The following is a 263,032-nucleotide window of genomic DNA, read 5'->3' on the forward strand; positions in this document are numbered from 1 at the left end:
TGTCGTGCTTTGCCCATCATCATAGTACCTGAGCACATTTGGAAAGTTAAGGCAACCAGATTCTAAGATTAAAAATGTTTACACTTACGTTTTCAACTGTGGAAATTTACTTACATTACTTTTTGGGCACAGAGGGAGAACATATTGCCTTACACACCCACCCAAAAGTTGATGATTTCAAAAAACCCCAGGCCTAGAAAATATGAAGGAAATGTATTGTTCAAATCAAAGTTAAATTTATAATGCGCTTTGATCTTCTACTAAAAAGTAACAAATTAAGAACATTATCTTATGCCTACCACAGATTTAAAAATATTAAAAATGGAGAAACTCCTTTTACTCATAAGGATCTAACGCCTTTTACTATTGTACGGGATTATTTCTTAATTAATATCACATTTACTAGCATTTTATCCAGCAAAGGTTTAAATGTCTCAAAGAAGATATTTTACAGTTGATATCATTCTGTCAGTGCTGAGATAATGGTGTTACTGGTGCTGCATAAAAATCACTAAATAAGTATTAAAAGTAACGGAAATGTTGCTTGTCATTTCCAAAGAGAAACAGCCTGCCATGTGTTCATCCATGTGTCTGAATTTGGGCTGGTATTTCAGATTGTAAATTTCAGTAAGTCCTTCAGGTAAAATGGAGGGTGAGTCCCTGTGAAAGTACTGAGTAAAAAAAAATTACCACCACCACACAAAACCCCCCCTTATTTCTGAATTATATTTAGGGCAGATATTTTCAGGTAATAAACCTGACCCAGTGGTCAATCAAAACCCCTTCTGTGAAAGCCGTATGTGCCAAAGATTCTTTTTTAACACTATTATATCTTTATTACAATGAAATGGTGAATCTTTTTTATTCTGTTTATTTTTTTCCCCTATACTTGTTTGCTTTTAAAATAATGGGTAAGATCCTGCACAGCTTAAACCCCTGGGAGATTTGCCAAGATATCAGTCATCTAGTGCAGCTTTCACACCATAATGTAAGTATTGTGGATGTTGAATTTTAAATAAAAGCATCCTCTTTCCAAATGTTTTTAGACACTAAAATTAAACAAAATGAAAAAATCAAAATAGTCATGCCAAAAAACCTTTTCTCCTCTAAAGACTTGACATTTTTTGCTCCTGACTCTTCCAATGTTATAATTTAAACACTTTTTACAGGCAGGCAGGCACGACAGGACCTGAACAGTGAACATAAAATCCTTGCTTTCTTCTTGCCTCCTTTTGAAAAATGCCTATCAGACAATCTTTATATGCATAAAAATGCATTTTAAAAAGCAAACAAATCTATTATTTTTATGGGTCACGATTAAGACTTCAATTAGTTGGCTTACTCAGTTAATTCAACTTTTAGCTAACGTTTCATTTTTGAGCAAGAGATATTGACTCATTCACTGAAGTTCCTAACAAGCAGTTCTGCTCTAATCTTTGAAACAGAGGTTTTTCATTTTTCTTAAATCATATTTCTTTCTATTTTCAGGGGATTTTGTATTTGCCTATTCATATAGATCATAGACACTTGATTTAGATGGCATCTACATGCAAGCACCAAATGATACTCCCTTTTCCATCAGCTGGCGAGGCATTTCAAGAGCACTGAGGCAAAGCAAATTTAAGTTGTGATATTGTAATAGGAATTCTTGTGAAGCACAAAATGCTCAATAAATGACAAAGGTATCTCTTGAGGAACAGCAGATAGCCGTCTATACTCGGGCATTTCTATAGCATAAGAAAAGCAGAATGAGCAAAATTCATTGTTGTTATTTTTATTGATTAAACTTCATGTTAAATTTGAAGTAAGTGCATTCAATGGCAGTGTAGTCTCTGGAACCTACTGTCTAATCCAACTAAATTGAGGATAAACTCACAGTTACATAGATGATGTGTACTCAGCAGCTGTTAGCTGTGACACAGACGGTGGTACAGCATAAGAAAATTTGGGAGGGGAAGGATTCTTTATGTTGGAAAGAGGCTTGCAATTTTGCATGATAGGACATGCAAAATACTCTTCTATTAAATAAAATTAGCAATATGTGAGAGCTAGTGAAGGAATCGCTGACAAATGGGCAAATGGGTTATAAATCTTTCTCCATCTGCTACATGCAAGGCTTTAAGAACACAGATTCATGTCAGAAGACAGATAGATGTTGTATTAATTTATTTGTGTAGAAAAAGTCTTGCAGATGAAAGGAAGAGTGCAAAACACAGCATTACCTACACACAGGTATATGAGATGGATTTCAGAAAAGCTGATCACCTCTTTATTAGGAGACTTACCTAAGTCTGACAACTCCTTTTTTAAAATCACATAAATATGTGGCCATTTGCCCCTCACTTAGGCAATTTGTGTTTCTTTCCATGAGTTAAGCTAGATCAGGCCCATGCCACTGCCTCATGTCCTCTTATAAAGCACAACTATGGACTATATAGGCCTGACTCTGTCCCTGCCATTAGAGGCACAAAAGCCTCACTTGCAGACAGACGAGTAGACCTGAGGCAATCTGATTCCATGACCCTTCCCTTGGAGCAAATGAAGGACCTCGTACTTTGCTCCAAAGAGAAAGGCTTCAGCCTTGGGGAGTATTTCTGATCTCTCCCTGTGGGTTCTTGCTCCTTACTTCCACTGGTAGAGTTCAAAAGTGGTTTCTCTGCAAATACAAGGTTTTTTCCCCACTGTAAAACACATATATTATTATTCCAATGTCACACTGCTTTACAATGTTCATCGCAGATGTGGAGTGTCATCTCATTTTTGTTGTCCTCTTATGAGTGACCCCAGGGGAAAGGCAGGCAACACTTTTCTTCTAGTTTGGCCCCCACCTCTTCAGTGATGGCAGCTCTGAGGACTGGTTCAAGCTCTGAGGAAGCAGAATATGCTTCCTCTATCAGAAGTTGAATGTACACTTCTTCCAATACATCTGAAAAGGTCATTTTTAGCAACAGTTTCTAGAAAGGCTGCGTGATCTTCTGAATTGGATTTGTTCCCTGGCTTGAGCTGTGAATTAAGCTTTTCTGACTATTCAGCAGTTTAGTCTTCATCTTCACTCTTTTCTCTCTGAACTGAGGGGGAGGATGGAAATCTTTTCTTTACAGTCCCATGGGGTTCCCTGTGTGGAAGGAAATCTCCTGCAGACCCAATGGTGGGCTTTGTGGTTCATTTTAGGTTGGTGGGCTGCAGGCTTGCCAAATCCTGAAATTCAGACTCACAGAAGGCATTTTTTATGTTTTCTCACATCTCCTTATCTCTTCCCTGCTCTACAGAACATTTTGTTCTTACTTTAGAGCATCAGTCTCTGATATCTATATGCAATGCTTCCTGTACACTGTTTCATTCATCAGACCATAAGTCATTTAAGTTAAGGATGTCCTTTGCAGACTTAGTCTAATGAGTAAAGGACCTGAATTTCATGCAGAGCAGCTGTATGATAAAATCAAAAGTTAATATTACTCACTATTTCAGCTGCTTAGTCCAAATTTATTGTGTTTAATTGAACAGTGATAAAATCAGCTACCCAGTATAGGAGATCCCCTTTTCTTTCACAAGCATACATCAGTCCTCCCTAAAAGAATATTATATTTATGGGAATTTTAGGTATTCACCTACAGCCACCATAGAGCAAGATATAAATGGGGACAACTCCAAGAGGAAAGACAAACTGATAGATTGTTAGACAGACTGAATCAGTTTGCAGAGTTGACAATTATATTCATTAACTCAATCAGCCTTCTGTTAATAGTGTGGGTTTGATTGCCGTCTTGCCTACAGGTAATTCTCCATCAAAATTACAACCATCAGTTAGTCCCCATTTTTAGAAACTATATGTGCTGGGAGAAGAAAAAAAAGAAAAAAATAGAAAAATCTGTTGCCGTATCCTTTCTTTCGGCAGCAAAAAGCTGCTCCAAAAGCAACGGGAGGTGCGGAGCCACAGTGACCTCAGCCGGCGCTGCAGGGACCGTGCGGCACCGGCGCCCCGGCGGGGACCGCGTCCACAGCTCTGCCGTGCCGTGCTTCGGCGGGAGCGTGCCCAGCCTTCTCCCACCCTCTGCTACTGCTCCTGCTCCCTGGTAAAGATCCAGGTGCGGGATCTGAGACTGGACTGAAATCTTCTCCAACTCCCCATCCTCAGACCCTCTAAGAAACACGGTTCAGAACGGCCACACCTCCCATGTCGCTGGGTAAGGATGTACAGTAGTAACTAAGCAGATGTTGGCTGGTACAAGCGAGAACAGTTTATTATGGGCTAAAATTAATATTACTACTTTTTCAGGCACTTGTAGCAGACGTCTTGAAACTGTCCCCCAACATATAGTAATAAACAGCTCATATCTTATGTTGATGTCAGCCTCAAATTCAAGGGCTGTGGGGAAATGAAAAAAATAATTCTCAGTAAAATTCTCTATGAAGTAAATCAATTTAATAAAAATTTCTACATTTACAAAATTATATATCTGGTATTCTTATATTGTGAATTCTCAAGTCATAGTCCATAATTATTCAGTACATCTTCGTGAAAAAAAAACAATGTTAAGGGTACTAACATACACATTCCAAGGTGAACTATGATCATTTCTGTCCAAGCACTCATTTTCATATTTCTGCACACATTTTGTGCTAATTTTTTGAACTGAGATCATTATGTTTGCAAATAACAGAATCATCATTTACAGCTAAAAGCATCTTTTTGTTTCACTCGTGAAGTTCCCATCAGTTAAAAATACATCACATTACTGAAGCCATAAAAAAGTGAGTCAGTCTTAGTTTTGTGGATAATATAAACATATTTTTTCTACTGATAAGGAATAAAACCAAGACATTTTATTTCTCAACACAACAAATAAACTGTGGGTAGACCCAGAATGTACAGATTGTACACTCAGCTAAGACAAATGCATCTTGTTCAATTTACATTCGTGAGCTATGGTAGATTTCCACCAACCCAAGAATCAAGCTTCCTGTGTGTTCAGGGGCAATGTCTCTGTAGTCCACAATCCTCATAAAATCTAAACCATCTTTCCTGGCCCAGGTTCACATGCTGTTCAACAGAAAGCCTGTTGTTGGGAGATGGAGTAGGTCAGAGCACCACGCTGTGCTGTAAGAAAAGGTCACTCAGAGGGCTGAAGACTGAGGGCAGTTGAGGTTGAAATGTGGGAAGAGCAATCTGGGAATGGGGCACAGCCAGTGTTCACAGCGAACTAGTTCACATCAACTCTGTGACAAAGTTTCCAGGGAGCCACAGTTTCACCCTGAAGCTGTTTCTCATTGCAGAAAATTTTGAGAAGTGATTCTGTGTCCCTTATTCAGAGGAAATTCTCTAAGAACTTACACTGCTCTATATAGATATGACATCTTTTGTCTGATATGGTGTAGCTGTGCCCTTTAGATCTGATCACTTGTGTCCAGAAGCTTTAAACCTGAACTGCATTTATTTTACACAACCACAAGCAAGTAGTGCATGTTTCCTTTCCCCTTTTTGAATTTAGGAATCTATACATGCCTTCAGCTTGTTGTTTTGGTTTTTCTACTTGCATCATCTGGAGAACTGGAAATGATCCAGAGGCTGTCCATCTGTCAGAAAAATGTAATTTTTTAGTCAAATTCTGCCCTACTATCAGGAGAATAGACATTTCCTTTCTAGCTGCAGCCTAAGTAAGTTTCCTTTTGTGTGCTCTAATGTGCTTCTGACCAACTACGCGGTTTTTCTGTTAGGTTTTTGTTTTGTTTTGTTTTGTTTTTTTGGCAGGGTGGATGTTGGCTTATTGGTTATGAGAGCCTGAACAATCACTGTAGTGGAAATAAAAAGCCTTGACACTAGAGCAGTAGAAATAACAATGTTGGTTTCTTCCCACTAAGTGGAAATAACATGCTTTGTTCCACCAACCTAAGGTACAGAATACCTGACATGAGATGGTGAATAACATTTTGCATTTTTTTCTGGGAAAATGTCTCAGCCACACTGCACTGTGCACCAAAAATGGCCAGGTACAAGGTCAGTGATAACAAGACAGACTCTCAGGGCTGAGGTAAATTGGAAGCATGAAGTTTACAAGGACTTGTATCAATTGATAATGTGTCCCAAAACACTTATTTCACTGACTAGCTAATAGTCAGCTCTTGAGTATTGGGCCCTAATATCCCCGTGTGAAATCTTTTAAAAGACTGTCTCTAAACTCCAAGAAATAAATATATAATGAGTGATAGACATTTTCAATAACTGATCACATATAACTGACAGGAAGAAATGGTGAGCCCAGTTGAATTAATCATGCAGCTTGCTGAACTCGATAGCATCATATATTTTTAAGGTAAGCCCTCATGGATTTTGAATAAAACAGGAATCACTCAGAGAAAGGCATGATTTTGCCTGTTCCCTGTCTCACTGTATTAAGGTAATAAAAAGCCAGTAAGTTGCCAGATTCACTTATTTCTTTCACTGTCTCCTTTGCAATTCTGCATGGTCACAGATAATAAGGAACAAAATTTTTCTACTACCCACTTGTAAAATCATTTTTAGTATATACTCTCTTAAAGGACTTAAAAATATCTATAGTTAAAAAGTACTCTAAAGTTTTAGAGGGACCCTAGGCATATTAAGATTAATGCAAACATGAGGAAACACAAATATCTACTTCAGTGGACAGTGAATCAGGACTGACCTACTGTGAGAGAGGCTGAACAGGAAGAGAGTATTTTTAAAATACATAAATCAGCAGCATTTCCATGAAGAAATTTTAAAACATAATTCTGGAAAAGTAAACATAAATTCCTTTTTTAAAGGTTTTTCCATTCCCTTTTCTCCACAATTTTTTATATATTTTTATAGTCTAATTTAGTGTAAATCCTACAAAACTGTTGTCCAAGACTTCTTGAACTTTCCTTCCTATTTGCTGGCAATTCAAACTGAAAGCAAGTGTCACTTGGCATAACTGAACATCCACTGGGGTCAGCAGTACCTCAGCAGTACCCTGAGACTTTGTGCCAGCTTTGTGAGCACAGATGGGGCTGTACAACAGAGGGAGACCAGCCTGGTTACTTGTCTGCCTCTCTCTCCCATGAGTATGAGCAGGGCACTGGGCAGTGCTGGTGGAGCCAAGGGGAGCGCCTTTGAATCATCCCAGTCTTTGGGCTACTCTCCTGTTAATGGCATGGCAACAGCAAATTTAAAATCAATTGCCTTTATATAACACTCTCCATTTGTCAGCTCACAAGACAGACATTTCCACTTTTCTGTGTTGGTTAAGCTGGAGCATAAATAACTGACTTTCCAAAGATTATCGATAACCTTGGCAGGCAGAAGTGGTGTGGAGACCATGGCATTAGCCCAGCATGAGAAAGACTCCTGCTCTTCTGGTACGTCTTCCTGGGTAGCCTTGAGCAAAACACTTACCCTGTTGTGTCCTGCTTGGCCAAACTGGACAACTAACCCTTCCTAGTTCCACGAGAGGGTTTGGTGTAAGAATAACTGTATCAAAGGTAAGAGCACACTGTCTGTGTAATGGGGTGATGTACATGTCTTATAGTGCAATTACAGTCATGAGATTTTTTTTTTTAATTTTGGTCTGGTCACCTTACATCTTCCCTTGAAATAAAATGGGTTTTTTGACCCAGTGTAAGTCTGTGCAGTCTTCATAAAAATCTCATCCGAGTATTTGTTTGAAATTTTTCCCAGACTGGCCTGAAGTAAAACAGAGAGCTGTATGAGGGGAAGATGAAGCTTTTCTGCTACAGCTCCTGGTTCAGATTCTCAGCTGATAGAGCTACAGGGTAATTGGATTACAATTAATGTAAGTCTCCTGATTGATACCACCTAAGAATCTAGTCCCATCTTCTAAAATCAGACATTTTTGCAGAGGACTGTGATTCCTATAATGTTTTTTCTGTCTGTTTGTTAAAAGATGTAATGAGAAAATAGAACAAGCTTTAACAGTGAACTTCTGGGCTTTTCTGAATTTCAGTTTACTCTTACTGTAATACCTTTTTTTATGTCACAACTAGACTGCAGATAGAAAGGCTGACTGTGTCGAGGGAATTTGATGTTTTACATTTAGAAGGAACATTTAATGAATTATGCTGCCCCCAGATAACCCCTATTTCATTTGTATATAATGCTCAGGGCTAAGGATTGTCTTCATGATCCTTCTCAGATGTTAGGCAATACAATTCAAGAGTGGTCAAATTACTGCTCACATCCTTACTTCAATTCTGCAAGTATTGAGTGCCTTAACTCCCACTGAGGACATAAAATGGCTTAAATACAATAATAATCTTAAATTTATCAAATGCATAAAGTTCAGAGTGAAATCAAATACTTAACTTTTTTCTTTGTGTGTTTAAAGTGCAAAACATACATAAACCTGACCTTTTAGTAGTGTACTATTTGGTTCATTTTATATTAGTACCTAATTGTTATATTTTTTCTATATGAAAAGTACTTTAAAACATTAAATTGCTTATAAATATTCTGCCCCCTAATCTCTGGAGGTATTACTGACTCAGCTCCCACTAACTGACTTGTCAGTTCGCAATTCCACATTGCTAACTGGAGGAAGAACAGGTATTTAAGTTGATGTCAGAAAAAAACTAAGAGGAATACATCAAATGGTATATTGGTAAATGAAATAGTTTTGGTCTTAGGAATAAGCTATTTTATTACTTAACAGCCTTTCAGTAAAAAACTGAAACTAACCAGACATCAGGCTTCAGGGTAGAAGTTTGTTGTGTGTCAGGGTCAGTGAAAAGATTTCTCCCCTTCCTCTCTGTCAAGACACTGGTATAATTGGCTCCATGCATTATGGAAAGCAGCAGCTCTCCCTGTGGCACGAGGCAACTCTCAGCAGCCTCTGGAAACTGAGCCTTACCCACAACGTGTTTATGTGCTTCACATCCTATGACTCCACCTCATGTTTGCTTCTAGTGTGTTTGTTTTTAAAATATGCTAATTATTTGCAGCTATAAACACATGAGCATATTTGTACCTATGTGAGAGATCAGGCCAGGTGAAACGTTTCTGCCTCTCTTCTGTGAGGTTAAGCAGGTGAGTGAAAGCCAGCATGACTCACGTGCGGCTGCAAAGACCAAGCAGCTGCACTTGCAACCCCTCCAAGTGACTGGACCCTCACAACAACAATAAAATTTAACTACTACAAGCAGTGTCCAGCTGCAATTACACATCTCTGTAAAACTAGCCTGTGAGAAATGAACTAAAGTCAGTCTGAAAATAATTTACATTCTTTAATACAAAATGTAACACTTCTTCTCTTGCCTAAAGACTGCATTTGCCCTCTGATTTCTACCCCACCCAGATATACAGAGAGAGCAGCAGCCTACAGAACAATGATATGTTCAAACACTGTCAGCCCAAGCCTTGGACAGGAATAATTGGGGCAACTTCAGTGAATACAGCATACATCACTGGCTACAGTGGAACTGGGCTAATTTAATTACCCTGCCCTGTGCTTCCTCAGAGCTCTAAGCACTTCTTCCTTTCTGTTTTAGTGTGGTTTCATTATCATATGAATGAACATAGGAAGGATCAGTGGCTGCAGAAGGCTTACCCCAAGCACTCTCATTTGAACTGGTGGCAGAACTCCCTTGTAAAGAGTGGAAATCCATTTGGGCCTGGAATGGTGTGTTTTCACTGGATTTTCCTCTCCTTAGGATTATAAATGAATCACTAAGAAGGACTGAATGCTTTTCAGTTGATATGGTAGTTTCAAGAAGGAAACTCAAGTCCAAGTATTGGAATAGGACAGGAACCTTTTTGAGTAGCACTGATAATTTTCTTCCACCTGTTTTCTACTTGAATTTCCGCTTTGGTAGAACCACAAAATAAGAGCCTTTTGACCAGCAGCACTTGTTGATCCAGGGCAGAGAGCACAGGACAGAACCAACACGTGCTCCATTGCCCATACAGAATCCAGATGTTACAAAGTGCAGCAGAAGCAAGACAAGCTGTGAAATAGACAAAACATTCTGCAAATCCAAGGACTTGTTCATGTACTTGCTTCTCAAACAAACAGGGACCTGATATGTTGGAACTGAGCTTTTGGCATCAGTATTAGAGGAGGATGAAAAATAGCTCTACTGAGCAGAGCTGGGTACCTCCATTACAGCAAATAACTGTATGGGCCAAATAGCAAACACCTGGTCTTCGGTGTGAGCAATGGTACATGGAAGAGCTGCAGGTCTCCAAGGTTCTCCTCCATATCCTCAACATTGACCCAGCTGCTTCTCATGGTGTCCATAAAACCATTTATATGAGGACCTGGTGTTTTTTTATCACAAGGAAACCTGTTGCAAAAGATCTGCCTGACGTTCCTGAACTCTTCTCCCTTGACTAGACCCAGCCAAGTGCAGATGAAACTTTGTCAGGAAAGTTTCAGTGCTGGTGGGGTTGCTACAGCAGACCACCTTAGTATTTGTTGCATGGTATACTGTTAGATTCAACTTTGTGAATTGTTCCTGCTACTGGGTATGTTCATCTACACATAGCGAAAGACTGGATACAGAAGAAAAAGATGTGTTACAGCCAGAATATCACAGAATATTCTGAGCTAGAAAAAACACAGAAGAATCATCAAGTCCAGCCCTTAACTGATTGGGCTATACAAAGATAGAACCCGCAACCTTGGCATTATCAGCACCATGTTCCAACCAACTGAGCTAAATTATGTGGCATATATATCAGTGTCTAGCCCATTTGTCCCAAAATTAGTCATTTTGCCAATGAGGAGAAGATAAGCTTAGTTTGCAAGCATGAAGTGATAATCACAATATTTTTAATGATTATTCATCCGTATATATTTCTGAGTAGTAAAGATTGGTCATTTCTAGTTCATAGGGTAAGATGCTAAGGTTGTGAGCCCAAACTGCAGTAGCTTGACACTTAACCGTGTTTTTTGCATACCTTTAATGTACCTGAATTCCTTCAAAAATGCAAAGCAATTAAAAATAGTCTGTTAGCTCTCTGCTGAGTGTTCAAGGAATTATTACACACTGACTCCAAGTTGCATAGACTCTTTCTAAGATTGCATCTCAGCCTCTTTGCTCTCTTTACTTAAACACTGCACCTCTGGAGAAAGTTGATACAGCCCAGTCCCAAGGCCTAGGATATGAATTAAGAGTCATTCAACACATCAAAATCTTGAGAAAAATTGATTGGCAGTGCATGCAGTAGACATATAAGGAAATGCTCAGCAGGGTCTGAACAGGTTTTGTCATTCCAGTTAGGGATAATGTTAGCTGCTGCATTGTAGCTGCACTTCCTTACTCAGGCAAAGTTCTGCTCTGTTTAATGTCATCCAGCACAGGAAGACTGACAAATTCTGGTGAAATACCTAAATAATATGGTATTGCTCTGCCCCAAAAGAAACTGTGTCTTTGAATAACTGAAATTTGCAGAGTTATGTTTTGATATGCCCAAGAAGTTAGTACAGGACCACAATCTGAAAACATACAAGCCACCAGCTATTCACCTTTTAATCATTAAGTACATGGTATCTACTTTCACAAAGGGTTGCTCTTAAAACTTTTATGCTGTTATGGCACATGCCCCATGCTTCTGAGAGCAGTTCTCTTCCATTACCTGGGGCACCAAACCCAAGCAGGGTTCAGTTCTTCAGCCTCCATCAACAACAGCTCAGCTCATAAACACCAATCAGTCTCCATGGCTAATTTCAGTGAACACAGCAGGCTTTGAAAGAGGATGGTGGAAGGGTGGCCATGAGTTTCTTTCCATCTCCACTGGAATAAGGTCCATAACCTCCAGCAAAAGGACAAAGCAGACACCCAGGGACAGTGACCCCTTAAACTACCTCAGCAAGCACTGGCAGGAGCCATCTAAGCACACCCTGAGGGCTGACCACTCTCCCTGTGCAGAATGAGTGCAGACAGCTTCTGTATCCTCAGCTTCCATCTTACCTTACTCCTTGCTGATTTCTCCACACAAACAGGCCTTTGACTGTCCTTTAGAGTCTGCTTGCTCCACGGATATTTGTTAGTCGACTTTAAAACTGTGAGGAGTAAGAATTGGCATCAAAGATGCCCCTGTTATTTAAAGACTGCTTCTGGACCCTGACCATATTACAAAGCTAAACAGAAAATCTTGCTGACATCTGGGAACCAAAATTTTTTGGGTCAAGCTGATTTGTGTTCACTGCAACCTACTTATGATATATTTAATTAGTCCATACTTCAGGGCTGCTGTCAATCAATTTCCTCTGTCAATTGGCCACAGATGGAGCAGCGTTGCTGGGGGAAGTAGCAGATATTCCTGACACTACTGAGGAAGATCAGCACGTCTTTTTCACACTCACACCATTAAACCCATCATCAGATTCAATAGTAACAAGTTAATGGTTTGGTAACAACACATTTCAGGGCAGAATTTTACTTCAGGAAATTACCTGGAAATATCCTTCTTCCTCTGGAGATTAGGGCATGGCCCACAGTCCTGTATCTTCCTGGGAAGATATGGAAACGCCACCTAAGAAATTGCTACTTCACCCAAAATATTGGCAATGCCTTTTATTTCATTTCTTCCTTACCTGTAGCAACATTTTTTAGGCTTAGAATCATTACAACAATTGTAAGGTCTCTCACTCAGAGGTCTTAAAGAGTGTTTCATAAATTTGGGTTAGTCTGTTTTAAAGGACTGTCTACAGATGTAAGACACTGATTTCATGATGCAGTTGGTTGCTTTATATTCCTCCTTTCCTAAATAAACAAGAGCTCAAAGACAAACCTGGGAGGATCTTCATCTTTTCCAAAATGAAAGGAGCTTAATTTCTAGGTTTACAGTGAATCAGGCAAACAACACATCTAATTTTACTTCCCACGGCAAATGGACAGTTGATGATTCTATTCTCCCGGTCTTTCCCACTGAAAGATCTCAAAGAAGCAGACTGCATTATAAATGGTAGGGAAAAATGATAATCCCAACGCTGTCTCCTGCTTCTAAATGATGATGTGCAAGGCACATACATAACTTCTTGGCAAGGATCCATTTGTCAAAATAAGAGAAGCCAACTGCATAAAGGAAAGAGACGATAGATCTTGACAAACTTGTAGATGCTAGCAAAAATGGAAACAAGAAGTTGCTGTGACTGATGTATTAATGTAACACTGCCAGAGTACTAGCTTCAAAAATTAACAGCTGTTGATGCTTTTGTGCCTAGTCAAAAGAGCAAGTGTCATGATTTCTGCTATGTTTGACATTTTCTATAGTTTCTACTCAATTTTAATCTCTGTGTAATACTCAATGCTCAGCTTTTTACAAGAAAGACAGAATAAGTAAGATTCCCACAAATGGGATAATATGTTTGAAGACAGCTGACCTTAGAAAAGAGATAGCAGAGATGAAAATTTCTTGACATTTTTATGAACTCATCATTTTTGCCATTTAATATATAAAAAGAAAAACCTATTTCCACTGATTGATTACTTTAATGAATAAATGTACTCAATGATTTGGTGGCTTGAGTGGATTAAATTTCCCTTGCTGGCAGGAACTGGCCTTGGATGAAAGTGTTTTGAGGGTTTATTCCTTTTTGCCACACCAAAAAAACCAAAACAAGAGTAGAAAATCAGTTTGAATTTCAAACCACTTGATCTCTGTGTATATTTTGTAAACCACTGTCTGAACCTCTGTGAGCTCTGAAGAAGTAAAATTACAGGCACCCAGACTATAGGCTCAAATAATTCTAAACCAGATTTTTCAAAACATCATTGATGTGTTGAACAACACCCAGCAGTTTATAACCACAATCTGCTTCCTTTGCATTATACTTCCTTGCTGTAATCAGTTCAAATACTCATCACAAAACCATCGCTCCTCGCCTCCACAAAATGCTTTCCAAAACAGCAGTAAATACACACTTGATTTTAAAAAAGTCTGTCTCACCATACAGGGTTTTGACAAGTTTTGGATGGAGAGAAGCAAGACTGAAGATCACTGCAGGGAGGAACAGGGAAAAGGAGAAGAGATCACTAAAAAAATCAAATTTAAAAAAGAAGACCAAACCAAAACCAAAAACCACCATAACACCTAGGAAACGGAGGAATTGTGTGATTTTGCAGAGGCACTGAAAAACAACATAATCTTCGATTTGTGACCCTGTTTTCTTCTGGTAGGCCCATTATCAAACTCATGGGTTATGGTCAACATCACCTGAAATTCTTAAACTCATTAGGTTTTTGTGTAATTCCTTCCTGCAGTCCTGGGTAAAGTGCCATGAATCACAGTAGCAGAGCTTCATCTGACATCTCCATACTAATACAAATTTCCCTTTAGGAGATGTATGTGCTAATGTCAAACTAACACACTTGCCAAAAGCTAAACGTAAATTTCCTCTCACAGAGGCAGACACCCACAGACAGAATTGGTGCTGGCCTGGGTCTCTAAATTATATTCGAGACACATTTTGCCTTTAAGAAAGTTACTTTCCTGGAAAAATATGCATTAAAGAGTTATATAACGTACTGCCTAATTCCAATTCTATATTTTTAATTTGTTATCTTACTTTGTAGATCTGTGTGTCCAGCAATTAAAAGTTAAAAGAGACCAAGCAAAGAGAAGTAAAGGACAAATGCATGAACCTTCATTTTTACTTTACATTTACTTTCACTAGCAATATCAGCTTCAGGGGGCTTTGCTGCAAATAAACCCTGCAACTGCATGTATATGAAAGAGATCTCAAACCATGGTCAGTCATCAGCTCCATATTTTCATTTGTCGGGTTGTGACCTGATGTTTTCTCCTGCTGTCTTCATGCAACTTGTCTCAAACCACTTTTGCAGGAGGAAGAGTTTTTTAGCTTTCCTTTGGGGCTGGCTGCTGCTCAGGGAAGAAGCCTCTTGGTGTTCATGTCTGGATAAACACACCTGCCTATTCACTCTGCCGAGTTTCTATTGCTCTTTTCTCATTTTCCTGTTCTGAAATGTTCCCTAGTTTTAGTGAGTGGTTCCTCAGTGACTCAAAAGGAAGAAAAGACAAATGTGTTTGTATGGAGTATTTGCTCTTTCCTGTTCTATTAGAGGAAATGCACAGGTACTTTACTCTAGGAAGTGTCAGATGGTTGGATTAAGAACTATCTAAGCTTGATTCCCTTTTTAAATTTTTTTCAGTTACTGTTTTAACTACTGAATTCTCTAAATAATAAAATATACAGGTTTATTAAAAGTCAGATTTTCCCATTGCTACTCTCAAGAGTCCCAACTATTTCACTACTCAGTAAGGCAATTGAAACTACATAAGCATTTGCTTTTTTCAGAATTCTCAACTGATAAGAGCCACAAGTAGCAGTAGTTTAGAGGAGTGTAGGAAAAAACCCCATGTTTTCCACCATTTCTTATCCAGAGATGGGCTGATTAGGTTTAGATGAACTGGCAATAAAAACAGCCTTGCTCCTATGGAAGTACTTGAGCCCTGAAACTGGTAGAAGAAACTACCTAAGATCCTCAGTAGAGACTTTGGTACAGACTTTTTCCTGTACCAATAACTATATTAGATCGAGTCTGTCTGTAGAGTAGCTGTGTCCTTAAAATCAGAAGAATACTTGATCATTAAAATCAGAAGAGGTGCACCAGTTCAGAAATTCTCACACCAGAACAGGAATCCTAAATGCAACTGACTGCAACTCAACACTGAAGAAACTTTTTGTCTGAGACAGGAAAAGCAATCGATGGCCATTCATGGCTTTCCTACAACTACCTCTAATGGAAAAACACAGAACTATAGGAAAGACTATTTTAAAATGTGGTACATTCTTAGAGCCCTGTGAGACTCACCTATGACATTAGCATAATCTGATAGTGATGTGACATCTCTTTTCAAACCCACCCTTTCCTCAAGGACATCAGGAGAGGTGAAAGCTGACAGCATTTCTGATACAGTGACAGAGCTGTGGGTCAAGCGAGCACCACAAGTTTACATGAGGGCTGAATTTGACCTTGTGTCACGACAGCTCCCAAAGGATCCTCCAGTAAGCAATAATGTATTCAAGGCTGTATATACTGGCATTGCAATGAGATCACCACTTTAAGGGCAACGTTGAGGGCATCTTTCATCCTGGGGCATCACAGAGCATTGGAAAGATGTTCTGCTACAAAAAATTTGCGACAAGCTGCCATCATCTCCTGCAGGGCAAATACAGGAGTCTACTGTTGAAGACAAGCCATCAGAGCCTGCCTCAGGTGCTGACAGCACTTCTTTAACACATCCACTTCTCTAACACAAGCCTTATTCTCAATAACAGCTGCTACTGATCGAGCTGTTACTGATCGGGCATCTTCTCCTTGTCGGCTAAAAGGCAAAAGCAAATCTGTCAGAAACAACATGGCCTAGCATCCTGTGGGCAGAGGGCTACATCAGCTTCTAGTTCACTGACTGCATACTCATATCTAATACAGCCAGCCAAATGTGCTTTGTAGAGGCCCGGGGAAGACCAATTGATCTTTTGGAGGCAGGAGAGAGGCTGTGTGATGAATGGCAAGGCTTGTTTCCAGCCCCCTGACCCGCCTGCCATCTAGTGTATATTCAGGACATAGTGTATATTTCCAGCTCAGCACAGGCATAGCTGGAGAACAAAGAACAGGATATAGTCTGGACAAACGTGGCACGTTACTGATAGGGTACACTGAAATAGCTTAACCTTTTCATCCCAGGACTCTGCATTATATAATTAGGGCAAACCCCCTAAAAACAGCTTCTTGACAGCAGTAATTCACTTACAATGATCATGTTCCTAAAAACACAACAGACTAAACCCAGCACTTACTTATCTGTAAAAGAAGCTGCAGATTATATTTCAACAACCAAATGTACCATATTTACACATGATAAACCAGGTGTAGTTTTCTAGGTATAGCACTTTTAAAATCTGTCCTCTGCTTCATCTATTTAGCTGCCAGGGACAGAACTGCTTCTGCCAGATACACATCACTGCTGAAAAAAGCAGTGGTCCCCTGCTGAACCAATCCTTAGCATTCAGGTTGGTATGTCAGACACCAGTTTGTTCTCCTCTGTACCATTTTTTGTAAGCCTGAATTTCCATACGCCCAGAAATAATGGTTGCTTTTCTTTAATGATATCTTCAAATTTGGAAGGCAACTAAGAAATAAAGGATGGTAAATTTGATTTAAGAGGATGAAGCTGAGAACAGAATATGTCTCTACAGAACTCTCAGTAAATTTTCTGAGTAGGTCCGTATTTCCTTGTCTCAGGGAAGTAAACCTTGTAACAATCAGTGCTTAAGAGTCAACTCTTTATTGAAGAATAAAGTTTCCTGGGCTTTCTGTCAAAAAAATACTTCAAAGGAACATCAATGAGACAATTTTTATAGATGAATATATGTGTTTATGAATACATACACACTCTGTTGATTGGTCTCCAAATCCATGGAAAACAGTTGAAGTTATTTTGGAACTATCAAACCCAAACCGTCACCTATGTTCAACAGTTGTTTAATTTCAAAATTGAGTCACAAGGTTTTTGAGACCCAAATGTAGATATGCCTATAATAGACAAAGTTCAGGGAACTCTGAGCTATGTACATGCGAGTCATGTCTGGGAACACTTTAGGCATGGTGGTGGGGAGCTGATTTCCTCTTAGCTGGGTTGATTAGCTTTTATGCAGCACTGCAGTAATGCAGCTATCCTCCCTGTGGAACTGGCCCTGTCTTGCAGCTAAGATGATGGCCTTAATTCACTGCAGTGCCTGGGCAGCACCATGACTTGCAATTGTCTTCCATGGAACAGAAGTGAAAAAGAAATTAGTCGATTTTATAATGGTCGGTGATCAATCCTGTCGTTGCTCTGATTGAAATGAATATAAACATATGCATCTCTTGCTAAATAAAGGCATACATGTGCATGAGGTCAGTATTCTCATATGTATGACAAGCGTCCCTTTCCCTGCTTTTGGTGGTGCACTATCACAGCAGTAATCACACAGCAATGTTCCCTTCCCTGTTTCCTTCAATATGCACTTAGGCTAAAATCAGCTGCTGGGACAGTAACGTCTATGAATGCCTGCCTGCAGAAAGGCTTCTAAGTAGCAGTCCTTTTGTCAGTGTAACCTAGTGGAAATGAGACAAAAAAAAAAAAAATTGTTGTGCCTCTTAGGTTTAAAATATAATTTTGGAGTTGTTTTCTGCCTGACACATACAAGAACGGTTAAATTTTAACGCAGACCTAGGGCTCATGTTTCTCTTATAGAGCATGGGGTTCAGCAGGAAAAAAGAAGCTGAAGCAGAGGAGAGTTGGCTATTACAAGCACCATTCTTTTCATGTGTTTGATTTTCCAAGAGCACTTGGGAAAAAAAGTCAACTTCATCTTTGCTTTATTCAGCCACTGCAGGAACCAGGAACAAGTCTGGATCTTTCAGTCTGTCTGCACAAGTTCCCCTCATTTCAATGAGCAGCATGGTCTCAGTCTCTTTTTTTTTCTTCTCTTAACCTGAATGAATATCCTGATCACACAGGCAGTGTAAAGGGTATCACCCACAAACATTTAGCCAGTTTGTTACCCACATTTAAAAATTAATGGTGAAACCTTGATGCAGGACCCTGCTTGGGAAATTTTTTATAAGGTTTGGATTAGGAAGGTCCTACTGGTCCTGTGAGTGGGTAATGACATGGCATACTGACATTTTTATTTCAACAACTGTGTGAAAGTGTCCACTGAGCAAACCTGCCTCCTCCACCTCCCTGGGGGTACCTGAATAACAAGCCTTAGGGTGAGCATAGTTCATTGTGCAAACCAAGCACACAAAACACAAAATGTGAAGAAGACATCTTTGCTTCTGGTTTGGGGCGAGGGGAGGAGGCCGTGCAAAGGAGATCTCCATGCCCCAGGGAAGTGGGCTGAGGAAGGAGTGATACTCAATTATAACCTTGGCCTCCCTGTGGAAGAGGATGGCAGGACTACAGCCTAAGTTGCTGAAGTTAAAAGGATGGAAGGAAAACTGGATTTAAATTGTAACTGCAGTGGGTTCAAGGCACAGGGCAGAAAACATTTTCCATTTGTATAAAATATAGATTTGTATGTAAATATTCAACAATAGCTTCTGTAGTAATGAATAAGAAATAAATTGCTTATTTGATGTATGATAAAACCACTATTCTGCACAGATGATGCAGATGACACTTGATTTATATTGTCTTGCAAAAGTTTCAGACAATTAAGGGGAAAACTGTTCTGAGACTTATTCCATCGACAAAATTCTGGTACAGCTAACAGCAATATGATTCACACAAGGATCGTCTGGCATGTGAAGCTTGTTTTAACAGATACCAATGTGACATACATAAAGCTGTCAGGCTTTCTCCAAAGGACAGTCATCCACTTCATGTTTCAAGTGGCAAATTAATTATATTTGACATTTAATTTATAACCTAAGGTATTTTAGACTCAGAACTTGACTATGACAACAGCAGATTAGAGCAGGGCCCTGTTTGACAGAATCGATTTTTCAATTTATTTTCCTTGTATGTGAGGGTCTTGATGCAGATTTTTGTGTCTCGAGCTTGCGTACAGGACAACGATACCTCTAAGCAAAGAAGGCTTCGTTCACCTCCTCCCCCAGCCATTTCGTGGTGAATTATTTTGCACTCGGAAGCAAGTTTCTTCTGCAGCCCTAATCACAAAGCTCCACCTAATGGAATGAAAGGAAAACTGTGCCCAAAAAAAGAGAGAGACTTTGCTAAACACTGCTGTCAAGGGAAAACTACTACACAACCGTGAGCAGTTAATCTCCTCCATCTAATTTATAAAGTCTCCTTTTCCAAGGTCTTTAAAACTTTGAGGTTTGAGGTAGAAAGTCATAACAAAAAAAAAAAAAAAAAAAAAACCAAAAAACAAAGCTAGCAACCACCGAACAACCCCCAGGTTTCATCTGACTGAAATTGTGACCTTTTTATTTTAACTGATAGATACTTCAACACATCAATACTAATATTTTACACTCCTAGATTGCATCTTCTAGGTTCCAAAGCATCTAAAAATTATAAATATATAAAATAACCTGTAAGTGTAGGCATGTATTTACTGATAGATGGTCCATTAACAAAAGTAAATTTGTTCACTAATGAAACTATCAACTAGCTTTCAAAAAGGGGGGGAAAGCATTTCTTTCAATTTTTCCATTGAAAAGGAAGCCTTCTGTACAATTTTAGATAATTTATTGATATCACAAAGCTGGAACATTACTGATATCAGTACTGGAACACTGCTGGAACAATATAATTTCAAAATTATAAGGAGTTGATTAATTTTAAAAAGCTCTGCGAAGAGCAAGGCCGTTTTCAAGCCTTTTTTTTTTTTATTAAGTGCTGTGCAGATGTTAATATAAAAGATCCTATAGAGCTTAAAAATCCACTCATAATTTCAGATTTGCTCCCCAGCAAGAGGAAGGCTCAGTGTCCACTTTCAGGCTTTTTCTATAACAGAAGGTACAAATCTAAATGTCACCTTGTATCAAGATAAAGTGTTTCACTGGAGAAACAGGATATTTGTCAGGATCATCTTATCTGAGATGACTAACGCAGTGAGAGCCCTGAGTCTGTATTGTGAAAATGTCAGTAGTAGGACAAGACTAGCTCATTCTTTCTAGTAAAAAGAAAATGTTAATTTGGTGTTTAGTAGTCTTCTATCAAGCACTGCGCTTTGATACTCTGCACAAATAAACCTGTAAGTCTAAAACTCTTTTAATTCGTAACATTTATGATCAGACATAAAAGTATGACATCTGCAGCAGAGTATTTTGCATTGGAAAAGTGATTAAATCATGTCTTCATCAAATCTCAAATACACTAAAGTGCAGTTCAATAAGGCTGTTTCATGGCCAGCTGAGATTTTGTGATGTTTATCTCTTAGCTCCACTACTACTATTAACAATGGTGATTTGGATGATTTTCTTAACCCTACTTTTATCTCTCCTCTTCCTCCTTTGATGCCCTTGGGTAGCACCTGGTTCTGGCTGATCTTTCATTTCACAAGACCCCTAGTGATGTAGCTATGCACAAAATTTCAGCTCCCCTACTAAATTGGGCTGCACTTGGCCAATGAGTTCAAGATTTGCCAAATGGAGGAAGGCGGGACCGGCAAACAGATGGATAGAAGGGGTGCCTGAGAATGGTTCTTGAGAAGCCGAGGAGAAGGGAGGGCATCCCTCAGGGACACATCAGGGCAGCTCCTTGTGTTGCGCTGAGCCATCCATGGAACCGAGCAGCGAGGGGCCAGCAGGCCGGGACACCAGGGTGTGGGGACCCGGGGACAGGGCTGGAGCTGTCCAGAGAAGGGCAGCGAAGCTGGGGGAGGTCTGGAGCACAGGTCCTGTGAGGAGGGGCTGAGCGAGCTGGGGGGGTTGAGCCTGCAGAAGAGGAGGCTCAGGGGGGACCTTATCACTCTCTACAACTGCCTGAAGCCAGAGGGCCTCTTCTCCCAGATAACCAGCAACAGAGCAAGAGGAAATCGCCTAAAGCAGCACCAGGGGATGTTCAGGCTGGACACCAGGAGGAATTTTTAAACAGAAAAGGCGGAATTGGCTTTGGAATGGGCGGCCCGGGGAGGTGATGGAGTCACCATCTCTGTAGGTGTTGAAGGACAGACTGGACGTGACAGTCAGCGCCATGATCCAACTGACACACTGGCGCTGGGTCACAGATAGGACTCCGTGATCGCTGTGGTGTTTTCCGACCAAACTGATCCAGTAAAACCCGAGGACTGGGACACCTGCCGGGACACCTCCCGGGACACCTGCCGGGACATCTCCCCCGCCGCCGGGGGTGGGCAAAGGGGCGGCTCCACCCCCTCCGCCCCACAAGGCCCCGCCCCCCACAAGGCCCCGCCCCGGAGGCGCGGCTTGGCGCGCGCGTGCCCGGCCCACCGTGCGGCCAAGGACGTGTAGGCCCGACTGCGCATGCGCTATCCGTGACCCCCGCTGCTCCTCCCTCCCCCCCGAGCGGCTGAACGCGAAGCCTCTCTTGGCTTCTCATTGGCTGGCCGGCTCTTTCGGGCCAATGGCAGTGGCTCTTCCTTCGGCGACGCCGTAGCGCTGTCCGCCAATGGGGCGAGCGGTTGTTGCCGCCCTCCTTCCCTGTCCCGCGTGTCCCGCCGCGCAAGATGGCGGCAGCGGTGCGGGGCGCGGAGGAGCTGGAGCTGCTGGAGCGGCTGCTGGGGCTGCCGGGCGGGAACAAGTACGGCGTCCAGGGGGAACGGAAGGTGAAGGGAGCGAGGAGGGGCCTGGAGCGGGTGGCAGTGGCAACGCGCGTGGGAGGGTGGGCGTCCTCTGGTCTCCTTTCCCCAGTGACTGCTTCCCTCCGAGTTTCCTTTCCGTCTCCCTAGCAATTCCCCTCAGACACCGATGTGAACGTAGCTGGGGCCCCCCGGATACCGGCCCAGCCGACGTCTCCTTGAGCGAGGTCTCACCTGTGCTCCCTCTAGCCCTTCCCTCGCCATATGTTGTGGATGTTGCAGGGCCTCGCTGCCTGCGAGCCTGTAGGTTCTGGAAACTCCTTCCTTCTGCTTGTGGGAAGGATCATCATGTGTCATGGAAGGGATTTCGGCTTGATTTATACTTGTTCTTTCAGCACTTTCCTTTCCCTATGCCTGTGCTATCTTGATTGAATTACATGGAAAGAAAAAGGTGGTATTTTAATAATAGGGAGATTGATTGACTTGAGGACGTGCTGCTCTTTAATATTTTATTCTTTAGCGTACTCCTACCTGACACGAGGTTGTAGTGGGGTGAGAGTTGATCTGTCTCGTGTGCCTGCAGTGAGGGCCAGAGGAAATGGCTTAAACTGAGATGGAAGATTAAGATTAGCTATTAGGAAATGTTTTTCCCTCTTGTGGTGCTCAGGCATTGGAATAGGTTGCCCAGGGAGGTGGTGGAGTATCCATTTCTGGAGATGTTTAAGAGCTGTCTGGATGTGGCACTGAGTGGTGATTCAGTGATTTAGGGTTGCAGTGGCAGTGCTGGACTGGATGCTCTTAAAGGTCCTTTCCAGCTTTGGTGATTCTATGGTTCTAGATGTCTTGATGTTTCAAAGTTTGTATGGAAGCATTAGGTTCCATGGTTTAAGAGGCACCTGAGACGTGAAAAATGCAGTTTAGAACTGGGAGTGTCACAAATCTATGAGCCCTTTGATCCTTCCTCTTGGACAAGGTTGGTTGAGAAATTAAGCTCTTCAGTTGTCTTTTGTTTGGGGTTTTTTAATTGTTTATGACTAGAGTCCTGAGTGTCTGTGTTCTTCAGTTGCAAAAACTGCCTTAATTATTTTCCAGCCCAGATGGTATTTTAGTGCTATACCATAAAGCATAATGCTGAAGAATTCAACTAACTAGGTCTGTGTGTAGTTTTTCTGGCTGGATGCTCAGTGGAAAAAAAACTTAATAGTAGTGGAAGACTCTTGATACAAGTACAAAAATAATATTATGCTTTCAGCTTGCAGCTTAGATTAAATAAATCTGAACATAGACTCCTCTGTGCAGTCAAATACTTTAAAAGAAAGAGTGTTGGATTTTAATCAGTTTATTTCATTTTATGTCATAAATGCCTGAATGGACTTCAGCCTGTTGCAGTGAGTTCCAGTTCACTCACTTCATTTCTCGAGGTGATGGACCGGTTTCCTTTCCCACAGTTGAACACATGCTGCTGTCACTCACAAAGACATCATGGCTAAAGCTGGAGGTGTGCTGTGTTGTCCTGCTGGTACCAGTGAGCTCCTGACTGCTGTTCAGGGCGTTTTGGAATGGTGCAATGCGTAGGAATAAGCTTTTCAGGAGGTGTGGTTACTGCAGCCTGCTTACTCAGAAGTTGGATGCTACTGACTTCACAGTCTGAAGTCAGAGTCCTGAATTTGGAAATGAGTTAGAAGTCAGTTAATAAGATTTCTGACAGTGTTAGAACAAGCAATGCTATTTCTAATATTGGCATAATTTGCTTAATTGGAGCTAAAGGTGTCGTGGTTTGTTCACGTTCTTCTGTAAGAATTGAAAATAAAACACCCCAAAGAGCAAAAAGTGGATAACACGGACTTGGTTTTGATGGCACCGCCTTTACCGTGAGTGCATCTATGTTCTGAGGGAGCATAAAAAACCAATAGCCATTCATATAGAGATTCCTTTCTTCAATTATTTGTTTAGTCTTCCACTTCTGTTTCCACTTCCAGGTTCCTGTTCTGCAAACCAACAATGGCCCTGGGCTGACGGGGTTGATGACCATCGCTGCCCACCTGGTCAGGCAGGCCAGGAAGGACCAACTGCTGGGGAGCACTGCTGAGGAGAAGGCTGTGGTGCAGCAATGGCTGGAATACAGAGTGACCCGGGTCAATGGAGGCTCCAGTAAGGAAGATACCAGAACAATTCTGAAGGTAAGGAGTCGTTCATTGCCTTGCCACTGAATTTTGGAGTGACTAGTCCTTGAAAAAGATTACAGTGCTAATGTGTGTATGAGCATCCAATTAATAAAATTTAGCAAATGCTAAGGGCTTGACAGTATCACTAAGTACTGGCTTTTATTCCTCTTGCTGCTTTTCACTTTTATTGACAAAAATACCCCAAAAACCTGAAATAGGAAAACAGCTAAAACTGTAATGTATATGAAGCAGAGCTTTTGCAGTGCTCAACGGCTGTAAATTGTGAACGGTGTTCCCCACAGTTTAGAGGCTGTTCAGCTGGCTGTGTGAGGAACCAGTTTCTTACTATCTTCATAAACCCTTGGTTATAAGCAAGTTGGTGTTGTATTCCAGGAAAACCCTTCTCTGTTTGTTTTAAGAGCTATTCTTAATTATGTGGCAGTTATGGGATAAAGGCCATACTTGATGCTATGGTAATTGTTATTGATGCTAAAAGGAGGTACTGGACAGAATTGTGTGTGAAAACTGAAATCATAAAGGAACATCTACAAAACTGTCCTTAACAGTGAGCAACTTTGTGTGGAGTCCTTGTTCTGCTGTTGTTAAACTTTAATTGTAGGCTGAAGCTTACTTCCTCTTAAACAGGTAGAAGCAGAAAAGAGCATCTTGAGGATCCCCCTTATTGTTTGAGCAGCCAGATGACAAGGAACAGATAGAAAAACTTACTCAATTTTCCTTACTTGTTGCAACTGGTAATAAGTATTTTTGCAGTCTTGTGGGAACATCTTGAAGAGAATTTGCTTTACAGTGTTAAGCACTGTTTTCAAAGTCTGTATAAAAGGGCAGTGAAATTTGATCAATTTTTCAAGTATTTATTTTTTCTAGTTTTAAAAGTATGTTTTAGGTGGAGAGTTAGTTATATTGGTCAGTGCTGCCAGTGAGTCTAAGTTTAGAAATTTGTGAGCTGCAGGGTTGACTTTACTTGAAGCTGGCAGAGTCCTAATAACTTCTGGCTCTGGCAAGGTGTGCAGAAAGCAAAGATAAACTGAAGCAGTATTAACATACTTAAAATAAAGGAAAATGCATCTTAAAGTGATACAAAACAAGTCTTTGTTACTCTTGGAGCTGATAGCCCTCTTGATCTTGGGGCCTATAGTGGCTGCATTACCTACCAACTTGGTGAAAACCCTGACAAACCATTTCTCTCCCTTGAACGTCATATAATATGAGTTATCTTGGTTTCATTGTATCTGGGGAATATCTTCCATTGGTTAATCATGAGTTTGTTAACATTGCTTCTGTATTTGTAACATGTCTGCTCTTACTTTCTATGTGCAAATGTTATCAAAACCTTCACAGTCATGGTTACTCTATAGATACAGCATGAAAACTGTCTACCCTGTAGGATTTTTAGAACTTGATTGAAGGAGGCACTGACTAATCAGGGTTTAACTTCAGATTTAGCTGTGGTATGACGAGGTGGCCCATGGAGGTCCTTGTTGTCTAAACTTTTATGACAAGTGTCACAGAGTTTCAGTCATTCTTTGAACAAACTTGAAACTTGTGATGCTTTCTGTTCTCCCAAACTGAGAAAACATATGAGAACAAATAACTTACTTCCATTTACCTCTCTTGCCTTTTATAAAAACCAAATGCAAGTTTTCTGTCTTGGTATAACAAAATTCATCCCCTCAGGATGGTTTTAGGGGTGATATCTGCAGCATCAGCAGATGCAAGAGTATTTCCAGAAGTGCATTGGAGCATTAAAACCAGATGCAGAGATATGGCAGTTTCCTGCTGGGGCTGGGATCTCTTTCCATCTTTGGCCATAGTGACACTGGTTGTGTAGAAAAGACAATATGCTGAAATACATATATGTAGGTATATCAAGTGTTTCCAAACAAAGCAAAATTTCCTCAATGAGAAACAATCGATGTTACTTTAGAGAGAATCTCTGCCTTTAAGTGCATTTACAAGTTTTTCTGTGGATTTTTTTTTTAAGCAAGTGTTGAATAGCCAGAATTTATTTTAAAACAAGGCTGCTGTGGAATTCTTTCAGCACTAATAATTTCACAGTATAGCAATTAAGAGCCTTTTTTGTAATTTGTTCTCTTGCCACCATGATTAATCAGAAAAGGGGCAGCCTACCATTAAAGTATACTGTGCCAAAAGGGAGTACGGGTGAAAAAAAAAGGAGAACTAAAATAGGGAGGCAAGTCTGAGGCTATAGTTTTACAACGTGTCTGGAATACACAATGGCAGTCTTGGGACGGTTGCAGCCTAGAGCCACAATTTATAATAAGCTGCGCCAAAAACAGTTCAGTAACTTCTGCTATAAACTTTAGGCTGCCTCTGTTTAACTCTTAACTGATGTGGTTCTACAAAATGTCAGTAAATAACTGGTTTCATGTTTGTTAATTTGAATGAGAAGGATTTTCTGTTTGCTTTGCGAAAATAGGTTGTTAAATTGTTCTTACTAATGTGTTGCCTAAAGCTGTTACTTGGCAGGAAAATTATGGTGAAAGAGACCATCTCAACCGGGGTTTTATATTCATCCAGAGCAAATGCCACAGTGTTCAGAATGGACCAATAAAGGGCTTGTTGAGTTTCATCTAATTTTGATTTGTGCTTCTGTACTTGACAGAATAACTGGGAGCAGTACTTTTGCTCCAAATCTGCTCCTCAGCTGATCCGTAGGAATGATAAATGTCAGTAGCAGTGATAGCATAATATACAGTGCATTATATTAACTTTCTTTTCCACAGGGTGAAGGAGTATAATCTTTTGTTTTTTTGATGTTTAGTTAGTTGCAAATTAAGCTGCATAGGAAAAAAAATCTGAAAATTTCTGAGTTGTCATGCAGGATAACCAGTGTTTTTTCTGTTTCTCTGTGCCATCAAATGTCTACTTAGGTGTTAGTGAATTCTGTTCAGGAGATTTTAATATCTCTGCTTTATCAATTTTAGGTATTTTAAACCTGAGGATTCTTCCCCCCTCACACCCCATCTTCACAAAACCTCTGACAAAAAACTGGTAGTTTGTTAAATTCATATAAAAGCATCCACATAAATGTAGAAACCTCTGGTCTCTGAAGGATAATAACTAAGAGTCTTTGTGTATTACTTCCAGTGTGTCATACAGAGCAATGTTCCACGATTTCAATTAGCTTTATCCCAGTCTCTTGTGCTCCCTGGCTGTAATAATGAAATCCAAATAGAAATCTGAATAAGAGAGCTGTAGTTTCTGTTTAATGTGCTCTCTTGAAAAATTACTGTTTCCACAGGTGCAAAAGCAGGTTAATCCATGCTCTGTTCATGCCATTAATCCACAACTCTGTACACTGGTTTTTTGCACACTTACAGGTTTAAAGATTGAACTTTTATTATTGAGGCAACATTTGTTGATTTTTTTCTTCTTTTACAGGAAACTCAGTAACATACAGGTTTAGCTCATAGTTTGCCAGTTAGAGAGAAGAGAGAATTGCATGAGAATTAAAAATATGTCTGTGTATCAAAAGTGTAGTTCTGCTTTTCTTGGATGTGGCTGCAGAAGCCCTGTCTTGGGTTCTGCATTGTCAGGAGCTTTCCTGAAACATTTGGGAGTGCTCAGCTTTTTGTCTTTGCATGGTGTGAGAGACATAAAAGTATTTAGGGCATAAATGACCTTGAGAATCTTGCTGACTTAAAAGACAGGACGTCTGTGTGTACCGGAAGCACGTACACCAGCAGGGTGTTGTGGGCAAAATATCCAGAGCAAAATCAGAGTGTGATTAGGTCCATTGGAAGCTCCCGAGTTGTCCTAAGAGGCAACTGTTCCTTACCCGAGCCACTGTCACGACTGGCAGTGACTGGCAGGGATTCAGTGGCCTGAGCAGATTAAATGGATTAGGGGCCTTGGATTGCATATTTAACAGGCAGCAAGCAGTGCTGGGGGTGCTCAGAAGTGTGCTCTGGATGGGATGCTTTGAGCTGTTGCTAGATAGAGGCTGTAAATTGGATTTTTTTTCCTATAGAAGAAGCAAATGGAAATACATCAGTTAGTCCATAAATAATGCAACAACTCTTTCTGTTGCTTTTCTCCCCCTCAAAATGGTGTTTGAATTGCTGCAATTGTTCAGTGTATGTTAATGCATTGTAATGCAGCTGTGCCTTAAGTATCTGTCTGAAATTTGAGAGTTTCCTGAGGGAATGCAACAGTAAGTTTATACAAGTAACTTCCAGGACTATCTTAGTCTTTTAATCCTGGGTTTGTGTATATGGAATTCATTTAAGTAGTGGCATTCAGTACATGAAAGACAAATTATTCAGATGACAGCCAGCAGACCTGAATTTCCTGCATGTGATTGAAATTCTATAGAGTTTTGTGTTCATATATTCATTAATCTCTCCAGGACTGGAACACTATTTCACTTTATTACTATGATCATTTGAGCAAATTTGACTTTCAGGAATTTTAGCACATTTGGCTATTAGCCAGTAATATAGTCATCCAAGGGAAGCATAACCCATGAGGCAAGATTAACTAAATGTGCCTAATGCACATGAAAAAAAAATATGGTGTTTCTGAATTAGTGTGACTTGCAGAACAAAATCAAAATACCTGTCTGTATTTTAGGTGAGGGAAGTACATGTTCAAAACCAGAATTATAAACTAATGCTAATTTATACAAGACTAAACCATTTTTGTCAAATTTGATTTGTTCAGTTAACTGACTTCATAAAATTTGATGAACCAGAATAAATAATTGTTCACGCTATAATGGCTTACCTTGCCTTTAAAGTTTTATGACTATTTTGAGTGTACATATGCAATATAAAACTCAGAATTAGCATGCTGTAATTTCTTTGATGCAGAAATCCAAAATTTTCAGCAGGGATATAATTGTGGTGATAGTACCTTTAGAGATAATGAGCTTTTTCCCTTACAAAATCCTGATTCCATAGCCTAAGCTAAGAAGATCAGAGGAGGAGGGGGAGAAGATATAATTTCAGCTGTGTTAGTTTTCATTATAATACATGTGGAATTTCTGGTTAATTATAATGAAAAATGCTGGTCAGAGAATGTTTCAAAACAGACAAGTTTGTGAGGGGTTTTTTTTCTAGTAAAGCAGATCTTTAGGTTTGGGGTTTTATCTTTCTGCAAGTTTTTTCTTCTTAACGTTGGATTTTCCTTTGTGTTGTGTTGTAGGAAATTCCACAGAACTGTAGTTACATGTTTGAGGTAATTTGAGCACCCAGTAACATGAACAAAGCAGTAAACCAGTCTAAAGAAAAGAAACTACATAGCCAGGGGCAGTTGACCTTACAGAATTTTAACTATGCAGGGGTTAATATGTTTGCCTGATTTGCTCTAATAAAAGAAATCAAAGCAGACATGGGGATGTTCAAATATTACAGAAGTACAGAAGTCCTGTCATGAAGAGGTTATCAAAGAATAGTAAGGTAGCTTAATGCAGTCGAACTTGTCAAAAGCAAATCCAAGGTTAGATGTCTTAAAGTCTCAACATTCTAGTTTTGTGTTTTGTTCTTGGTTTATTTTCTGTATATGCATTATAAGAAATCCCTATATCAGTAAAATTATGTAACCACAAAAAGTGCAATATGCTAAAGGCCAAATATAATTTTTAATTGTTCACTATGCATTAACCCCCTTCTCCTTGCCCAAGACTTGTTTTTTCAATAAAATATCTGAAAATGTGCTGTAATTAAAACACTGAAAAATTAAAATTTTTGAAAACGTTAGTTGCATTTAAGCTGCTTACCTCTGTTTCTAGGGCAGGGCAGGGAGTGGCTTAAGCAGATGTTGTGTGCTTCTTTTTTTTCCTTCAGACGAGGGGAGTTTCCAAATCCAAGGGAAAGCTGGGAAGCTTTCTATAGATGTCTGAAAATAATATTGTAAAACTAAAGCTGGCTTATGCTGGGGTCCAGGTAAAAGTAGGTAATTTTATTTAGAGAAAAGGTGAGGGGGGAGTGCAGAAAGGTGTAGAAGTTGCATGACAAGTAGGTAAGATTTGAAGAAGAGGAAGGACAGGTAAAGAGGTAGAGCTGCTGTGTGATGCCTGTGTCCTCCAAATGATAAACTTGAGCAACAGTGAGCCTGTCAGCCTCTTGGTTTATAGCAGAGAATGGCTGCATACAAAAAGCCATGGAGAGGTGTTTTTCTGTTAGTACTCTTTTTAAATAATTATTTACTGAACCAGAATGGAAGCCTTCTACTACCCACCCCGATAGCCTCAGATCTGAAACAGTTGAGAGATGATCTTAAAATGCTGAAATTGTCTTCTTAGAGACTTGGACAGCAGCTGAATTGACAATATCAGTCACGAAGAATTGCTAGCAATAATTTCAACATTGATAAAAGCAGGTGTCAAGTGATAGCAGCTGATGGGTATCAAGTTACCAGCATCAAGCTTGAAACACCTTGTCTCCCACCCCAGTATTCCTGTGTGCTTCCCTGGTTCTTAGACATTTGTTGTTCCAGAACCTTGCTGACCAGCTGCATGGAGTCCTGGAGGACAGGCATAGCTGCTGCTGGGAGAACAGTATGCTGTCCTTTTGTCATAGGACTGCATTTTCTATTAATCAAATGTTAAACATTTGAATTTGTACTCATAATAAATACACAACTCTCCTCATTTTTGAATTGCAATAATTTGAAGCCAAGAAAAGACAGACTTGAAAGTATTTCTGTGGAGTCAGCTTAAAATAAATTGCATTTGCATTTACAAAAATTTCGCTATGTATAAACTACTTTGTTTAGAGACCAGCATTTACATTTTACCTAATTCTCACTGTCAAAGATTGATATTTTATTTTATTATCACTTACTTTCTAGACTTTTTTCTTTTACTGTTTCTTTTATTCACTGAGTTAGGATAACTTAAAACTGATGTTTATTTTATATGCATGGTCTCCGGAGGAAATTTCTATTCTTTTTAACAGCTGCCTTAATATATAATTTCACAAAGTCAATACTACAGCAGTGTAACGACTTTTTCCTTTTTAGGATCTTAACATGCACCTTGAAGATAAAGTCTACCTTGCAGGAAACATTTTTACCTTAGCAGACATTTTGATGTACTATGGATTGCATCATATCATGGTAAGCATTACTTGCATCATTTTTATATGTGCAGCTATCATAATTGTTATTTATCTAAAGGGCATTTTATTGTTAACTAACAGAACAGAGGAAGATAAAACTTGTTTTCAGGTTTTTCATTTTATTCTTTAATATTTAGCTGTGTATCTGTCAAAAGACCTGTAGTGTCAGAATGCTTTAGGTTCCTCTGCAAAATATAGCAAGGATGATACCTATCCCTGTGTTTCTGTGATTGAGGACTCTTGCCTTTTCAAGTCTGAAACAGCACTGAACTACAGTCACAGAAGTACATGGGCAGATCGATAAATGAAGCTGAAAGGATGTGTCAGAACTGAAAGTATTGACTTCGTTAGTATTAGAGAAATACAAATGCATGTGAATTAATCTCCTTAATGCATATAAAAAGTTTGAGACATAACAAATTTGTGTTTACAGACTTAGGTGATAAGACTTGATAAGGTACATAATATGAAAATAACATGGGGAGCTGGTGCTTAGGAGGAAAAGGGAAAAAAATCCCCATGCCAACAATAAATTTGTTCTGAGTGGGGAAGATGTTGAGATTATTTGTAGTCCACTCAGGCTACTATGAAGTGCTTGAAAATTGGTGCACCTTCAGTTCTGAACCCCAAGTGCTAATTTAAAGATAAAGCAATAGAAACTATTTGCATTTTGGTAGCTGGAATGTGTTTGTAAATGAGGTTCTCTGGAGTGGGAAGAAACCAAAGGATTCACATAAAAAGGTCTTCTTAATTCTTGGGAAAAGATGAAATCAGTCAGTTTTGCATTAGAAAATTGACGGAGGGAGTGAGGATAATTAGAAGAAAATGCCTCTGACAAATGCATGTGTGTCTGAGAATTGAATTCAATCAACTGAGTGAATGGTTACTTTTATACAATTAAAAGCAGAGCTCTGGGAGAAGTGTAGAAGAATACATTTCAAAATGGAAGCAGAGGGGAGGGACAATCAAGTAGTGAAATTCTACCAGAAATGAAAGAAAATTTAAGTATCTGTATCTTGACTGTCCGGGAGTAAAAGTTCAAATAAGTGTCAAGCAGAGGAGACGAAAGCTTTGTTTCAAAAGGTTTTTGAAAACCTGTTAGAGTAAGTCATATAGAATTAATTCTGTTAAATCATATTTACCTTGTAAAATATCTTAAGCCGTAGGATAGATGTGTTGATTACATTGTCAGAATGGGTAACTTTTCACATATGATATGCAGACATAAAAAAGGCTATAAGTATTTTCTAAAAATATGATTGTATATTGTGTTAGAGAGTAGAAGTTCAAATGAGACTTTAAAAAAAAAAAACTTGGCAGGGGAAAATCCAAGCGTATTTTAAATTTAGAGTTTGCTCTAGAGTAGACCACCTAATCAAGATGAAAAGATACAAGTTATTGCTTTGGGAAATAGAACAGATGGTAAAAACAAATGACTTGGTGCTCCTGTGTGCCTGCAACCATCCAGACACTACTTGGGACAAGTTTATAGTACAGCATCTGTTTCTGAAATGTTTGATTTCATCGAAGGTAATTTTCTGAATCAGAAAGGTATAAAGAGCAAGCAACGGGGTGACTGTTCTAAATAAATATGAAAATCTAGAAGCTACTAACTAGGAATTACATGTATTTGGAAGGTTTCAGAATTGATAAACATACAGAGGCAGGATCTTGAACTGTAGAATCTTGTGGTTGGTTTTTTTTTTAATGTCTTTTTTTTTTTTTCTTGTAATCTGAAGAGAGTATGTCCAGAGCTGCTGCTCTGCCCTAAGCTTTATGGGGGAGGCAGGGAAAGCTGCTGTATCTCCTCATTTGATGTGGTTCAGAGAAGGAGTTTGTCATATCCACCACTGCATTAGCTAAGCCTTGTGCAAAATATGAGTGTATGTTTCCTATGATGCTTTAAGAAAGGAGGTAGAAATGGTAGACATGGGGCATAGGGTAAACCCACAGATCTTGCTGTCCATCAGGTTACCTAGAAATTTGGTCTGAAACCATCACTGGTAGTACCTTAAAGGTTAATCTCTGCTTTTGATAGGCTAAAAACTACATGCTAACACAGACATTAGTGATAGGATACTGTAAATATTATATTACTGACATACCATGGTCATCCTGAATAAGCCAAGTAGTAAAACTTTAAAACCCTTCCAATGCACATTTCGTTGGAAAAGTTTTTAAGACCAGCCACTCCTATAGCTTGTTCTTCACCTGTGGTGTCTTGGTTTCTCTGAGTATATATCATGCATCATTGAATTCATTCCCCCCTCCCATCTTCATTTTGCCTCTGCCATTATCCAGGAGGGGTTCTGGAGTCTGGTTCTTCACTGTCCAAGCTCATCCACTTGACCTGACAGTTTGTTTACAGAACAGCAGCAACCCTTAATTCTGCAGTTGTGTGCCTGCCTTCCATTCTCCCTGTCCCTTCTCGTTATTCTAATAAACACAATAGTGCAATGTGTTTAAAAATCCATATTGTTGGAAAAAAATTATTATTTCAATCAGTGAGAATCAGATTCACAGGTAGTGTTTCAGGGCTCTTGCACACAGAATCTGTTTTGGGTCTTTTAATTAGAAATACACACTCATAGTAATAAGGCAGGAACTAAATGGTACACGCTGTTCTGCATCATAATATAGGTCACAAACACAAAAAAACCATAATGCTTGATACTGCCTTTTCAATCAATGTGATCTACATTGTCATATATAATTGATGTCTCTGTGTATGTAACATCAATATTGTTGTCTTATAGACACTTTAATTCCAGAAATACATATGTGGATAAATGTGGGCAATAAAATTCTACTAGGTTAAAGCATAGATTGCAGCAAAAACCTGAATTTAGAAGCATTGCTTGAGGTTAGCTTAGGCAATCAGTAAGCATTAAATTCCCCCTATGGTAATGAACTTATTTTCTAATCTGGGGGATTTTTAAAATTATTTTTTTTAAGTTTCCAGATGTCTTCATTCTTAAATGTTTTTGACCAGCACAAGTCCAGTTTTATTTCAAGAGAAATAATCAATATGATGATTGATCTGCTTTTATACTTCAAAACTGTTGTCAGAACCAAGGAAGTGGTCTCAAATCTATATGTCTGACTTGAAAATTTCTTTAAAAAGGTCTGGAAAATTACTTATTTTAAGTGAAGTTTATATCTGCAAATGGAAGATGCCCCAAAATTTTGGTGTCAAACCAAATATGATCAAGTACAGAACAAACTAAGCAGTTGTCCTTGAGTCAGAACCGCTAATATTGAGCTGTAGTGAGACTGAGGAAGAAGAATTTCAAGGAGTTATAAATAACTATAATAAACTACAATAGTAGTTTATTTTGGAGTTATTTTTTCCATAAGGAACATTTCCTGTAATAAACAGACTCCCATTACTTTTTGTTAAGATTTGCTGTTTTGATATGCTGCTTATTTTATTACTGAGGTTTTTCAGGCTTTTCTTCTAAGCAATGATGCTAAAAATGGTTCTTCAACTGAATTGCAAAAGAAGCAGTTTTAACTTTAAAAAAAGTTATTTTGAGTTTATTCCTTTAACAGAAAATTAGACAGAATGATGTGAAAGTGCAGGTATGTCATGAAATATGCCATCCAGCTGTTGCGCTTTTTTCTGTTTCTCCCCAGTCTAAAGGCTAAGTTTAGAAAGTCAGATAGTATCTGTCCTTTTCTTGATGCTGAAGAGGTTCATATGTAGGCAGGTATTTTTAGATTTTCCATGACCTGCAGGTTGTGGGAATGGGGCCTGCATCCCCAATGCTACAGAAAGAAAATATAATTAAACTTGTGTATTTTTAGCCCTTTCAGAAACTCTTAAAGTTGCATTGTATGATAACCACCTTGGTGCCTCTCAGTGAGCTTTGTGGTGGAAGAAAGACTTTTTTTTTTCATGACATGAAAGAAAAAAAAGTCTGTCAAATTAAGTGTCTGCTTCTTTGCTATTAAAATAATTGCTTTAATAGCAAATAATTATTTTAACAGCAGAACAGCAGCCTTTCTTAACTTGGGGGAATTATCTAATTTAATGAGGAAGAACAGAAAATACCCATCTAACAAAATGTTGTAAAAAATGCCATGGAAGTGATCTCTAAACAATTAACCTAAGAGTTATGTTCTGAGTAAAAAGTAGAGCATGCCACAAAGTGCTTTTTAATATATTTCACTGATAGAGTACATTATGTAAATAAGTAAAAATATCTTTCTTGTTGTGCCTAGAGTACAAAAAGGGGTCTTATTATTAGCATAGCTGTCTGTTTTGCCCTTCAGATGTTTTTTCACTACGCTAACAGAATGGAAGAAGACTAGTTTTCCAGACTTTTATTTTTGATTTACATTGGAGAAACGTGAAGATTGAGAATTATCAGTGAAAGATGATGGGAAGGAAATACTGTATCTGCTGCAAAATATAAAATTTAGCTCAGCCTTTCCATAACCAGGTACTCATCCAGTAAAGGCTTCAAAAAAGGTTACTGTAAACTCAAGGAACTTAAAGTTTTAGTATTTTATAATTTGCCCCTACTTAAATATTCACTTCCAGTGGTTTTAGATTGCCTTAGAGCTCACATATTGTTCTTTTCAGGCACTGTGTTACTTTGTAAATGGTCCCCCAGCTTCATATCAAGCATCAGCATCCAGCTACCATTAATTATAATACACTGCAGGTGATCAAAAGCATCTTTTCTCCAAATGGTACTGCTTTTTTATTTTTTTGGTCCTGAATATACTGCACTTGCAGAAACTCAGGCAGTTTGTGAAACAGTGTTATATTACCATAGCTTCCACTTTTCATTTGTAATGTCTTTAAAAATTCTAGACTTTTTTTCCCCCCTTTGTTAGTGCCGTTCTGGTTAATGCTATTCACTTGGTTAATTGCCAGTAACTCTCTTATATTTCTAGATCTGCAAAAATATGTGGCTGATTTTTATGGTTTTTCTGTGCATTTCTATCAGACTATACAACTGTAGGAACAATGTTTACATTTCCATGCCAGCAGCAAGAAGAGCAGATTTTCTCATACTGCCTGAACTGGGGTTCATAACAGTACAAAATTGCAGAAGGCAATACATCTGTAGTGCTGTGCTTGTATTCTAGCAGGTACATTCCTTAGGAAGAGCAGCTACTTGGGTTTAAGAGCAGCTGCAAGATCCCTGCCTTTTGGTTACTGCCACAGTTACTATGCTCCTAACTCCCCATTAATTGAGCTTTAATGCTATGTTCCATTGGTTTAGAATTCCCTTCTGCAACTCCTTGAAATTCTTCTCCTTCAGTATTTTTCCACTGGTTCATCTTCTAGTATATATCTTTACATTCTTTTTGCTGCTACATGTTTAAAGCTTCCCAGTTCTAAGTCAGGTGCTGGGCTGTGTGAGAGAACAGCAAGGAGAAGCAGCAAATCTGATAGGAAACTCCTGAAATCAAAAGGGCGGCATGTCACACGGTGAAATATAAGACAAGATGAGGGTTTAAAGAGCAGCTTTTTACTCATACACCTGAGTATCTGTAAATGAGTATGTTAAGCTCTTTCTGTGATCCAAAGTTTGTTGAAACAGGTTTGTTTCCAGCTGTCTTGTGCCCTAAACCAAATTTTCAGTGAACCTGCAGCATCCATAAAATGTAGCGTTTGTAGAACAAAGTGTAAGGAATATGCCATCTGTTAAGCTTTTGAGGAGATTAACCTTGATTAGCTTTAGAAATCTAAACATAAAAAATATTAGACATGTCTAGATCATTATTTTTCTGGTAAAACTGTCCTGTGCAAGTTGACTTGTTCATTTACTGCTGGCATTGTCAAGATTTAAAACAAGCTTGATGGTTAATTGGCTAACTGAAAATGAAGTGAGGTGAATCCTGCCCTGGTTGGTTTCAGTATTGGTGAGCTAGGATAGGGAAGTTGATGTAAGCATCACATTTTGTTCCTCATGCAAGTTTTATAGTCTGTTTTGAGGACTACCCCATTTGTAATTCAGTTGTATGTTAATGTGAGAAAACAGATTATGGTCTAAACTGATAAACCAGCTTGATTACAGAGAAATAAGAAGACATAAAATTGCTAATCAACAATACTAATACAGGTGATACAAGATGGGAATAGTTCTAGTTCAAGCTGGCTTGAAAGACTCTGAAGTAATAACAGACTTCATAGTAAAGCTTTGAGGGTGCTGCCGACCTAAATTTGAAAGACTTTAAAAGGTAGAATTTGGATCTGTAACTGTAGATAACTTTTCCTACGCCAGTCTTCCGATTAAGGATAGACTTGAAGCTCTGCATTAATCTTAGCCACATATCCTGTGACAAGGAGCTGTTGCAACAGTGTCATAGAGACTTCTTCCTGATTGATCTTGAAGCTGTTCTGTGTGATAGTACTTTAAATATTTTGATGAAGTATGGGCAGGTTTCCAGTTTGTTTCACTGTTGTAATTTGAATAATGCCATTGTGATCTTAATAATGAAAGCTAGCAGAGCTGAACATTTAAGTTATGCTGATTTTAAGTAACTATTCCAGTTTGAGCAGTAGTCATACAAAACAGCTTCCAAGTATCCTATACAGTCTGAAATTGCCTGGAACAAGCTTACTCCTGTACTTCAAATGTACCTTGAAACATAACGTAGTCACTTTTCCTGTGAGACAAGACTGTCTACTAGATGAACTTGAAGGGGTTCTACATGTTATAGAACGCTTCCCTGCACCACCTTGTACTGTATCCTGACCCCACGAATAGAGAGGTCCATTAAATTCATGCAAGCTTTTCTCCTTCTCTATCATGCAACTTTTATTCCACCTCCAGGTCTGTTCCTATAAGTAGATTAAATTTCCATATGTATTATGGGTTTGATTTTTACTACGTGAAATTAGGATAGAACACTGCTGGACTGTAACAAGTTACTTGAGTTTAAATCATTTGTAAAATGATCCACTTTTATTTTGCCTTACCACATGTTATGACTCTAATGATGCAGTGCCTGGTGTTACTGGTGCTTTGTATTTATTCCCCATGCAGGTGGACCTCACAGTGCAAGAAAAGGAGAAATACCTTAATGTGTCTCGTTGGTTCAACCACATCCAGCATTACCCAGGTGTCCGACAGCATCTGTCCGATGTCATCTTTATCAAGAACAGATTATACACTAATGCTCATTAAGGCAGATCTTAATGTCGTGTGGGAATGAGGTGTGGGAGTTCAGAAGTTGTGCTGTCCAAAGCCACTAACCTGCAAATACTGTTTTGTAACCTTCTGTATGTGAACCGAAACTGTCAATGCCTCAAGTAATACAACTGCATTGAATTGCTGTTGTTCATTCAAGAATTTGAACTAAAGAATTGCTATTGTGTATCTGATTGAATGCAAAAATGGTAAAGATGGAAAAATGAAGTTTTAATTCACTATTTTTTTTAAAAAATTAAGGTTCCTTTAATTAAACATTCAAGTAAAATTACACGATCTTTACCATCAATTATTCACTCCTTTTGCTATTTATTGAATGTTTATGTATGTCAACCAGCTTTCCTTTCATTATCCATGGATGTTTACACTAGTTTTGTACAAGTTAAACGCTATATTGTGTGCCAAGGTTGTGAAAAAGGGAACATGCAAATGTTACAAAGTATTTATGTGACCGAATAAATTATTTTAAAACTGTGGTCTTAATTTGGCTGTGAAACTTTCTAGTTTTTCTTGAGTTAAGGAGATTTCAAAAGGTTAGTTCACTTCCTGCTTCGTTTTGTGGTATACTGTTTTGACTGTGGAAGTATTTCTTTGAAACTGGGTAGCAAAGTTAGTGTCCTTAAAAATTTTGTATGTGCTTCACTTCATTTTTTACACAAATGCAGATGCACTTTTCCCACCCTGAAACAAAACCAACCAAAACCCTCAACTTAAGGTAATTTGCTGCTCTATCAAGTTCATTACCCATGTTTAAAATGGGCTTTAAAACCAACTACTGTTGTTAAGTCACACATTTGGATGGGTCATTTTACTGTAGAACATGGTCTTCTGATTTTTATTTGTAACAAGTATAAAAGTGCTAACTTGAGTTGGTTAATTACCTTCTGCACAATTCAGATAACATTTCTTTTAAGACACAAAAGAAATACAAAAATACTTTGATGTTTTAATTGATAAATGAACTTCTATGTTGGTTTCTTCAGCAGTACTTAGCAGACAGCTTCACTTGTGCATTCTTTTGTTTTATGTGCTATTTAGAAGCCTCTCACCCAGTAAATATAAAAAAAGCTATCTTGGATAGATGTTTGAGCATAATCAAAATATATCCTGACACATAAATGGACAGAAGAAACTTGGAAGGATAAGCATAGCCTGGACAATTCCAGGCTCTAATAGATGTTTTCTGTAGATATACTTTTTTTTGTTCCTAATTCTTTTACTGAAGGTTTCTAGGCATGCCAATTACTTTAAGGGCAAAACTTTCAGAAATTTCTCACCATTTCCTGGGGACTTAATTCTCCACTTCTAGCTACTGTTGTTCCTTGCTGTTTAGAAGCTCACCTTATGTACTTACAAAGACCTCTCTGAAATCTTGTCATCTGTTCAAGAGTTGTGGAGTGGACTTAAGTACAAATGTACGTTAGAAACTTCTTTCTCAAAGCTTTTCATATTCAACTGTCTGACAGCTTCAGGTGTTTACTGTTATGACGTGTACCCTTAATATCCAATTTATTCAAACATTTGTTACCTAATAGCATGTATTCAAGTGAGTTTGCTTTTTCCCTCGTGTGTGGGAGTAAGTGATGGTAGTACTTATAAAAATACCTGCATTTCTCCTAAATTCTGCTATAGTGAACCATTTTCTGTTTCAGAAGGGAAGCATGGGTGTAAATCATAAGTGCATTTAGTCAGGGTTTGGGGAAGTTTCACGTTCATCTTACGGATTTCTTGTTTTTATCAATGTTTTTGCAAGTGAGAATGATTTAAGTTCTTTAAAGTGAATGTGCAAGCCTTCAACCATGAAAATAGCTTACATTACAGCTAAGAATACTGAAATTGAGCCAGAGCTAAATGTTGCTGGGAACAATACTGTCATCTTTTCAGCTAGGTTGTTGTAGAGAAGATGCTACAAAATGTCATATTTTTTTTTAATCCCAAACAGCTGCTGTTTGCAAGTATTGGGATTTCTCAGGTTGGCTACATGATACTGCTGTAGTATCCCCTAGCCTCTTGTGCCAGTTTTATTTTCTCTGGTGTAGAACAAAAGTGTTACTTGCTGCTGAAATGTTAAAAAAAAAAAAAAAGTTCACCTACTAGAAAGATGAAATGTTTAGAAGTGGATTAGTAGTATTTAACTCTCTACTATCTAAAAGGCATTTGTTCGTTATCCTATAGTAACTTGAACATAATTCAATTTTCTTTCCCCTGCTTGGAGAAACTTAGGGGATAGAGGGTTAAAAGCAAAGAAGGATGAATTGAGACTTTGCCTTTAGAGAGATGACTGGGAAACCAGATGGTATTGATTTTTGTCGCCTCTCCCCCTTTCTATTTAATGCCTTTTGATCAAGGACAAATAAATCTGTAAGAAAACTTCTGAAAAATCACGCAATTCTATTTGAGTTGGTCTGAGACTGTATGAGGTACATATTTTACAATTATGCTTCATAATTTTAAAAGATGTGTAGTGGGAGTTCTCAAATTAACATTGATGGTCTGTGTAAAGGGTTTGCATGGGTAAATGTTCAGCTGCTTTCTGTAATATTTTATTATACTTTCACTGAACGTTAGTAAAGAGACTTTGCTCCCTTGCAACCCCTTTCTCTGTTCTTAAAACTCCACTTGCTGAAGGGCACTGTGATGTTTTACTTTCGTTGCTTTGCATTTTGATGATGATGATGACCACAGTGATGTGTGGAATTTATTTTCACAGCGTTTCATGAACAGCACCACTTTCATTTGTTAATGTATCTCATCATTGCAGTATTATTATTTTGCATAATTGTTCTAATTTATTCAAGGGGCCTGACATGTTATGGTCTTATAAGTATGTGCCCCTGGGACTTGAGTGTTTTGCCATATGGTGAGATAGTGCTGCATGACAACCTTTCAGCAACAGAAGAATTCAACAGTGAAATAAATGTGATAATTTTAAGTGTTCAGTGAAATCCTACACTTAGCACTTTGTCTTTTTCCCCTTGACACCAAGATGACTGCTTGTGGACCAACCAGGTTGAAACAGGTGTTCAAGTATTGCATGAGATATGTTAGAAATGTGCTAATAATTTTTAGTTGTCTTTGTGTGTGTAACAACTTTTAAGTGAGGGTTCAGTTTGACTTCTGAAGTCTCTAGGGGTGTTTCTTGCTCTGAGACTTGTAACTGGGCAACAGTGATTTGTAGAAAAATCCAGTTTAAATACAGGATTAGGAAAGAGTGAGCAGGAATGAGAAATTTGGAAATATTACACTGAACAAACAAAAAATAGTTCCAGTTTAGACCTGGGGACTAAGAAGATCTGACCATTCAAATGGAACCAAAGTGAAGGCTTTTGAGCAGCAAAACTAAAGAAATTATTTATGATAGCTTAAATGTGTAACATGCTTTCTGTCCTGTTCCTGGTCATGAATGATTTACCTTCCAGGCTGGTATCCCAGTGTTTCACACAGAAAATGAGTTACAGAAGGTATCACTTCTGGTTCCCACTTAAAAGAGTCCAATCCAGCCACTTTTGTTACCTTTCTTCACGCCACCACCCCCCCCACCCCCCACCCCACAGTAAGTACTTGTTGTGAGTAGGTTTGCACCTTTTGAATTTCCCAAGATCCTTTGTGTAGAAAATGTAACTTTTACCAATGAAATCTCCTAGCAAACACCTTAGCTATTTGCCTGCAAGAGGTGGTATTTTCACATATTTTTAATCTTTTTCATCTTGTATTCCTTCTCTATGGTCTATCCAGCCCTCTTCAAAACATTTGTAAACAACAAAGTAGACCTTCTCTCAGTAATTTCATGCTACTGGCTGAATCTTCGGAAGCACGTAGGCCTCAAAATGGGGAACTGATTTTTAAGGTGAGGTGCACCTTAGACTTCCTTATAGATGTTACAGCTTTGGAGTATCTTGATAAAATAATTCGATAACTTCACTTTGTTTTACTCTTACACACATACACACACATTAATTTCAATTATAGCTGATGGAAGAATTATCTGGACCCTTCAGTGTGGGTGTGAATCCTGGGTTACTCGCAAGGAGCTAAGACTCTTAAGTAAGGTTTAATGTAGATGTACTTTGCAATTCAAATAAGACATTCATTTATATTCATTATTTTATATGAAAATGTGTCTTAGAAGTGGTTTTGTCTGTGAAATACACCCAAGTAATATTACAGATGAAAGAGCAGTAGAACTTGGCTATCTTTTATTTTCTGCTTGGTTAAAAAAACAACAGATTATCAAAAGACAGATGTTGATTTGGAAGAGGACAAAGTACTTGGAAAGCGATTAGCTGAGAGAGATGAAAATAAAGGAATAGATAGAACTACAAAATTATTATTAAGAAATCCAGTGTAAGCTCTTCTATTCAGAAGTGTGGTTCATATTCTTTCTGATCTGCTAGCATCTTGTTTGCATCTCTGCTGGTGATTTATGGTTTGTCTGCTACATGAATGTTGAAGTTGGGAATAGATTTTTCAAGTAGATTTGCTTTGTATGGCCACAAATTGATTTTACACAAAACCTAGTATGTTTACACAAAATCTAGTATGTTATTTTTTTCTACTTTTTTTTTTTTTTTCCCTCTAGAAAGAGGGATCAGTAGGCCTATTTGATTTTTTTTCCCCTTTTGGTTTTTAATCTTATCACCTCTTTTAATCTTTCGTGTGTTTCACAGTCTTTAACTTCAAAGTGTAATTGCAATGATGCAGCTGCTTAATGAATTGCTACATTTAATATTTTCCCCCTAAGAGCGGTATTTCTTCTTTGCATCTATAATTGGATCATGCTACTGCTGTCCCTGATGGAAATGCCAAGTTTCATATTCACCATACACCTGAGCACATGCTTCTAGACTTGGTAATCTTAATATTTTTTTTTCTATTTATTTATCAAAATTGACTTCGATTACACACATTTTCTTTGTGCTGGAATTTTATTGCAGAGGAAATTAAAGGGGAAATGCCACCATGTGCCTCTTGCGGATGAGTTTTCAGATTCAGAGTGGGCCTTTGTATCCCACCGCTGCATGTCTTGAATGTGAGATGTATCATACCTCAGAGCCCAGCTCCAGGGCAACATAAAGATAACACAGATTTGGAAAGGGGGATCGATTTTAGAGCAAGCATTACCTGTTGCTGCTCTGTGCACATTCCTGCAGGCGTGGCCATTATTTTCCACGCTGGTAGTGACTACAGCCAGCGTGGCTGCCACAGAACACCGCGCATCCCATCTCACTGCAGGCAGGCGGGAGGTGATTAATTTTCATTGTTGCTGCATCTGAAGGATTCCCCTTTCCCCTCCTACACTACCTTGGCCCCTTTAGGAAGATTTTCATCCATTAAACTCTCCCTTCTCTGTTGGAAGAACTAAATCTCTTTCAGCATTTTCAGGCTGGTGATCTAATTTGACAGCTCGTAGGTGATGTCTACTCCTCTTCAAAGAGGCAGGTAGCCCCGGGCTAGCCAGCTGCATTGTGGATTCTGCAGATTTGCCTTGCTGTTCCTGCTGGGTGTCATCTGTCTTCTCAGTCTTGCGCTGGATAATTTTTGTCCTCCCCAGCATCATCTGCCTGAGCAGTTTCTGCCTGGCAGGCCTGTCTGTCCAGGTTGAGCATCAAACGCAGTGGCCACCCGGCTAATGTGACAAGGCACTCCTCCAAAGAGCGCAGCCCGGGGCCTGCTTTGGCCAGCATCGGCATCGCAGCCCGCAAACTTCCAGCCATCACGATCATGGTCTTGCTCTCCCATCACGGGTGCAGCCCATGGACTTATTCTGCTGGCACAAAGTATGTGCCCCGCCTCGCCCTCTTAAGGGCCGTCGCTCCGATTCCTCCCATCTGGGCAGATGTCTGCCTCAACAGGTTTGGGTTTTCCTGCCTGTTGCCGGCATTTGACTCGGACACCGCCACTTGGATGAAATAATCCTTTCGTGGATTATCATCGCCAGACAGCCTGTGGGGGAAATGACAGGACTCGGCACGTTCATCTGAAGATTTTGCAATTCAGAGTGCTGCTAACGCTAATGGGAAGTGGCAGGGTGATCCCTAAAAGAGAAAGCGGGTTCCATTGCACGGCAAAAATGACAGAGGTTGTTTAGCCTATCTTCAAAAAATATACATGATGACTACATATGTTGATTTTCATGCTGCAAGCCATAGCTATTTCCATATTTTTGTGACTTGATGACTACTTTCTACAAACTGACAGGTTAGGGGCTCCACAAGTATTGTCTTTTTATAGCCATCACCTCTTTAAGTCCTCCTTAATTTCTTTAAAGTATGTTTTGAAAATAAGCTTGACTGGGCAATGAGAGTAAGCAGGGGAACAAAAAACAAAACCAGGCATAAATACAACAAATAGCAAATTCTTAAAAAAAAAAAAAAGAAAAAAGAAAAAAAATAAGCAAAAAGCAACATTCTTCAAACAAAGGAGGAATGGTTTCAGAACAGTAGTCCTAGAAACCAATGGAACTATCTGTCACAGGATTTGCCCTCGTTGCAGTCCCATAATTCTGAACCTGACATTAGTCATGATGTAAAAACTCTTTCCTAGAAATGCAGCAGTTACAAAGCTGCTTAACTACAGAATTTCCTTCTTAACAAATAAAAAGCTGGAGCATAGGGCTTAGAGGGGCAAATAACTTGTCTGAGAGGCTATGAAAGGATGGCAGCTAAGCTGGAAAAGGTAAAATTAAGATTTGAACAATTCTAGCCTAAATTAGTAGTGATGATTAAGCCAGCTGGAATATCCTGCAGATATTAATATATGAGCATGGCTATAATTTACTGGTGATTGTCAAATGCTTACATGTTTTGGATTCAAGTGGAAAAATACTAATTTACAGGTTGCAATAGCTGGTCACTTTCAGGAAATAGATAATGTAGAAGGGATCTCTTTTTGAAGTAATTCTTATATTTACGAATTGCCAAATTAATGTAATACAGACTATGAAGGAGTGAAGTAACAATGAAGGAGTGAAAAACTATTTTACATTATATACTTATGCTTAATTTAATAATAGTTAAAGTATTGAATACTTCCCAACGTAAGAATCATTTTACTATTTAGACAGGTTCCAGCTATATTTGGCCTGATATTGGGGGAGATTGTTTCAACAAAACCAATTAACTAATTTTTAAGCCTGAGTTTAGAAGATTATAGACATTGTCAAAAAAACCCATATAGTAATTTCCATGAGCAGTTTCCAAGCTTTTATGATGTGGCACAGGATTTAATAATAGAATCATTTTTTGTGTCAGTTCAAATAGCTTTTAAAAAGTCCCCCTTTCTCCTGAGCCACACAATTGCTCCCATTTATAAAAGCTATGCAGAGTAGAACATGGGCAGAACTAATTTTTTTTTAACAAAGAATACATACTAGTCCTGTTTTCTGCTAATAAACTAGTAATTGTTCCAGCTAAACTGGCCCCTTTCTGGTATTCCAGGTAGTATGGAAGCCTTCAGGACACTGAAGGCTGCAGTACCTGTAGCAGAATTTGTGGTCCAATTTATTCTTTTTTGACCATACAATGACACTGAGAAGTGTGGTATGTATCGCAGATTAAAAAAAAAAAAAAAAGTGTAGAAGAAGAAACAAACTTAGATGCAATGGCCTAAATAGAATCGACCTGTTCTAGAAATTGTAGAGTTTATTGAGTAGCAGGAAGAAAAATGTCACAAACAGAAGTTAATATATTGTAATTTATAAGTGGCCAAGAGGCAGGGGAAGAATATTGAAAATATCCTAATGCTCTCACAGGATGGGTCAAGTTGGAAGGGACCACAGTGGCTCATCTTGTCCAACCTCCCTGCTCAAGCAGGGTCATCCCAGAGCACTTGCTACAGGATTGCATCCAGAAAGTATTTAAGTATCTCCAGGGAGGGAGACTCCACAACCCCTCTGGACAATCTGTTCCATGCTCAGTCACCTGCACAGTAAAGAACTTCTTTCTCATATTCAGGCAGAATTTCCTGTGCTTCAGTTTCTGCCTGTTGCCTCTTGTCCAACTGCTTGGCAATAGGCACCAAGAAGAGCCTGGCTCCATCCTCTTGTTACCCTCCCTTCAGATACTGATAGACATTGATAAGGTTCCCTGTCAGATGTGTCATCTCAGGGCTGAACAAGCCCAGTTTCCTCAGCCTTTCATTGTAAGAAATGCTCCAGTCCCCTAATCAATTTTGTAGCTCTCCACTGGACCTCCTCCAGGAGCTCCAAGTCTTTCTGATACTGAGAGCCTCTCTTGTACTTTAAAATTATTTTGAAAGAAATGTACAGAGATTTTACACCACTTTCTGCTTTTTTAATAGTTGTAAAAATAGTCTGCTGCTCTTTTTTATTTGTTTGTTTGGGCTTTATTTGTAGCCTGTGTCCAGCAGTTGTTATTCATGTTTACTGCACCTAGAAGCAAACTGAGTTAATGTATGCCTCTTACTATAATTACTGAATCTGAGAATCATTTAGGTTGCGAAAAACCTCTGAGATCATCGAATCCTACCTATGACTAAACACCACCACGTCAACTAGACCAAGCACCCCTCGTCCAGTCTTTCCTTAAACACCTCCAGGTATGGTGACTCCCAACACCTCCCGAGGCAGCCCATTGTAGTGTCTAACCACCCTTGCTGTGGAGAAATTCCTCCTGATGTCCAACCTGAACATCCCCAGACACACCTTGAGGCCATGTCCTGTCCTGTCACGGATTACCTGAGAGAAGCGACCGACCCCACCTGGCTACACCCTCCTTTCAGGCGTTTGTGGAGAGCAGGAAGGTCTCTCCTGAGCCTCCTCTGCCTCACGCCAAACACCCGCAGCTCCCTCAAGCCGCCCCTCACAAGGCCATGCCCTCCATCCCCTTCTCCGGACCCGAGCCCGTCTCTCCCCGACAGGAGCCGCCCCCAGGCCCGCAGGTTCGGGAGCGCTCGGGGCTCCTTGGGGGCGGTTCCGGCCGCCGCGGCCGGCGCGCCGCGATGAGCTCACGGCGCGGCAGCGGGCCCGGCGGAAGCGCTGCGGGAGGGAGGCCGGGCTAGGGCCAGGGCCAGGGCCAGGGCCAGGGCCAGGGCTGGACCGGGCCGGCCCGGGCTGCGCTGCCCGGGGGCCGCCGAGCGCCATGAGCGGGGCCAGCCCCGCGTCCCCCGGCCGCGGCGGCGCGGCAGCCCCGCCGCTCGCCGACAGGAGACGGGACTCTCCGGCCGCCGGCTCCCCGATCCAGCCCATCATAAAGGGTAAGGAGGGAGAGGTGCGGACCCCCGGAGGTGCCGAGCCCGCTGTGTGACCCCGCGGCAGCGGCGGAGAGACGGCCCAGGGGCCCGGGAGCGGCCGCAGTGTGCCGGGACCTCCCAGGAGCGTCCCGCTGTCTCCGGGATCCCAGCGCCCTCCAGCCCTCCGAGGTGCGGCGGCGTGTGCTGAGGTTTAAAGTTGGACACCTGGGAGCCTTAGCTGGCTCTCGTCTCTCAGAACTGGAAACCTGGGTGTCTCTGTGGCTTTTTTTCGGCCACCGAGGCACTTGCCACGGGCATGGAGTTTGCTGGGAAGTTCTTACTTTTGGCCTTGTTCACCCAAGTTTTGTCGTGGTTAATCCGCGCTCAGAACCGTTCGGACTGGGCAGTGGCTCAGCCCATGCATTATTTACTGCAGTAGAATCCCAAATTGCTAAATAATCTGCACCGGTTTGAACGTGCTGGGATTCAGGGTGTTGAACAAACGCAGGTGGATACAGTAGAGCCCCAGGACAGGTCCATCAGATGGGGCAGGAGGACGCATCCTTTAGATGGCAGTGCCATCTTAAAGTCTTTTTCTGGGACTACATTGTATATTTCTTGAAACAGTATTTGCCATGCTCTCAGACTGCTTTTCAATTTAGCAGGCTTTTTCTTTGTGACATATATTTAAGTAGAAAGTACTCTTTTCCAACACGCAATTTCAAGTCTGGCCCTAGAATACAAGAAAATGCTGACAGTTTTTCTTTGTAGTGAGGATTCCTCCTGTCTTTTGCTGCAGAAGACTCCCACACTTACTCTGTGGATCTCTGTTAAGCTCTCTGGTCTTTTACCAGCACTAAAAATCAGATATGGAATCTGTACTGAAGAGAAAGAGGATTGAGACAAAGGGTGCTGAGCTGCAGAGGAGGGCGTTCACCTTCACAGAAAGGTGTCTTTGGCATCTGGAATAGTGAAATGTGTCTTTGCAATCTGGTTTGTTGTGTTTTATCTAAGCGGGCGGTTCGCTGGATACATAGGTTACCCTACAAATTCTGTTCTGGTGCTCTTTTGTATGTACTTGGTGAGCAATAGTCCTTCCTCACCCTGAGGTACAGTGTGCTGCCTGTGTTGTTTCACCTGGTGTGAGAGTGAGAGAAAAACTAAAATTCTGTCTTTTATTCATCTTCTAGATGTTGGGGAAGTCTATTCAAGACTGCTGGATCACCGACCAGTAATTCAGGGAGAAATACGTTACTTTGTTAAAGAATTTGAGGTAAGTATTTGTATCTTATTGGATGCTGGCAGGGTTTGAACAGCTTTAGCATCTTTTTAGATATCATAGTGGGTACATAACTTTTTTCAAAAGGGTTTGACATGGATTTTTTTTTCCAAAAATAACACACCTGTAATATATGTCTTCATCTTTAGCAAACAAGCAAGGCAGTAATTTAGGTCTTTTTCTTTTAAAACTTTTGAAAAGAACATGTGCTTTTTTGGTTGTTTTTTTTTTTTCCTGCAGAAGACTGGCAAGAATATTGATGTTGGAGAATAATGTAGTCCTAACATCTTAGAGAAATCCAGTTGGTTCAAGGAAAATTGGCCAGTGTGGGTTTACATCTCTTTGAGAAGCTACTTTATGCCTCAGCTGGATTCAGCTAGCACAGGGATGGTTTTTTGTTTGTTTTTTGGTTGGGTTTTTTTTTTAATTTCATTACACAAGAGAAATTTATACTACTGGAAGAGAAGAGGAACACTTTGTGCAAAACAATAAAATCATTAAAAATGGAATAACTGTTATTTGATTGGCTGCAAATAAGGCTAAAGTACTGAATGTGTAGAAGTGTTTATGTACAGCTTTGCCTGGAAAGTATAATTTGGTTTCCACAAGATGGCAGCAAAAGTTTAGAAAATTTGAATCCTCTGCCAGCAAAAGGCTGTTTCTCTCTAGATTTTCTTTCTTACAGAATGTGGAATTTAAAAATGTAGCTGAAAATGCAGCTACACCTCAAAGTTCCAGTATTCAGACCTGGTTTGAATGATATTAAAATGTCTTTCCCCCTCACCCCCCACAACCTAGATTGCAGCTTATGTTTCAAGCAGGTCAGTTTTGTCTCTGCTGGTTTAGCAAAACATGGATATGAAATAAACTCTCATCAGATCTGTATCATATGGGCTTGAGAGTCCCAAGTTATTTCTTTTCTCTGCTTTCCCTAAGCAAGCTATAGGATACAGTAAGTAGTTTTAAATGTCATTCTGTAGGAAGGAAAATATTAAACACATGGACAAAATTAGAATTTGTATCTTTAGGTTGATAATTCATGTATTTGTCTCGTTTCACCTGAAGTCTTGTTCTGTTTCTTAGACAAATTTAATATATTCTTAGATCTTTTTTTTGAAATTTAGTTACTGTTTTATAGGGGGAAAAATAGCAAAGTAGGGGATTATTTAAATTTTTGCAATTCAGAATTTCTTTTAAGTGGGGTTAGGACCACTGGCACCCAAAAATTCCACTTGTTTCTACCTTTGAGATATGTGCTTGTTTTTTCAATGATTAGCACCTAGTGTGCAAGGAATGGAGATTTGCATTCAGGTAATCTGAAACCTGTTTAATTAAGGAGTTTTGCTTGCCTGTGCTCCTTTTCTGAATTTTTAAAATGGGTGTGGTGATCCCTTTCCCATTTCATGTGATAGGGTATTTTTTGTTTAGGTAGAGTTTTTTTCCAAAGTAAAATTCTGGTGAAATTCAGAGTGGGAATAGTGCTGTGGCTTCAGAAAAATAGATTATTTTGTAAATTTAGACAATAAAATGAGATCTTGCTGTACTTATAATTAATCATGATGAGCAGTGATCTAGAAGAGCTGTCTCTTTAGTCAGCTATGTTATATTATTTTTAGTCAACTTCATTGCTTTACTTCAGTTTAAACAATTTTACTTGCTTTGTTTTCATCTCCTGCCATACTAAATGTGCAGGGTCAGACATCAAGCAAGCAGAATCACTACTATGTTATTTCTCAGTAACCAACCAAGTTATAAAAATTAAATGCTTTCAAGCTCTGTTGCTTTCTGTTGTTTTAGAGATGCTGTAAATTATCTGTACAAAACAGGACATTTTTCCCCACAGTGTGTAAATAGTTAATACTGTCTTTTCTCACAAGGGCCAGAGGAGTCATTCAGAGGATTTTTGTATTTTAATGTGAAGAATGGAACATTGCTCTCTTTTTTTGACAATTTTATCTATGTTGTTAAATAAGTAGAGTAACACTTCAGTAGACAATGGTCTAGTCTTTGAGATAAAGCTGGGAAATCATCTCTAATTTGTGAAGTGAAATTCCTTGCTAGCCACTCACTCTCTTTCATTTTTGTGCCAGGAAAAACGTGGCCTCCGAGAGCTGCGAGTACTTGAAAATCTCAAAAATACGATCTTTGAAGCAAATGAACGTGTTCTTCCAAAGTGTGAGCAGGCAATGCAAGACAATTTGAGTGAAACCTTCAAGAGATGTAAGCAGGTTGCTTCTAATTGCTCTCGATGCATCATTTTGAGGAGTAATTTAAGTAGTTTGGATTCAAAATATGTTCTGTTAAAAAATTACCACTCTTATGTAATTTTCTGTTCTTTATGTGCTGTGTTCTCACTTCTGTGCAACTTTGAAAAGGAAACAACAGGGATGTTTTTTGATTCGTAGTAGTCCAGCCAATCAGCTCTTGTTAAAGTTACTTTAGAGTTTTTTGTGGGTTTAAGTAAAAGCTGTTTCAGCTCATTCTTTTCCTATTCACTTGGAAACAGTGTTCCACGTTGACTAAAGCCATGGACAAAATTTCAGTTTCCCGGTTTGTTGCAATCATTGTTGTGATGTGAACTTCAAGTTTCTTAATTTTCCCACAGGAGTGCATAATACTGTCTCCCTTAATTCCCTTAAACCAAAACTTTCTGCTGTATAGCTATAAAATTTATTATTATTATTCAGTCACAAATTGGGAAGTAATAATAATTGCATACTAATCTTAGTTTCATCCTTATTAACATATTTCTTTACTGCTTGGATTTTAGAAGAATGTTTGAAATTTGTACTAGTTTTTAAATGCGCTTTTTTCCCTTACTCATTTAGCAGCATGGCTTCTTCAAAAGACATTCTAAGAGAGTGTGGGTACACAGCTTTAGTTGCCAAATTTATGCAGTTGAAACATGCCACTGTAGGTTTTGTTACAATTTGTGTGGCATGTTGTATAAGCATTTAATTTCCTATAAATTATTTATAGGGCGTCTGGCATATGCAGAATAGCAAATGCTAGATGGTGCTTTCCACAGCAAAAGGATTGCAGGAAAACATTGAAACTTAAAATTTAGTCATGCAAACAAGGCATCCTAATACCATCTAACTGGGATGAACCTTCGATGCTGCTCCCTGACTTTCTCATGGCCAGCTGTGCAGTACATCTTCAGTAATGGAATCTCAGAATGGTTGAAGTGGGAAGGGACCTCTGGAGCAGCAGCAGCTTGAGCCAGTTGTCCAGGACTGCATCCAGTTGCTGCTTGGGAAATTAGTGTATTTAATTCTGTGTTAAATAAGTTTTGCGGAGTGGGGGGGGAAGTGCATAGGAATGCAATTCCTATTTCCATTGACAATTTTCCAGGCTTAGTCTCTGGGAGAGAAGAGATGGACTCATAAAGATGTTAAAGAGCATAAAGATGTACATGTGGAGTCTGTACGCAGCTGATGGGGAAAAAATTAAAAAAAAAAAAAACCTCAACTAACTTAAGAGTTAGAGTTTGATCACCTGTTTCTACTTGCTGACTTGAGAGTGGTTTTTGATGTCTTCTGAGGTGCTGAGTTGTGCACTCCAGCTCATCAGCAACACTAAGTGTGTGGGCACAAGATGACCTCACTGCCTTTCTGCTTTTGGCTTCTAGAACACACAAAGGTTGAACTCTGCAATAAGCCTGCTTACTTTTATAAGTGTTAAAGTTATAAGTGTAGAGCATTCTCACAAGTACAGGTGACTCTTGGCAGAGTTAAGTGACGCAGTGGAATATAATCTTCACCTTGCAACAGCCTAAATCTTCTAAATCCTTTTCTGGCAAGTTTCTTTGATTTCCAACAGCAGGCTGATCTACTGCAATTTGTTGTTTCAGTGCAAGCTGCCAACGCTATGATCCATAGACTCCAAGAGAGAGAGTGTGAAGCAAGAAAGGTAAAGGATGGGTGGATGGATAGATTTTTGTTTTGTGATCGAAGAGTCTTGTGCTTCACAGCAAGTTTGTCTGCCTTCAGTACAGCAAAACTTAAAAACATATTTTTCTATACCTTATATACTGGCAGTAAAACTTCTCTTGGGTTGATTTCTGCACTTATAAAATGCTCACTGCAAAGTTAGTGGATCTAGCTAACTCTTTCTACAATCTCCTGATACATGGAAACTATTTTTTTTATTTCCTTTGCTTTATTTTTCCTCCTAGCTCAGACTATAACATTTGTCACATACAGGGAAAGCTTAAATATAAAAAACTTATTTTCTGTGGAACAAAAAACATCTACTAACCTACCAGAATGGAAATGTAAATCTTTCCTAGTTAGCTGAGAACATTGACCATATTATATGTATTGCTTGTTGAAAAGGAAGTGTTTTTTTTCACTTGTGGATGGGTTATTTAATGAAGAGGTATATTATAGGAACATGCGAATCATTGGAACCTTTTCAGTTGGCTACACTTTGCTTATTTGAAATACATGTGCTCTGAATCTAAAACCTGGAAAATTATATGTGAAACTAGTTTCATGTATTCCCAATCCTACTTCTTTATTGTATTCCTGTGTTATCTCTTTACTTGCAAAATGCTGTTGATTATAATTTAGTTCAGGAAAAACCAACGACATTTCCATGGCCATCAAGCAAAACAGGCTGTGCATTCATGGATGTAAGCTGATAGTCATGTTTTTCTTTCCTTTTTTGCAACTGATGAAGATGGGCAGTCCAGTTGCAATTGAATACTGGTACTGGGCAAACAGCACACGTCTGAGCACTGACAGAGTTTGCTTGTGTCTGACACTAGAGTAGATACTCATAGAGAGGTAGTAAATGCTTACAGTTCTGCTCCTGTTTGTTCAAAGTAAAACTTTAATAAGAAATTTATAACTTAGAAAATGAACAGTCACTTAGTAAGAATGGTGACTGTTCTTTTTTAAAAATATTGGCTGGATGTTTCCACTCTTTTTTTTTTTTTCTTTTAATATGTAGTGGAAGAGTAGTTACAGGTATCCAGGATTTGTAGCATTTCTTAAAGTTTGCATAGTACAACTCTCTGGCTTGAAACTTTCCAAATGGGTGTAGTAACATGTAGGTAGCTTTTTAAAATATATAGCTAAATGTTGTCATTGTAGCGCAGCCACTTGAGGAGAAATAACTTTTTCTTACTTTTCTGAAATAATGTGTTCTGAAAAAATAATGAGATTTTGGCAGAAAGTGGTGTTAGGTTTGGGTAGGTGGTGTGTAATTGTGTCAAAAAGTTTCAAATGTTTCAAAATTTCGATGTTTCAAAACCTGTTGAAAACAATGTAGTGTACCTGTCAAACTTAGTGTGCACTTGTGTTTCTCGTCAGGAGATGTTACTGTATTGGGTGCAAACAAAATGGATCTTGGTATAATGTTAAGTGTATCAAAAGCTGCACTGAAAAAAAGTATTGTTTGTAGCCTGTGCTGTGTGATCTTGAAGAACAGCAGAGAGTGTTTAAGGATACATAAATGGGTTCCCAGTGCCTTTAGTTGACAAAAATGCCACACATAAGAAACAGTCATTCCTGATACACCGAAAAGGAGAGAGGCTAAAAAAAGTACCATTAATCCTCTGTTTTGCTACGAGATGGAGCAAATGGAAGAACAACAGCCTAGGTTTATTTTGGCTTCTGCACTTGTAGTATAAGGGGGCCAGATTGTCAATACAGCTTGTAAGCAATCCACAGAATTACATTGTGTTTTGTCATGTGCATTGGATGTGTGTATGATCTCTTTTTCCGGATATCTAGACTTTTCTTTTTTTTCAAGATAAGATAGTGAATAGAATTAGACTTAGCAGAAGCCAAGCAGTAGGAAAATATAAGAGGAAAAATAACTTATTTATAAAGGAAGACATTAATCACAGTGAGAGCTAGCTGGCTAAAACAGAAACACTAGCTGCCAGTTTCAAAACATTTAATATTGCTGTTATCATATTTTATAGAAATAGCATCATTGCTAATACAATCACATTAATAGTGTTGCACTATTTTGGATTGGCCAAACAAAAATAAATGTTTTCTTTTTAGTTTCCCCTTTCCATATGTTTTCATGCTAGTTTCCAGATACTTTAACATTGTGTAGCTCTCATTAACCCTCCTGTTTTACTATGGAAATGGTTGTTAAAAGCTTCCTATTTTCCTCCTGTCAGCTTCAGGCAGACAAGGTGATGGCCCGTGAGGAGAAGTGCATTGCCCACTGGGAGGAGTTCATGAAAGAACAGCAGAAGAAACGTGCGGAGGTGGACGAAGAGCACAGGAAAGCTATGGAGCGCCTCAAAGAGCAGTATTCTGAGATGGAGAAGGAACTGGCCAAATACGCTTCTTTTTAAGACCCTTTTCAATAATGCTGGATTTGTGCCATGCTCAGTTGCTTCTGACTTAAATTGAGGTTCTTTTGGAAAGCTGAAGCTGATAGAAAAAAGGAGAATTTCCTCTACAGGCTTGGTACAGGAAGAAAAGGTTTGCATACTTTCAACTTAAGTGCCTATCTATGCTTTTTTGGTTCAGGGCAGGTGGAATGCCAGTATTTCTTTGTTTGTTGGAAGCTGGAACTGAAAATTGTGTGACTACATCAAGCTCAGGGAGTTGCAAACTGGAGTTCTCTCCCATCGGCAGAGTATCATATCTTTTGGGAAAACAGAGACTAATGTAATATCAACTATCCTGGTGTGCAGCCACAGCCCTTTCCCAAAAAGTAGGTTAATAGATTCCAGCCGTAGTTACCTGAGAATTCACTGGGAAAACTCTATTCTGCTTGTAGATTTCAAGAAAATAAACTTGTCTTATGGAATATTTTACTTTGAAGATTAACCAGTGAAAGATCTCAACAGAGTTTTAAATCCAATTGGAATTTAAACTTTTGGGTTGTATGTTCAGTATTATGAATTAGAGTTGCAATTTCAATGATTTTTGTTAACATAAAAATTGTAAGGTAAGCTTGGTCAACAATTCCTTTTTTTTTCTCCCTGTAAATGTCTCAGGCATCTCTTTTACTCTTCTAAGCAAAGCCAAAACAAGCTAAAAAAGTGATCATGAGAAGCATATCAGTCTTTGTATTAGCTTTGTAGCTAGTACAGTTTTACCTTAAATATTTGGCATGCTGTTGGTTTACTTAGGATACGCTTGTCAGAACTTTATGAAGCAATTGAGGTAAGATTTTTGTTTCTTTATCAGCATAACAAATGTGCAGATTAGTGGGTAAATGCCTGTAGTACTGATCTGCTTTCTTACCAGCTTTTACAGCATGTGTGAAATACGCTCCCGCACTGCTTTCCTCTAGCCCAAACTTGCAGTTACCAGCAGTGTAACTGAAGTTAACTCAATCAGTTCATTAACCAAGGAAAATGAGACGTAGTACCTTAATGAAATTTGCTGCAAGCTAACCGTTAGTGCAGGAAATATCTTTCCATAATTTAGCTGGTGTCCAATGTAGAATGGAAACAGGTAAAAATAAACAGAATTTACACTTTACCTGTATTGCAGCAGTAATATACCAACAAGGGTTGCTTGTGTTGGTTTATGGCTTGGTTTCAAGGCTCCATTCCTGGCAGCATGTTGATAGTGTGATTAAAGTTAGTAGAGGAGATGGAATAAGTATTTGAGATTTCTTTCAATAACACTGAATTCCTGCCAAGCTGCTCTGCCTGCTACCGTGGGCCCAACAGCTTCATCAATCATCATTGTGTATCTGGACTGAAAAGAGGATTTGCCAACACTGGGGCGCTCTGGAATGTTGTTAATTCTCTGTTCTGAATGGAAAAAACATAGATGTCTCAAAAGGATCCCACACATGAAAAATAGGAAAGCCTCTTTTTTGAACAACTCCTATCTGAATAGAGAGTGACTTCTGGAACATTTCTCAGCTTGTGTACCCATGATGAATGTTGTAACTAAGCTCAGACTTTTCATTTAAAAAGAAAAACTTAGTTCTTGCCTGTCTTTAGAATTGGGTGTGGAATAGTTTTGTTTGGAGCACAGACTGGAAGTGGCTTCTCTTACCAGATTATTTGATGTATATGTGCTCAAAGCCCAAATATCTTTGTAACAAAATGCATATAATTGCATAATGAATTAATTTTTATTTTTGCACTGATAATTTTTATTAAGATTTAGATATCTAATTAACTGTGCACTGGAGCTGTAGGTTTTGGTATTTCATCAATTTGATGGTTCATAAGCAATGATACAAGTGTTACATTTGGATATTCACTGGAAAATAAAGTGGTATTTCCAAAACCTGGGATTTGTGTTCCTGATTGTTTTGAAAGCTTAATAAGTACTAACACTGAAAATGTGTTGCTCTTTCAGAATGTTTTATGCTGAAGAATCTTTTAGCTGGAGATCATTTGAAAACACACTTCTTGAAAATCTGTCTACCTCTTGGTCAATGTTATTCATTGTGGGGACTAAATGAAAAATATCTGTTCCTGAAATAATTTCATTTAGTAACTTTCTCCTTTTTTTTGCATGATATGCTGTAGGTGCTTGGAAAAGTTTAATCATCTTCAAAGCAGCTTTTCAACATTTGTAGGAACACCTTTTTTTCTGTCCAAATGCTTAAAAAAATCTCAACCAATACCTGATGTGTCCAATATTATCTCAGTATGTCTGACTGATAAAGATTTCTGTCTTCAGATTTTTTTTTATCAAAGTGGGACTGTGGTCTGTCTGAACACAATAGTTCTTCACAGTGCAACTTTCTTTGCAAAATTCCAGACTTTGTTATTCATGGTCTCAGCTATTTGGGAGATAGAAAAATCAATAGTTTAATAGTTGGTTTTGTGCCATTGGAACGTGAAGGAAGTGTTTCACCTTATACTTGCAATTTTACATGACTGATTTCCATAGCTTTAAAAATATTGACAATTTATTTAGTCCTTCTTAAACCTGATAGAAGTTTGCATTGGATTCCAATGAAGGAGTTGAAAAAGGTCCTCAATATTAAGTTAACTGCTAGTATGAAAGGTGAGTTTTGCAATCCTTTTTGTACCAGACTATGTGTATAACTTTTTGTTTAACTATTAGTGCTGCTTATTTTGCTGAAATGTTCTTTGGAACTGAAAGTGGGGTTGGGTATCATGTAACCACTGGAATATTTTCTTTGTCTTTCTGTTCTAACAAACACATAGCAAGAAGCTGGTGTCTTCCTTGGAACTGCTGTATGAAATCTGCCCCTGCTGTATTTAGGAGCAATAACAAATTGAAGAAATGAAGAGGTATTTAAGGGTTTGAGAGTTTTTTTAACTGCCTTATGTTAACAATGAACCTAAATGCTGTTCTTCTTGGAATGTTTTATATCTAAGGCCTACCACATTGTTTCATTCCTAGGAATGAGGGAGGGTGCAGATTTGTATATTCTTCCTCTGCTTCTTTGCAAGATTCCTAGGTAATACATTTTAAAGAAAAGGTAATCATTGCAACAGGAACATCACATCATCTCTGATAATTTATGGCTTGTTAGATCTTTCCTCAATAATTGTGGGTTTTCTTCCAGAAGTCAAACTATACAACAGATGCATGGCATAGTCAGGCAGTAAATTGAATCAGCTCACTGCTTAGTTGAAAAATGCTGACAATGCAGTCTCAAGGGTGTGGATTCTGAGGTTGACAGAAGTTCCCCAGCAGGTGTCAGTGTAGTCTGGAGAAGGAGCACGAGGAAGCCTGGTTTATACGAGGTATGACCCATAAACGCTTTACAATGTTCAGTTGTAACACAGTAACTCACACAGCGTTCTGTGTAAGTAAAAGACATTTGATGGATGAAGCCGCATACTTTATAATATAAAGTGACACTACTTACCAGTGGCATTTGCTCCATTAGGACACTCTTAAAGTTATTTATGTAACATGTGATGATGTGAACAATGTTGTCTGCAGTTCTTTTGCATTCTAATTAAAATTTATTATAATCTCAGACTCAAATGTTGGACATTAAAACTTTGAAGAGCTGCATTCTAACACTACTGTTGGTTTTAGTGGATCAGGTTTTCTGAAGATTTGATGCAAAAATTTAATCTTATTGAAGGAGGTTGTGCCATAAAAAGGAAATGGGATCTTCCTCAAATAAAATTTTTGAACCAAATTTCTGTTCCACACATTTTTAAAACAGACCAGTTATTTTAATTGCTTATAATGAAATGTACTTCTCAAAGTATTAAAGATGCAATATGCCCAGTGCTCTTGGCTAAGATTCTGGTCTGTGTGTCAAGGTGCAGGAGAATTTGCAGGAAGATGGAATTGCAGCAGCTGTAATAGGATGTTAATGATTACCACAACTTTCATAAATAGTTTAATAGTCAAAGATTGTTCAAAAAATCCAAATAATGTAGACACTTAAAAGGCAGAAGTCAAAAGCATCAGAGTCTCTTTTGAAGCAATTAACAAGGGGAGTTTTCTAGGGGTTGAAAGAAATCCTGTAAAAATACATTATTCCATATCCTTGTTCCTTCCAGTTCTGCAGAGTGTACAGTTTTACATGCAGTACCTTGGTACTTTGATATATAAGCAATGAGCAAAGTAAGAACAAATTTACTCAAGACAATTGTGAGCATTAGAAAGAAGAAAACCTTGCAGAAGTCCTGCTAGGGTGTGAAACTGTAGCTTTGAATATCTGGGCTCAGGCTTGTACTTCCTAACTAGAAATCATGTAGAGCTATCCAGCTAAGTTTCAGTCTGCCACCTTCTATGCTTAGTCTGGGCCAAATCAGAACATTAATTGTTCAGATTTTTATTTAACATCATTTCTTAGATGGTGAAGAAAAAGACAATCCTTTCAAGATGAGCTTTTGAGACAACTGTACTGAAGGGTGGACAATACTGTATGTTAAAACTCTAATTTAAAATAAAACCTTGCATTTCCTCAGTCTTCCCCATTAATGACTCACTGGGTGGATACAAGGAGACCTGCAATTGAGAATGTATATATATATACATTTTTGTTTGTTTGTTTGTTTGCATTAAATGTGATGTAATGAAATTTAGTGGGAACCAAAGCACTGTTTATGGCTTTTGCTTGGTACTCATTACTAACATTTTGAGATGGACATACTCTATAAATTTTTCCAGCATTTTATGACATATGGTGCCAATATTCTTTAATCTGGAAAAAAAACCCAAACCTTTGTTCTTGCTGCAGGAAATGTTGCAGGAACTGGATAAGCATTTTTACTTGTCTTTAAATTAATTGTGAAATAAATTTGCCATCTTAATTTGGAAGGCTTGTGGGGTGGTCCCTTGTCAGTGCATTCCCCAACCAGGATATGCAAAAGTGCCTCTTACTACGACATGCTCTAGAATATGCACAGCACTTTTCAGCAGCTTTAGCCCTGGGAAATTTAGTTCAGCATTGCTTGAGGTCATAGGAAGTCCTTTATGAGTGGACACAAGTTTGTCCTTTCCAGATGTTTTTAGCCCTCATTAAATAAATTCCGGTTCCTGAAAATCCCCTCTCCAGATGGCTCTAAATATGTTCCAATATTTACTATGTCAACTAGAAACCTTCTAAGCTGAATTACATAAATAGGAAATACTGTGCATCCTTCCAATGCACTGATTTGAAAGAAAATTGAGCATTGTTTATTTACTAAACAATGAATGTTCAACATTGTAAAGCAGAATAACAGTAGTAGGCCTAGGTAGCAGCTTAGTTTCAAACAACAAATTAGCTTTTGGAATCCTAATAAGGAGTTAACTATCAAGCTCTCAAAGTCCCAAGGATTCAATTTTTTTTTTTTTTTTTAGAATGAGCAGCCTGCAATACTTTGCCAGAGTGGAAACATTTTCTGGAATCACAAAGTACTTGAAGCTAACAGGATTGTAATATTTGTGTCTTGAGGAAGTTTAGAGATGCTCATTTTATCAGCCAATGTGATGACTTTGTTGTCTGGAGTACCTTGTACAGAATACAAAACTGCACAGATACCTAGTGTAGGACACCACCTTCCTCCCATTTTATTTAACACTTTTTTGTGTTCCCATGTATTCAGGACAAGTGGGCCTAATCACTGGCTACCATCTCTGGTTCTAAAAAGACTCAAAAAACCAAACCACCAAATCTCAAAATATATACACATGTACTAAAAAATAACGAATTTGGGGTGACCAGGATGCATTGGGTTTTGAAACTTTCTTGCAGCTGTGACTTGCAGATGATATAGCAAATGCTACTTCCTTTAAAACATCCACAAACAGATAGATAGAATATTAAGTGATAAAGTTGTCTAACTATTGACTTTTGTTTCTTAGCCAGATGTTGAGGTGGGGAGGAAATGGATGATGCAGCCCACTACATCAGGTTGTTGTACAGTTTGTATTTGTCACTGAGATGGTCACCATCAGCACACGGTCACTAAATGCAAAAATCTCCCTTCAGTTTGTTTTTACAGGGTGCAAGTCCTCAAGAAAAGTGTGGTGGTCAATCTGGAGCATGGAAAGCCCTAGCAGAGTTCCTGCATGCTGTTCCTTAGTCCTTAAACCCCTCTTCCTTAAAAGAAATAGTACATCCTTTCCAGGCCCACTTTTACTTCAATCAAAAATTACATTGAAATTGAAAAACAGTGACAATTTAACTGTGTTACCTTTTCTTTTTCTCTTTTGAAGTTTACCTGTGTTAAATTTTCGCCATTATCTTTAGTCAAAATAAAGAGAGGCTCAAACTGAGCCCTTGTTCTTACAAGTTTCAGTCCTCGTTATATTTTCCCTGTTGACACGTAACTGGACTAAGACCACATACCTCTGTGAGGAGGTTATCCAGCAGCCATTGTGTCAGTGCTACTGTAGGTCGTTGCCTCAGTGTGCTCCCTTTGAAAACGCTGCCAGAAAGAGAAACTTTAGCTGAAAACTATTTCCAAATAATTTTCACACGGTAAGGAATTATTCTCCATATATGATGTGATTTCCACGTGCACCTTCCTTCTGCTTTCAAGTTCCCAGGCTGGTTTGTCCCACAGAATCCAATAAAGAAAGCGTAATTTCTCCCTAGGGTCTTTTCTGGTCATGCTTGATATCACTTAACATAATGAGCTTTTTACTCTCACATCATAAAAGGTTTTGTTTGAAATTTCTCTTTTTTTTTGTACTTCAACAAAAAGTGTTGCTTACATCCCTTCTAAAGAATGCTCTGAGTTATGTGAAATGTGGACATGTTGTCTGGGCCAACCCCTTATCTCTGCCAGATTCAGAAAGTCTGGTTCAGTACAGTGGCTTAGACTGCAAGTTTTTATTGTGTTTTGTTTCTTTTAAAAATATATGTGTGTGTGTCTTGTTAAAAAACATTGCTGCCCCCGTCTAGGAACAATGCAACACTCACATCATTTCCTGAAAGAATAGAGTTGGAAGGCAATTATCTACTCACCAAACAGGCTAAAACAACAGTTCCTGATATTCTTCTCAAATATTTCAACTTCCCAGGAATCCGGAAAAAATAATTCCATGAGACGGTGTTGTGAATGAAGGTATGACATTTCAGTTTCCTTCGCTTGGAATCAGACATCCAGAGGTAATAAATTACCATGGGCTTGGCACTGCTGGGAGGGGGGTCTGGCTGTGGCAATTTGTTTTCCTTCAGAGCAGGAACAACGAAGTGCTTTTGCATCCTCCTTTGTCCAGTGACAGGCAAAGGCTTCTTTCTTAATGAGCTTTCTTTAGCAATCACATGAATTACACATAGCAGGAACAGGAACCTGATGGCCAAGTACCGTTATCAAACCCAATTTATTTAGAGATAGGAAAGTACAATAAAGACATTGTTTTCCCATTTTATCTCTGTGAAGTAAAGCCAGTGACATGGTCTCAGAAATGTGCTGTTCCAGGAAAATATATGAGGAAAAAAATGAGTGGTGACAAAGCATTTTCACCTCTTTCTTATGCATCTCAGTGTCATTTCTACCAGCATTATCTTGGTCCAGTTTCTGTCACTCAGAAATGACTGCATCTGCTTTCTGTGTTCATTTTATTCTTCTTCTTTTTGTTTTGTTTTATTAATGATTTTAATAATAATAATTGCTTTTGCAGGTTAATCTTCAGCTTATTCATTAATTTGCGCTTGAGTAGGTCTTAGAGGGGATTGCAATTTGGACTGAATGATAGATGTTATATTGGCATATAAAAAAATGAAATGCTGCTCCTGGGAAAAGAGTTGATGCTCTTGATCATTGAAGAGCTCCCTTTCTATGTTTAATAATCAAGCAAATGGAAAACACTTCTGAAAAGTGTGCATTTGGATCCAAAATAAAGAATCTTAGAAAGGCAGCACAGGGAACCTTGCACTATTAAATTTGTGAAGTGATGCACATCACAAGTCAATGCACATCAAAAACCAAGTGGTATTAAACCAGAAGCCCTTAACTGAATTTACTCTCATTCTTGCATCTGGATGGAGTATTAAGAAAATATTCTTAAAAGGTGAAGATAATGATTCAATTTGCTTAAGAAGGGAGATATTTCTGATTTAATGAGAATGTAAAGATATCATATAACCTTCCTTAGAGATGTTTTTATTTTCTTATTTCTTTGAGAGGACTTGACAGAACTCTACCACCCCCAGGGCTGTGAGAGATGACTTGTAGCACGGCAGCAGAGGCTGCAGAGTCTGTCTGGGCTCAGCATCTGGAAGCACATTCAGCATTTACAAGGGATTGCTTGGCCAGAAAGACCTGGACTCAGCAGAGGGCTTTGCATGTCTCCACATTGTGCTGTGCTTGTGCCAGGGAAAACAGGACAAAATCTTGCTGCTGCTGAAATCTTTAGCAAAATTCACATGAATGTCACTGCAGCTAGAATTTATCTGGGGGTTTTGTAATCAGGCATGACTTCTTGAGGACAGAAGCAAAGTAGCCCCTTTTTTCAAATAATGACCCTGAACCCTGATGAGGAAATCTGATTAATGTAATCACTATTCTCATGCCACTGAACTTTCATGCTTGTGATATTTAGATCTTTGTCAAATTGAATCTATTGTTGGAGGCTTTCAACTTATCTATTTATTTCTGTTTTATGAAATAGTGAAGATGGGATCCCGTTGGCTGTATCAAGATTTAATTAGTTCATCACAACTCAAAACTACATTTTCCAAGCATTTAAAGTTGGAAGGCATCTCATGAGAGTACTTTGTCTTTTACCCAAAATGTCACAGTGGCTTTTACATGAACCAAAAAAGAATCGAGGTTAATTTTAGTTTATTGTTAAGTAGATCTTTCTTTTCCTACCTGAATGCCCTGGATGCATAAACAGGCACGTATGAAGGTGAGCTTCTTATTTCCATTTTGCCTTCTCTACTGTTGCTCGTAGTAAAGAGGTGATAAGCTAATAGTTTCCACAATTGTTTTGGTAGAGCCCTACAGGCTTCTTCTCCCATCCTTTTTCACACGGCCTCACAGTTGTGACTGCTGCAGGACTTGATGCTCTGCTTTCCACCAGTGCTGTCCCTTTGGTTTCACTTCAGCTCACTGCTGAGTTGGCAGTGTAATACAAAAGGAGTAAAAGGCAATAAATTATTTCTGTTCCTGGAACACAGTTAGTGGCCATTAAGCCATTAACAGATGTTTAACTGAAAGGTCAGATAATTTACAATGTGAAACATTATTTTGGTTGCCACCTTTCACAATTAGAAGTATGTACCTAATACTCAAAGTGTTTGTGGCCTGTGCAATTAGATAAAACCTGGGCTGAAAATCAGACCCTCACTCCATTATGGGGTCATAAGGAAGAAAAAGGAGGAGAGAAAAAACAGGCCCAGAGAGCAGAGTGAAGCAAGTGAAGAGTCCTTATTCTATGATATCTATTCTGATATTTTGCTAAGCCCTTTGATCAGAAGAAATTGAACTGAGCAATAAACAGCTAAAGATTAGATAAGACTCAAGTGTCAGTTTGTTTGGAAGCAAAGTATATTTTAGAATATGTTGTCTAGAAACTTTAGGTAATCTATTAGATATATTTTTTAAAAAACCATGGAATTTATTAGAGGGGAGTGGAATATATCATTATTTTAATGTCTGTAGAAAGTAGGATTGTCACCTTTTCTTAGTGTGCACGTAATTGAGTCATGAAGGCTCCAAATTTGTTTTCTATAAAATTGGAAGAGAAAGAAAAGGTCTCAAATTGTGTTTCTGTCTAACAGGTAACTTTACTGTGCATCCAAGCGTAGTAGCAGGGGGAGCTGCAGGGCTTTTTTTGGGTTTTTTTGTGGGGAGTGGTTCCTGAATATGCTGGTGGAATAGCTGTGTTTTGTGCTAAGTAAAATATCTTGCTCTTGAGATCTCTTTAATTTCTGTGTAACTAAGGAAAAGGAGAAAACCCAGACTGTAGAGACAGAAACACTACATAGATAAGGCATTGGCAGTTATATTATTTTTATCTATTGCTTACTATTAAATGCCATAAGGAGAGAAGGGATGAAAGCTAATGCCTATTCAGAACAAAACCCGTTGATTTTGCCTATTAAATGGATATCAATTTAATTTTTAGATTGGTGTTTGAGCCAGTGTTGAAGATAATTATTAAAAAATGAAAATGGGCTTTCTGGGGGCTGCTGTGTTGCCAGCCCGTGGCCGGATGCTGGGGCAGACTTTCCCCAATTAGCAGGTTGCGTGCCCGTTCTGCTTGGCCAACGCCACAGTTTATGCATCCTACACGTTACCGCAGTCGAGACTCAAAACAGTAAACACCTCGGAACACCAAAAGTGCCAAGAGCCACCTTATTTTTGTTGTTATTTTCTGTAATTATACCTGGGAGGACTGGAGAGTTTTAGCACATTTCTTCCCTCCCTTTTTTTTTTTTTCTCCTTTTTTATGACTTGGTTTTTGCATCCCATAAACTCTTGGCAATGGATACAACAGCTGCCTTTGGACTTGCAGGAGATGAGGTCCTCGAGGACGTGCATGTTTCAGCAATGACCAGTCCCTTCTTTGACCATGCCAGGTGTTGTTGGTCTGACCAAGAGAGTGGCCATCATTTGTATGGCCTCCTTGAGTGGTGTGGGACTCTCCCTCAAGGGTCCCAAAGGTTCACTCCTGTGATTTCTCTCCTCTCCTTTCTATTTTGTGCTTGGCCTCCTAGTGAGCAATGATGCCCTCTGAGCTCTAACTTCTATCTTTTACCCACTTTTCTCCTCAACAAGTCTATATCAGGGATTACGTAGTCCTGGGAGGCTTTTTTCCTGTTTTTTTTTTCTCTCTCTTTAACATGAAAAGGTCAGTTTGGTTTACTTTATGGTAGAAAGTATGAGGCTCTACAGCGGAAAAGGTGGATGCAAGTTGTTTTCATAGAGTTTAATTAAGGTTAAGTGGAGTTCCCCCAAAGTTTGTGCTGGTGCTCTCTAATGTTTGATTTGGAGGAAGGCGCAAGCAGTGGGATCGTAAAATCAACACGTGCCCCAAAGAAATTACTCAGTCACATTTAGAAAGGAGGAGAAGGAAATGTGGAAGGACCTAACAAAGATCAGGCAATCTGACATGATGATGAAGCTGCTTCAGTGCTTCTCTAAATCACATTATACTGCTATTGCAGTGTAATGTGATTTAGAGAACAATATTGACTATTTGTATATACTGGATTTTAATTCACTGAAAGCAGCTGGGAAAAGGACACAGATGTGGCTGTGAAGAACTGAGAGAAGTGATCTTTCCATCACACCATGTTGGCAGAAAAACAAAGAGATACATGGGAAATGAGGTAGTATTAAGAGAAGAATAAAGAACAGTACTAAAAATAAAATAATGTAAAACCTTGATATATAGTATGTACTTGGACTACCAAATACAGTCTCCTCCACCTCAGAAGAAATATGACTGAAAAGGGAAAAGGATAGCAAAAATCTAATGAAGTTTTGAGAGGTGTGTATGTAGGGAGAAAGTTTTAGAGGCATGGTGTGGAGTCTGAAGTTTTTAATACAGTAAAGAGCACAAAGTAAATAATAGATTTATTCAAATTCCTTTATTATCCAAGAGTAGAGAGAAAATGGATTGAATCTATTTGACTGTTACAACTGATTAGAGAAATTGAGTTTTTTTAAAACACAATTGATTCTATATAACAGCAATTGATTTGTTGTCCACACTATAGGTTGTCATTGACCAACTGCTTTGTTGGTGAACTTTCTGGGAAAATTGTCCACACTTCATCAAAGGACTCTGCTTAGGAAACTTTCCATTGGCTTTCTTGGCCTAATTTCATTGTGACCTTTCCTAGCTCTTGAGCACTGTCCTTTGCACAACACTTTTTAACACAGATGGAGGCCTCTCATCAGACACCTGTCTTAAGGTATGTCTTTTCTATGTATTTTAGTTCTTCAAACAATTTATTTCACAATGTATATTGTGTAACAGTGGCTATCTAACTCTTAGGGAACTCTAGGAACGAATGAACAAAAAAATCTCACATTTTACTGGAAGTATGATGTATTCTTTTTCCTTTAAGATTCCCACATCCTAGTGCACCTCGCTGTTTTCCTGGGTAGATAAACACTTGTGCATTTCACAAAATTCTTGAGGAGGAGAATGCACATATCTGGTCATATGTGGTTTATTTTCAGTGGTAAATTTGTCAGTGAATTTTGGGCAGGAAGAATGAGCAGCACAGTTGGTTGGGAATACCCTGTTGGAGGTGGGGTGACATTGGATCCTGCATGGCTTTGATTGGTCCCCTGGGGGTTAACTAAATGGCACATTGACTTGGGGGAGAGAGAGGAGATGCTTCTGCTAGGAAAATACAAATAATCCCATTTATTTTTTTCCCTATAAAGCAAATACATCCATGCCATTAGAATTAATTTCTGGGCTTTCAAATAAATTTAACCATGCAAAGGTATTGAAAGGCAAGGTGGATGCAGTCTGTGCCAAACTGGTAATACATTCTTGCTCTTGCTTATTAAGAGTTTGCTGTAAATAAGCTTTCTATCTGTGTGTTCATATTTGCTTTAGGTGAAGTTAAAAGTCCAGCAGCATGTTTGCCTACAGCTCCTTTTGCTTCCAGCTTCTCTGAAGTGTAACATACCTATCTTGCTCTGTTTTAGTACCACTGGAATAGTTGTGCACTTCAGTGGAGACTGACTCCAGCTCTCTCTGCTGGAGATCAAGACTGGCTTCTGAAGGTGAGAGAAGGGCATCTTGCAGATGAAGAAACTGAAGCGTTCCCAGTGCTGGCACAAGGTTGCTGTCCTTAAGGGTGGCATAAAGAGCATCAAGAAAGCTGAGACAGACTTTCCTTTTACCACTAAAATGGTGTTGCTGGACGAAAACTAAGGCCCCATCCAAATGAAATTTTTCCTGTTCAACAGTGGGCTATAGACAAGGAGAAAATCCAAATATCCTCTCCTTGGAAGAAAAATAAACTAACACAAAAGTAAACCCCATCAACCCCATCCACCAAAAAGCTGCCATCCCCCATCCTCCAAGTCCCATGTTCCTGAATCTGATCGCATACTTCTGTTCAGCAAAGTAGAGAATTCCATGAGAACTTAATACTTCAGTTCTGAGCTTCCCACAGAGCAGCTGGCTTGGGTTCCTTCACAGAGATAGGGTAACCAGTAGGTGATGGAAGGTTTTCCAGTTAGCACTGGCATATTCCACAAAGCAGGGAAGGTATAGAAACAGATATAAATTGATAATTAAAAATGACCCACTTTCACCAATAACAACAGAGAAAATACTTTCCATGCTATGTAAGTAATACATCAACATTTAAGCTGATTAAAATTTGATAAACTACTAACTTCCCCATTTTCTGATAGGAAGGCTGGGGCCCAAGATAAAGCAGTGTCATGCTGGGGAGGACAAATACCTTAGCATCCAAACTTTCAAAGCATTTATTTTGTTAAGACTGATCCCTGCTTCCTTTGTAACTCTTTGTTTATTAATGAGTTGACTCATCCAAAGTCCAGCAGCTTGTTTCCACACCAGAGAGATGGATTTGCACCTCTGCCAAATGGAGTCAGAGGCAGAGATAACAGCCAGCAACAACAAAAGTCTTCCCTGGTCCCTTTGCCAAGAACAATTGGCAGAAAGGACTTGAGGAGTAACTTATCACCAGCACAGGGAGAGGCTGAAGCTCTGCAAGCAGAGGGGCTGCTGCTTGCCTGCCACAGATAAACAGCAGGCTGCAGCCCAGAGCCAACAGGCATTGCAGGCTTTACCTGCTGGAGGAGGAGGAGGAGGCAGAGGCGCCCAGCTGGAACACTCTGGGAGAGCCAGCCAGTTATTTTAAAGGGTCTGCTCTTAGTACCAGCCTAATGCAGCAGGCTTTTCTTCAGGTGCCAAAGCCACGCTGACAAAACCCTGAGGATAATTAGGTCCCAAGGTAAGTGTTGTCCACAAATGCACACACATCCTTGAGATGGTTGAGGTCTTCTCAGGTGAAGTGCTGGGTTTTTCACATGGGAGCAGCTGTCAGGTCCTGTAGTAAGGGTGCTGTGAAATGAGCTCACAGCAGTTCACATTTGACATTTCAACCTGTTTCTTTCCAGTGTTATTCTGCAAAATAGTGATCACCTGTTCATATCAATGCTTCTGTGTTTGATCTGGATGACTCTTTTGCTCAAGAGTAAAAATATAGCACACCTGAGGCAAATTCTCTTACAAAAACTATATCAGAATTTGAGCTTGTGACAGCATTACAGTTCTCTCTGAGAGGATATCCATCTGCTAGCTAATCAGAGAAACTCAGGCTTCACCAAAATGCTAGTTCTAAATTACAGCTTTGCCGCTGATATTTACATGGCTTTTTGGACAAAAGATTCATCTTACCAAACAGCATGTTGAATGTAACTGGAGCACTGATGGAGATAAAAGTTCTGATGGAGATAAAAGTTCTGTTACACAAATCTCATCATGATTAATGAAATACGACTCAGTATGTTTAATTTAACAAAAGAATATAGAAAATCTGGGGGTTTAGAGTGGGCAGAAGTGGGAAATGGTATGTTGTGGATTGTCTACTACAGCTGGGCCTTCATACTGCTAAACCCATTTCAGATTAAAGAGAAACTGGAGCGTGCAATTTTTTCTGCATCTCTTATATGCCTGAAATCAAATTTACTTCTTAATGTGACTCAATGTCAGAAACCGTCTTTCCGATCTGGCTTGGTAGAGATTATTTTTTGTTATTTTTCCCTCTTCCCCGTCAATACAGCTAGATTGTATTGAGATCCTTCCACTTTTTTTTCCTGAGGAGTGTTTTGTTCCACAACTTCATCCAGCTTTCTCATTTGAGCTTTTATTGTACCATGTGTTATTCTTCAGCTTGCAACATGCTCTTTGCAAGGGTCACAGAGACACATGCTTCCCCCCCAAACAAGTATTCAATTCCAGCTCACTTATATTTGTTTGATCATGCTGCTTCTCACTTCAGATCTCAGATTTGGCTTCCATGAAGCATCGTCTCTAATTTAGGACTCTAGTTCCTTCAACACAGGACAGAAAAATTGTTATCAAATTTTAAACTTTAAATTTCCTGGTAATTTGAATTCTAAAGTTAGGCTTTACTGAACTATAACATTATTTTTGTTTCACAGCAGAAACAACAGAGGTAAAAAAACAGCACGAAGATGGTTTGCAATGAAATTTTTCATAACCACTAGACCAGAAGATGAGAAAGTTACTGATTTCTGAGGTATGAGTTCAGGATGGCAAAATAATGATTTCCTGTGAATCACCAATATTATTGTACAAACTGAACATCCAAAATGTACTTAGGCTGTAATCTTTGCTCATGAGCCCATCTCAACCTCCAGCCTTCTCACTCCCACTTTACCCCATAAAGTCAGATTTTTTAGCACCAGAGACCACGCCTTTCCCATATCTATTTTTTTTAAGAGTTTATCCCATTTTTGCTTCCTCTATAAATAACTAATAACTAGTGTGGTGCCAAGGAAGGAAAGAAGAAAACACGTACATTAGATCACAAGGCAAAATAAGAAATCGACAAACATATTTTCCTTTCAAAATACAAGTGCTCTTGGGAGAAATCAACACAGCCAGTGTTATGAATGAAATTCACCTCTTCATTGTAGCACCCCTGCTCCTGACTAAAGACACTGCCATGCCATGCAAGGACATTTGGGACACCTAAATGACCAGGCAGACCAGCACTGTGGGCTGGTGACCGAGAGGCACCTTGCAAGGCACTGTCAGGCAGTGGCTGCAGAGCCAAGGCCGGAGATGCTCCATGAGCTCCAGAACCCCTGAGGGGGCTCAGCAGTGCTCCCCACCTTGTGGCTGTGGTGCCCTTCCCTTGTGCCAGGTGCTTGCAGCAGGGTAGGTGCCCCAATGGGCTTAGTCAGGTGAAGCTGTGCACAGCTGTGCCAGCACAAGAGGGAAGGGATGAGCAGGGAGAAGGAGTGGTGGGGCCAGGAGCTGCTTATGCCATCACGACTTTCTACTTACCTCAGCCATGTGAGTGGGGGCTGAGTGTCTCTTTGCTCCCAGCATTACCCCAGAGTCAACAGGTCAACCATGGCTTTAAAAACCCTTTAGTATTTATTCCCCAGAAGGTATTGGGGTGTTCACCCCACTACCTTACCTCATGTGTTTGTAAGCAATCAGCCATACAAGCATTAGCAATGCTGCAATCTGTTTGTTATTTGATGTTCTTTTATTTGACCTACTTTTTTTTTTTTTGTGATGTGTTATTGATTCCATTTGCCTGTTGTGTTTTCACTGTTCCCCTTTGCTTCCCATCTAATATCTCCTTAAGTTTCCTTTTCGTGGCATCATCTTAACTTTGCCGAAGATTCAGTTCTGCTTTTCATTTGAATTCTAAGGCTTTTCACAAGAATTTGAGGAAGCTGGAATGCAGTTCTCCATCTTGAATGGATGTTATGTAATTCTATAAAGTGTTGTAGATTTCTTGTCTTATCAGTAGCAAAATATGGATGAGGAGGATGAACTACACTTGATTCTCGAGAGAATGTAAGAAGAGAGGAAGCTGAACACCTTCTCATGAGATCAGAGGGGAGCATTGTGTTGGGACCCTCAGCTTTTTCTTTTAGAGTTTCTTATTCACACCCAGCAATAATATTGGCTCAGAGGACTCTAAGCAAGCCTCTTATCCTTCTTCATGCCCTTTCTTACCACAAATGTTAACAAATTTAAAGACAACACCCAACATGTGTAGCTGGTAGCTGCACCAGGTAGTAGCCTTCTATTTGTTGAGAGAGTAAAGGACTCTAGAAGCTGGGTAACCCCTACAGCTGCCATCTCACATTCTTCATGGGCAGACACAGCTGTTTGTGGCTTTTTTCCCCCTCCCTGGAGCGTTATTTTGTTAGCACCTGGCAAATGCACCTGGTGGGGGTTTCTGGGACTGAGGAACAAACAGCACCAAACATGCTCTTTGTGCTGGCTAAGAAGGAGCACAAGATGTTATTCCAAAATAGCATTTGAAAGTGGCAAAGGAAAATAACCCTCCCTGCAGCTACAGGTCAAGGTGAGAACTATTCTAATTTAATCCAGATCTATGAGTTTTGCAGAATATGTCCCCCAAAAGGATCTAAAGAGATCAGAAACCTAGAGATCTAAAGGATTGTTTAACTTTTCAACAGATACTTCTGAGCTGGACAATTCCTTCCTACTAATAATTAAATACACTCATGGAAAAGCAATTTTCTTACTTCATTAAGAGGACACCAAGGGCTTTCCCAGAGTTTGAGACGTGGTGCATGCACAGCACCAGGACAGCTCCCACCAAAAGAAAGGTATGTGTGGGGTGACAGCTTGGTTTGGAGGTTTCAGTTCAGAAGGTGGTATCTGGAAGCTGCTGTCAAAGTCTTTTTCAGAATTTTAGTATATTTTATGAACTGATTCCTTTCCCATTTCCCTCTCTATTTCTTTGACAAAGTTAGAAAATGCAATGTCTTAAGGTACTGGGCATGTCAGAGAGGCGCCTTGTAAGAATGGTTATAAACATGCAATGTTGCACAATATTGCCACGTGAAATTAATAGTTTACACACTAAAACCAGGTCCATTTGTTTCAGTGGGACTTCAGGCATGAAGAGAATGAGATGTGTGACATGTAAATCCCCACATCCTTCTCCACAGTGTCTCATTTTCTATGACTGCTGAAGATTTAAACAGCTGGAGGCAGTGAGGAGCCCCTGAAGATGGGAGTGAGGCAAAGCCTTGGGTGTCAATGTGCCCTCCAGCCTTGTGAAAGCTTGGGTATGTATCTCAAATTTATGGCTGGGATTCCAACAAGCAGTAATTGTTGTAATTGTAGTCCAAGAGCAGTAATTGCTGTGCTAGAGTACCTGAAATGGTGAAGGGTCCTTTCACTGGCAGGTGCTGAGCACGCAGAGGCTCGGAGGGGTGACTCACTGCAGTAAAGCCGGTGACACTTACGGAGCTCTCTCAAGGAGCTGCACTTCCTTCTTCTGCTGCCTGAACTTTATCTGCAAACAGAGGCCCCGAGCCAGGTGTCTCTGTGGCAAGAGATGTTAAGAGTGACAGCAGATATTACAAAGCTTATTTCTTAGCATGATTTCTCATAATCACATTGTAAAATCCATGTTTTCATATTTTACTACACAGTAGGAATGTCCAAGTGGAGTTGTTTAAGAGGTGTAACCTCACCCTAATTTCATGTGACTATAAAGAGCAGGAAACAACAAACTTAAAGGAAGAATGAAGCAAAAGTTAACCATATGCTAGAAGTTGCTCCTGCATTTGCTAGCTGGAGTGCTCAATAAAACTTATTTGCTATTTATATCTTTCTTCCAAAATAATTTGCAAGTATTCATAAATCAGTCCTTACAATGCTCTTGCGGATTGAGTGTAAATTTCTTTTCAAACAAGCAAAAGTACAGACTTGTCACTGTGCAGTGGCTCAATAGGAAGATGTTGAGCTTATTGTGCCACTCTAGACCTGGTAGCACTGGAGTCTTTGGTTTGGGTCCTTTGCCTGATGGCCCCTGAGGTAGCTTTGCACAGACAGTGCCTGTCTGCCAGGAGTACCAGAGGCTTAAACCAGCTGCCTGTCAGTCATACGCTGCCGATAAAAGATCAGCTTTAAAAGCAGGATCTGCCGTTTAAAAATAACTTCCATGTCCAAACAAGCCTTGTGTACACAGCCTTATCTAGAGAACCCTAGATTGCCTCCACTCTGAGATAACAGAAAAAGAAACCTTAGCCAGGACCACATCTCAGTGGATGAAACAAGTGCCTGTGTCATAGCTGCTGCCTGCTCAAGGAGGATCTGCTCTGTATCAAACAGGATCCAGAGCCTGTAAACCCCTGGATAGCTCCTGCATGCCTTGAGGCACAGCCAAAATGTCTTTCTCTTCTCATGCTATGGTCAAAATGTTTTTTCCAGGCAGCATTCGTGCAGATCCATCTCATTCGCACATGGAGGAAAAAGATGGTTTCAGGAATTTTTTTATGCCTTCTTATTTTAAAGCGGTTAATACAAAGTCTGAGATTGCTTTTTTTGCTGAAAGCTTCTTCAAGTCCTAGAACCAGGTAGATATTTCCAATCAAAGGAAGTCCATCACATGAATCTCTAAGTAGAAACACTCCTTGGCACATAAGCCTTAATGGTGAATGTTAAAAATTTCTTTATGGTTGTTTTCACTGCAATACCTTGAAGCAGGGGTACTCTGTAGGCAGGGCACACAGCCCTGTTCTTTGCTTAAGTAATTTCAGATTTACAATGGAGTTCATTTAAACTTAGGTAGAATGGATTCATTATGTCTGAATGAAGAGTCTAACTGTCAAGTGGTCAAGGGTTTCATGTTTACCCTGGGCTTCCTCCCTCTCCTGGCCCTATCATCCAAAACATGCTTAGCCCTTGCCTGTTATTTTCCTAATGTTTGTGGAGCACAGTGCAAAACTGAGATAGTGATTCAAAGTTGAGTCGATATTCCTGAAGAATTTAATGTTCATTGAACTTAACTTAGTAATTTGAATAAAAAAATTATCTACTGTGTAGGGTGTCTTGCTGGTGTGAGAGTAAAGGTGCTTTCCTTCCTTTCCAGTGTGAGAAGGGCACTTGGTTTGTTGTTGCCTCATGTGTCCCACGCCAGCAGGAATGGCTGTTAAATGCCTACGTTGTGTTGTTGACTGAGTGATAGGATCTGTTTGCCATCAGGGACTCCACGTAGTGCTTTGTACACATGAAAAGCAAGCAGTTATGGCTTCTTTTTTTTCTGCTGTTTGCAGAGGTTGAGAGTTCTTCAGTTGGCAGAAAATCAGACCCTGGGGCAATTGCTGGTTTTGAGTACATGAAATCATTGATCAGCATGTAGAATACAAGTTCAGTAAGTGATATGTGAAGATACATTAATTTTTAATGTTGTAAAACAGAGTGAGATTCTCCCCCCTCCCCCAACCCTTTTCAAACAGGAAGTTGAGTAGCAGAATAGGTGGGGGAAAAGGCACTTTATTTACCTGGAAGGCTTTTAGAGAATGAAACTTTAGAGAGGCTTTTGCTGGTGACCTACTGTCTTTGAGAGGAATATTATGACCTGCAAGAGAGCATGAGGAACAGGCAGTACTTCCTGGTGAAGGGTTTTCAGTTATGGTGTCTTCACAGAAGCAGGAATTTTGGTGGGTTTATGCCACTGGTTGAATGTACCTGGACTACTCTTGGTACCTCCTTGTTTCTGATCAAATGGAATGTTGTTCTGCTTGAGATGGAGAGGAAAAAATAGATTAAATTTTTCAAAGGTTGGTGGTAGGATGTCCTAAGTCATCAGTAACTTCTGTTGCTCCAGCCTCTTTGCAAGCTACTGCTGTTTTCCTGTCGGACACCACATTGGAGCTCTTGTGCCTCAGTGATGACTTCAGCACTATATATGGATAACTGAATGCCTTTCCCTCATTTTCAGAAACTAAGTGGGAAGAGAAAGAATATTTAACTGTGCAATTTCAGAGTAACTGCCCTTGTGTGGCTGGTTGCATAAGATTTTCTATAAAATCAAAGTTGTTCAAAATGTATAGAGCTGAAACTGTGTAATTATAAAACTGTGCAACTGTGTAATTATAGTATATTAATTTTTCTACATTCAGAGCTTTAACTAAGTGTGCTTGAGCTTTCACCAAGGGATAATACTTATTTAATATTTAATGTTTTCTAGCAGTAGGCACACATACAGTCTATGTGTCTTGGCAGGATGGCAGTCAAGAAAGGGTTTGCTTTTTATCTCATAGACTGAGCCCTCACAGAAAATGCTGCATGTTTAGTTTTGTTAAACTGCTTGAGGTACCTCAGATTTTCATTGAGAAATTAATTTCTCCCTAGCTGAATGCCTAAAGCTACAGTCACTGATTTAGTTGTATTTACCCAAGGATTAGGTCAGAAATACAGACACCTAATACTTTTCTAGCAAACCAAATGTACTAGAAATACGGTTCCACTTCATGAAATGAGATAAGATTAAATTCTATCGACCAAAAAAGCTATTTTTTCATTAAGAATAATGATTCCAAATTCTCTGACAGCTAAAGCAGTTTAGAGCAAGCTGAAATGGCAGGGACACAGGGACACAATGTTCCTAAAGCAGAAGTTTCTGCTTAGGAACAATTTAGACACACGGGAGGATGACAGAAAAGCTGATGAAACTGCAATGATCAAAAGGCATCTGAAAAAACTTCCAAAGATCCTACCACAGTCCCTCTTCCCATCTTGTAAAGGAGTAGTAGTAAAAAATCTGTTGAAGACAGTGCTTAACCTGGATCATGTTTAGATATTTTTCCCACCAAGCAGGAGTTGAACAGATACTTCACAATAAGCTAGAAAGACCTAATTTGGCTAAATCATTGTCTAGCCAAAAGATTTATGTCTTATCACTGTTACGTGCCAACATCTCGTATTTTCTCTTTCTTCAGAAATACAGTTATACCCATTTCCAAAGAGTTTGTGGACATCTCTCTGTGTTCAGGGCAATGATTACAGGTTTTTTCTGCTACGCTTGGCTTGCTTGATGACTTCATCTTGTTTAAAGATTTGTCTTTTCTTGAGTTTTGTGACATTATTATTTCCCATTTCAACTCTGGTCTCCTGCCTTCTTTTTCCATGAGTGCTCTCCCTTCCCTTCTTTCATTTCTAGGGAAAAGTCCCACCATGTTCTGTCTCTGGCCATCTCACTGTGTAGCCAAATGCTTCCCAAGTGCCTTGTGAAGCTCTTGCCTCCTGAACACCATCCTTTACTCTCTAGATTAGGGCATGATCCCTTATTTTAAAGCACAAGACTTTTTTATTTGCCTTTGCTAAAGTGTCCAGCTTACCAAGGTATTAGCATCCTCTATAATATTTGCCCCTTTGATGAGTTTTGCATTACCTGCCAGGAATAAATCTACCAGCGAAAAGGTGTAAATATTGACAGTCCCCTTCTGAGAGCTCCTCTCCCTGCAGCCTGGTTGCTCCCTGGTAGGTGGCATTTTGCAGTGCTGAGTGTGGTGTGTGCTCTGTGGTCCCTGATTCACCCAGCAGGCTCAGGTGGGATCTGCCAGCCAGCACAGGTTACAGCTGCTCTCATGCTCTTAAGAACAGCCAGCTTTGAAGGGAGTGAAGTGCACTTAATGAAGACATTTGTGTTTAGATCCAAATCAGCTAGCTCCCATTTAAAAGGCTGGATGTTTCTTTTATTTTTCTAATGTCTGTACTTCCCTCTTTGCTTCTCTGAAGCTGTGAAGACTGCATTTGACATCAGCTGTTGAGGGGAAAAGATGTTCATTAGTGCTCCAAAACTTCCAAATTAGATTATGTGACATACTGCAAGTATAAAACAAACATTAAGTAATGGCAGCCCTGTCAGTTAGAATTACAGTCCTTCCCAGTCCAGTCCTTACAGTTTTAGGTCTTCTTTACTAAAGAGAGGTGGTGTCAATGTTCAAATGAGAAAAACTAAGGGAAAATAATTGCTCTTATTGGTCCCCTTAATTGCTGTTGGCTTTCAAGGGGTAACATCAGAGTCCAAATTTTCTTTGGGTGGATATTGGAGTATGCTGGTTATGAGCCGCCAGAAGAGCGCAGGGCAGATCAGGGAGAAACTGCTGATTAAAAAATAATTAAAACCAGTTTTCTTGCTTTACAGCATGTGGAGCTGGCCAAAAACTATGAGTGAGTAAGTCTCTCTACAGATGTGCTTTTTGGTTTTTTTCCCCTAATCTTCACTCACCTTCTCAATATGTCAGAGCATTTTAAAATTCTTCTCATGCCTGCAGCCACCGCTTCTTGCGCTTCAGGTTGGTTTTGTTTAGGGTATGTGGAGAAATCACGGGGGCTCTGTAATGTGTCAAATATCACAATGGATCAGCATTTGTACTGGCAGATAAAAGCAGCTGCAGGTTACTTAAGAGGGTGTGTGCAGTGTAATGGAAGAGAATTCAACCATGGAAAAAAAATAGCCTCCAGTATTCCGTCATTAAGAGGAATACATTAAAGCAGCTGCAGAATTAATAGCAGGAAATTCCTTCTTTATGATCCATGAAATTTTCAATCTATATTATCCTATTCTTCCTAACAACTTCTAATTGCAAACGTGAATTTCTCCCTTTATTAATTTTGCCACATAGTGACTTACAATTGAGAGTAAATTGCCTGAAAACAAAATTCAGTTTCATTTGACTGAACCATAAAAATCAGAGGACCATGGAGCGAGCAGCATTTCCAGCAATTATATATTATTTTCCTACAGACAATGAAGAGAGCAACCATTGAAGCTGGGGTTTGTGGCCACGGTGGCCAGAGCCCCACAGAGACAGTGGCTGGACAGCACAATGAGAATGTTTCCTCCAGAGAGAAGAGCCCTCACTTGCCATGAGACTGCTCTTTCCTTGCTGCTGCGCCATTTGCTAGGCTGACAAACTCGTAACATTTTGTGGGTGGCAAAGTGATGTCATTTTACTCAACAGCTTGTAGTAATTTCCACTCTTAACCCTTCATGAGAGGTACAAATTACCAAAGAAAAAGGTCTATAAGCTTACAGATGGCAGTATCGCTTTTCTTTTCCATTGAGATCACAACATCCTTCTTTCTAGCTGAATGACAATTGGGCTGTCACTAAAATTACATAATGCTATGTCCCCTGAGGGGCTATAGTTTGGGATTTAAAGGACAGCTGTCAAAATACAAGTTGTTCTATTTTGAGCTTTAAAAGTCTCTTAGTGAGCTGCATATAAGAGTTTGTCTTTTTTTTGTGTGTGTGAGTTAGAGGCAGAGTTAACAATGGAATGTTAATGAAAAAACTACACTTGCATGGTAAAGTTAAATGATACACACAAGATACAAATGACACGTTAAAATAACTAGTGTTTGCTGTAAATCGTTGGCTTATGCAAATGGCAGCACTATTATGACCCAGTGGCTTTTCCTTTTGCTTTGTATACCATCACATTATACAATATGTAGGAAAATCTGCTCTGATTTTCCAGGTTTTGCCCGGTGTTTTTAAGTCAGCTGTGCTCCAATAGCATTTACTGCTGTACACTGAGTGTCTGCAAATTACAGTGAACAAGCATTAAATCAGGGTTTCTCAGTACAGCCTTTGACTGTGACTGAAAGGTACAGCTTGGGTAGTTTTAGAAAACTTCTCCAAAATTTCCCCAAACAAGAAGGGAAGAAAAAAATAAAAAGAAAAAAGATTGGAAAAAGTATCTTGGTTTGAGTAAATGTTCTGGTTTGGTTCCAGTGGGGGCCTGCCTCTAAACACCCTCATGCCCACTCCCTCTGAGTGGGATGGAGGAGAAAATCAGAAGGCTCAAGACGTGAGAACTCATGGATTGAGATAAGACCAGTTTAATATGTGAAGCAAAAGATGTGTTCACAAGCAATGCAAAATATGGGATTCATTCCCACTTTGCAATTGGCAGAAAATATTCAGTTGTCTCTAAAAGCGTTGGGCTCCATCTTCCATAACAGTGACTTAGGAAGAAAAATTACATAACTCTGAATTCCCTTTTTCTCCTTCTTTCTCCCAGCTTTTATTGACGAGTGCAACATCCTGTGGTGGGTCATATCCCTCTGGCCAGTTGGGCTCAGCTGATTGAACCTGGCCTCCTACAGTGGGCAGTTCTGCATTCCCCCAATCCCCACCTTTGCCTTCTGTGACTCAGACAGTGTCACTGGACCCCTTGCAGGTGAGGACCAAGGCAAAAATGTCTTCTGCTCCCTCAGCCTTCTCCATCTTTCTGGTAACAATGTCTCTTGTTTCCTTCGGAAGAAATCCCACATTTTCCCTACTCTTGCTTTTATCACCAAAATACCTATAGAAGCCTTTTTTCTTTTTGTTGCCCTTGATGTCCCTGGACAGCTTTAATTCTCTCAGAACTTTAGTTTTCCTAACCTGATCCCTGCTTGCTTGGAGAACGTCTCTGTACTTCTCCCAGACTACCTGTTCCTGTTTCCACTCTTTGTAGGCTTTGTGTTAGTGTTTTAGTTAGTCCAGGAGCTCCTTGTTCATCATGCAGGCCTCCTGGAATTTTTGCCTGACTTCCTTTTTGTTGCCATGCGTCATCCCTGAACTTGGAGGAGGGAATCCTTGAATGTTAACCAGTTTTCTTGGGCTCCTTGAAGGGTTTTATCTCATGATATACTACCAAGCAGATCCCTGAAGAGGCCAAAGTCTGCTCTGCTGAAGTCCAGAGTAGTGAGCTTGCTGTTCACCCTCCTTGGTGCTCTAAGGAACTCTGCTATGTCATGGTCATTGCAGCCCAGGCAGAGGGCAGGTTTGTGTGTCAGAGTGCCTTTTTCTGGACTCCATCAAGCAGGGCAGTCTTTTGCTGTATATTGCTTTAGCTGACAGCAAGAAAATGACATTTAAAAAACGCTGAAACAAACTGAATGCGTACATAATATCACCTTTTCAGGTCTGAGTCACTGAGAGGAAGTAGTCGTCTGTCACATGAATGGAAAGGGAAACATCTGCAAAATAGTCAAACTCTTAGATTAGATGTTAGTCCCATTTCTGAAATGCATTTAACACTGTGGGTAAGACGACTGAGATGTGCAAATGTTAGAGCACACATTTACTTCTCAGCTGTGTGGGAATGAATGAGAGGATGAATGATTGTTTTTATTTGCCAGTCTGATTTGTGCAGGAGATTTGTGGGATGGTATGAATGGAATGGGAGCTGTTGGCATTCCATATAGTATGTTTAGTATAGCAGAACAAAAGAAAGAGAGGATGTCATTGCTTCCTCTAAATACTGTCAGAAGGGAAAAGAGTATTTCATTGAAAAGACAATGCCGGCAGAGAAATGCCCTGGTATGAATGAGCTATAGGTAAATATAGGCTGAGTATGAAAAAGGTCACAATCCTAGGCAAGGGACTAACTTTCAGAGAGGGGTAGGCAAAAAAAACCCTCTGACCTTTTGCTTGTTTTAAAGAACAGCTGAGACAGTTTACAAATAGGATAGTATAATGCTATTATCTGGCAGAATGAGGACTAAAATTCATCTACTCTGAGGTCTTTTTCAGTCCTAGGCTCCATGGTTCTACAGAGCATTTACATCTGACCTGTGCACTGCACAGCCTCCCTGAGCACATACTACCCACCAAGGACTTTCTTTGGCCAAGCATATGTGGATAAATAATTTGTTTTTCCTGTTTGTCCTCTGCAGGTCAAAGCTTCCACCAGGAATAAGGTGGTGCCTCTTAGCCAGAGGGAGCTGGCTGCATGGCCAGTTAAGAGGCAGTGGGCCAGGTTTGAGGTATCAGGGTTATTTCTCTGCAAAGATTTTGAGATTGTGCTTCCAGAACTGAGATCAAGAGAACGTTGGGAGGACATTGAGAGATGGCATATGTGCACAGGGGCTGTAGGATTCACTGGGAGTCATAATCAGCAATGACTGTGACATCCCAGGATGAGCCCTCATGTTTATAAACACTGTGGGCTAATTGCTGTGTACTGGCAATTTCCTCTCCATTAGGAGGTTAGCTTAGATCAGTCTTTGCAACCATCAGCTACCATCTGTAGCTTCGTCCTTCCTAATGTTTTTTACCTCCTGATGCATGTTCTCACCCAAAATGAGTTGCTGTGAGCTGCTGACCAGTGAGAAGCAATTGCAGCAATCCTAAGTGGTTGATGTTGGTGGCTCTTCATCCTTGGGGCTCTTTGCCCTATGTCTTGCCTTCTCAGCCATTCCATAACATTTACACTGGGACAGGCAGAGGGAGCAGGGAGCTGGAGTGAGGTGTTGGACAGAGTAATGGAGTTTTAATCAAAATGCAACTCAGCAAGCAGGAAACACTAGCTTACATAAGCAATATTAAACTTTTTAGCATTTTATGGAGAGGAAAGAGGTATTCTCAGAGAAATAATTATTCTAATTATTCTTATTGGCAGTTCTAACCTAGCAGTAGTTCTGGCTAATTCAAAAGAGCTTAACTATAATCTGTACCTGTTCCTCTAGGGAATGTTATTGCATATTACACATTCCTACTGAAAGTGGTGATGTATTGCTGTCCCTTTCTCTGTGGCATGTACCATAGATGGAAGCCTTAATTCCACACGTTCATTAAAAAAATTCTAAAATAGCTTTTAATTACTCCATTTTTAATTAAGGTAAGAGGATCTGTAATTTAAAAGTCTATTTTTAAGTATGGTAAATGTACAGAGAAAAAGCAGATCAAAAATACACTCTTGGGGAAAAGAAACTGCTCTCTTAACGACAGGAGGTACTTTCTGTGGTTAGACAACTCACCTCCTTGTATCACACTTGTATTCCAAAAGGTCTGAGAATTAGTCATTTTCACCCTTTCTGATACTGCCTTTTCCTTTAGGGGATTTGTTGACTTTTTTCATATGCTGAAGAGGGAAATAATCTGCACTTGTCTTTTTCTTTATTTCTTTTTTTTTATGCATAATTAGTCAGTCACTTAATTTGAACACACAGAAAGAAACTTTGTTTAAAAAAGGGCTACTGCTTTGTATTTAATCTTAGTGATTTGAAATTAAATTTTTATTCAGGTGATTAGCTGCTTTTCTGGAGACTCTAGGTTTGTCCTATCTTCTAGCTTGGCAATAAATGTAGTTTGAATCTTTTGTAATTGTTTCATGTATGCATAATAAAGAATTTTTGAAGAGTAATTTTGAGGCAGATAATAGCTTTAGAAAGCAATTAAAATTTTTCAAAGAAAAGATATCTCTAATTTTAATTTTTTGGGGGGGGGGAGCAGGGAGGGGTTAAGAAGTGATTCTTGTTGGCTCTAAGGATGGCCTTTGTCGCATAAAAGTGAGCTGAGCAACCAGTCAGCACAGGCTCTAAGCAAAAATTAGCCCAGGAAATGAAATGGACATTACACAAGTACACGGGCAGCACCACCAGGTCCTTCCTTGTGTTAGTCCTGTGGAAGAGGTGATGTTAGAGTGAAGCATTCAATGATGGGATGATATGGGGAAGAAGGAGTCTGGAGACAAAATTTGAAGTGAGCTCTGCCTGTCCGGGCACTTGACTGCAAGCAGCAGCTTGTCAGTGAGCAGAGCAGTGCCAGGATGAGCCTGTCCTGCTGGTTTTGAGTGCTGACATTACACCAGCACAGACCACTGCAGGTACAAAGGTCAGATACGTGTCTGTGTGCACATGTGCACGATGAATTATTTCGTTTTTCATGAAAATGTACAAGGTGAGTCCCTGATTATTACCCACTTCACTATCACAAGCTCAAGGACTTGAAGTTCAAATCTAAACTGAAAATAATTAAAATTGAAGCACATACAGAAATGCTCTGGGACCTCCAACACAAGAAAGTTATGCACCTATTGGAACAAGGCCACAGCAGAGCCACCAAGATGCTGAGGAGAGGGCTGGAGTTCCTCTCCTATGAAGGCAGGCTGAGAGGGTTTGGGCTGATCATCCTGGAGAAGAGTAGGGTCTGGAGACACCTTGGAACAGCATTCCAGTACCCAAAGGGGGCCTGCAAGAGAGCTGGAGAGGGACTTCTTACAGGGGCATGGAATGATAAGACAAGGGTTTAAGGTGAAGGAGGGTAGGTTTAGATTAGATTAGATATCGGGAAGAAATTCTTTACTGTGAGAGTAGAGAGGCCTCGGAGCAGGTTGCCCAGAGAAACTGTGGCAACCTGGAAGTGTTTAAGGCCAGGTTGGATGGGGCTTTTCTAGTGGGAGGTATCCCTGCCCGTGGCAGGGTTTGGAACTAGATGATCTTTAAGGTCCCTTTGACTCCAAATCATTCTGTGATTCCATGAAATACAACCCCCTTCTTCCATGTTACATCAGTCTGCAGCTACCTCATACTGATCTCCTCCTCCTATTATTTGCTGCTAATATTATTACTGTTTATTGATTATCATTACTCTGTTGCAGCTCAAAAACCCTCAAGCAGGGTGGGCACCTGTTTGTTCCCTTCCCTCAGAGGTAAGGGAACCAAGCCTAGGGAATGGAGACCTCTTTCCAGTTGGGCATGGAGCTGGGATTAAGAGCCTCAGGGGCCAGGCTTTCTCCAAGAGGCACAACATTGTTAGTGACCTGGCTGGCACCACCACACCTGCCTTCTCATCACTCATTTATTGCACAAAAAGCTTCATTGCAGTACGTGTGCACGTGTAAATATATATACCCAAAAATTATTATTTGAAATTTTAATAGAATCAATATCATTATAATTATTAGAATTACTATCACTACCAATATACATAATATAATAATTAATAATTAATAGAAATACTATAGATAGTTCTATATAATATAATTATATGTATATAATTAATATATACAATAAAACGGATATTATATGTTATAGAAATAATATAAAATATATATAACATAAAGATATTCTATATTATATTATATTATATTATATTATATTATATTATATTATATTATATTATATTATATTATATTATTATTTTTTACAGATAATATATAAAATTTACTACTGTTTTAAATTCTAATATAGATTTAAGGATCAATATCATAAAATATAATATAAAAATAGATAACGTCTGGTATTTAAATAATTTTATAAAATTAAGGTATTTCAGAAATGAGCATGTTTCAATATTAAAAAAGTATAAAATCTGCAATTATTTAAGACTTCAATATGGATGCATAGAGCAATTTAATTAATAAGGGACATAAAAAATAGGTGTCGCGTGCTAGACAGACAGCGCCTTTATGGAGCGGTGTATTCCAGGCAGGAGGGTCCGGCTGTGCGTGCGGGGTGCCCGGGGAGGCGGAGGGAGGGAGGCGGGCGGGGGCGGGGGCCGCGGGCGGGGCGGGGCGGAGGCGGCAGCGGCCGCCCGGGGCTTTGCCCGCTCTCTCTCCGGCGCTGCCATGGCTCCGTTCCGCTCCGGCCCGGCGTGGTGGCGCCTCCTGTCCCTGGCCGTGCTCGGCCCCGTGCTCTGCGGCCGCCCGGCGCGGGCCGAGCCGGAGCCGGGGCCGGGCCCGGCGGCGGCGGGGGACCCGCACGGGCGGCACCTCTACAGCGCGGAGATGCTGCGGCACGGCGCCGCCGCCGCCCCCCACTTCGTCATGTTCTTCGCCCCGTGGTGGGTACCGAGCGCGGCGCGGCCCGGCCCGGCCCGCGCCCTCCGCCCGCCTCTTCCCCGCTGACGTGGCGGGGGAGGCGGCGGGGCCGGGCCGGGCCGGGCCGGCGGGGAGGCCGCGGGGTCGCGCTGCCCCGAGCCCCGCGGCGGGACTGGCGGGGAAGGGCAGCCCCGGGGGCCGGGAAGGGCTGGGACGGGGAGCGGGACCCCCGCGTGTGCGTGGCGCTGGCCGCGGCGGCCGCCCCCGTCACCCAGCCACGGGCTCAGTTGGGTTGGAAAAGACCTCTGCGATCATCAGGTCCGACCCATCGGCGCCCGAAGCCGCCCCCGGCCGGGGCTGCGGGGGAGTCGCTCCGGCGTGCCTCAAAGAGACCGAGAGCAGTCGCAGCTTGGCCCCCGTCACTTACTCACTTACTCTTTTATTGCAAAATTTATGCTCTCTTTGCATGCACGAAATTTAAGGGTAAATTTGCTGTGTTAACCGCCGTGCTGTGGCACCGAGGCCACAGGTGTAGGAGAGCTGGAGAGTTATTAGGTTTGTGAGAGACCCACTGGGCTTTTGTCCTGGACCGGTACTTCTGGCTCGAAAATGGTTGAGACGAATGAGGGAGCAGTGCTTTACTGGATATTCCTAGTCAAGAGCACAGTACTTCTCATCCCTGGGTCTTTCTCATGGTTGTTCATATTCTTCTCTTTTCTTTGCCTCTTCCCCTACCCTTTTTTATCTTACTGCTATCCAGTAGATGTTATTGGGAGTTCTATTGTTAGGGTTGTTAGGTTTCTTTTTTTACTTTTTTTTTTCTTCCCAAGTTTTTTTTAATCTAGATAAAATAAAGTTAAGGGAACAATGTGCAAAAGTTATGTTTTGATCCAAAGTTATCCATTGCTACGTGGTGCCATTTAGGCGTATGAGAGTCTTTGAAATCCATAGCAGGAAAGCATTTCCTTTGAAAACATTTTTTTTGTTATTAACATTGACGTATTTATGCCATGTGAAAATGTTAAGCAAAAGTTTGAAAGAGCAGATGCCTTTGTTCTCTGAAGATCACAACAGTGGATGACGCCTGACTTGCTGGTGAAGGACTTTTGCCTGAAAGTACAGTAAGGTCTGAGAAGTGCCTGCGCAGAGCAGGAGTGCATCTGCTCTCTTCTGTGCTCAGGTGGTGATATCTGCGCCTGTCCATACTTTGACTGACTCTTTCACAGGCATCCCTAGAACCAGATGAGCTTTCTCTTATCCCAAGACACTGTTTGTAGGAGACCCTCTCAGTATATGCTGCACATCCTCAGCACAGATCAAAGGCAGCGCTGGCCTTGCTCACTTGGATCACACTGTGCCCTTGGGAGGGCTGAGGATCTCTGCTCAACTTAAGTGTGAGGGAACTGTGTTGTTTACCAGATTTGTTGCAGCTTCTCTGGTTATTCTCCTCATCCTTAGCAAATCTCTTCCAGATCTCTGGTTCCTTGGCTTCAGGGCCCTTGGTCTGGATGTCTGGCTCCTGACAGACAGCAATAGGGCCAGGTTTCAGGTCCAAGGGAAGAGCAGAACAGAGGGAGCATCCAAGTGCCTGAGAGAGGTGCTTATACCACTACACCTGTAGTTTAATTGTCACTGGGATCAGGGTGGGCTGCCTGACAGTCCTGGAGTCTGTGTTAGAGCCTCTTGTCCTGTTCTGAGGTGATGTGCTAGTCTCTGAGGTGATGTGCCAATGCTTCCCACAGGCTGTTGTCTGTAGTTCCAAGGCAAACAGCAAACAGCCCAGCGTTCAGCTGGGATTTCTTTCAGATCTACGTGGGTGCTGCTAATGTTGCGCCATCAATGCTACCAGTAAGAGCTGGGTTAGATCCAGCACCACCCTTCCAGATTCTTGAAACAAATGTAGCTGAGGGCCTCACTCAGAAACAGTGGTGGTACATGTGGGTTTCTACATTTGTTTCAAAGATGGCAGGATACTCCAAGAAGAGAGCATTCCAAGTCGCTTGCCATCAGATGTCATAAGACCTTTGTTCAGAAGGCTGTCCCACTTGGTAGGTACACTTGGGACAGAAGGTTACTCTCTTGGTGGCACAAAGTATTCTTAAGTTGTTTGCCATACCAGTTCCATTTCTACAGAGGAGGGAGGTTCCTTTGGTTCCTTAGCGGGAAATCATCTCAACTGAGTAGTTTTACTTCATTATTTTGACTCTTACAGGTCTTTTCAGCATATGCTCTTATCTGGTAAACCTGGCAAGTCCACTGAGCTGCAGCAGAATTGATCACCAGAGTTTGTAGTTGTTGAGTAGAACTCTGTTGGCTGGATTTTACTTCAGTTGAATTCTGTGCAGAGCAAGACTGGTCCTGGGCTGCTTATACCATGTCTGTGTTTTTAACTGGATAAGGATTTGAGCTATACCTTACTGTATAGCTGCCCTTGCTGGCTGCAGAGCTCAAGCTCTACTAGTGGACCCCAGAAATGTCGGTGTTAGTCTCTTTTGGATCATCATTTGTGCTTGCCAGTGGAGGTTGTGGATGCTTACAACTTTCTAGCCTATGTAGGGATAAAAGAGCAGAACTCATCATTGACACCCAGGTCTCCACTGTCCCCACCAGCTCCTCCAGCCCCACTGCTGTGTCGTAGAGTAGCAGCAGTGAAGGACTGTGTAGGTACATGGGGTTGAGGGAAGCCTGTGATAATACATGGTCTTGTTCTTTGATTTTGCCCTCCTTGGTTTTATATATATTTCCTTGGAAAAGTCAGGAAAAGTGGTTTTGGGACTGTCTTGTATTTCCTTCTATATAATACTGTTTTGCTTTTTTTTCAAACTGGGAATGACTAACTAATCGATTACTGATTCAAATAGGCACATTTTTCCTGCTTTATTCTCAGTTCTAGCTTCCATAATCCAAAGAAGGAAGGAAAGGGGTGTGTATTGCGGCGATCACAGTGTTAAGTGTGATCTCTGCAATACACACAAGGCAGCTATGTTGAGCTTAAAAAACAGGAGGTTAATTACTTGGGATTCCCTTACCTGGTTTTCCATGCTCTGTTCTCTAACACCAGCCAGTATTGATTTGGTGTTTTGAATCACTGTATCCGCTAGGGGAAGGGATCAGGGTATCCAAAATCCTCTTAATTCAAGCTCTGTGAAGGAGTTGACCATGGAGGGACTTCGGTCAGAAGTTAAATATTTAAGGAATATTTGATTTTAATAATAACACATTGTATCCCTTCACCAGGACAATTCAGAAGAAGATCACATAGAAGATTGTATTCAGCCACATCATGGGAGCATGTGTGACCCATTGTGCCTGACTGTTACAGGACCTTATTAAGATCAGAAAAAATTCTTTATCTTAAAGTAAATCTCAGGGGTTTTTTTTGTTTGTTTGGTTGGTTGGTTGTTTTTTTTTTTTTTCTCTCAATTATCTCAGGAGAGAAAGGTGTGAATCTGTGCAACTTTTCTACAATTGTACTCAAAATCACTTGTATGAGTGAAACTCTTTTAAGTCCCAGCAAAGTTCTCTAAAGTCCTATTGGTGATTTAATTGTTACTTACAAAGTAGATGTTGTAGGTCATGCCAAGCAATAACTGCTTTCATACTGTCAGTCTGAGAATGTTTTCTGTTACTCCAGCTTTGTATTTCTTAGATGTCTTGGAGGGTTGGCAAAAGCAGCCATTAAAGAAAAGTGGAAATCCATTCCTTAAAACTTGCCATCATACTTTGAGGAATAGAGTATTGCTATAATGATTTGAAAGACTAGGAGAACAGTGAGAAGAATAATAGCTATATTTTGCTCCTGGGGAGGTGCTGTTGGAGGAACTGTATGAGGCCAGTTTTCTGTGTGTATGCAGGTATAAAGAGTTGATGGTGTCCTGCTGGGGCAGAGCATAGGATGGGAGGATTTTCACAGAATATTCTGAGCTGGAAGTGACACACAAGTGTCATCAAAATTTTGGGAAACTGTATCACAAAATTGGATATGATGTTTCTTGACTTGTGTGTTACAATTCCTCTGAAGCATGGAAGTGCAAGTGGCATTACAAAGAGGCTAGCAACTATTATTTTCTTACCTACTTGCTAAAAAAAAAAGGAATTTTGAAATATTAGAATGTAAAGAAAGCTAGGCAACCTTGCAGGATTTTTCTAGAAGGCTGGAAGACTGACAGGGCTTTGATTAAGCCTTACTAAGTTCGGGGGGTATTTATAGGATTTGTACTGTAAAAGGAGAGTAGCAAGAGGTTCTCAAATATTGGTGATTTTTACATGAGATGTGTTTGCAGCATGCTGCAGTTCTTAATAGCATTTGTTGTTGCTTAGTGTAACAGCGCTTGGGTATGGAAGATTTCTGATGTAACTGATTTTACTTTTGATTTAAAGATTTGTTTAACTTTATCAAAATCACCATTCTGCATATGAGTTTTCCATGGGCTCATTCGCCTCTAAGTGGGAGCAGCTATTAAACAGTATCTTGTCCCTTCTGCTACAGGTGTGGACATTGTCAGCGCCTCCAGCCAACTTGGAATGATTTGGGAGATAAATACAACAATATGGAAAACCCACAGGTCTATGTTGTTAAAGTGGATTGCACTGTAGATATCCCACTGTGCTCTGAATTTGGCGTGCGAGGATACCCTACGTAAGTATAGAAAGAAGACTGCTCCTATTTTTCTTTTTTAGTTTTCCATGATCGTCTGCCAATTTCTTGAAGCTGACTTCTAAGCTTTATTTTTGCTGGGTTTCTTTGTAGCCCTTTGGACTGCTATATTCATTTTAAGCCTTTTTGCAATGTTGCCAAGTATCATGTGATACATAGTACTCTTAGGCTTTTTCTTTTTTTTTTTCCTTTCAAGAAGCTGTTTTATGTCTTGAAAGGTGGCTGTGTTTAACAGAAGTCCAGAATTTTCCTGTTCTTTTGTGTGGGAGTACCTCTTTCTGAAGCAACAGTACGTTGTGCAGCTGTGATATGCATGACAGAGCTGGTTTCTGCTAACAGTACTTTTGAAAATAACTTGCCACAAGTATTTCAGTATGCTGCATCCTTCATAATTGCATTATAGGTGGTCTCTTAGATTTTTAGTGAACTAAGTGCTTATAAAGCAATAAATGAATAGTATCACTTAGCATAGCAGTGGTGATACTGTGTGGATTTTTTTCTAGCTAAATTTGCTTATATTGGTCTAGTATTTTAAGGTTGCTATGTTTATGCTGTTATCAAGGATGTATGTCTTACTACCTCAGCTTTGGTAGGCAGAGTATGGTCTAGAGTATACATGAGAGGTCAGTGCCTTTGGGTTAGATGTGTGTTCCCTTCTAGACTGACAGAAAAGGAGCAAAAGGATTTATTTTTTACTCATGTCTTCTTTAAAGCTTCTTACAAATATGGATGGGATCCCTTCAGCTGCTTTATTAATTATTCATCTTAGTGGGGATAAGTGGAGATTGTATAGATGATTATCTATAGCCCTTCCACAGCCTGTATTTTTCAGTTTTTTCCTTCCCTTTGCTCACTTTGCCTGGTGTTTTTGCCAACCCCAGCAACAGCCTGAACTTTTCGTTCTCTCCTGGCTGCACCCACTTGGACGCAGATGACTGTGACTGAGTAGAAGTTGAGAGTTATAAATAGCACAGTCCTTGTTGAGATAGGAATTGTCCTTAAGGGCAGTGTGTGTCTTGCTTCCACTACAAATAGCAAGAAAGAATGAATATTGCAGTTCTGTTTTCATATCTCCAGAAGTGAGCATTGGTTGTCATTGCCTGTTTGCATAGATTATATTATGGTGCTGTTCCTCTTAAAATAGAATGGCACAGATTTTTGCATAGGAAAAAATCAATGAATGTGTAATTGCTGGAGGGTTTTTTCCCCTCCCTCCTCTTTAAGGTCATTGAATATATAGGAATAGTTAGTGCTTGCTTTTATCTATTTGAAAAGTTAAAAATAATAAGGCAGTCATCTGCTAGGTATAGAAATATAGCAATAAAGGGGAATTCATGGTAACAGTTCTCTTTCTATTTGAGTCAGATTTGAACTAGCTTGTTCTAAAAACCTCCAGCAAGGGAAATTTCACAGTTTCCCCAGGCAGAGGTATTGTTGCAAGTCCAGGTTATGCTGATCCCTACACTGCTTTCCTAAACACCTGCCAAAGGAAAGACTGCATCCCCTTTTCATCCTCTCAGAGAAAAAGTGGCTGAGCAGGTCCCTGCACTTCCTATCACAGTTGTCTCAGGATTACTTGGTGGTGCAAAATAAATACTCTCTCAAAATTTACCCTTGTTTGCAGAAAATAAAGGTGCAGCTAGCTTTTTTTAAGATGTTACCTGAATTTGTTACTTTTCAAAAGTGTTGCCAGGATGTGTGTCTTAGATATTCTTCTTTTTCATTTTTTTCCCTTCCTTATTATTCTGACTTTCTGTCATCACAAGGAATATTCAAGAGTACCTTGAAAAGAAAAAACAGTGGGAGCCCCTATCTCTTTTGAATGTATTTGCATTATGTGGTTTTTAAACACTTTCATATGTTCATTTCTTCCAACTGTGGAACAAGAAGAGAGAGAGAAACATTTCAAGAAATTAAAGAAGCAGTACAAAATGACAGCTTGTCAAGGGGAACTGAGGGCTAGGTGACAGTAGTAACTGAAACTCTGATTTGCTTTAAAAAATAAGACTAGGTCAGAATTCAGTATCATACCTTTATTAAATATACTTCCAATTTTACTTAAAATTTAGTAGTAGAAGCCTTACGTAGTCTATGAAAATGTTTTGATGGCGATTAATGGATGTTGCAATCATGAAGTCTGGATGCCTACAAGAAGTCACTTATCCTCTTGTCTTATTGACTTGTCTCAGTGTGTTTTTAATCAGTTTAATACCATATGACAAGCCCTACACTACAACAGCAGTCAGGGAACAAAAGGTGAGGAAGAAATTTCTGGGAAATGAGCACTAGATATTTTTCCTTTGGTGATGGAGAGAGGTGAACAAAACAAAATTGATGTCTTTGACAAACTGAAATAGGATTTATAGAACTGAATGCTGCAATTTTTAAGTTGTTTTTTCTTATTGATCAAAGTAATATTACACTATGCTGATTTTTAACTTGGTATGTCTTATTTTCTCTTTTAAAAATCTCCTTAAAGCTTACATGGGAAACAAAAAGGGTCCTAAATTCTAGCCATGACACTTTAATCTGAAAGGGTTGCCTGATGCTGATGTTAATAGTCAAGAGATCTGGTACTGCAGCCTGAGATGCATTGCCATGGATTAGCAAAGCACATTATCTTTCTGAGAATGTTTCCTGTGTGAAAATTTTTGCCTCACTCTTCTCTCAATTTTGACCCTTTAGGCTAAAGTTGCTTAAACCGGGACAAGAACCTCTGAAATACCAAGGCCCTAGGGACTTCCAGGCACTGGAAAACTGGATGTTGGAGAAACTAAATGAGGAACCATCTGTAAGTGGAAAGGAAATAATCTTTTCTGCAGGCTTACTTATCTATCATTTCTCTAAGTTAGGTTTCAATTTCCAGGAGGAAATCTGCTCCTGAGAATAAAACTCAGGTTGCATTATCAATCTGAAACAGCTTTCATGTAAGTCAGAGTAGTAATTAAAACTGTCATCCTGTGACCTGCTCTCTGTTTCCTGATCTTAAAATTTCAGTACATAATGTAATTTTAATGCTTATACATTTGACATTTTAAGATACAGTCCTTGCTGTCAATTCATTTGACACCTGTAGACCATAACGTTTCTAGAGTAAGAAAAGCAATTTAGCTCTAATGCATTATAAATTGCATTTGTGTTGAATTTAATTACCTCTTAAAACATAGATACCATCTTTAGCTGAGTTACCTTCTGATAATATTGTGCCTAAAGAAAAGGTTTAAAATGATCAGTTAAGTAAGATACGCTAATGCCATCACTAGGAAAATCCTTAAGTTTAGGGGTATCATTCACATACGGGAGCCAAGCCTTGCCTAAAATTAAATTTTTGAATGCTGTTTCTCATCAAGAGAAAGCTTTAGTGATTGCTGAAACACAGTTAGAATGTGATTACCTTTAAACAAACATAGTATTTTTAATAATTGAACATTAAATACTAAATTATTTTAAGAAAGACACTTTGAGGTTCCTAAAAAATTGTTTTCAGCTCTAGGGTTAGAGTCTAGTAAGTATCCACTCGCTTTTGCTGAAATACTCATGAGTGTCTTGCAAGTTACATATATTAAGTTTGCTCTATCTCCATTGTTGCTGTTTTCATGGCGCCATTAGGTAGACAGCATTCCTTCTGTCGCTAGGGGAGCAGAAAATAGCTTTTGCACTATTTTTAAATAGCCCAGAGACCACTGAAATGGGTGTGATGGCAGTTGTGGCTGATGTGTGATGCTGTGGAGGCGCTGTTATATAATTTAAGTGTGTTAATATATGGTGATGCAATGAATGCTACAGCAATTACTGTGCCCTCTGACTGTACTAGAGCACAGTGAAAGACTGGTATTCCACAGACTCTGGTAACTCTTTTATGTGGCAGTCCTTTTCTCCTTTTGCTTTCGTGTAGATGTTTTTTAGGAAACATTAGGTACCTAAATCAAGCTAAATAAGGACATTGCTTTAGGAATTTAAAATTTCAGAGTCTATGGCACTATCACACAATGGTGTGATACAAGAAAAAATATTGTGTATTTGCTGTAGAAGAGAAATAAAAGTTAATTTTTCTCGTGAATAGGACCCTGAAGCTGATGCGGAACCACCAAAAGCCCCTGAACCTAAGCAGGGAATGTATGAACTCTCAGCAGACAATTTCAAGATGCACATAGCAGAAGGTAACTCTTTTTTCCAAACAAGAGAAACTTGGTTACAGAGACATTCGTAGTGGGAAGCCTGCACCAGAAATGTTCGTTTTCAGGACACCTCCTTCTCACTTTTATTTTCCAGTAATACCTAGTGAAAGAGGTAACTACATAGCAAACTATGTAAAATATGTAAAAATGCACTGGTTAAATTACATATTGCAGACTTTAAGAAAGTTGAAGTACAGCACTCAGAAGGCAGTAAAATTATGGCTCCTCACCCCAGGGAAGAAGCTAGTGGGGCTTGCTCAACTAAACTGTCTCTTTTCCTGAGCTCCTTGCTCAGTCACAGCCTTGCCACTTTGTGTTTTTGCAAGTCCAATTTCCTCCTTCCCTAGGTGCTGGTTTGTTCTTCCTCCCAGGTTGTTATTCTGGATAAGTGTAATCCACCCGCTTCCTCCTTCCAGCCCCCATCCCACTCCAGTCTAGACCTTTATTTGATATTGTTTAGCTTCCTTCCTCCAGAATTAATGTGGGCAAAACACTTTGTCTGTTTGGCTATTTTAAAAAATATTTTGTCTGGAAGCTTTAAATTAATGCCAGGAGGGATACCTAATAAGGGAAATTTCACCACTCACATGATGTTTTTTTAGACAATGAGCAAAATCTTAGAATACAAACTTTGGGCTGGCATGACAACAGAGGATCCTACTTTCTCCATCTGTTATCTGAAAAAGAAAGGCTGGATAAAATTAAATGTTTGCCCATTTGAAATCACTAGGGAGGTCAAACCAGAACTTCTTAAAGTAACCATTAGCTCATTAGAAATATTTTCATGTGTAAAACAGCATTTTGTGCAGCTAACTTAAAATTTCCCAGCATGTCTGGCTTAATGTGGAATTCAATCAAAATTCTCAATTAATTTTTCTCTAAACCATCGGGGATATGCTAAGCATTTGTCATCTTAACTACCTTCTCAAACTGTAAAGTTCAGTGCATTGTAAATGTTTTAAGTGTTTTTATTATGTATCCATTTGCCTTCATAGAGGAGACATTCTCATGGTCATGTCTGATGGTTAAACAGATTTATGATCATCTGTTAATGTGTTGTACTTTCTTGACTTCAGTAACGAGAAGTTCAGTGCTTATATTTAATGTGAGCCTTAGCAGTTACACCAGCAAAGTTGACTTCTGCTCCTAAATAGCCTCCTTTTACCTTTTTGCTGCTCTGGGATAAAAATAAATTATGTTGTTTTCTATTGAGGAGAGTATGTCAGAGTACATGATAAGAATAGCTAATTTTGACTAGTATTCTCATTAATTCATGGGAAATTTGATTTTGCAGTTTACTTGACCAATACAGAGCGTGTCAATCAGTTTGAAAGTCTTCCACATGCAGACCAGTCAAGTTAGAGTACACTATTACTGCAGTTTGTTTCCTAGTTGTTTTTTATTGCCTTTCTGCTGACCTTCCTTTGTGAACAAGCCTTCAAACTAGAAATTAGTTCAAGTAATATCAGCCCCAAAGCAGTCTTCAAAGGATTATGAATAATTCTGCTAAAAAGCTTTTCTCCAGTTGCTGGTGTTTCCTGCAAATTAATTTTTTTCCCTCATTTTAATTAAGTTCATTTTTATTTCATTAAGCAGAGACTCGCCTTGATGTATGCAAAAATGTGCAGCAATTTGAATTAATTAATCCTAATTTAAAGAAATTGTGTATTCTGGTACTGAGCAATCAATAATATAGACTTTTAAATTAAACCTTAGGAGATAGCACAGGGACTCTCCTCTGTATAAAATGCCATGAACATCTACTAAAGACAGAAATTTCTGAGTAGTTAACATGAAAATTCAAAGACCAGGGCAGAAAAAGAGAAATGGAAAACTGAACAACATCTTTCAGGTAATTAATGGACTTAATAATTTTTTAGGAAACACCATTGCATGAAGTTGAAATTTATTACTTCAATTTATGCTGTTATCAACATATATTCCTTGGTAGTTCTTTCTACTCTGTAATAGGGCAACTGGTAGAATTAAACACTAAGGTAAATGGTTAGGTTAAAAGTATCAGTTTTAATACCTCACTTCTTGGCTTGAGATTGTGAAGCTGTTTGAATTTTCAGGAAATTTGGCAACACTGTGGGACTGCATACAGTATTGAAAACCTAATTGCTGAAGTATTTTGTCCTGGCCTTTGATTCACAGTGTTTCCTATCTTTAACTCAGGAAATACCATGATAAATTTGCAGCCTGAGATTAGTACCTCGGCTTTAATTGCAGCCAAGTTCATTCCAAATTAGCTAAATATTTTTTTTTCTTTCTTTTTTTTTTTTTTTTTAACTTAAAAGGTAATCACTTCATCAAGTTCTTTGCCCCTTGGTGTGGTCACTGCAAGGCTTTGGCCCCAACCTGGGAACAGCTGGCTCAAGTCTTTGAGCATTCGGAAGCTGTCAAAATTGGTAAGGTAGGTGAAGCACTCTCAGTTTGAAAATATGGTTTGTGTCAACATATGTTTCAGCCAAGAATCATGCCTTTTGTGCTATGATTTGCAAATCACAATTGTTTTGTCTGTCACCTCTTAAATCCTTTCATAGTGACTGTTTGTATTTTTGTTTTGACAGTCATGGTTTTTTTCTCGCACATCCACAGTTAACAGGACCTCCTCAATTTTAAGCAAAGCCTTGTTGCAAAGAGAGCTGCCTCTCTGCATTTCAGAGAGCTGGGAATAAGTCTGATACTTCAGATGCAGGAAATAACATTTTGAGGCTTGTTTTTTATTATTCATTTGCTTTGTCAGAACTTGAAAGACTTCAGTATTTATATTGAGTGGGAAAGTGACTTCTAATTTGTTCTTTGCAGCATTGGATTCCTTAGCAAGCTTTAGTCCTACTGGGTATTTATGATGAGTTATTTCTTTGTTGGTTTTGATTTTTTTCCTCTTTTTCCCCATAAAACTTTTAAAAGGTTTCAGGGGGGTCTTACACCTTAAAAATTGATCTCTTGTCCTGCTTTACTATTTCCCTTAGGGTTGATAACCAGGTTCTGTGGTGTATTTACCATGGGAGCTTGTTACTTGTACGTGGAGTGACTGCTGTGCAGAGGTATGGAGGTGGTCTGGCAATTGCAGTTACTGGCTTTATTTGCTGACCCATACCTAAGTCCAGGTGGCTCATGATGGGAATCCCTCTGTATCTGCCAACCATCTGTGGAAATCGGACCGGGCTCAACTTCCACGTCCCTAAACTTTCACAGTGGTTCCACTGGCCTGAAATACTGCATGGCAGCAGTACTGTCAGTCCTGCAGAGGGACTCTCCCTCTGCTGTCTCCCCTGCCTCTGCCCTCACAGCACTTTCAGCTGCAGTAGGAGGGATAAGCTTGACTTTTTTTTTTTAAATGCTTTTGAAAATCTGTTGATTCAGGTATGCTGTACATGTACCACACAGGCCAGCAGAGTTGAACTTTAGGGGAGACATACATATAGATATATATAAGTACAGTTGAACTTCACAGAAGACACACAAATATGTATATGTTCGGACCTAGTGGTTATAAAGTTAGATTCCCTCTGAGAATGAAATGTCAGAAGCTTTTTCTCCTTTGAATCTTTCTGTTACTCTTGTTTGCTGTCTGATGAAATCGTTGCTTAAGTATCTTTATGACGTTACTGTTCTCTGGTACCCAGAGAAAAATAAACAATAGATTTCCAAAATTTCTGTTTTAATCAGTTGTCTGTGGTGTTTGCAGTTTGTATTACTGAAAGTTGCTGTTTAATACTTCCACTAAGATTCGTCTTGATGCCTAGACAATTTTATGTAACTGTATAGCTTGTGAAATATATCTTGAAGCATGTCTTGGCTAAGATTTTAAGTCTGTAAGTAAACAGGAAACACAACTGTTTCTAAGAAGGTTGAACCATGACCTTCATCTAATCTGGGGGAATACTGTCTTAACACTGTTTAATCTTTAGAATTGATCTTCAGTGAAAAGCTTCTAAACAAGTAACTTTACAGACTATATTAGAATTGAATGTTGCTATGCACTTGGAGCTTCCCTTGGAACACAGTTCACTTGCTAACTGTTTACATGCCTTCTGAAGTCTTTAAAGAGTAGTCTTTTAAAAAATGGGTGAGCCAGTATGTCTTCACTTTAAAGCTCTCTCACATTAGTGTTTTGTGTCTCATTGTCCATGTACTGATTTTATTAGCTGAGAATACCAAGTACTTTTTAATTGAAATATTTAATTATGTCTTCATTGTTCTTTGTAACTGCTACTACTTCCTTCTAGCCATACCTCCCTCCCCGATCCCTCCTTAAAAAAAAATAAATAAATCAAATACACACAGGGCCTCCCAATTATACAACCAAACCACTGTTTGGAAGGCAGACATGATCATTCTCAAGACAGTACTTGGTACAGAGTTTTGCCAAGCCTTGTATTGCTTGTTCCTGTATTTTTCTAAGCTTTTAAACAAGAGAAGCTGTGATGCTTGCTGTATGTTTATTTTAGGCACTGAATAGTTTTGGATTTTATTCCCAAAATGTAGGTCGACTGTACCCAGCATTATGAAGTCTGCTCTGAAGCCCAAGTTCGTGGTTATCCCACACTCCTCTGGTTTAGGAATGGTGAAAAGGTGAGTCTGCAAGTTCAGCAAAAAATCACACCATTTTTCTCTGAATAATATTTGGACTATGCTTACATTCTGGAAAAAAAAAATCTGCTTGTGAGAGAAAAGATATTGGATGTTTATTTGAGTACTAGAAGAGGTAGACTTTGTGCACAAAGGTTTTTGTTCTCTGTTTTGCAGACAACTGATATAATGTTCATAAATCTGTAAGCAGGATCTCCAATTATGCTGCTGTGTGAGAGAATTCTGAGTTTACTTTATCATAGTATTTTACTTCATATGAAACACAATAATATACCTGAAATAGAAATAATAATAAAGTATGTAATTTTCACAACGTGTATCAGAGGGGTCTCATCTCTTAAGTGGTGCCCATCTGCTGAGTGATGTCTAGAGATGCAAATTTTCTTTCTTATATAAACCCAAACATTTCACATGGCACTGGGAGTGAGAATCTTGTGGGCCCAGTTGACATTTTTCCTTGCAGCAATTCAGAGAACTAAAATATTCTGAAATTATGGGGAGATAAAATATTTCTAAATCCCACATACCTGAACAGCAGTAAATAAACATATTATAAATTGTAGCTTTTATGTATACTATATTTCACAATTTCAAGATTAGTTAAATATATTCAATGGATATTCAAGACCTGCAAGAGAACCCAGGACTACACTTCTAGCTCTTACCTGCTAAGTTCTTGGCAGGGGGGAGGAAGAGAGGGTTTTCTTCCATTCATCTTGCATTCCTTTTTGAACATTTACAGTATCAGTTTTGTTACTTGAAACAGTTTAGTGGCCATTTTCTGGCACTCTAAAGAGAAACTGGCTGCGAGTACATACCATATGAGGTTTGGCATAAGACCCCTGTAAGATCAGACACTAGGGAATTTAAATGAAGCAGCCCCTTCATTTTTGAATCCAAACCAGATTCACGTAAGTGTGCAGCGTTGTGATCTCTCAAGCAGCACAACTGGAAGCTGAGGGAGTGCTCAAATCAAGCATGGTGGCATGTCCAAGGCTAGAGTTTTTTAGTTAATAAACTTTAGTTTAAATGTTGTAATAATTGGAGTTCCTTGGAGTTATTTCAATTGAGAGTTCCAAAAAAGAAAAAAAAAATCACTGCTGTTGTATTTGGTAAAGCTGAACCTTGGCCATTAATCTGAACAATGTGCTTCAGTTGACATCAAACTGTCTTTCCCCACTGGCAGTGTGGCATTCCCTGGTAGAATACTGCCACCAAAATCACATGTTCCTCCATGGGCTGATACAACGTATTTGAAAAAACACAGAACGACCTGAAACTCTGTCTGGCAGCTATGATACTGGTCACTAAGGGGAAGGAGGAGAACTGATTCACTCATCCAGCCTTGTCTGTAGTACCTTCATCCCCTTTGCCATAACTGAAGTCTGGCATCACACCACTGCTGTTGGTGAGATGCAGCAGATACTCTGGGAGGAACCCTGACCCTGCACTGCTGACATGAGTACAAACAGGTACAGGCTTCTTGCTCCTTAGGGATTGACTGACACCCAGTGCCAGGAAAGGGGCAGTAGTTACAGGAAACATCCATTACAAAAGAAGGAAAATGTGCAGAACGAGTTCCAATGATAAAGGAAAGTTGAAGAGATGTCTGTTCTTCCTTCTAATGTATGGAAGATTTTCTGTTGTTTTTAAAGAGTCTTCCTCCTCTGCAAGAGGAAATACATCTTGCAGCCCACACCACATAGGACCACATCTCAAGAATTCTGTCCAAAATAGATATGTAATGCCTCAAAGATATGATATCTCTTTTGAACAGGAAAATTAATACTAATTTTCACAGACAGCCCTGTGGGCAATCATGCAAAAGCCAAATTGCAGAGGGCCACCAGTGGGTTTGAGACTAAACGCTGCTCACAAGTGCTCTAACTTCTTGTTCTGACAATCTCTTGATTGTCTTGTTCTCTGGGTTTGGAAAGTACCTGAAATATGGGGAAGCACCCAAGGTAAACTCTGGCCTCTCAAAGATCTGGCTGGCTGTCTGCTTCATGTGCAGGTTAAAAAATGAGATTAGACTTTTGAGAGAGTGGTGCCATTGGAAATGTGTGCCCTGCAGCAGGCTGCTGTTGTCTCTTGCACCCAGGTGACCCTAGGTGCCCAGAGTGCAATGCCTTACTATCTGGGCTTTCCAAGGACTTGTGGCAAGTGTGTAAGCCAGAGGAATGACTGTGTAGTCCAGAGACAGGCAAGTTAAAGTTTTCAGCCCTGTCAAAGCGCTGCCTAGAGCTCACAGGGTAACAGAGACCACACCCAAACCACAGTGGGTATTTTATTGTTCCTTGTAGTAGAGTTTGAGTAAAAAAAATAAAACTTTTAAAAAGTTGACTAGGGTGAGACCGGAAAGTCAAAGTGGAAATGTTTCAAAAATTTGCTTCTATGTTTCTAAAATACCTTTCATTTCAAGGAATGTTAGATTGTTCCCTTTGGGTACTGAAGAATCTGTGGCAGAAGCTGAAGACATGGAGTGAATGGAATGTCATAGAGAAGTTTAAGAACAAGATAATCATATTTATTATTTATTTGCTTACACTTGGCAATCTTATTTTTCACTAGTAATTATTGATTTGCTTTGTCAACTGCATATAGAGGGTTGCACAAACTATTTGCTAATTGTAGGGTGACCAGTACAAAGGGAAGAGGGATTTTGATTCCTTGAAAGAATACGTGGATTCCCAACTGCAGAGCTCTGGGAAAGAGCCACCAGCAGATAAACCTGTTGAAGCCCCACAGCCACCTTCAGAGCCCACCCCTGTTGAGGTAAGTGCTGCTGCACTCTGCAGCAATGTAAGGTGTTCAGACTGTTTTAGCTGCCTGAGTCTTCCATGTGTTTCTGTGGTAGCTTAACAATTTCTGGGTGTAAACTGTACCAAATACTTCCCTGGTTGTTTTTTTGAGTAACTAATGAGTGGAATCAGATCACAAATCCTAGAGATACTTTTACTAACCTGATGAAATGGAGAAGGAAAAAAAAAATCTGATTCCTATTTTATGGCTGCAATAAGTTATTTAGACATAGGCGTAAATGTGGTTCTTTTGGCCAGTAGAACTTCTGGCACCTGGGTCTGTATGACAGCATATTTCACCAGTATAGAGATGAACATTTCTTGCAAGAGTATCACTTGAATCCAGGAGGATGGTGCACACTGCTAAGCCCTAAAAAAAGCCAGGATTCTATACTTAGAAATCTGTCTGCAGAAGCAATGAACAAAGATTATGAAGACCAGTACCAACATGGTAAGGTAATGTGCCCTGTGACAAGAAAACTCCTTGGCATTTGGAGACTTATTTTTATCTTGGTTGTTGGAGCTACAGGCTTATGTTGTGAAGAAATTGGCAGAAATAACCTTTGTACAATTGTAGTACATGGAATATAATTTTCTGTCTTTTCTAATCCCCTTGGCATTTCATCTGCCATTTTTCTTGGAGATGAATGAAAAATTGGTGAGGCTGAGAAATTAGGAATGGATATCAAACATAATTTTTCATGAAATGTGCAGAAAATTCTTTCTGCCTATAAAATAAGGGACAGGGATTTACACTCCCTTGTGCTATAGAATGAACTTATATAATTAGGCAACAATATTATTAATATAAATGCAGTTTCTATGCAGCTTCTTAAAGGAAAATATTACCTTTCCCAGCTGACTTTTCCAGCAGCATTACCCATTTTGCTTAAAGTGGCTTACCAAACATTACAGACCACATAGATTTGCAATTTTCATGCTCTTCAATTTTTATTTTCTTAATTGACCTCATATTTGGAAGATCCCAATGAGCTGGTGTTAGTACAATGCCGAAAGTAATTAGTTGTCTTTCTATTTTTATAGAAATAACACAGACCACATGTGACACAAATTCCCTCTTCTGCCTTGCATTCACCAGCACACACACAAGGAAGAAAGGATTGTTGGGGGGATTTTTTTTGGCCAAATAATAGTAGACATAGTGTAGGACTCAGTTTGTCCTTACAACTTTTATCTTCAGACCCCCTGACTCCTTGTTTTCATGAATTTTGAAACAAGGGGCCAGCCCCTGTAGCCAGCAAACACTGACTGCATTTGCCATCAGTTGACCACAGGCAGCAAAGGCAATGAGATCCCACTCCAAATTTGTGTCCCAGTGTTGAGCCCCTACTTGGATTCTCCCATGTTTTATATAGCCCAAGTACTTGCCAGCCCTTTTACAGAAGCTGTACTTTTACATCCATGAGACTTCTCTACTGCCAGACATGGCTAAAATCATACAAAAAAAGATCCCCGTGGATTAAGGCAGTGTGACCAGCAGATGCTCAGATTATGTGATTGCCTTAGATGTCTTTTTTTGAGACCCAAAGCTGAAATTGAGATATCTGATACTAAAATTATTTTTGTGATTATATAGTTCAGATTGCTATTCTGGTAGTAATCTACAGAGCTTTAAAATCTGTTTTACTGTGCAAATTGTGGGGAAGTTGTTACTAATCAGGTTTTCACATTTTGTATTTTAGATTGTATATTATGTTTGGAACATCTGTTTTAGATAGCCATTTAGGAAAATCAGAGTAGAAGCACAGTGCTTACTTCTTGCTTCATTTAATTATTTCTGATTATTTAATAATTAGAAAGTATAAAAATATAATTTCTAATTTCTTAACAATTATTTAGAGGTAATAACACTTCAGTACAGTGAAATAATTCCATGAACTAACAGTTGTTTACAGAAATGTTTAAAGGTGCTGGATAATTTGGATTTTCAAATTTAATTTTGGCTTCACAAAACTTACTGGGGTTAAAACAGAGTTGATAATACTGTCAGCTGTGATCTTGTTTTTCTTTTGCTTTCATTTGATTTTGAAGCTTTTATAGGCATGAGGTACATTTATTTGTTTTTAATCCCACCCTTAAAGGTCTCACACAAAAAATGAAGTTTCAGCTCCATGCTCTCATGTAAGACTGTAAGCAATGTGCTTTCCTCCCATCATTCCCTTGCTCCTGATATTATCAGGAGTAGAAACATTTCCTGGCATCCATGCAAGTGTGGTGTTGTGATGTCCTCTTGACAGGCAAGTCTGTGTTTCTGGTAACAGATTTTTCTGTAAATGCAATGCAGGAGAAGAAAGAACAGAGAGAGCAGCTCTTAGACATCACTTGTGTGCCTTGAATACCTCATTAAAATCTCAGATGGCCATTACCTGCTTGAAGCCAACTCCTCTAAGGGCTGTTCCTTGAAACATAGTGTATTAAAATTAAGGTGATTTTTTACAATTACTCAAAATCTGGATACAGGCAAATCCTTTGAAAATAGGAAAGCTTTGTTTCTCCAGTTATGGATGAGATTCAGTGTAAAACACTCTTTTCTCAGCATCTCTAGGGAAGGAAAGTTGCTGAGAAGTAAAAGGCAGGTCTGCTGCTGCTACTCTTGTTTATATTACCAACAATATTATCTTTTCCAATTCCAGTTTCCCTTTTAGGAATGTAAAAGCTCATGTAGACTGATGTTGTATATACAAAATGTTTTGACATTTTTTTTTCTCTTTTTCTTTTTTCTGGGGGCAGGCTGCAGTGCTCTCTCTCTCTGAAAAAGACTTTGATGCAACCATTGCTAGGGGGATCACCTTTATTAAATTCTACGCTCCATGGTAAGAAGTTTGCAGCTCTTGCTGTTCAGGATTATGCTGGCCTAAGATGTGAGTGCAATAGTTGCTGTAGGTCTTTGAGCTGTAGTACTGTATTTGTTGTCTTGATCTAAACTGTGAATTAGCTGAAGAATGTGTGTGTTGGCAAGAGTCACAGCAAAAAAAAGGCTCAGTCTTGTTTAGCTCCCTTGAGCTGCCTCTCTGTGGAAAGGCTGACAGAAGCTTTACCGTGTCAGCCTCCAGGTACTGCTGGGGTAACAGGGAGAGTGAAGCTTTCTTTGCAGGTGCAGCATGTTCCTATCCCTGGGTTAGGGTGAGATGAGGCGAGTATATCACCATATCTCAGTGCTGAGAAAGGAGAGGATGCTGGCCTTAGGGCACTCTCCAGCCTCACTTGGAAGCCTCATTGGAGCACCTGAATTTTGATACAGATTGTTGAGCTATGGATAATGAACTGCCTGTTACTCTTCAAATAACTGTCCAAAAACTAATTTGCACAAGTGACAATTTTAGGATGTTCTTAAGAGTGTTTGTTCATGCAGTATGTTCTTAGAGAGACCCAAGGTCGGAGTGCCCAGTGCAGATGGTGTAGGTGTAGATACCCAATGGAACACATTGAAGGGGGGAATGAAAGTCACATCTGGCATCTGCCATTCCTACTATATCCAGCAGAGTCCAGGACCCCAGATGGGTTAAGACCTCATTATTACAAACTTGTAGAAGGGGTATTTCCCCCTTTTTCGTACCATTCCCTTTCTGAGACAGAAAGAAATTTTCACATTTTTCTCTCTGGTTTATAGAATTCATCTTATTTGTGCCTCTACAAATTTAATGAAACTTGCATGCCATCTTGCTCATCCATTGCTGGTGTTTTAGCCAACAGAAGGAAGCCTAGTGTAGGCGGAGAGATTAAACTTAGGCTGTATTCCACTGTGTGAAAGATAACACATCTCTGATTTAATCACTAGCGTACCATTAACACAGTGTATAAAATATAAAAAGATCTTTTGTTTAGTTTACAACAGGCCCCATTACAAAGCCACACAAGCAAATGCCACCCCTATTTAGATTTGCTCAGGCATCTCAAAATATTGCCATTTAACTTCAACAGTAGGCATGAATGTTTCTTAGTGTAGGCAAGAAATACCTGGGAGCATTTCATTTCACTTAAGCTCAGTGCTGCAGGCTTTTCCAGTGTTGTCACCCTTTGCTGCTTGAGAACCACTGCTCTGCTCTCTTCCATCCGTAAGATCTGCTTTTGGATGTGAGCAAGTAGCTGGCACCACTGGGTTAAGAAATGTCCCGTGTGCACACCCCTCATCTTTTACTGTTCTTTCCTCACTGCCTTTATCCCCTCTGTACTGGGAGGAACTTAGCTTGAGTCTGTGCCTGTGCTGCTTCTGCCCTACCTGCAGAACTGGCTGGGAAATTCAGTTCACCCCTGTGCTCAAGAGCAGCTTCTCCTCCCCTTTTGATTGTCTCTTATTAACAATACCATGTCCTCATCTCATGAGCTTATCGTGGGATGCTGCTGGATCTCACAGATAGCATCAGTGCTGGATGGCAGGCTGAGAAACAGTGGTTTCAGGATGTAGAGTCACCAGTGTGTGCTGCCTGGCTGCAACGCTCAGAAAACCACCATTTAGGAAAATGCTTCCTATATTTATGTAACTCGTATCCTAGTTTTGGCTCTGAAAGTCAGGCTGGTGACTGCCTGTAGTGCTCTGCATATAAATGACCATATTCTCTTCCAAATGGATTAACTTATGTAGGGCTTAGCAAACACTATTATGTTGCTTTCTAGTTCTGCCCTTCAGTTAGTTTTGGACAAATATTAATGTTAACTTGCATCATAAGCACAAAATCATACTGTTCTAGTAGTTTTTGTGCATGGTCAGAAATGCTTTTATACTGTCACTGTGTATTAACAAGGTAGTTTAAATATACACTGGCTTGCATTAAGAAAACTTCTGCTGAGACATCTTTCATTATTTTTTGTAAATGCCCTGATCCAGCCTCGAGGCAATTATGGGTCTGTTTTAATAACCCAATTAAGGTGCAGCTGGGTTAGAATAGTATGAGCAATGCAGATTTAAAGTCTAAAGTGCTTTGGGAATTCTTCTTAAAGGCAGTAAGAAGTTCACATTAGGAACTTGACTAAGCCAAGTTCAAAATATGAACAAAAATGAATGCTAATGGTCAAGGAGGCCATTAGGAACTGGATGAAATTTAATAGGGAAATTAAAATCTCATTTAATGAATTAAAACTTGGGCTATGTAGCTTTAGCATGACTGGCATGTGCTACCTGAAAAATTAATTCTACAGACATTCTGTGTCTTCCTAAAAGCATTTTTGTTTCCAAGAGATCTTTTTTTTCTATTTAAATATTCTCCGTGCTTGTCTTTATTTGGCTTCATATTCCTCTGCGGGATAAAATGTTAATGTACCGAGATCTATAATACCATTCTAGGCAAGACTAACAAAGGCCAGAAAGTACTTCAGTGATTAACTTAAATAAAATCACTTCTTTTCTTAGCTCATTTACTGACATAATAGTGCAAGGGAGTTGGAGGGCCAAATCATTAGGGGATAGGAAAGGCTGCTAGTTAAACTTAAGCAATTGTAACATGACAGTAGAGATAAAGTAGAAAGTATATCTGCTAAACAAATCTCCCTCCTTTGTTTCTAGGTGTGGTCACTGTAAGAACTTGGCTCCAACCTGGGAGAACCTTGCCAAAGAGCAATTTCCAGGTTTGACTGATGTCAAAATAGCAGAAGTGGACTGCACTGTGGAACGTAACGTCTGCAACAGATTTTCTGTAAGTGTGAAAGCTCTGAAATGAAGGGGACAGTATTGTGTACCAGATGTTGGAGGCTCCAGTGTGCAGCCCAACTGGCTGCTGCACTCCAGGTACCTGGTGACAGTACAGCTGTGGTCTCTGTTAGCCAAAAAGAGGCACCTGGTGACATAATTTTGTTCCTGAACTGTTTGTTCAGGCTTGGTCATTTTCATTATTGGACAAAGCTGAAGAAGTCCCTACTTTAAGAAACCTCTCTGAAAGCACTGAAGCTGTCTTGCGGTATCCAATGCCGAATTCTGTTCCTAGAAAAAAAATGTCTTTAAGAGCTGTTAGGCAGACAATTGAAGACAGAGGGCTGTCATTCCAAGAACCTAGAGGAACATATATTACCCCATTCTCTTAAAAATGTTCAGAAATTGCAGGTTGGCATTGAAATTTCTGCTGTGGATTTGTTTTTTTAAATTAAAATGGCTTACTGTTTTAGAGAGGTTTGATGGCTTTTCAGAATCAGGTAAATATGAGTGATGGGTACAAATTTGAACATTAATAGCAAGTTTCTTTTGTGTGTGTGTGTTTTTTGAAGGTGCGTGGTTATCCTACACTTCTGCTTTTCCGAGGTGGAAAGAAAATCAGTGAACACAACGGAACGAGAGACCTTGAATCACTGCATAACTTTGTCTTGCGTCAGGCAAGGGATGAACTGTAATAAAAGTCTGGATGCTCTGTCCCTGGCTGTCTCTGTACAGTAGCTGAAGGATTTCTATCTTTGCTAATTTTCAAATAGTGTATTTGGGGGTGGGGCTTTTTTTGTTTCTTTGTTTCTAGGAAATTGAATGTACTAAACTTTGGTATCTTCCCCTTGTGTGTGTGTTAGAGACACGTCTCTGTGTGAGTGAAGGAAACCTAACAAGTAGTTACTGTGCAAATCAAGAGTATTTTCAGCATTGGTAGTTGCACTGCATTTCTGCATTCCTGCAATGAAGTGTAAATGGTTTCCTTTGAGACCAAAATACATTAAGAAAACCAACTGAAGGGCAGCAGTAGAATATTTTTGTCTTCAGGTTAGATCTGGTTAAAAAGTAATCCTTACAAACTGCTTACCATTACTAGAAAGGCAAAAGCTACAGCTGTGTTGAGTCACTTTTGCCTCTAGAATTGTACTTCATCCTTATTTGTCTTAATATAGCTGCTGAAAGGTTGAAAGAACACACACACCTTTGGAAGATACCAGGCCACCATGAGCTGGTTGTTTCCTGGTAATCCTCTCAGTATGGGAGGTCTAGCCATAATGAAAGTGATGGTACTGTAACATGTGCCTGAACGTTACTGATGCCATAGTGTGCATGTGTCAGGTGCATTTCCATAGGCTGCTGCCATCCAGCTCCAGAGGCTCTACTATGCTCTACTTCTCTAGAGCCAGAGTGAAAAATAGGTGCTGTTATAACTGCCCCGTTAATGGCAAATGATCAGTCAGACTCCAGAGCTAATGACGTGTTTCCTACCCCGGCCTGAATCCAGACATTGTGCTGACCTGCTCCTTAGTCAGAGTACCTAGAGAACAACAAGTAATACAATGTTTAATATTTTTTTTCCATTCAGCTCTTCTGCAGTAGTGTAAAATAGTTCCTCCCCTCCCCTCCTCTTCTCGAGCCTTAACGTTTTTCCAGGCTGTAAGCATTGATAAGTTTGAATGCTAGGACCACACACTTTGTGGTGTCTTGGATTATAATATGAATCTATTCTTTGGTGCATAAGATGTTCCATGTTAGACTTAACTGAAAGCCAAAGAATTTACATTGCAGAGACTGTCATGATACAAAGGCAACAGCAAACCAAGGATTGAATTCTGCTGTCTCATGTGCACAGAAACTCATGAGGAATGAGGATTACTACAGGCTAATTTGACTAATCTGTCAAGATGCTGGGTTTTGTCCATCATATGGAGTAAGTTGGGTTGCTTTTCTTTTTTTTTTTTTAAAAAAAAGGCAAAACATCAATGAGCTTTTAAACCAGTGAATTTCTCCTGGTTCTTCACTTCACTGTCTGTCCAGAACTTTTGATTCTGTTCAGTCTGAAAAATGTGTGACGGTGAAAAAGCCACAGTGAAAGCTAAGTGTTGTACTGGCAGATGTATTGGATCAACGTGTGTACTTCTGCCTTTCAGGAAGCCTTTATTATGTTTTTAACAACTTTCTAGTGAAGCACAATCTCATGAGTTTCTTGTATAAAATCAAAGTGGTACAATTGTTTACACTGAGATTTTTTCTAAATAAAAACTTTTTAAAAAAGCAGTCTTTCTATAAATGATACAGCACAATGAATATACAGTGACAAGTGCAATAAATTATAGCTTGTATTTACAAGAAGCCTTTTAAATGCAAGTAGAGGTAAGTGCATTTAATACAAGTTTAATATTGATCAAAACAATTTGCTATTAGCTTCTGCTAGACAAACCATGGCTCTACACTGCATTTCCTTTATACCAGTTTGTTAGTTGCATGAGTTGAAAGGGAAAGATTGAAAATGTTGTTGACATTCTGTCTTCCTGTAAACAAACTGTCCAGCTAGAGAATGAATGGCCCCTAAGCTTTTACGTCTGAATTACAGCTGAAGAAGTGTCCTGACTTCCTTCCTGGGCAAGTGGTAGTAGATGAGGCAGCTCCACGTGGGGAGTGGAAGGAAGTTGCATAAGAGCAAGTGAATAAATTTGTATTGCTCAGTCAGATGGTGAACTGGGAAGACCAGCCAGGATCTGAGTTCATGGTAGTGTTTCTAACACAAGGTGCAGCCATGCCATCTTACACTTGCAAGATCAAAGTTAAACGGTGCTGGGAGCGTAAGAGAACTGAAACATCTGCTTTGGCACAATTTTAGATGCTTACTATCATGACAGATGTCAGGAGAAGACTAACAGTCTAGGTGCAGTAACTGGTCCTTCTGGCCAAAAGGATCATGCACAAGATGTACACTCTACATCTGAAGTGCTAACACCACTTTCTTTAGCTTCTCTGCCTCTCCCCCTCACCTTCCCTCCCTGCCCCCAAAGAAAGACCTCACTTGTTTTGGGGTGTTGAGTGCTCATCTGGTAAAACTGCAGCACATATCCAAGCACCTGCTACAGGTCAAGCTTCTCTGTGAGATTAAAACCATCCCAGCCAAATAAAGTGTGTGGGCATTTTCCTGCTGCTGCTGCTGAGCTGGGCAGCCACCGTGATGTAGGGTCAGTCTGTAAGAAGTCCAGCAGTTTGCTCCCACCCTGGGGGGTGGTCCCCACACTCCTTCCTCTCACAAGGCACATACATGGTGTTCTGAAGGGTGGTTCATCACGTGTTGTTTTTTTTTCCCCCAAGGTTATGAAAACAGGGAGGGCTGTATCCAAGTTCATGGCAGCATCACAGAGTCCATGTGAAGACTGTTTGTCAGTGACATCCACAAGCTCTTACTACCATATTCCTGTATTTCTTCAAGATTACATTAGAATTATCATCAAAGTAAAGGACAGATATGGCATTTAGTTTGGTAGGTGCACAGCATGGTTTGGGAACGTAATCAGGATTCATTAGATGAACCTGTTGCCAAGAAAGAAAACACAATTGAGACACTGGTATATTGTTTACAAATTCACCTGGTGCTTTGGCACTGAGCTGCCTGGAGACTTACCAGAGTTTGTACAATGGCATGATTGGTTGCGTTCATATGGGCGTTGAGTGGGAACGAGCACTCCCCATCACAGTAGTTGGCTGCGTAGCCTTTTGGAGCGATTATCCAGTCCTTTTTAGGGAAACAAACAGAACGTGGTTCAACAGACAACTGCACACAATTAAGAGCAGCTGAAAATTTTCCACTAACTTCTTCCTTGAGGGTGAAAATGTGTTTTCACTGAAACTGCTCGGGTTTTAGTTGGGTTTTCTTAATTTCTTTTTGTGTGCCACTTTTTGTGTGTCACTTTTCCATGGACACACTGATTTATATGTCCAAGCCATGGTGCACATCTATGTACAGCTCAACTACCATTAACTAAGAGGGCTGTGCCCCTAAAACTCACTGGGTTGCATTGTGGGGATTGTGGTTTGGAGGCCTTCATTTCCAACATTTCCTGCAGACCCTCTGGCTGAAATACCTTTTCTAGGTTGAGTCACAAGCACAGCTGGTGTCCCTCAGAGAGAGCCTAGCTTATACACTCTTATAGAGGGATACTACTCTGCTTAAGACACTGTGGGAAATCTTAGCTGCCTAACAGCTTCTCCACATCTGCCAGACTCCTGAAGGAGGGGCAGGACAGCCAGCCTGAGCAGCATGAGCAAGCAGGAGGCCCCAGTGGCAATCTGAGTGCCATGCTAGGCAAAAAGGGGACTCTTCACCAAAGGAAGCTTGTCTGCTGCTGACACAAAAGAGCCTACGGGAAATTAAAAGAAGCACCACGGAACAGGAGACGCTTGGCCACCTTTGGATGGGCTCTGGAGGTCACCCTGCAAAAGGACATACCAGTATGTTCCATGTGCATGTATCTCTTAGGCAATTTCTACTCTACCTGGCAACCACCTGAGTTTGCCTGAATTTTGCTACAGCAGGGCTGAGCAGCCACACACTGTTGCTGTAGCTTTGCTAACCAAGTTTGTTCTGAAGGAAATAGCAGTGCCAACAACTGCAGGGGGCTCTACCTAGCCTTGATCATTTTCCTACAAAAAGGAGGACCTGGATTCCAGCTCTTAGAATGAGCCCTGCTGGCCTGTGGCCTTCCTTTGGCAGCATCTTTTCTGCAACTAAAATGGTGAAGGTAGTGCGTTCAAGATCATGAACTTCCCAACTGGAATCCACTTCCTGCCCAGAAGTAGGGAAAGTAGGATTAGGGAAGAGGTGGAATGTCTCTGCTCAAGTGAAAAGTCACCCATAAGTAATGGGGAATGGAGTCAGCACACAACCATAGTTGCAGCTACTGGGCCGGAGTTGACACATGAGCTACAAAAAATGCTGCTATCCTATTAGCTGAGAGAAGACTTGCATGCGTTAAGTATTACAGAAGCAGCAGGGACAGCCCTGGCACCCTGAATTATAACCTGAATTATAACCTATAGAAACATTAGCTGATAGATATTGGACCTCCCTCATGAGTACTGAATGAAAGAATGAAAAAAAAATTTGAATAATTGAAGGTGAGGGCATTCTTTGAAACATGCTGTTTGTTTGCACTATAGCCTGGTCCTAAATAACTTACTCTAAATGACTTTCTGGCCTCATGGTGTTGCAACTAAACTCAGTCTTCAGTCTACCTACCGCAGGCAGTGCTAATTGTGGGGCAGGGATTGTAGAGGATTTCAAACAATGGCCAAGGTTAAAATCAGGGTGATCACTAGAAAAAAATTTAGTTAAAATCACTGCCTAATATCAGATTGTTTTCCTTATCATTAGAGGTATACAGATATAAGCCCTTTCCCGTACCGTGACTCCCATGAGTGACAGAGAATGACTGTATACTTGAATCCCATAAAGTATCAAGCTTTCTCTGGGTCTTATCAAATGTCACAACTATCAATATTTATTTGCCCTTCTCTGTGACTGGTTTTAGTGAGGAGGCACAAGGGACATTTTAAAGCATAATGGCAGACTCGAGTGGAATTACAGTGACACTGTTTAGATAACATTTCATAACAAAATGTCTGGTTTACCCAGAGAGAAACATCACACACCTGCCATCCCAAGTCTTGAAAGCTAACGTAAAGCTCATGCTTTCTGCACGCTGTTTTTAAGTCACTGCTGTTGTAATCTGTTAAAAGAAAAAGAGCAAAACAAGAATTTAGAAAGTAAAACAGGCCGAGTATTGCTGGAGGGCACATCTGGCCAGATGTGTGCATGCTGCGGACTCAGCAGCGAGAAGTGACGAGCTCCCTCAGCAGCTAAAAGGATAAGGGTGTTGAGGGACATCCAAAGCAGGGCTGAAGCTTTTAAGATGCCTGTGGGAATGGAGGAACCCAAGTAACAGTGACTCAGTTATAGTAACTCAGCTGTCTTTAAAGTGCTTGGAAAACTCCTCCAGTAAAACGACTTCTTAAAAATAAATCTACTTCATCCCTGCATAGGCTGCATCCCCACCGAGTGCTCACACTCACCCCCCTTCCTTGGCTCCCCTTTCTGGCATGTGCTGCCCCAGGTGGGGAGCAAAAGCCCACACATTCACTGAGAGAGAGAACTACAGCCCCAGGAAGGTTAAGCATCACCTTGTGCCCCTGCACCAGTCTGCAGAAGTCCTCAAACAGCTAAGGTGTCCCATAGGGCAGGGAAGCCATGTCCTTGTTCCTCTCTTACCTTACCCCAGCTTGCCCCACTCATCTCATGTGACCCATGGCACCACCTCTGCTCTTGGACCTTTACAAACCATGCTCTAAAAAACACATTTCTCCTTTCCATAAACTGCTTATCTGCAGATGACACAGCACTTGACATGCTCTCACCATTCCCTTGCTCCTTATTGTCAATAAAGTGGGGACACAGGATGCAAAGCCCTGACCAAAACCTTCTCCCTTGCCGTAGCACAATGTATGGGGATGTTTCAACCATGCAGGAGCTGCTCCTGATGATCCCAAAAAGTATAGCTATTGGCAGCGAGTGGAATTTCCCATTTGTATTTGGAAAGAGAGGCAGCTCGGCATGTGAACACCTGAAACCACAGTGAGCAGAGGAGCTGAGCTGTGACAGAGGGGCCTTTCACCTCCAGGTGGCTGCACAGATCCACCCTGACGGGAGGTTGCTGATTTTGTCACACCTCAGGTGGCTGCTGGACCTCAGCAGAGCAGCCACAGAAACCACCCTTGCAGCGAGGTGACTTGGCTACCAGCTACAGCTGCTGATCCTGGGCTTTGCACCCGATGGTAGGCACTAGAGAAAGAGATGGCAACAAATTCAGCCAAGCAGCTTGGGAGCCCAGGTCGCCGCCCATGTTTTCCTCCCATGCCTTTCCACAGGGGCCTTCTCCTTCCTCACAGCTCCCATTTGCAAGTACAGGCACTCCTGTCAGCAGGCAGATGCCACAGGCTGATGCCCCTGCCTCCTGCTGCCCTGGATCTTTCAGCTTACCAGCCCCCTGGTGCCCTTAACATGGCTTGAAAGGGCACCCTCCCAGTGCAGCTTTCCCCAGATGCGGCAGCTGGGATAGAAAAATATTTTTAGTGATTTTTTTTTCCTTGGCTCTGAATAAGCCTTTCTTTTTCTTCCCTCCAGCACCATTCCCCCCGCCCCCCCCCCCCCCCCCGAAGTTTGGGAACTACAAATGCAAATATTTATTCAGAAGAAAAACTATAATACTAAAAGCACATCCAACTGACATTAAGGGCAGCACAGCAGTACAGCTGGGTACAGTTAACACTGAGGGCTGAAAAAACCCTACACCTCAAACCCAGCTTCCCAACCACCAAAGATTAGAGAGTTGTTTTTAGAAGCAGTTGGGTTTTAAACCCTGAGGATTGCATTTCAGCCTTTGAATAGCTTCGCTTCAATCAGGGATTTAATCAGGTGAGCAGAGCTGGTTAACAGCCTGCTGCAGCATAAACATTCGCTCCTCCAGCAGCACACGGCGGCAAGAATGGAGGCGAGTCTCTCTATTCAAGCTTTCCATTTTCAAACCAGACATACCCAGCAGAAACCAGGGTGTGGTGGTTTATTTCGGAGGAAGCTTCCCAGTCCCTGGCTCAGCCTAGGAGCAAATTTCTAGCATGAGATGTTTCAAAATGATTTGGTCATAACAAAGGGAAAAAAAAGAGAAGATGATTTTAGTGATCAACGGCTTTCATTAAAACACCTGAGAACACAACTTCATTGTTCTTCAATGGGATATATAGATTGTTTAGAGGAAAACCATCTGTATTTGACAGTGGAGTTAATCTATTCACAACTGAGTGGGTAAAATGGTGCTACGTTCAAATCCAGCTACAATTTACCCAGATCTGCTACAGGAAAAGGGAGAAGGCAAGGGAGGCAGAGAAAACAGGAGTGGGAAGGAAGGCTGCAAGCAATCACAAGTTTAAGAAAACACAGGGGTGGAAAACAAGAGCTGCTTAACAAGGTACACCAAGCAGAACTTGTTATGAACGTGTCCTCTCTCACACTACCCCCAAAAACTCGCCTCAGCTCACTGGTCAGAGTCACCTGATTCACACTCTGCATGGAGTCCTGGCTGCTCTCCATCCAGGGCAGATGCAGACAGCTCTACCTCCTCACTTGCCCAGCCTCAGCCTTTGCTTTTCTAAATGTCAACACATTAAACATCCCCTCTCTCTAGCTTTACACTCTTCCCCGTTTAACCCTCACCCAAGATCCCCTGCCCTCTTTTCTTGTTACGTGTTTGCCTACTATGCTTGCTTTATGGAAGCTATTTTAGCCCAGCTTTAGGTAAGTCACAAACCTTTAACCAACCCATACCAGTGGCTTTCTGAATTGGGGAAAAGATGCAGCAGTACAGATGCACATAATCATGACCCATTCCCTACAGTTAGGGGTTCAGCATATGCCCTACATTGGGCCTACATCCTGAAATCCCATCAGTTATGGGCCTGAAAAGAAGAGGGATACACAGAGTCACAGGGTTTTGGCAGTGAGCTAAAGCTCACTGAGCTACTGAAGTTGGCTTCCACAACACATTTTCTGCAAAGCCTGGAAAGCAGCATCAGCCACCCCAGGCCAGCATGCTCAGCTGTTTTAGCCCAAATTGCCACTCGGGGTGGTTTGCAGTGCAAGATCCAACTGCCAAGAGGCGACAGGGATTGTGTCCCTTCCCGCCAGCCTTGCAGCAGGGAGCCAGGAGGGCCAAGAGCAGGCAGCCTGCAGAGGGGAGGTGCTGCAAACAACTGCTACAGGGCTGGCTCACACTGCCATGGCACAACTGGCAGGCACTGCTCCCCAGAGGCTTCAGCATCTCTGAGAGTTTAGGGAGCTGCTTTGGGAGCTCCTCTAGGCTCATTGTGGGTTTAGCAAAATTGTCTATTTTTTGCCCTGAACATACCAATTCAGAAACGCTAACTTGGCACTTACAAGGCACTGCATTTAATCATCCTGCAGACAATTTTGTCTAAAACAGAGATTCAAAAAAAGCTCAAACCCCTAGTTCTGCACTTAAAAATAACTCCTGGAGCAGCACAGTTCAAACAGCACCGCTAAGACAGCTTGTGTCTGTGGTGTGTTTGCACTGAATGTTGTCTGCCTTCACCAGGACCCAAGTTTGACTTTCTGCAAGTACAGATGTTTCTCTTAAGGCTGGACACTGGCATGTGTGTTGCTGAAAAGGGTGAGAGAACAGCCTGACCCTAATGGTCTTCCTCCTACAGATACTTATGCACCCACCTTAGATTTCCTATAACCTCTCCCACGTTAAGTGCTGGCAAAGAACATATAAATATTTACTGCGGTTGATCCATCTGAGAACACCCTCGCTGCTCCCAAGGTGCCAGTTTACCAAATTCCACACAGTAATTAATTGCTTCTGTGATTCAAAATACTTTGACAGAGGTCTCCAAGGCCAGCCCCCTCTTCTTGGTGTTTGACTTCGGTGATTTGTCCGGATAAAGCTGGTGTAAACTGATCACACAGTTAACAACAGCCCCCTTCACATGAAAGTGATCTGCCTGGGTGGGAAGAAGGGGACACGTCGGGCTGAAGTGAACCCGCATGTGAAGGCACACACAGAAATGCCGGCCACGCTGCTCCAGTCTGCATCCAAACACTGAAGGGAGAACTATACTGGAGGGAAGATTGGCTGCCAGATAACAAAGTTTATTAACAAGGCCCTCGCCATCACAAAAGCATTTGGCCCTATTTGCCTTCAGTGTTTGTGCACGCTGCCTTTTGCAATATCTGGTTCCCGTACACATGAGGAAATCTGTCTGGTGCAGTGCGCGTCTGCTGGAAGGAAAGGCCACTTGAAGGGCCTCTCCATTTTTCATGGAGCACCTCACATCAGTCCAGGGAGCATTAAAGAGAAAGACCTGAAAAGGGTCTTGGCTTGAGTTTCATTCAGAGCAGTAAGTGCAGCCCAAAGTCAGGCATTTAAATTCTCTCCACGAGGAGGGGCTGACAGGAACGGATGTGTCTGGAGGCTGACTTGCAGAAGAGGATTATTGCCACTGGAGAAAGAGATAGCCCTGTGCAAAACCCATAAATCATGGAGCTGGCTGAAGGGCAGAGGTTTGCCGCCTGTTACGCTGGACAGTCCCATCCCTTTGTTCAGCTGGAGGGTCAGCACGACTCTGAGAGCACGGGTTCAAGCCACTGCAAGATTCAGCTGAGCCAGGGTGTCCAGGCTCCGCAGACAGCACAGAGAAACACCTGCGGGCTCCTCCCACCCACCGTGTCCCTCCGTGTCTGGGGCCAGTCCTGGCATGTGACTTCCTGCCTCAGCAGATGAAAATACTCCCTTTTCTTCCTGCTCATCCTCCTTCTGCAGAAGAATTGAGACTCCAGGAATGCATTGACGCAGGACTCGATGTCAAAGCTGTTTGTAACCATGGGGGTTGCTCAGTTCTGCTTCATATAAGCCAGTGATACTTACGTGTTCATAATACATGGAAATAAGCATTCTTGGCAAAAAAACACAGACCACTGAGAACCCTGTGCCACAGGCACAGCCTTAGCAGCTGAGCTCTTGGGACTGACTGCAGGACAACTGCACATCAAAGGGAGCAGAGTGGGCTCTCTTTGGGTACACCTTTCCTAAGCACAGCAGCATACCCTCACCTAACTCCCTGCCTGCTCAGGTCCAATACCAGCCCTGCAGCACACTTCATGCACTCCAAACTGATTGAAACACTTCCCATTTCTAGTAACTGGGGCTTTTTAAAACATACTGCCCCAAAACAACTCACGGCATCTTTTGGGAAAGGGGCTTCTTTTTGGACTGAAAAAAGAAAACCCTGTGTATTGATTAACACAGAGGAAGTAAGTTGCAGTCTACAAAAAAAACCCCATCAAAACTAAAAACTACCTTGCTCTGCAGAAGAGAAACTGCTCTCAAGCCCTGGTAGGGAGCAGCAGTCCTCTTCCTTGGGGAAGAGCACCGACCAAAAATCTGACAAGATGTGAGATAGAACAAGAGAAGATGCGTGGGTGAGGAGAGGCACAGAAGGGAACTGCAGCATCCCAGCTCTGCACCCACTTTGGGTCCAGATGCATCAGGGTACCCTCAGAAGAGCTAGGCAGCCTTGAGGATAATCTCAGGGCTTGCCTTCTGCTTCATCCTAGGGGAAATACTTCCTCAGCCCCACCATCCATCAGGATTTTTTTATCCTCCCAGGTTAAAAAAAAAAGAAAAAAAGCCCAGTGATCTCTAACACTAAAAACACTTTTTGGTCATTGGTGCCTCTTGGGCTGTTAAATCAACCACTTCTTAAAGAGAACAGAGTCTGAGAGTGTCACACTTAGAAAGGAAAACAAGATGATGTAGTCTCTTTTCTAAACACAAAAACCAAGCAAACATACATCTTAACTTTAAATTCCTCTCCTTTCCCCTGCCTTAAATCCAGAGTCTCAACTATACCTTGTTGACTACTGCGCTGCCAAATTCCAGGTTTTAAATTAAAGCTGGCCCAAAAAAAAGCCCTTGAGACCACAGAATGCCAGCTATTTTCCCTTTTTGTCATTTTAGAATTTTATGACCTGATGTGTGGTGTAGTCAAGAAAGCAGCAAAGTACAAATAGCCCTTTTTGCCCAACATATCTGCTCCCTCTGGGGCTTTGAGTCACATCACCTGATTTAATAGTGTGAAAATTTTGTTTCAGCACTATGAAGTTTGCAGAGCCAGGGAGAGAAAGCTGGAGCTTATCCTGACTGCAAGTGCCACTAGCACCACAAAAGAGCAGTGCAGCGCGTAACTTTCCCAAAGCACCATGAACGCATTAAAAAATTGGCTCGTGTGAAGGGAGCACAGAAGCTGAGCCTACCTAAGTGGGAGAACTGCCTGCATGACAGCTGGGCTTACAACACCCAGCTGAATAAACTACCTGTGCCCTTGGCAAGCTCATCATGCAGGAAAATAACTCAGTAAGCAGCTCCGATGCCCAGCTGTAAAACTGCAGCGCGGAAACCTGAAGGAGGACCAAAGCAGGTCTCAGCAACTTAGACCCACAGAAGGCGTTCCCATGGCAGATTAGATGATAACTCCTCCAGAAATGTCACGCTGGCACTGGCTAGCCTCCCCCAGGGAGGTTGGGCTACAGAACCGAGTTGTTCCTCCTGCTCTTAAAATCCACGAAGGACATCTCACACCCAGCCGAGTCTGGCACTTGCAGGGCATGGGAACCCACAGCCACGCTGCAGTGTGCACCACAAGGACATGCAAAGGTCAGCAGTGGCCAACTGCTGCTGGCACACACTAGCCCAGAGGGCAAGGCCATCACCCCAGTGGGCTGGAACAACTGAGCTGAGTCAACACAGCCTGGAAGGGCTCCCAGCCTGGCTCTGCTCCCTGCAGCATGGAGCCACCTTGGGATCAAGCATGGCTCACCCACAACCCAAGCATGCAAGAGCAGGAAAAAGCCTACATATTCCCACCAGCTAAGCATCAGCAATGCTGGTTCATCTCCCTCTGCTGTGTTTAGACATAGACTAAAAAATACAACTTCCTCTCTTCCTTGGGGCATAGTCATTTCTAAACATGAGAAAAGTAGGGATACTATTGGAAATGAAGGGGGCAGCATGAGCAAATTAATCAAGCAACTTGGAATAGGCTGAAGTGTTTGAGAGGAAAGAAAGTACTCAATGAATGATGGGCTTGTAGCACTGTGGTAATGGAAAACAGCCAAGACTTAGAAGACAGAAGACTCTCGATTTTTGCCAAAATGTTATTGTTACTCTATTGCCCCACCAGCCCACAACAGCACTCAGAAGGCTTCTGTACAAAACCTGCAACATGCAACCGCTCCACAGCAAAAAGGCAAACTTCTTTGCCTGCCTGGAAAGGTACTTCACTATGTGTACACCGACAAGATTAAAAAATAAAGCATCTTGTGCTGATTTTCCATGTTTTTTCCAAAGAAAACTGAAAGAGGACTCTGCTGGGAAGGCATACATGCAACACCATAAATCTCAGTGTATACAGAGATAGAGTCTTTGAAATACCGCATTTCACAGGGCATAATTCTAGACAAATACTGCATAGCAAGCAACCTATGAGCACAAGAGTTGTGATTAAAATACCTCACCACCTTGAATTCAACGGATGCAACTTCACATGGAGGTCTGGACTCCACGCTGGATTCAAGAGGACTCCTGTTAGTTTCTTTATGTCAGACCTCCTCTCCTACAACCTTGCAGATCTAACCTATTCCCCCGAGGAAGAGCATCCCACCTCACAACCCCCTTTTCTTGCTTCTGCCCTCCAAAGCATCCCGAGCCATCATCCCAGCTTGTTCTGCATGATTGATTATCCCTGTTCCACGATTACCTGTGACACTGGACACCCTGGAAACGTCCTGAGTCTGGGTGGAGCGGTTCCGGCTCTGCTGCCGGCGCCTGCTGGTGGCTGACCTCGTGGTGCGCAGGTGAACCTCGCTCACTTTGAAGAAGGCCACCATGAAAGGCTGCTTGTCGTAAGGGCCATCTCGCCCCACCAGCCCTGCTTCCCTAGGGTTTACACTGAAACCTTCAAGCCAAATAGAAAAAGGAGAAAAAGTTACAGAAATTGTGCAGCTGCATTGCTCCTCTCTTCTTGCTCATACTTTTAACACAGAACATTCCTTTCCTGCCACCATGACCTATGGACATTTTTATGACAGCTCTCCACCCATGCTGGAAAAGACTTCACTGCAGCATCTGGTTCCTTGGTTCCCCTTCGGCATCTCTAGTCCCATTTTGGCAGTGAAGTTATATAGATAGATATGTAAAACTCTGAACTTGATGTGTCATGACATCAGTCCTGCTGCCTGTGAAACACAAGAAGCAGACATGAGATTAGGAGCTGTCTAAGGACAGCAGAGGGCAAAGAGATGGTGTGCTTTTGCCAGGAGCACAGTGATGGGCTCTCAGCCCAGCTGGGGAGGTAGAGTTTGGCACTGACATTTCCTCAGGGAGAAGTGGACCGCCCCTCTAGTCTTACTTGACATCACAGGTGTACTAAACTGCAGCATGAAACAATAGAAAAAAACAAGGTTGGAGGTTGGTTCCTATAGAAGACAGATGTCACTGTCACCTTCTGCTCATCTAGATCCTCTCCATTGCTTATCTTCCAACACCCTATTTCATGCTCTTTTTCAGTCTCTGATTTTCTTTCCTTTTCCACCTTTCAAAGTTTCTGTGAAATGCTGCTATTACAGCTGCCCCACACAGCAACCACATAGTTTCTCCAGCAGTGCTCCCACATCAGCTTTGATGAGATCAACAGCAGCCACAGCAGCCAGGGCAGCTGACAAAAACCCACATGGGGAGGTACATACCTCTCTGCCTTTTCTCTTCTTCTCATCCCCAAACCTCACCCCACGTGGCATCCCAGTTCCATGTGCCCTTCCACCTCCACCCCAGAAAGTGAGGCCCTACCTGAAGCCATCTCCACCAGCTGGCCTGGTACTGTCTAGGGACTGCTGACCTCACTTATGGGGAAACACATGTCCATAATGGGACAGCCAGGGAATGACAGCCCACCACCTGTGCCCTCAGACATCTTTCTCCTGGTGTTGGCTGCAGCTGCCTTAGGAATGCAGAGAGCCCACCCTGCCTCATCCCAGCAGAGTTCTGCCAGCACCACTGCTAGACAGCATCCAAGAGACTGAGGGGTGACTCGTGCTGGCCCGTGACCTACCATCCCGGGTCACCACGCTCAGCTGCAGTCCCATGTTGTGCTGGGGGTTCATCACCCACATGTTGCTGGTGGCAGTGACGTCGAACTCCAGCCAGCCCTCCTCCGATGCCCACACCGCCCGTGTGTCCAGCAGAAACAGGTCAGAGGCCCTGCAGAGAAGGGTAATGACAAGACTGTGAGGCTGGGGATTCTCTCTCCTGGCTTTTGCTGTTACAGAAACAAAATCTGAAATAGTTCTAAGTTATGTTAATGTCTAAAACAAAACAATGTCTCAAATCTGCCTGTTTGTATCCAGAGTTTTGCAATGAGATGCACGTACTTCCACATGTGAGGTTCAGGATTATAAAGGTTTTCACCATTTTCTAAGACAGAGGAAAGCAATCCTGCTCCTCAGGGCGGTCCATTTCTCCACCAGCAAGGGATGAGTAAGGCACTTCCTGAAGAGTGTACTGCTAGCCCTGACATTACTTCATTCATACGTTTATTACATTAATAGCCAGTGGAACCACCAGCATGACCAGGCACTCAATGGCTTTTGCCATTGGGGTGTCATGGTTTAAGCTCCCCACACAAAACACAGGCTTACCTCAACTGACCAAGATAAAGCACTAAAAAAAACAACTGGCCAGGCATCAAACAGTGAAGAAAAACGGACCTCTAAAGGCCTCTAAAGACATTTTTCTGAGGCTTATCAACAACGATTGGATGCTTTGCTTCAAGGCTGCTGGTCCTGCACCACCTTCATGGGCTTCAGCTTCAAATGCTTTTAAGTCAATAACTTTTTTGCAGCACCAAGTACTCACCCAAACTCTATTCAATGAAATCAGCTGCAGAAGCACCCAGAGAAATCCCATGTACATTTTTTTACTGTATTAGAGATGTAACTTTCCTGTGCAAGAAAGCTACAATTCCTATCCTTTATCTGTGGCCATCACCTCAAAATGGATACCAGGTGTCAATCCCATCTTCATATCTTTTCCCCCCTGGATTTTTTTTCCTAACATGTGTAAATGAGGAAACAGGGTACCTGTCTCTCCTACCCAAAAAAGGTTAAGTTCAGAAAAAAAAAATTTTTGATTAAGTTACATTTTATTTTTAGCCAACTGCTATGTCATACTGCCCAGCAGCTTGGTTTGCATGAGATCACACATGGAAAAAAAAGCACTTAAGTGTACTAGAGCTCCTAGTGCAGCTATTTTTACAGCATGGAGGCTTTCCTCCACCTCACTGGTAGCTGCACACTGTGGTTGACTCAGCAGCCTTTCCCACAGGAGTCTTTGCCGCTGTTCCTCCAGTGGGAAGAGGGCTCAGGATCAACTCTGACCTTCACCTCCAACAGCAGCAAGCAGCTAAAGACAGTCAGCTGCTACATGTTTTGGAAACCCTAAGGTTGAGAGATTTGGGCTTTCCCAGGCAGGGTATTTAAAGTGAAATGTTGCCTAAAGGCAAGTGCAAACACCAGCTGCAGCTGTGACCACTCTTTCCCTCTCCAGTTTTAAGAGAGGAATGAACTTCTAGATCATTCCCACCTCTGAATATGACCTAAACATTGTGCCTCTCCAATGCCTGAAGTCAACTATATCTGAAAAGGGGTTTTCTTAGCACCTGTTCTGACCTTCCTCCTCACACCAGTTGCTTCCTGAACTCTGTAATTCCTCTACACAAGGAACTCTGTAAGAGCAAACCCTCCTGAACACTGAAACACACACACAGGAGTAGTCAGGTCTAAAAAAAAACATGAAGAGGAGGTCGAAAGTTTACGTTCCCACTACCCTGACCTTTGGGAAGGCACCTGGACATCAGAGAGCTGTAAAGCCAGAATGGTCCACATGGCATCATGTAGCCCACCCCCCTGAACTCCAGGCAGGATCACCGACTACCATGTTGTTCCTGAGAGATGTTTGCCTGACCTGATCTTGTTTATCTCCACCTTCAGGAACTCTCTCATCTTTCCAAGAAATTGAATGGGTTTCATGTGACCTTTCACCTCCTTCTATCTAACTTAAATGTCACAACAATGTCCCCTTCTTATTACAACAATATCTTCAGTCTCTCCTTAGCAAGCCCTGTTTTATAGACATTGACTTCTCTCATTGCTTTTTATTGACCCAGCTCAGATCAAGACCTCACTGATGCTGAGTACAGTGGAAGGATAATCTTGATACATCTCACAGACTGTGCCTCTACCTCAGAATATGATTTTGGCTTCTTCACAAAACTCACACTGTTAACTCATGTTCACCTTGTAATCTACTATAATCCTTGGATTCATGCTGCTGAACCACAAAGGACACAGTAATTCCCTGGTCATTCAAACTTCAATGATTTTTCATGTCCAAATACAACTGTCCTTTCCACCAAATCAAACTTCCCCCCACCCCACCTCAGACTGAACCTCCTCAATCATCAGATTACTTAAAATACAGACTTGCCTTCCAATGGGTATCCCCCATTTTAGTATCCTCCACAAATATAGTAAGAAAACTGCCTGATCGAAGAACAATTCTACCAAACAAGAATGAGCCACTTTATCCCAGTCTGTCACTCTCTCTTTGGAAAGACTGTGATTCCTCTGTAAAATGAAGAAAAATGGACCATCGGCCTTTCCAGTCCAGTTAAGTCTCTGCAAAAAGTCCCATACAGGACTGGTTTCCAATCAGCTCTGCTATTCAGATGACTTTTGCATTGTTCAACTGGATGAAGGTTCACCCCACAACTATTTTAGGGGATAGTGGATGTGTAGGCAACACATCTGAATACCTTTTCTTTAAACCTCTTTTCAATCAACATTTGTTGCCCAAGCCTCAGCAGTAATGGGTATCATTACTAGTTTCCATTTTGGCATGAAGGTTTTAAAAAAATATTCAGTCACCTATTTCCAAAGACAAAATTAAGGAGGAAGAAGAGAGGGAAAATTTACTCACATGTAAAAACCTCCCAACTATTTAACTGTGTGTCTTTAACCACTCCTTCATATTTTTCAGAACAGAAATCTTGTGTGTCCCCCCCGCCCTAGAGAAAATCACCTCAAATTTGGCCAAGCAGTAAGTACTTGAAAATTGCTGCCCACAAAGGCTCAACAGAGATTCAGCTCTTAGCAACAAAATTCTCTGGACTTTTTGCATGCAGGGAACATACTTTTCCCTCCTTCCCCCAAATACCAAATACCATTAATCACCTGAGGAGAATCTGCTCTTTCCTACAGCTGTGTGGCTAAGAGATACCCCTGCTACTCCTGAAAAAAAAAAAAGCCATATGATGTCTGATCTTGAAATGGACACTGGGAAATCTCCCAGACTAGTTTCTGGTCAGAGAGAAATAGGAAGGGAGGTTAAAGGGAAAGAACATGTCATCTCAGCCCCTGGTCAAAGAGAAAGAATATCTCATTAGAAAGGGAAAGGTTTTTTAGAAAGGAAAGGGTTTTTCTAGTTGTGGGGGACACAGAGACATGCAAGGACTAGATGGAGAGACCTTGGATTAAAAGTCTGCAGAGAAAAAGGGATTACAAAGATTTTCATCTGTGCAACAAGAATGAGGCCTTATAGCCATGTCCAAAAGGGAAATAGTTTAGGAAACAGTCAAACACCATGCTGAAGAACACTACACATAAGTAGCTGCCAGCCCACAGTCGAAGCAAAATTTAAGAGTGAACAAGAAAGTTGGAAAAATACTGAACAAGTCACACAAAACAAAGTATTGAATTTCTAGCCATTAAATGACAACATTGATCCTGTGCAGTGAGGCAGGCAGTGGCCTTCCAAGAGGAAGCAGCAACTGTGTATGTGGTCACATTCATGGAAGGATGTCTGAAAGCTTCAGCTTTTGAGAACAAGAGAGGCAAGATGGAACCTGAGGGAAACAGGAAGAGAGTGTGAAGAACAAGAAAAACTAGAAAAATAATGGCTGGAAGAAATTTTTGAGCCAGCATCACTGAAGAGAGAGGAAGAAGTATCTGCTCTTAACATAGGCTGAAGAAAGCAGAGTCAGTCCAAAGGTTTCATGCCCAAGCAACCCCAGATGTCAAGGACATCAAAGGACCTCTGGCACCTCCTTTAAAATTCAGTATACAGAAGATAAATTTCATCACCAAAACAGGCAGCTTCTTCATACTCTCTGTCCAAACCTGCCTTTGGGTTTTTACATAGCTACTGCCACCTCATTGTCACTAACGAGCCCAACAATCTCATCTTTATTTTCAGTGTGCTTGACCATCTGGATGAGTCCAGTCACTGATTTCCATAGGAAGGCTGCTGCAGGCATATTATGTATTAACCTTTTATTATTAAAGGGAAGCAAGTGAATGGGAGAAACAGAGGTGATGAGCTGAAACAACTTTCCTGATACAAGAGAGGATATTAAATAGGAAGATGCAAATTAGAGACTCCCAGCTCAAAACAGGATGACTTTGTTCTGCATCAAGACCCTGAAGTATGGCTCAAGTCTCAAGAAATAGATGGGAGTGTTTCCATGGCCTTCAGAAGACTCTGGAGGACAGAGAAGCAAAGGTCAGCAGAGCAATCACAAGTGGCTGCAATAAACAGAATGGAGTACACAGTTTACTGGAGGAAATATGGCCTGTGTAATTCAGAAGGCAGGATTTAGCTGCAGTGTCCTCAGAGAGCAGATTTGTCAGATATAAATATCAAATATAGCTACTATTCTTAATGCTGGCCTCCCAACCATGAGCTCAGGGCATTTATAGGAGAAACAGCTTGCATTGAGCTTCAGTGCTTTCCCCCCTAAGATAAATATTTTGTTAACTGAAACCTCTGTGTAAACCTTTCAGCAGGACATCTCTAGGTGTTAATTCTTTTTAATTGAACACTAATTAAATTAGAATTCAGTCAAATTAGTAACCAGGTCAAGTGGTTTCTCTTAGTTACTATACTTAGTGAAATGTTCACATTAAAATAATTTCTCTGTTCTGGATACACATTACAACATGGAACTTTGCTACAGGAAAAACACCAAAGCTATAAAAAGCTAAATTTAAAGAAGCATCTGTTGAACTATTTTTTTTACTTTCCCACCCTCCCTGGCCTTCTTTCCCTGAGCAGACAGAAGTTTTACCAGGGAGACAGTGAGAACAAACAGAAATCTCACCTTCAAAATGACCAAGTTAAAGGTCTCGTATTTTAATTACATGTCTTGGAACGACATTTTTGGCCCAACTTCAAAGCTTGCAATTACCCAGGTGTTTAAAGGATTGTTACGCATCAACAGCCATTTACCAAAACATTAATTACTATAAGTCTCTAAAACTTTCCTCAGCTCAACTTTTTTGTTTACTTTTCTTCAAAGACAAGTTGACATAATAGTCTAGACTGCCTAGCAGCAGTTTCTCAAAAGGGAATTTTGCACAGAAGTGTGTGGAATCCACATTTTAATTAATACTCTTTCCAAATACTCTTCTGCATACCTCAGGATCAGTGTCTTTAGTTTGTGGTGACATCAACTTTCTGTAAAAATTGTATTCTATTCTGTATATAGCAAACTAGCAAGATTACTTGCTCTTATCTACTTTCAATGGGCAAATCACTCTTACCCACAACTGACTTGATCTTGCAGAGGTGGATAGAGCTCCACACAGATAAAACTTTGAAACTGCAGCCTCTTCAGACCTGTAGATCCCCCATCTTGCAGTAGAAGTAAGCACTACTTCAAATTTAAAAGTGTTTATTATAGAACGGACCTTATGTGGAGCTCCCATGGCACGAGGTACTGCCAAGAGATGCAATACAAAACCTTAACAACTCAGTGTGTCCAAATGACCAGCACTCCAAAGACTTAACAGCAGCATAGGAAATTTAATCAACCAGTGCTTCCCTGTACAGAGAGCCTCAGGCAGGGGAGTGCCAGCACCTGGAGTGAGCTGCCATGGAATGCAAAGGCAGTCTCTATTGTTTCATGGGAAGAGAGGCTCAGTTCAGCTGTCCTGAAGAAGCAATGCCACCTGTGGGCCAGAAGGCCAGGAGAGAGGTACACAGCCTGTAAGAGTTCCTTAGAAACAAGGAAGGAAATATGAAGAATTGTCAACCTACAAATGAAGTTGTTTCCAAGGTGGAAGAGAAGACCAGCAGCTGGGCACTGATTTGCAAGGACTGAGAGCCAGCAGAGGAAAAAAGCACAGAATGGAGATGTTGGGACATTCTGGAGGAGGTCTGCAATCAGCATAGGGAGGGGAAAGCCATCCTGGATGCATCCAGACATGGAAAAGCACAAGAAGGAATGGATAAACTCAGCCTCGCACCTCTGCTGCTCTGTGTAAAGAGTAACCCTGGGCTGAAAAGGCTGTTCTGTAACACTGTGCCCACTGCCTCTGGCAGGAAAGTCTCCTAGGGCAGAGGGTTAAGTCTTCCAGACTCACCAGTGAGCAGCAGGGTAAAACCCAAGTTTCAGAGCTCCCTCTGGCAAAGGGTGGAAAACCAGAGCCTAAAACTAGAAGACACCAAGACTATGGGAAGTTCAACCTACAGGTCCATGATAATGCCCAGTAAAGTCAACACAAATATCTGGGTGCAAAGGTGTGCCAACCCATTCAGCTTAAGGTCTTGAGCTTTACAGATATGAGGAATTAATATTATACCAACAGTTAAAGCAAAGAAAAAAATCAACCCAAGTCATAAGAATAAGATTCGTATTTAATTTTTTTTTTTACTTTTTCCTGCAATTCTATAAGAAAAAGGGGCATTCCAGCTGTAGTGACAGCTATAGTACTACACTTCAGAGTTTAAAGGCAGTTTGAGGCACGAAGATGGGGGAGAGGACAAAGGGGTAGTATTTATCTTTGTCCATTAAGTCAAGAAATAAGGCACTGATATGGCATTCTTTAGTTTAGATAGAGAATGCCAGCTGGTTATGGAACCAGTATGTTCACCCAGAATAACTCTGACTTTCAAACTTCTCTAAACCAACCAGCCTAAAACACAACAAATCACATACCCACAGAGGGAGCTGCACTGAGATGCAGACAGATGCCTCTCTATAGCATCATGGAAACAGCTCCATCATATACAAATATATGCACACTATATACAAATCTGACCCCAGCTTGAAACAGATTGATGCTAGCTTTGTCATTTGTATTACACAACCCATTCCAAAACCCAGTCGAGGAGGGTTATTTATTTTCTAAGCTATAAACACTGCAGTTGAATCAATTTGCCCTTTAGATTAGAAGCTCGGATCACATTTGTATAAATATCCTGTTGCAAAGAGGAAGACTTTATTACCACTATAACTGGCAGCTAAAACCAACAAGCGCCTTAACCCTTAAGGAATTGTGTTCAGTAGAACAGGAACACGGTCCCCAGGCAGTTGCTCTGCAGGGCACATTTATGTCCACACGTGTCTTTTCATGTAGGAGGAATCTTCCTGACCATCATGTTCCCATATTTCATTCTGGGTGCAAACGAAACTGTTTAATAAACTGACCATTAACGTACCGTATCTCCCTTTGATCACTAACACAGGCCGCTGTGTTTTTCATAGATCAGTTGTTTGGACAGTGTGGGAGTGTTTTGAGGTCTGCATTAGCAGGATATTTACACTTGAAAACATACTGATGATCCAAACCAAGGACTAACATCTTTGATCAACCATAAACCGCCTTCCCTAGTCCTGACCTGACACCTCTCTGGGTGAGGGCATGGAAGTTTCGAGAAAGAAACTGTTTAAATAATGATCGGTTTTCAGGGACAAACTCATTTCTTCCCTTCCTTTGTAAAGGTCTTGTTTACATGGCATTCCACTCCCAAGTGGTACCAGAAATCACAGAGGTCTTTGCTGGTTCTTCCACAAAATCAGTCCTGCACTTTAGACTCAAGTCCAGGTGCCAGGTTGGTACCACGCAAGGGAGGAGAGTTGAGGCTCTGTGAGGCTCCTGCCTGCTGAAATTAAACAGTCTGTCAGATACAGCCAAGGTGGGACAAGCACCTGGAAGCTGACACCACTTGCATTCCTAAACTGGTGCTTTGGCAAAGGTGCCTGTTTTCTGCATGTTCCAAAGGAGGGAAAAAAAAAAAGAAGAAGAAAAAGATCCCACCCTAGTGTTCAAACAGCCCAGTCTCTTAAAACTCTGGGGGATCCGAAGTTGAAGGGAAGCAACATCCACCAGATGTGTTGCCCATTCCCTCTCACAGCATCAGCCCCTACAGCCCACAGCCCACAGTTCCAAAACCCGGCCATTCCCCTCAAAGCAAACCAGACGTCACCTCAGCCCTGCCTGGTGAAGCCTCTTCTCCACACGATCCAAAATGCATACCACGGATGGCTGGCCACAAGCTTGACCCATCCATCCTGAGGATTTCATTAATCTCCTCGCAGCATCCCACTGACAGCTCCAGCAGTTTGTGTTATGACAAAATGTGGCCATTAACCACGGTTTGGTTAAGAAACAAAAGCTTCGTTTCTAGGCACTATTTTTCTTACCTTATGAAAGGGTGGAAGGAGTGGGGAGATGAAAATATTACTGACATAAGTGAGTCAGTATTAAAAATGTTTTCTTTTTTGAGAGAGAATGTACATAGACCACACTATCCTCAATGTGAGTTTAACTGCCTGGAGCCCCCACAAGTATATTTTTCATATTTCTGATGGGACAAGGTCACATTTCTGCCCAGAGGTTTTATGCTATTTCAATCAGCATTGATCTCTGATCATTCATGCTCTCTTTCCATACATGTCTGCCTAGAAGACAGCCTCAAACGGGCCCATACAGTCCCTGATATTAGCCTTGTCTACAGTGGCAAAAATCAGTTTGGTAATTCAGTAACTGGCAGAAATTTTAGCCTCAGGCTTGGTTCCATTTTTAGCCATCAGGGAGCAGCCAGCAATGCCTCGCGAATCCACGCAGCAGCACACATCTGGGCTGGAGTCACACGCTCTCGCTGTTACTGTCCAGATGAGCTTTTTTTTCCCTTTGCTCAAGTAATACTGAATTAAGCCACTTCATTACACTTAATTGGAGCCAAGGGATACTTCCAGGCTCTGAGCTTTGGTGAAGATTTGTATTTACTGAACATTTCTCTTATCTCCTGCCCTGCCAAACTTGTTTCTTTGACAGAAGCAGGCAGGATCCTTTTTCTTTATATTTTTCCCCCAGAGGCGCATGCTGCCTTTCTCTTGTAGACTCCTGGTCTAAATCCATACATGCCAGCTACCCTCTTGAGAATCATTTGTGCCCAAAAGTGTTTTAGGAGCTACCAATAATTGCCCTAGATAACTGTTAACCTCATAAACAGCACAATTAACATGGTGTCTTTGAACTTTCTCTGCAGACTGGAAATCTTAACTGAACAGGCACCTTTTGCAGCCCTTAGAGATGAATTGTCCTGACCAGAAGGAATATATGTCAGCACAAAAAGATGAAAAAAGATGTGACATCAACTCCTCTCTCTCACCTACTAGTTCACCAGTTAGACTTCAAGATCTTTACAGACTCCTCCTCGTGCAATAAAATGTCATAAAATGTCAGGAAATATCAGGCTGTCATTCAAAACCATTAATCTAAAGGAAGTGTGACCCAACTTTTTTTAGTAGTTTTTGGTTTTCTAAGTCAAAGGCAGCTGTTATTTTCTGGCTCCTAAGATGTTTTCTAAAATTCAATATAAGCCTTACAAACATTTAGCAAGTTCAAAACCCAGTACTTTCTTTTTCTTATAATTTAACCTTTCAGTGTTCTGATCTGGAAAAGAGAACACTGTATCTCAAATTAATCCACTGAGACAAGAGGGGAGAAAATAAATTTTGGACTTTTTTCCCCCCCAGTAAAAGCAAGTAAGTGAGTGGATGATCAAAACCCATAATCTCTCAAATAATATAATTTCTTCAGGCATACCAGAATAATCTGAGGCATTTTCCCCCTCCATGCAGAGATATTAGCAAACAGCTAAATACAATTTTTTAGTATTTGTTTTCAAGAATATTTAGAGGCCAAATTCCACCCAGGTCACTAGTGAGGGTGAATGTTTGTAGCCAATGGAGTCAGACCTCAACTGAGTGTAACACTGAATGTGCTCAATGCAGCTTCTACTATCTTAACTCTTTTAACATCTGCATATTTTTAATATAAAAGGAACAATTAATAAATATATATGCACTTTTATATACAGATAATTTATATAAAATAGAAAGCCTACAGCCTAAAATAGAAAGCTGTACAGAAAATAGAAGCCTATCCATGTCTACATGTACATGAAAGAGTCCTTTAAGCTGAAAGGAAAAAAGAATGGAAAAGGGCATGTCCTTTCTACAGCTGCAGGAATCTGTGAGCCACATCTTGTCCACCTCCGTGAGGATGATGTGACAAGTCCCACAGACTCATCTGAAGTACAAAATGCTTCAGCCAAACGTCTCCCTCCTTCCCACCAGTAAAAGTAAATAAATAAAGCAGGAAAAGAAACAAAAAGGGAGCCTTGAGGGACTGGATGAGTCAGGGGTTAGTAATGAACTACAGACACTCATCCCTGGGTCAGCGGTTCACGCCCAGCCCCTGTCAGGAGGGACAGGGAATTGCTGGCAGCCCGGGCCTGGAGGAAGCCGCGTTAGGATTCCCAGTCCCAGCGGCGGGATCCCCTCAGCATGGCCGCCAGCAACGGCAGAAGGGAATGGAAAGACCCAAAATACTCGCCAGCTCTTGGGCAGGGACCACCCTGGGGATCCCCACCAGGTGCTGATGTCTCTGCTCTGGCCGTAGGGAGGCCTCCAGCACCCAGGGATGCCCAGGACACGCAGATGCCAAAGGACATGTCACAGCTTCGCAGGGCAATCCCATTTTGGCATGCTTCTGCTATGGTGTGTGAAACAGAGGTACAAGGTCCCAGCATCATTGTTGCACACAGCCACTTTCAGAGCAGAGAGTTTCTAATTTTGTTAGGAACAGGTTATAGTAGGGGCCATATCTTGTACTTTATCCAATACTTTATTCTCTTTCCCACATTGCCTTGCTTGCTCAGTTTACTCCGAAAAAATGTTATATCCACATAAAAGTTGACAGTTCTCCTACTCTGTGCCCTCCTTCGGTGACTGCCACAGAACAGCTTATCAATTTCTTCCACAGACACTTGGCAGAGGTTTCCTTCCTGCTCCAGAGGAGGTGGGATCTCTACTTCTAGAATCTGAAGCAGACCTACACTTGCCATTTTTTCTGCAATGTGTCTCCAAATGAACAATATATCTAACATCTATGAAATCTGCATGACTGTCTGGACTTTCATCAGTTCTTCAACTGGGCACTGATGTAACATCCTAACCAGCATGCACAACACCGCAGGAGGCACTCCAGCAATCTGCAAGTTGAAGCACAAAAGGGAACACTGATCTCCCAAAATCCACACCTTCTTCCCCATCACCTACGTCCCCAAGTATTTCTCTCTTTTCCCCAGAAGCCACACTCCCCACAGAACAACCACGAGCTATTTGATGTTGCCCTAAGAACTGCCAATCATCAAAGGCTGATCCCTCCAAATGGTACCAGTGGAAACATTGGAGAAAGAAGGAGCAGAAAGGAAAAAGCCCATGAAGCCTTCAAAGAGAAAACAAATTCAGCTTTTTTCAAACACTGCTGGTCTTGATTTTTTTTTTTTTTTTTTTTTTTTTTTTTTTTTTTTTTTTTTTTTTTTTTACTGCCTGCAGCAGAGGAACAGTTACAGTCCTGACAAGTTTCGGTAGAAGTAATGAAACACTTTTGTACCACAGCATTACTCTGACATTTAATTGACCATGTATTTCCATCTTTTAGCCTTACACGATTCCTCCATCTGAAACATTACTCTTTTAAAATTAATCACTCCATTTACACTTGTTTGGATTTTTGTGTCACAGTTTCTACCCAGCCACTCTCACTTTTCCTCTCTCATTGCCACTGAAAGACCAGAAATGATTTTGTACCTGTGGTCAGCATGTTGAATTTTCTTCTGCTTTATTTACTTTAATATAAGTCCAGCTGAGAGTGGATCAAGTCTGAGCTAATAACCAGTATTTTTCAAACGGGCTGCTTCTATTAAGTTGAAAGGGGATATGTGAATTTCACTACACAACAGCAATGCCAGCAGTGCTTTAAAAATCTACTGCTTCTCAGCAGATTCTTTCTTTATTTAAAGATAAAGCTTGCAGCTAAGTCACACCCTCATTCACACCCTACCATGCCCATTTCCCATAAGGAAGGGACCATGCAATAACATAACCCTGTTAACAGGAACAAACCTATATTTATTTTCAGCTTTATCAATATTATTGCATAATCTCAGCCTTCTCCAGGACAGCACAGAGGAAGCCCCCTCTCGCATACCTGTTCTGATGTTCCTGCAGCACCTGGTAGATGCTGATAAGGAAGGTTTGGTTTTTAAAGCTTCCCGAAACGCAGTCCTTGTAGATCCGAAACTCAGCAGCTGTGACGGCCTCTCCCTCAGGAATCTGAGACAAATTAAATTTGAATTCCTTGTGGTGCCGCTGGTGAGGCGTGAACTCCTTGTCATACTCAACTGCAGATGGGAAAAGGAAAGAAAAGGAAAAAAAAGGAACCATGACTAAAATTTAACAACGAAAGGTTTCTACATGCTGCCACCTGTTCCTTCAAAAAAACCAAGAATCTTGGGTTTTTTTCTCCAAAGATAGCCCTGGTGAGTGTCAGGAAAACTTATGCAATTAAAGCTTTTCAAATACAGTTCTAAGTGAAGATGAATGTTCCTCCTCGCTAGCCAATTCCTTTTGGATTTCCTATTTTTTAAAGAAAAGCCAACTTTGACAGGTGAAATATGACCATGCATTTTGGTCCTGTGTAAAACTCAGAAGCTTGTGATCACTCCCAGCATTTTCCACCTGTGGCTCTCCAGGTTCTTTACAGCATTTCCCTAAGTCAACCAGAGCTCCCCCTCCTTTGCAGAAGCTTATTTTAGAAGGAGAGAGCTGAAGAATGACCACTTTTAGTTTCTGGTCTTAGACCTCCTTGGGTACATTCTCAGGCATAGGACTTAAGACAGACACAAAGAAGAATTCCTCCTTCTTTAGGAGTCAGGATTTGCATTTCCTCTGTCTGAGGCTCCCTTTGCAAACTCTGCTTCCAGTCCCACTCTTGTATTACTTGATTACATCTCAGTTTAGTCTGACTTTGATTAATAGTTTGTTATTTTTCTAATTTTCTACTAGAAATTGCTTAAAACATTAACATATTATATAAACATACAAAATTACATCTTTACAAGCCTGAGGGGACAAAAAGCAAAAACAAAAAGCCGTTCCCACCAGTGGAACTGAAGGAGTGTATGTCAGTGATACATAAGTCACCATTACATTATCATTAGGGACATGATTATGTGCACAGGCAGCAAAGGAAGAACAGATCCCTTTCAATGTTTGTCTTTGTGGTCACTTTTTGTTGCTCCCCCCGCCCCCATTTAATACATCAGACTGCAAAGGCGTCCATGAGCCTACTCTCACAACATCCCCATGAGGTAAGCAGCAATGCCTGTTCTCCAGCTGGGATACTGAGTCACCAGGAGAGTGACTTGTCCAAGGACAGGCGGCGGAGGCTTGCGGCAGAGCCAGGAATGACAGCCAGCGTGCCTGAGGTTCGGCACTTTACCCACAGGTTACCTCCCTGAAGAACAGACATCTCCCAGCTGCTGGAAACAGCCCATGGAGACTTTCCCCTCCACTTTGCCCAATTGCCTGTTCCTCCTCATTCTCCAGTCACAGTTTCGTCTGTCCTCTCCCTTTCTTTTGGCAGCCCTTCCATGTGAGCTGCCTCATCTGGCTGGGTCCACGTCCTGGCTCCCTGTGAGACAGTTAGTCACATCCTTCTCTTTGAAGCTCACCTGGAAATCTTTTCACCTCTGCATGACTGCTGCCAAGCGTTCTGTGGGACACCACACTGGGGAATGTCGTGTTAAGGGCTGCCACAAGGCAAACAGGCAAATTCTCAAACTGCTGTCAGTCAGACACTGCTGCCAATTTTGTTAGTCTTGCACTGCATCTGTCTGAGCAGCTCGTAGGTCAAACAACAGACAAATGAGGGTGGCTGGGCTCTATGGCTTCCAGAAATGAGCTAGTGACACCCAGCATCCCTGTCAGGACTGCACCAAGGCAAGTGATGGTAACACACTCAATTCCAGCGCCACCAGGAATTACCTCTCTAGCTATTGGTTATGGGGGATCTGGGCTTCCCTTTGGAGCACCTGCCCCTGTATTTAATGGGGATCAATTCCAGAGATACTGGACTGGTTGGTGTCTCTTGCATGTACGCCCTCCGAGACAGGACCTGAGCTGCCTAATCACTCCCCATCCTGAGGAGAGTCCCACAGGATGCACTTCCCAAAAGAGAGGAGTCATGTACTTTGAGAAACTTGTAAGCAGCCAACCAATGAGAAACGGCCTTGGGCTGCTTGCAGCAGGATGTGCCCAGCTTGGCCCTTTTACTCCCTGCTAAAAGACGAGAGGATGTAATTAATGGTGAGGGAATGTCTAAATCCAGGGGTTTGGAGAGGCACACATATGAAGCAACAGCTCTCGATTTAGAACTCACTACATCCTCACTCATGGCTGCAGTGACCAGCTGAAACCCACACCCGCTTCCGTGCTGTCACAGCGATGAGCTGACCTGCAGGAGAGGTGCAGTGAGGCGGCTTTTCCCCAGGCTCGTGGCTGAGGATGATAAAGAAGAAGCAGGAAGAGCAAGGGGAAGGACACAACCAGGATAAGCAACAGAACTCCATCACGGTGCCAGAAAGCTAAAATTACACCAGAGGCAGCAAAGGAGTCACCGATGCTTCCTGCCAGCTCTTGCCCCACATCCAGATGGGATATGGTCTCTCCTTGTGCACGAGAGAGCCTGGAGCTGTCCCACACAGCACAGAGCGCAAAATGAGCCCAAACATCACTTTTTGTTGTTCCTTTCTGACCTCCAGCCAGCTACAGTGGCCTGACCTCCACCCATCACCACAAAATGTGCAGTTTAAAAGTGATATAACCAAACTCTTGTCCTTTAAATCAGTATTTTCCCACACTCCTCTCCCAAAACGTCAAACACAAGTCACAAGAGGAAGAAAAGCCCACCAAAACAACTACTGCAGAGCATGACAAGTAGCAGCAGGTATGATGCTTGACTCCAATTACCCTTTTCCAGTTTATAACTTGCCTGATATATTCACAATAGTATTTTCCTGTTTTTTCAAACTTTCTTCCTTTATCCCCGTCCTTGCCCAAATACGCCACACAATCATAGAAGCTGACTAAACTGCTTACAGGGGAAACATTCAGACTGATTTCGTTATCAGGCTTGGCAGAATAAACAACCCGAAACGCACAAACAAGGAAATCTTTTTTTAATCCTTCAGATTAAGCAATTCAGCTCATTCTGTTATAAGAAAGGCAGGTTTCTGTTATAAGAAGGAAATACTGCTAGGATGATGGTGTCCTCCTCCACTGGGATCAGTTCAGAAGCAGCCCAACAACATCACAGGATGGAAAAAAGCCTACATTAAGCTTGTATGAAGCAAGTATAAAAGTTTAATGAGTTGGAAAGTTTTTCTGGCTATGTATCTTCCCATGATACAATGGAGGGTGGATTTTTTTTTCTTTGTGGGCGTGGTGAGATATTTAAGTTCTATATACTCATTGTCACCCCATCAAGCTAATAATCAACTGTTTTCATTCAGCAAGACAGCTTAAAAATATAAAATGCCAACAGTCTTTCTCTGGGGGCTTTTTGCCCCCTGGAAACTCTTCATTTTTAACAAAGAAGTCAAGTTTTAGAACAGTAAAATTTGGAAAGACAAGATTCAAGCTGCTGGTTCCCAGGATTACCCAGTTTGGATTGCTATTGCATTACAATGCATCGGATGAGCTTGTATTCAAAATACAGACAGCACACACCAAAATGCAAGGCAACAGCAAAAAAGCAGAAATCATTTCTCAAGCTGCTTTCCCGTTATTATTTTTTCCACATGAATACATTTGGGTCAGTCTGACCGGTGATGTGAAATCCAAAGCTAATTTCCATCTGACGATGGACATAAGAATGTCCCAACTGTGCAAAGCTCTTGCAGGGAAAATCAGGCAGCTCACAGCTGGGGCAGGTTGGAAGGTAGAAGCCCTGAGTGGTGTTGGGCCCCCATAACCTTTTCCCAGAGTGCTGGCTGGAACATTAGGACCAGGCCAGGCAGAACCAGTCTTTTTGAGGTCATGGCATGAACTACAGCCTAAAAAATTCATCTTCATGGTCAGACTGTATTATCCCAAACATTACTATTCTTTTGCTGGAGTAAGTCCTTGGAGGTTACAAATCCAGGCCTGCACGTATCAGGGCAAGTTGGAAAAGAGATGGCAAACAGATTTTAGCCCATCATGAGCAAGAGGGACTGCCCACTCCACCATGGGGGTCTGCCCCCATCCTGGCTGGTGGCTGTTCCTTTGCTTGCAATGCAAAAGAAGGTGTGAGCTCTGGACATTGGACTGAGTTTTCCACTAGAGCCCATTTCTGAGCAGACTGCCAGAGCATGCAGAAAGAGTTAACAGAGAAGCCTGCCAGTAGCCCTTTACATTCCCCATAACAAATATTTTTAAATACTATACAAACACAGCACTATTGTTGAGCAGTTAAAAAGGAAAGAATGGCAAAATTAGGGTTACTGTGGTTTTGAATTTTGTGTATTCTAATTCTAACCCAGTGTTGCAATAGCCAATTTCAGCACAAAATGTCCCTGGTTTAAAAATAGCATGCTGCTCACAATACTTGTTACTTTAAAAACACTCCACAGAAAAAAAAATTAATTGAGAAATTAACACATCTATTTTGGCAACTCTACCATCCTACTTCCATTTGACTGTGTAGCACACACCTTGGACCAAAGGAAGTCCAAGTCTAATGACAGCTATGGAAATAAATTCTCCTTCTGCACTGGAATTTTAAGCATTTCTTTTTGGATCTAAATCAAACCAGCATGCAGAAATAACAGGTCAAGAGCCTTTCCTGAGGAAACACAATTTTCACTTAGAACAGCAGCACCAAGTATCATGATATCTGGTGATTTTCTCCAGTTCTCAGCTGCTGAGAAAAGTGTTAGGTCAAGTGCTCAGGTGAGAATTAAAATACTGGCTTAAGAAAGTTTCTAGTTCAAACTCTAATAAAACAAAGCCAAAAATACTAACCTACAGCTCCAGAAGTAATTTTTTAAAAATAAATTTCCTATATAAATAATTATTATTTCCATGACAATGTGCCTTGGAGGGCACAGGGAAGGAGTGGGGTTGCAAATTAATAAGACAGGACTATTTAGGACATTCTGCATTTGTCCTGACCCCAGCAAAGCTGATACTACCACAGAATCTTCTGCACATCAAGATCTTTAATGGTGACTTGGTTTTGCAGGGCCACATGCTCCAGGAAAAGTAGCCAGGATTCACAACCTGCTTATGCAAAGTGAGTTTTGCATAAGTGCTCCTGAATTCAGTTTGAGAACAAATATAAGTAGTTCCTATTTATTTCTTCTCAGCCTTTACAAGTGACCCACTCCCAAATAAAATGAGAAAACATCTGAAAACTGGAATTTCAGAGATTCACCACCACATCCACATAATCAGCACATAAAGGCAATTCCTCTGTATTACATCACCAATTTCTGCTCTAACTCAACAGCATTTATCACATCTGGAGCAATGAAGCAGTGTATTATGCCTCAAATGCTTTAAGCATTACTAAAGCTCCAACAGTCCCCTCTAATAAATGGACCATGTACATATGTGACTGATCTACTGCTGTGAACTTACAGTGGCATCACCAGAATTTCTTCAATACTGGCAGACAATAGCTTGCACAGAACAAAATTCACGTGAGCTTAAATCCTCCCTCCTTGATCTTGGTCCACAGTTGCTGGTTGCTTCTTTTGAAGCAAAAGAGAGTAAGAATGTGGAGGTTTGTACACCCAGTCTGAGGGATGTCCAGCTTTAGAGCAAGACTCTGTCTTCATTTGGGTCTTACAATTTGCCCTCTGTTTCACAGTGGATCTACATAGATGGGGTCTGCATTTACTCTGAAGAGATGCCTGAAGGCATGTGCCTGAAGGTTTGTTTGTGTTTTTCAAATCGATCAAGTCAACCTAAAAAAAGATACCAAGTCTCCCAAACAGTCCCACATCTCTGACAGATGATCACAACTGCAGAAGCATTGTTACTGTTAAAGAGTAAAGCTGACATTTCTTCCTAAAATAAGCAGCATTTCCCAAACGCTGTTTTAAAAACTGCAGAGTACAACCCAAAGAGAACAATGTACCAGTTTAATATCTTCAAGTGGGAAGGAGAGAAGACTAAAAGGCTTTACAGGTACTTTCTGCTGTTTAACAAGGAAACAGAAGTTACATTGCTCTAGTGGACCTGCAGGTTCAAGAGCAGGTCAGCAGCAAAAGCAGATGTCTCCAGAAAGTAGTGAGGATGCCTCAGAAAAGGATCACTGCTGCCTGTTTTTCACACTTTCATGTATACAATGTGTGCCACTGTCACTTGGGCACCAAGATAAGGAGATAAGTGGTCCATCCCACTGCAGCAACCTCCTAAATCCACTACGGCTTATGGACAGGACTGATCACTTTCTCTTTACTGTAAAGACCCAAAAGAAAGCAAAACCTTCCCCTTTTCAAAACTATGATTTATTAACAAGCCTTTTCACAGGTGGTGAGAAGGACAATTCTTTAAAAGATAAGAAACTCAGATGAGACATTAAAATACAAGGTCTGAAAGCAAACCCTTCCCTGCCCAACATGCACAAGAAGTGGGGAGATAATTTCTTCCCACCTTGGTCTCAGCCCAGCAGCTTCAACTACCTTCTGCAATCACAGTAACTCTACATAGCCTCCCAGAATCTCCTAAAAATAACTGTTTCTTTCATTTATCCCAGTCGTAATGAGGGATTCATCACCCACATCAAGTCCCCTGCCCATTGCTCCTGCTGCTGCTCTTCTACATGCCAGATCTTCCCAAATTCCCCCCTCCCCCTTCAGCCATTTCTGAAAAGCAGAATGAGCAAAAATAACTAATTCCAAAAAGAAGCAGTCCCTCTGCTTCTCAGACATCTCCCCTGGATTTTCAGTAGAGTATCCCAAACAAACTGACCAAGGTTTGCTCTCGTGAATAAGAGCAGGTAAAAGTTTGCCACAACTCCCTGATGAACTTGTCCCACACCCACAAGGACAAAAGGCAGTTTTTAAACATAAAAAAAAAGGTCAAGATTCCTACAGCTCAGTTTGGCATTGCACCATTTGCTGATCCCCCTGGGTCCACCTGAGGTGGGTTAAACACAACAACCAGCTGTGCAACCATAAATGTAATGCAGTTTTAAGTTAATGCCCAGACACCTTTACAATACCATGAAGATTCAAGGCCAACAAACTCTAAAAGGATGCTTTCTTCAAAACAGCTCTAATATCACATCTGGGCCGACACAATACAAAGTGGAATTATTCCACTGGCTTTAGTGGAGTGATGCCAGTTTACAGCCAATGAAGACCTGGCTTTATGCTCAATAGCTGTGTGTGCCAGAAAATAATGACTCAGAAAATAACCCATCATTAATCCAATCCCAATGTAATTATGGAGATTAAATTTAAACAATAGCAAATCTCTCTCTAAACATAACACTCTACAGAAGAGCTTCAAAGGAGGAGGGGTTTTTACTTTCAGATGAAATATGCAGCTGAGCTCTTCTTTGTTTCTTTGTGCTGGGAATCAAGCTGGAATCAGCTTGTAAAATCAGATTAAAATAGTTGCACAACAGCTTCCTTTCAGGATTCTTGAACCAAAGGCAGTCTAAAAATCAAAATAATGCCCTAATCAAATACATAATACCCATGGGACACCAGAAAGTACTAAAGAGGCATTTTCACATTTTCACAAAGATGCCTACTGTATGGCCAGTAAAGCTTTTCCACTCTGCAATGGGAAGAGGCAGCAGTGGGGACCAGCCTTGCTCTAGCACATGATGGGAAAAGCTAAAGCAAAACTGAGGAGAAGGAGTGCCCTTGGCAAAGTGCTCAGGGGCAGCTAAGCCAGGAGGCTGACTGCGGGCCACCAGCACCTCTGCCACCAACACTCACTTTTGGGCCTCCTGGGCTGTCCCCCTTGAAGTAACAGAGATCGCTTTGCAACTGCTTCCACAGCCGCCTGCTTCGTTCCTTCCCCACAGCTTCCCAACACAAATGTTAACAAAGCTGGTGTTTTCTTTCCATATGCTGGCACATATGGCAGGTCTCTGCACTGCAAACAGTGTTGTATCTTAGGAAAACGAAACATCTTTTTGCTTTATCAAAGGCACTACTGTTTGCATTTTTGTGGCAATATTAATGCAGTTCCCACTGAGAAGCTGATAAAGACTCTGACTGCAAAAACACCCCTCTGGAAGAAGTGATCTGAAGCTATTTCTGTATTTCGTTTCCAAATAATTTGTGATTAAAATAATATTATGCTTTTCAAAAAGCATTTCTATTTCACAGCCAGGCTTCATGCGTGCACAGCCAGCTTGCAGGAGGGGAGAAGCCGATGCTGCCAGCCCGTCGGCTCAGAGACACGATCAGAAGTGCTCTGCAGCTGTGCACATGGTGGGAAGAGAATTCTCCTACTGCTCCTGCTTGCCTCCTTGGCTTAGCATTGGCCCCTGTGTCCATACCCACACAGTGACTGCCTGGGACACTCAGAGCTGCCCGCAGAAATCTTCTCGCAGCGTTTCCCACCCTCCAGGTTCGCCACAGGTCACGCTGCATTTCCTGCTGGCACGGCCACTGGCACGCAGCTCTCTGGAAGCACAGCTGCCCTGGGTGCACCCACTGGGCCTGGAAATATTTTCAGAATTTTTTAAATGGCATATTCATCTCACACCATCTCTCAAAATTATTTGTCCTTCTGCAGGAATTTAAGGCAGGACAGACCAATTCAGTTGCAAGTTTGAGCTAAATTTCAAAATACAGGTTGTGCAAAGTGGGGAGGTTTTTTTTAATTTATGGGCATTACCCTCTCTGCTTTTCTTGCAGGTGAGGTTTTATGTTTGTTGGTATGACTGTGAATCAACCAGCAGCAAGTAGGAAAGCAGGCAACAGATGAATGTTTGCAATTTAAGTTGCAAGCTTTCATTTTGTTGAGCACTCATCTCTTGGCATCACAGGCAGGTTTCCGCTTTTTATTTAATAGCCCAGCTGAGAAAGACATCTCCAGAGCACAATGCAATCACTCCCCATAAAAATACTGTCCAGAGCATTTATAAATTTTTTGTGAAGTTTAATCCAGCACTCAAGACTCAGCTACACAGAATTCAGCCCTGCTCCAGAGGTTGTCAGGCTGTCCTGGACACTACATCACCACTGTAAGGGCATGGCCATTGCTGACATGACTTGTGACTCCAGCTGATAACACGAAATGCTGTTGCCTCACTTATTGTTCAGTATTTCGTCTTTTACACAGGGCTCCAATTTCAAATTACTGAATTAAGCAGCATCCAAAAGACCAGCAAAGAGCATAGGCTTTGGGGAACAGGCAGGGCACTCTGTGAGACAGCATGAAGGACACCAGACCTGACGTGAGCCAGAGAACAGAAGATACAAGAAAGGAGGAAACACTGGCCCTAAGAAGGGCAGCAAGCGGCTGCAGGGATAAAAAGAGTAAAATTGTGGCCTGGAGACCCCACAAACTCCCAACCTTTAACATGATTACAAAAAAAAGACTCTTTGTGACAGTCAAGGCAAGAAGATGCTCTGAAGACTGAGGAGAGCAAATGCATGAAGTGCCTGAAGAAACAATGAAGTGTTTTAAAGACTGTTACTCCTGGCTATGTATATTTGTCCAAGGAACAGCACAGTTTGTAAGTGAACCTCCCCTCAGTCCATCCATTCGCTGTGTGCTGGCCTGGCACATAGTGATCCAGAGGAAGGGGTTCCAACATGCCACTGGGATGGGAGATTCTCAACCACCCCTGGGGCTGAACACCACCACAGTGTTAGGACAACTCCCTGTGTCAACTGGAAGAAACAGCACCTTGGGCGACACTGATCTACACAGAAATACCAGAGCACCTTTGCTAAACCCACTATTTCTCTTGCCACCCTTCTTATTTATCACTTCTTCCTCCCTGTCCTTCTGTCCTGGGCATCCTGACAGGCTCCCTGAAGGTTCAGGCAAGACTCTCTCAGACTCAGGAAGCTGGCAAAGAGAGGATGGGCAAAGAAGGACGGAGAAAGGCAAAGGAAAGTCTCACCACTTCCACAGCCTTCTCCAGCAAAGGCAGGAGGGCCGTGAAGCCACTCACTGTGCAACCCCAGCACATCTGGGAAGTGCTCAAGAGCAGCAACCACGAAAACTGAGAAAAAGCCCCAACAAAAATCATAGAATATTTTACAGCCCTTACAGCAATGTGAAGTAAGTGTTCATCTTTCTGAGGCAATAAAACCTTGCAAAGCACTCTCCCCACACTGTGTCATGATTTGCCCCCACCATGCACACAGCCAGAGAGAACCGGAGGGAACTCTTGGCATGCCTTGCTCATAAAAACCGAGATCTCCTGCCCTACCATGCCACTGAACTCCCATTTTTAATCTGTCTACTGGCCATGCCAGCAGGGTGCAATTTGGGAAGTGACTTTTTTACCTCTGAAACCTCATCTGCTGTCAACCAACATAATGATGCTGCGGAGAGCCAAGCAGCCGTCAGACGTTTAAAAATTTGCAGCCGCTGTGGGCGGCTGGAGCAGAGGTCAAAAAATGGTCATTAATAGTTTTACCTAACCTGCAGCTCTCAGCTGCTCAAAACACAGCCTTAAAAAGAAAAGAAAATGACATCACACAGCTTTAACAATCTGCTCAGGAGTAAAGAATTTCACTCTTTAAGAACAGAAATTTAAAAAAAAAACCTTGACAAAAATGCCTAGTTTGACTAACAGCTTTGGTCTAAGCCGTCCTTTTTCATTATTTTTTATATTCCCATATCCCACAGTGACCAGAAGCATACTTGGAATGTCTCTGTCCATCTGATAAAGCCATCAGTGGCGGCAGCCCTGCGCCGGGCCCGCGGGGGACACGGCTTCTATTCCCAGCTGCAGAGCACAGTGCCCAGCCCGGGTGAAAGCCAGGGAGATGCAGTGCTTTGGGAATGATGGGAGACTCCCAGTCAGGGTAGGAAATCCTAGGGAAAAAGTAAGACTTGAGGAAAAGCACCATTAAAAGAACTATTAAAAGGGGATTTGTGGAATAATCCTTAGTTCCACATAGTTGGCCTGACTTACATACAGTAGCATAGCTGGGTAGTTCACCTGAAAAACATCCAGCAGGAAAAGGGACAGACTCTGCCAAGTGCTACTTTTTTTTCCTCCCCTTTCTCCCCACCCCCTTCACTTTCACCAAATACCCAAAGCAATCCTTGGGCTTTAGGCATTTAAAATTCAAAAGTTGTTTACATATGTTCTTAAAGTAATAGCACATAAATTGACTCCAAAAGGTCTCAAGTTAACAAATAGGAAATTAATAAACTTTACTGGTTTAAAAAAACAACCTGGTATGTTGGCATTTCTGGCTTCCAGTTTATCTTGCCTTTTTTTCTGTAAGTTATCGGATTCCTGGAGACAGAATTTAAAATGAAAAAAAAAAGTGAATGTGTTAAAATTTTCAGCAGAGCTGCTTGCCCACAAATTAATTTTTAGACATTTGGCTTCTAAATCTTTACTCCCTGCAATCATGTCCTGGCTGTTTGGCTATCCCAGCATTTCTCTGCCCCACCCAATCCAGCCTTGTCATCACTGATTTTATTTTTCCGCTCTTCTCTCTTAGTAATGCCCTCCTCTCTTGCCTTGACTGGACACAAGCCAGCCTTGGAGAAAAATAGCAAAACTCTTTCAAATTTGAGTATGCATAAATATATAGAGAGAAATCAACTTAAATAAATGCCTACAACAACTTTCTTCTTAAAATACATCTTTTATCTTTTGTTGTGCCTGAAGTTTTTAATGTTGTCAACAACTAAATTACCCAGACACGGATTTTAGTTTATGACTCAGTTTATGATTTAGTTTGTGACTATTTATTTTAGTTTATGACTTTAGGGACATTGGTTAAAAAATTACTTTTTTTTTCCTTAAGTCCCTTAATTATTTTTTTTTTAAGTTGCAGCAGGAGGGTAATGCTATGTATCTGACAGTATTAACAAGACTCCATGGAGACAGCTGCCATACCTACTCAATTTTTATTTGTGTTTTAATAAGAAAACCATCAACCATAAGAAAGTTTGGATCAGGTTAGCACATCAAAGCACACTTTTTACAAACACATAAATAGTGGGGAGAGTGGAAAAGCACCAGACTTTTTTAATGCAAATTTACAGAATCTTTTTCATTCCTGCACACGAAGCCACCCTAACAAGTGTGGTTGTGGCTTCAGCAAGTGAATCTTTCTATGGCTGTTTTCTCATAGACACAGCAAGACTAACGCTTTTCTAATGTTTGCATGCAGAGAAGAAGGCAATTAATTATACGGCATGTCCTAGTGAAGAACTTCCTCCAGTCAAAACAGGAGAACAGGAACCTCAGTGTTATATAATTGATGTTACTAGCTGCAGCTGCTATCATACTTGGAGAAATCTGCAACTCAGAAAGAGCAGTGATGAAGTGCTCCAAGATGAGTAATAATATGCTTGATATTAAGGGAGGGGGATAAAAAGGATTCTAAAAAATTTCCTTTTTGGTACAGCAACAGTCTCAGATAATTGTCAGGCAGAAAACACTGAGAGATACCAACAGAAAAACACACCACATTTAAGGTGTTGTCTCCATGAAACTGAAATTGAGGAGGGGAGAAGTGGCTAGAGAGGAAACCCCTTATACTTGCCTAACCTGTATGAATGCTAATGCTCACATGTGTGCTGTAACAAGACTGGGGACTTTGAAAGCTCCAATCAGTAGGTGCATGAGCAAATATTTATTCTGATCCATTCCAACTCTCTGTGGTTTGTAAATCCCTAAGAAAAAAAAATTGCAGAACAAACCAGTCTAGACCACAGAATTTGGCTACTGTATGCTAGTTAGAAAATTACAGGAAATAGACCAGCTCAAGAAGGGATTATTTGGTGGACTTTTTTGTTTGTTTTCTGAAGACCTGTGACTACCTGATATATGTGCACTTGTTCGGGTAGCTGAGGAGAATTCTTTTGAGCATTATTTCAAGCATAATCACTGCAATATTGAATTCCACATGCTTGATGTCTTGGTGAGGCGTTGATGTATATAACCTTCCAGATTCTTTCTGACCCACACTTTTCATCTGAAGACATTATAAAAAAACCAAAAAAAACCAACTCTAACCTGAACAATATCACCTTTGTATTTCAAGATCCTAAAGAGCTTGTAGCAATGTTATTTTTCACCCTGGTACTCAAATGCATGGAAAGAATCATTCGATATCTTTCCATCAGAGGAAAATCTGAGATGGAAAATATTTTAGATAGAAGGTTTATCTTACTGGGGATAGCATCCATTCAAAGCATTAGAAGGTCTTTCCAACCAGTATTAGAAAACCTTTTCTATGGGATGAAAAGAAAAATTTCTGCCTTTACCATGTGGAAAACATCAATAGCTTGAGCAACTCTGCTTTACGCTGAGCCAGAAAGAGGCTGAGTTAAACAGAGCTCTCAGCTTCTACTGTAGGCACTGAGATAAGGCTGGGGAGCTAAAAAAATCCTGGCAAAGACAAAATATTTTCTAATAAGTATTTCCATAAGAAATGCTTTTCTCATAATTATGCTTTTAATATTTTTTAATCTGAAAAAATTTTTTTTCTACTAGGGAAAACAAAAAAAAAAGCACAGTAAGTTTTTTTTTTCAGTGGAAAGAAAAGTTTTTCGAAGACAAGATTTTATTCTCTATATAAAAAAACCTTGATACTCAACAACAGCAAAAATTATACAAACCTTTTTGAATAACTATTTTAGCCCCTTATGTCTAGCTCAATTTTAGGAAAAGTTTCTTTCCTCTGCCTCTGCCTTTCTGCTGTTTCTTCAGCAGAGCAGCAGCAGCTGGGATGGCTGCCCAGCATCCAATGCATTGTCATAGGACCAACCCAAGTTGCATCTCACCCAAAATGGCTCAGAGCATGGGCAGGGACCCGATAACTAACCTTGAGATAAGGTTATTACCCCTGTGATTTGCTACTCAAATGTTTGGTTTGGCTCACTGGGTCACAGACCAGTCCTGTTTGGGTACCGTGGGATTACAAAGCACAAACATCAGGGTCTTTAATCAGGTATCTGAAACAGTAGGGCTATTTAATATTTTAAAAAGGAGTCAACTGTACTCTGCACACAGAAGAAAGTGTGATTGAAAGGCTTTGAAGAGACAGTCAAGTGTGAATTCTGCTTTCAGAGTGTATGAAAAAGAGAAACATTATCTAGTCTATCCATAAATAAATGCAAATATAGCTGGATTTGCTAAGGTTTTTAGTTTTGGTTACATTGCTAACAGCAAAATGTGCACTGATAAACTTCCTCAACTAGTACATATAAAAGTGTGGAATCAAGTACATGCTGATTCACTTTGAATAAAAACAAAAGTTTTGCTATTTTTAAAAAAAGAGAAACATGAATGCAATAGTTCAATGCCTTAACACTTACAACCTGCTGTTAGACACAAATAGCCAGTGCTCAAGTTAACATTCTGCACTCCATAGTCATGATGTCCTGCATGCAGAAGAGCAGTAGAGGCTAAAGCTGCACTTCTGCACAGCTCAGGTAAAGCTGTGGGATGTATTTTCACTATATTCTTCTTCAAAGACTTGCATTTCTTCTATATGCAGTTTTAATCTTTTATTTTCTGACATGGAATCGTTTTCTTCTTAAAACTAGAATTTTCTGAAAGGCTGCACACTCTTAAATAACCAGCACAGGCTAAATCAAAAGTCTTTTGGACTGATATGTCATATTCAGAATACAACAAATATTCCTTCTATCCCTACCTTTCATTCCTTGTCCAAGGAGATACAGCTTACAAGTTCAAATATTACAAGTTCATGCATTAAGCAACAGCAAGAAACTGCCCCTCAGAACCCCCTTCGAACGCAGCCACATTTGCTAGGAAAGTTATGGCCTTACTTGAATTCCACATAACTGGAAAACAGAGCTTCAACAGGGAATGTTACTGCATGAGGAGCAAGTATTTCTTATTTAGATTCCAATTTGAAATTACAAACTTTATGGCTTCCACCACAGCTCATATGCCTTACAGGGAGGCATTAAACGATGAATGTCATAGGAACACATCCAGGGGTCTTGGGATCCTGGAGTTATCATAGGGCTAGAAATGGAGCTTCCATTTCCAAAACCTCAACACTTCCAAATGGATGCTCTTTAATGTCAGAATGGAACCAAAATATCCCAAAGTGAACCAAAACCACTGAAATTGTATTTCACTGAAGCAAAAGGTTTCATGCTGACAGTACATAAAAACTCCAGCTTGTAAGAAAACACAAATTGCCACATGGAAATATACAAATGGCCTAATTTCACCTCAATAGAGGGCAGAGCAAGCTAAGAGAAAGAGGTCAAGGAAACCTGACCCAGTTTCATCAGAAGCTGCTGCTCTATCAGGTAAAATCCAAAAGTACACTTAAGCCATTCCTGGTAATTCACAAAGAACCCAGCTGAGCTGAAAAAATTATCAGAAACACAGACAGCCTTGGCCCTTCTGGTTTGAGCAAGAAGGCTCAACCAAAACCATGCCTGACACTCCTGAGTTATTTGAAATACTGCAATCAAAATGGTGCCCCAATTAAAAGCTTTTTAGGACAAGTTATTTAAATGATGGAATAGCCACACCTTTCACAAAACTGCAAGGAGTAGGTAAAGACCCATGAAAACCCCTTTCCATTCTTAAGCCATTGTTAAGAGTCTTGTGAAAACCCCTTCCCACAAAAATAAACCCTCTCTCCAAGTTATTTTACCAACTGCACTTCGCTTTTTTTGCTTTTTTTCCGCAATAAAGACCTTGGAAAGACCTTGGGAAACCAGAATGTAAATTATTTTGCAGCTTCCTTTACAAGGCTCTTCTTTCTACAAGATGAAATTTTTTGCTGGCACCAGTAGCAAATCTATATTTTTAATACCAGTAGCATGATGGAGAAGCAAGGCAATTTAACGGTGGAAAATATTCTACTTAATTTTCCTTATTTCCCAATAAAATTGGCTGAACTTTATTTGGCTGTTCACCTCCACCAACTCAAGACTAACATCTGCTTTTTGGTCTATGTAGGTAATAGAAAGTTTCCATATATTTGGAGTTCATTTCGCATTCCTATAGATAGCAGAAAACTGTAACAAAAGTTTGCATTTGCAGAAAATAGCATCCACATGACAAGGTACAGGAGCAGACATTCAGAAAGACTAGAAAGTACATGATCAAATACTGCCTAATCTACTTTGCTCAATAGCTATTTTAACTCCTAAAAATCTACTCTCCGCTGCTCATTTAGTATACATGCAGGCACTTGCTGAACTTTTATCCAGGTTAAAAATGTTAGAGTGTAAAAAATGTGTTTTCAGGCCATTTCCTAATATTTCCTGTAGCTCTATCTGTGTTTCATAGCTGGGAAAGGTCTCTGAGGCAGATGGTATTGCCAAGTACCAGTGTAGGCGCATTAATAAAGGAATGAAACTCTCTGTCTCGTTTGATCAGCATATGTAATGGCATAATCATGGATAAACTGCAGCTCCTATGGTTCTTTCTCCTGCCCACTGGCTGCACCTTTGCCATGACTCATGAAACATTGTTGGCATGTGGGTTTTCCACCCTCCAACCATGTTGCTTCCTTCCAAGTGTGTGATCCCTTGCTCTCTCACAAACACTCACTGTACCAGCAATAGTGGGACGGGCTATAAATGCTCACCTTCATTTGGATGATGAGAGACTGGCAGTAGATAGGTCTACACAGATGTTCAAATTCATTATTTTCTTGTCTGTTGAGTTTGCACCCACACCACGAAGGCCTCAGGTCCTCCATATCACCAGTTATCAGCTAGGCAGGGTCATGGCTTTGTATCCACACAAAGTGCTACATTAGCTCCAGCAACAGACACTTGCCTACATCAGGAAGGGAGAAGCACCTCTGTGGCACATACACCCCACCCACTTCTCTTGCCTCTCAAATAAGAGGTCAAGACAATTGTTAGAAAACCAAATTTACATCAAGTTAAGTCCTCCCTTCGTTCTGGCTACATGGACCAGGATGTTTGCATACTGCATTGTCAGAGACCATTGGTGAGACACTGGGAGGAGAGGATGTGTGCTTCTCTCTCAAACGCCTGAAAAGTGAGAGGAAAACAAGTTGTTGGTTCCCCAGTCACCCCCAGCACATTCACCAGGAGAGCAGTGGCAAGGACCTAGCTTTTTCTTACCAAGCACAGAGATTCATCAAGGAAGTAAGAATTTTGGAAACATGAACTTCTTCTGCATGTTAGATTTAGCTTTGATTTATTGGACAAGGGGAAAAAAGCTTTTATGATATATACAAACCCAGCTGGAAAGCACATAAAATAGAACTTATAAAGCTGACAAAAGCCTCTGAGCGTCAAAATGTGAATTTTAGCCTCTTTTACACGTGATCAAGGCTAATGAGAGGACTGATGCTAGAGTCTATTTACAGAAGTTTGACTGGCCACAGCAGTGTTCATGCAAGATTGGAGTGATTGGGAGGTGCCAGTGCTCTGCCAACTCAGTACAAGCCTTTGGCATGCTGGAGTGCCAGGACATGGGCTGGAAGCACCGGCCCAGATCCCAGGAGGGTAGAGCTTAACTTCTAACTGCAAGTTTTAAGTGAGTTGGAAACATATGACGTGTTGGAGTTGAATGGGGTTAAGCCACTTGTCTAGACTTAGCCAACCACGCTTTGAAATAAAGCCCTTTAAGACTGAGACTATTCAGTGCAGTATTTTGAAAGCTTTATGCTACTGTACTCAAATGCTGGGGATGGAGTGAAAACAGAGAAGACAAATCCCCTTCCATAGGGCAGCTGAATCTGAGGTTTAGATCTACAAATAGTTTAAATCCCCAGGAAGAACTTGCAAATGCCCAGAATAAACTCCCTATTCTTTGTCTATGGAACCTTTCCCACCCGTCCCAGCCCAGATACAGCCTAAGTTCAGATATAAACCCAATTTGCCAGCTGCAAAAGCTTAGGAGAGATACTCACAATAAACTGCCCCTCATTTAAAAACAAACAAAAAAAGAAAAAGAAAGATAATAACTGTACAAGTCTCTTGCCATTGGCTTGCTTGTGGACTCTGAAATCCCTAATGGGTGGTGAGTGGTGGTGAGTGAGTGGGATGTGGTCAGTGGTCAGCAATGTCTCCTGCACACACACTTTCTATGCAGTCCTCCAAGGAGAACAGAGGTTGTCTGTGTTTGATTTCTGAACCACATTTTCATCCTTTTCTGCCTGCACCCAACCACAAAGAAAAAACAGCATCCACATAGTGCATTCTTTTCCCAGTTTGAGAGTTGCTCTTCCACTTTTCCTTGGGACAGCTCATTTGCTAAAAAGTGCTTCATCTCACAGCAAGGTAAGCTGGGATGCAAAAACGAGGAGCACAAGCTTTATTTTTTGGGGATTGCCAGCCAAATTAGCTCTTGTAGGGATGTAGATCTATTTCTGTCTGCAAAGGATTATACACTGAAACCACTTCTGACAGTCCAAGTTAAACTGCAAAGAGGAGGTGGGTGGGGATGGGGTAGGGGGTGAGGCCCTTCCCAAAGTATGGATCAAAGGCAAGAGTGTATATCCTGTCATTGCTTGAAAGTACTAGAATTTTTGCCAGATTATATGTGGTTTTCAAATTAAAAAAGAAGAAGAAGATTATGCTTTCCTTACAGTCTCAAGATTTCAGAAGTTTAAGAAATAATGAGAAGCGGGTGATGCTGGTTACTGTGGTTCAGCCAATTGTCCAATTTCCCCTGCCTCTCAAAGTAAATAAAAATAGACAACTCCAGTGTTGGCAGGGAGGGGGAAATATCAACATCTTTCTAAGCCTTTCTGTTTCCTAAGAACAAATGTACAAATAAAAAAAATATTTCAAAACCAGGATCTCAAACTGAGCTATTTGTTCCACTGAGTCCAGAGTAACAGATTGTGACACACCAGCTTAATGTTCAAGACTGTGAGAAAAGGCTCCTAAAGAAAGATTTACAAGATTCATAATCCTGTTTTAGAAGCATCCCTCCATTAGGCCTTGCTGATCAGAATATTTCCCCTGACATTTAACAACAGAAGCTGTGAGAGGACCTTAAGAGATGATACACCTAGAAGAACAATGATCTTAAATTTTGAAACATTTAATTGATTGTGCTTCCTTTTACTAAATCATATAAAAAGTAAGCCACAAAGCAATATACACTAATTTAACTCATCTTCCCACTGTTTTACACAGCCATAAAATCAACACTGACATGATCTATGCCTTTCTGAAATAAATGTGCCAGTAGTCTGGGTTAAAGGAAAGGTCTGAATGAAGAATGTACCACCATAGAAATGTGTTCCTCTTAAGATTTTATACTGTAGAGACTACTGCATTCCTTTAAAGTTATGACTAAGGCAAATTGTCCACATGCCACTCCAAAAAAGGCAGTATATTAAGCAGTTTCTTAGCCAGTCTTTCCTGAATTATTCAGACTTCACAAGGAATGATAATCCATCACCAAAAGTGATATTCCTGACAATGTAGAAGAAGACACCAGTTTCTTTTAGCTACTCATTTTAGCCATCTACCACTACAGTATCAATGCCAAAAGTCACCAGAGATACTGTGTGATATGTTGGAAAAGCTCATGGAAGGTTTTTAAACTGTGGGCATTAGAAGGGCATTCCATCACCTATTGTTTTGTGACTAAAATGGCAATAGAAACTGCAACCTTCACCCTTCTGGGTAAGGGCTTTTGGAGGCTTTGATTTTGTTTGTTTGGGGGAGGGGGGTGGGGGATTGTTGGTCTTTTTCCCATTTTTTCGGTTTTGCCTGGTTTGGTTTTGGTTTTGTTGGATTGGGAATTTTTTTCAGTTTCAGTATGTGACAGAAGGAATGTAGAAGGTAAAGTCAGAAATGGGAAACTCCCAGTTGAGAAGTAGCAACACTTTCTTGCTTAACTTAGGTTGGACACTTACTCTCCTCTCATAGCCCAAGACTGACATGTTTGTGTAATGTAATTCATCCTGGCAACCTTTGAGGATGCAAGAGAACGGAGACTGCCAGGACCACTCCGTGAAGAACAATAGGGTTTGAAAAAAATATGTTCTTCTGGCTTTGTTTCAGCCCTCCACTGCCAGCAGTAATAGCACACTATACTCCTTGAAGCAGTTGAATACCAAGAAGTCTCAATCACTGACATCCACAGGGTTAATTTTGTATTCTCAAGGACTTTAGTTTAAGATGTATTAAACATTAATCGTTTGAAATGTTATGAGCCATAGCTTTGACCTGACCCATTAAAACAGAGCAATCCCTAGGGGTGAAAAGCGTGTAGTCTTTTTAACCTGACACTTCACACTTCAGCAGTAATGAGACTAAAACCCAAATGAAGTCATGTGTCGCTTTGACTGGAGATAAACAGAGCTAGCTCTGCTTTATTTGATGACCTCCCATAGTGTGGGAAGGCTCAGCCTGAAATTTTTCACATACATATCTAAGGCATTGAAGCTCTTGTGACATTTTTCATTGTACAGTATTTTATGCTCTCATTTGAACCCTTTGATACTTCTCTCTGGATTCTATTTTGCCTTAAATGGTTCTGCAAGTTCCTTTTTGAAACAAAGGCTGCTAAACTCACTGTTGATGCCATGCTTGTTTTCTTTCGTCATAATGAAGTCCTAAGTAACTGGTCCATAGTCATTCTCTTTACATGAAAACTTCAGCATGACCTTCACTGGGAAAGATCTGGTTTCATTCCAAAGTATCTGATCCATCTGTATAATTAAAATGTCATCTATTTTGAACTATTTAAAACAGAGATAAGCTGTGAGAAGAAAAGCAACCTGGGTAATGCAAAAAAAAAAAAAAACCAACATCAGCATCTTAATGTCTGAACTCTGTAAAGTTATCATAGGGAAACAGTTAAGTCCAGTCTCCTATTCAAGCTAATCACTGTCTAGATAACAATCTCACCTGTACTGAATGGATCCAGAGCCCTTCTCATACCTGTATTTCAGCATATGATTTCATAATTCAAAAAACATGAGGCATGAACTCCACATTGTTAGACATTTACAATGAGCCCACTTGTGGCAGTCCAACTCACCAAGTGACTCAACATCTGACAAAGGCCAGTTTGTTGTAGGGGAAAATATACATCTCTCCCTTCCTGCTTGCAAAGCAGGAAAACAATAGGGCACTAAATATCACAGATGGTTTAAGAAAAATCAAGTTTTTATAGTCATCACAGAAAGAAAAAAATAAAAGAAAGCCCTCAGTGACTCAGTCCTCAGTGTTAGCTTCCACTAACACCACCACCAAAGCATCCTTCACAGAAATAATGGAGGGAGCAAAGCACAGTTGAAGTGATGCTGGTTGCTGTATTTCTGATTGATTAATGGGAAACAACAAAGGTTTTTAAAAAACAATGCTTTTGAATGGTACAAACATGTGCATGCAGCATAGTACAGACTGTGTGTGAAAAGTGTTTTTGTTTCTTTCAAACTAAGCGAGCAAGGCAGCTGCTCTGCACTTCTCCTGATATAGAGAGGAGTTTCAGGATGCTCAGTGAGTGATAAGAGGCTCCCCTGCCCAAAACATCACATGTCTCCAGGATTCAGGAAAACCATATCAATCCTCCCTCCATTACTACAAAATGTTCTGTTCCTCATGTGACATCAGCTAGGCAGGCTTTTAGCTGTCATTCAGACTTTGGACCAGCAAAGCAGGCCAAAAAAATGAGGAAGGCAAAAACTTTGTTGCGACAGAAACTAACTTCCAGACGAATGAATGACTCTTCTGCCATTGCTCTGCAAAGAGAAGACAGAGCAGTCAGTTCCCCAACCTGACAGCAAACAAGAATGGCTTCCAGGAGTTGAACAGGAAAGCCAGGAAAGGGATGAGCCAAGAACCACAGGTTCAAAGGGCAAGGTCTCCTATGTTTCTTAGGGGAAATTACATGATTTACACAAGGTCAGGAGGGAGCCAAGGTCTGAGCCATGATCCAAATTCAGATGTTTTTGGAAGCTTCATTTTTGACACAGTTGAGAGTGTTTCATCTTATCAGAAGAGAGTCTGCGAGTCTGCCTTGATGTTCCCAAATTATTAAGTACTCAACTAACCACATGTCCTGCAATTCCTCTTTTCTTTCTCCCTTCAGGACTTTCAGGGACAAGTATTTCCCAGGACCCCCAATCCCAGCTGGCAGTAAACGAAGCAGGAGTGGTACCAATCTCCTGCACCCTGGGAAAGCACAGACTAACCAGCTGTTGGGGGTAGTCTGTAGCCCACATCATGGCCCTCAGCTTCCCCCAGCACCAGCCAAACATTAGCACACTCTGGCTCTGCCATAAACCTCCCAGGGCAGCTCTTCATGCCAAGAGGGGAAGGGTACAAACAACAGACACCCACAGCTGTAGCAGCACGGGCGACACCTCAGCATCAGCATCTGGCATCAGCACTGAAGACACAGTGCAGAGGAAGTTCTCCTGCCCTTCTGAAATGCAATTTTAGCATGTCCAAGCAAAGCCTGTGTGCTATGGCTCTGCAGAGCAATGAGGATCCAGTCCTGGGGAACAGAGAAGTCACCCATGCACTCAGGGCTTGTTGCCTTTTTACAGCCCTGATGTATTGAACATTGGAAAGATTTCTTTTTTTCCTTGGGACTTTTTTTTTTGTGTGGGAGGAGGAAAGAGTGCTTATTCTTAGGAAAAAATCTGTAACAGATTTTTGATGTAAAAGACTCTCAAGCATTTAATAAAGTGGAAAGTTAGTCTTTTTTTGGGGAAAAAAAACCTCACAGCATTTATAGCCTTCACACATCTATGCCAAAGTTAGACCTGTTCAGAAGTAGACTTGGTGTTCATCAGGCAAGGATTAGGAGATCACAGAGAAGAGTGGGGCAAAGATTCCTCATTGCATCTCTTGATTATTATGCAGCTGGTGCAATTCAGTGTTTACTAACAGTATTTTTACAGGTCATGCCCGAGTACAGCAGAAGACACAAGTGTCATTCCACAGCGTGGGGCCAGGACACAGGAGAGGAGTGATTACAATTTCTTGTAACATTCTCTCCTTCTCAGCCTACAGAATATAGTCTGCAAGTGAGATAACTTTACCCCTGTTCAGTCTGCATTCTGCCCCAGTGTGTCAGGGGAAAAGCTCCCTGGGGTGCTCCTAACCATCACGAGGCAGGGGAAGGTACAGCTGATGCCTGAGGAGAGCACCCCATGGGGTATAAGGACATACCATGCCAGAAACCCAGAGATGAGACCCAAGATTCTTGTCTCAAAATGCTCCACATGACACATAAACAGACTAAAAGCTACTTCAGCTCTCAGCTAGATCAAAAGCAAGAAAAACTTTTTGGCACAATAAAAGAGAAAGCAAGCAAGGCTTTATCATATGATTCCAATCACAGACAAGAGGCCTTTCAGCCCTCCAGAGATTAGCTCGAATGAGCAGCGTAGGTTTGGGGCAGAATAACTCTCCATTTCTTAGGAAGTTAATCTGTCTAATTTTGGAGGGGGCTGGTGAGGGGGCTCTCCTCCTCAGGAGATAAGCTGCTTTTATAGACTTGGCAATTCTTACAGCTGCCAGGGGCATTAGCAAGGCTCATGCACACAGCGTGATCCCCTCTGCTTTCAGTAAGAGCAAAGCTAGAGCTGCTGGCAGCCCACTTTACAGCCATCGGGTCACACCACTGACAAACAGGTTCCCAAGCATTACCAGATTGTTTGCATTAGTTTACAGGAGACTTTCATTTGTGGTTTTGTTGTTTTGGTTTTTTGTTTGTTTTTTTTGTTTTTTTTTTAATAGAAGGCAAGGAAAGTATCAGCATTTCCCTCAAGCATAACTACATTTCTGACATGTTAATTGCTGCTCAGAAAGCCTGCAATTAGCCAAGCCTAACTTCATTGCTCTCCATGTCTATCATCAAAATCATAATTTCAGACCAATTAAAGGAGCCCCTCACCCACCTGATGAATCGGGTCAGGCTCCTTTGACACAAAATCCCTTTTGTAGTGGATACAATTACTTGAGGGATGATGCTGGCCCTGTCACCAGTTAGAACAAGGCTCTTTCTTCAATAAAATTTTACTGACAGAGAAGGTCTGCTTCCTGCCCTGACAGAAAGAATACAAAACTACTTCAAGACCATCTTTGAATGCCATCCATCCCACCTGCTGACTGGCTATGCTTTATGAGCCAAACCCCCCAGCTCATACTAGCTAATGTGAAAGGCTGCTCACATTCAAACGTCCCCATGTCATTTGTGTCTTGCCATGCTCCTCATAATCACCTTTCATTGACTAGTGACCTAATATTTTGGCCACATCCTCATGATAGGATCTCTGAACTGTGGAGGTTAGAGAAAGGAGCAACACAGAGGTCTCTGAACAGATCCCACTACCTTCCCATGCCTACTCTGAACAAGAACATCTCCTAACATAACATAATTGCATGCCCAGGTGCTGCTTCCCTGTTGTTTCTATCACAGTTTTCTTTCCCCATGTGCGTGGCAGAGTGCTGCCAGGATGACCATAGACAGAAGAGAGACCCTGTTAGCAATATCCATTCGTATCAGAGGATTAAATACACAGTCCAATCACGGCATCTACCCTTACTCGTTTTGAATACTCACTGTAATTAGGATATCACCAAAATTTGTCCTTGATGGCTCTTTAGCTGCCTGAAGTACATAAAAAACCCCTAAATACATTTGCCTCCTACAAACTCTCATCTGTATCTCTTTATCCAGATTAAGATAATCCTCAAACTAGGTAGGGGGTTTCAGAAGCCGCTGTCAAAATACAAGGGATTATTTTCAGCAACACATCATTTCATAAACGTGGTTACAGTATCTGTCACAGAGAAAGTAAGTTCCCTGAACAATGCACCCCCATAAATTCTGCTTGCAGATTAGAAACCACTCCAGGGAGGTGACTATCTTGGTGTTATTACCTCGTTACTGCAGTCAATATACAGAGCAACTGTGGAAGGGTAGTGAGGTACAAAGTTCTGCTACTTATTTTGTCTCTTTCAAAATTCATGTCATGTTTTACTCTGAATTGCCTGAACAAGAGTAGTATAACAATAAACTTACATTCTGGGCCTTTTCAGCCATTTCTTAAAACTATTGATGAGTATATTAGAAAACTAAATATGCAAGCAACATGTGACTGGGAAAAATTCATTTGAACCTTGTCTCATAGTAGATCAGAGCATCAAAGCCTAAATTCTGTCCCCTTTTGCCACGGGAGCAAATTGTAACACAGGTGCAGCTGAAGGTGAAATTTACTCCTAAAACATGGTAAAGAGGAAACAATTTTCCCTTCATCTGGATTTGCTTCTCTTTAAGAAGCACTCACACCCAACTAAGCAAAAAACAGCTTTACAGTGCAAATTCTCACAGGTTTCTCTCTAACACATTTCAACAACTCAAAAGACAATGACAAAGAGCTCAGCTTCGGTCTACCAATATAACAGTCAAAAATGAAACTTTTAAATAAAACAGAAACAAAGCCTTCTACAGCAACTGCAGCCTAAGTTTGAAAAGCAGAAATATGTGGCCATTTTGATATAGGGAAAAGTAAGAAGGATGCCAAGGCGCAGCCTTAATCAAGGTACACACCCTCCTTCTGCAAGAGGGGGCAGTCTGACATGCGAGAAAAACTGCTGCTAAAACAAGGGCCTGTTTTGCTTAAGGCAAAGTAAAAATGACCCCCAGTAACTACAGTATCACTCTGGAAACCCACGTTTGGCTGCTGGCCCACCAGTAGAGTCAGGAACAAACACAGCATGGCAAGCACAGATACAGCAGAGCAACAGGAGGAGACCTTCCCACCTGCTCTGGGTGGTATCAACAGCAGCGAGCCAAAACTTCTCCTCTTCACATCACCTTCCTCGGACAAGAGTGCTCAGATTCCCAGCCCCCATGGGGTGGCAAAACTTAGCAGGAAAAAAACACTTTCAAGAAGAAAGCCATGGAAAGCCTTTAGCTAAAAAAAGGACAAAAAATTATAACTATATTTACTGTGAATTCAAGAACTCTTTTTTTCTTCCTCCTCCTCCAAAGGCTCACAAGCAGAAAGGAGAAAACTTCCCATGGGTCAGTTAAAGGCAGCATGGTTCTGTACAAAATGCAGGTGTTAGCCTGGGGGTATTCCTGTCCCTGAGTCTTGCAGCTGAACCACAGGGGATGCTGTGCTGAGGATGACTCCTCCAGTTCACTGGAGAAGCCTGAGCAGAAAATACCACTGTTCAATCATGCCCTTTCCTACATATGACACACCTGCTTCCTCCTGTGACTAATCCCCTTTTCTGTTGTGGAAACATCTGGTTATGAAGACAGCGTGGGCACAGAGAGGCAGCTAACAGCCTACGGCACTTGCTGACAGTCCATAAACATGGGTAATGGGAAGACTGTGAAGAACAAATAGCCTGTCCTGCAGTAACAGCTTGATTAATACAGCCTGCCAAACACAGGGTCTAACCCAAAGGCCAACAAAATGAACAGGAGCTTTTCCAGAAAAAGATGCCAAAGGCAGCCTTAGCAAGGGCTCAATTACACAAACCTGGGGCAGCAGTGCCACTTGCAAGCCCCACTGCCACCAAGGATGGTCACAGGAACCCAACACCTCCTTAAGTCAATCCATGTGGGCTCAGATTCTGGTGCTCTTAAATCTCACTCTACACAGAGTCTCATTTGAAGTCTGGGCAAGTGAAGCAAATCAGAGGAGCAACCATCTGCCTGCAAGCTGCTGCTGTCACAGAGAGACTGGGACTGAAACAGCTTCATGACAAATCACACCACTTCCTAGATTTCTGTGACAGACAGAAGGAAGAGGTATTTCGGAGGATATTTTATGGGTGGTATCTTAAGAACACCTGAAGCCTTTTCAAGGAGTTCCCTACAATCCCAGTTGACAGAGGCATTCATTAATTCTCATCTGTGCATGTTCCACATCAAAAATCTTAATTCAAATCCTACCTTACTTGGGACCCAAGATACTGTCCTCATTGTTCATGAAAGCACATGTGAACACTTAAACACACAATGCAACACAAAGCCAGAGTAAAAAAAGTTATACTCCAACTAGCTCTGCCTAATGAATAAAACGTTCTCTGACCAGACAGTCAGGATGATAACAAAAGCTCACTTAATATGCTAACAAAAAACACCATGAATTTTGCCTTTGGTTTCTTTTACTATTGTTAAAACGTGCTTAGGCCAGTCTTCAAATACTTTTTCTGATCTCCATTTACTGCCTGAAGGCAACTCTCCAAAGAGAGTTCTTTCCTCCCCATCTCCAGTAATCGTCTATATTAAAAATACTGGGGGTTTAACTATAAAAACTGCATAAAAGATTTAGTTCATACATCCAGAGTTACAAGAAACTTCTTACTTTTCTTAGTGACAGTTGGTTTGTTATGATACAGGCGTTTCCACAAAGATTTCTCCTTACTGGACCTGCTGTGCTGAAGCATGGCCTGAATGAATAAACTCTTGATGAAATGTTTGCAACCTTTCTAGACAGGGACAGGGATGGGAAGGGCAGTGGTTTCTCCCAGTTCAGGTTCTAGAAGAAATGTCAACTGGAAGCCATCTCAGAAGGAGTCCTCCTTGCCAATCCCTGTGGAAAGGCTCCTTAATAGACAAGAGTGATGCAGCCACCATGGCCCCAGGTGGAGGAGAGAGGACACCAGTGGAACAGCACGGCGGAGTGTGTATTGCTGCTGCTCATTCCAAACCTGTCCGCAGGGAGGACAGGTTTGGAATAAGGACCAGGTGGTGGTTTAACCCTCCTGCTTTACAAGGCAACACCTACATTTTTCCAGCAGGGCTCACTCCTACCAGCAACTTGCTTGTAACCAGAGGCAGAGAGGGAACTAGGAGCAACCTGGAATCACAAACAGGTCAAGGCATGTACTAAACGTCTGGTCAAGGATGCCCAGTGGCAGTGTAATAATGCAGAGACTTCTATTAGTTTTCTGCCTGTGGTTCTTTGCAGACTGAGCTGCTGACAGTTGAGGCTGCAGCACTTAGGTCCAAGACTCCAACAGATGTGCCTCCATGAGCTTTGCACTTGTCCAGGCTCCCACCAGGAGATCTTTCTACCACTGCAACCTTCAAACCTTCATCTGAACACAGCTGTAGAAATCCAGCTGTGAAAAAATGCAAAGTATACCAGCAAAACAATGAGTTTCACAACTTAAAATACTGCTTTCACAATTTCCTATGAATCTGGGGGCTTTTAAACGTGACTCCAGAGACAACAAAACCATCGTGCATTACCACTTCCCTCTTCCCATTCCCTTTTGAATTTTTGGCAAAGCTGCTCACTGAATCACAGTTTTAATTAGACTATGAACTCTCCTGGACAAGGATTGATCCTTATGTACAGTGCCTTGCACAACCAGAGAACGCCAGTTCAGATCAAGGCTTCCAGATGTCAGCATAAACCAAACAAAACAAAATGTTCATAAATCTCAGTGCTTGGAGTAGCTCTTAAGGCATAAAAGGCCACTCATGTATGCACTTCCTTCACTTATTTCACCAGGAAACGCGCCTTTTCAATTTTAAACTTCACAAAAGCAAAGGTAGTCCCTGAGAATTGCTCGAAGACTGAGGAAAGGTAAGATACACATTCATAATTTTACAGCCATCAATTGACATTTCTTTAGCTCATTAATATGCCTGCTACCAGCATAAGTGAAAGATACTAGAGCATACATCAAACTGTAATAAGCTTTTACAATCAAACTGTTTGGAAATGTAGCTCCCAAGTTCATATTAAATACGCTATAATGTTTCCAAGAGGGAACAATATTTTCTACTCTAATTCTATTATGCAAAAATATGTTTTCCCTGCCAGTGAAGCATATGGGACAGTTTTTCTGTTGTTAATAAATGAAGTCATGCAGTACAGATTTTCACATTTAGTATTCTGAAACTAAGCCCTTTTTGGTAAAAAGTCTTGGCCAAAAATAATCCTAAACAGAAGTGAAATTAAGTGCTTTCCCATAATCTTCTCTAAAGGGTGAATTTCTACACAGTTTTTTTAAATAGCCATTGAAACACAACGATCACGGGTGACCAAGCCTCTCAGCATGGATCTTTCACTGAAGTCAGTTGGTAACCACCCTGTAACAGGAGGGGGCTGCAGAAAGAGGCTCTCAGAAGATGCATGGTTATGCTTCTCAAGCTACACAGAGAAAAGCAGTGCCCTCATTCACTTGGACCCAAATGCTTCATCAGCCCTCCAAAATTGTATTCACATGCACAGCTTTTCAAGTTGTCTGCATTCCACTCAAATTTTAATGAGTCTTTTCCGAGTATCAGCTTAAGCTTTTGTGGTGTTCAAACCTAAATCCATAGCAAGCACATTTCCAAGGGGAGCTGTCTACCTAAGCTATCACATGGGCAGGAATGGTAAACCTACATTAACTGAAAAAAGAAATCAGACCTCTTATTTATTAGGAATAAATGTGCCTCACTTCAAGATATTAAAAAAATCCCAACTCTTACTGTTTCATTAACCTTAAAAAGTGGTTTTGTCCTAAAGAACACCTTCAAAAATATGAAAGCCAAATACACCTTTCTAGCCTTACAATATTTTTCATCGCACATCTCCTAATACTGCAAATGCTGTAATAATGATAAAATAATAGGAAAAACTTGCTGTATAACTCTTTTGCTGATACCAAACTGCATCTCACCGTGCTAACTCTAAAGAGTTTACTTCAGCATCAGATAAGCTCTGAAACAAATCAACTGCTACAAGAGAAAAGAGCTCAAATCTGCCAAATACCCAAAGTATGGAAATGAGTTAACTAGCAAATGCCATCCCTGTTCTTGGCCCTCCTGACTCAGCAGGCAAAGAAATGGCATTTAATTTTGCATAACACCACACGAGTCTGGCATGTTCAGCTTTAACCCACTTAATCTGGCATGGGAGATGCAGATCAGTGACAGGGATGTAGAAAGGGCAGTATTGAAAGGAGTGACACAACTCAAATGCCAACAAAAAGCAGCTTTCTCTTTCAAAAGCTAAGCTGGAAGGTGTTTCAAATGAGAAATCACCTCCAACCACTTGCAGAGCAGTAGTCTGCTCAAGTGAAAGAGAGGGAAGGGTCCATCTCTGATGCAGCTGTGTGAGGAAACTGGGCAACAGGCATGAAGGACAGACACAGCAATGTCTCCATCATGATTACTTACACGTCATTCTCTTTCATGGGCACTCTGACTCCAGGTCAGAGGGTGAGTGCCACCAGATTGCTGCCTCGACCCTCTTCTCAGGTGTCCTTGCAACCTTCTGGCTTCCCTGATGCATGAGCACATACTGAACAGGAGCCCAACCCAGGTCACCTAACCTCACACCTTTCCCTGCTGCCCCTGGACAGGAAGGACCCCAGGCAGTGGTGGTGCCCTCTGAGCGTGCTGCTCCTCTGCCACAGGCAACCTCCACTTCACCCTCTGCTGAGGATCCCCAGAAATCTGCTCAAGCAGACAACTATCCTTCAGGCCCCGTCATTCCTGTCCAGGACACAAAGCTCCCTGCCAGCCTTCATAAAAATCTACTCTATTCAGATTTGATTTCTCAGTGCTTCTTCCTTCCATGCCAGAGCTGCCTCCACTCCCTGTGCTCTGCAAGAAGCCAGAGCACGATGGCCATTTATTAAGAGAGAATGGCAGTGTCTTGCACTTCCTTTTGCAAGACCACACAGCCAATTTAACTCATCATTAAGGGTGGCCAGCTGAGCCCTTTTACAAAAGAATCGCAAAATGCAAAATCATTTTACCACTTGTCTCTTTATCCATCAAACTCTTTGGTTTGGCATCCCATCTTCCAGCTGCTGCTCTGAGAGCCTGAACTGAAAAAAAATAATCAACCTTATTTCTCAGAGTTGTGAAGATGTCACAAGTAATTATCTGCCCAGCCCAGACTTGACAAAACAATGACAAAAGAGCCGACAGGCCTTTGAGTTAATAAAGCTGGACTGGACCCTCAACCAACCAGTTCCATCAGCATCCTCCAGTCACGAGACATCTGAAATCTGCTGTTATAAAACTTGAAACCTTGTTGGGAAAAAGCAGCCCCACACAACAGAAGCGAACATGGCTGTAACAACCCTGAAGCCTTCCAACAGCATTCACTTCTCCTGCACTCCAATGAAGAAAGGAACCACCAAAAAAAAAAATTAAAAGAAAAGCAGCAGATGAAATATATTCGTGATCTTGCAAACAAGTTAAGAAACAAACATCTTTGTTAGAAGGCAAGTGCAGAAAAGATTCATCTTTGGACTTCTTCCCCCAAAACGATCCACAGAAATCTGCCTGCTGAAAGGGAATACAAATGGGAAAAATCCATCTCATGAGCCAAGGACTGGTTGTGAACGCCTGGGGATTTTTGTCAGCTGGCCAAATTGGGCCCTCTGGCTTGTTTTCATCCTTCCTTCTGCCCACTACCTGCAATTAAAACTTTTTGTTTCAGTAGAGGACAAATCTCTGCTGAGGGCGCATGAGGGCACACTGTGGGTGGATGACAGGGGCAGGTGAGCAAGCGTGAGGTGAGCAGGTGAGCACTCCTCTCCAGGCTGACAGACAGGGTATGTGCCTCGATGTTTTAAGCCAGGGAGCTCATTTAAGGACCTGCAGTTGGACAAAGGCTCTTCAGATGTCGCTCCCTCAAGGCAGAGGACAGCTCCAGCCACCGTAGAGAGGCCCTGGCATGACCGACCCTTGTCTCAAGTGCTTTTCCATCTTTTTCCCAGATCATTTTAGGAAAAGCTGCAGGTACACTGGTCTGTCTGCCCATGGCTGAGCCTGCAGAGCCCCACCCCTGGGCTCACTGCAACCTGCTGAAGTGACCCCCCAGCAGTAGCAGGTGCTGCCAGGGGTCTGCCCCAGGGCTCCGAGCTACAGCTCTTACGGAGGGACCCCTGCCAGGGTTTTGAGCAGTCAGCCTTCCTCGGGGAGTTGATAAATAAAGGAAAAACAGACGAAAGAAGGAAAAGCAGCTGTTCGGAAACGAACTGTAAAAACATCTGTAGTGCACCACCACCCGCTTCTGGCTGTGGCCACAGAGCATTTTAAAGGGCCACGAAGTTCCAGCAGAGAACTGGAACATGAGCACTCTGACTAGAAGGACACCAGGACCAAGTGGCACCCCAAACGAACAAAAACAGAGCAAAACAGAGTCATGCTGCCGCAGTGAACCCTCTGCTTTTGGGAGCCAGGCAAAAGAAGGAAAGATAAGTTAAAATTATAAACAAGAAAAAGTCCTTAATAACACTGTAGTTCACCTCCCACGGCCCCTGACAGGTGATGATCTTTATAGAGAGTGGCAGCAAGGGGAGATTTAAAAAGGGCTTTGTGAGGTTTTAGTTGATTCAGTTGCTGGAAGGCTGGCAGCGGCACCACTGGAAGTGGTTAGCTCACACACAGATGAACTCCATCCTGCCTGCACTTCACTAGCTGACAACATACCAAAGAAACATTAAAATCAATCTATTTGGCTTCGGTGCATATCATTCCAGCACAATTTTATGCATTTGCTTCAGACCCAGCAGGAGGGGGAGAAAAAAAATAAGAAGGTTCAAGGGTCTAAGTAGCTCAATTTATTTTTCAGTAACTAAGTTACCAGAGACTTGTAGGGCGATTGTATTTACTTTCTGAAGGAGGCTCCAAGTTGGCAGAGAGGTCTTTGGAAGTACATATTTCTTCACGTTCTCTTGATCTCAGTGTGTGGAGATTCACTTAACAGCTGTTTTATGTGCAAATATTTTTTCAGGCATGTCCTCCCCAACCATAAACAGATTTTTAAAGGAAACCCTCTTAAAAGAAGTTAAGAGACAACAAATCTCTGAGCCTGTTCTCACTCAGACCTGGAGAGGAGATTTGAGCAAAGCCCAGAGGGTCTTCACACCACAGAATGTAGAGGGGATTCAAGTTTTTTGTTTAAGATTTATTTTTTCTTTTTTCTCCTTTGTTTTCAATGTATCAATACTGATACAGAAAAAAAACCCCAAGGTTCTGCCTTCTGCACATCTGTACTTCATTCCTTTTCCTACATATACATGCATGTACATGGACTGATCCACGCAATATCTATATTAGGCCTACCTATATTTAATCTTAAAATTAAAAAATCAAAAAGGTTTTCTGGCAATGCAGAAGCAAGAGAGACAACCACTTTACAAGAGCTGCAATGAAATCATGTAAACATTTAGCTGCCACACAAGCTAGGCACATCAGTATATCTGTACACATGTGTGCCTACAAGCAGGAATGAAGAATTCTGGAAAGACCGAGGCCACCTACCATTTTCTGGGGCACAGATTTAATAGAGAACATTTGGGCTAACTGTTTATGAACACTTCTAAGAGCCTACAAAAAACACTTGAAGGTTCTTACCTCATACTACAAAATTGTTTATACTACCTTCTTCAGGTTCATTAGAACAAAAAAGGATCTGTAGACAGGGGTTCTAAACAAATATATAATTTGTGATTCTAAGGATAAACTGCCAAGAATTCCAGCAAGAAAAAAAATATGCAAAACTGGTTTTAAGCACAGAAAAAGGGAAAAAAAGAAACCAAAAAGCAAACAAAAGCCCCAAAAAGAACAGAAGAAGAGGAAAGACAAAATGTATTTTGAAAGGAATAACATTCAGCACCAAAAGAAGCACCTCTGAAACCAGCTGGAAAGCTGGGATGGCAGATTCTAACTCCAAGAGGGGAGTCCCACAACCTACATCCCTTGGTGGCAGAGACAGTATAGGAGTTTCTGTCTGCCTTTCTACTTCCAGGATGCCATCCTAGACATCACATCCTCAATGGCTCTTGTTGGCCCCTTCTGCTGAGTGAGGTGTGTGTGAATCCAAGCTCCAGGTCAGATCTGCAAAACAATCTAGTGAAACAAAGCACTGGTTTGCTGGTATGGTGAATCCAGTTTTAAAACCCCTACTACCAAATTTTAAAAAAAGTGATAAAGACCCAAGATACAGGAAAACTTTCCTCCACTCCTTGCTACCTATTTGAATTTGTATTGGCAGGCTCCTGGCCAAGTCATCTGTCAGTCTGTGCCTCCCACAGGCAACATAAGGCCAACATAAAAGCACCGAGGCAGCATTATATCCCATGTCATCTATTCACAGCTGATCCAGATCACATCCATACTGCAGAGTGATCCAGTCTGAGACAGGGACCTGGGGCCAGACCGCAGATCCACAGTGGAGTCATTGCCTCACATCAATGAGTAGGCAGGGCAGTTGACAAAGCCCTGATGAAATCTCCTTCCTGCATTTAGCAGTGCCATTACCTCTTCTGTCCCAAGCTGTCAGCCAGTAATTAGGATCTTGCAGGTTGTTTCCATTAGGAGATGAAATTTGAGCCAGGTATAGAGCTGGCAGAAAAACAGCATTTCCAGTTGTCAGGAAATTTTCATTTGAGTATGGTTTTGGGCTAAATTTGATGTACTTTTTCTGCAGCTGGAGATCATGGTTGAGATCCTCCTGTAATACTTGTGCTGGAATTGGGGACCCTAACACTCCCAGCACTTCCTGCCACAGGGGAAGGCTGCCACATGCAACACATTTCTCCTGGACTCTAGATTCAGCAGCAGCTCAGCAGCCCAAGGTATTACAAGTGAAACACTGTAGGGTCAGCTACTCGTATGTCTTCCTTACAAGTATCCTTAATCCTTGCAAGTATTTCCTCAAGGCAATACACCTGATCCATAGAGAGGCTATCCCTGTGCAAAGCCCTGCTGTCCTGAGTAGACCAGAGGGCTCTGCTGAGTTCTCCAAAGTGCCTTTCACATCCCCCAAACTGCAATCCAAACTTGTATCATCTATATCCTGAACTCACAGAAGTAATGGACAGTCAAAACAAAACTCAGCGTCTGAGATAAAGTGCCTGAAACATCTCAGAGAAGTGGGTATGGAAGAAGTAAACCCTCCATCTTGGAAACCCATCAGCCCAGTGACTAAAGAGGAATGACACATTTCAGATGGCTCACAGATGAAACAGAGAATCACAGAATATGTTGAGTTGGATGGGACTCATCAGGGTCATTGAGTCCTACACCTGGCCCTGCACAGCATCATCTGCAAGAACCACACCATGTGCCCAAAAGAACTGCCCAAACACTTCTTGAGCTCTGTCAGGCTTGGTGCTGTGACCACTTCCCTGGGGAGCCTGTTCCAGTGCCCAACCACCCTCTGGGTGAAAGTATCCAACTTAAAGCTCTCCTGACACAACTTCAGGCCATTCCCTTGGGTGCTGTCACTGGCCACCACAGGAAAGAGATTGGCATCTTCCCCTCCTGTTCCCCTCACAAGGAAGCTGTAACTGCAATGAGGTCTCCCCTCAGTCTCCTCTTCTCCAGGCTGAACAGACCAAGTGACCTTAGTCACACCTCATAAGGCTTTCCCTCCAGACCCTTCACCATCTTTGTAGCCCTCCTTTGGTTGCTCTCTAGTAGCTTAATATCCTTCTTATATTGTGCCTCCCAAAACTGCCCCCAGCACTGGAGGGGAGGCTGTCCCAGCTCAGAGCAGAGCAGGACAATGCCTTCCCTTGCCCGCTGGCCATGCTGTGCCTGATGCCCCCCAGAACATGCTTGGCCCTCCTGGCTGCCAGGGCACTGCTGACTCATGTTCAACTTGCCACTGACCAGGACCCCCAGGTCCCTTTGCATGGGCTGCTTTCCAGCCTCTCATTCCCCAGTTTGTCTGTACATCCAGGTTGGTCCCATCCAAGGTACAGAATCCAGCATTTTCCATTGTTGAATTTCATACAGTTGGGGAATGCCCATCTCTAAGTTGTTTCTCTATGGGGCCTCTCTGCCTTTGAGGGAGTCAACAACTCCTCTCAGTTTTGTATCAGTGTTGCTCAGTGTCCCTTCCAGTCCTGCATCCAAGTCATTTATGGAGATTTTGAAGAGCACAGGGCCGAGGATGGGGCCCTGTAGAACCCCACAAGTGACAGGTCACCAGCCTGATGTCACCCCATTCACTGTAACCCTTTGTGCCTGACCTGTGATCCTTTTGTTCACCCATCACCTGATGTGTTGTTTATCCAGCTGTGAGCTGGACATTTTATTTTATCCAGGAGGATTCCGGGAGAGACACTATCAAAATCTTTACTGAAGTCCAGAAGGGTTACATCAGCTGGCTTCCCTTGATCAGCAGGGTGGGTTACCTTGTATGACAAGGAAATCAAGTTTGATAAGCAGGACTCTCCTCTCACGAAGCCATGCTGGCTGTGACTTATTGACTGTGTTTTCAGGTGTTTTTCCATACCTCCCAGAATAATCTTCTCCATAACTTTACCAGGCACTGAAGTGAGATTGACAAACCTGTAATTTCCAGCATCCACTTTCTTGCCCTTTAAAATCAGGACATGACCTCTCAAAATCATCAAGAGGCATTTTGAGATTGACAGCAGTCAGCTCTTTGAGTATTCTCAAGGAGATGAGGGCAATTCATATCACACTCACTTTTCCTGACAGTTGCTGTGAAAGGTATCTTTCCAAATTTCAACTTATGAAATGGAAAAAAGCAACAAAACCTCTTGAACTATTTTCTTTATTTATTTGAAGCAGTCGTCCCACCCATCAAGCACTACTGTTCTCAAGGTTAATAATCCTTCAAGGATTTAACCAGCCAAAAGATCTTATTTAATTTTCCAGTTGTCAATGAGTAGCTTGTGAACAACCCAGATCTGTTAGTCAGAATAATTCATTCCACTCTTTTTTATAACTAATTTCCAGGGCCTGTCAGCGGCAAACAGGCCATTCACTGCCATCCCATTGACTTGTTCCATGGACACTTAATCTGCAGCTCCTTTCCATTCACATATACAACCCTACTAAAATCTTATGCCAGCAACAGATTTCTAATTTGTCCTCTCACTTGACTGCAAAAAAGCCCCAAAACAACAAAATTCTTGCAGGATCCAAAAGGCACACAGAAACACAGCATTGCCTCCCAGAACATCATGCAAGCACATAGACCTGGATCAGTGAAAGCAGCCCCACTGCAGGACTGCTACTTGGCAGAGGCTCAGCTTCCCTGTCCATTCTGTAGGTCAGTGATGTCCATGGGTATCCATGGGTATAATTTATTCTGGTGCTCATTTTTTGAGTAATTTCAGGGATTTCTAAGTCAGTCGCAAGATCTCCCACCTGCCTTGAACCAGAACTTGGCCTAAAAAACCCTGAGCCAGGACTGGATACTTCATTTCAAAACAAAACAAAGCCTCGAAACATCTGTTTGCACATTTTTGTTTTTCTAATTGTAGGTATGTCCAAACCAAACAATCTTGCCTCAAAAGCCCTGTTTGTGCTCTCATAACTCGAAGTCCACATTGATAACAGGTTTACTTTTTTCCTAGGTCTGTAGTTCACCACTTGGGTATCTGCTCAAGGACCCCTAATGAGCAGGTCTAGAACTGAAATAGCTGTTACTGGTACCTACTTTTTCTCATCAGTGTAACACAGCTTGCCTGGTGCACAATCTGTCCAGCAGACCAATAGGAAGGGGTTTCCTGCAGCCACAGTACAGTTGATGCCCTTGTACCATCAATAGTGCACTCAATCCCTTTCCCATATTGAGAAGTTTTATCATGAGTCTTATATGATACACTTACATTTGATGTCATATATTCAAAACCCTCGAGTCAGCCACTAAACTAAACACAACTCCTCCTGGTATTAAATGACACATATCAAGGCATCTTTCTAGACTTCTACAGAACTAAAGACTGAAAAGCAAAGAACAAAGATAATAACCAGCTTCTTTTCAGTCAAGACAACAACATGAGCAGCTTGACCTTTGTTGCTCATTTCTGCTCTAGAAATACACAAAAAAGAAAGGCTGGCAATCCACTCCCTACAGTTTTCATGTGGGAAAAGGCTGATGGAGGCAAAAATCACAGAAGTGGATGTGGGTCCATGGCAGATTGTGCACAAGCTCCTGCCCTGGAGGCAGGTGCTGTAAGGCAATAGGTGAGCAAAGCTTCTGAGAAAAGAAAACCAGCAACATGCAAGCAAAGGGACAATTTCCAATAAAGTCTCTTGATACTGCTTCACGACAAGCTCAAAAACTGAAGGATTTTCCCACTTTCAATTTGCTCAACCAAAATAACAACAAGGCTGACGGAGGGCTGAGGCTGATCCTTCTGTGATGTGGCACTTAGCCAGTCACACTTATTTACAGCCCTAAGCAGACAGAGTCAGATTGATGAGATCACAGAAAGAGCTTCCGTAGACCAGACCAAGAACTCAGGAATCCCAGAGCTTTGTTTCCAAAGGTGGCCGGTAAGAAATGTTCAGGGACAAAGGCAAGACAACACAGGAGGATCAGCACCCCATCACATTCTTCCAGCCATCAGAAAGCTTAGCACTACAAGGGAGTCTTGGAGGGGAAAGGAGGGGAGGAAGGGAAGGAGAAGAAATCACGTTCATAGGACAAACTGAACTAGAACTGATCTAAGACACACACAGATAGACTATAAGCCAGCAAAAAATTGGTAAAACAATGAAGGTATAAGAATGAAATTAATGACAAAAACACATGTTCTGAGATAAAATCAGAGAAAAACAGTAAAGGAATTTTTGAAGAGCTGTGCAAGAAAAAGTAATGAAAAGGCAAGGTCAACACTAAAATACTTATGCATGACTGTACGAAAATAACTGATTTTTCAATTATTTCAAAAGGGAAGCAAAAAATTTGCTCCAAAGTGCTGCAATCTGGTTATTTTATTTGCACTCTACAAGCTAACCTTCAGAAGATGATACTTTTCACCCCTGGTGTTTTTCACAATGCATGAGATGCTGCATAATTCTGCATAATTCATCTGGACTAACAGTAAATCTATGCACACTCTCTTTCGGTTGATTCTTTCATTCTAGTCCTACTCTGGCAAAAAAAGAAGAGGGAAACTGTTATGCAGAGATCCACTGACAAAAACAGATTCAAGAGACCAACTAAGTAGCTCTAGTTAGTAAACTGAGCTTACAGCAAGAAAAACCCTCCAAAATTAAGTAAATGAAAAATCAAGTTAATGAAAAATGATGCTTTCCATATTTAAAACATTTCCTTCAAGAAAAAAAGGCTGGGGGCTCTTAAAAAAATATGAAAGAAACTTTTGCAAATAACCATCACATATGCCAGTAAAAGGATGGAAAAAAGAATCTTTCTTAATGGAAAAGATGCTATTATTTTTTTTTTTCTTTTTCTTCCCTTTTTCATTTCTATTTCAATAGAAGGAAGAATAATGTCCTTAAAAAGTCCAAACCATAATACTTCTGCTCTTTTGTTAAAAAAAGCTAAAATGTTAATTTTTTAAAAAGGACTGACCAACAATAATGCTGAAACCCAGCAATGCAACTCCTGACAAGTCATACTTACATAATACCAAAATCGTTATTTACTAGAACTAATTAAAAAAACAGGAGAAGGGTTCCTTTCAAGCCAAACTGCATCTGCTCACTGTTGGCATCTGTGAGCTAACTCAGACTCCAAAAAAATGTAAGCTGGTGATCCCCAGCCCTTCCAGAGGAAGAGGCAAGCAAAGGTCATGCCCACCCTTCTCCCTCAATCACATATGCCGCAACAAGGTTTGGAATCATTTCATATCCATGGCAGGGATGCTCAGGCTGGTCCCAGGAAGTGGAGGGGATCATGCTGGCACCCAGTTCATCCCCAAGGAAGACTGGCCACAGACAGGACAAAAGATGACTTGGAGTAGGAACTCTGGCACCCAGGGGTCAGAAGCCTTTTCCTCCTTCTTGCAGACGTAGTTGAGATTAGGTTAGAGCACCACTGAAAGTCAACAGTAGCAAAATTACTCCAACTTTCTTGGCAAACTTGTCCACTCCCTCAAAACATCACTTGTAGGGTTATTCAGCATCTCAAACTCTTAAGAACACTCTTTCAATTTCTTCAAAGCTGCTTTCACAAACAGCACTGCATTTCTGCAGCGCTGTGCCAGCTACAACCAGAAGCTCAGCAGCAGCCTTCCACCCCAACTTGCTCACACAGCACATCAGTAATCCATCTCACTCACTCCTCCACCCAGGAATCTGTGCAGAAATGTCCCTGCCTGACTCATCTATTTCACCAGTCCCACGTTTCTCTCCTCTCCAACACTGACCAATGCAGAGTCCTGGCCCCAGCCTCCGGCCACTTTTTCCACTTCAGCCTGACTTAGTACTCATCTGTTCTCACCACCACCAACCAGGAATGCAATTTACCATCTGAATTCTTCACTGCCACATACTTCAGAGGAGTCCACAAGTGTCCAAACTCACTCTGGCACCAGCCACTCTCACCCATGAGGGCTACCAGATCATCAGTGCAAGCCACAGCATGTATGAAGTTAACCCAGAAGTCACATTGTGAACACTGGCTGGACTGTGGTGGACATTGCTGCTTTCTTCAAAGTTAAGAACAGGAAGATCCAGGAATTAAGCCCTACGACTGAAACCTCAGCATTTGTGTAATCAGTGAACAGGAGGCTTAAATGGTAAAACCCAAGAGAGCAAGGGTGGGACGTGGCACACAGCTTCCCATATTCATCCACAAAAATGCGACCACCTCAGAATTACTTTATCAAATTACGAGCCCTTGTATAGCTGAAGAGACAATGTTCCTCCACCGAGGCATGGGCTGTCTTCAATCACTGCAGAAAGCCCACAGCAAACAAACTCTGAGCTGAGACCAACAGCATTACTGTAAGAAATGGGAATGCATTTACATTTCCAGACTTCTCAGGCAACTTTTGTTGAACTTTGTTGTTCAACCCACTTGGTCTCTGTGATTTCACAGTATGGACATCAAAATGGCCAGAAAGCCCATTTAGCAGACACAGGAAGAATGTGCTCCTCTTACCTCCTGGGAGTCCACAAGCTCCCCTGTAGAATATACCATGAAATGCAAAGCCATGCCTATAAGCCTCTGAAAGCCACAGTAAAAAATGTGGGCAAGTTGCCTTTACCTCAGTGACTGCTTTGTGTCACAAACCCTATACAAACTCTTCCATCCTCCAAAAAAAACACCTTTAGGGGGAAAGATTCGTTTCTGTCCATCTTTGGGCTTTGCACTGAAATAGAAATTTCCTTGCTTTTCTCCTGTTCAGTTAACTGACTCAATCCCCTACATGCTGTTCTCCAAAATGCCAACTGATTCTGAATATTCTGCTGAGACCAACCATCAATATAGGTCCATCACTCAACAAGAGAAATGATCCCTCTGCTTTCCGCCAAAAAGAGAGTTCAAAACATCCATTTATGAGCAGATATCCAAGTTCTTAACCCAGACACCAACTGATGTCTCGTTTTCTGTTTCAGCTGCACCAGCCCAAAAAGGATTTCCATGTACACATGCTTTCCAGGGACATGGAAGCAAGATTAGGTACAGAAGACTACTCTGCACTACTCTAAACTTTGTACAATCCTTAGTTTTCCTTAAAGATCAAAAAAACCATGCAAATCTCTAAATGTGATAAGAAATACTGTAAAATGCATATTCCTGCATATCGATACATAACACACTGTATTTCAAATACTTTATTTAATGTGGGCAAACACAAACTTTTCTGTTCAACTCTGAGCATTTTGCTACTCTGTCCTCCACCCCTTTTGTTATTCCTGTCATCCCGTCATGTCCGCTTAGCAGTCAAGGGCAGAGCTGCCTTCTCTGTTATGTACTGGTACAACGCCCAGCACAGACTTCTCATTACAAACTCCAAGCCCTGCTGTAAAAGAAATAGCAATTAAACCCATGAATAAATAGATAAATTTCTGAAGAGAATGTACAACTTACATAATGACACAAATTCACAAAAATGCTGGTTTCGTGTCAGTCAGCGCTGCAGACGCCAACTCCCTCAAGAACCTCCATATTTTATGGGGCTTTTTATGGCACGCTGGGACAGAAGTGAGAGGACGACAGCCCAAAGCCAGCTCTTAATCAAATGCAGATTTACCTATGGAGCACGGACCGATTATTAGCAAGTTGCATTAGGAAACAGCTGGGGAACCAGAATGACTCCTGGTGGTAATGAAACCTCAGGTCACCTGAATTTAAAATAAAACTCTTCAAGAAAAGTCTCTTCAGTTAGCCATCATTTTTTATTACCGGTATGTGGGACACTCCCTGCTAAAAATTCCTGCTTCTCTGGGTGGAGGCTGATCACTTCTGAGCCATTTCTTCACTGAGTCTGAACCACCCACATCTACCAGGAACATTTATTGTGATGAATAGACCTATTAATACCAGCTTCACCCCACCCTATACTACTTCAGAGTATGGAAACTCAATGGATGTATCTGGTTTTGGTTAATTTGCCATGACTCTGTTTTTTTTTTACAATGGGAAGAGGCAGAGGAAACACATTATGTATTTTACTGTAGTGTTCTGGCACATTCTCCATCAAGTGGAAAATTCAACCTATCAGGGATGCAATTTTCAGTCTTTGTTTACCAAATCTTACATCCTTCTTCACCTTTTTCCAGAAAAAAATATTTTCTCCTTTGTTCTTTGCCAGCAAGAGCCAAGAGCAAGCTTTAGGTCCTCCCAAGCTCAAGTTGAAACCACATCCAAAAGGACAAGAAAGGGACAACTGCATGTGAGGCTTAGTGTGGGAAAATCTTTCAGGAGCAGTTTTGAATGTGGCATGAACTTGCTTCTACCTCACCTTTTAAATCCTTGCCACATCTAACATCCCTGGACATCAGAAATTAAATACTGATGTGAAAATCAAGGTTACTACAACCTGATGAAAACTCTATGCAGGCTTTTTCACTCAGAAGAACCACACACAAAAAGGCAACGGCTTGGATTGCTGTGAGCTATCCCACAATTACAGATCACAAATCTGGAGCAAAGAATATTAAAATAAGTGAGACAGGGCAACCATCGTAACAATAGAGTCAACTCAAAAGGACACCAGAAGTGGGGAAGACACTGAACTTCTTTAGTTATGAGCTAGAGGGCAGGCATACTAAGATGAGGGAAAGAAAATGCAACAGGCTTTCAAACCATACACACTTTAAACATAAAGTCCAACCCCTCAGGAAAACCAAAGAGTGAATTTCCTCATTCACAGGACAGCTGAGGCTGCTACAAGGCAGGAATCCAACACCACTTCCAGCACTTCACCAAAACGGCTTCTGGACAGGGATGCCCCAAATACAGGACCTGAGGTGAGCTCTGTATGGAAATCAAAGTCACTTGTCTGCCTCCAAGATACTAGAATAAAACCTTTACTTTTCTGTGTTTCCTGGCGCTGCAGGAGATGCTTGAAGGGCACCTGCCTGGGGAACAAGGACTCCCTGACAACTTGTTCCAGAACAACTTCATTTTCACTATTACTAGTGTGACCAGCTCACACCTGTCCCTCCCAGCAAGGCAACTTCTTAACTACTTTGGCAACTCTTGCTCCTCCAGGTGGGAAGCACGAAACACCCAATTTTGGGGAAGTGCAGGAGGAGCTGCCAGTGCTTCATCTACATTTCAGAGCCAACCAGGACCCTGGATCAGGGGAGGAGCAGCATTGCAAGGACTCAACTTCCCCCAGCACATCTGATAGTGCCATTAGCACGAATGGCTCCCAGCCACCTGAGTGAGAAAAAAGAACAACTGGATGCTTGTGAGGAATGATCAAATAAAAATTTAACATCTGAATAAATGGAACAGAACACCTGGCAGAACAACTGAAGTCCAGCCACAAGTACTGGCAGCTCCAGCAAGAGCTCTGGTGCTGCTCAGCACTGCTGTGGTGGGGAGAAGCCTTGAGCTCAGGTTGGTTCCGCTGGAGACCCTGTAAACAGTCTTGGGCCACTTCTTGGCAGAGCTCTTCAATTTATTTCAGATTTCCAGCACTTGCCAGAGGGAACTATTGGGAGGCCCATAAAAAAAGAGTTTCCTCTCACAGTGTCAGCTGATGAAGTAGTCTTTGCTTCCTGGCCTCAGTCATTGTAGAGCGCTACCGCCTGCTGTTATAGAAAGTTGCTGTGTGACAGTAAGCAAGCTGACACCTAATTGTTACATTTGACCAAGTGTTTTAATTAAGGGCAGAGTGTCTTTAAAATAAACTCTTAGGAGGCTTTGGCCCACATTCAGGAAAGCACTTAAGTATCAGCCTTAGACTGTCTCTATTCAGGAAAGCATGTGCTTAAGTGCTTTCCTGAATGCAGATATATTCCCATCCTGGGGCCTTAAAAGTGCACTAAATAATAACATTTATTGCAATTTGACTTCACTGTTTTCTCAAAATTTTTATTTAGCTGTTTCTTTATTAAGAGTAAAGTCACTTGAATTTTGTATCTATTCAAGAACCCTTACTGCTAGCTGATTGCATTCCAAGAGACAATCTGTAAATGCTGTTCAGTTAAACTCTAGGGCTTTTTCCCCCACTAGCAAGAAGCTCTCTCATTTTCTTGACACACCAGTTACTCTCACACAGGGTACCTACTGGCCACATACCACTCAAAATAATTTTGCACAGAGTTGGAGATCCCTGAGGCTGTTCTCCACCAAATACCCAAGAATGATATAGAGCCAAGCTTTATCTAAACCAATGCTTGTGCCTGGGGCATTCACTGAACACTATTATATACTATTGCTCCTACCAATAGTAATGCCTGGATTGTTTCACCAATATAGATGTCACAAGTCAGAACAAAAAGCCAAATTTCAACTAGCAGGTCCTTCCCCACACAGCCAATACGCAGTACCTGTATTTCACATCTCTCATAAGCCACCTCCAACACCTTTGCACTACAAACTTTAGATTTTCCTGATAGCAGGAGGGGAAGAGCACGTGAGCACAGCATGCACACATCTACATGAAAAACTGGGAGAAGAGATGGCGTGTGCTTTGTCCTACTTAACCACTGCTCCTGCCACTTCTGAAACGGGAACTTGAAACTTGGGAAATGAGGAAGGAGGTTTCAAATTTGTCAGTACTGCTAGAGCACAAGTGGGAGGAGATAATTATTTTTCCCGTGCTCATCTGGCCCATAGTTACACTGTATCAGTCCCACATTTTGTGACTTCCATCAACAATCTGAGCCTTTTCCCGTGGTCCTGTGAAGAGGCATCAGGTATTGATTGACCCAAGCTAGAGAGCCTCAGTGACTCTTGTGGGCCAAGAGCCTGCTCAGCCCCCATTAATAAATTACTGACAATCTCTCACATGCTCAGCCTTGGACCAGTGATGATATTTTCCTCAAATCAAAGCAGCAGGAGGAGTTTGCATGTCAGGTATTTTCTCTTGCCTCTGTAACACTGAGAAGGTTCACATCCACCTGGGAACACCACCTAACAGCTGTTGCACTGCTGTCAGGATCCAGGACACCAGTGACACTCTCCTGCTCCCAGCACATCTTCCCCAGCAGCTTACAGCTACAGGTGCTGGTTTTCACTTTTTCACTCCTATTTTTTTTTTTTTTTTTTCCAGGGCAGCTAGCAGGAGTTCTGTGACCTGTGAGACATGGAGGAAAACTGGAACAGATTTCTGAGGAGCTTGCTAGACAAAATGCCTTCAACATCTTTGTCTTCAATAGCTCTGAGGGTCCTTGCTAGTCCTAACACGAATTAACCTTTCTAGTTAAGAGTTGGGCTTTTCGTGTACGCCACCACTGCTAATGCAAGTACCAACTGTTGTACTCTAGCTTACTACCGCCGCACTCCAAGGACATAAAGAAATGCCAAAGTGATGGAAAAACCGGACATTAAAGTGATTTAACATAATCTGCACAATACACAAAAAAAGTTTTCAAAGGCTGGGAAAAAAAACCTGCAGCATTAATCATCCTCTGGCTACACAAAGAAGCAGATGCAAATATAGGTGTCCCAACTGTGACCAGCAGGTACTTAATTAAGGGAACACCACATGAAGACACGTGCTGAATTTATTCAGGTGGCAAGTTTAACAAAATAAGCTCAGGGAATGAATGCAACACAAGCAGAATGACTTAAAAACTAAGAAAAAGCCAGTCAAGATGAATCACACATCTCAGTCAAATAAAGGAATAGTCTGCTTGCTTTAAACTAGATCTTAATTGGTTTCCCCTCACCGTCCAAAAACATATTTAAAAAGGAATATAGTATTTACAGCTCAAGTTAAACCACTACCACTTTACTCATCTGTTGTTTCAATTTTTCCTTAAGGCTTGTGTTTAAAGGCAGCCTGAAGGATCTCAGCAGCCTTTTCGCATACACTGCATTTAATGAGAAAGAACAAAAGTCATTACAATGAAATTTTGTAGGAGAGGACATTGCAAGAAAAGAAAGCAGCATCATTTTCCCCAGACTTCTCTTCTGGGCACCTCCAAAGAGAGATATCTGACCCCTCACTCCAGCAGCTGCTTGAGGGGATCTCATGGACAAAAAGGCATTCAGGACAGACCTCATGCCCCATGAGCCCTGTCTTTCACACAGCGCTGCTCTCACTGCAGTGAGGCACCATTACTAGTGTTTACATAAGTCTGAATCATGCAAACTAGGAAAGATAGAATAAGAGGTAAAATAATCAAAAGCTGCATCAGCAAGAGCTGTGGTTTCAGTCAGTGGAAAGCATTATTTTTAGAAAAGCAGAATCTCTTAGTCACCATCCTTCAAATTCACTTGCCTGCACAGGCAAGAGCCATGACTCTCTCTCTGGTCCAGTTCATTCCTCCCTCTCCAGAGTTTCTCCTCTCCTTCATGCCCATGAAATCAGGCATGCGTGGCCAGCCCACATGATCTGCTGGCCATGATCCACCCATGACCAGCTCCTGCATTTACTACAGCTCCAGTGGACTCTTCCATATTTTGCTTGTGATTGCATCCAACATCCCAAGGGCTGGCTTTTTCAGGGGTCTTCCCCAATTGTGCTTCACGTGTACTTCAGCCTCAGGTAACCAAAGCAGCTTTCACAGCTCAACTGCCCCAGAAAGCACTCCAATATTTTATTTTTCTCCTCGAGTACAGCCTGGGTTTATTCAACAAGAAAGGGCATAAGTAGCAATGTGTGCCCTTCATGCCACACATAGTGGGAGGCAAATACCCTGCAACCCAGCCAGAAACGATCTGAATTGCTGAATAATTGACTTAAAAGCTTGAATTGAAATCTAGGATGGCAGATCACACGCAATTCTGCTGAGGATTCCCCTCTTATTCTCTCTTGCTTCTTTGCATCCCAGTTAGCCTGAACACACCCACATGCTCATGGAATTCCTGCTGCAGCAGAGGGCAAGGCAAAAACGAGTGGAGACCTCTGCTACAGCAACTCTGACACTGAGTGTGTGGCAGGGAGCAATGAGACAGCCAACAAGGTGGATCCCACCAGGACACTGTGGCAGAGCACTGGCCATGTATTCTTCAGCACCCAGCTCTTGTCTGCATGACTTCCTGATGTGATTTTCCCACCTTGTCTTTGGGATTCAGAACCAAGTAGCTTCCCACAGGCAAGAGGGGCAGTGGGGCAAGAAAATGCGTGACATAGAGACAAACCATGAAACCCACAAAGGACAGCAAGCATCTCCTTCCAGGCCACTACGACCTGGGCTTACTACACAATCCCTAACCTCGGCTGAGGTTTTGTCTGTATGTGCTGAGGGCAAGTTTTGCTGTGCTCACTCCTCAAATTGCAGCAGCGAAATCTTGTCTCAGGGTAACTGCTGCCTCTGACTCTGGCAAAAGGCTGCAGTTCCAGCAAGAGAAACACATTAGAAAACCACTGTTTGAGATCAAAGCCTCCACAGTCTCTTAATAGTCCTTCATATTTTCATAGCTTCATAGAGTTTTAGAAAATTTTAATTTTAAAATAATGAGTTTATTTAACTATGATATTTCTCTCTTCTTCATTGCTGAGAGGATCTGTAGTACAAATCCAGGTTTTCTTCCATCTCAAACTGGTACAGTGCAAAGCCAAGAATACATATGTTGCTAGCTGGAAAATAAAGTGCCCTTGATTCCTAACTTTATTTTGGACAGTTCACTCCAAGTTATTAAAAGCCAAATTCAGTAGTGAGAAAATATATATAGCTTCAACTGTTTTGTGTGGGTTTAAAGTACTATTTGCTTTATGAGTAAGAGATTCAATAATGCATATATTTACATAAAAATAGTTTTGACATTTAAGTTAACTTCTTGCCAAGCTGGTGCAAAAATGGAAATGTAAAAAGCATAAGCACAGAAATAAGCCCCTATGCTGTAAGTCTGCTATTTACAGGTAATTTTTTTTCCTTGGCAATAATACCTGAACGGTATGTTTTATAGCACTAGACCTAGCCACTCTGAGTCAATTTCGTGTTTATGGAACGTGCCAGACTGACAGTTTGAGATTTAAATGCTCCATGCCAGCCTGCAGTTGAGCTGGGGTAGGGGCTAGGAGAGTTTCCAGAACCCGGGCCACTGATGGACCCCAGTCGTGTTCTGCAGACATGACAAAATCCAGGATGGCACGAGTCCAGTACACAGCAACACGAACAACCAATTATTCCTCAAGGCCCAGGAGGCTTCTGAAGAGGGTGGCACCAACCAGTGCTGTGCAAGAGCATGGAATGACACACCTACCACAAGTCGAAGCCCCAAACTGGCTATGAAATGCCCAAAACTTTAAAACTGCTGCTGTTCAAAACAGCCCTACTCTGCTAGATCCGGGGATGACCATGCAGCAGTCCCTAGATAATGGATTTGATGGACAGAAGAGGTTGGAAACTGTTCTACTACAGTAACCAAGAGTCTTTTTTTTTTCCCCCCCCAGAGCAATTAGTCAGCTCAGGGATGTCAAAACATATAATTGGGCCATGAGACAAATTACAGTGTAAGTGCTGCTACTTTGCCAATGACCTAGCAGGCTTGACCCTGAGATTGCTAATGTTTGAAGTCTCACGTTCCTTGTTCAGTATTGCAGTACTTCTAAAGACATTTTAATTAAGAAGAAGTGACAGGCAAAGCTACCTGCATGGATCCTTCATATATATAAACAAATAACAAAACCCAGATGACCAAAGGGGTGATATATTTATATAAAAGAGAGAAATATAAAATAAATACATATAAATTCATCAAGCCTCTGGTTGCTGATTCACTCTTTTGCAAAAGTTCATGACAACTGGATCATTAATACTTAATACTCTGTCCCAGCTGAATGGTCTGACAATCAACAGTATTTCAGTAATCTTTACATTCTAAGCATCATAAACAGATGAACAGAAACAATTATTCAGAGCTGAGGATAGTCTTGATCCTTACTGCAGCCTCATGTGTTACATATTTTTTTCTGCTGTGATCTCACTAGCAATGCATCACTGTTTTTAACCACTCTGAGCACTGATTCTACGTTCAGCAGCTGTGTTTGTTTACAGGGCTAGAAATTAGCACAGGACAAATGGACTTCATCCAACTGAAATTTTATTTTGGCATTTTCCACTACACTTCACAATATATTGGTCCTCATAGACCAATTATGTATTTGCCACTGACGCTGGCCAAGGAGAGTGCATAAGCAAAGATGGTGCTCACTAATACTACACAAGGATGCTTTTATTACTCCAAATGTGGGATCCCTAATTACTAAGCACAGCCCAGTCACTTGTAGCCAGGAAAGTCCACTACTGTATTGTCCATACTTTTTTTTCACTAGGAACATAAAGAATGTCATCTTAATCCATCCTGTACTTTGCACTTTGACAGCTCAGTAAGAGCAATGAAATGCAACAATATTTTATATTTAAAGGGACCTGCCTGTACCCCTCACACTTATAATCGAGCTCCCAAAGCCAACTCCAAAAGACTGGAAACAAAATTCAGACAAGTCAGCCCTAACATCATTTTCCATTTGAACATTGATGTGCTTTTCATGGGCATGTATCAAAACAAACAAAAGCCCCTATGCCCTTTTCATCTCCTTGACCATTACCTTAGCACAGAGCTGGGGGGTACTTCAGTTTTCCCTATCCTGCTCTAGAATAAACTGTTCAAGAGGAGTTACTGAAATCACTGGAATATGGTGGCAAAACACACCTGCTGTGTTCCCACACACCTGAAGTGCAATTTTAAATGTTATTCAGAGTACGTTTGTAAGCAATTCCTATTTAAGTTAGAACTCACACAAGAGACAAACATAAAGTGCATTAAACTGTAGTTTAGAGACTTCATGCTGCTAAAAATACTCTGGTTCTATCTTAAAAAATTTATTTTAGAGAAACTACCAAACAGTCCCGCAGGCACCAAACAATTTCTTCAGGCAAATATCCACAGCTAATCTTTCAATTAAACCAATAAGCCCTGATCAAGCACCTCTCTGGAGAGAATAAAGTTAAAAGTACTATGCAAGCTCTTGAAATATGGTTTTTTGGGGACTGAAAATGCCAGGAATATTTGCACGGCATTTTGTTTCTGAGGAACTGCCTCTCACTATTTTTAACTTTGTTTCACGCAACAAACTCTGATAATTTAAAATAATAGCAATGATGATGTCCTGACATCACAAGATGCATGAAGAACCCTGTCAAAGTAATATATTGCACTCTGCCGTGTAATTATGTTATGTTGGAGCAGAGTGTTGGAAAACTTAGTATAATCATTAGCCGAGCGCTGAATGTTTTGATTGTCAGACAGGTTGTATATGATGCAAATATATGACTCAGAAATGATTTCACATAAACATTTTGGTAACAGTATTCTGACTCATAACCTCCAACATAGAAAATAACAAGCTGCACAAAACATCTGTGCGCTCCGAGCAACCCCGGCTTGCAGCAACCTTTACAAGTCTCCCAGCACAGAGAGACCAGAGGTCCTATCCCTGAGGACCTGAAGCTGAGAGATTTTGACACCTACCTTCCCAAAAAGAGTCAAAGAAGGAGCAAGAAGTGCTGTCATTCCCACCAGGGATCCCTGGCAGAGAGCTACGATAGTTTATGCCATCTGAGAGCCTGCCCAGTGGGCATCGCTTGGTTTCAGTGCACAATTAACAGGGCTAAGATGGGAGGAAAGGTTTGTTGCTATTCCGCCCCGGAGCTTCACCATGTCAAGTACAACACAATGCACAGTCCTTCTTCTATTTATTTTTTCATTCAGTAGGAGATGGACAGCTTCTTTCACGGCCCTCTTCTGAAGACAAATGTGCAGTCTTGAGTGACAAGGAGGATTTACCGTCTGTTATTTCAGAGGAGGTTTGCCATGTTTATTCTGGAAAGAGCCATGAATTAATGAACTATCTCTTCAAGCCTCAGTGCATTGGAGCTGCCAGCTCACCGACTGCCAGAAGCAACAGACTGTTTTGGGACCCCATAAAACTGCTTTTACTGAGACTAGAGATAGCAACAGTATCAGGCAGACCCAATCCCAACAACTTCTGATACATAAAGGAGTCATTATACCAACTTCAGCTGTTACACTGCATGTTTACGGGGAGTTTCTCAACAACACTCTCAGTTAACTCAGAAGAACACCTACTATTAGCTTCCCCGCAGTACGGGCTTTATCAAAAATCAACCAAACCTCTATTAGGCTCTCCAAATTTTCAAATGAAACATGTGCTAACCTATGACCTCCTTCATCTCTCCTATGTTCAGCTGTTGGCATGCATGTCTGAAGAGCCATGTCCCTGATGGAGCATGGCTGCAGAAGGCACAGACTGTGCAACACTGATGAGCAAAGTTCACAAGCAGGAAGAACTAAAGCCTTAAGCCAAGTGAGAACCTATAGGCTCCAGCTGATTCATGCTGCCACCTGAAAAAAGCCAGGTTTCACCAGATAAGACCCTCTTGTTTCACTGGCTCCATGAGCCACTGGAGGACTGGCCAGGTCAGGAAAACAGGTGAGGTTGCAGGACCAGAAGCAAGAATTTCAGGGATCTCATCACAGCCCTGGTCCAGTCATAACCCCTGAGCCTCAGCTTAGTTATTTGGAAAATCAGTATAAGAGCAATTTACATTTGTCAGAGCCCACTGTGAGAGTTAAATGCTTATGAAGTGTTTTGAGGTTCTGAATAAGAGACAGAGTAGTATCTTGATGTTGTCTAGCAAGTAACGAGCATTACATATCCTGCAAAATGGAACATTTTTGGACAGGACAGCTGCTACAATCATTAAAGTGTAAAAACTATCACATGCAAGAGACAAGACACAGACATCTCAAAGAGAAACCAACTGTAGTACATAAAACAAATGTATTTTCTCTCCAGCTATCTTCCATAGCATAATAAGTTGGAACTTCCTTAAATATGAGAACTCTTTTTTTTTTTTAAGTCTCCCTTCATTTCTCTTCATTCCGTTCCCCCTCTGCCTTTTTTCTTTGCGGGTTTAAAAAAAAAATTAAAAAAAAAATATTGAAAGAGCAAGCCAAGAGATTCACAATCACCAAAGCCTGCAGAACATACAGTGAATTTTGGCAGGACATGCATGTTTATCCTTTTCATATGTTGTTTAAATTATTTTTATAAACAAATCATTATCTTGCATAGCCACTGCTTGGTCCCTTTCATGTCAAAGATGTTTGATGTTACAATAATTAGGCAAAAAGGTCTGCATGTTTGAAATGCTGTCTCAGGATGACGGTCTGTGGGCAAGAGAGGCTGCTGCTTTTCTAAAATGAAGGGTTTCTTTGCCAACCTTCATCATTTAAGTTGAACACCTGGATTCTGTTCTTGTGAATCAAATCTTTGTGTGGATATTAAAACATGAATTTCAAACCAGGCTTAAATTTTAGAACTATCCTCCTACTTTTTTGCATCAAAACTGTTCACACAAGCCAAGGCTTGCAGAGAAGCCTCTCCCTGTTTGCACACAAACGTTTTGAAGAACCAAGCCTGGCATCATTATGAAGACTCAGGTACATTAAAAGTGTGTAAGGCCTCTTCCTGCAGCACACCACCAGTGTGGCCAAAAGTAGTGAAGAAACATGAATGGGAAGCCCATGGTAAGTGACATAGGAAATGCTTCCTCCTGTTTTCCTGCAGAGCATCTGGTAATTAAAGACTGCTGCCTCTGCCTCTGCTCATCTGAATTTGGACTGAAAGAGGGAGCTCATGCCTCTGTGCCGTGAGGAATTAAAGCTGTGACCACTTTAATGCCTGATAGAGAACACCTTTATCCAGATATTTTAAAGCAGTTCGAAAAATATGGAAGTTAGGCTGCAGCAAGTGTTCATGTTCAAAAAACTTCATATTATTACAGAGTTTATAAAGGCAGAGGCAGACAAGTCTTTTGCATCTTGTACACATTAGTTACAGTTAAACCTTATTTTCCAACTTATTTGGATAATTTTATTCCCCATAAAAAGACTGGAATTGACTGCTAAGAGCTTTACTCCTCTGGTTTTCTCTCTCAAGTGGTCTGGAAAGCCCAGGAGAGACAAGGATGCAAGGAGGCACATCTGTTTCACACCATAGCTGTTGACCCTTTCCTCCCTCCAACACCTCTTGGCTTACGTGTGCAACTATCGGACCCTGCTCATGAGCTCTAATCTGTTCTCATTTTTTAAGTGCTCTTTGTTGCCTGGTGTGGAGCCTAACACTTGTGCTTCAATAGACATTATGTCACCCTTTAGCCCTTGTACAAACAGAGTGTCTAATACCTTGACCATACACACAACACGAACGCGATGAGGTGAGCGACAAGATAAGAAAGCTGCAGCAGTACACTTCAACATAAACATCCCTGTGCATGCTTTAAACATGGCACATTTTACAGCCTGCACTTGATAAAAGAAACTGTAGATCTCCATTTGACAAGATTTTGGGTTGAACAAATAGATATCCGTTAGAAGAGTGTTTCAAATAGCCAATTCACACTGCAAACAACCATTAACATACATGGAATAACACATCTTTGGAATACTGTTTGAAAACACTCCCTCATTTACTATCAGGAAATTTGACTCTTCAGAACAAGTGTTAACACTGTCTTGTTTAATTTGTAAAGCTATTCAAGCCATGAAGTACATCTGCACATTCAGTATATTTCCAATACTGTGCTTCTGTTTTCATTTTCAAAATGTTTTTATTTATACACTAATATTTGACCTATGAACGTTCCAAGTTTATATGGAGCCAGCTGTTCTAAATTCTGGTTATACTGAGCATTAGTGCAAAACATCAGGTGATATCATTGGATATTTTTAAGGGGAAAGTTCACAGGAAAGCAGTTATGTATTCTTGTGATTAACACCACATTGGATCAAAACAGTCATGTCTAGCTCTCTGAAAAATACAGCTACTGTTTTAGTTAGCAGAACACTTCGGCTCTGTCTACATTATCCTTTTTTGCCAAAAGTTCCCACTGTTGCTACCACTGATTCAATTCTGTCACTGTGCTATGATGAACACTGCTACATAAAATAAAAAGAGCTGAAAGCAGCGCTGTCAAAATCTTTGTGCCCTTAACAACAAAACAAAAAAAAAAAAAAAATCTCATTACATCACCAAAAAAACCCAACCAACCCAAAACGCAAACAAACAAAAAAATCCATTCCAAAACTCTACCCAACACTACAAGACTGTTCCTTAAGTAACTGAAAGTTCAGGAAATGCCAGCCCCAATCCACAGCAGATTTTAGGAATCAAAATCCATTACAAGGTATTAAACACCCCTGCAATCCCACAGGGACTCAGCTTTTTTAATTAAGCTTTTTTCTCCTGCAGCAGCCCTGCAGCAGCTGCAGCCACATGCCCTTCCCAAAGCCCCTGTGTGGGAGCCTGCTCTGGGTGCAAAGCACCAGGCCACTTAGCGTGCTGCTGCCAGCCACCCCTGCTGCAAGGGCTGCAGAAGGCACCACTCCTCCTCCTCTGCCAGCCACAACCGAAAAAAAGGTGGAAAGGAACGACTCACCCTCAGCATACCATGGCTACAGAATCCCAGTCTCAAGTGCCCTCCCAATTCCACTTAGAATTCCAGGCAGTTTGGGCTGGAATGGATCTTCAAAAGTCATCCAGGTCAATCCCTGCCATGGGCAGGAACGTTGTTCAGTAAAACAGATTGCTCAAAGCCCCATCCAACCTGACTTTGAACAGCTCCAAGGATGGGGCATCCACAGCTCTTCTGGAGAACCTGTTTCAGTGTCTCACTACTGCTGTTTGAAAAACGTATGCCAATCTAAACCTACCCTTTATGAGTTTAAAACTGCTGCTCCATCGAACACGGAATCTAGGTGTGACCCAAAGCCAGACTCCAAGAATCAGGTGGGCAGCAGACAGTTTTCCAGTCCTTTACCTCTATCTCCCTGACTCCAAGGTCTGATACTTGCTGTAACAAATGGGAATCTCTCATCCATGAGCCATTTTTCCATTTGGGCAATAGTGCTTGCTCTTTGCTTCACACTGCTATATAAATGGTCAAGGGGAAATGTTAAATTATTAGGAGGTAGGCTGTACCTTGCAGCACAGCTGTGCATCTGCTGGGATACAGCAGAAAACGATACACAATGGGACTGTTTATGTCCCGAGTAAATCATACCTTCCTCTAACCCCCTACAAGTTAGCAATGAGGCAAGATGACCTAAAAAGAATCGTGACTCCATGGCATGGAAAGTCTAAACACCACCTTCCTTCCTCCTAAATCACAAACACTGCTTAGAAGTTTATATTTAAAACTACAAAAGAGAGCATAACCACTGCAATGCACCGGGCTAGACCCAGCAAGGATCCACAGCTCCTTGGCAGAGGTACAAGCCTGCAGCAAGCAGTCCCAGCAGGAGCTCAGCACAAGACATCCATGACAGCTGCCCAAGTGATTTTCTGCTAAAGCCATGTTGAGCTGGAAAAAAAATGCCAAAAGAAAACCTTATTATAAAAAGTGGTTTAACTTCAATTTTTTTCTGAGGGAAAGAACTAGGAAGTTCTGCTTTTATTAAAAAAAAAAATTAAAAATAACTACAAAAAAAAAAAAACCCACCAGCCGCACACCTGGGGTTCTAATTCAAAATGCAACTTTTCATTTATTTACAGATAAAAAAATTGGCTTGAAGTAATCAAGACTGGTTTGGCAATACTAGCTTTTTAAATGACAATAAATTGCTGTTGTTATTGTTGTTGCTGGAAGAAAAATTTGTGTGAAATGTTGAAGTCTAAGACTGTAAATTTTGAAGCTCTGAAAAGCTTTCACAAGACAGAGAATAATCCTACTAATGTCACACTGTCTGCACCCAGTAGCTTAGTCCAGATGACAGTCAGACTTGGATAAATTGCTTACATGAACATGACCCTCCACTCATTTCAACAGTACAGGTTTTGAAGAGCAGCATTTCCAGGAGCCACACATCTTCCAGGGCTCCTAGCCAAAGGCAGAAGGATGACTACGGTCCCTCAAATTCCAAGTCCAGAGGAGCCGAGGACTTCTAATAGACCTTTTGCCCTTTCTTTAATAGTGTTGTCAGGCAGCTCCACACCAGCAGGCAGCTTGCAAGCAGCAGCTACTTCAAGGAGATTACATAAATGAGGATCTCGAGCTGCATCAGTTGAACAGCAAATATAAGGCTCTCTTCGGCACTTGGGAATCTGTCTTGGCATCAAAGCCCGCTATACAAGGCTTGGCAGAAGTCAGTAAACTCATTCCCATCATCAGCTTCATGATTTCTAGTATTGGCCTGCTCTGGACACACGTGGAGGACACTGCTCACATGCAGAGCAAGGGAGGCTGTACACAGCCAGCTGGCAGCACAGCCAGATCTGCAGCATCACACACTCCAGTTATTCCCTCTGAGTAGATGTCTTGACCTTTACAACACGTGGCCAAGAGTACAAACAGATGGGATGACAGTATGAATAGTACGGTCCCATCAATCCAATCACGCAACATCCCTGAGACATCTTGGTTGCCTAATTTCGTATCTCCCAACAGCAAGCATGGTGCTGGCAAAAAGGCAGGTGGGTTGATCAAATCCTTCACATGAAAAAATTCACCTGCTTTAGAAACACATGTAAGGATGCTGGAGCACTGCTTCCCTCCTGTGAAAAGCTGTGCAGAACAAAGGCATACTGCTCGTACCTAAGGTGCTATGGATTTGTGAGAGATCATTCCTAGAAGGAAATCTGGTAGGTCACCACTGCCAAAAAGATGAAAAGCCTGTTTGTAAAACATCACATCCATAAAGTGCAGCTTTATAGGCAAGGGGAGAGAGAGAGAGAGTGTGTTTGTACAACATAAGCTACCTCCAAGCAACTTCCTTGCACTATAAGGGAGCACCCTTGCCCCAGCTGACACTTGAAGTCTTGCAGGGAAGATGGGGATTGCCTGGAGTTTGGGGATTCAAAAATGGAAGAAGAGTCTTTCCACCCCAACCCCAATTCAAATAGTGTCGAAGCTTCAGGACTGACTGCAGGACTGGCTGGCAAAAGGTGAGCTTTCCCTCAACCTTTTGCATGAAGCCCTCCCAAGGGACCTGTGGGTCTTATGACAAAAGGGAAAACCCTCTGTCCAAAAGTAGACGTACAGTGAAACAGTGCTGCTAGTCTGCTACAAAAAGCCACAATGCTGAATAACCAGGTACCACACCCCAAAGCACACTTTTTATGATCCTTATCTCTGGCAGGTTTGGTGGGTTCAGACTTTTCCTGCACATCTATCAACAACCCCAGATTCGGGTCATGGCAGAAACTCAGACTGCCACTGAATTCCTTGGGTTTGATTGTAGGAAGTGCATGGCTGTTTATCCTCTCAGTGTGGATGCCAGGATAGGAAGACATGGGTGAAGACCACGTTCTGACACAGAATTGCTTCACAGCACCCTTCATGATACACAAATAATTCTGGATGCCGTTAAAGTAGCAAAGTCTTTGAGAGTCTTGTTTTCTGCTGCTTCACACAGCATGTACTACTCTGAAGACACCAGCTGGTGAAACAGAGGATGCAGCACAGATCCCCTTCACATCAGCACTGATGTGCCTGAGAACACTGGGATCAAGCTGTCAATCCAGCCTCACTGCCTCAAGAAGTATCTCCATACCAACCCCAGGCTGTTCTGCCAAGAGGAGATAACCTTATCTCGTGCCATGAGGAAGGTACATTTTCCAGATAGGAAACATTAATAGATGTTATTCTCCCAACAGTACTGTGTCAAGACATGCCACATGTTTATATCAAGGCTGTTCCTTCAAGAAGAGCTGAACAGTTTCACAAAGATGCCTGGCCCACAATGCACTCCCCCGCCCCACAACCCTGCTGTACAGCCATTTCCACAGAAGTTTGGTACCCTGCTTCCTCTGTGAATCCATGCAGATGTTTCTATCTGTGCTGGCTATCCAGACTTCCTATGTGTGAAATGAAAAGAAACAGGCACTTGTCGGACGCTTCATCCTAATGAAAACACCCAAAACAGACACTTCTAGGATCGTCTTCCCAGAAAAGGGACCAGATTTACCAAGGACAGGTTATGTTTTCTGTCAAATTATGTTTTGATATTTAACCTGATAGATTAAATTTATTATCCAAATTATCTGAACTGGTTTATATCGCATGTGATTTTGCTTATAATGGGAACAAAAAAATATTTCTCCTCCCTGATACTGCTGTCCAGGTGCAGTTTTTTTCATAAAACTGAGTGCTAAGCATCTCCTGGAAATCCTGGACACACTAAGCTCCCCTATAATCAGCCCCTCCAGGAATCATTGCCCACAACATAATACAGACACCACGAGGTAAGCAAGATAAATCCCAGATTTCCCATTTCAAAGACTGATATTTCTTGTCCTCCCTGTAAGACAGCAACTCCCTGTGCATGAAGAACCACCACACCTCTGTGACCTTCTTGTTTCACTTTAAAAAAAACCCCAGAATGAAACTGAAACCGTCTCCAAGAACACCATCACCTTTGAGGCTGAGAACAGCCTGCACTGCCTGAATAATCTGAGACCTCACCAAAGTCCCTCAGCTTTGCAAGACCTTTGAAAAGAGGACTCATACCCCGAGCACATATGGAAACATAGCCTTCCCCAGAGAGAAATCACATCTGATGTGTCCCCAGACTGAAGGATGTAGGTTGGTCAGGAAGGGCTGGAGCCCTGCAAGTCTAAAATCAGCAGTGACTACAAGCTAGTGACTCTTTTCAGGCTACAGGGCTGGAAAAATTAAATGCCCTTTTATAAGAACATCAACACCTGCAAATTTCATGACAAAGTAGGACTCCTCTGCACAGCTGACCTAGATTGATGGCTTTCCAGCACAATGAGATGCATCAAACTTTTGTCTGGTTCTGAGCTGCAGCAGAACAACATCAGCACCAGCAGGCAGGTCACCCACACAGCCACATTCACCTGCATATCCAGCTAATACCATACACTCCTCACCCTGAGAGAGCAGCAAGGGCCCCTCACATCTCTTTGGTAGTTGCCTCTTCAAAAATGGAATGGGAAGTCTTTAAGGTTGAACACAAAGTTCTTCAGGGGTCAGTTTTAACTGAACAGAAGTAACTGTATATATGGCCACATGCAGAAAGCCCCAACTAAAATAATTCTGGCAGTGTCCACGTATAAGCAGACTCCAGCTGTGAGTTTTCAGGGTTGTTTGACACGTACTTCATTGGATTAGTCAGTGTGCTTGAAATCAAGAATTCTTCCCCTTCTGCTGTGATCCCACCATCTTTTGCTGCATTTTTGACTTAATCTAAAAAGCTACTTTGACAAATCACAAGCTGGCTTTCTCCCATCAAACCTTTGGGTTTTATATTGGAATATAACCTTAGGTTTCCTCTAGTTTTCCAACTTGAATTGCTGTTAAATGGAAAAGAAAATGTCAATACACAGGTGAAAGACCCCCAAAAATCCCTGGTATGTCAGAGAAGCCACAGAAAGCAACCGAACAGCTGTTCAGTCCCAACCCATCGATTTGTCAACACTCTGGTAACAAACAATCACGTTAAATGACATTATAGTTTATGACTCGGGATTTGGAAGTTGATGAGAAATTTCTACAGTTGATTCATGCTTCCTGAGACACATAACTAGCATTTCAATTGCACTATTTTGCTACATTACATGAATAATTTTCCTTGTTGTTACATAAGGGTCTAGATCCAAATTATCTGAACTGATTTGAATCATATGAGTGGAAGGGGTTGCTTTCAAAAGAAACACATACTTTCAGATTATACCATCTAATAATACTCTCCTGGTGCTTTACAAACAGCTAATTACCTTCTTAAACACCACATGCTCTCACTTATCCCTGAAATCAGCTCTTTAGAGAACTGCCTAGCCACTTGCAGGCACCTTTTTTCACATCCCTCAAGTAAAACATGACGTGGGGGTTGCTTATAGACAGCTACAGTCAGCACCACACTTCTTAAACTCACAGCTCTAAGTATAGGTCCTGAAAGTCCCCAAGGCAAAGAACAGGGACAGCAGCTCTGTGTATTCAAAGGACAGAGAGGTTTGAGGAGGCTAGGAGGGAAGAAAAAGAGGTGCCCTTTGGATTTAAAACCTGTACAGTATTTCCCAGATCTCGGCTTCTGAGCTGAGACCACAGACCATGCCAGTTTCATTGATGGGCAATTTCAGGATGTCTCAATCAAATACATCTGAGCTTTGAGATGGCAACACCACCTAAACATCCCAGAGCTGACTTAAAGCAAGGCAGATGAGGGCACAGTAGGGCTCCAGGCTCCTGGAAGGTCTGAGCACCTAAGGCAGCTCAGCTGCACCCTTATGAGTTGTGGCTGCCTCGGTTTCAATGCCGACAAATCCTTCAACAACTATTTGCAACTCTTCTGACCTACCACGTGATTTCCATCAGGTACAAAAATTATTCAGCTCTTGCTCTAGATGCACACAGCATGGCACAAAGCTATTGAACACCTGTACCAGCACAGGGAGCTCTGAGAAATTTCCTGCTGCAGTGACATATCCCTGCTTCAAAGGAGTAAACACACAACAAATTCGGTTTGGTTTGTTTGTTGTTTTTTTAAGCAAGACAAGCTGTTGTCGTTCTGGCACACGGCTCTGGAAGAACAAGTAAAAAGGCAAAGTCTTCAGCTGACCGGCTAAGACACTTGAGCTTCACAGGAATTCCCTAAAAAAAGGAACTGTTATTTGCCAACTGAAATATTTTCATTCTCCACATTAGGCTGAATCTAATTACACTGTTTCCTTACAATTGCATAGTACTAAGAGCTCCTCTAAGTAAAAAACTTCATGTTTTTCCCACTGCAATGCTCACCTCAGAGCCCTTCACTTCACTGACAGGATGATTTGTTTGAAGAGCAAGTTGATGTCTAACAAAACTTAATTTAAGATTTCTACATGATACAGATTTTTTGCGTTCCCGTGCTCAACCACCAGAATAACCTACACAGAGTAGTACACATATTCATCACCGCACTAGCTCTGATCCCTTAAAATAAAATAAAAACAAACAAAAATATTTTAAAAGGAGAAACAAGGACACTGTGAAGTAGTGTGGCTGTGCTTTGTTCAAGCCCAGAGTCTTGAGTCCGGCATCTCTATGCTGCTGGACCTTGCACAGAGTGAATGCAACCTGTACTCCAGCATGATCCCAGCTCTGCTGCCCAAGAAGCAGAGGAAGGTGTGCTTAATTCTGAAGTACAGGCTCTGACCAATATCATCAGAACAGCGACCACGAAAACAAAAAAATATTCTTTTTTTTTGTTTTCTTCCTTCCTCTCTCTCACTTTCTCCCCACAAGGTTTTGCATGCTGGGGTATATTCTTTTTTGACTGTTTGGTGGAGGTTCTGCCTTTCCCCAAAGTGAGCTGCCCTCCTGGCCGAAACCCGTGCAGTCCAAGGTGGGTCCCAGCCAGCAAAGCCCCGACCCCGTCGCGCCCCACCGGAGAGCGGCCGCCCGTCCGCACTGCCGGGCCAGGGGTGTCCGCGGGACGGACGGACGGACGGGCGAGCGGCTGGGTGGGCTCCGCGCATCCCAGGACTCCCTCCCTCCTTCCCTCACTCACCCAGGTTGACGAAGCTCATGACCATGTCGGCGTCGTTGAGGAAGGCGCTGTCCTGCGGGCTGGGCAGCGGCGGGGCAGGGGTCGGCGGGCGGGCCCCGCTCTCCGCGCCCGCGCTGCCCTCCGCGCCCTCGGCCAGGGAGTGGTAGAGGTCCAGCATGAAGCGCGGTGCCGCCCTCAGCCGTCCCGGCGGCGGGGCCGGCGGCTCCCGCGGCAGCGGCCGGGGCCGGTGAGGCAGCCCCAGCACCGAGAGGATCTCCCGCTGCATCTCCCGCTTCTCGTGCGACTTCAGCCGCCGGTAGAGGAAGCCCGAGCCGGCGGCGGCGGGCGGCGGCGGCTCCCCGCCCTCGGCGGGCAGCGCGGGCTCGGCGGGGCGGCAGGCGCCGCTCAGCAGCGCCCAGCAGCAGCACAGCCAGGCCAGCCGGCGCGGCATGGCGCTCGGCCGGGCGCAGGCGGACGAAGTCCCCGCTCCGCGCTGTCCCCGCGGGCTGCCCGCCGCCCTCCAGCCCTGCCCCCCCGCGGCGGGTTCGGCCCGGGCCGGCGGGGGGCGGCCAGGCCGGGGGGGCTCAGCGCTCGCCGCCGCCGCCGCCCATGGCCGCCCGCGGGGCAGCGCGCTGCGGAGCCCCCCGCGCCCGCCGCCGCTCAGGTGCGGCGGGGCCGCCCCCGGCCCGCTGCGGCCGCTCAGCGCGCCATGCCCCTGCCCGGGGGATCCGCGCCGGGCCGCGGGGGCTGCGGACGGCGGGAGAAGGAGCAGGGTGAAGAGCTGCAAACTTTTCTCGCTGCCAGGGAGCGAGCGAGGGAGGGAGAGAGCGAGCGAGCAAGCGGCTCCTGCGGCGGCAGCCCCGGTCCCCGCGGGCTGGCCGGAGCGCGGCTGCTGACAGCGAAGGCAAATCAGCAGCGCGCCCGCCTCTCGGCGGGGCGGGCGGCCGCTCCTCCGGGGCGGGGAGCGGGCGCAGGTAGCGCGGCCCCGCGGGGGCGGACGGGCGGGGCGGGGGCGGCAGAGCAGCAGGTTGAGGAGCGCCGGCCCCGTCGGATGTCGCGGGCTCGGCGCTCTGGAGCGGCGCTCCGCTGAACTGCGGCTCCTGCCGCCTCTGCCGCTCGACTCTGCTGGCTTGTTTCTTGTTAAAGGAAGGGTTTCGGCCACCCTTCCTGCCCCCAGCGGGTGTTGGCTATTTGTCCTGAAAATAGGTGGGGTTTTCTAAATGTGAATAAGCGTTGCGGTTTATTTTAGCAGGTTACGACATGCTACACAGCTTTTTTCTTTTCTGGAGTATCTTGGAGAAGTGAGCATGAAACTGTGGTACATGGCTGAGACTACCCAGGTACCCCACGCCAGCCCCATTGATGGAGTACCGGTCTGCATCCTGCGGAGCAGGCTATACTGCCAGAAAAGAACATACCCCCTCCAACAGTAATGCTGCAGCTCTGATTTCATAACTTTCATCAAAGAGTGAAAAAAAAAAACAAAAAAACCCAAACCCAAACACCATCCAACACTCCAATAACAGCAGTTTGGTTGAGCAAGTGGCAGCTCTTCCATACCCTGATCTCTGACTTCATGGATCTTCCTCAGACTGGATGAGTAAAGCCAGTCTAGTCTCACTGAAATCAGTGCAATTGTTCTAGGTTTGAACTGGGATAATTTCATAGGAGTTGGCCCAAGAATAATATCTGGACAATTTGAAGTCACTGGCAAAATTTCCATTAACTTTATTAGAATCAGAATCTGGCAATAAGCTCATACTCAGCTTCCCAGAGACACAGCTGAGAATATTCAGGACAGAATACAGTATTTTCAGAAGTGGAGGTTACACTGAGCCTTCATGTCTCTGAGAGCAAGGTTACAGATGTGTGCTTTAACTGCACCAGACAAGGAACACTGTAATGCTGGATATTTAAAAGCTTGTTTGGATAGGAAAAAGGGCATCAATTAGGAGATTTGAGCATAGCAGTCATGGGGGTGGGAGGAGTGCAAGTTGCTTTTGCAACTGTCGTTTTTTTTTTTCCCCAGATTGTGAAGACACTCAAAATTTGAAAATGGGGGTGCATGTGACAGCACAGACCCAACATGCTCCTTTTGGTGTAGTGGATCCCACTATCTTCGTGAAAGAGGTCTGTGTTTCCCAGGAAGGACTCAAGAAGGCAATATCCATGGAAATTTTTGTAGTGCTGGTTCGTTTATTCACTTTTCTCAACACAGTGCAGTGGGGCTGCTTTTATTGGATGAGATTAGGGCTCACTCCCAGAGAGGTGGTGAGCAACACACCTTTTCTTCTGTAAGGCACTGTGGGATCCTGCTGGCAAAACCCAGGTTCCCAGGAGTAGAGCTCAGTGCATAAACTGCTCCTTTGTGAGCTCAGATGGATGCAGGACATTTTGTAATCTCTTAGGAAGGGTGTCTGGAGGTTGGGAGGAAGTGCAGGAGCCCTTAGGTGAGTGAGGGACGTTTCCTAGGCAGGTACTTTTCCCGCAGGTGGTGGGGGAGGAGAGCAGCCACTTCCCACAGACATTCACTTCCCGGTCCCTGAGCTTGTTTGGGTGTAGCTCCTGTCGCTGTGTCCAGAAGAGCTTTGTAGCCTCGGCTTCCTGTTTTGACAATGAGGGAGGGAAGTGTCCCATTACACGGTTATTGCTGAAGAATGAACCTTTCCATCCAAAGTGTCCCATGCTTCTCTCGAAGGTAGGAAGAGATTTAGCAACAGACAGTGCCAAACTCTGGAGCAGCTCTTGGGTGTTTCTGCTCCTCTGATTCTCAAACATGTATTGAACCTTTATGGTTTTAATCTGAAATAGTGGTTACTGCAATAAACAGCAGTTGTTATTACAGTTGGAAGCATTTGGGCATATAAGTTTAAAGAAGTCTGAGGACAGGGACACACAGCAAACTTTCCAGTAGTTCCCTCTTAAATTACTTTATTCTGGAGGTAAATTCCCTCATGGTGGGAAGATAACATCCCCCTTAAGAAGTCATTGCACCTTATTAAGTTTGTGTTCCAACCTTTTTTCCAGAAGTGCTTTCCAGAGTTATATGCTGCTTATGCCTGGAAATGCCTCTTGCTTGTGGATGTGAATGCTTTACTGAGGGATTCAGCTGAAGCTATCAGACCTAAGAAAGCTACAGCGTCACTCAGCAACTCAGTGAGGCTGAAAAGGACTAAGTCTCCTTCTGGGGAGGCTCTCTCAGATATTCCTACCATCTGAAAAGGCAAGTTTCCCAAAAGGATTTTTGGACTTTGTGTGAAAGCTGCATACCTAATTCTCTGGAGGAGCGCACAGGCTCTGTATTCTACAACTGCTGCAGGCTGAGACACACACGTTTTAAGAGGTAAACATATATTTTAGAGCTACCAGCAGGACTTTGGATTTTTCGCAGCCAAAAAGCCTTCGCAGCATACCTGCCGTGGCAACACGTAATTTCATTCTAGTTTTCGCTGTCAGATCTTCAAAAACGCTGCGATTCCAGGTTTTCGGGTACCGTGCAAGTCACCTTTCCCTGCTCATGACGGACATCTGGTGGCAAAGTGGAGAAACTCGTATCTGTTCCTCGAAGTTTCCCTCGTTGGCGATTCAGCAATAAAACATTTCTTTGTCTCTCAAACAAGCAAACAAAACCAAAATCAAACCAAAATAGAAGAAACCAACAAAAGAAACCAACTACCCCCAACCAAAATAAGCAACACTCCCTCTATATAATACAAAAAGGTCTCCTCCCTCCCCCAGACCAATCCTTATGTAATTTTCTGTCCTTAAGCCAAACTTTAATCTATATTCAATCCCGCACCTGCTCGGTGCTTCATGAAGAAAGTCGTTTATACATGACCATGAACAGAGCCTGTACCCCATAGAATACCTATCCCAAGGTGTGGCATGGGGCCAGCAAGGATTAGCTACAGCAGTTAGTTTCTTCTGATAATGACAGCGTTTAGATTATATGCAATTAAAAGCTGGGCTACCTGTTTCTAGTCAGAGAGGATTTACTGGATTTTCAGTTGTCTACTTTTATCAAATCATTTCTTGCTCTTATTTAAGCAAATTAAGTTTGCTCCTTGTTTTATGCAAAAGTTGTGAGGAGCAGTTCTAGGCACATTAAGTACTGAAGAAGTAAAGAGGTAGTTCACTTTAGCTGGAAGACTTCAGAATGAAAAGAACCAAACAACAAAACAGACAAACAAAAAACCCAGAACAAACAAACAAAAAAAATAGAGTTTTCATCACAATGCCTTAAAATACACTACCTCATCTGTACTCATGAGAAGAAGTATGCAAAATATTCATCAATCGTCCCAGGTACCTACCGGGATTACACAACCTGAGCAGAATGATACATGTTAGTTAAATTTTTTTCAGGATTAATAAAATACTGTTGAATAGAGTGGAGAACTTACTATTCTCGTGATCCCTTCTCCATCTCCTGAGCAAAGACACCACTTTGCCCCAGATGAACCTCTGGCTACCAAAGAACCCGTAACAAATGCAGGCGCCTATGCTCATGGGGTCAGCAAGGACACTGCAGTAAGGGCAACTTCGGTCCCCACACTCACTTTGCCAAACAAAGTGGGTATTTTTCTTAAAGCAGTGTGGAAGAGATGTAAGCAATGACATTTGCTTTCTAAAAAAAACCCCAAACCCTATGTTGTACAGTAATGACATAGCTGGAATGAACTATTTGCAGCACTGCACTTGGAGAGGTTGAAAATGCAAACATGCCTCCTAATTTTAGTGTATCGTTTTCCAAAGTCTGCTTGTGCAATGAGAAAGAGTGGTTGAGTATAATCTTAGTTCAAAGATTGAAGCAGGCTAAAAACAGCATTTGCTATAAAGCCTCAATTTTTTCTTTTTGCTTGCTGAACGAACTTTCTCCACTGCAAGTAGAGTAAGTTGAAAAATAGTAACATCATCTTATTTGCACATAGCAAACCACTACTCTCTTTACTCAGAAATCTGATCTAAAAATATGCAATGGTAATTTCCCAGATCAGAACACTTTAAAAAATGGTTATTAATATCAATTGAATAACAGGACTGCACTGCTATCCCTGCAAAAGCAAACAGTTAAAAGTGAAATAAATCCCAGTGTGAGGTTCACAAACAATTCCAACTCTATTCCAATACTGGCCTCCATCTTCACCCTACCAAGGATGTACTTGTGTACAAATAAAATTTTACCTTAAATTTTATTTGAAGTTAACTGTATCAAGGGAACCTGACCTGAAATTGCAGCAATTAATTAAATATTAATATATTGCATCACTGATATAATTTTAATGGGTATTTTCATGGTATTTGCTTTTACTTTCATTTCTCATTAGTGGTATCTCAGAGAAAGAACTGAATTTCTTCTGAACAATGAAAACTAGAGAGGTACCTAACTGCAAGAACCTGAATGCTGCAGAAAGAGATGACAAGAACAGGAGAGGCCTTCACTCCATCCTCTGCTGGTGTCAGCTGGTGAGCCATCAGCCAGTGTCCCTCCATGAGCGTTGTCTGGCATACTGTTTAGAAAAAATGAGCAACAGTGGTAGTAGCTCACAACATGAAAATGAGCTGTAAGACTCAGGTTTTAGCAAGAGGCACTTTGCAGCACTCTGCATTAGCCAGTTACTAGAATCAGTACCTCAAGGTGGTAAGGAAAGGATCCAACTGTATTTCCCACATCATGGTGCTTGGGTACTCGCTGTTCATCCTTCTGGCTATCCAGCTCCCTGTCAACAGGAGAGGACTGGGCAGTGTACTTTGCTGGAACAATTCCCTTCCGTTTCTGCCTTGTCCTGCTGCCAGCTTTGAGCACACACATCCCTCTGTGGCTGATGTGCTGTAGAGAGGCACCTAGAATTGCTTCCCAGGGCTGAACACCTGAGCTCACTCATCTGCAGAGGTGCACATTTATATACAGACAGCAAAAAATGTTTTGGAGATGCAAGGGCCTGGCCACCACATTCTGCCTTGGGTCAAAAAAGAAAAAACCAAAAAACCTACACCAACGACAATGGTTAAGGAAAGAACAGCTGTTAAAATTGCTCACAAACACTGCAGAATGGGGCTGGAAAATATCCTGGAGATAAAAAAAAGAAAGGTTCTGAAATCTTATTTAAAGTAACTCCGATGAGGTCTGCTCTTACCAGTGCTCAAAATATGTCTTTTCAACAACACTTTTCAATAAAATTGGGATAGACCCAAGTAGCATGGGGCCACAGTGGGGACTGCCAGATTATTAAAGTTTGGAAATACAAATGCCATTCCCAGCAGTATCCTATTGTAAAGTCCACTGTACTCAGACTGCCTTTCCCTTACCTATTTGCACACAGGGGCAAGTTTTCAAAGACAAAGGGTCCTAAACGTCCTCCAATAATAAATGTCAGAGACCATTCCCAACTGCTTTGGGCTCAGTTGCTGTTTTGTACCAGAAAGCCAAGTGGCCTCACACCCATCCCACCCTGGACATCTCCTTCCTGGGTGGGGCAGCTGCAGGAAGCCTGAGAGGCAGCTTGGTGCCTTTTCCCATCCTCAGCCACCTCCAAGGCTTCCCCACTGCCACCATTACCCCTTTTTGCAACAGAGCTGCCACCAAGGGGTTTTCTGCCTTGTGGTCTCCTCAAGCTCTGGGGAATAAAACCCATTTCCTACAGTTCTTTGCCACTTACTAGCATTCAATAGACACCACTAGCTTCCATTCACTTTTGCTTTAAAAGGCACCTCATACAGTGCCAAATCAAACATGGTATTTTAGGAAAAAGCAGGGTCCCAGAAGACACTGCACAGGGCAGCAAGTCTACAAAGGCATTTTTAGACATCAAGAACTGTAGCAGCTTAAAAAAACTTAAACCCTTGTTGTCTTATAGCTGAGCCTTTTCTTTCATACATTTTTCTTTCAAACACTCCCTCATCCCCCAAAGAGAATATTTTTCATTACCTATACTTACTGTGACAGCTAATAGCCTTACAAATTAGTTCCTTAAAGGAACTTATTCAGCTAAGAAGAAAGCGGGCATGAATTGTTCCCAAACACAGCTTAACACTTAAATTTAAGAGGTGCACATTGCAATAATCGTTTTGTTAACAAATCAGGAGAAGAACTGAGGTAAGCAGCAGCCATATAACAATTTTAGCTTAAAAGATGCAGCTGCCATTGTACACTAAAGAAGTTTCCATGCCAGCTCAAGATGAGGTAACTCAGAAAAAAGAATCATCTTTTTTCTTTCTGCAGGAAATGTGTAGAGGCTGATAAAAGAGATTTTATACATGTGCCTTCTGGAGGCAGGCAGAAACCACAGAGAAAAGATGTGGTTTCTTTAGACACTATTAGAAGGAAGCTTTGTAAAAGAAAAAAACCCATTTTTTCTGTGTCCTTAGTGTTCTCTAAATTAATATATTTCCTCCTTGGTGAGGCAGAAGTGATAAGCAGCTAGTAATTGCATTGCTTTTGAGAGGCTTCAAGTTTCCAGAGCAACAACATGCCTGTAATGCAGGGCTTGTCTTTGTTGCACTGTTGGCCCAAAGAAGAGCTCAAATTTTCTGTCTCAGCCAGCTTGCACACAGCTCTGAAGCCTCTATTCCTCCTGCAGGATGTCAGCCGCCCAGACCCTGCTGGGTCCCCAGGGGATGCAGGCTGAGAAGCCATGGCTGCTTCTCAGGGAAGGAAAAACCAGCTGGGACGTGACCACCTGGTGTCATTGGGCAGCATGTGTGCTCCCTGGAGCCAGCACATCCACACTGGTCAGCATGGCTGTGGGCACAGGCTCACTGGCACTGAAAAGCAGGTGAAACCTTCCCTTGCCAGACCCAGCCCCTGCAAGCCATTCAGAAGGGACTTGGGCAGCTGGTCTGCTCCAGGTCCACATAGATCTTTGTTCCTATGTAAAAGGATGACTCACACGGGGTGGAAAGAGTAGCCCCTAATGTATTGTTGCTGTTTTCATATTTGACAAGTACAGTACTATAATAAATAATGTAAAACAATGAATAAATAATGCCAACGAGAAGATATGATTAGCTTAAAACTCAGTACCTCCAGTGTGTAGGAGGCCAGAGGTCAGACACCAGAAGCTGCAGAGTTGTGTTGACGTGGTGCTCTGCTCAGACTTTCTAGATGGTTGGAGCACTGTGACCAGCCTCTGTCTCCCTGAGCAGGGGTGGTGGGACAGCCTCTGAAGGCACACCAATGCCTGCAGGACTCTCACTCTGTTCTGAAATTAAATGTTGTTAGGACTGCTCTCTGGGTCTGCCCTCCCACCAGACAGGGGAGGTACTTGAGATGGCACTGCCTGGCCCAAGCTGAAAAAATACCCGAGACCCCTGTGCTCACCACAACGAAAATCCTGTCCCAGGACCCAGCAACATAAGCAGTCACTGCTTAATGTATGGGAACAGATATAGTGTGAGTTGCCTGGGATGCAGGCTGGATGCTTCCTGAGCATCCTTCATAGCAGCCTCTGGAAGGGCACTGCTCTTGGCCCTGGGCAAGCAGCAACGCTTTGTGCTGATGTGAATTAAAAACACTATTCATTTCAAAATGTTACCTGAGGTTTGGGGCAGTTCTTTTCAAACTGCTGAGCAGAGCTCCAAGTAGAAATACAGCATTTGGCTTGGGAAGGAAACATTTCTAAGCTAACTTCTGGCTTAGAGTAATTCTATTCTCTTACAACGTCTTTATTTCAGTCGGCTTTGAAGAGATAGAGGAGTCTGATAATTAATTATAAAAGACAGTTTAAAAAAAAAATAACCAGTCATTCCAGAGTCTTGAAGCCCCAAGACAAAACTGATACACCAGTGACAGCATATGGGCCCTTGTTAGTGTGGAACCAAATGCCTGCATCTGATCTCCATTAGAGAAGCCTCTGTTCACTTCCCTCACCCAAAACGATAGGGAAATCCAGTTAATCTTCTTCAAACCATACGACAACACTTGGTGAGCTTGGTTTCTTCCCATGTAAAATAAAATAAAGCAGTAAAATATGATAACAGTCCATCAAGGGATGATCCAGTTTCATTTATGTGATGTTCAGAACAGTTTGTGACAATAAAAGGAATGGGTACTCGAATGAGGTATTATGGTCAGCAGCCTGTGGGAAGATATATTTAGTTTGAATTCTAATAATAGCCTAATAGCATCAAAGCAAGATAATGCTATGTGACAGATGTTGGATGTTCTCTCTTTGCAGTGTGCCAGATGTATATTTTAAATTGCTGTTTGCATGACAAAAGGGCCAAGAGGCCTCACTTTTGGGTTCAGGGCCCTCTGAGGCTGGGCTCTGCAGGCAAGAATGCAATCCCTTTCTCATGGTTTAACCCCAGCCAGAAACCCAGCCCCACAGCCACTCACTCACACTGCCCTGGTAGGATGGGGAAGAGAATCGGGAGGGTAAAAGTGAGAAACTTGTGGGTTGAGATGAGCACTATTTAACAAGCAAAGAAAAACAAGGAATTATCAGCTATTTCTTATTTTCAGGAGGGTGTTTGATCATCTCCAAAAAAGCATGGCTTCATCATGGGTAACAGTTTCTTGGGAAGACAAATTCTGTAATTCCAAATACTCCCCCTTCCTCCTCCTTCCCTGGGCTTTTATATGCTGAGCACAATGCCACATGGTCCGGGACATCCCTTTGGTCAGCTGGGGTCAGTTGTCCCAGCTCTGTTACTCCACAGCTTCTTGTGCACCCCAGCCTACCTCTTGACAGGGCAGGGTTGAGAAGCAGAAAAAGTCGCTGTACAAGCACAGCTCAGCAATAATGAGAAACATCTCTGTATTACTGACACTGTTTCCTGCACATACTCAGAACACAGCTCCACGCTAATTACTGTGCAAAAAAATTATCGCACACAAAACCAGCACACCCTCCCTAAAAATTGAAATGGCAAGTTATTTTTATCATTTATATAGATGTTTTTGCATAGCCTAGAGCATCCTTAAAGATGGCATTGTCAAAATATTGACATGAAACCCGTTTATTTCCCTGTGCAGGTCATCCAGCCGTGAGCCTGGCTGTGTGGAGCAGTGCTTGGCAAGGTGCTGACTTCAGGCTGGCTGCCTGGACTGAGATACAAAGCTCCTGGGGGATCACTTCATTTGGGCAGTCAGACAGTGCCACCAGCAATTGGAGGAACCCTTTCCAAGAACAAATACATACATATACTTCAGACATTTTCTTGGAACTACATTACTGTCAGGAATGCTTTGCACAATTGAGCACTATCATTAGGAAGCTTTTTTAGTATTTGCCCTTCAGTTTTACATTTGAAGAGGCAAAAAGTTATGTATAATGTCAATTGCAGGTTCACGTTATAGAAATAACTCTGAAAAGGAGTGTTGACCTCTGTGTTTTACTCCCACCAGTGATATCTGATACTCATTTCCATGTAATTTGTCCATCGTATGAACTAAGACTAGATTTCTAAACTCAGACAAAGCCCTTCACAGACTTTCACAAGTATTTATCATTGATCCATATTATGCCCTGCAATATATTTTTTGTAGACTTGATGCCATCAGCAAAATTTTACAGAAGCTGTAAATTAGTAAAATATGGGATCAGTGCTATAGACTGGGAGTTTCCAGCTCACATCCTCTCCAACTTGTTGGCTCTGTGAAACTGACAGAAGTAAAATGCAGAGACCTGCTGTAAGTCTCTTGAATCCATGCAGTAAGATCTGCCTTTCCACAAAAAACTCTCCAGGTTGGAGCTGTATTAGAATTAGATGCTGAGATGAGATTATGTTGTTGGGAGTTACTCCAAAGGGCCAACATGGTCTTCCATATAGCTACTCTGTGATTTGCTAAATGACTGTGCTCTTTGCTCTGACATCAAAATTCCCAGGAGCTGCAAACAGTAAGCACACAGCTCCACCTCTGTCCAGCATAATATCATTTGGGGTGAATCACTCTCACACCAGAGGACAACCCCTTTAGGCACCCATCTGAACTCCTACCATTGTCAGAGCACTCAGATGTTCCTGCACCTAATGAAGTCATGCTTACAGGCCCCTGTGGGGAAAAAAAAGATCTATTTTCCTCCAGAGAACTAAGGAACAAGGAGAATGAAACATCTATTCCGTGGCTAGATGGGAAAATGAGAGCTGAATCCTATTTTTCTGCTTCCCAAATGGTTCCCTAAACATTAGCCTCTTTTTCCTCCAATAACAGATTCAAGATGTTACAGGATTCTGACATATGGATTTCCTGCTGCAGCCAAAGATTTTTGAGCATTTGGGGTTTGATCAGCCACTGTCACCACCATGTTTCTTCAAAGACATGTCCTGACGTGTTCTGATGAGCAGCTGCTCCCAAAACAGGGAGAAAGAAATGGCTCACAGATCCTCAGAGCTACTACGCAGATATGTGGTTGGGATCAAAGGGGACTGCAGATGACAACAGCAGTGCTTAAAAGTGATCTTGAGAGTTGTGTTTTCTTGCACAAAGTTTTATATAACCACATCACTTTGTTCTCAAATATTTGAGCAGGTTACTAACAATGAATAAACTGTAATCATTATAACATGACAACACACTGAAGCAAGTGTGGTGAAAGTGCTTTGTGTTCCCAGGCATCCTACAGTTATCATAATTTTCAATATCTGACCATAACTCAGACCCAAGAAAGTATTAGAACGAACTTGACTGCCAACAATTGAATAATTAAATACCTCCTTGATCAACTACTTCCTTTACACAGAGGCCCGTATGGTTATTATATTACACTGTCATCATTAAAATCTTTGGCTGTGTAAGGCAGAGCGTACAACCCTCTGTTCTCTGAAGTACAGTTAGAGCAATCCACCACCAGAAAATGTGGATTTTTTTTGGTTCAAGTCACATGTGAATTTAAGAAAAGTCAGAAAAGACACACTAAGCAAATAATAGTAACAACTAAGGAAAACTTCCCCAGCCACCAAAGGACTTCCCAAATGTCAAGGCAGCAATTTCCATAGGAGACAGACTACAGTTCTCCCCTTCTTGCTCTCAGGCAATTTTTTTTTTTTTTTTTTTACTTTCCTAAGGCATCTCAGCATGGTGTAGATTCTATGAAATTTCCTGGTAAATGATCATTGAGGTACAAATAAATGCAGTTTTGGTAAGAAGCTCTGAACTCCTCTGACAATTAGTGGGTAGTGCTGTCCATTTGCTGGCAAGCATGGTTCCATGGGAGACAATGTGAGCTCTGGATGTATGACCCAGTGGGAAACTCAAGGATATAAAATGAGCCATGAAAATGCCACTCTCCAAATAAGAGAGCCAGGAAATTAAAAGAGAGATCCATCAATTCCCAGATCCCAAATAATTTCCAGTGGTTGTTGTACAGCTAATTATTTCTCATCCCAAATTCCTTCCAAAAATGACATAGGCTTTGCTGCTCAAAATAACAGAACTGAATATTGCTGCACAAGTCTGCGAGACTGAGACTTTCTGCCTCCTCCTTGAGCCTTGCCTCTTCCCAGCACCCTGTTCCTCAAACTTGCCTTTGCTTCTGCAATTGATGGCTGAGACTCCAAGCCTTCCATACCAAATTTCCCATAAAGACAGTGAAAGAAAATATATCAATAATATGTTTTCATGCACTCTGCTTCCACAGGATTTCCCACATATCTCTGTCCTTCAAGGATGCAGTAAGGAAAACACTGGGACTAGGGCTTTGCTTTGCTGGATTATTAAAATGGCAAATGACCTTTAGTTTCAGCTGTGAATAAGCTATCACAGTCCTTTGTGCCTTACCTTTCATCAAAGACACATAACAATTTTTATTTCTCTTTTCATTGTCTGTGCCTAACTGAAAAAAAAAAAAAACTTGACAGAGTTGTAGTTCCAGGACATTTGTTAGTTGTGGCTACAATTGCTAGGCATGCCTTTAGAGGAATTTGAATTAACAGTTGATCAATTTAAATTAGCAGTAACCGCACTAATGAAACATCCCAAGCCATGGTAACACTGTAGTAAACTATTTACTTTTTAATTTCTTCCAGGGTAGAGAAAATGGGAAGAATTTCAGAAGAAAAATGAAATATAAGGAGTGCAAGACCTGGAGGGACTGGATCAGGAGGGAAAATTGGGTGTGGGTATCACCAGAGATGTGCTGGAGTTCAACAAAAACCCCCCCAGAGTTCAGGAAAGCGACCTACTGAAGTCACTTCTTGTCTCAAAATTGATGTGTTCAAACTACAAGCTTAAAGATACTTTCAGCATTATATTCAAAGTAATTGAGTTTAACTCACTTAATAACCAATTTTCATTTGTGTCACTTTTAATGTATTTGTCCTTTTCAGCAGCATCTTGGCCACTACAGAGTGGACCTAATGGTAGACCTTTCTCACATCCCTTCCCAAACTCAGCATAACAGCATTTGAAAATTACTTCTTTCTTTCCCTATTGATGGCTCTGACTGATTAGAAGTCATTTTGGATTACTATATATTAACAAAATCCCTTGCTAACATTGCCAGCACATGCTCAAGGTCCACTCAAATTCAGCCTCTTTGCACTTTTCACTCTACTAACAGAAGTCATTGCAAGGTTTCTTAATTTTCAAGCTTACTTTAAGAAAATGACAATTTAAAAAGCTGACCAAAAAAACAAAGAAACCAGTAAAGGTGGCAAATCATGAGGGTTTAGGTCTTATACTCAAATGGATTTGCAGTCTTAAGTTTTGCAAACCTAGATTACATCCAAACCAGACACTGATAAGTTAAGAATGGGATTTACAGCAAGATAGAGGGTTCACCAATGTAAAATCTGTGTATGTGCTTTTGTACATAGAAGTGGCTGTGATCCTAAGAGCATTTCCAGATACTTAGCTTGTGCCTTTTCTATAGAAACTTTCTCAAAAATGCAGTGAGCTGATGCAGAGGACTCCAAAGGGCTCTTTTCTCCAAAACATATCAGTCAGGAAGAAAACACACTTCCAGCCCACCAGCACTGCACACTTGCCTCTTTCAACAGCCCCATGCTTAGGAAACTTTTCATGAGGAAGAATGCCATTGAAATGTTCTAAACTCCCATAAATATATATATATATATATATATATATATATGTGTGTGTGTGTGTGTGTGTGTGTGTGTGTGTTTGTATATATATATATATATATGTATGTATGTATATATATATATATATACACACATTATATACTATTTTGGTATAGTACCCAAGAAGTACCTAATTTTACAGAAACACAACTCAGTGGATAAATAGAATGGAGTGGAGGACGCAAAGATTTCATCTGAGACCTCAGACCTGTGCCTTACCTGAAGTATTTGCAGCAAACTTGACCTTTGCAGCTATTCTGTTTGCAACTAATCTGCATGCTGATCCTGGGTTTAATTTGACCAGTTTCCATTTTTATCAGTAGAGTTTGATTAGCTTATTGGAGACTGCTGCACTCTGACACGTCCCAAACACCTACCAGTGCAATAAAACTCAGCAGTCCCCTTTAATCAGATGTGTATGGGAGAAAAAGTAACTCAGTGGGACAATAGGGACTGTTATTTCTTGTCATGCAGTTAGCAGAGAGAACTCTCTTTGACTGTTCACAGCCCAGTTTAAAGTATAATAAACTAGAACTTAGAAAAAATTTTTTTACTTGTAAACTGAGAAAGTGAGTGAAGATTTTCTTGCTGCCTTTTCTATTGATTCACTCTTCAGAACCAAACTGAGCTTTGAATTAATGCACAAATCTGACAAAGGACAAAACAACATTTAAATTACCATTGATAAATGCCCAGCCAAAAGTAATTACTTATTCTACTGTGGCTCATTAAGAAACTGTTCCATTAAAGTAGAGTTAAATAATGAAGGAGATGAGACAGTTAAGGTTAGGGGAGCTACTGCACGAATGTAAAAATGCTTGTAAAATGCTCAGATTGTACTTTTGAAAGGCATGATTTTTCACTCTGTTTCAAACCCACCTTAGTTCTCCCTAATATCTCCTCACTGATGAAATGAATCTTGCCATTTTTGCCTGTCTGCAGCTGGAAGGAATCAGGGAGGCTGCAAGGGGTTGCAGGGAGATGGTAAAGGGAGAGGGAGAAATGGAGTTCAGAGGACTTAAGCTGAGCACCACCATGGCTAGTCCAGCTGAGCTCAGAGAGCAAAAATATGTGGAGACAATGGACTTGAGCTGGGAGTGTTAGAGGGGGGTGGATATTGAACTGCAGAAGGACCTCAGTGCCATTATATAAAATAGGAAGGCTAGAATAGGGTGACAACATAAAACTGCTGGGTGGCACAGACTGTATTCACATAATTAGGTGTTATTCTGCATTATGGTTTTGGCTGAGTATCCCAGCCCCATAATCCTGTTGCTACCATAACAAAAGACAAAAATAACTGATAGAAATCATCTCACTTAACATCTTGGCTTAGTTTCTCTTGTTATGCTCCAATTTCACATTGCAATATCTCTGCAATAATTAAACATAAATGGACAGAGTTGAGCACCAAGAATCACTGATCATTTAATAGAGAAATAACCCATATGATTGTATCCCATGTCCAGCCCACTGAGTTTTACACTTCTCTCATCCTTATTTCTAACAGTCTGTTCATTAATACAGCTAAATGCTTGAAAGATGAATAATTATATTTTTTAAGAGGGGAGAAACAGAAGTGTGACACTGTTTGCAATGATCCATGCACACCTTTAAACAGCCCAGGTACTTTGCTCAGTTGAGGTATGTTGAGGCTAGGACTCCTAGGATAACATGAATAAAGCATCTGGAAAAGTAACTTTGAAGAAGCAAACCCTCTGTATTAGTTACATAGCTTTGTCTGTCAAAAACCAAGAGTGATCTCCAAATGAGAGGAGCTACTACAAATTTCAGATGATACAACTGCCCTCTTTCCATTTCAACTGGAAAAGCCTACTGACCTGGCTGGCTCTAACATTACCTGAGGTGAGACCAGAGGAGATACAGTGTTGGGTCAATAGATACTGATACCTGTGAATCCAATACTGATACCTGTGTATCTAATTCAAGAGTTTGCTTTCTGAAACTGTATCCACCTGCATTGCTTTTTATTAACTGTCCATTATGAACGTGCCTCTGGCAAATTCACAGCCGATGGAAATGTGGGCATGTCCCTTGATACTTATAAATCAAAATGATTTATAAAGAATGGATAATGGGACATACACCAGTGAAGAGGTCAGAAGCAGTGTAAAAATCACTTGCCCAACATTCCCTGTCAGTAACAGGCTGGTTTGTCCCAAACTTCTTTGGTAAAACAGGAATCTTTCCAATGCCAGCTCTGAAAGCACAGACCACTGTTTTAGAAGCGTTTGGCTCTTCAATCAGTCTTTATTCCATTGTGAGGTGACATGGACAGCTCTCCTGACATCTTTGCAGGAGACACAGTGGAAGGCGCTCCCCCCATAAGAGCAGAAGAGTGAATTGTGTCTTTTCACACACCACACAAACCCTGCACCCTTGCTTGCCACCAACATTGCAAAAAACCCCAAAAATGTCATCTGAAAAATTGGCTCAGGAGTTCTTGCTGCATGCTTTGTCTTCCTTGCCCTTGCTAAGATCAATGTCAAGCATTTTTTCTGGGCTTCAGTCTAACTCTCAGTCCCAGGAAGACAGGACATATAATCCTTAAACTCTTTAGGTGACACTGCACATGGACAGTGGCAATTACTTCATATTTGCAGTGGAAAAGTTCATCCAAGTGGGAAGTTTTGTGCAGAGGAAGCCTTCTTAGCGCTGAAATAAGACACAGACTACTCAAAGCTTGTAAAGCTTCTGGAAAAACTAATGAAATTGGGGAGGGGAGATAGATAGAGACATGACACAAGACATGACATAGATGGCACAGATTGGGAACAAAACTACAGATTAGGAAGAAAACTTTTTGTCTACAAGGCAATAGTCATATAAGCATCATATTTGGACTGCCCAGAGCTACTAAGCTTGGGATTTTGCTTAAGTTTCCTCAGAGAATTTGCAAGAAGACATAAGACAGCAGAAAATAAAGTCCAAGGATGTAATCAAAAAGAGCAAAAATGTAACTGAACGCCCTATGGTGAAATTAAATTTGATAAACTCTCAGCTTAAAAGATAGAAGGACACCCAGTAAGAAATATGTCTTTCTGCTGACATACAGAAACACGATTTTATGAGAGAGAAAAAACCCAAGTATTTCAGAAGGCAATTTATTTATGGCTTAACAACAATTAAACCAACTATTATTAAGTTAGCTGAAATGAAAAAGAAATCACTGGCAAATTGGAAAAGAACAACCCTTAGGTCAATATGACAAATTTGTTATCCTGCGTGTGGGAAAACATCCCTTACAAAATTTGAACTTCACAGCTGGATGAGAACACATAAGCAAATTTAATGCAGAGCATGAACAGTTGGTTGTCACCATCCAAAACAATGTACAGTCAGAGCACCCTACATAAATGAGAGACAATCAGCCCCTCTCCATTTAAAGCTGCATAGAAATCGGGATTTACCAGCCAAACTAGGATGTCTCCTTGTATTGCCAGGCCAAAGCTTTCCTGCAGATCTACTCAAAGCCACTGAATATTTGAAAAGGGTTAAATGGCAGATCTGAGAATCCCCTCGATCTCTCCATAGCCTCTGCCTAGCAGCATTGCATTTCCATTTGAACTGCAAATGACCCTGTACACACAATCATGTAATTCATATTTATATAAACAGAGGGTACAGTATGTATAATTTGAAAGATTTCTGGGAGGGGATGCATCATAACTAAACTCCTACTTTTCCCTTGAGGAAACAATCCCATTTGGTTTTAGTTAACTTCAAAGGACAAAAGTATTTTTCCTTCTGTGTCAATAATTTAACAGAAATTTGTCATTTCTGTCCACAAATCCAGCTTTCAGAGTTGCCCTGTCTCGGTGACACACACACCCACAAGCAAGCCTGCAATGTCCCCCACACCCCCACACAAACACACAGAGCACAGCAACTGCAGCACAATGAAATGCTCCTGCAGCAATTTCTAGCCATGGAAATTGAGTTTAGTTTCACTGACTTGCCAGAAACCTCTCCGCACTGGGGAGTTGTATTTCCAAGCGCATACCATGGGACCAGGACCTTTGGTGACATGTTGTTCCAATTTGATTGAGGTTGGGTTGCAGGCCAGGCCTTTCAAATCATAACCAGCACAGAAATTACCTCCTACAAAACACTGCAGAAAAGTGAGACTGCAGCAGCAAATCTGGGAAAGCTTCATTTTGGGGTCAATGCAGCTTTAAGCATTGATAACATTTTTCCCCTCAGAGTTTGTCCAAGAACTGTTTTGGAGGAGGCTGAAAGGACACTGTTCGCTTTCATTTGGAAATTTATGTGCCCTGATTGCCTAATTCAGAATTTGGGGGAGGAAAGGATTAAGTATGAACATTTAAAGGAACAGATTTGGATTAGAAAACATTGCATATAAATCTTAGACAATCGTCACTTTTTTCCAATCCATTCACTGTCTTCAGCACAGAGCTAGAAAGGCATTCTTTTCAAAACAAATTAATAAAAAAAGGGCAATGATGTCTATTGTCTATAATAAAGCTACAGTTTAATTCATAGCAAGTCAAATTGTCCCTGTCTTAAACATCTGCAAATACATTAGCCAGAGATGCAGCTGTGCCTAAACGGGACCAGCCTTAGCTCTGGGGGATGCCAGGTTGATACTCCCATGGTTTCAGATCCAGAGCAGTCAAAGCCTCAGCATGGTCACTGTACATCTTCCCCAACTGAGCCCTGCTCAGGCTCCAGGGCTAATTCTCCAAGCGTTCGCTTCTCTGCAGAAGCAGCTTCCTCACTTTGAAACTGATTTTAGGTCAGACTACAGCATTTCATAATGAATTAAAATGTTTGATAGAGCTGTTAAAACATAATAGCAAACGTTAACAGCTAGAAACATGTTCTTAAGTGTATACTAATCATGCATCTTGCTTTTAAGTGCTTTAGTTTAATTTAGAAATTATTTGAATTGCAAAATTCCACGGGGCTTTGGGCCACATAAATAAGTCATACTTAGAGATACAGGGCCAGTAGATTGGAGTAGCTTCCTTGACATATCATTGAGATTACACTAACTCAAACTCTCTGGAAATCTGACTCATAAAGTAGAGGTATTAAATGGGACAACACTTTTAATATGGCTCATTCTGTCAGCTTTATAAAGTGTAAGCAGGAGAAAGAAAAGTACTCCATTCTTACTTACACTAAGAACTATTTACACCACCATGGAAACACTAAGGTCCTTATAAAGGTATGCTATATCTAAAGACTGCAGGGAAAAGTCATAGAATATTTTGAGCAGCTTGCTACGTTACTACATTTCTCACTAACAGCACAGCATGCTCAATAACATCCATTTCCATAAGACTGTAATATATTAAATATTTGTGTAAGGGGGCTTTTTACATCTATTAAATAGCTAGTTGGAAAACTAATAAGAAGTAATGAAGCAAGCTCTAAGCACTAATGGATATACAAGAGGGCAGAGGAGAAAGCTGAACAGGCAGTCTTAATTCCTCATTCTCATAGCCCAATAGTTCCTCTTTCCAGTCCTTATTTCAGTGCTCTCTAACCCAAGGCAGCAATGAGGGGGACAAGCCTTTTCCTTATTGTGGGTTTGCCAGATGTTCTCCACCACCTGAGGGCCTTTTTGGTTGGACAAGCATATGCCTCAGAATTTGCTTCAGTAGTCATGAATCACCACTCTTAAACTTTAAATTAACAGCACTGCCTTCACCCCAAGCAAGAAGCTCTGTGCATGGAGCTAACTACAGTGCTTGTACGAGGCCCTGCCCAGGCAGCAGCCAGAACACCCCTCTACAGGGATGGGACAAGGCATATCAAGACAAAATCTGACCCACTGCTTTGCAAGCAGACAAGTCAGAATCCATGATCTCAACAACACAGGATGGATGATGGATGGAAAAAAACACATCTCTCCAGGGAACGGTAAACCCATCCAAACTTCATTCACAGATAAATGGTGTTCCTCCTCTTTGTTGGGATCCCTATTGCTTGGCTTCTTCTCCTATGGGATAAGAGTGAGAGAAGAGAGTGAGTACTTCATCTTACCCCAGGGAAGAAAAAATCTTTTTCAGATATGGATGCACAAAGGAAAGTTGAAAGAAAGAAGCCCACATGGGCTACTATCTCACAGGCCATCTAAAGTCAGGTTACAAACGTAGATAGAAACAACTGATTCAGTCTTTTAAAGAAATTTTTTTTAATATACTGAGCTGAAGCATTGTCGTTCTAGGTATAACATCAAGAAGAGAAGATAAGAGATTTTGCTTTCCTGCACAGTGACCAATGCAAAGCCATGTTGCTCCTTAATGAACAGTGTGGGATGTTCTGCTCCAGGACAGGAATTTGCCTGGAAACAGCTTGTGGATTGTCAGTGAACTGGTTTTCCTGCCAATAGGTTAAGAATAAATTCATGCCTTTGGGCTCTCTTGTGAACTATTCTTGGGCATGTTGGGAAAGATGAGGATATATTCCCCTGAGCCCTTATATTGAAACGAGGCCCTTATAGAGGAAAAGGCACTTATATTGAAAGTGGAAAACCACATATAAACATGTGCTGATTCTTTATCCTTGAGACCATCAGAACAGAGTCTAAAAACATCCTCAAGAGAAGAGAAAAATATCTCAGCACACAAGTTCATTCCAGTGCTGTGTCAGATCAATAAATGCATATGCAAATCTCTCATGGAACTTTGGAAGACATTAAAAGGGAGCACTTCATTAACATGATGCTAAGAGTCAGCAACAGCTGTATAAACCTAAACATCTACTTGCTTTCCAAATTGAGAACAGATTTAAAGATAAGCAAGTTTTTTTCACCCCGAATGTCAAAGAGATGCTGACATAAAATTAAGTTTTTATTCACATTTATAGCAGGAATGAGGTAAAGAACATAAGGGATGTAGGAAACTAAAAAAAGGAAGGAAATGGGGGAAAAAAGAAGAAATAGGGCATATTCAGACTGAGTCCCCAAGAATTACTGTTCAAGAGTGTCAAATCTGTTACTGTGAAAATACCACAACAGGGTTCAAATAAAAACCTGGACAAGCAGGTTTTTAAAATTACTGTATCTGAAGGAGGCTCTTGGGTTATAAAACCACTCACTGTGGACCAGATCTAGTAATGTTCAAATGTATGTCCTAGACAAGTAGAAGATTCTTAGGGACATACAGGATCAGGCAAAACACACAGACACAGTTTTAGATATATATATATATATTCTATCCATGTAATGAAATACAGTGTATGGTAACACGCAGGAAGGGAATGATTCACTTTCCAGTACTGCGTCCAATGAACCATGGAATATAATATTTTTTATTTCTTGGTGGTAGCTGTCAAAATGCATTTACTTTGGGGAGATGAAGAGGGAATGCACAAAGAAGTGTAGAATAATTATGTGTTGAAAATTAAACCCAGTTGTCTGAACTGGGAAGAACAATATAATGTACCAAAGGAGGTCTAAAGTGTTTTGGCCAACAAACTTAGAGGTCATCCAAGACAACATACTTTGTAAATGAAAGGCAAAGGCAGTTTTCTGTAGTGTACTCTTTACCTCTGTTTTTGAGAGTTCAGATCTACATTTAACACAAAAAAATCATAGTTTAGTTTATTCATATTATAGGACTGTTTCTCTTACACCTACTCAAAAAACTGTGGGTTATGTCTAAGGACACGGAGTCAGGCCCACATTCTTTGTTCATGGATGTTTGTATGTGCAGAACTCCAGAAAGAACAAATTCCCATTTAAGAGCAGCATGAAAAAAGGCACTTTTTCTCTGCTTCAGAACAGCAGCAGTAACAGGGTTAGAAGAATTATGAAACTCTAGCTTTCCAGGATGCCTGTGGAACCAGGGATATACTGGCCAAACTTTAACTCCCAGTTTGTGTCCTGGATAAACCCACAGGGCAGGCTCTCTAAGACCCAAAGTGTCTGTGTCGATCATACGGAGCACCTGAATTACAGTGTGCTCTGCCAGAACTTCCTGCTAAGGAAGCAGTGGGAAGACATGATTGTCACTGTGGAGCATCCATACAAAAACCACAGCTCCCTGAAAGATCCAGAAGTTGCCAAAATTCTCAGTGCTTCAGTGACCAGTGCTGTGACAAGACTAGAGAGGTATAGCACGCGCTCACAATGATTAAGACATTGCTTCCCAAAAAGCAAATATAGCAATTAAATAAGTTGCTTGCTCTGCTGATGGGGGAGATTCTTGCCTATCAGCAAGTTATCAGCACTGCAGTGATTTTCTGTTAATCTGTCCTATGTTCTTTCCTTGCACCCTGACTGATTATGCCCTGAAGAGATACTGCATTCCACAAAGATGTTGAAAAGAGAGCAAGCATGGAGCCAAAGCAAGCCTTGCAATGACTCGTGCCAAGATGAAGGGGCACCCAAAGGGAGGTGAGGCAAATGGTGTAATCTGAGCATTCTGGACCACAAGGGAGGATGGTATGCGCTCCTCAAGGCTGTCCATACACCACAAAATGTAAAGAGAGACTGCAGGCAGAAAACAGCCATGTTCCCTGCATTTTAAAGATGGATACACAGAATGAAAACTGAATACATTTCCAGAGTCTTTTGACAGGGTAAACCAGAATTATACCCCCTCTCCTAATCTGCAGCCATATTTCCTCATCACTGGGGATATATATCCTCTGTCTATGCAACCAGGCCAGACAGAAGACTAAATTCATTTTTGAGTGACTAAGATATCATTATTTTTAGGTTCTGCAAGAAAACTCAGCTGCTGATCAAACCACGGTGATGGAAATCAGAATACACAATCTACTTCAGTACCAGATTGTATTACAACACAAATTCTCCAAAACATACATGGGAAGCAGGAATTTACTTGCGCAGTTTAACAGATGGAATCATTGTAAAGGTCTGCAAAATTCAATGTTATAATGTTCTCATTTTAGATCATTTCTGTGCTAGATGTAATTCATATACATGCCCTAAGAAAATAAACTGCAAATCACATGCATGCTCCTCTTTTTTCCATCTTTTTTAAAAAAGTCTTTTACACTAAATTACATTGATTTTAGGACTTGTCATACCAGTGTTTTCCAATTCCTTTCTTTTATCTCTTTTCCTTCTGGATGAGAAGTGGCATCGTTTTTGAATAGGCACTAACACATCAGTATTGTGACTGTGTCATAAGTATTATAAGATAGAATAAGCAACAACTTGGAAAATGAGGAAAAAAGTGACTAGTTAAGCTCAGGAGGAAGTTTTCAAAACCTAAGTGACATTCCCAGTGTTTTTGTTTCAGAATGCTCAAGTTGAGGTGTATTAGAGGTGTGTTAGAAAGGTTTTTGGTTTTTCCTAGTTAGGTGGTCAATACTCCTTTGCATTACATGTGTATCTGCAAGGTATCTCAGGCCACACTCATCCAGACACTGCAAAGAGCTAAAAGGCTTTCTCTATCTCACTCCAAGGATGACAGCACCTGTCCCAAAGGCACACAGACAGAAGCTCTGCCTGAGCCAAAAGGTCATGATGACAGACTAGTCCAAAGCAGAAGCAGAGCAATTTGGCATTTGTTGACATCAGATGGTTTTAGGGTGCCATCAGCATCCAAAACCTAAGAGGAAATTTCCCACAATTACAAACAAAATGCAAAAAAACAGTCTTGTAACTTATCTTTTTAAGGTGGCAACATCAGGAATACATGTATTTTTTGCAATTAATATGAACTCATTCTAAATTACAGGAATATCTGTGTTTTTCAAGGTTTTGGAGTTAGCTAGCTTTTCAGGAAACAAAAAAAAAAAAAATCCTGTAGTTTCTATCACTGTAGGAACCATGAGACATGAGGGAAGAGGACAAAAGCTAAATTCACAGAGTCTATTACTCTATGGTTGTAAATGAAGATACTGTCTAGAGATCATCATAATTTTCTTGAAGTAAAGGAACAAAACCAGGGCTATGAGGGGAGCTGTTCTTCCTGAAGTTCCACACTGCCTCCTCTGACACTCTTGGGATGACAAACCCAAACGCTGACGCACTTACATTTTTGTGTGTCTTTGAGAAGAAGGGTAACATAGTGAATGACCCACCTAGCCAATATGGGAAAGCCAGCTGATGTAATCTTTTTGGACTTCAGCAAAGATTTTGACACTGTCTCCCACAGGATCCTTCTAGACAAAATATCCAGCTCACAGCTGGATAAACAACACATCATGTGATGGGTGAACAAATGGATCACAGGTTGGGCACAAAGGGTTACAGTGGGGGGGGTGACATCAGGCTGGTGACCTGTCACTAGTGGGGTTCTACAAGGCCCCATCCTCGGCCCTGTGCTCTTCAAAATCTTCATAAATGACTTGGACACAGGACTGGGATGCTGAGCAAGTTCACAGATGATACAAAACTGAGAGGAGTTGTTGACTTCTTCGAAAGTAGAGAGGCCCTGCAAAGAGACTGTGACAAATCAAAGACATGGGCAATCCCCAACTGCATGAAATTCAACAAGGGGAGGTGACAGATTCCACACCTGGGATGGGACAGCCCGGGTTATATTTAAAGATTGGGGAATGAGTTGTTGGAAATAAGGGCTGCTGAAAGGGACCTGAGGGTCCTGGTCAATTGCAAATTAAACATGAGCCAGCAGTGCCCTGGCAGACAGCAAGGCCACACATGTTCTGGGGGGCATCTGGCACAGCATCACAGCCAGGCAAGGGAGGGGATTGTCCTACTCTGCTTGGCACTGGGGCAGCCTCACCTCCAGTGTTGGGGCAGTTTCGAGTGTGGCAACACAAAAAAAGACATGGAGCTGTTAGAGACCATCCAAAGGAGGATAAGGACCTTGAGGGGAAGCTGTGTGAGGTTTGTTCAGCCTGAAGAGGAGGCTGAGGGGAGACCTTGTTGCAGACTACAACTTCTTCCCATGGGGAAGAGGAGGGCCAGGTACAAATATCTTAACTCTTATGACCAGTGACAGGATTCAAGAAAACAGCATGAAGCTGAGTCAGGGTAGATATAGGTTGGTTATCAGGGCAAGGTTCTTCACCCAGAGGGTGGTTGGGCACTAGAACAGGCTCCACAGGGAGGTGGTCACAGCACCAGGCCTGACAGAGTTCAAAAAGTGTTTGGACAATGCTCTCAGGGACATGGTGTGCCCCTTGGGGTGTCCTATGTAGGGCCAGGAGTTGGACTCAATGATCCTGATGGGTACCTTCCCACTAAATATATTCTATTATTCAATGATTCAATGACTTACATCACAAATGTGTCCCTTGTTAATTGCTATACTGCCACATATATAGCTTCAAATCAAATAAAAATCCTAGAAAAGCTAAGATCCCAGCAGGCTGAAACCAGCAGGGTATATCAATCTGCAGTAACCAGGTAATAAGCTAGTATACAGTTGGCTACATTACTTTTAAGTATAAACCAAAAAGTAAAGACAGATTCCAGTTTTCATTTGCTTTTTCATTTGATTCACTAAATTTAGCAAAATGAACTTCACTGGAGAGTACTGGTTTGCAAAAGCCTGGCCATCTCCAAACTTAGAACTGTAATGCTAGGTTGGGTGTTTGATCTGCTACTTTCCTGAAGCAGATCTGTTTTCTCTCAAAACTGACATGAAGATTGGATTTAGACTTTTACTCTTCAGAAACTCTGAGTTCCACTCATTCAATTTGTATATTTAAAGTCTGTTGAATATTCACCATATAAAAATGAATTCATCCATTTGTATTCATGATATTTCAAAGCCTAATAACCACTGTTTAATACTCTAAAGTGCAGATCTTGTGAGTATGTACTTACCCATTTCTTTCATAGTATTTTAAATAACAAAAATTAAATTCAAACACTAACTTTATTAATTTTGGGGTACAATATGCCTTCAATTTGCTCTCTGTGGATTTACAGTAGTGATATAATCAGCTCTGAGGCTCCTTTCTAAGGTAAACCAGAGGACAAGAGCATACATGTAAAAAAAAAAAAAAAAAAGAAGTTAATATAATAATAAGGGCAATTAGTTGTAAGTACTGGTCCATGCAAGGTGTCATTACTAAGATTTTAACAGGCAAATGTAAATAATAACCTTTGAACTAACACTGCAGGGACTTTGGTAAGCATTCTTAGTACTTTAATGATGAACAATAGATACAAATATTTCCTACCTAAACAATGTCAGGGCACTTAGTTCCAATTAGCAATTAATAATGTCCCTCTCTGATTTGCTGTCTTTGCTTGACAAAACACAAAAAGTTCTCCAAAATACTCTCTGAAATGAGGAGAAAGGCTGCAGTTTCCCGACCTAGGGTTTATGTATCCCCTGTCCACTATTCAACTGCTGAATTTTTGAAATAATGAATATAGTATGAAAAATGTAGACATTAAATAACACACACACTCTTCCCCTATTTTGGCTTTTGTATCTCATGAGGCCCAGGTTATGGGTGCACTAACAAGTGGAGCAGCCCAAAATTGTTGGGGCTGAGCACGAGTTGTCTGCGCTAAACACGTTTCAAAGCAGGTGACTTGCCTTCAGCTCTCATGCGCTCCCATGGATGGAACACTGGTTAGCAGGTGGAGCACAGCCACTGGAGAGCATCTTCCAGTTCTGTGTGGTGTGGAAGCAACCTTGTAAGTTGTAGACATGAAAGTAAACCCAGTGAGAGGGGACATTCAGGACCTGGGCTTCAGAAACAAGCCCCTGCTGCAAAAGTAATTTGCTGTTTGAGATGTAACCTGTGTTTCATGCTCATGAAGGTGAGCAAAGTGTGACAAAGAAGTCATCACCAGAGTTTTCTGCCATGTCACATGAGGTGTGCCTCCATGCAAGGACAAAGAACACTCTCAGAAGTCAAACAGTTCCCCAAACGCTGTAAATAAAAGAATTTACAGATTAGACTCTTTGTGGGAGAAAATGCAGGAAACCACATTGTTTTACAATGGATGAGGCTCAGATACTGAATTTTCTGATTAATGTGCTACTCTACACGTTTAAAGAGAACAAAAATAAGACCTACTAGTTCAGAATAAATAAAAGGTGTGTTTTGCTGCAAACACCAAAGAAAACCAGTATAGCATTTAAAAATGTTTCACATAACCTCAACTTTAAAATGTAGTTTTCAATATTTAAGTGGACTTCTAAAAAAGATGTTTAGTATTTCACAATCTACGATTTTCACATGACCATTTTCATCCAGTTGTTGAAAACATACAGGATTTAGAACTTTTTTGCCTCAAGTAGATGCAAACCACATTTGATTACTCATTTATGCAGTCACATTTTAGGAAGGACAAGGAGACAGTAGAAGTGTAAGAAAGCCTCTCATTTGGGCACTTTTATTTCCTAGTGCACAACCATTTTAGTATCTTCAGTGATGGGGAGATCAGAGGGTTGTTTTGATGTTTTGGTTTTTTATACTGGAAGATCCAGGTTTCAATTGCCTCAGGAAAAAAAAAAAAAAAGAGAGAGAAAAAATTAGTCTCACAGTGTTTCTTTAATTTTTTTTTTTTTTTTTTTTTTTTGCTCCTGGAGAAATTTCATTCCCTGTGTGTTAAAGCTTCCCCTTGACAGCTAGCAGTGTTAAAGTAAAACCTAACCATTGCTGGCAATTGCCAGATGAATGGCTCTGCCAAGGTGGAAGGATTCAGCACTGTTAGAACCAGGCTCTCTGCCCAGCTATCCCCAAGGAAGAACTGATTCAGTAAAAACTCCACAACAGAAAATCAGAAAAAGTAGTGGCTTTCACAAATAAACACCTTTAAGTGCAGATGCAGCCTAAGGGTGAGAACTGGACTGGGGCTGGACAGAAATCAGCAATCTGGGGATGCAGGAACAAGAACAGCTCAGCATATTTTCCTCAGGAATGAAAGCCCTCAGAAACTTTAGGAGTTGTAAGATGAGGGTTGCAAGACTATATTCTCCTGCAACTCACTCTTTAACTCTTTTACATAGATTATGAGAAAAGCCCGTGTTTTTAGCTAGTTCTTTTGCAAAGCATTGAACTTTCTGCTTTAACTATGATTTGTTCTTGACCAACAGGATGATAAATTAGAGTGCTCAAGTAATTGGAATTTTGGAAAAAGCCAAGCACCAGCTGGGAATGAACTAGGAGAAAATTAGTGTCTGCTTCAAGGCCTCAGACACGCAAACTAGGAGGACCCCCATCGCAACACTGACAGCCAGGCACAGTCCTTGCAGCTGGAGACTATGCACTGCAGCAACAGAGAAGCTGGGGCTGGTTTTTAGCCAGACCTACCTGGCTAGAAAGCACACAGGACTCTAATGAGCTCTCCATTGTAATTATCTGCTGATGATTCATTGTCAGAGCTGACAGTCCTAAGAAACTTCACGCTTTCAGGAAACACACATAGAGCAATCCACTTCAAAGTTTTGAACATGAGTAAAAAATAAAGCACTCGTTTCCTGGATTTTGGCACCATTAACATTAAAAGTCTTATGGACTGCTAATTCAATAGTCATAACACTCTGTGCTTTTCTGTGCTGACATCTCTCTTCCCACGTAAAGTCACAAAACAACAGCCAGAATAAAAATGCATTTGGGCTCATGAGGGAGTGTACCTGGGATGCTTATGTTGTCTCATTACATTTACCACAATACTTCAAAATAAACACCAGAGGTGAACCTGGGATATTACTTCTTTACCCCCCACAAAATTACTTCACGAATGTGATCCACCACAAAATATGATTTCAATTTTTCCACTATTGTGTTTCAATGAATTTTGTTCAGTTTGTATTTAAAAATCACCGAGTTAGAACATAGGCTATTTCCTGGGGATTAATAAGAAGGGCCAGCTGTGAAGAATGGATGGTCTCAGGCACAGCTGGGGACCACTAATCTCCCTGCACAAAATGAAAAATACTAAACTTTTCCTTAATGCCTTAGAGAGATCTAGTGGGGTCTGTAGGCATGCACCATCTGCAGAGACTTAGTTCAAAACTCTGCATGCTTCACATTGCTTGAAAACTCTCTTGGTAGTCCCCCTTCAAAAAACATTAACTTCTAATTAGGCAATAACTGGGATTAAATGAGAACAGAGAAAAATTAAGTTTTCTTGAGATTCAAGAACTCAAATGTACCAAGAAATGAAATCCAAGAATTAAATTCTATTCTCAGTAAAGAGCTACCCTGAAAACCTTCTGGGGAGGGATTGTCCCGTAGCACATATTTGAACAGCATCTAGCAAACACAGTTCAGATTTCTAGGCACTATTGTAACACAAAACAATAAAAATAGCTGCAGGAATTTACACAGAGCTACTCCAAACAACTCAAGCATAATGGTGAGTACCAAAGATGAAGGTACATTCCTTGTAAATGTTTTCACCGTGTACAATCAAAAATATAATATTTTGCCTTTAAATAGAACCACAGAGGGAGATGATGGTTGAAATTCAAAAGAAACAATATGGCTGATATGCATTCTGTTTAGTCCTACTTTCCTCAACACAGCCAGTTGCATTGACACTTACTAAGGGTCTGTCTTTATTGCTCATTTCTGGTGGACTGCTGGACAGACTCATCTCTTTTTCTGCCTTGTACTGGTAGAAATGTTAATGCCAAAACTCTTCCACTCAAGAAAGGGTAGGGAGCCCAAATGGCAGGACAGCGAAGAGGTCTGTCAGTCCTGCCCAACTATCTATTTGAACACTCGGGGATAGAAAGGATAATCGTTGTGGGAACAGGGTATTTTGTCATATATTATTATTCTGGATAGAGAGTGAGGAAAAACTGCTGGCTCTCCTTGTAAAGTTATTGTATTTTCAATTGCTCACAAGGTCTCCCAGAGCTCAGAGAGGTATTCTGTAAAACACTGAAATAAATAAAAACTGCTGTCTGATTGGCCAGACTTGAATAATTTCTACTACCCCCAGATGTATCCATCTAGGATGTGCTTATTTGCATGATATGTGAACTAATTGTTTAACACTAGCCCAGAACATAGCATTGTTCACTCAGAGAAAGCTACACAATAGAAATTTATTGACTCATCACACTACTATTTTTTAGCCAATTATGTGCCAGGATTTTTCCTTCAGATACATAACAATAGCAGAAAGATGCTTAATTTCCTTGGGACTATTACTCTCCTGGGTGGCAAAATTAAAATCAGCCTCTATAAAGCACACTTGTGACAGCCTACAGCAACCCCAAACGGCACGAAGGGTGTATTTTACGCCTATACACTGAAGGCAGCGATCTGGAAAACTTCAGGGCGAGTAGAGGGAGTGCCGTACAAAACCCAGGGAGGAGTGGACCAGCACAAAACCTTTGCGCCGCCTCTACCCCTCCAAACGCTTCCATGCGGGACAGCAGCCATCACAAAAAAAGGGGATCCAGAGGGGATGGGGTGGCGACAATCGCCTTAATTACTTACTAATCAGATGCTCGGTAGAAAGTTCCTTTTAAAAAAATTAGGACGGACGTATTGGGTTTAGCTCTTTGGAGACAGTTGCCAGGTGGGAGGACTGTAAAGCTTTTTCCTGCGGGAGGATGGGGGCAGCCGTAAACACCCCGCGCCAGGTCCGGTGCGCTCTTGCCCTCCCGCCCAGCCCTGGGCGAAGGGGGAGGAATTCTCACTACCTCTGTACCCCTGTACCCCTGTAAACAGAGCAAAACGCAGCAGCTTAGCAGGAAAAAGGTACGTAAGGCGTGTGCAAGTACACGTGTGTGGAGCAGGTGCCGGCCGCCGCCGCATCAGCGGCATCAGCGCTCCCTGCCGGGCGCCCGGAGCCGCCGGCTCGGCGGTGCCGCAGCCGGGACCAGCCCGGGACAGGGATCCGTGCACGGCCCACGATGCCTCTGCCTGCCCCTGGCATCTCCGCACCGGCGGCACTGGCGGCAGGGCTGCTGCTGGCGTCTCTGACTGACAGAGGCGCTCCAGTAAGAGGTTGAGATTATAATAACAATACAAATATTAACTTAGAGACGGACAGAGACACATACACACCACTCCCATCACACCATCAGGGAAATCGCAATCCTCAGGCCGCACCTCAACACATGCAGGGTGGAGCAGCAGATATAATAGATTATGTAATTGAGTAGATAATAAAATGTCACTGGCAAACGAAGCTGGTGAAGGGTCTGGAGCATAAGTTTTATGAGGAGTGGCTGAGGGAGCTGAGGTTGTTCAATCTGGAGAAAAGAAAGCTCAAGGGTGACCTTATCCTCTCTCCAGCTGTGTGAAAGGAGGGTATAGTCAGGTGGGGATCATCCTCTTCTTCCAGGTAACCAGTGACAGGACAAAAGGACACAGTCTTAATCTGCACCAGGGGAGGTTTAGGTTGGACATTAGGAAGAGTTTCTTCACAGGGTGAAGAACAGGGTGGTTAGACATTGGAATGGGCTTCCCAGGGAGGTGGGGGAGTCACCATCCCTGGAGATGTAAACAGAAAGACTGGATGTGGCACTCAGTGCCATGGTCTAGTTGGCAATGTGGTGTTGGGTCTCAGGTGGACTTTATGATCTCAGAGGTCTTTTCCAACAAGTTGATTCTATGATTCCATGTAATGGTGGTATCCTCTGGGCTAAGGCAGCACAGTTTGTCATCGAACTGATCCACTTGCCCAGCTTATGAAATATGAAAAAGTGAGGGGGGACAACTTTTCATAACAGCACCTCAGTGACTAAATAGCGCAGCATCCCACTCTCATACGCAGACAGAACTGGCAACAATCCCCAATAGCAGTCTAGACAGCTGTTTCAGCCTTTTTCTAAAATTTCTATCAAATATTTACAGCAGGCAGCCTGTGCATTCCCTCAGAGCAGCCAGAGCTGCTATATCCACTAATCCAGGAACAATGGGTTCAGCAAGCACAAAGGTGGAAGCCCTATGGAAGCACCTTGGACTACCTCATGCTAAACTCATGCTGCAGCACAGAGGCAGTGCTGTGGCTGAATTATCCATTTGGATAACCTGGAGGCTGATCTGTCTGTACAGCATCCTGCTGCTCAGGGTTTAGTGCTTTTATGGTCCTGGCCTTACAGCCTAGGCAGATAACCTAGGACTCAGCCAGCCCAGCAGGAGTGTATCCACAGCTGCAGACATCACATAATAGCATGTCTCTGCAAGGGGAACTTTTATGCCTTCTACAGATATTCCTAGCTTGATTTTTCCAAATTCCTCTCCTTCTTAAGAAGGACCCTGTTGAAAGTCCTTTTCACTCCAAAAACATCCTCTTTACTTTTGGATGCTGCTAGTTTCAGTTCATATGAACAAAGCCAACTTTGCTCTTAACTGTTGCAGAGGTTTTCAAAGTTGGTGCTTTGAGCATTTTCCTTTATGAAATCTCAAGCTTTTGCTAGTTGATGGTCTTCTTCTGGCTGTTTGGGAATATTCCTGTTTGCTTTTTCTCCATAGCCTCTTACTAGATAAAAGAAACACTTCCAAAATAAAATAAACATTGTAGGTCAAAACACACATATTTGAACACCATTATAAAGTGGCTCCCCAGGTCTTGTAACCCAGCTCTGGTTTGAGACATGAGCTCTTTACTCCAGTTTAGAGTAGAGCAGCGCTTTGGAGTCTGACACAGGCCTGTTGGGACTCAGAATCAGCTATAGCATTGCCTTTTAGTAACACACCCTCCTCACTTCACATCATGCATGTGAAAATTTCCATATGTTCAGTTATCATTTTAAAAATGCGGTTTCCTGTTTACTTTTTCAGAGAATGTTCTTCCTTATAAAGTCTGCAATCCATAAGCCCTCTGCAGCAAGTCTGGACTTAATTTGAAACACCACTTCCAGGTACCATTCTTATATCTGCTGTAAAACATGTGCTTTTTTATTTTTAACCCAAGCACATTTTTAGTTCTCAATGCATCAAATACTTGTTGCAATCAGTCTGTGCCTTTCTACTTTGTCAATGTATGAGGAATGTTTTAGAGAGAAATCCTCTAGAACTCACTGTATCCAATTTGTTAGATTTACTTTCACCTCCTGAGCTTTTATTGAATTATTCTTGAACTTCTATTGATTCTACATTCTCCTCTAAACAAAACAAGAGGATGAAAGAAGGAAAGATAGTCTTTATTTCATGAACCAGAATTTCATCCAGAGTGCTAAGCTTCCGAACGGCTGAATAGTTGGTGCCATTTCCATATACACCTCTCCCTTTAACTTTTTGGCAGAATTTATAGTCTTCTAGAAAGGCAGTCAACAAAAAGACTGTTCTTCACACAGCTATCAATCTGGATACATCATTTGGCAAACTGCAATGCCTTTAAAATAATTTTCTGTAAGGAAACGTTGTGCTCTCTCCAGAAAGAATATTTGGCCAGTCACAGATGTCTCCAGGTTTCCAGTAAATTAGCTGATGAGTAACAGAGGTGGTTACAGTAGCCTCTCTTTACTGCCTGCAGAAAACCTCCAACAATTTATTTGCAAGAGGCTTGGCCATGACCCAGAGCAGAGCTCTGAAAGCAAGGAGGCAGCTGCATGCCTAACTTAGGCTAATACCTGGGCTTTGTGGAAGTGGTTTAAGAAAGATGTGTACAGTCCTGTGGTATTTTAAAAGACCATGAGTAATTTCTGAAATAGAAATTCTGAAAACAACTTTTAACTTTTTCTGAAAAAAATTAGGGAGAGAGAAGCTCAGACTTTTGTTCAGGATTACTAATGCTGCTGTTTTTCAACGACAGCCCAGTGTATGGTGTACTGCAGAGTGTTGTGTGATTGCCCCTCATTCTCTGGCATCATGAGAGAAAAATCCATGAGTTAAGGCTCCCCACAGCAAGGCTGTGGCTGGCTAATGTGGCTACAGAGGGAACCTGAAGGGGGTATGTTTTCCTTGTTCCTCCTTGCTATGGCTAGAAGAAATAAGAGCTTCAGCATGGAGGAAATTGGAGTCTGCTCCTCAGGTACCTTCTCTTTGGGAAACGGGGAGTTGGGAAAGGGTGTGAATTTTCCCAGAGGTCCCTCTCCTGCTCTGTGGCAGTGCCTGGGGGTACTTTACATCTCCTGGCAAGACCTGTGAGTCACTTCATTATGATACAGCCCACCAAGGGATTGTTTCCCTCTTGAAGCAACCTGTCCTCACGCCGCACCATGGCAAAGGAGAAGTTTTGCCAGCTCCAATTGTGGCTGTGTCCAGCTATTACCAGACAGAAGGCACAAACATACTACAGCTGTAACAGAGGAAGGAGCAATGCCTGGGCCTTATTTGAGTTTTTAATATCAGTTTGATCTAAGACTTCTCTTTCTCTCCCAGACTAAAATTATGAACCATAGAAACCTAAAGATGCAATAATTTTACAATTTTCCAGTACAGCAGTTTCCTTCTCTTATTTGTCAGTGAGGGTATGCTGGCAGTAAAGAGCAGGGTCCAGACAGCAGAGGCACTGGCAGATGCCTAAACAGAAGTTCTTTGGCAACAAGAGATTAAATTCTGATGTCGCCCCTAGTCGTCCCTCTAGTTCTCCCTCCGCTGAGACTGACAATTACTGCAACAATTAACAGCCTAATTAACAATTAACAGACTGCAGTAGCTCAGTATAATATTTTGTACTGACTACTTATTTTCCTTTGTCAAATACGCTAATATAACAAATTCTATCAGTTTGTTAATAGATCACCTATGAGCAGAAGAATCTATACAGGCAAAGCACCGTTTTCTTCATCATCTTGAAGACCAGAACAGCAGACAAAGAGTTTGACAGTTGTTTGCTCGAGTGCTTTACCTCAGAAGAGTTTGTTTTACAAACTTAAAGGCTAAGTACAAACAGTAAATGACAAACTTCAAGGCTGATTATCTTGCTGGCCATGTACCTTGTTGCCTTTGTCTCTTGTCTCTCCAGGATCCCATCAGAAGATCCCATTTCTGTTTCATTAGAAAATAACATTTGAAATTACTCTCAATGTCCTTAATGTGACGCATTCTATTTTTCTCCTCACCATATTTCAACCACATGTTTCAAGTTTCTGTTTCCTAAATGACTGTCAAGCTGCCCCCAAGTATGTTTGTAGGCCACGTTTTAAAAAGAAACACATTTTAAATTATGGGTCGTATGACTAGAACTTGAGGAAGCATCTGCAGTTTGCTTTTGCAAATGTTCTGTGGTGAGGTAAAGAATTATTTTTTCGAGCTTTACAGAAAAAAAACTTCTCTTCTTGAAAATATTTTCTGGGAAGAGTTTCTTTCATTTGATAGTGCTTTTGATTAGAGAATGAATATCCAAAATATTTGTGTGGGAGAGGCAGGAAAACATCAATTTTTTAGCATAATTTTATGCATCAGTAGAATTAGGAAAAACACAGCCATTCTCCCAAGCTTTATGGCTCCTTATCACTCACATATGCCTCCTTTCAGGGGACATAATTTGGTTTAATATCAAGATATCTATCAAATCCAAGAAATTGATGTTCCCTCCTAAAATTTCAGATGTAACTAATTTAAACTCTAAAGACTGGGAAAGTGTAATCTTGAATTAAATTAACAGACTTATTTCCATGGGTCTTTGAGATTCCTGTCTGGATGGTTCTTTGTGAGTTCTTTTCCTTTCTTTTTGGATTTTTATCATATGTTATATCATTTATTTGGATCTTAGAAGATTAAGACGTATGTCTAGGCCTCAACACCATGGTGCCTGAATGTCTCCTAAATTATTAAAAACAGATAGACCAACAACATGAACATCTATTTTTTTGTATAGTGCCATCATTACTACTCTGACCTCAATTCAGAAAAAGATGTGTAGTCTGAAAAAACCCCAAACAACACATGTCTAACTAAATATTTGTATTAAGTACATCGAAGTGGCAAGTTCCAGAGCACAACTGGAGCTAAACAAGGTGTTCCTGTGAACCATCTATTTCATCATATATTCAGCCACCAGTGCCACGTGAAAATAGCACTGCAGGAAAACACTCTTGGTATTGAATGAAATATAATTCAGGACCAGTTTTAAGACAGTTGTACTTTGCCTTTAAGTTATACATGGATATAAATTTTCTGCTAACCTAACTACTTCTTGCAGAGGTTTTATCTTTCTTCAGTGTCACTCATTCTGATAGATGTGTGTAAGTGGAACTAGGAATAAGTGATCTACTCATTCCAGCCACAGGAGCAAATTTGAGAAAAAAAATTTGAGGTTTAAATTAGTGGCAAGTGAATTACAATTATAATTTCTGATCTTCTGAAACTATTAAAGATGAAATCATACATTGACTTATATTGGCTTACAATGCCTTTGTCAGCTGCAGAAAAGGATCAAAGAGATGATTTCTGCAAGGAACTAATACCAAACTAAGAACTCCAAACATACAGTAATAAAGCTACCAAGAGCCCATATAGAATTCAGGGGCTCTTGGGAACCAGTTAATTCAGTTTGAAGTTGTTACACATAGCTACAAAGCTTTTGGCTTTGCAGCAGCAAAATCTGGTTGAAAACAAAGATTAGTTTCTGTTCTGCAGTTTTCTAGTTACAAAGCCATGCACTCCATCCAAACAAAACTGCCACTGGTTTGCTAAAAGTCTGTTCCATCCAGTTTGACTCAGTTGTTTTGCCCTACGTTTCTAAGGAAATAATGTGCATCAGTGATTTTCACTTTGTCTCTGGAGACCCTTATAGGTCTGCAGTCATATTTTAAGGTATTTAAGAACAGCAATTCAGAAAAGCATTTCTATTACTAATCACCTTAATTTGGGGATTTAGAGGCTGTGGTCGTCCTGAAAAAGACCCTGATGGCCTGGCAACAGTAAAATAAACCTCTGTTTTTTCTATGTGCCTTATATTTATACATATACATCCATTTTCCCATCCAGGTGCAGCAGTGAGATTCACATTCCCATTCTTGGTACATTTGCACAGGTTTCCCTGTCACATCCTCTCAGCTGAGCCAGGTTACAGCATTTGCACTTCTCATTGAGGCTGCAAATAGCTCAAAGGTTCCACCACTCACTACTGCCCTGACTCTAAAGGCAGCATTGGTCTGATCCCAAATTTCGGGGAGATGAACTTCACTTTCTGACATATTAAAAAAAAAAAAAACAAAAAAACAAAAAAACAAAAAACCCACCACAAAACCAAAAAAAAACCCCTTGTAAGGAACCACTAGATGGCACTTTCAAAACATGGTTTTACATTTTCTGTCCAGCTAGTTACCCTTCTGAGTCTGAATCCCAAGCTGTACTGTAAACCTTCAGATTTATTTTATCTGTGTGCTAAAAAATAAATGCTGCCCTCTGAAACTTACAGTGATTGCCCTTAGCAACAGACATATTCAAAAGGTAGAAAAAGCAAACCTACTTTTTCACAAAGTGTGGAGTTTGTCCTCCTTTTCCCCATGCCATCATCCTCTCTGGAGTGCAAGGCCATCAGTATATAACTGTGGGCATGCTCATTATGACAGCCCTTATATCTTCTGTAGGGGGAGAAACAACACAACTTCACAACAGATAAGATACATGGTAGTGCAGCAGCAGCACTCTCCTTCCTTATCTCAAAATTACAAGAGCCCAGATTTTCCAGCCATGAGACTAGAAAATCCATTGTATTTTGAATACATTTTGTATGCCTCTTTCCACTTTTATCCCTTCTCAGGCATCCATTCTAGAGGAAACATTGATGAAGGAATGCAGTTTTAAAAAAGAGAAAATGAAAAAACCTGTTTCAGGCAATAAGCTCTTCAGGGCAGGGCTGTCTGCCTCTTTATGTTTCTCTAGCTCTCAGCACCATGACAGTGCACATTCAGTGAGGTCTCAAAACTTTCCTGTAGATGATTTTATAAAAATAATTCCATCATAGAACTTCACAAGATGTTGTTAATTACTATTAGAAGTTTGATGACTAATTCTTTTACCCCAGGGTGGAAAAGATGAAAAGAAGATGTGATTGCAGCAGAGGGTCACCACCTGTTTAGCCTCTCTATAAGAGGATAAGATAACCTAAGATAACCTTGCAACACCTGACGAAAAGAAATTGTAAGGTTGTGTGCTGCTATTCAGAATTCAATTCCATGGACTGAAATTTTCTAGTTTTACTTTTACTCACTGCCTCCTCCTGTCTACCAACAATCTGTCAGCAGACATTTTCAGTCCTTGAATCTTGTTAATTTTTACATCTCTGGATACAAAATACATGGACTTGACTGGGGCCTAATGGTTCTGGGTGGTTCTGTTTTCCCGTCACTAGAAAGACTGCTGTTATAAAAGCTGCATGACCTCAACTCTTGAAGCATTTTCTGCAGATGGAGTAAAATGTATAATCCATGGCAGTATCTGTAGTACAGTATGTATTTGGTTGTTTGAGATACTGGAAACATAAAGCTCTGGGCCAAAAGTTCCCACAGTTCAGACTTCATGGTCAAGAAAAGGGAAGAGGACAGCTGTGTTTGTGAACCAGGCAAAGCTTTGTTCCACTGAGCTACCTTTCTGGATGGCATACAGAAATCTTGTTAACTGTGCCAGTCTGCTCAGTCTCCAAGGATTGGAAAATTTTGTTAGCAAGGAAGCACTTCAAGTGTCTTCCGGAGTATTTGCATTGTGCAAACATGTGGAAAGACAGGTTTTGTGAAAATGTATATGTCACACACACACACACAAAAAAAAAAAAAAATACTAAAAGAACCTCTTCAGGTGCAAAGTTGAACAAGTCAGCATCAAGAAATACCAGAATTAAGGCTACCTATGGACCTTTAATTTAGTTCCTTTGAGTCTACAAATTCTGTTAGTCTTTAACTTCGTTATAATAGGCTGATGGTATTTCTTTCCACAACAACACCATTTTATTGAGAATATATAACAGATTATGAGGTTATTTTGTCATCAATATATATTTTGTCTGCTGTCATTTGATGTTATGATCCTTATTTGTTGCACATTATTTTATTCCTTCTAAGAATAAACTCACCAATCTTTCTAAAGTATTCATGTTTTAAATAGCTAGGGGTTTCATAAATCATTTCTTTTCATAAGATCTGTGTAAACAGAGGGTTAGTAAGAAAAGAGATCTTATAGATTGGTTATGAAGCAGAAGTTAAACACATTCCATTTGGCTGCTTAGCTGAAATTCCTACAACAGGATTTTTGCATATTTACCATTATAGGCCAGTTTACATGGTCAGGCAGAACTCTCCTGGTATTCATGCAGTAAATAAAAGAGAAACACTTTTTTTTCATGAGTTCTGAGTGACTCGTTAGCACCAAGACTAGAAGAAGAAAACAATTTCAATGGGGAATTATACACATAATAGTCTAATATCTTTTCTCCTTTTCCAACCTTTTGCTTGATTTCCTAAGGTGCATACGTGTGACAAAAGAGAGAAATGCAGACATAAAACCACATCTTCATTACACAGTCTCAACAGTAAAATTGTCACAGGAAGGCTGGTATTTTCTTTGTGAATCAGCCCTAAAGGGAACTGCAGTATGATACTTTGTCTGTAAAACAGCAATCTTTTGAAGTGACTTTCGGGTGAAGATACAGATTCCTTTACCCATTCAAAAAGAACCAGTTTCATTCACCAGTCTGTATCACACTCTTGTCCTTATTTCTCTTTGCCTTATTTTCTGTAGTTCTAGAGTCCTCAGCTACTAAGACTGCTTTTGAGTTTTTATATTGGATCCTTTTTTCTTTGCCCCAAGTTTCTTTGCCCAAACTTTGCCTGATTTTCCTGTTCCCACTAACTTCTCTGTTCAAGCTGCCTCCTACAATCCTACCAATGACTCCTACTCTGAGTCTCCAACATCAGGCTTCTTCAGTCTAAATGACTCTGGCTTTGTAAAGCATTTATTTGTATCCTTCCCTAGATTTCTCAGGGTAAATACTCCTCTAATACATGCATAAAAGAGAACCATTGTTTCAGGATTTTCCAGGTATGTCCTGCACCTTGAGACAGTTGGTCTTTTGTGGCTTCTAAAGTCTTACTTTTTAGTTAAACTACGTTCTACATGTGCAGAATACAGACTCTAATTCAGTGTTCTGTACTTCAAATACAAGTTTGTCATTAACTTCTATCAACTGTCCTGACTGTCCCTATGTGTGAAGGAAACCTGAGGAGAGGAATCTTTGAACACAGAATGAGCTGAGTGCCCTTGAGTCAACTCACCACTTCACATTGTTCACGAGCTTAAGCTTAATTTTTTTACACATTGAAGAGGATATGATAGCAATCAAACCACACTGCCTAACTGCTAAGAGAAAGTCCAAAGAGTTTGGGATGTCGTTGATATGGAGAGGAGAGGAATCCCTGCCAATGTCTATTTTACATCTGCAGCATTTTCACACAGAGTTACTGATAATATTGTATATCCTTCCTACTTTGGAATTTTCTCCATGGAAGTCATCGGACTCAGAGCGATGTCTTAAATTACATCATCTACTCATATTCTCCATTATTATCTTCTCACCATTGTTTTTGCTGTCAAGACAGTTATTGTGCAATTTGATAATTGAATAAGACCTATGATAATTAACAAGAATAGAAGATGGCACAGGATAATGCAGGAAAGACAAAAGTCTAAGAAGCAAGGAGTCATTCTATACAAGGTACAAATTGCAATATCCTATATAATTTTTCTTTCTCTTGTCATATGATTCCCATAAGTAGAATTAAAAGATCAAATAAAATGATGCAAAGAAGCAAGTTTTAGGGGTCCTTTCCTCTGGGAGAGTAAAAATAGGGTTTTTTGCTTGTAGTTTTTTTGTTTGGGGTTTTTTTTTAAAGAAGTAACTCACATGTCAGTAAGACATGTGTAAGGGTCAAGTTAGAAAGTACTTTCTAGACTGAATGGCTGGAAATGGCTGAATTGCTCTGAAATGTTTCTCTCCAAATCAGTACCCTAGGTACTGAAATGTTCTGCTTATTCAAGCATAGAGTTTGAACAAACTACTATTAAGAAATGTCATTACATAAAGGGTATGACTAGCATGTCTCACAGAAAATGCTTTGGTGTGCAAAATTGCTTAATTGTAGATGAAAGATTATTATCTTAGCCTGAATAACTGTGACTCACAGTCTGACTAAGCAGAGTCTGAATGAGAAACAAAAAGCAAATTCAGGGAAACCAGGTTTTATCTGTTAAGGAACAGGCTATTTTGGTTCAAGTTTTGTTTATATCATCAGGTTATTAGAGGACACAAAGCTCTAAAGATATGGCTTGCAAGTTGCAGCATATCTCTTGTTCCTTCCATGGATACCCCTCTTCATTCATTTCACACGTTACAAAAGGAATTGCCACATCCACTCCAAGAGACAAATAGTCCAGTAAACAGAGAGGCAAGGGCGAGGACTTCTCACAGCAGCCCTGGCGTGTGCAGTACGTCAGACTGCTATCAGCCGTGAGGACAGCAGCGTCACATTCCATGAAGGAAGGATTGAAGTAGTCGCGTGTACCCTCGCACCTTTTGGGGGATCGCTGCTCCTCCGCCCGCTCCCGGGATCAGCACCAGGGACAGCGACAGAGCCCGCCCCGCCGCCCCAGCCCCGCTGGGAACCGAGAACTTTTTGTTTGTCTACATATGTATGGGCATATATACACATATATTAGCAAAGCACGTCAGAAAAGTAAACAAAAGATTTTATATTTGAAATAAGGTTGGATTAAAAGCATTCTAGGAACCTTAAAAGTCCTTTGTCGTTTCAGCTATTCAGCGGGATCCAGGCAATATTCTTCTCATAGGGGCTTTTATGCTTTCTTCTTACAAGAAACAGTAACGAAAAAAACACAGAAATCATATATACCAGTTAAATCCCTGACCATGTTGAGGTGAAGTATGGCTGAAGGGGCAAGGTCTCAGCGAGGAGCTAAGCAGGTCAGATATATTTACATTTTTGAAGAGTGTATTTCTCACCATTTTGAGACTTGCCATAGGGTTGTCTGTGGCACAAAGATCAATACACAACAGTTGTGAAAACTCCCGTGAAAAACCATTACACCAGAGAAAGGACGACCAAGGAAAACAGAAAATATACACAGAAGTGCAGCTATGAATGGCAACTGTTAAAAGAAGAATTGTCACCATGTGTGGAATTACTGAAGCATATCTGACCAGTCCCTTTAGGGTTCAGTAACTGTGATATTACCTCTGACTTGAGTACAAAGGAATAATAAAACTTCTGTTTCCCCTTTTAAATATAATTTACTAATTATAAGCCTGTTTATATCTCCATTCTGAATATTATCCACAAAATTCTATATAGAAGACAGCATGGCTTTTACATAATTTATCCCAGTGACAGAATCTTACAATAAAGACTTCCTGAAGTGTATTTAGGCTTTATAATTTTCGACTGATCTTTCATTCTTATGGGCATCTATTTCCATATCATATGGCAAGCTAGTCATGTTCATTTATTAAGCTAATGTCTATAGTGTGACAGTAAATTTGACACCTTATGTGACTGAAAAGAAAAAAAGTATCACATATTTTGCATGTGAAGAGGTGGGCAAATGTGTTTATTCTTCTAACTTCCAGCTAGAAGAAGAAATCTAGAGGAGGAAAAAAGGATGCAAATAACTCATCCTGCTGTTCTGTAATCACCTCTAATTAAGGGTGGACCTGCCTGCACAGTCACCTGTGTGGGACAGACTCTTGTCCTTCCCCTGCAGTGGAAGCTGGATGTAGTGATAACTTTTCTAGACACTGGCAAATATATCATGACATACAGGATAGCTGATGAACTGTCAGCATGTGAACAGACTTGCTGAGATTTGCACCTGGGAATATTCAGGTCAGATTTGATCAATCCAGTAGAAGCTGGTGGGACCATTCAAGATCTGCTTTCACTTGGAACCATGGTCAGGAACTGCAAATGATCCATGAAACAGAAGTGCTCTGACAAAGCCTTGTCTACTCTAAGAAATTATTTCTACTGCTACCTCAGTATTGATTTTCTGTTTAATTCTCCACTCTCTAGGCAAGTAATAAATAAACTAGAATTTAATTCACACACTTTCCACTGGAGCCCCTGCACTGGACCCCCTCCTGCTCACCTGAGATTGGCTCCTTCAACCTTCATTTCAGCAGTTCCCACACCAATGCAAAGTGCCGAGTTATACAGCCTGATTTAAATAGCCTTCTACCAAACACTCCATTTAAAATGAATGGAAATGAAATGGAAATATTTTCATGTCCCAAGGGAGAGTACCCAGACGGATTGATAATCTGCAAGGCAAAACTGTACCTTGAAAATTATTACTGTGACACACACACCTGAGACATAACACAGATTGCTATGCACTGCTAGCTTTGGTGGCCTGCTTGGGTAAGCTTATGTTCCTCACATATTACAAAATCACATATATATAAACACACACACACACACAGAGATATATACATACAGAAAATGTAGATATACATGTATGTATCTCGTTAGGACATACATGGCAAAAGAAAAAAAAATATATCTTAAAAAGAGAATGTATAAATTGAGTAACTGCTATAGACAGCTGTAAACTGTTGGCTTTTTATATAACTCTAGCCCAAAAGAGTAACCTGTTACCAAATTGTTACAGGGTCAAAAATGTTACCAGCCTGGAAAAAACTCATAGACAGAAAGTCACTGCTTAAAGCTGTAGCGAACTCTGTGTCTTTCTGACTCGTGAAGGTAACGGGGAAGTTGATTAAGTTGCTGCCATTTCACAATTTTAAACAACTGTGCCTGAAATAATTTGTTAAAGTTTTCTTCCTTTTATAAAGAAAATTATTTCAGAGAATCACTGTGTCATTAAATTTGCCTGTTTTCATCACTGTGTTGATCTGTATTCATTCATGCTCAAAGGCAGCAAAGCACTCAAATATGCACATAATTTAAAACATCCCTAGTATCTTAATTCAAAATTAAAACTGGAAGTGGTTCAGTGAATCAGTGCTTCCAACAAGAGACAACTCCTTTCTTCCTCCCAACCTTTTAAGAAGAAAACAAGGCCACCCTCCTTACACTTCAGAAGGACATTAAAGTGGCAATCAAATAAGAGGCAAAAGAGATCTTCAGTTAAGAAACCTGCAAAGCAAAGAGAATGTCACTAGCAACTTAATGAAACAGCAGAATGGAATCCCAAAGTCCATAAAGGAGGACTGATTTTGCAGAAAACAGGGATTATAAGTGATGAGGCAAATTGTCCATGACACAAGATTTTTTAGAACAATAAGAACTAGAGATTTTTTTTTTTTCATTTCAGGGGTTATTTTAAGAGATCAGGAAACACCAGAGCTATTATAAATCAATGTTGCTAAAATGTGAAATAAGGCATATCAGGAGAAATAGCATGCAGGAATTGCTGGGTTCCTATAGCCATCTAGAAGAAGAACTGGTCATTCACTTAAGTCCAGTTTCCACTGAAACTGGAATTATTAAAATTTCTTTTAAAAAATGTATCATCAAATATTTTCACATTTTATCTCATAAGTCATTGAAAGTTACCATGTCTAGTGCCTCCAGTGTCCAGTCCTGTGCTCCTCAATCCAAGCAAGATGTGGAGGTACTAGAGAGAGTTCCATAAAAAGCCAAGATGATAGAGAGTGTGGAGCATCTCACATATGAGGAGATGATGGGAGAGCTGGGACCATTCAAACAGGAGTAGAGATCACTCAAGGTAGGATCTCACTGAAGTATTTAAATGCCTGAAGGGAGGGTGCAAAGAAGAGAGAACCAGGCACTTTCCAGTGGTACCCAATGACAGAAGCAGGGCCAATGGGCACAAAGTGAAACTTGGCAGGTTCCCTCTGAACAGCAGGAAACAGTTTTCACTGTGAGGGTGACAGACCTGTCACAGGTTTCCCAAAGAGGTTGTGGAGCCTCCACCCTTGGAGATACTCAAAAACCTAATCATGGTCCCAGGCAGCTTTCTGTAGACAAACCTGACTTATTTGGGGGGTTGGACCAGATTATGTCCAGAGATCCCTTCCAGCCTCAATTATTCTGTTATTTATATCATTAAATGAATGGTAGGGATTGAGTTTAACCTGAACTTGTTTGTATATACTGTAACCAAAGAGACTTTCATTGAGACTTCTGGATGCATTTACCAAGTGACACACCACTAGACAGAAAAATCAGGCACTGAAAATTACCATGTCACAGACCAAGAAGCCTGAAATCAGGTTTTTCCTGAAACCATTTTCTATTATGTTTTGCATCTTCTAGATGTTGACATTCTGTCAAACTCAGCCTTCATCTCTATCTCTGTGTATAGATAAAAATACTGTTCAGTAAAGGTATTGGATCAAAAGCAAAACTAAGATTTTGAACTTGCCTGTTACTTTTCACAAACTCAAGAAAGAAAATCGTAAATCTCAGCACTTTTCAAAATCAGACACTCTTCCTCTGTGTTCATAAAAAGTTCTGTGTAACTTTCTCCTGTGGACAGGAATGTCTAGTCTTGCTGCCAGCCGAACTTGGTTACTCACATTCCTGGCTAGATTTAGAGTTCCCAAATACTGGGGAAAATTGTAACTCAATTCCTTCTTTCAACTTACAATATAAGGAGTGTCTTCAACAATGTTATTTTTAGTAAATGATCAAAAATTAGATAGGCAAGCACAAAAATAATTCATTAAATTAATGACACTAATGTGTTTTTACATAATATATTTTCAAGCTTATCTTATTGAAACAAAACAAAACAAAACAAAACCCCCAAATCCTTATTTTTAGGCACATTGTTCAAACAATAAGGGAATGTATGAGGGGTAATATTTTTTCCTAATCTTATTCAATTACAGAAACCATTTGGTTTCTGAGAGTTCTTTTTAAAATTATTTTTAATCTCACAGTACTTTACTGAACTGTTACTCTTTTTGTAAACAATCTTCAGGTCTCACCACTGATTTTAAAAATAATTGTCATTCAGGTAAATGCCTAAGCCCAGTACTTCCCATTGGCATGCACTCAAGCCCGGCTTGTTCCAGATACCAAAACTGAGATGGCAGAAAGTTTTCCCTCTCTGGGGGGACAAGCTACATGGCTGCCCCGGATGAGCAGTGGGAGCACTGGGGACAGTGACACGTGCACCATGCCGTCCCTGGTGGTTAGGGCTTCCCGGTGGGAGCTGTTCCCTGTCTCTGTAAGGAGCAGGTGGGGCCAAGGCCCAGACCTCAGCATATTTTGTCTCAAACATTCTGAGTATTGCTGCAGGAAAGGTGTGATCAGAGGGGAGGGGGCCCTCAGAGGCGGGGCAGCATTCCTCTGAGCCAAATTGTCACTCTGCCTTGAGGCTCCTGCTCACTCCACCCCCCGACACATCTCCTGGAGGAGGGCTGTGCAAAAAAATCCATGCAAAAATCCTTGTTTCCATTAGAGGTGGGCACCAAGTATAAAAAGGAGTGGATTGGGCCCCCTCGCTCTCCTCTCTTTCCTATTGTCTTGCAGCCCCAGCTCCTGACCATCCGCGTGACAAGACCAGCCAGTGGGACCTAACACAGGTGATATTCTTTGTTTTCTTCCCTTGCTTTGCCCAGGCAAAGCACAGCTATCATATTCTGCTCTATGACCAGAGAATATTGGTGCGTTATGGTGGCAGTGACAGACTCTCTGTCATCCAGTCTCTCTAGGAGGGAGGTTTCCCTCTGATCCCCTTAACACCATGGAAGTCTGCTTGGAAACACTTCCAAATTCATCATAATGAAGAAAGGTGACAATACTGCAACAGCAGACGCCTTGTTGAATACCTGGAAACCCATGGGAATGCTGGAGGTGGGGCCATTCTTTCTGTGCCCTATCTTCATTGTATGCTGGAGGGACTTTCTCCAGGTGGCGACAAATGCAGCTTCTCCTGGGGGAAGCCTCAGTGAGGGGTCAATTTCTCAAATAAGCCTGGTGCCAACACATGCTGAAGGGAAATTCATCTCACAGGCAGTGGGACTGGCCAGGCAGGACAATCTGCTCAGGACGCTGCACATCTGAAGGACACCACTGGTTTTGGGCCAATTGTTCCGACTTTATGAAATCACAGCTACCCTCCTGGTTCTGGGCACCAGCAGCACAATGCTCGCAGGATGAATCCTTGTTTTCTCTGAGCCTTTGGACTCCTCAGCATGCAGGTCATCTGAACTGCCAGGCTAGAGACAGAGGGGTCGCTGTCTGTCTGCAGGGGCTGAAGGGCTGGGACCAAAAGGAACAGAACCAAGATGAACTCCTGTGTTTGCAGAGATCACCAGACATCCCCTCTCACCCATGCTCCCCACTCACCACTGCAGATCTCATCCAGCTTCTCCATGCTTCTGAGGCGCCATGCAGCCAGCCCTAGGTGCAAAGCTCCATCAGCTCCTGCTCCCTAGTATGCTTCCAGCAGCCTGGCCCTGCCTTCTCCCTTAGCAGGGACAGCCCCAGGAACCACCAGCAGTCCAGGGGAGTGGAACTGAACCAAGTGGCCGCCAAGCCCAGCTACAGTGGTGGCACAGGGAGGGCTGAGACCCTGCTCACGGGAGGGACAGGGCAGCGCAGCAGCAGGGGCCAGGCTGCCCAAAGGGGGTCTCCAGGGGCTGGGGCTCACCAATGAACCTGACAGCCACCTCTCGCACAGTGGCCTGAGGGTCCTTGAGGTACGGCAGGCTCTGATGCAGGTACTCCTCAGCCCTGCTCTTGTCCTTCCCCAGCTGGAGAGAGGACAAGGGGATGTGCGTGTCACACAGCCCCCCAAGTTGGCTGGGGCAGTCCCTCCTGCCAACACTCATCATTATCAAGAGCCCTCCCTCTCAATGGGTGCAGGGAAGGGAAAGACCCCTTGGGGCTCTGTTCTTGAGGACAGGAGCAAGGGTGCAGCTCCAGGCTGTGGGCTTGGGGCTGCAGCAGGATCTTTGGGCACAGGGCAGCTCTCACCCAGCCTGCACCCTCGGGCTTGTCCTTACCAAGCACTTGCTGATCCTACGTGTCTGCTGTGTCTCCAGCAGGTGCTCGAGCTCCTTCCACCTGAGGAGCTTGGCAGCAGCAAGAAGGGCTTCCCCAGAGGCCTGCAAAACAGCAGAAGCTGTGAGATAGCACCATGGCTGCCAAAGGAGACCTCTTGGTTTCATTCCTGAGGTGATCCTGTCTTTAGGAAGCTGGGATATGCCCTCACCAAAGCATCTAGGGGTCCCTTGAGGATAGCCCTGAGATAGAGGGAGGAAGCTCAAAGCCCTGGCTTCCAACCCATGCCAGGGACAAAATGTGTGGGGCCACACCTATTCTGACTTTGGTGGCCATGGGTTGCTGCCAAGCCCTGCTGGAGCAGGTAGGGTAGGTGCTGGAAATGGCCATGCCAGCTTCTCCACCCCTACTCACACTGGTTCTGCAGAGACCTTTCCCACAGGCTGTGCTGGGGGAGCACTGCTCACTGCCAGCAGCCCCCCCCGTCTGTGTCATTGCTCAGCTTTGAAACCCGTACCTTTGCCACACTGAGGCTCTGGTCATTCATGTGAAAGAAGAGTGGGATCAGCACACTCCTTAGGTAGCTGTTGCTCCTCTTGTTGCTCCCCACCACTGACTCCAGCTGCTCTCTGAAGATGCAGATGGAGAGCTCTCGCAGCTGGCTGCACTCCTGGTAGGAAGGAAGAAAGATAAGCTTTGGAAACAGCGGCTCCCTGCTGACTCTGATGGTGGCTGAGGTGAGGGGATATGCTCTAGGGTCAGATTCCACAGTGGGGAGAAGTGGTGCTGGGCTGCAAGGCCCAGAAGCCACAAGAGGCCGGAGGAGCAGAGCCTGCTCCCAGTACTGCTCACACAGCTGGGCTGCAGGGCAGCTGTCACTGCCCAGTGCCTGCCTCAGGGATCAGGGTCCCACATCAGCCTTACCGAGTCAAAGAGGAGCGGGAGGTTTTCCATCAGCTGCCCAGTGATGGGGCTGCCCACAGCCTCCTCTAGAGTTTGAAACGTGGTGGGTTTGCCCATCACATTTTTAAAGAACATTAGGCTCTTTATCTTGAGGTCTGCACTGCCAACCTGCAGGACCCCCATCATATCTGGCAGGAGGACCTGCATTTTTCTTGCCTGCATGAAACACGGTTTATTTTTTGTGAGAAGATTCATGCCTGGAAAACTCCTCAGTCAGCCACCAAGCCCCACCATGGCAGGGAGGGTGTTTGGAGCAGTCATCTCCCTGCCTGACACCCAGGCCAGGCCAAGCCCAGCCATCACATTACCCACAGCTCCAAGACTCCAGCTGCCAACGTGACTGTCCCCAACACCAGCCTGCTCACCATGTCACGCTTTTCTGACAGCATATGGAGGCCTCCGACCAGCAGGGAGGCTGTCACCATTCTAGAATGTCTCTGATTTCTCTCAGTGTCAGGCTCGTCACCCAAATCCTTGGAGGGAAACTGTCTGGAGGACGGCTGCAGGAGTAAGCACAGCAGTGAGGTACGCTGGCAGAGCCTGCAGGCTCGTGGCAGGGGATCAAGGCCTTTTCTGGTAACTCACAGCCATGTCAGGGATGCAGGTGCCCTCTGCAGTAGAGCTGGGAATGTTGGTCATCCAGAGGAAGTGAAGCAAGTTAGCAAATACCATTAATATCTTCTCCCGAATCTGGGGCCTGTAGAAGATCTGACCCCACAGCCGCAGGGCAGTGCTGCAAGGCAGAGCACTCTGTCAGCAGGGCTGCCTTGGCCACAGCATGGCCTGCGCCAGCCCCACGGGGCTTGGCGCGCCTGGGGGCCCTGCTGAGCGGGCAGGAGGGGCTGAGGTGGTGTTCCCCAAGAGCAGCATGGTGGCTCTGGGCTGGCTCAGCCAGCTTAGGCTGCTGCAAGGCCTGATGACATATCAGGGCTGGAAATCTTGGTGGGATGGAGAACCCCACTCCTTGTAGGTGTCCTGCAGCAGTCCTTTGGTCTGGAAGAGAGTCTCGAGGTCTCTCTCCCCACAGCAAACAAGGCCTCAGGATTGTCAGGGCCAGTACCTGTCTCCTTGTGGAGCGATGTTCAGCAGTGTTGTGACTACCTCCTCAGGGTACTTGGTAGCCATCATCATGAGCAAGGAGTCGAAGCAGTGCCGAATTGCTAGTTTCTGGATGTCCTTCAGGCTGTCATAGATGCAGGTCACAATCTTTTGCGCCTGGAGGGAACACGGGTGAAAGTGGTGTTGCCACTGGAGTGCAGCTACATCCTCAGCTGCCCTTTCCATCCCTGTCTGCTGCCTTAAGGTGGCTTCAGGTGTCCAAGACATCTGGGTTTGGGAGGGAGGGATGGAGAGAGGAACAAGGCCAGACAGGGCTGAAGGGCAGGGCAATCCAGCCAAAGGCCACTTACATCCGTCAGCCAGAAGTCCGAGTCTCCCATGGCTACTTCCAGAATGTGTTCTGCCGCTGTCTTGTCAAACACTGTGGTTTCTGTCATTACCTCCATGGCCGCAAGGATGATGTGTGTCCTCTCACAAGGTGTGAGGTACCTTTCAAAGGGCTATGCCAGGAAGGAAGGGAGCAAAGACATGTCACACCAAGTGCCCTGATGGTGCTGCTTAGCTGGGTAGAGTGAGCTGTCCCAGGGTGCTGGCCCTACAGAGAACCAAGGCTCATTGGTGGACAGGAGGGCTGGAGCTGTTGCTGGGACACCAGAGTGCCACCATCAGATAGCTCCTGCTGTCCCTCAAGCAGGCACTTTCTCATCAGTGAGGCCACATCAGCTCCTGAGATTCTGGGTCCCTTTGCTCACACAAGTGCCCTGCCCATGGCACAGACAAGAGTGCCAATGAAGGAGAAACGCATTACCTTGGTATTGCGCAGGTTGGCACAACACAGCAAGGAGGTGGTGTCACCTTGTCCATGGAGACGTGTGTTATCCTTTAGCCTGGACCTGCCTAAAGAGCCGGGCAGATGCAGAAGTCAGTAAGACAGAGCAGCTTTGCCAGCTGGAGGGTGTCATGCTGGGGTTCACAGATCAGCAGGGTAGAAGATGGTGAAAGGAGGGAGGATGGAGAGCAGCAGAGAAAAGATCCTGGATGTGAGGAGAGCACTTGGCTTCAGTAGCAAATGACTGCTGAATGATATAGGAAGCATCCAGAGGGGCAAAGATGGTCAAGAAGAGAGGCAGAGCTTTGAGGAGATGTCTGTGTGGAGGGGAATGAAGTCCACCACAATGTCCCTTATCATTTTGCTCACAGATGAATTCACTGAGGTAATGAAGAGTGCTCAAAGCTGTTTCCTTTTCTCTGACGGAAGTTTGTAAAAGGAGAAGACGTCCCAGCAGCTGTCCAAGGATTGAGATCTGGATGTCTTCATAGCAGAGAGTGCAGTCCTTTCTAATAAAGCAGTCCCAGTCCTGTGTGAGGGAGGCAGAAGAGCAGCAGGGCTGACAGCAGGCAGCTGGTGCTGAGGCCCCGCACCCGAGAACGAGCCCAGGGCTGGATCCCTGATGAGTGCAGGATTTACAGAGCTATCATCCCAGAGCAGCCCCGGCAAGGGAGAGCAGCTCAGCCTGTCTGAGGGTGCCATGGCCTTACCTTCTGTGTGGAATAGTGGTACAGGAAACGGCTCAGCATTTCAATCCTCCCCAAGGCTCTTGACCACACTTCCTGAATCTCAGAACTGGTGAAGTCCAGCAGCACCTGGGCAGGGAGAAGCTGCCAGTGAGCCCTGGAGCAAACACCAGCTTCAGCAGCAGCAGGGCAGCTCCAGCCCAGCATAAGGCTTGCATTATCCCTCAAGGCTTCTCTGACTCGAGCAAAGTCTACAGCAAGATTCCTGCCCCTGGGCTCCCTTGCGGGTCTGGGACAAAGACCCTGGGCCAACCATGTGGCCATGCAGGAAGACAGGTGCCACCCTCTGTGCTCCTGAAGGAGACTGGTGACAGCCTGGGGACAACCCCTGTTTCCCCATGGGAGGTGGGCACTGTCCTGCAAGGCACTGGTCTGGGGGAGCACTCACCCACGAGTGGGCAACACCTCCCCCTCGGGGTGAGAAGAGGCCCTGGGACCACCAGCCTTTGCACAGGCCATACCTGCAAGATGTTCTGCAGCTCCTCACTGACTTTGGAGGGAGAAGAGCTGAGCACTATTGCCCTCAGCATAGAGTCCATGCTTCTCAGGGTCTGCAAGAAGGTCAGAGAGTTGTGGCAGTGATTCTACACTTGATCTGAGACTGATCTTAACTGCCAGTGTCAGGGGAGGATGTCCATGCTGCCCAGGAGAGACCTAAGAGCTGGAGAGAGCAGCCTGCAGCATTGGACATGGCTGGGCCCTGAGAAGGGGATGGAAGGGCTAGGGCAGGACAGCAAAGCTGAGACCCTACCCTGCCTTGGACCTCTGATCATGGGGCAGCACAGGGTGGCCAGGAAGCAGCCCAGAGGATCTGGGAGCTTCCACAGCTCACCCAGAACTTACATTCTTTAGGAGGCGTTTTTGATGTCTGTTTAAATGACAGCGTGGAGGAAGCCAGAAGACAGTTCTGAAGCATGTCTCCAGGAGACTTCTCTTTTTGTCTTCCAGCACCACTTCCACTGTCTTGCTGAAAGAGAAAGCCTATCTAGACACAGGGAGCTGTGCCTTGAGGCCTTGTGCAGAGGGATGCTGTCCTCTTCGGAAGGGTCCTTGGGAGGGATGGGCAGGTACCTCAACATTTCAATGGTGAGCATGGCCACCTGCCGCAGCTCTGTGCTCAGCTGGTACCAGGGCTCATCTTCCAGCAGCACCTGCAGAGCACAACAGAGCTGCCACCTGGTGCCACCAGACCCTAGCTCTGCCCAAGTGCTGCTCTCACAGGGTGCAGTGCTGGGGGCCTTGCCCTCTTCCCTTGAGCACTGTGTTCCCTCACCTGGATCCTCTCTACCAGGTTGTATCTGCGGCAGAAGTCAATCAGGCGCCGTGACGAGCCAAAGAACGTGGTGTTCATGCACAGATCCATGATTTTGTAAAGAAGGGTGATCTTGCATCTCACATCCTGGCAGCCAGGTTTGTTTGATAGACAAAGAGAGAGCATGAGAAAGGGGGACACATGACCAGCAGGACTGGAGTTCTGAGGGGCAGCACCATGTGGAAGCAGCAGCCCTGTCCAGCCAGGACACCTCCAGCAGCCAAGCCTCTGCCAGCAGGTGCTGGAACTGTCACTGTCCAGTTGGCCACAGTTACCTGCCCAAGGTCACTGGCAAGGATTTGTATGGAGTCCACAACTTCCTCTTCCTCTCTGGACATTTGTAGCCAGCTGGCATCTAAAAGAGGGGTAGAGCAGGGAGAGCTAATGAAGGTCTGGCAAAAGGAGAGAGCAGAGAAAGATCTGCTCTCTGCCCAGCCCCACATGATCTCCCCTAGCATGGCCATCCCATGTAGCCTCCAGCTGAAGGGTTCCCAGCAGAGGAGCTGCCATGCTAGAGTACAGCAAACTGCCAGTGCCCCAGACTGACAAATGTGCTGGCAGACAGGTAGGAGAAGTTCAGTGTTCCACAGCATTGCTGCCTCCCACCAGCCAGCTGCCCTTCACTGCTCACACCATGGACCAGGAGCTAGGGTCCCTCCTCGGGAGAGGCTGTGCTGGGGCCAGTGTGCTGGGACAGCCCTGAGCAGCCCCAGCATTCAGGCATCACACCCACCCTCCAGCACCCTTGCTGCCAGCATGCCAGGGAAACATGATCCTGGCACTGTGCAGGATGTGTTGACAGCCCTAGCCCTGCCCAGTCCAATAGGGGCCCCTCACTCACTCACTTACCTGTCTGCAGTGGATCCACCACAATCATGTGGCAGGGCTCTGCTGGAGAGCTGTTTTTCTGGGGAGCACCATCCTCCACCCAGGCCATCCTGAGCTGGGTAGGGCGTGCCTCCTCCATTCTGCAGGAGAAAAATTGAAAAGTGGGAAAGGGACAAGTGAGGAGCTTTGGGGAAAGTCCTCAGCATGACAGGGACTGTTGAGACAGCAAGGAAAGTTGGGCTATGCTTGCAAGCTCCTCACCTTGAGCTCTGGAATCTCATCCTATCCCATCATCCTGCTGGACACAGCAGCTGTACTGAGCAGCTGTGCTCTGGTGGGGTGTCACAAAGGGCCCCCTGTGACCCACACATGCCCCTAGCACTGTTGCAGTGTTTGTAGACATGGAACCAGCCCCTAGCTGTGTGTGCTGGCAATGAAGAAAACCATGCCATGTGTTTTTACGTAGTATATTTTCAAGTTCACCTTATTTAAAAAAAAACATAAAACAATAGAACAAACAAAAAAACCTCACCAAACAAAAACTCACAAAACTTCATTACTATACAGTTTAAAAAAAATAAAACACTGTCTAGGGGTAACATTGGGAGCTTCTTCCTAAGCTTGTTCAGCCACAAAAATGCTTGAGGTTTGCTTTTTTTAAACTCACAGTAGTTTACTGAACTGTTATACTTCTTGTAAACAATACTCAGATCTTACTACTAACTAAAATTAACAATTAATTAAAAATAATTGCAATTTAAGTAAATTCCAAAGCCTAGTACCTCCCACTGGCATGCACTCAAGCCTTGCATAATCCAGATATTACAACTAAGATGATAAAATGAAACATTTCCTTCTCTGAGATGAACATATTCTTATACTGTAGGTGATCATTTTAAGCTCCTCCTGAGGGCTGCAGCTCCTGGTGCTAGAGGCATTCTTGTAAAAGAGCAAAATAATTCCTTCCTAGGGAAAAAAAGTTTTCTGCAAAAGCTGTGCAATACAGCATTTTATTGCATCTGTATACCAAAAATACTGCAGTATTTTACCCACCAAAAAATAACAAACAATATGCATCAAGATAGTTGATGCATAGTTTCCCTGAAGGGTAACTGCTCTTCTCTGCAAATTATTATGTTGCCTGGGCTTAATGTATCATCACAGGATCTTTGGATGGGTCTGGTTGGAGAGGTCATCTAGTCCAACTCACTCATCAAATGCAAGGCAACAGTATGAACTCAGAACTTTAAAAATCCTGAAGAGTCCACAAAGACACCACAGATCTGCCATAAGCTGAAAAAGTTTGTCTTTCTGCGATTACATATGTCCTGATGGTCTTTGGCTGTATCAGCAGGTTGTCCCTGTGACATGGATAACAGTAGGGGCCTGGACTCTACTCTGCCTTGCCGTGAAGCCATTCCACAGCAAAGGAGAAGAGCTGTCTGGACACAGTTCAGTTACAAGATACTAAACCAATTAATTTAGTTTGACAAAAGGCAAAAATAACTAGAGAGTACATCTATTTTTATTCTTTCCAGTTAGTTTATTGATATTTTCAGTAGGTTTCCCAGATCTAAAATATTGTACGAGAATGACTTGATTTTATTTTTCTCATTTACCTATATATTTTTCCTTCCTTAAAAGTGTTACAATATATTTAAAGCCCTCTTTGGTACATTTATTGCCCTCCCACTGGCAGCCATAATTCCCTGTGATGGCTATCATTAATGAAAAAAAAATTTCAAGAGGACTTCCTAATGTTGCAGAGACAACAAAGAAGAAATACTTTTTAAATTGTCCTGTAGTTTGTTTCTAGACTTGTTCTTCCTGAGCAATACTCCATTGTCTTTGCCTTTCAGAAGGAAAGGGAGCCCTTCTAAGATGACATGGGAGATAAAGGAAAGACAGGGGCTGACCAGTTCCAGTTACTTCTTCATGGGGAGAGCAAGGCAATTAGTATCTACAGTACAGCTGAAGAAGGGGCTGGCAGTGAGAGATCCATCTTTCACAGAGAACACAGGAAAGGTTTTGGATGGAGCCTGGCATGAACTTGCAAGGGGAAGCCTGCTCACTGTGTATTTAGCCCCTGTCAGTCCCTACAGAGCAAGCAGGGCAGCTGACCAGTTCCAGTTACTTCTTCATGGGGAGAGCAAGGCAATTAGTATCTACAGTACAGCTGAAGAAGGGGCTGGCAGTGAGAGATCCATCTTTCACAGAGAACACAGGAAAGGTTTTGGATGGAGCCTGGCATGAACTTGCAAGGGGAAGCCTGCTCACTGTGTATTTAGCCCCTGTCAGTCCCTACAGAGCAAGCAGGGCAGCTGACCAGTTCCAGTTACTTCTTCATGGGGAGAGCAAGGCAATTAGTATCTACAGTACAGCTGAAGAAGGGGCTGGCAGTGAGAGATCCATCTTTCACAGAGAACACAGGAAAGGTTTTGGATGGAGCCTGGCATGAACTTGCAAGGGGAAGCCTGCTCACTGTGTATTTAGCCCCTGTCAGTCCCTACAGAGCAAGCAGGGCAGATAGAGGTGGTGCCCTGGCAAGGTAAGCCCAGGACAATGCTGCTCCCTGGGTGATCATGGGGACCTTATGGTGTATGGAGATCTCCACGGGATCTCAGCTGCCAAGAGTTAGCCCATGCATGACTTTGGTTATGTGCTGCAATAGCAGGAGTCTATCACTTCATCACCCATGGGATTACTGTTAGAAACAGAGCTGTAGCTAGTGGTCTGAGAACAGTGTTTGTTTTACTTCAGGTGCAAAGGATGTGCTCACTGTAACTAGACATGACTGGCTAAAAAGTCTTTAAAGCTTTCATTTATCAAAAGAGACTGATGAGTGTGTTCTGCCTTTTGCTTTGATTCCTCCAAAATGCAGAACAAGTCTCTGTTCCATAGTCAAAATATCTCTGGAGACTGAAACTGGCAGCCATAGCATTTATCTTCCCTGTGTGGCCCTGACTTGCTACAAAAAGGCACCACCGAAACAACACAGGGCTATCTAACCTGGGAAAAGCAACATAGGATTTCATACACAAAAAATTCTAGAAACTCACTTCCAGCTGAGATTACTTCAGACCATACCACACTCCAAACTAAATGCACAAGATATTTCCTTGATGTTTAATTTTTCCACAATTAGTTCTTACAATGAAAGTACTACCACACCAGAAACCCTCTCTATCCCATGCAGACAAATTCACAAACCTACCAAAGTCCTTCTCCCACAAACTGGGAATTAGTTTTTCCTATATTTGGGAAATGCTCCTATGCTAGTGAAGGAATCTATGTGGATAGGCTGTCAGACTGGACCTAGAGAAGGTGTGTGTATGGGTAAGGAGACAGACTGGACCTAGACTGTAGATGTTCAGAAAGTTTAACACTTATCTTCCTGTTCACTTACCCTGTAGATTAATGTGCCACTGCCTGAACTTCTTATAGATCATAACATGGCAGCATAGGAAACCTGCTTACAAGTTCCTGGAGTGGCAAGCTGACTGACAGCAAATAAAACATCTTTGTGGTTTCTTTTCCCTGAGGTTTTAAACAAATTAATTTGCCTAGTTTTCACTGTTGTTTTTTCCTTCATGTCTTCCTTACAGGAAGATAAGAAGGCAACTTTCTTACTTTATTGATTTGTAAATAAGGAAATTAGACATACATATATGTTTTACTACTTAGTACACACAAGGGAAGTGTATATCAAGTAATGCTTAAATGAACCAAGTTTAGCGTATCTGTTCTTTGGTTGTTTGCTTTCCTTGTTGTATGTTTCTTCCCTTTACCACTAGAAAAGAATGGGAGAGACAGCTAGTTTGGGATATATGGAAACTCCCTGAAGATTGGAGCAGTGCTTTCAGGAGGGCCAGGTCATGCCAGTTTGCCTGGTAAGAAGGGCAGGCATTTACATTATAAAGCAGAGCAAGCATCTAACAATACATGAAACATTAGGAGGTTGCAAGACAGTATTACTCATTTGCTTAAAACATTGAATTTGTTTGAAAATATTAAAGGACTAAGGTGGAAAACTGGTCCCACTGGAATCAGTAGTCTGTTCCCTGCTCTTTCTGGAGAGCCAGAACTTCATCCTAGATCTCCAGGAGGCAAAGCCTCTCTCTTTATAGCTGCAAATCAAAGTACTTCTAATTCCTCCTAATTTACCTAAGATTACAAAGAGGTGTGGTTACCCTGATTGGGATCTGTACTTAAATCCAAGTATAAATTTCAGCTCTAGAGCCACTGCAAATTTAAATTTTCAGAAGATAGGCTATTCCTAGTCTCTGAATATTTTTTTTAACTCGTCATGGGTACATTAGTTTTTACCAAGAGTGGTACACACTGGGTTGGGAGAAGTCATAAATGTCAAAGACAGCAAAATGTTCATATATTATATATTATTCTGTAATTCTGCAATCGTAGGTAGGACAACCATGCAGTCACACCTAGGAACAGCAAATAATACATATCTGCCAGATGTTTAGAAATGAATTAATTTTTTTATGCTCTAAATTTATTCCACATATAAAAGACAATATCTTGCATTTGGACTGCACCTAACTGAAAGTGATATGGCCTGTTAATGTTTCTTAGCCTCTCTCTGAAACATTAGAAGGTTATTATGGTTTATATATAGGTACTTTCTTTTTTTATCTATTTCCCTCCCCACCAACCTGCTTTTAGACCAGCCTAGTACTTGCAATACATAAAATCATATGGCATATGGTGTGTATGAGTTATTGAAAAGTGTACTACTGCTGGGCAACCACTGCTATAGAACTACCTTTCACAGAAGCACTTTTTATCTTTCTCCCCAACTTTCAGGTACCAGAATATCAGCTTGAAACTTATTTCATCTCATCAGTCATGTCCCTGCTCCAGAGTTACCAATCAGTACTCGCTTTATAGCTCACAGGTCATCTCAGACCCAGCAGACTCTGAAAGATCCTCTGGCTACTCAGACATGTGGCAAATAACCAGAATCCTTGAACAACACATATAATTACAAACCATATACCAGTTGCCATGTTCCCTTCATTAAATATTATCCTTCTTCTTTGTCAGATACCAGGTACCAGGGATTAGACAAACCAGTTAGTTGGTCTTCAACAGTTTTGGGTTTGTGTGGTTCCAAAAGAGAAAGATTTTAACACAGGTTTGAAAGTTCTTACTTGTATTAAAAAGTCCACATGAATAACTGTCTATGTGAAGAAAAACAAAGTTTGTCCTCAGGGTGGGAAAGCCAACATTATGCATTGCCTCATATCTCAACTTTAATACTAAATATCAGTTATTTGATTAGTACATAACCATCTCACCCTTGTTCAAATGTCTTGCTCACCTGCAAATGAGTATTCTCAATAGTAACATTTCAATACAAGTAGACAATTACTGTACCTTTTGAAAATGTTATTTTTAGGATAAATTTCACTCCAAACACCACCTCTATGCAACTGACAACCTCTTTTACCACCTTCCACTGATTTAATGCATTGAGACACATCACTGCTCATTAAGTAATTGTACCAGCCACTGGGACAGGTGGCTGGTGTGGCTTACAAGTGTGGCTTACACCCAGCAGCAGCCAGTCCTAAATCCACAGCATTCCTGAGCAGATATACCTTTTCTATACCTCTTTATTTGTGTGTTTTTGTTGCATTTGTTGTTGTTGATCTGGGTTTTTTGGGGGGAGGGGTGGGGGGGGCGTTGTTAATGCATCTGCATCTCTTCTCTATTCAGGCTGTATAAGGAAAGCCAGCAAAAGTGGGACTAATGCAGTATTTATCCTAGTGTTAGTGCTCCCAAGAGGTGCCAACAGGCTCAACACATTCTAGACCCCACCACTTTAACAAAAATGCCTTGAAAAATTCCCATACCTGCTCACTCATGGAAATGCCTTTCCCAAAAATGAGTCTTCCTGGTTCCAGCAAGACCGAGCATTCAAGCATTAAGAAGACTGCAAAAACCAGGTTTAAGGAATGTTCAGGGATTTTCAGCAGGCTTACCTGAATGACTAGGACTACCAAAAACTGCCTACTCCTAAGGTTGCTGTTTCTGCACAGATTACTTAGGAAGAACCCAGAGCACTTGGGCAATCTCACTGCATCAGCCAAAGGACAGGATTCAAATATACAGCTACATGATAGGCAGAAACACTGCAGCCTTGAGATTATTTTACTCATTACTCTAAAAATTAAGGGAATTATTACTATACAGGGTGATTAGTCCTGACTGTGGTCTTTGCAAAACATTTTCAAGTGTTTGTTATTCAGAAGATCACAGTCTTTCTGATGTCATATACTCTGTACCACATGAAGTTTCAGGCAACTCATTTACAGCACATATCCTTTAATTCTGCTTTAGTCAAGATTATATAGGTGTGGGAGAGACTGAGAAGGTGAACATATGATATTAAACAAGGTCATTTTGAGTTTGGGCCTACATCATGGATATCAATGGTACCAGAAATTGTAGAGCAAACCTATTATTTTTTAAAGTGATTTTTAGGGCACAATAAAAATATTTTTACCCTTTTCTTCCCCTTTTGGAAATAGCCAACATCCTTGCTGTGAAGCAGCACCTTATTCTTACTCCTAGAACTGCAATACTTGGACTCTACTGCATGATGGCATGCAGCATATGCCTCTCCCTGAAAGGCTGTCAGGATCTTTTCTTGGGTGACCATGAACTGGAGAAGCAAAAACTGTTTGATACATTGTTCACGTGGCCTGAAATCAAAGTTATACTCTTGTTCCTGAAGATGTCTAACTAAAAGCATGTGAGTGGAACACTGTGGGCAAACCTCCAGCTTTGAAGCAGTTCCTGATCTGTGTTGGAAATAACTACCTAGTGATATGAAACAAGATTATTGGAGAGGATTAAATTCACTTATATGTACAAACAATAGAAAAAAGATCCTCTGAAAAACCAAGAAACACTGAGCAAGATCAGGAGCTTTATTTGAGTGCTTTGTCACTTTCACAGTGATGAAGGGAATGTAGGATGTCAGGAGTGGATGGCAGTTCAGGGAACTATGTTAAGGTTTGCTTCAAAATGCTAAAGAAACCAGTTTTCAAGCAAAAAAAAGGCTTATCCTGGCAAAAATTTCATTGTTTGCTCAGGGTTCCCCGGGGACTAGGAGGTAAGACAGGATTTCTGGGTCCCAAAGACAATACAGTGTGGCTGGTGCACCAAATCAGTTTCAGTCCTCAAAATAACTGGGACGAAGAACAAATAGAAATAAAATGATAGCAGAAAGTAATGTCTTCCAAAACTTAACCTTCCAGCACTATCCAACTGACTTTACTGCAAAAGGCCTTGCCAAAAATCTGATAGTGGCTAAAGAACTCCAGATGATTTCACAGCCTATTTTTTTCACTACGGTTACACCAAGAGGCTTGCCATGCAATCCAGTAATATCCTTGGCTACTGCTTTCTAAGCTTCTCCCTTCCTGCTAGTCAGGGCTGCTGTAAAAATGAACTAGAAATAGATATTTTACTGTTCCTCCAGAACTAAAAAAACCAAGTGTTTCATAATTGTGGCTTAAAAACTCTCCTAAGATTCATCTTATCTGCATAGTGAGCTTGTATCAAAGTCTATTGCCGTTAATTGCCCTTTTCTGGAAATGAATGATCCCAGATGTTTTCAACTGCCTTGGCAGGAGGTATGAGTGAGCAGAGCCAAGGAGGCTCCCCAGGAAGACTGGGCTTTATTGTAATACACAGCACACACAGCCTGCCTCTTGTGTAGTGGAATTTGGGTACCAGTTTTAGGACCCAGTGTGGTACTAATACACATGAGAGTGCATCTGTCACGTGCCAACATAGTAAGAAGCATCATTTTAATTTTTTTTTTACTTCTTCAAATACCATCTCCAGTTTGCTGCAAAGCCCAGCAGGACATTCACGTCTGGAGGAAAGCTGGCAGATGGCAGGAAGATGCCCTGGTGCTAAGGCCTAACAGCACCTTCTCAGGGAAACACATAACTACAGTCTTCCTGTGAATTATGTGGAGACCTGGGATGTGGCTGGAATAAAGGGAAGCATCATGTCCCCGTGAAAAGCAAAGTCCTTCTTAGCCCTGGAGCAAATGCACATGGCACTGTGGAACACTCAGAGCTCAACAAGGTGTGATGAGAATTGCTAACAGAAGGTGTTTCCAAAGCTTCCAGCAGAAGGGGAAAGCCTAATCTCTCCTCCTGGAGTGGAGGAAAGAGAGATCTTCATATATATTTCTGGAGACCAGAAATATAAAACTAAAACTAACCAAAACATTGAGAGAGCTCAAGATCCAAGTCTGAGTTTGACTTTAAGATAAAGATATTTCAAATACTAAAATTAAAGGACAGTAAAGCAGGCAGATGTCAGAAAATCCATTCCAAAAAGACCTTTAGCAGAAGAATAAGCCAAGAGTGTCATGTGGAGGGGAATAGGGGAGAGGGGTGGAAAGCGAACTTACAAACCTCTCACTAAGTGTATATAAAAATAACTAAAGAAGATTAATGCACTGTTAATGTCAAGCAAATATATAACTGACCTCTGTGCAGCCTTGGTGCACATTAGTGCAGAGCTCGAGACACTGCCTGCTATTTCATATCCTCTGGAACAGGTCTAATTTTTATATCCTCTGGAACAGGTTAACAGAGAACTGAAAATAGTTCTTGCTTGACTTGTGAATATAAGTAAAATGTCCACAGATGTAAAGAGAGCCTAATTCAAACAACTGTGGGAAATCTTTGCTTGCTGGGACCTTGAGAGTACTAATTCAGCTAGTAGCCTGTAATTGCTGTCATAGCACTTCCCACATGTACCTGTAAGAAATCAAATGAGTTTTACATTACTGGCATTGTCACCTCCTGAACTTGCTCCTCCAGATACAGAGTTCTCAGCCATTCATCACTGCATCAACAAGTGGTGATGGTTTACTCTCATATCTAACAGTTATGTCCACCAGAAAGCCTGATCTGTCTTAGCAGGTTATGTTTATATAATTAATTTTTATGTTTATATAATCAATTTTTAGAGTCTTTTAAAAGTGACTCCTGAAATATTAGCCATTCTTTAGCTCCCTCTGCCAATAGTTCTCATAACTGGTTGTGTCTCTTCACCCTTCTGTCTTGAACTGAAGGACAATACCCACTAATATGTGAGCAAGTCTCACCCTCTAGTCAAGAACACCAACAGTTCTTGAATGTCCTCCCCACCTCTTGCCAGAAATGTGGCATAGATTAATTGCAACACAGCGATGAGCTTTCTGAGAGAAGGGCTCCAGTGATGCTCAATCCAGTTGTCACTAATTTTATCCTTTCCAAAGCTCCCAATCACACAGCCCCACATGTGTGCAATACAAGAAACTTGGTCCCATTCAAAAATTGCCAGCCTTGAGGCCTTGGTAAGATGAGCTTTGGCAAAGATATTTCCCATACCCCAAGACTAGTTCCTCACCACCCACCAATTCTGAGATCACTGTGGTTGCTCTGGGGTCCCAAATAGAAGGAATTTTCTCTTAATGACCACCTGCCACAGGTCACAATTGTTCAAACTCTTTCTCTATACCTACCAGATGACCAATTCTGTGATGTCATCTGACAACTGGGCAATTTGTTGCAGACTCTGAACCTGAACACCAGGAACCACTCCAGAAGGCGTGGCAGTACTCAGACATCCATCCCAAATGCTGGAATACAGGATGGCATCCCAGGTAGAAGAGGGTAACCAACCCCTGATCCCTCAAATTGCCAAAGCAAGGGTTTGGGGCTATCTGGCTTTCCCATTAACTTGGCCTGCTAAGTACATCAGTCATGGGATAGTACATCCCCTCAAGATGCCCACTGTGTCAGATGGCTTTAGTAGAGCCTGCTCACCCTGCTTTTACAACCAGTAGAGACAGCTTAGCTATCCCAGCCCATGGGTCCATATATAGGTATACCAAGGTATTTTTCTGGAACGATCTGGATCAATCATATTGAGGGATGTGTTATTTATGGCCCACACCAGACAGCCACTGTTCACATAGGGGTCCTTTGCAGGCTGGATGTAAAGCTGTGGCACTTCTGCCCCTGTGTTTTGAGGTGTCAGATCACAAGAGACCTATAAAATTTCTGAAAAAAAAATTGACATTCCATCCCAAGATTCTCTTAATAGAACAAAGTAATCTGCAAAGGTTAGTGTTGTCAAATGTGTCTAAAAATGCTGGGACTCATCCCCTTCCTCCTCCAATTTGCACAGCAAGGGGTCCAGAGACAAGAATACATTGGGCAACATTAGATTATAATCTCTAATAGCAACCTGAAAGAAATGGAGGCTTTTAAGTTTCCAGGCTGTAGATAAGTGCATTCCTCCTACTCTCCTCCGTACACACCCCTGAAATAATTTTCCAGAAAAACTGACAATTTTGTAACATGTGCTTAATGCTGTGAACAGATTTACAGATGAAAAAAGAGTTAGAGAGGTTTAAAGATATTCCTGCTATTTCCTAAATGTAAATATTTATAGCAACATTTTAAAATTGAACTGAATTCAATAATAAAGTTTTAAAAATAAAACCATATGAAAAAGAAACGTTGGATTATGTTTTTAAACTCCTTAGCTCAGCCAAGTAATCAAGCACTATCCCAGTTCTACCCTTGGCTGCTTGTAAAAAAATTTCCAATAGGAGAAAAAAAGGAACAACCACGTTACTCTTGGCCTAATTAAAAAAGAACTAAATAAAAATCTGCAACATTTTAAAAAAGAGAAATCTAACCTGCCTAGACTGAATGGCGAGCCTGGCCCCAGAAGACCTAAGGGATTTTTTGGAGTGAAAGAAACAGCTGGGAATGCAGGTAGGAATCCAAAAGCCCCTAGGGTTAGTTCACAAAGAAGAGTTGTGGCCAGATGTGCTTCTCTTATTTTGTGTCCTGCAAGAGACAAAGGCCATAAGAGGTAAAAGGGCAGTTTGGGTAGAGGTCTCTCTGGCTTAGACAGATGCCATGGTCTTGGAGGTAATGTTCACACCGAATGAGAGCCACCTCTTATGGAATACTTTCATCCTCTATTTACCATCAATTCAACCATTAAATGAAATGTTTTAGGAGTGGACAGCTTTGTATACAATATGGGGCTTATTTGTAATCAAATAACAGTACTCAGCAGCAGCTTCCATCTATTGACTGTTGTAGCTGTGCTGCAATGCCAGTGCTCATTTAACCTCTGTAAGAAACTGAGCTTGTCCCACAGTTCCCACCACGCAGGCCGATAATGGGATGTGTCCCTAGTCATTTCCTTGGTGAGAGAAATGACACAAGCACGCCTTTTGAAGAAAAGGGAGAGAAAGATGCTTTGTGTCCCAGCAGCCTTTTCAGTGCCAGGGAACCCTGCCACTCCCCCTTAAGCATCTGCCCTGTGGTGATTAAGTGATAATGACCCCAAAGCCCTAAATGGGTCACTTAGAGATACGGTGTGGTAATGGACTTGACTGTCAGGTTAACAGTCAAAGATCTTAGAGGTCTTTACTGTCCTCAGTGATTCTATGACTTGTATGAGGAGAGTGCTGCACATACTAGGAGAATCTAACAGAAGGCATGCCCTTACCCAGCGCTTTGCTGCTCAGTTTCCACTGTCCTCCTAACCATCACAGTATTTCTCATGTGTATGTGCTACACTTGGATCCTCCTCAAATTTTCACTACTACAGTTTCACCCTGTCTCACTGAGTCACTTCTGATCAAAGCAGAAGGAATTGGTCTCATATTTTTTGGCCACGTAAAAAAAGTACTTTTGAGTGTAGCATTATTCTGAGAGCATTACATAGCACATAAATTCTGCTCATCTCAGAACAGCTGAGGATCACAGAAAAGTAAATTATTCTTCCAGATTTATATTATAAAAATGAATAAAAATTGGAACAAACTCAACCCAAAAATTGACCAAACCCCACCTTCTGCCTAAACACTTACATTTTGCTAGTAATTTAAACATGGTTATACAAGTCATATTGCTGCTATTCTGTAAATCTCCCCAGCCCTCTTCCATATTGATAGGGCTGGACTACTAATTAACCATGGCAGTGCACATTTCCAAATAGCCTAAGACAAACAAAACTATGTCTTGAGAGCAGCTGTGCTGGGCAAACCTCATGGTGCTTTACACACTTTGGGCCCTAACCAGCAGTCATTTCCCAGCCTCAAAACGAAGGACAGTAAATTCACAACATCAAGGCCATTAAATCAGTTAGTAAAACCCTCATGAATGAATTGCTATCCTGCTCAGAGCCAAGACCAATTCTCTAAAGAGTTGAGCCTGCTAATGAAAACCCTCCCCAGCCGAGTCAGCACACGGGGCACACATTTGCCATTGAACAGGGTGAGATTCACCTACCCCGAGGCACAAGGAGGAAGCAAGAGGCAGGAAATTCACAGGAGTGGCTGGAAAGTATGAGGCTGCCAATGAGTACAGCCAGCTCAGCACTCCTCCTGAACGGGGAAGTGCTCACAACTACAGGCTGAACCACCAGGTACACTCAGGCTTTTCAACAACAAGGAGTTGCTGTCTCAGCAGCAGAGATCATCCAGAGTTGTCAGTCTTTCTTTTTAAAATGCATGAATGCAGTTCATTCCACCTTTGGTGCAAAAGAGCTACAGATCTTATGAACACCCTGCCCCAAATGCACAGCAGCAGCCCCCAGCTCATGCCCATGCTCCTGCTACACCCCACCACAACAAACCACAGCCTTTCTACTCTTCAAGCACCAGGCAAGGCTCTCCTAGCCCAGAAATGCTGAGCACTGCTGCAAACAGAGTCTCCACACTGCCCTGCTGGGTGTGCTCACCTATCATGCCTTTCTCTGACTTCCCCACAGGGCTGCAAATGGAAAAAAGATTCTTCCAAACTTCCTTCCTCAGCACCTTCTGATGGTGGAAGAAAACTCTCCACTTATCTCTTTAGCATCCTACATTAGCAGTGTCCTGCCCCACCTGCTGCCTACTCTGGCTCAGCTGCTACTCAGACCTTGGGCACCTGGGTCTCACACAGCTCTGGCCTCATGAAGCCACCACTAATACCACACTAGCTGCTGCTGCTGGAATGTGTGCAAGGAGAAAGTATTGTCACCGTAATTTCTGTGGTATCATCTCCTATTTTGGTCACTGTGAGAAGACACAATGCTGACTGAGCAGTAAGAAAGGTAGAATGCAAAGATGGAGCTTTAAACAATGTAATAGAGATCCCAGGAATGCCTTGAATAAAACACCTAAGCCCAGTCTGCTGTGGAGTGTGTAGGATTTCTCAGCCCTTGCAAACTG

General features: G+C 41.7%; 4 protein-coding genes and 1 long non-coding RNA gene across 6 annotated transcripts; 4 read left to right on the forward strand and 1 right to left on the reverse strand.

The window, feature by feature from the left end:
• The first annotated feature begins 22,054 nt into the window (after nt 1-22,054).
• On the forward strand, nt 22,055-39,122 carry EEF1E1 (eukaryotic translation elongation factor 1 epsilon 1). 2 transcript variants are annotated; one of them, XM_059852661.1, is made up of 4 exons: nt 22,055-22,201; nt 24,179-24,379; nt 31,370-31,465; nt 38,475-39,122. In XM_059852661.1, exons 1-4 carry the CDS (start codon nt 22,070-22,072, stop codon nt 38,613-38,615), a joined length of 570 nt encoding a protein of 189 aa, XP_059708644.1. In that variant the 5' UTR covers nt 22,055-22,069; the 3' UTR covers nt 38,616-39,122. The 2 variants fall into 2 exon arrangements, with proteins under 2 accessions (XP_059708644.1, XP_059708655.1); XM_059852672.1 differs by having other exon boundaries at nt 22,070-22,226.
• Nucleotides 39,123-47,705: 8,583 nt separating this feature from the next.
• BLOC1S5 (biogenesis of lysosomal organelles complex 1 subunit 5) lies at nt 47,706-57,335 on the forward strand. The gene is made up of 5 exons (XM_059852688.1): nt 47,706-47,852; nt 49,019-49,101; nt 51,198-51,327; nt 52,961-53,019; nt 55,250-57,335. The coding sequence occupies exons 1-5, from the start codon at nt 47,738-47,740 to the stop codon at nt 55,427-55,429; spliced, it is 567 nt and encodes a 188-aa protein (XP_059708671.1). The 5' UTR covers nt 47,706-47,737; the 3' UTR covers nt 55,430-57,335.
• A 15,052-nt stretch (nt 57,336-72,387) lies between these two features.
• Nucleotides 72,388-83,056, forward strand: LOC132326980 (uncharacterized). Its single transcript, XR_009486415.1, has 5 exons — nt 72,388-72,516; nt 72,632-72,784; nt 73,130-73,249; nt 80,006-80,164; nt 80,601-83,056. It is a non-coding gene; the product is annotated as an uncharacterized LOC132326980 (long non-coding RNA).
• Nucleotides 83,057-85,306: 2,250 nt separating this feature from the next.
• Nucleotides 85,307-108,111, forward strand: TXNDC5 (thioredoxin domain containing 5). The gene is made up of 10 exons (XM_059852714.1): nt 85,307-85,536; nt 90,003-90,152; nt 92,856-92,961; nt 94,234-94,330; nt 96,649-96,764; nt 98,846-98,932; nt 101,585-101,725; nt 104,503-104,585; nt 107,273-107,402; nt 107,968-108,111. Exons 1-10 carry the CDS (start codon nt 85,322-85,324, stop codon nt 108,088-108,090), a joined length of 1,248 nt encoding a protein of 415 aa, XP_059708697.1. The 5' UTR covers nt 85,307-85,321; the 3' UTR covers nt 108,091-108,111.
• A 1,424-nt stretch (nt 108,112-109,535) lies between these two features.
• BMP6 (bone morphogenetic protein 6) lies at nt 109,536-196,687 on the reverse strand. Its single transcript, XM_059852701.1, has 7 exons — nt 196,243-196,687; nt 134,448-134,640; nt 122,159-122,307; nt 120,809-121,006; nt 113,072-113,148; nt 111,045-111,155; nt 109,536-110,953 (listed from the first exon to the last, which is right to left on the reverse strand). Exons 1-7 carry the CDS (start codon nt 196,670-196,672, stop codon nt 110,804-110,806), a joined length of 1,308 nt encoding a protein of 435 aa, XP_059708684.1. The 5' UTR covers nt 196,673-196,687; the 3' UTR covers nt 109,536-110,803.
• Nucleotides 196,688-263,032: the final 66,345 nt, after the last annotated feature.

This window comes from Haemorhous mexicanus, chromosome 1 (genome assembly GCF_027477595.1).
Source record: "Haemorhous mexicanus isolate bHaeMex1 chromosome 1, bHaeMex1.pri, whole genome shotgun sequence".
In the NCBI taxonomy this organism is placed as follows: Eukaryota; Metazoa; Chordata; class Aves; order Passeriformes; family Fringillidae; genus Haemorhous; species Haemorhous mexicanus.

Excerpts from the sequence above, each read along its gene's own strand:
- EEF1E1 (XM_059852661.1), top strand. The coding sequence starts at position 22,070 with ATGGGGCGAGCGGTTGTTGCCGCCCTCCTTCCCTGTCCCGCGTGTCCC. Across the intron at positions 22,202-24,178 it reads GGGCTGCCGGGCGGGAACAA|GTTCCTGTTCTGCAAACCAA; the intron begins GTACGGCGTCCA and ends TTCCACTTCCAG. Across the intron at positions 24,380-31,369 it reads ATACCAGAACAATTCTGAAG|GATCTTAACATGCACCTTGA; the intron begins GTAAGGAGTCGT and ends TTTCCTTTTTAG.
- BLOC1S5 (XM_059852688.1), top strand. The coding sequence starts at position 47,738 with ATGAGCGGGGCCAGCCCCGCGTCCCCCGGCCGCGGCGGCGCGGCAGCC. Across the intron at positions 49,102-51,197 it reads ACTTTGTTAAAGAATTTGAG|GAAAAACGTGGCCTCCGAGA; the intron begins GTAAGTATTTGT and ends TTTTTGTGCCAG. Across the intron at positions 51,328-52,960 it reads GAGTGAAACCTTCAAGAGAT|TGCAAGCTGCCAACGCTATG; the intron begins GTAAGCAGGTTG and ends TTGTTGTTTCAG.
- TXNDC5 (XM_059852714.1), top strand. The coding sequence starts at position 85,322 with ATGGCTCCGTTCCGCTCCGGCCCGGCGTGGTGGCGCCTCCTGTCCCTG. Across the intron at positions 98,933-101,584 it reads GGTTTAGGAATGGTGAAAAG|GGTGACCAGTACAAAGGGAA; the intron begins GTGAGTCTGCAA and ends TGCTAATTGTAG. Across the intron at positions 104,586-107,272 it reads ATTAAATTCTACGCTCCATG|GTGTGGTCACTGTAAGAACT; the intron begins GTAAGAAGTTTG and ends CTTTGTTTCTAG.
- BMP6 (XM_059852701.1), bottom strand. The coding sequence starts at position 196,672 with ATGCCGCGCCGGCTGGCCTGGCTGTGCTGCTGCTGGGCGCTGCTGAGC. Across the intron at positions 121,007-122,158 it reads GAGCGTGGTGACCCGGGATG|GTTTCAGTGTAAACCCTAGG; the intron begins GTAGGTCACGGG and ends TTTGGCTTGAAG. Across the intron at positions 111,156-113,071 it reads TTCAAGACTTGGGATGGCAG|GACTGGATAATCGCTCCAAA; the intron begins GTGTGTGATGTT and ends TTCCCTAAAAAG.